The sequence below is a fragment of the Calypte anna genome, chromosome 3, assembly GCF_003957555.1.
Source record: "Calypte anna isolate BGI_N300 chromosome 3, bCalAnn1_v1.p, whole genome shotgun sequence".
Classification (NCBI taxonomy): domain Eukaryota; kingdom Metazoa; phylum Chordata; class Aves; order Apodiformes; family Trochilidae; genus Calypte; species Calypte anna.
The window spans coordinates 24997238-25285595 of record NC_044246.1 but is presented as its reverse complement, the minus strand read 5'-3'; the positions used below and the strand labels follow the sequence as shown (position 1 = coordinate 25285595).

At 36.1% G+C, this 288358-nt stretch overlaps 2 protein-coding genes across 2 annotated transcripts; one reads left to right on the top strand and one right to left on the bottom strand.

Annotated features, from left to right (window-relative positions):
- Positions 1-77014: 77014 nt before the first annotated feature.
- SPATA17 (spermatogenesis associated 17) lies at positions 77015-167114 on the bottom strand. Its single transcript, XM_030448276.1, has 10 exons — positions 167041-167114; positions 162863-162952; positions 162178-162259; positions 156523-156573; positions 151032-151135; positions 132760-132883; positions 115118-115321; positions 108401-108549; positions 99987-100122; positions 77015-77095 (listed from the first exon to the last, which is right to left on the bottom strand). Exons 1-10 carry the CDS (start codon positions 167106-167108, stop codon positions 77015-77017), a joined length of 1089 nt encoding a protein of 362 aa, XP_030304136.1. The 5' UTR covers positions 167109-167114.
- A 270-nt stretch (positions 167115-167384) lies between these two features.
- Positions 167385-287728, top strand: GPATCH2 (G-patch domain containing 2). The gene is made up of 10 exons (XM_030447676.1): positions 167385-167620; positions 174244-174957; positions 179861-179922; positions 187197-187379; positions 188449-188528; positions 250839-250900; positions 253595-253634; positions 256927-256997; positions 271782-271864; positions 287300-287728. Exons 1-10 carry the CDS (start codon positions 167565-167567, stop codon positions 287467-287469), a joined length of 1521 nt encoding a protein of 506 aa, XP_030303536.1. The 5' UTR covers positions 167385-167564; the 3' UTR covers positions 287470-287728.
- The last annotated feature ends 630 nt before the right edge of the window (positions 287729-288358 follow it).

The window sequence follows — 288358 nt, the reverse complement described above, 5'->3', positions numbered from 1 at the left end:
TTTGGTATCCTTAGACATTAAAAGAGAAAGACAAATCTTCCTAGAATACCTACAAGTAATTAAGGATCACAGCACTGGAATGTTGGTCAGTGTCTTTGACACTTTAAGACCTATTTTAACTAATTAAGAAACAAAAGATTGCCACGAGCACCCCTGTCAATGTATCTCTAGTACAATAGTACTAATAGAAAGAAAAGCATGTACAGCTATACCAGTTTCAAGAATGCAAGTTAATAACATCTCATAGCTGACCATCTGCTCGACTAATTGGAAGTAGGATTTTGTCCCACTGATTGCTCTAAAGAAAAAATAGTATTCTGATGATATTTTTTAACTACTGCATTTAAGGCACACTGTTTATTTACTATGGAAAGCCTTAAAAGGTAGTCTGGTACAAAACATAATTAAAGCTTGCATGTACCCTAATTTTCTGTATCATGTCTGTAGAGATATTATGAGAACAGTACCTTGAGACTGGATTATGTAAAAGTAGCTGTAAAAAATGTAACAGGGTATTTTATAAAGTTCTAGGATATATGTTAGCAAACTACATATTTTCACCTCCTTACTGAAAAATAAAATTTGTTAAATAGTTCTATTAAGTGAGGGAGATGATAATCTCTAACTCTTCAACAAACATAACAGGAGGGGGGAAATCGGTGGTGTGCCGTGGAGCTGGGAGGGTTTGCATCACAGCAAATGTTAAAATAGCTTTTTTTTCTATAAGTGTTTTCTAGCATACCACAGAGGAAACCAGGCTGTACCTTCCTTTTTAAAGATCATTGTGGTCACCCTGTCATTAGCTAAATAATTCAGTAAGCAGTGATAGTGAGTAGTGAATAACAATTCAAGTACTAAATGATAACCAGCCTTGAAAGATGTTTTATGAGATATATGTTATTTTAGAAAACCAGTGAAGTCATCAGGATTTTACGTGAGAGGAATGCCATATGAGAAATTTTCTTCCTATTTCAAGCCCATATTTTTAATGGTGAAGGGGTCATTTTGTTAATTCCTACACTCATTCGCTACAGCAGTTTGCAGCTTAACTGAGCCCCACTTCTCCCTGTCTCACACACAGAAGCACTCTCAAGTACATTTACAGAGAAGCAATTATTGAGAAAGTAGCCAGGGTAAATGTAGGTGGATATAATAATATAATACAAGTAATTAATCATGGGGTTTAGGATTCATTATGTCAACAAACTAGATGAAACCTCCTTGGGAGGGTGATATAAAACAATATGTAAGAATGATTTCTTTGAAGTGACAGACAGAGATAATCAATCAAAACTCTATCTGACAAAAAACCAAATCCATATAACTGGAATATTTGGGACCAGGAAGTATAGACACCATTATTGCAAAATAGGGTACCTTTCATGCAGTCCTTCTGCAAATGGTATTAATAAATGGTATATCAAAACAATGGGTATATTTTACCACATGATGTAGATGAAGTAATAATGTATTTTTTAAAAAATATTTTTTCCTAAAGATGTGAACACTTCCTTGAAGATTATAGGGAAAAGCATAGAAAATGTGAGCATTACTTAAGCCACTACATTTTTGAGTAGCAGTGGAATAGGGAAATAACATAACTACACAGCTGGGAAGTCCCATCACTGGATATGGGCAGCAAGCAGAAGCTGATTTTTTCTACTTGAAAATCACATACAGGACTCCCAAATTTCTGGCAAAAGTTAGTAATAACTTGTTTATGAAATAGCAAGTGAGTAGTGAAAATCTTTGGATGTAAATGGAGCTCTAAAGTGAGTCTCAGCCTTCAGCAGCCAAAAATAAACCAGTTCTTGGCTGAAAGGCATAAGTGCTATTGTGAAATTGATATCCCTCCTTGGCTTATTCCCAGACAATATGTTGCCTTTCTGGGGGCTGATCAATGTGATTGATGTGATGTGTGAAATCCAGGAGGGAGCTCCCCTTTAATCAAACCCACTGTCCTCCACTGATAGGCAGCTGTGGACTAACATGTTCTCCTGCCTCACTCCTTCTGGCTCCCCTTAGAAATTGGTATAGGCAAATAAAAAAAAAAAAAGGACGAGAGAGAGAAAAACAAACTGCTGCCTAGGACATGAGAGGGCAGCAATGGAGCAGTGGATTTAGTTGTTTAAAACCTAGAAAAGGCAGTGTCTCCACTGCAGAGTAAGGTTGGCTCACAAGAAAGCAGCTTTCTAGGGCACAGAGCTGTCTGTGGGGACACAGGGAAGGTTTATCCCCCAGGTGCCCTGGTGCTACACACACACCCCAGCATATGTCCCCCTACTTCCCTTCAGCATCTGTATTGATCCGAGTCCAGTGTACTGCATTGGGCTACTGTGAAAATAAAATAATTAGGGCTAAATAATACTTTAAAAGGTTCTTGGATGTTTTATGCTTTAGTCATTTAGAGATGGTGTAACCATCACTGTGAAGAACTTCAAATACTGACTGGTTTTAATTTTATGTGTCGCTGGTTTATGATCTTACAGGTCTCTCTTCTGCTCATACAACAAAAGAAATTCTCTGTTCCAACTGCTGCTGTTCTTGTACTTCCTGCAGGACATTCTTTCTAGTTAGGCACCAATTAAATTGTTAATTACTCCCTAGATGTGGAATGAATTAAACCAATCTAGCTTAAAAGATTAAAACTACAGCATGATTTTTTTGTTTGTTTGGTTGGTTTGGGTTTTTTTGTTTGTTTGTTAGTTTTGGTTTTGGTTTTTTGTGTGGGTTTTTTTTTTTTTTTTTTTGGTGATGTTTTTTCTCATAATTGTAAAGATTTCAGATGTACAAATCTCATTTGGTTAACTCTTCTACTCTCCTATAATAAATACTTGCACATCCTATCGTGATGCCAGATTGCCATGTAATTATGTCATAAGCAATCAGTTAAGTCCATGCAGGCCTCCCATGGAAAATTAATGTTGTTCTAAAGTTAACCCAAGATAAAATAACTTTCTCTCTTTCAAAAATGGAGAAAGTAAGAGAGCTTTAAAACATAAATATGTTATTGAATGCAAAGGTGAAATAGCCAGAGTATAGTTTAAAGAATAACCCACAACAGGGAGGGGAGGGCAGCATGTAAATAGAATAAATGTAGCAAAATTTTTAAATACATCCTAACTTTAGTGTGTGAACAACCTTGCAAAGTCTATGCCATTAATCATGAACTGAATGTTTTAGTGTCTTTAAAAAATGAGATTATAGAGATAAACTGGGTTTTTTTTCCTGGATTTGAGTGTGGTGTTTTGACACTGAAATAACAAAGGCTTTCTCTGGTCCAGCTATTCTGCTGTCAAGTTTTCTACTTGACTGTCAGGTTTCATCTGTTTTCTATTGCAGTTGGGAGTGGAAATCCTGGAGAAGATCCCAGGAGTGTTTAACCTAGAGCATTAATCTGCTTTTTTTCCTTATGTGAGTAGCACCACACTGGTTTTGAGGGATCCATGAACATGCAAGTAGGCATCACTGCAAGGATACCAACCTTTCTCCTTTGCCTCTAGACATTGACAATGTATTTTTATTTGCATCAGCCAAGACTTTTCCTTGTTAGAATGCAAAAAACACTCTTTGATGTACAAATGCATTATAAGTACTTAAAATCCTAATTCCTTCCCTTATTTCCATGTTGCAGAAGTAAACCCACTTACTTCAGATCCAGAAAACACTGCACAACTACACACTGAACAGAAAGAAAAAATACCCAGATAATGTTTTAGGGTAAATATAAATACAAAGAAGGTATCATTTACCAGGACACCACTTTTTAAACTAGAATGTGTAAAACAATGTAATTGGAAATGGAAAACGTTTACAGATACACACTTAGAAAGTTGCATACAGTGAATACGAAAATGTTTAACTAGTTCATATTTCTCCTGTTGCTGGAAAAACTCACACACTTCCTGTATGTAGGCACATAGTAATTTATGTTTATATATCCACACAACATCCTCATAAAAACAGTTTACAAAGGTCTTGGTTGCATCAATATTTTTTCAAATCTAAAGTAATTCCAGTGCTTTTCTGGGGTCCAGAACACAATTTTTTACCTCATTTGGAATTAAATAGCCTTTTTATTCTATATTATTTTATGTAAAATCCTTCTCCTCAATGGAAACAACAGAAGGCAATACTCCTGGAGTTTTTCTTCACTACCATGTAGTGAAAATTAGAGAACTGTCTGACTACCAGAATGCTCACTGCCAAAAGAAGATCCTCATCTTCATTATTAAAAATTCCCTTTTCATAGGGCAACCTCAATAAAACACTAAGAAGAATTAACGAGTGTGATGCTCCTTTACTCAATTTTTAGTACTGCTCCACCTTGCCACACTGGTCCTCCACTTTGGAGTCTCTCTCAAGGCACAGTCCTCATGATGATGGACTTTGACTTTCTCCAAGGAGCATAAGAAACTGAAGGTGTGAAGCTACTGCTCAGTCACACCAGAGGAACCACCTGTAGGACATCATGAGAAAAATAATCTTGCAGCCAGAAGCTCCCATGAAAGGAGTTCTAACTGCAATAACACTCATCTAAAACCTCGGGAATTCTTCTAAAACAATCAGAAAACAGAAGGGCAGATTTGTGTCTTAATTCAGGTTGAAAGGTAAGATTTAGAAATGCTCCTTTCCCTCAAAGGAAATATGCATAAATACTGCCTCCAAATAATAATGTTTTGTGCACAAGAAAACTTATTTTGACACCAGTGAACTACGCCCTTCAAAAACTCTTTAATAAACTTTAAAAAGCATGAAACAGAGTAAAATTATAAAAACATTCCATAGGTATTAAGCATTTCAAATGCTTTATCAGTTCACTAAAGCAAGCTTTCAGTGGATGTATTTTGGTTGCAATGCTCAAAGTAATGCTGGTACACATTCATTGAATTATGCCTCTAGAATGAGGATCCCACTAAGTGCATTTTCATTGGAGTCACAGAGAAAGATTGCAAACTCTGATCTCAGTTGGGCCACTGTGGTGAGCCCTGCAGATAATGTCTAATGCACAAAGGCTGAACAATGGGTAGGCTGCCAAATTCTTATTTGTCCTTCACATGAAGACCATATTGACTGTTTCAAAAACTCTTTGTATGAGCCATTATTTTCAAATTGTTTCCCAACTTATACTGCAATTGAAAATTGGACAGCTCTTCAATTGCTCCTGCATTTCAATTGATTACCAATACAGGTTTTCAGAATTAAGAATATTGCTCTATTCTTTTCCATGGCATCATGTTGACTTTGTGTTGTGGTCATTTAAATATTGCTGTACAGTTTGCACTGGACTCTGGTGTTAAGATAACAGAAGGGAGAATCAATTAGATTTATTATCTCTAAACTGTATAATAAGTGATAAGAAACCCCCCACACATAATGTAGCATTCATTTTCAAGGACTTGTATAGTTACACAGTTTTATTAGTTTCAGTACTGGAGTGACTTACAATGTCATATACAACAATGGAAAAAGACTCAAATACAACCAAAATTATCACACTGGGCTAAAATGGAGAAGACAGTAAGTTGAAGCCCTCCCTCATGATATTCACAATAAGCTTACATAAGCAACTTGCTATGGCTGACATCCAAAGTCTAGGTTATAACACAGAGACAAAAGCTGGACTGGAGTAGAAATCCACCCTTTGTCCAACCTTCCTGAGCTTTCCTGGCTTCCTTTTGTTCAGAAATCTATTCTTGTTATTTAACCCCAAGTCAGGTTTAAAGCTGTCCTTGAAGTTATTTAGTTTCCAGTAAAAGTGCTCTTACTGTGAGTAAGAGTCTTCTTTGAGCAAAAATGATCATAGCATGTGATAGAAATGCAGTTTAACGCTTTTGCATCCTTTGAGGCATTGTCTCATGCAATTATTCCAAAGTCATCTGAAGTCAAAGGCAGTCATACTCTGATATCAATAAACTTTGCTTCATAATGTGAATAGTTGTTTTTATGGCCAAATAGGTGCAGCACAGAAAATTCATTGCTTCTCCTCTGAAAAGTGGAAGCAGTATTTGTTTTCCCTCTAGTCAACACCAGGGAACTGACTTCATTTGTTCCCATTGCAGATATTTAAATTTTATGTGATAGTATTATGGAAAAGGCCAAATATGCAAAGGATAAAGAGCTTGATCCTTCCTTCAAAATCAATGGAAAGTTTCCTATTGGTTTCAATAAGAGCAAGGTTGACCCAATAATTCTCTTAAGCTTTACTTACAACTCTTCAGAGCCAAGCATTCTGTATTCAATGACTTTGAAAAAAGAAGAAGTCCGTCCCTCTGAATATATTATTCAAAATCAGCCTTGGAAATATCTCCCGGTATAAAATACACTTATATCTCTGCATGATTTTAAAAAAGAAGGCAAGGAACAAGTTTCATGGTGAGTCATTTCCAAGTCTACTAACTTCTCATAATACATTCCTCTGTTAACTTTTCCACCATGACAAAATCTCACTTATTACCCATTCAAGGTTTTTATGACATGTGCAGCTCATCCAATGGCCTATTGAGTCATATATTATTTTAAATAAATCTACCAGTTTTGCATCCTCTTTGCATGTCTCTTATACCAGAGATATCTAAAGAGCCAAATAAGTACCAAATTTGCCATGCAAAGTTAGGGTTCCCTCTGGATGTAAGAGACATATAGTTTTCTCAGTCTTGTGTTCCTCAGAGAGTGCTGCCTGTTCATGATGAATATTGTCTAAATAACATGTAAGAAGTATTTCACCACTGCAGTTATGAATAATGCAAACTGAGAAAGTATGACATCTTTCTGAAGCTGTAGCATCTCTGGATATTTTACTGGGTTTTACTTGACAAGTCATGAGTCTGAAAAGTTTAACACTTAGACTGGACACCTCTGGAAGGGTCCCAGACTGTTCCATAAAATGGTCCCAGAAATTCAAACAGTTTCTATTTTCCTCCATAGCTGATATAATGTTTGAAGAGAAGAAATGGTGTTGTGCAGCTGAAGATGCCAGTTTCTCTATGTGCTCAGGAATCAAGGTCCTGGTCAGCTTTAGCTCTTGAAAACAAACAAACAAAATAAATCAAAGTGGAAATTAAAGTGGAAATTTAAAATGCATTTCTTAAAAAATTTTCAAACCCAGTGCTTGGAAATTTTGTAAGCTGACATTTCAGGCTGCTGTTCTTACTCCTCATGATTTAAATAGCCTAAATAGTAAAGAGTGCATTTGCAATAGTTGAAAGTCAGTTGGATCAAGATAGTCCTCAAGTGAATCAGTGTGCACTGACTTACACCACAGCTGATCTGATTAGTCTCACAAGAGAGGCAGCAGCTCTAATAAAAGCCTTCCAGGAAAAAAGTACACCTGTGTATTACTATCTTTAATATCTTGTGAAAACAAGAAAGACTTGAAGGAAAGCAGCTTTAATGCACCTATCAATTTCCTTTATTTAAAATATTAATGAACTGACTAAAAGAAGGGATGGTTTATTTAAAAAAAGAAATCAGATTTAAACAACATACATGATGTTTTCTACATGATCCCAAGTGTTTATGTATTAAAAAGCAAATTAAAACTGATTAGTTGATAATGACTGCAGATGCTGACCTTTGGAAAGATTTATTAGTCCTGCAAACTGTGAACTGGGCTACCTGCTCATTCTGACCTTGATACAAGAACAGAAACAACGAATAGAAGATTTAACCCTTGCTGATTCTAAAAATACATTCCTGCTAAAAGAAACATCAATTGTGGTCAAACAGAAGAACTTCTAGGCTGTGAATATTAATTCAAGTTCATTTTTTTTAAAAATGAGGCTCTCAGTGGGAATCAAATTAATGCCCTGAGTTCTTTACTAATAAGTGTATATTTAGGCAATACAGAAGATGTGAGGGAACATTTTATTTTACAATCTATATAGTTGCACTTTTTTTCCATCCACTAGCAAAGCAATCTGTGTGTGTCAGACATAAACTTTTGGTGTTTGGTACGTGTAAAACATGTACTTTTGCCTTGATTCAATTTTATGATTGGTCTCATTCACTGTCCTTTGCATAAGTATTTGCATTGACTTCAATATGTGCATCTACAGATCCTAGGTAAGGAGAAAACTGTAACTTGAAAGCAGACATTTATCAAGGTAAAAAGTCAATAAGACTTGTAAATATCTGAGAAAATTATTTAATTGCAATTTGAGTTTAAATAATGATGATAACTGGAACTGCTTTAGCTTACTATTTATTTCTTTATTGCAACCTCTTTTCAGTAGCCCATTAATGGCTGTTTTTAAGCTCACAATTCATGTCTATTGACTTTAATACAGCCCATTACAATACTGATAGACCCTGCCTTCAGCAGGTACTTTATGTCTTCCTGAATTAAAAGCTAAACATCAATGCTTAGCCCTCTGCTTTTAAGCATAAAGCAGCCAGGTCTAGACTGTCTGGTAAGTGGATTCAGATCAGCAACAACTGGCTCCATGAGTTAATCTTAGTGGGGGGAGGAACAGGGAAAGGGATAGAGGAGAAGGGGATTGTTGATTTTTTTTGTTTAGGTTTTTGTTGGGGTTTTTTGTGGTTTTTTTTTACCACCCTTTGATCTCCACTGCAATCTGTTTTGTCTGTTGCTTCTGACAGTATCAGAGGGAACCTTGGTTGGTGAGATTGATTAGTACCTCCAACTTAGCCATTTCCTTGCAGAATGGCTGCCTTTTTTTGCCTAATGATGTTACATTTGTCCTGCAGATGATGTAGAGCATGCTGCAGAGGATGAACAGCTCTGCTCTGATCACTCCTTACTTGGCGAGTACTCATGCTTCACACCAACACTCCTCAGCACCATTAATATTATATATAGATACCCTTGTCACAGATTTACATTCGGTGATCCGAAATCAGGACAGGAAGGGTGAAATGTGTGGGAGGTGTGTGGGTGAGGAGGTGATCTGATTTATTGTGAAGAATGTTGGTGAATAAAAAGGAAGTGATCAAATTTATATTAATGTCTTGACCTATATTCTCAGTGCGGCTTTTTTCACTGTTCAACCCCAAAATGTCTTTCCTCCTGCAACAGATTTCAAAAAGTCTTTGAAAACACAGTGGTTCTCTGTCTTGGTATGCATTTACTTGCAATAAAATCTTTGAAAATTACAATTTTGTGCATCAGTGACAGCCCCTGGGGAGATTAATTAGTCGTGAAGTCGGGGACAGGTTCTCAGTCTCTAAAATGGTTTGTGCATGATCTGCATGTCCACAACTGGATGCACTTAGAAGCTCTGAGCACAGACACTGTAAAACACAGAGCAGTTGTGGACTCACCTCCATTTTAGTACACATCGGTTGATCCTATGTGTAAGACTTTCTTGAAAGTTCATTAGGGGAAGAGAAAGAGCAAATTTCCTGTGTACACCTTACGAAGGAAATGCAATACCAAGCCATTCATGTGTCATGAAGGTGTTAAGTCAAAGAACTCCAAGCTGTTAGAGCAGTTAGATTTACTCAAAATCTAACTTAGTGATTTTATTTATTTCCCATGGTATTTAATTATTCAGCACAATAACTTTTTCATCAGATTTCTTTCCTTGTTCAGGACACAGGGAAGTCTGCTTCAGGGATGAAGTAGGGTTTTGTAAAAATAAAAATAAATAAATAATAATAAAAAAAAAGATATCATTTCTGGAAAAATGCCAGCTTTGTTTTGCAGAGGAGCCAGACCACAGGAGGTGTGGGAAATAAGCAGAAGGTGTCCAGAGGTTTCTTATGCAGCATTTGCTAAGTTGCCTCCCATCACATACTATTTCTCAGTAATGCCCTTGAGGTTTACAGGTCATGGTGCTAAAGAGTGAAAGACCACAATGTTTTCAATATCCAGTCTCTCCTCTGCCTGAATACAGGTATAGATAATAAAAGCACCTTAGGAACAACATGACATTCACCAGCATTACTGTTGTTTTCCACATCTCTAAAGAAGTGGAGCTATATAAATAAACAATTGTGTAATTTACTGAAAATTTTCCTTAAAAAAAGTAGTTGTGAACTGAGAAGTGGGAAGCTGTAAATTTGTACTGAATAGAATGCTTAATTTCTGACTTTCATTTGTTTGGGGTTTTATATATCAATACAGTTCATATTTGTTTCTGGTGCAACATCGCTTCAAACTGGAAGAGTAATAGTTTCATATAGAAAGCCTGGAAATTATGTGCTTTGAAACATCTGTTGTAAATCCAGAGAATACTGAAATGGACTATTTTTTCCATCTATTTTAAAGAGGGGTTTAGTTTATCTCTAGTTTTTTGGCACTGGCAACTCTCTGAAACTGGTACAAATTGACAAAATGTTTTTGGCACTAAGAAGGAATGGTTGTCTGTACAGGAAAATGTTCTGACTGTTGCTCTGCTCTACCTGTCTTTCCCTTGACCATGGAAATGCTACAGCAGAGAGAGTATATTCATAGGAGCAACCTGAGTAGTTTTTCTTGTTCTATAGAAGGATATGTATGACTCAGGCACTGTAGTGGAACTTGTACCCATAGTATATGCAATATTGCAATGAAGCATTAAGGAAAAAAAACACTATTATGAGTACTGGGCAGTGACCCAGTAAGTCAAGCTCTCTCTCCTACTCAACTCAGGTGGATGGTCAGCAGTAAGTTAATGATCTCTTTATACTTCTGAAAAGCATATTCAAATAAGTCATTTACAGTTCATTAAATACTTCCACTTGGTACTTGAAACGCACAGCTTTATAAGAATAGTTTGTGATCTACAACATAAAAGCTGACCTGTACAAAACTTTGTTCCATTTTCTTGTTCTCACAAAAGGGACTTTTGCCACTTTGTCACTTTTCTGCAATGATTTGGCAGCAGTGTCACTGTGCTTTTCCAGTTTTGGTTAGAAGAGCCATGGTGCATAGCTAATGACCTTGAGCAGTTTGGTGCCGTCCTCTTCACTGATTTCCAGCTCAGAAAAACTATTAGCATTTGCAAAAAAATTTTTTTTGGATTTGTAAAATGTGAGAAAGAAAGAATATTATGCCTCAAACGTGATTTTTTGTGCTTTCATTTGCATCTGGATTTCTTGGCAATAAATAAATTCACGTGTAAACTAATAACACCCCCAATGCAACTAGGCATGAACTAATACACCGTAATGCCTCCCTGCAATTACAAAGTTTTCTTATAAAATGCTTTAAAATTACTTATGTTAATTTAGTTACAAGGCTAAAATGTACCAAGCAGGAAATTATGTTCTATTAATTTCAGCCCTTACCACTCTTATTAACCAATCATATCCCTCTTCTTCTTTCCATTTTGTAATTATCATTAATTACCAGTTTATAATAAGTTTATTCAGTTAATTCAGTGCTGTTCATGCCCTGAAGCATAAACCAATACTGATATCATTTGAACCTGCAACTAATTAGAAAATTGTAGTACCATTAGGTAACTTGTTCTGTAAATGATTTTACCCTTTCAGGTAACCCATGATTTTTTTTTTCTTTTTTATTTTATTTTTACATTATTTTTTAATTATAACCAGATAACATAGACATTCCTGATTATTTCCTTTGAAGTCTGACACCACAAGATTTTTTATGGCTTTGTTTTGTAACATTTTTTCTTATTAGCAGAAGAAATTAAAAAATACTAAGCTAGAAAGATCTAAAATAATGGAAAGCAGAAAGTAACACCAAATTTGTTCCTTACAAAATCATTTTGTCTGCTTCCACAGCAGAAAAATCCAAAAGACACAGACACCTCCAGGTAAAATTTGGGACTAAGGTTTCCAAGCAACTGAGTATTTTATTGAATAACCTTTTCTTGTACCATTTTAAATGGGACTCGACAATGTCATTGGTCAAGTACTGTAAAGGATGATCTTCTACTGGGCAGAAAAGATAAACTCTCTTCTGCCTATAATGTCTTCATATAATTTCTAAGAGATTCTTTCTCAAAATTCCAGAGATGGAATTTTGATTATGATTTACCAGTTCAACCTTATAAAGGGATGTTAACACAGTACTTTTCTACCCTTTTCTGCAGGAACGGTGGTTTAATTGCAGTGCATTTATGATAGAGTTGCATGTTTTTCATATAGATTAATTATGCAATACCTAACTAGAGACTTAAGAGCTGCAGTAGCAGAACTTGTGCATTTCTGAGGTGATGGAGTGAATTATGTGTTGCCTTTTATAAGGGGTATATGGGTTCTATTACTCTCAGCTTATTTGAGTCCTCAGCCATTCCCCACCAGTCCACCTAAATGTTGCCTTTCTCCTGACACTCCAAAAAGCAAACAATTATTCCTCCAGTACATTAATCAGAGACAGCAGGTTTCTCTTGCATCAACTACCCCCAGTCTGAAAGCACCATTGTAGCAAAAAAGCCTTAGCCAGGAGACAGCAGATCACTGTCACTGGATGCTAAAAAGATGTGGACAGGGGTATTCTATGCTTTTATTTCAGTCCAAATTTACAGCTGTTCGATTCTGTCAAAATTCCCCAAAATTAAAAAAATTATGGCAGATAACTAGCAGAATTAAGTGTGGATCAGCTCATACTCGTTGTCACTAATATTCTACTTTCATTATCCATTATAGCTCTCTTTGCTGCTGTGATGGATTCACTATCTACACAGCGAACAACTGTGAGAATTCTCAAATAAAACTTCCTGTGATATACACTATCTTGTTGGCTTTTCATGGAGTCGAGACATGAAAAGTTTGTGTTGTACAATATCTAATCACAGATCAGTTAAGTCACACACAGGTGAGATACTAGAGGACAGTCCTTCCCTTTGGGTGTCACATAAGGTTAGAGTCCCATCAGAAATTTTCATTGAACAAGTTAGCCTCATATATCCCTTACCCAGTCCATATGCTTCTCCTTTAAGACTTTCAGATCACCAAAAGATATATAACTAAATGATAGCATGGTCTCTTTGTGAAGATATTGCCATGTGAAGGGTGATATATTGGCCTGTTGTTCCCTTTGTGGTAAGATGTCAGGGTTAAGACTGAGCCCACAAAGACAATGTCTTTTCTGTACTTTTTGCTTTTTCAAAAGAAGGAGAGGTCAAAACACAGACCTGGCTTTTGAGTCCTGTGCCCCTAGGCTAAATACCCCTGTGAACTCTTGGAGTTATATATATATATATGTATATGTGTGTGTGTGTGTGTATGTATATACAAACATACATATATAGAGATATATTACCATAAGCTTAATGACTGCTGCAATACCACATAGGAGATTCTTGATACTATGGTCAGAAATGCAGCGGTGCCTCCAAACCAGCCATTGCTGTTTTGCAAACAGGGATAGCACAGGTAGCATAGGTGTACAGAAATTAACAGGCAAAGCATTTCTTCCTTCTCAGCTTGGTGGCATATTTCTAGCTAGCACCTGTCAAAAATTACTGACACTACCAACTCTGAAGTCACTAAGCTGGTCTTGAAGGACCTGGAAATAAGTAGCCTTCTGTGGTTTAAATCTGAGCGGATTCATTTGCCATTTCTCAGGATTCCAGCTTGTGCCAGCTCTGCTGCTGCTTAATGACACTGCTGCTGGGAAATTATCCTGTCAGAAAACCTACACATCAGAGCACAGGGAATGACAGATACCAGCTTGGACTTCATCATCTTGAGGTGGTATTCCACTGTGTTCATACCATGAATAAGATGCAATAGGCAGAAAGACATTCTAATAGCAGCTTGGCTCTGTGCAGTAACGTGGTACCAGGCATGGAGGTGGAAGAGCAAGAACCTTGATGGGACATCAACAGAGGAAGGGACTCAAGCAACCGCAAATGAAGTTGCAGTGTGAATGACCATGAGATTGGTCTTTCATATGTTAAATCAGAGTGCAAATAGTCCCAGAACATAATCTCCTGTAATCTCTGAAATCTAGTCAGATCCTCTCAATGTTTCTGTTGTCTCTGATTCCTCATTTCATAGCTCCAGATGTATGAGGATTATTACTTTCTGTTTGTCCTCAGCATTTTAAAAACAGCCACATTGATAAGGAAGGATTACTAGTAATTTTAAGTCAAATTTCTCTATTTCTACTAATATGGTTCACGTAGAGCAGCAGAAAAGTTTAAAGCGTGCAGTTATGGAATAACAAGTACTTCACAGTGACACCAGTTTTGAATGAGTTTTAGATTTTATTTGCTAAATATTTCTTATTTTTTAAAGAGCCTGCAGAATGATTAAAAATTCTGATCTCACACAAATGGTTACAAAGCAAGGTTTTGGTTTATGAAAAAGAAGAATCCGAGAATTCAGAGAATCTAGCTATGTGAGTCAGAATATTCCTCTATATGTTTGGCCTGTAAGACCTCTCTCTGAAGTATTTGAGAAGGCTTGCTGTTGTATCTAACATTTAATTTCTTTCTGTATTCACAGACAGTAAGCAAATATTAGGAACTAATATGGTGAGGCATATTAATATTATTAGGTAGCATTTTGAATAATGGAGTAATGATAGAATGCTACAGTGGAGAGGGAGTCTGGACAAAGATAATTAATTGTCTACAAATTTTATTCCAATTATTATGACTTTTATACTTAAATAATAACTATGAAATCCATGCTTTAAGAATTATTTTATAATTGTAAATTGGATGCCATTGTGGTGTGGATAGGCTGTGCCATTTCATATACAAATATTAACAGAAACAGGATTTCACTGATAAGCTTGCTTTTTTTGAAATAACAGTATAGATTAAATATCACTCAAGATTACATGTTGACCATAGGCAAAAGGCAGGCTGAAAAAATAAACAAGCATACAGAAAAATACTCTTTTATGAGGAAAAGCTTTAGACGTGAATAGGGTTTTGTAATGCTGTAATGTAATTGTAATGCTGGTGTTTGACTAAGTTCTGAGCTCTTAACTTTCTGATCTGAACAGTGTCCAAATAATAATGAGATTCTCTGTGTTACACATTTATTTTTGACAAATATAGGAGATAGGAAATGAAGCCCTAGATGTGGAAGACTGAATTGCACTGAAAATCTCTTAGGGTCACTTCACATTGCAGATCAAATTCATTATTGGCAGATCACACCTGTACCCAGGTACACCCTCCCCACTCCAGTAGTCCTGTGGATTAATGTAAATATAAATGACAAGCTCAGACCCAGTGTTTATATGCATGTGCACTTTCACTTTAATTAATGAAACTTTATTTCATGTCAATAATGTAGGTACCTTTGGATTCTCTCTTAAGCTCACCTTCAGGCAGAAACTTAGATTTCTTGGTACTCTCAGCACAGTTCTCTATAGATGGCATTCAGCTCTTTGGAAAAGGGAGCATACTGAAGAAAGAAAAACATGTAACATTGAGAGCTTTTACCTAAATAAAAATAATCACTCAGTATGGAGTGCTGGAGTCAGAAAACTGATGACAGTGGTAGTTATCTGTCATGTACCTCTATTCAGAGTTCTGCATTTCCTGTGATGGGCCATCTCTGTAGAAAAAATAGTCAGAAAATCAATAAGTAGAGTAAGAGATGAAATAAAAAGTAGACCTGTTCTAGGCAGGGTGTTTTTTCTCTTCATCACTGACATAAGTAAGCACTTTATGACTTATACATCTCTGCATGATGCTGAATATATTTTTTGCATGAAGTATGAAGACTTTTGAGTCAGGAAGAGCAAGTGGAGTGCAGAATCCCCTGCCAGGTCATTCTAAATGGAAAACTTTTTATAGATGTTTCATGCCCTTTTACATGTAAGAGCTATCAGAATGTGAGAATGATCTGCAGTGAAACTGTTTACATATTACTTAGACTTGCGGGACAGTGGAGCTGATGAATCTTTCACTGTTTCTGACACAAACACTATCCCATTTACCCATTTGAACTATTTTTTAACCATTCTTTGTGAATAAGCAATGCTTAGCTGACACCCCCCTTTACAGAGAGGGGAAATTCACTGTTACATCAGTCTCAAAAACTGCTACATAAATCCTTTAACTCTATTAGATGTCTCTTTAATCTGCCTCAGATGTCCTTAATCCAGGTGATGGAGGACAAGGCATGAAGCAGCACCTGAGCTACTTGGAGTGGCTGTTCCAGCCCTGTAACTGACTGTTCCATCATCCTGGTGAGCTCTGCTGAACTGAACTCTCATTTCTACTCTAAAAAGGTAGAACTTGAACTCACATTTCCTTATAGGCTTATCTGCAGCACTTCACCTTCAGTCCATGCCTTCCTGTGCAGCACCCATTACCTAAGAGATCTGCAATTCAAGGTATCTGTGTGGAGTAGTTTACTGGCAACACAGGATTTAAATTTCCATCTAACTCTAGAAAAGAGAACCTTTGGGAAATTAATTTATTCAACAGCATTAGTATTTGCTGAAGTTCAAATGCAAGCATATTCACGTCTGAAAAACATGCATGTATATGTGTTATTTTATAAGCAGAATGTGAGTAAAATTGATGTAATTAATGTGAATTAACTGATAAACACAATATAGATTTCTATGGGGATTTCTATCACAATTTCTCAAAGTCCTTTGCAAATAGCAGTGAGGCTGAAAAGTGTTATTATTTTAAAGAAAGTATTATTATTTTAAAGAAAATAATACTGATGAAGCAGAATGGTTAAAGATGGGTTAAGTTATTTGTTTGAAATTTAAATTTACAGTACAATCAAGACTTGATGCTACATAACTGCACCTCAGTCACCCTTTACTCTTTCTAGATAATGACATTAGTGCCTCTCAATTTCACTTGAACATTTATTCTCTTCTGGCAAACTTCTGGCAATTTGTCATTGCTCCATTGCTCTGCAACCGTTCTTGGAACCTCTTTTCTGCTCCTGAAGGCTGGCAGTGTGGTTAAGAGACTTGAGCATCTTATGGTATTCAGCAGCAGATCATGTCTCCCAGGAATATTTCTGGTTTTCCAAATAGTGAAATTAGTGGTGCTTCAAGACTGTGTATTAATGCTTAATGCCCAAAGAAACAGATTTCACTGTCCTAAAATCTTTTTTTTCTTTTTTCTCTCTTTTTCATGACCATGATGTGATGAGTCTTCATGTTGAAAATTATAATAAGAAATGTAGCTAAACTACAGATTTTGTTTCTGGGTCCAAGATTGTACAAAGTATGCCAGTTCCGGTGTGTTAGATTTCTTTCATTATCTCCATTTAGAAACCATTACTATAAAATTTGACAGACATGAAGAAATTATTTTCATATTCTGGAGAATGGTAAAACACTAAGTTTCTTAGAACAAGCATCAGAACAGTAATTTCATTTTACCTTTTGTGGATCAAAAGAAAGAGGTGAGCTCAAATCCTAAGCAATGTGTCAAAAAAATTGAAACATTGGGGAGAATTTGTAGAAGTACAGTCAAGCAAAAGTAGCTAAATATTTTGATCTTCAATATAATTCTATTAGAGGATGTTCATTTCCATGCACTATTTAGTTTACAAGTATTGATGCACTGAATGAGTTTTAAGAAACAGCAGGGGATTTATGGCCTTCTGATTTGTTATCTGGGTCATGAATATAAGAATTTCATTCTAATGTCCTGGAGCCATATCATACCATTGATTTTTTTTAAGCAGATTTGCCATTGATTTAGGTGGGGAGTTCTGCTTATAAATCAATGGCACAATATCGCCCTGAGACATTAACACATTCAGAATATTGATGGAAAAGGAAAATAAAACCTTTTTCCAAAAGCTCTTTCAAAATATTATCCTTTCCCCAGAAGGTCCAGACATTTTACTGGATATTTTTAAATCAAGCATAAATGCTGTTGAATGCAAGTTAGCAATTAGATACTTTTTTTTAAAAAATACCCCATGACTGGCGTCCAACCTTTTAATAAAACAATTGACTAATCACTCACTGTGGTACAGATTCACAATCAGCTCTTTCAGCTAAACTCATCTCCCCTGACCCCCTCTTTGCCACTTTCCCGCTGCACTTCACTTCAGAAAATGTTCAGTACAGCCCACTAAGGAACACTTTAATTCAAGAGGGTATGGCTGATCAAGAAAAATTAAGCTCCTAATAACAGCAAAATCGAAAGAAATTTGGACAAAATGACTCTCCGCATCACAGATTTTGTTTACTAGTGGGTAATTAATTCTCCACATATGTTGGGAACATCTGTCGCAGTGACCTGCCATCCTATCTGTGAAATGACTGCTGTGCAGCTCCTCTGCAGGTCATTAGCAACGCTCTGAAAGGAATCTTCCTCTCTCTGCCCCAAATGGGCCACACTCTCCGGGGTGTCCACGTCCCCTGGGTCACCCAGGTCTCTGTGCCCTGCTCCTCAACTGCTTCCAGCACCTACCTCTCCTTAATCATTTGGTGATCAGGGGGAAGACCTGGTGCCTGATAGGAAGATGTACAAGAGAGGCATTGCAAGAAAAATAAGATAGATTCTCTCTTCTTCTGCATCAACCTGGATTTTGTCACACCTTCATGGGTTAGTTTTCTTTTCTAGCTAAGAAATCGTCCTAATTCAGTGCTTTAGCAGCTAAACTACCTATTCTGTTCCTACTTGGCCAAAGGCCTTAGATGAGTGGAGAAAAAGAAGGGGAGCATTTTTCTCTTTCTGTGCAAAGCTTCCTTTCATGTCTGTACAGGCTCATCAGGACAAAGTAAGGATGTGCCAAAGGAAGTTCAAATTTCTGAGCTTCTGCTTCTATCTGTGTTAAATTACTCTGCAATATCCAAGGGATGTGTTGGTATAGGAAATCTTCCCTGGACAGTGAAGTGAGATATCAGTTAATACTGATACATGTGGAAATCCCTTTTTTACCATAAGCAAAGCAAAAAAAGCAAAATAAACACAAACACAAAAGGAAAAGCCAACTATCTCTATTTGAAAACCACATCTAGGTCATATATTGGTCAAATATTCCTTATGTGCCAAGGCATAATCACATGCTTCAGAGCTTTAGACATTATTTTCAAGGTCAGGCATAAAATATTTTTCTGGTGAGGCAAGTTCCCCTCCCTCCCCCCATACCCGTAGGGACCAGAATAAGCTGAGGAGGGTGAACACCTGCAGCTCTTCCAAGGCACCTGTGTTTACAATGAATGCCACAGAGCCAACAAATCTTCTTTCACAGGAAATGAGAAAAAACATGCAGGCATCAAGGAAAATTTATCTGAGAGAGCATTATACACAAAACAAAACATTTATTGTAATAATCATGCATATCTGTCCCTAATATTTTATTGCATACGGGAATTGCAGCTCCTGCCTGTCTCAGATTTCCTTTGATTTCTAAGTAACTTTTCTTACCCTCCCTAAAATTGTATTATAACCTGAAATCTAAGATTATTTACTTTCTTTAAGTAGTCTTCAAAATTTTTTTTCAACACTTAAATTGCCATATTTAAATTCTGGGTAAGTCTAAATCAATGTAATCTGGTGTAACTCTGTTGGTGCCTGAGAAACAATGCTGATTTACTGAGATTGTTGGGCCTTTTATTTATTAAAAAGCAACCAAAAATATATCCTTACTACTGTTTCAGATACTACCAGGGAGGAGAAATCATAGTTTAATATTATTTCTCAAATAAGAACTCACTTTTATCTTCTATGGTACAAGCTAATACATGTGTAGGCTGGAACAAACCATGAAGAAGTTATAATCTGTAAATAATGAAAGATACACATATATCTGAAATAAATGTCTTGCAATAGTACAAAATTGGTGGTATTCATTTTCTGAAGATACACAGGTTGGTTCATATGTGCACAAATCATTCTCATGAAATTGTATCCAGAGAATAGGACAGGGAATAGGGAAATAGGAACTACTCCTGATTCGGCTGAAAACTACCTGTGTGACCTTGGCAAATATCTTAGGACTCCCAGGACTGAAGGCTGCTTAATGAGATAATCTGCTATGAAAAATGGTGGGGAGGGAGGCTGAATTAAGAATATATACGTGTGCATGAGTAAAAGTGTGCATATGGCCAATAATTACTTAGACACGTCGGTGTTTAATCAGGTTTTCTGCATCATACATACAGAGTCTAAAGCTATCTATAGGAACAAGAGTAAATGGAAGAACTGCATCACCAGAGTTGCTTTCTAGTGAGAGTCAAGAGGCATTTCTGAATAAAAGTGCATTTGAGGCAGGATTTGGGCTTGCACATGAGAACAGGCTGCCTGGGCAGCTCAGCAGTGGCTTTGGTGGCAGGGGAAAAAAATGAAGTTAAATCCTTGATCCTTTAGTGGAAATGCTAAACCAATTTTCTGATTGAAGGTATGAAAACTTGTTGCTTTGTTTTTACCATGGGATTTTTTGGGGAAAAAAAATGTCCTTTACTGCATTTCTAGCAAGAATAAAAAAATATATCTGGATTCCTCTCATGACTCTGGGGCTCAAGGAGAGAAATAGGAGAAATAATGAGAATGCAGACGATCTATTAGCAGTGCAGGGCCTTTGAAAAGTGATCTCAGAAGTCACATGGCCTGCAGGAGACAGCATTCAGGTGTATTTACGTATATGTATATTCATATCCATTCAGCTATCTTACATGTTACTGGTCAGAGTTGTATCAAAGATGCCATAGTTATTGCAACATGGTAAGATTCAGAATGATGTAAAGGACCAAACCATACACAATACTCTCAGTTTATTTCCAGCTAGAACTTTTTTTGCAAATGCTTCATTGCAGAAATTTGTCATTGTGGATCCCAAAAACAGTGATGTGAGGAAGCTGCCTACCAGGATCAGCACAGAAAGGGTATTCCAGCCATGGGCAATTTTTGACGATTAAATAATAAAGTCACATCCCTATTTCCATCTCTCAGTCCAGTTCCAGAAATTCAAGAAGATAAGGGCAGAGAGGAGAGAGTGAGTGTAACCTCAGCCTTTATCCTTGAAGCTTACAGCAAATCTGCACACAAGTACTGCACTGTGTACTGTCTTTATTTCTCCTGTAGCCCCTGACAGTGTAGACTCTTCTGCATACTTTCGACTGAGATTTGACTAAGAAAGAGACAGAGCAGCTTTGGATAATAACAGTGCTCTGAAGACACAAGGATATCGAAATGGCTATGGTCATGCACAATGTCCCCAAAGGCCCTTTCAAAACTAGGCTGAAATACTGATTGATTTTGTGAAGACACCATCTTTGCCCCCCTTTCCACTTTTCCACATGTACATCTTGCCCTTCCTTTAAGCTGGAAGAAGCTGTAGAAAATTCTTCCAGGGAAGATTTTAAGGGGTTTACTTCCCTCAGAGTCTTCCCATGTAGTCTTCCCTCTCCGATCTCCCTGATCTGACCCAATATTATTCATTGTTCCTTCTGTAGGCTGTAATCTCCAGCTCTCCCAAGGGAGCAGAACCAGCAGCCAAGTATCTGCTGCTGGCTTTGCTCAAGAAGAACCAGATTTGACCTATTAACACAAAACCAAAGAAATTAGTTAGATTACACTAAGGATTTCTGTGATAAAAAACATTTAATTTTCATTTAACCAGTGCAAAGGTAACTGCATAATTCCCTTAAGGGATGTGCAGATATAGTAGCCTATATAAAAAGAAGGAAAAAACCTTAAAGAGGAGTATGCTGTCAGGGAGAGTGATACTAATGCCCAAGAGAGCTGTATATAATTAGCTGTCATCATTTACATGGTTAGTTTCTTCACCACATACAAAATATCCATAATTACAGTTCACTTGCAAAGGATTAATTTGCTGTGTTCCATATCTTAAACATTTTTATGGCATGTAAGTCACCATCAAGTTAATATCTAGGCCAAAATATATAGAAAACTTCCAAGCAACACTCTCTTGCAAACTGCAAGGAAATAGGCTGTGACAACTTGATACTACAATTGCTAATTCTTCTAAAACTTAGTGTTTAATTATTTGTAACTGCATCAATCACACTTGTTACCCATGAAATGGTAAGTTTTGGTTACAAACAACTAAAAATTGCCACTTCTGATATATATCAAAAGCTCAGAAAATTTGTCAAAATAATTCAGCTATTTAAATTTAGAAAAAAAATATCTGTCTTTGAAATTATTAAAAAGCATGCCACTGAGAAGCCATATATAAACTGAACTTTTCAAGGCTGGTATTTTTGTCAAAAATGGGAACGCATTCAGCTTTGAGAGACCTATGAACTTCTGCAAAATTTCATTTCCTTGGTAATCTGCAGTTTTTAGCAGGTAAATTGCCCAGTAAAAATTTCTCAGGAATCAGATTTGGGGAGGGAAAAAAAGCATGAGAACATTTTCGTATGCTGGAACAGAACCAAATATTTCTGGGCCTGACCATGCCTTTCCTGTTAACTAATAAGTGTGATGTCCACTACTCTATGGATTTGTCATCTTGTCCCTTTTTCATGAACTCCAACTTGTTAAAAATTTATTATTGCTACCAGGCATGCTGTTTTAAAAAAAAAAAAATGTATACATATAAAGAAATAAAGGAAGGAGCTGAATTAACTTCTTCCTGTTACTTCAGTGAGGAAGAAGAAATTAATTTTTTTTAGAAATAATAATAATCAATGTCCTTGACAGTTTTGAGAAGACATCTCCTTGGACTATGCACCTCAACAATAATGAACATGAATTTTGAACCAAAGGTCTGTAGAATAAGACTGACTCAATAGTGACTGACCAGAAATCAAAAGCTTATTGTTAGAATAGCATAAAGTGCTGATTTAGTACAAGTATTCTTGGTTGGTTTGTTTGCTTTAACAGTATTTTAAAGGGCTAATATTGTCTTATCAGAGGTCATAGTGACTGTGTATACTCCGCTACCTCACCATCAGAGAATGAATAATTATGTTTTATGGATAGTAGTGTTCTTTCTTAGTGTCTTTTTCAAATTCTTGAGCTGCAATACTATCTTTTCTTCCTCTAAACTTAGGCTATTGAAGAAGTTGAGGTCAAATGAGTGCTCAGATGTCCAGTACTGAAGGAGAAGGAAGAGTGAAACCTAAGAAAAAGGAGTAAGAAAACAGAAGTAGGAGAGTAGCTTTGCCATGCTGGGAGTAAATGTATCATGGATTTCTGAAATATATACATGTAAATATATTTGTGGACAAAATACTTTTCTGGAGCTTGATCCAAAGTACATTAAAAATGGGAGTTTAGAAAGAGCAGTCAGAGAAGGCCAGGAACAATGTAGGCAGGAAAAAAATCTCAGGTGTGCTCATGGCAGTGGATCTTCCTGGAAAAATGCTTCCCAGTTACGTCCACACAAGGGGAGAAGAAATAGTCCAAAATACACCAATGATCTCTAGAAATTATTTTTAGGCTCAGCTTACTATGGGTGAATGCCTTCAGGAAAACCATGAAGATTACCACATACAATGCACAGGAAATGGTGTAACTGGAGCTTATTTTAAAGGAATTAACAAATATTAAACACTGTGTACTCATGCAGAAGAATAAGACACCATAGTGCTTGTTTGCCCCAGAATTTGGGCTGGCCTGTGGACCACACTCATATTTCATTGTCATTTTTAAGTTAAATGTCCTTCAAGTTTCAAAAATCACTTTCAGCTTTGCACTACACAGTGAATGTTGGCACACTTGCTGTAGACATTTCTATGTGAACTACAATAGGACTGCTATTAGTTGTGGTAAGTGCTATTCATTAATATGGTTTATTTTTAAAATTCTGCTCATATCTGCATTGGCCTGATCTTCAGATGGTAGTAGCCGTGGACTTCTGACTGCAGTTGAGAAACTGAGGTTTAACTAAGCTGACTGCACCCTTAGGACATCTGAAGGCAGGAGCCTGCCTTTGAAAAGATAGGAAAATAGAGATACTAACATTGTGAGTTATTGTTCTAAATCACAGTTAAATAAGAGCTCTGTGTTCTTTCCAAGATTTATAACATGTTTAAGAGGTCTGAATACAGGTGCCTAGATTTCTACTACATTTCCCTGAATACTGAAGCTTTAGCAGAGCTCAAACTTCTGCAAGCTAATGTGAGAAGCTTAAAAAATGTGATTCGAGTGTCACTGATAATGAATTGAAATTGCTGAGAGACATGGCCATGAAGACTTGCAAGTACCACACCTTCCTCCAGACTGCGTGCAAGACTGCATTTAAAATTTTGCAAAGTCTAAGCAGATGCTATTACCATGACAAATGAGTTTTTAATCAGTCATAATTTTGCACTAAGTGCCGTATAAATGTCCTTTGTTTCACTACTTAAACTGTCAGTGGCTAACAATGGAAGTCACAGACTAGTGTCTGTCATTAAAAGCAATGGAAAAAATCAATACAATTTTTAATTAAAGGTGCCCAATGACTCAAGCTTTTAAGGAAGGAATTGTCAGTACATCTTGACTTCAAGCCTTTTCTGTCACTTCAGAAGTTAACACACAGACAAATTGAGTTTTTGCAAGGTGCTCCTGCAAGCAGGAAGAAAAGAAGGCATGAGGAGAATTCAGGGAAATATTTTCTATTTAATTGGCATTGTTAAGGAAGAGATAAAGTACATAAGTACTCATGTCTGTGGAAACCCTAAAGCATGCTTTTCATTACACTTCTAAAAATATGGAAGAATATATAAGAAGATACCTCTGTCAGTAAAATTCACAATATAGATTTTTTTTATACACACTTGTGAAGAAGCAGCTTGAAAAACCTTCCTATTGCTGTTGTTATTATTGGAGTATTCGTGTTATTGACTGCCTCAAGCAAGTTGTCTTTATTTAGTCTCTTCTTACTCCTGAGTGCTCAGGTGGTTGTTTTTTTTTTCTTGTCGTGTTTTTCTGACACCTTCTGTTTCTCTGTCATCCACAAATGTGTTTGTTGAAGAAACAGATGTATGTTTCACTCACGGTGATAAAATCTTCACTGGCTTACCTTTCATAGCAATGCCTCTATAGCAGTAGCTTAATGCCTGTTTCTCAATAGAAGAGAAATTTGACAGGAATAGATATAAGGACTGGGCCAAATAGATGATCTTGCTGAGTACATGCTGGATAGACATTCCTCCTAACTGAGCATATTAATTTTGAAAATAGGATAGATTCTTGGGAAATGGGAAAATTATATTGAAAGAAAGAGAATGTGAGGCAAAAGGACACTTGAATACAACAGATCAAGTTCACTTATTTAACTTAACTATTAAGCAATTTTACAGCATATAGGAACCTGATATGACCTATGAAGTCCTATATTGCTATTGTTTTTTTGGAGAAATTTACAATCTTCATAAGCAAAAATTATACAGAGCACAACCTGTTCACTCATGTAAACAGCACTTTTAGGTTTTTTAGATTTAGATTTCCATCCTTTTGGTTGCAAACTGAAGGATATTAGACTATAAACCACAACCTGGAGTATGAAAACATTCTGTATTTGTAGGACAAATCCCCATGAATTTGATAGTTTATTGCTTACTGGGGCAAATTGAGAGGCTACAGGACTCCTGTAGCACAAACTGTATGACTGTATTAATAAGCTGATACGTAAGCATTATGTGGTTAACAGTGCTTCCTTACATGTTGTTTTTACAAGCAATACCAATGTATACAACATGTATTCCACCTCATATTTCTGATTTAATCTCCTATGTACCTTTTTTTACCTTTTATCTTCTTTTCCCTGATGTGTAGAGTAACCTGCTTGTCACAGCACTTGCAGTTAGCATGTGGCATTTCTTTTTCCTGCTTAAATTACATAAGGAGTAATGAAGAAGAAAATGACAGTGAAAAAAACCCAAAAGATAATCAACTGTGTGTAAAAAATAGGTGTAATGCTAGCAAATATAAAAAAAAATACACAGTAGCAATGCTTTGGGATTTAATAAGGCATTCAGCACTCTTGGACACAACCAGCACAACTTACTTGTCCTGGCTGAGCTCCAGGAATTACCTACTCTGTTTTGGTCTGAGTCAGTCTTTCTCACTTCCTCCCTGATAAAGATTCAGATGCCTGGAATTTACTCTGTTTAAAGGGAAGTTAGAGATGTCATGTATAAGTTGGTGAAGATCATTCCCTTGTTCTCTGCTGACAACAGCAACAATCTGCAGTGATTGCTCCTTCAGTGCCACTCAGGAACACGTTAAAGTGTTGCATGGAAGACATAGCAATAATTCCTGTGCCAAAAGGTCCTATCCAGCCCACTTTCCATAACTTCAGTGAGGTGTGGGTCAGGGCATCACTATCAGGACTGAAGGAACTATGTCCTTCAGAAGTGAAGTAGCTCAGGGTTGCTAGTTAAGCTGCCTTTGTGGTCACTGTGCCCCCCAGAATTGGTAAAAGAAGATTGCTGCAGAAGGGTCTTGAACTAGTCCAGGCTGTTAAGTTTTTTATATATCAGTTTATACCCCTTTGTGCTCCTTTATACACTCCCTTGTGCTCCTTGCTCAGGTTATCAGTGGAGAAACAGAGCACTCAGCAAAGCTGTTGCTCCCATGCCCAAAACTGAAAGGCATCCAGAAGTAATGGTGAGTGGGACAGCAGAGCTCATCAGGCAGGACCTGTTTGGCACTGTCATCTCCCTCCTAGATCTTTGAGTGCCCACTTATATACTATTAGACAAGTTGCTTGGTATCCCTAGGTCTCTCTAAGTGCCTGGTATCCACTGGGGGTCTGTGTCCTCCAGCAGTGCACTTTTCCCATTCCTGTCTCAGGCAGTGAGCAGCAGTATTTCTGGGGAGTTTTTGCCTTTTGATCTCCTCTCTGATCTAATGCAATTGTCCACTGGCAGAAGCGCTGTGAGGTGCAGAATAAAGTAATGAAGTTAATCTGATTTCCATCCCCCAACCCCAGTATCTACATGCCCTTATTATATTAGATTCCTAATGAGATTCTCTGTTTGCACTCCAGAAACAGGGCTGAAAATGTATGTATATGTGGGGAGGAGGGGGTGTTATGGAAGGTTGCCTCCATTTGCATCCCATCTTTAATGGATAAAATCTACCTGTCCTTGAGTCACAAAGAATCTACCTCTAAGATTTCTTGAGGTAGAATCTTCTGTAACTGCCAAGGAAAAAATAGATGCATTTAATACTAATTTGTCTTTAGTATGGCAACAAATGTAAGCACAGGACCAGTACAGGGAGGAATCTTGCTGTGAAGGTCTTGTGCCATCCTGCCTGATAAAGTTGAAAGATATCCTGAAGTGTGTAGAGAGTGTGTTGGAGGGATGTGCCTGCACTGAAACTACCAGGAAGAACTCTGAATAAACTAGTTTTGTGTTGTTAAGCAGAGAACATTTACTTACCTTGTGAATGAAAAGCCTGTACACTTCTTAAGATCTCACGAAATGGGACACAGTGATGTGTTGCTTGCAAGTCATCCAACTTATACTTGGCTGTCCCTAAAAGAGCCCAACTCTCATCTTCCTCAGTTGTACAGAGCCAATGCCAAACAGTTTTTAATAAAGAATTTGAGAGCTACTGGATGCTGAAGAGCTGACCAGTAGTGTCTATCCCAGTCTAAAATTCACACACCAGAACCATGTTTCACCAGTTGGGTCATAGATAAGTACTTTCTTGCTTAAACTGGATTAGCTGCATCTATGAAAGTAAACAGTATAGCTCAGAGAATTTATAGTGATCATAGGAGGTTTTTTTCCTTTGGAGAAAAAGTTGAGGTTTTAACTGTGTAACTGAAATATACCCATTTGCAGTAATGCATAAATGAACTAGCAGGGTAGACATCACATAGCAGAGGAAAACCTCCAGCCTCTCCTTGGTTTGTTTCCAAGGCTAAATCCAGATTCATGCTTGATGATCCCAAACTTGGTCACTTCAAAACTGAGTTTGCCAGTTTGTCCCGAGGCAGAAATTTTTTTTGTTGCAATGAACTGTCATGACTGATTGGTGTTTATGGATAAAATGCCTTTAAAAGAAGTTTAACAGCCTCAGCTGGGTCCTTCATGGACAAAGGTCCATATCACAGAAGCACTATACATAATTCACCACAAGAGAGCCCCAGAACTAAGCAAGAAAGCTAAATTACCTGTCACTTCCAGAAGAAGTGTTCCCTTTGGGTCAAGGTTAAAATCATTGGTAAACCAATGTGAAGAAGATCACACCGGTCTCGGTATGGATTCCTTCCCTGTGTCATGACTGCAGAGAAATAAAGAGGGCAGAATGAATGCCTGCTACAATTTCCATGTTATTTGCAATTCTTATTCACAAACCAGCGAACCTCTCCCTGATGAAAGTTTGAGGAATAAGTGCAGCCGTGGAGGGGAGAGTACCAGCAGCATTTCTAAAGCAGCATTGATTCTTTCACTAAAGCAAAACAACGCCTCTGGCAGAGCATGTATTCTGTTCACAGGGGTGTCCTGTCAGAGGTGTGAGGCATTACCATTTTGTCTGAATACAAAAAACACCTCATTATTACCCTGGATAGGAAATGCTGCTAGTTACAGGGAGTGAGTATGACTTCAGGACTACAGTTCAGGAGAAGTAGATGCCATCTGGCTGTCATTAAGTGGCTGATTGTGGCTTTCTGTGATTGACTGGTGATTGATTGACAGGTGGTAGAGAGGAAAGGGATATAACATGTCAGCCACACACATCAGCCTTTTCTTTCAGTCCTGTAATTTTTGTGGTGTGTGTAGCTATCAGGGGGGCAATTTTTCTTTCAGTCCCACTCACACTGCAGCTTCCATGTCAAGTAGACCTGAAGTCTGCAGAGAAGAACGAGAGAGTGTGGAGAGCTTTTGGCCAAATTCTGAAGCTCTTGCAGACCTTCACAGCTGAATTCTATGACAAAGAAAATGTGCAATTTAAAGATGTTCTATCCTGTCCTTCCTTTTTCCCATGGCCACATTTCCAAAAACTATAAAGAATGAGGTTTTCTTTTGCAGCATTCAGTTTATAACAGCTTTAAACTTTGTAACAGTTTAGTAATGGCCTTTCTAAAGGTTTTTAATGAAAAAAAAAAAAAAAAAAAAAAAAAAAAAAAAAAAAAAGCAAGCTAACAGGACATATAAAACGAAACCCAAACAAAGCTTGCAAAGGTCCAAATTGCTGCCCTTCAACAAATTACCTGGGACAATGGGGTGTTTGATCTACCCTGAAAATCTGAGGCAATTTAGGCTTAAATTGTGCTGAGCACTATTTCTTTTCTTTAAATATGCAGAGAGTAAACTGCTTTCAGGAAGTACAGACACATGGCAGTGGCTTTATGCAGAGCTGAGTTCTGAATACCCAGTGTGTAGTCTTTACAAGAAGTGAATGCCATGGGAGTGGGTAGGAACTTGTTTACCTCTCCATAGCACTTGAACATCCTTTAACCACAGTGCTTGACATGGCTCATATTTATGAGATCTCTGCTAGACATAGGACTTACAGTTTAAATAATGGTCTCCTAAGGGTGGCAAGAATCCAAATGGAGCTGGTGGTTGCAGGTAGGAGCTATTCCAAGCTGGGAGAATCAAGAAGTGTCTGAAGAAGGCTCCAGGCTCAGTAAGTGTGAGTAGAGTGTGAAATCCTCTTGACACAGCTGAAGATGGTCAGTAGCATCTAGTGACTGTGCCTCAAAGCAAAGCGATTAGAAATGTATCTCCTCCATTTCAGGGAAACAAACCTGTGAAAGCTTTGGGGAGGGGGCAATCCATGCTTGTGAAGTAACTTGTCTACATCCAAGTTGGGCACTACCAGGTCTCTTTAATTATGGTTTGCACATTAAAGCAATGCCTTTCCTTAGGAAAATATTCTTGGATTTCAGCATTAGGACTGCTGCTTCCATATAAATAATTAAAATAAACTGTACAATCTCAGCAAAGATATTACACCAAAAGAGCTGATAAGGAGTTACTGATGATACTAATGGTTAATTCTTGGCGCTAAATTTCCTCATATCTACATAAAAAGCTTTTACTGAAATGGAGGTTCCTTACACAGCTGAAGTAGCTTTCAGACTAGATATAATTCTTTCAAGCACATTTCTAGGTATGTTTAGTAATTATGAGAGGCAAAAAACAAGAGAAATAACTTTTATTTGGAGTAGAAAAATAATAAATGTAATGTCACTTAGGTTGGATTTAACTTTCATATAAAACTAATTATTTGTATAAATATTTCTAACAAAATAATAATTAAAATACAGTATTTTTCAGGTGCAAAACCATATGTAATATCCTGTAAAATATAGTTTTCTATTTAATGAGCAGTTGACAATGTACACGGACCATATCTAAATCCACACAAACAAGTTTTAATAGTTACCATAGTAACTATATTACTGTATAATATACAAGAATCATCTAAATAGGTAAAAAAAAATAATTCATATTTGGAAGCCTTGCTTCCTAAACACCTATTACTTCACTGATACTACTAAGCGGGATGAAACGTTTCTCAGGAAAGAAAAAGGTAGGATCCTAACCTGATCGAGACTGAGTAAAAATGTTAACATTTTTTTTCTGCTTTTGCTATGCTTGTTTACTGATACAGAGGGTAGCTCTAGCACACAGTGAAATCCCTCCTGTCCAAAACAAAGCTTGCATTCCAGTGGATTCCAGCATAAAGTGCCTTCTCACAAGAATTAAAAATGAACTACCTGGGATCTTACAAGTTATCACATCCACCTCAGTATTTTATTCCGGGATATAACAAGACTACTTCTGCTTTAAGGAAAGATGGTCTCCAAATGGTTTATGAAGTGATAGATCATATATAAATAGGTTGTTTGCTCTCAGTACAGATGCCATCATTACTAACTACTTTCAGGCTCTTTGAGAGCTAAATAATTTCGTAATGCATCATTGAACATTTAGTTGCTTCGATAGCAGATGGTTTCAGGGGTCCATCTGCTCACAGCAATGTTTTCAACAAGCCCCCTTCACCTTCACCAAAAGGTTCAGAAACATTAGAATATTCATTCCTCACCACAGGTGCCTTTCCTGGATCCTCCCCATACACAGGCGTAGTGGTTCACACACTCAGAAAGACAGAGGTGGTTTCTAAAATATGTGACTCAATCTATTGTGTATAGATTACTTCTGTCAGCACATGAAGAGCACAGCAATATTAGGAAATAGGAAGCATCAGGTTACCTGGAACACAACTTTCATTTGTCAGGGGTAGATTTTTAAAAGGTTTGCATCTAAATATAAAGAGTTGAATAAATTTTAATAGTATTAATAATTTTAACTGTGCACGCACAATTACAGCTGCAGTTAACTGTGTACACACAGTTAAAATTATTAATGCTATTAAAATTTATTCAACACTTTATATTTAGATGCATACACAGTTAAAAGATCAGTGAACATCATAAATATCCAGGCAACAGCTGCTGAAGAGAGAAATCTGATGTAGTGGAATACAATATGTCAAATATGTATTGCCTTGTAGTGCTAACAAGTGTAATATCAAGGGAATAAGTTATAGTAATATTCTTGTAAATTACCTACTGTGTATTAACAACTATGCAAGAAATACAATGAAGAAACCCAAGCAAAATGTTAACTCGTTGTTTCACTTTTTTTTCCTTGAGGTGAATTGTTTTCAGACAAAAAAAAAATGTTACAAAGGTTGTAGATTTAATTTGGCAGAAGAAATAAGTGGTATTTATTCTATTGACTAATTATGCATTATCCTATCATCCATTTTAACTGCAGATTTCTTGAACCAGACAAAAGGACTCTCTGAGCAGGAGAATGCCTCTTCAGAGAGGCTGGTCTGTTGAGTACCACTAGGAGATATGAATTAAAGAGCCTTTGTATCTGAGTTGCAGCCTCTGTAATTTCCAGAAGAGCTACCTAAAGTTGCTTGATTTTATCCTCTCCAAGTGCGTATATTCGTGAATAGATTTTCAATTGCATAAAGTGTTTGGAAATAGAAATGAATCCAGAATTAACTCAAAATAATTTAAGCATTACTGAAATCCTTCTGCCTAAGGGGATACGAGGGATGAGGTTTATGCAAGTAATAGATCACTAATGATTCGTAAGAAAGTAGTAACACTTCTTATCTCTGTGATGTACACTAAAATAAAGCACACTTCAAATTCCACCCTTGTATCAGTTTTTCTTATGAATTGGAGTACAAATACATAATATCTATTTAGATATTCACCACCTCAAAACATACAGTCATTTATGTATATAAAGGATTTAGCACAGCACTACACTTCATCAGGAAGCCTAAACTTGTTTTGATAGCTACTCAAGAATGTCTTTACCTGTCTAAATGCAAAGAAACTGTCTTCTTAAAGCAGTTCAACATAGTTCAACATAGCTCAACATAGTTCAACATAGCCTTAAGAAAAGCAGAGTAAAGACTGAATTGCTGTTGGTTTGTCTGAGCGCTGAAGCTCAAAAGCTTCTGAAAATGTACACTGTGACTTATCTCTGACCACTGGAGGGTGGTTTCATGATTTTATTTTGGCATATGACATAGCCTTCTGGTCCTGACTACATAGCTTGGTGGAAGTGGCTATAAGCAAAGGACTTGGGCTGAAAACTTCAATTTCTTGTCATTTACTCTGACTAAATTCTGTGAAGAACAGATGTAGAGATACTTCTATCAGTACTTAAGCCACCCTTTGTCTTCTCAGCATTATATCAGAGTCCTAAAAAGATCCAACTAAATGCAAGTCAGTTTTCTCCTCTTTGTGGAGTAGAGCTCCAAAATTCATTCTCATGAGGGATTAACCCTGAATTTTGCTAGTAGGAAAATTTTGATATTTGCAGATCAGATCTCTCCTCCACTTATGTCTGTGAAGCTGGATAAGAGGTCTTTTTAAACTTTAGTCAGTGGGTCCTGGACAAAACTAGGCTGGGTTTTTATTTCCAGCCTCATCTTGATTATTTAGCATAATATATTCCAGTATTTACTGGACAGGAAACAGAAGGGCTCAGCCTGGAGGTCAAAGTGGTCAGTCAAGAAGACAGGCTTCTAAAACAATCTGGGCAAGAGGTGTAAATTGTGGTCTCCTTCCAATTACCATAATTGTGCCATAACCACTGGGTAATGTAAATTGTTGTCCCTACCTTTTCAGTTTTGTCAGTCCCCCAGGAGGTTTCTTTATTTATCTTGACTTCTTCCATCCCTTCAGAGGAAACTCTGCTGGGTGCCGAATGATCTGGCCCAACATCAGAAATCTTTATTTTGCCTATCTTGAATTAGGATACAGAACAAGGGAAAAATGAGATTTGATGGGGACTGCTTACTTTGTTGAGCCAGAAGTTAAAATGTTTTCATCCATAGTATAAGTTTCCTGACAAAAGGACCGATGTTACATGGATGCAGATACTTCAGTCACAATAGCAGTTGAATCTCAACTGCAGTTTGAGATATAAACACTTTTTTCTGCATAAATATACAGAGGAGTTTTAAAAATTATTTTTACCATGTACAATAAATCACAGCTGTAAACAGCACTTTTCATAAAAAATCTCTCATGTAAAAGCATTTTCTGAAGGGAGAGATTTTATTTGCACTATACTTGGGACTTAACCTGTCAATTAAAGAGTGGCTTTTCTTTAACTATAGCAAATGGCTGCACCTGCCAGAGTAAAAGTAATAAACCATCAACTGGAATCTATGGATAGATGATGGCTAAAACAAAAGTCCCCAGAAAAATCACTCAGGTTCAAAAATTATTAATTTTTAAATATGAAACTACTTTGTGCTTGCTAGTGAAAATACTGTGCAAATTATATGTGTATACATTCATAAAATAATCAAAGAATCATGTGTGTTCAAAAACAGAATTAATGAGAAAGTCAGTTTTAGGCTCAGAAGTAAGAGACTTCATTTACACTTTTGCTGTCATTCCCATCTATATTGTCTACTTTGTTTTGTTATAGCATCACATTAGTGCTTTAGATGGCTGTGTAAGGCTGTGATGCTGCAATCTTTCTCCAATGAGTAGCATCACTGATATTTTATGGGAGTGCTCATTTTATGAGCCTGTTCTTTTTGCAGCTGCAGAACTTCAGTCTTGATAGCAGATGATTAATTTTGGTCAGTTATCACATGCTCATCACAACAGGATTTCATGCTAAAGTGGACAAAAATCTGACAGTTATAAAATAATTAGTTCTAACCACTCTGTGCACATTAAAAGAGGGTTAGAAGATCATGATCTGATCAAATATTTGGTCTTAAAACCCTAGAATATAATGTCAAAAAATCTGTTACAGAAATACTCATAACACTTTCTTTAAACAATGGATAGTTATCATCAGAGTTCTCAGGTGTTTGGTTTGATGCTCTGAGCAAGTAAACTCAAAGCTCCCTGAGATAAGCAAAGCCTGCAGATAGGCGGTTACACCTTCTCTTATCTGTGACTGCATCTGACTTACCAACTACTCTAAATGCAAATTGCATTCTGTGTTCTGGAGGCCTCAGCATGACTTACATATATGTGGCTTGGATCTTGTTTTTTTAAAAAAAAAGAAAAAGAAGAAGAATATTTCCCATATACAGTAAAGGTTATCAAGTAGTTATAATTGTGGATATAAGAATGAAATGAGGAAAAGGAGAGAAAGAACGATGGCCAAAGTATTGATGTGATTCCAGATCCTGTTCTCCAAGCCATACTGTACTAAGTACTCCTAAGTATTAATTTATCTTCCTGTGAAGAACATTGAAGCAAGAGGAATACAGAAACCCCTGTTAAAGAATAACCCTAACTAATATTTTTCAATTTTGACACAGAACTGACATGATCTGTAGTCCTAATATGTTAATGTAACTCCCAATCACCCTCATATTAGTATGTTGTCATTTTTATACAGTTTATGACTATAGTTAGCAAACCTTAATAACCATTCAAAACATGGGACTGCTAGTGCTATTTTTCTTACTAGCTTTTATTTGCATTTCTCTTTTCAATGTAGGAATGAAACAGTTGCAAATTAAAACACAATCACTGGATAAAAATATTTTTGACGTTTATAAAGATACTGAAGCTACAGAATAGCTGACCCGTGATTTTAAAGTGTATAAATTATAGTGATTAAAATCAGAAGTCAATTTAAGCATTTCATTAGACATGCAATCTCTGTATGTTTTTGATGCACAACTAGCCAAGATTTCTTGCTTTCCTATTACCATCCATCAGAGTCATTATTCCCCAACTTAGATATTCATAAAAAGCTTTTTTAGGGAATGTTAAAATATCTCGTATTACCAAACTATATTGATAAGAGTATTGTCTCATAGGAGACCCTTTAGAGGAAGTTAAATTTAAACCAGAAGCATAATTGGGTGAGAGTGTACTGTGAAAATAATATGAAGTACCTTAAATCATCCAAACTTAGAATGTAGAGAGAGAAAGCATGCTGAAGAATAGAAGGGAAATGCAGTTATTTACATAAACTTCTATTTATGTACACAGACCCACACCTCCTTAAATCCATCCATTTCTATACTTCTTTGATTAATTAAGAACTGAATGCATACATTTTAATCACAGAAACCTTACCATGAAGCTCTCCCCTATGTTTGAAGCACAGAGTAAGGTCTACCTAATGGGTTCTCAAACTTTACACCTGCTGTACCTCACTGAGCTTAGCAAAGCCTTGACTGAAAGCTTTTCCCTTCTGTTGCCTCCATAACATTTCTGATGTTCCAATATTATTTCACAAGGAATTTGAGTAATTTTCTTTCCTGACTGTTATGCCTATCCTGCTAGCCCTGCTTACAAGTCTCACAAAGAGCATGATTCTTCCTCTCTTTCTGGCCCCTGGGCTTTTCTTTAAAAGAAAAAGCTAACAAACATGCCAAGTTGTATAAAAAAGTGAGATGTCAGTGCTCTGGTGAAATACTGACATTCCATGTCTGCAATCCCATTTTTTGAGGCAGTGTATAAGTTGGAAAATCACCAGTGGCAAGAGCAGTTGCCATTTTGAATTTCATTCTGGCTCTCACAATAACACTGTGGAAGAAACTATCAAGATTTTAATTTCTGTTTACAAATGCAGGTAGACAGTGGTCTATGTTGGGATGATGCAAAGTATGCCAAATCAGTTCCTGTGTTAAATTTGGGGCTGTAAATTTTGTATCTGTATAGTGAAGGCTGGAGGTCCACAATGTATATTTCAAAAATTAAATAAATAAAACCAGAAAAGGTAATGAAAGACTAAAGGATAATTTTAGCCTTTTATAAATTAGTATAGTTATGAATTCTAAGACTAGACACAATCAAGTAGATTTTTTTTTTATTATATAATTTCCTGACATTGCAATGTTTGAATTCATGCTCCAGTTCATCAGTGCACAGTTGCCTTTTTGCTAAGGAATAAAATTCACTAAATTATAGAATACCAAACTTCTCCATTATTTCAAGTGCAAAGAACTTTCTTTTATTTTTTGTGGTTGAACAGTTCCTGCATCTTCAGTTTGATAGGAATTTAATTTGTTCCAAACTATCATAAGATTAGGAATATTAATAACCTATTTTAAAATAATTTATCTTTATATTTTTGTACATGTGTGTAGCAAACTGATTGTGCCTATTTTTCTAGTTAAAATGCCAGTCCAATGTGGTGCATTAATCTGTTCTGGCACATTAATATCTTCAATCTCTGTTCCTGAATTTTTAAATTAAACTAAAATTAAAACACTAAAATTGAGGTGACTATGAAATGCAGTTGGAAATCTGCATCCATTTGAAAAATGGAATTTAAAATCAAGCTAAAAATATGCCGTGATGGGTCTGTAGAGAGAGAATTAGAGAGCAATGCCAATATTTCAGTAGTGGGTTGCCTGTGATTAAAAGATACCAAAACAGTCCATAATTAGTAAAAATAACAGTAAGTTTTATTATTCTTATAGGGATTTCGTGGTGGCAAAAATTTCTAATTATGTTCCTTTTTGTTTGCTTAGATACTTAAAATCTATTGTTGATGATCATAGAGTTTTATTATGAGGTGGAACCTATATCAGCATTCAAAACCAAGCACACAAACAAATCTGAGGGTTTGGTCATGTTACATAAAGTTTAGTTTCTGGATAAAACTGGTGAGATTATTTATATAGAACTAGATATAAGGACTTATTTTTTCTAGTAGTACCAGAAAGCTCCTTCCAGTAATAACCAAGATAATGTAAATCTTCTAAAATGCAATATATCAGTGTAGTATACATGGGTATTCACTATTCCTGTTGTTATGAAAGCTGATATTCTGGGAAATAGTTTCCTTCTGACATCTTTAATACTTTTGTTCTCAAAAAACTGCTCTGAAAAGGAAAATGCTCTAATGTGCAAAAAACCCCCTTACAGAACAGCGTAGTACACTGAAGAACCAGATGAAGCTTTTTGTACTGACCAGTAATTTAGTCCATGTCAAGTTAATTATTTATAAGAAGTATTATTTATGAAATTTTAAACGTGCCTTCCAGAGGTGCACACATTAATTTGATGTTTTCTCTCCATACAAAATTGCCTGAAGGCTTTTTCAGTTTACTGACAGCATTTTTAACCCAATGCAGAACATAAATCAGGAAGTTGATATTTTCTTCCAAAAATGTTCTCTTCAGTAAATCTTTGTTTCTTTCTCACTTATCTGAGGAAGTTATCTCACTTCTGAGAAGCATGAGCAGTATGCTTTAAGCTTTACAGCAACCCCATAATCTCCATATTTAATTGAAGCAGTTTTCCTTCCTTGTTTATGTGTCTGCTCATTTTCACCCTTTGGTGTCAGAAAGATTGCTAGTGTTGGGTATATGAGAGGAAGATTGATTCTATACCTCAAGAAAGGGTGCTGAACTCCAGTTTAAAAAAAGCTCCAAAGTATCTTGTTGTTTGGGGGGTAGAGGATGGAAGAAGGTGGCTATTCAACCTCTTTAAAAAGTGCCCTGTGCTCATTTTGGAAAAAGACAGGGGCTCCCTGCACCCATTTCTGCTCCAATTTAATGAAGTTGTTAAAGTACCAAGAGTGACAGGTTAATTATCCTTTATAAGAGGGGGACAAATTGAACTGTGTCTTTCCATCATTTTTTGATCTATCAAGAAGCTCCTGAGGTGCTCAGATGCCACTCTGGTGAATAGAACAACTAATCCACTCTGCTATTCTTTGCTGACCCTGGTCCCCCCATCGGGGCCTTGCAGTATATTGCAGTTGTTTTTTGTTTCGCATTCAACAGATTCCACTTTATTATGAATTCAGAAGGATTTTTTTCCTCCATATGCTGGCTGACAGCTCCCCTGAAATAACTGATGGCTAAATTTAAACTCTGATGAAAATTAACCCGAGTGTTAAATGCAAACAGGAGCTGCTTGGAAAGAAAAGAGTTATCATGGTAAATGCCAAACAGTGGAAAATGTGTGTAAATTAATGGAGTCTCACTGGTGACAAGCTGTCAGGCAGTTTGATGGCTCTTGCTAGTGCTTCAATCCCACTGAAGTTGGCCAGAGGGCAACATGGACAAGTCCTGCTTTTCAAAAAGACCGCGGGATGCTTGACAGTAACGCTAACTAGATCATCTAAAGTTCATGGTCAAATAAGATTTTTTTTTTTCTTTTTGCAAAGCTTTGCACTAAATAGAGTTCAAGCACAGCTGGGCTATGAATGAGATATCAAATCACAGTTTCCATAGAGTGGTCAAAACAGAATGCAGATTTTAGAGACTAGAGTCACAGGAATTCAGAAAAAGTTATAATTAGATAGCTGTTAATATTATTGTATTGCTGTATTCATTGAGCACAGAGCAATCCTTAAGTGTTTTCTGAATGCAAGTCCCCTTCTCTAGATTGTATTTTAAATTTGATTAAAAACTAATATTAATTTTAGTCTCTTAAAGAATCTTTCAACTGAACTATCAGCTCTCAAGTAAGTTTTGACTACATATGGTAAGATATACTTTGGCTCCTATTTTGTATTGTTCTTGGCTATTTTATTTTTCAGCATTTGTATGCTGTGCATTAAAAAATTAATTAATACTGTGCTGCTATTTACTTCTCTGGTAATAGTGTCTAATTCTGAGTAATCTTAATTTCTTTTACAGTACAGTTTAAACATTAAATAAACTTATTTAGTGGGAATTAAGTTGAAACCACTATAATGGATCTGGGATGTGCACTAAGCTCTAAGCTCTACAGACCTGAATGAGTCTGGTTTTAGCTGCATTTTTTTTTTTTAAATGGGAAAGAACAGTCTTGCTCAAAGCAGCAATTTTAATAAGTTAATACTTTTAACTTACATTCCTAGTCAAATTAGTAAAGTTTTTACCTAAATAATCTGTGGATTGGGCATAGAGTGTAAAACATAATAAAAACTCACTTTAGTTGGTAATTCACAACTGCTGATACTTACATGAGATTAAAGCAACAGTATTCCTTATGGAAATGACTGTCCATATTGTTCAGGATAATTTATCCTAAGATAATGCTTTAAGGGACCAGTCTCAAAATCTTAGCAAACTTCACAGAATGGATGAATAAACTAAATTTGAATGAATGCCTTGGACAGGAGAAAAGATGAAGTGCAGAGCTACTCTCTGTGAAAAACCTAACCTATGTGACCCCAAAACTTCATTTCCTGTGATTGTTCCTACCCACCTATTATTTTGTTTCTCCATTATTTTTCTTCATAATTTCAAATGCCTTTACCAGTCCAAACAGCATCCATTTCTTGAAGCTCTCCTTTCATTTCTGCAGAGCATTGGCATGGGAATGATGGGAATGATCTCTGCCAGGGCAAACAAAATTATGTCCAGAGTTAGTAACCCATTTCCTCTGTATAAAAGCATCCCAGTCTTAACTCCTGATCTACTGTGAAACTGGAATGCTGGATGAAAGCAGTCTTGCTTTTGTATGTCATGATACAAAAAGTTTGTATCTTACACTGGGAATTCTCAATTGCTTTAGGTGAAACTCAATTAGCTTAACTTGTAAATGAAGTTCCTTGTCTTTCAGCATATTTTTCTTTCTTTGTGCCCTATGTATGAGGAAGTTATAACTGATATCTCATTATAATCAGGTATTACAGCATGGTTTAACGATAAGCAGACAGGGCATTCCATCAGCTTCTGTGGGATTTCTCATGTGGCTAAACTTTGTTCATTCATTGCTAAATTGTGTCTGCATGGTGTGGTGCATGGCTAGAGAGAAGAAAGAAATAGTCCAAATAGTCTGAAGTCTCTGATGCCTTTGCTGGTTACTTGTACTGGTAGATGTGGACTACACAGGAGTGTTAAGTAGGTAAGTTAATAAAACACTGAGCCATTTTCTGTAGCACAACCTCCTTACACCTCAAAAGAAATAATTATAATGCAAAAAAATCTGCAGCCTGAAACGAAAATCTGAATGTCACAGATACTCAGAACCAACATATCTTACTTCCTAAATTTATCTCCTGTGTCTGCAGTACATATAATCTTTCTTAAATGAGGAAGATTTGCTTGCCTGTAAAAGTTAGAAACAATCTCAAAACCTATTTTTCTAACTATTATTTCATAGCTAAGCATTTGAAGAATTTTTTCTATATTTTCCTAAACTGCCTATGATAGGACCATATGGTACTGCTTTAGCCTTTCATCATTTGATCTCAAAACTTAAGTTACATAGAAGGAAATCAAATAATTACAAAACTGTATGGTAAGAGGGATCACTCCGTATCCCATTTCCAAGAATGTAACACTCATGCTGAGTTCAGAACTGTGAGCACTTTAGCTTGAAATCTTTTTTCTGTGGCCCATGAAAGTTAAGTAGCGGGTTTCATCAATTTCAGGAAACATGATATGAAATCAAATATTTACACTTCTTTGATTCAGGAAGTCTGTTTTCTGTTTCACAACCAGCACCCTTTATTTCCAACACTGTGGGGCAGTTTGATTCCTACTGTAAACACAGGTATGTGAAATCAGAAAGTAAACTCTTGTGCAGTGCTGGTGAAACCTGAGGACCCAGCTCATGTTTGAGAGCAAATCACAGGGTGTCAAACAAGATCTCTATGGAGTCAGCCTGAATTTCAAGAAAGCCAAATGTTAGACAGGAAGAGTTCTACAGCAGAGATAACCTTTAAGGGGACTAAAACTTGGAGTCCAGCAGCAGCAATGTGAAACTCTTGCCACTGCAGGTGTGCCTCTTCAGGGTGCTAAATTGGCAGCAGGTAAATATAAATAAGGTATACAGAGCAAGGGAAGAGAAGAAGAGGAAAATAATGAAGGATCTAACTGCTGATCTTGGTAGCATGGAGTGAAAACATGTCTGTGCTGCTGCTTTGTAAGTGCTGATGACTAAACAGAGTGTCTCTTTGACTGAAAAAAAAAAAAAAAAGCTTTTACATATCTTAGGGATCTAAAGGTTAACAGATTATATGTTTGCTTGATCCATAAAAAACTGGTTATCAAGTGTGACTTTGGCCCTATTCCTGAATAAGGGCATTTAAAGAAAAAATATTTTCCAACTCTGGAGTCTTTTTTTGGAAAAAAAAAATATCCACAACTCCTTAGGGAGCTATAATCTTCAGTGGCCAATATTATCCTACATTTTACAACACAGGGTTATGCAGAGATACAGTGACTGTTAATCTATCTCCGGAACAAGAAGCAGTGGAAATCTGTCAGCATGGTCCTGGGTGAGCATTATTTGCACAGCTGGAAGTGTAGAGAAGATCAGATTAAAAAACTTTTAGTCCCCAGCTAGTGTCTCTCACACAGGGCCTTGCTGTGCTATGCTTCAGCCTCACTGGGAGCTGGCAGAGGGATTGCTAATACAGCTCATTTCTACTTGGAGCTGACATGCCCCTGTGTCTAGCAGTAGAGTTCCTGCAGTATTTACCACTTTGTTGATGCTCCTGCACAAAACTGCTTCCAGTTTGGCAGGATTTAAATGTATCAGTAACTAAATAATGACTAGGTCCTGTCAGATGCATTCCTCTGTTCTTTGGTCAGTCTTTCTCTCTTCTTGGTGACTGCATAATAGAAATTTATAATTGATTCTTGAAAGCTTTTGCAAAGATGACCCTTATTCTGATGAACATCCTAATCCCTGAGTTGGAAAATTCCAATCCATTCCCTAGGAAGATTTGTAATGGTTTCATGGAAAGGAGGAGTCACTAGGATAGGGGGACATTAATCCACCTACAAGATTAGACAGCTTCTGACATTTCCCACACTTTTCTTCTATCAACAAGCAGATGAATGAGAAGAATTGCATATTTCTCTGAGCTCACCTTTATGTGTTAGTGTTTTGGGTTTTTTGGGGGTTGTTTTTGGGTTTGCTTTACATTGGCATAGCTCACAAGAGCAGGTTTTCCTTCAGAGTTGTTCTACTGTTTAAGAACACAAGGATTAAAAGAGTCTGTGCACAACTTTTGCATAATCTCAACATAGGAAGTAGTGAGAATATGTGGATACAAAAAAAGTAGAAGGGTAATACAGCCCAAGAAAAGAGGCATCTTTAGCCTATATGAGAGTTTACAGTGTACATACATCCAAAATCTGTTCACTGTGTTTCTGTTGTTACTGCTGTTGAACACATAGAAAATGAGAAATAGCAAGAGAATGAAATATGAGTGTGTAACAAAAGATAACAGTCCAAACTGATCAGATGTGGGAATCAGCTCTCTACTTATCAGGAGATGATTGATAATTTGCAGAGAGATTCTGGAAGTGAGCATAAGTGATGAATCTGATGCAACAGAGAAAATGATGTTGCAATAATCAGGATGTGAAGCGAGCAGATACCATCCAAGAGTTATCTTTATATAGATTGACACGAAAATCTATATCATGGAGATGTCGCACAATAAATATCTCCGAGGTTTAGACACAGGAGAATGTCTGGGCTGTGTTGAAGATAATGCCAAAGATATTCACCAGAATAACTGATCATAGAAAATGGGAGGAAGCAAGGAATTCTGGCTAGGAAGTCATATGTCAGAAGACATAGCAAAGTGGGTTTTTTTCTTCATAGTAAATTTAACCTATCATTAAACACATGTGAAAGGAAATCACAGAGGTCAAGATTTTATTTTGAACAATATTGTGGCAAAGTTCAGGCTATAATAATTTACTTTTAAAAATATTTAAAATGGTGTATCTCTAAAAATCACACTTCTGAATTTTTTACTTATATTGAGAGTTCTTTTGTAATTTATAAAGCTACATTTTTCCCTGAGGAATAGATATAGAAAGTATGTATTGTGATGGATGAAATGCTCAACTATATAGTTTTATTCTGCAAATCCCTAAGAAGATATCTACTTGACTTTTGCTGAAATATCCTTTCTTACCTTCTATGTCAATACTTCCCTTTGTGTTGTATTCTACCAGTTTGACACATCATTTGAACAGGAAAACCAGACAGGTATTTGGGGCAAAATTCACAATTACATACAAAGATCTCAATAATCAGCTGCAGATCTGCACTTTATATAGTTAATGAGAAAAACAGAGTCCAGTATGGGATTCAGAGGAAGGAGTTTGTCACCCAAAACCATTAAAAAGAAGACGTGGTAAGTCTGTCTCCTTGATCTCTGATCTTCTAGGAGAGTACCTTTATTAATTAATTGAGTTATGGGGATATGAAAAGGAAGTTGTCTATGGTCTAGCACATTTAGCATATATGATGGGACAAGCAGAATGATGGCTTCCAGTCCTTGCTTAGAAGATTGTTTTTGCATTTTATCTGTTAAAAACCTGTTGCATCTTTCAGAACAGACCGCTTCACCAAACTGACTAGACAATCGTTCTGCCTCTTGATCACCAGAAATGCATAATCTATTGTATAACATGACATTGCCCTTAACACTGTAATGTAATAAATATATATTACATAAATATGGAAATATAAAAAAAAAATAAGCTTCCAAATGTGAATGTAGGTCTCAAACAATGTTACAACTTTTGTGTTACTATATTTGAATTGATCTATAGGTAAATAAAGCAGTGGAACATCTCCCTTATGAGGAAAGGCTGAGGGAGCTGTCTTTTTAGCCTGGAAAAGAGGATACTGAGGGGCAGCCTCATTAATGTTTATAAATATGTAAAGGATAAGTACCAGGAGGATAGAGCCAGGCTCTTTTCAGTGATGTTCAATGATAGCACAACAGGTAATGGGTGCAAGCTGGAGCGTAGGAGGTTCCATGTAAACATAAGGAAAAGATTTTTCACTGTGAAGGTGACAGAGCACTGGAAGACGCTGCTCAGTGAGGTTGTGGATTCTTCTTTCTAGACATTCAAAACTTGCCTGGGCACATTCTTGTGTGACCTATTTTAGGTGATCCTGCTCTGGCAGAGGGGTTGGACTCAATGATCTTTCAATGATCTTTCAAAGGTCCTTTCCAACCCCTAACATTCTGTGATTCTGTGTAATAAGTGACAGATTTACACTCCAACATAGAAGTTGGTATTTAGAGAAAAAAACGTAAAGAAAAATACTGTGATGACTAAGAAACAAAGCTAAAGCTCTTCAAAAGGTTATCAAGGATAAAGAGAACTCCTAAGAAGTATCCTTAGGGAGGTGAGAGGAGTACACATCACTGTTGATAGAATGACACTCATGGCAAGATGGCCCAGTGTTGAGGGGCATCAAATCAGAGATGGGATTTAGAAGCAGATAGACCAGAGGGGAACAACAGTTAGCATAGAACAGGTAAAATGTTGGGGGGGAGTTGTTGGAGAACGGTTGTGGTTGGTTGTGGTGAAAGGGTTGAAATACTGCTTCAGGATACATGCAGAAGGGAGCTGTTAACATAAGGAAACACAGCTGACGTTCAACTGACTCTTCATCATGAATGCTGAAAGTTTCAGAGGAAGAAAGAAGAAGCAAAGAAGAAAGAAGAGCAAAGACGCCAAGAGACAAAATCAGGGAGAAATGCTACGGGGAAGAACTGAAGGCAGCAGCTGGTGGCAGCAGACTTAGATGGTGACTGAGAAGGAGAGGAAGTTTATCTGATTTGAAAAAAATTTGAAAAAAAAAGACATACTGAGAAGGTTAGAGGGAAATGGCAGGAACCTTTTGTATACAAGGAACACACAGCATCTGAGGGAGAAATAGCACAGGCAATGTTCCAACGAGGAGCCCATGTGGCTGTGAGCATCGGTAGCCACAAGGAAGGAGGCAGGGAAAGGTCTTGCGTAACTCTGCGTGGAAAGAGAGGAAGAAACAGAGTTTTGCAAAAGACTGAGAATAATTGCATGGCAGAGATGGATGAATAATACAAATCAGTGGGATGGAAAGATGGCTGGCATTGTACAGATGTTAGTGAGGGGTGGGAAAGAGGAAGAGAAGTGATCAAGGATAGATATGAAGTCATGGTAATTAATTTGTTAAAATGTTTCAGAGGATAGAGCTATATATGTGTAAGACACTAGTTTTCTTGTCTTTACTAGCTCCTGCTTGATGCTTGAAAACAGTAATTCACCTTAACAGCTTCAAATATTTTTTTGCTTTGTTTTGTAAAAGGATCTATTTATACCACCCAGAGAGAGAAAGATATCTGCTCTTTATTTAGAGGTAGAAAGTACCTACCTCTGAATTAATATTTAAAAATTAAATATAAAAAAAAAAAAATCTTCATTTGCTGTTTGCCTGCAAGTATGTTACAGAGAATCACAGAATTGCCACAGTTTGAAAGGACCTCCAGGATCACTGCATCCAACTGTCAATATCTCCCCTGAATAAAATATATATATTTGTATCAATATATATGTCAGTTTCTGTATCTCCCACTGAAGTGTGTGCTGAAGTGCCTCATCTACATGGTTTTAAAAAATTTCAGGGATGGTGACTCCACTACCTCCCTGGGCAGCCCATTCCAATGTCTAGCTACTCTCTCAGTAAAGAAATTTTTCCTCTGATCTAGTCAAAACTTCCACTGGTGCAATTTCATGCCATTTCCTCTGGTCTTATCATTACTCACTTGAGAGAGGAGGCCAGCACCCCCCTCCCTAAACTTCCTTTCAGATAGTTGTAGAGGGCAATAAGGTCTCCTCTCAGCCTCTTCTTCTCTAGGCTAAACATTCCCAATTCCCTCAGCCTCTCCTCACAGGACTTATTCCTCAGACCCTTTACCAGTTTGGTTGCCCTTTTCTGAACTCACTCAGCACCTCAGTGTTTCTCTTGTAGTGAGGGGCCCAGAACTGAACACTCCAGGTAAAACCCCACCAGTCCTGAGTACAGGGGCATGACTGCTTCCTTTCTCCTTCTGGCCACACTATTCCTGATACCAGAAAGCCAGGATGCTGTTGGCCTTCTTGGCTACCTGGGCACACTGCTGGCTCATATTCAGCCAGTGTCAATCAACACCCCCAGGGCCTTTTCTGCTTGGCAGCTTTCCATCCACTCCTCCCCAAGCCCAAAGCATTGCATGGGGTTCTTGTGACCAAGGTGAAGGGACCCAGCACTTGGCCATTTTACTGACCTTGGCCCACTGGTCCAGCCTGTCCATGTCCCTTTGCAAAGCCTCAAGCAGACCCACCCAACTTGGTGACATCTGCAGACTTACTAAGAAAGCCCTCAATGTGGAATGGAAGAAGATTTGAAACTTCTCCCGAAACAGCTTCACTAATAATTATTATAATAATAATAAATGCTATGTAAAACCTCCTAGCAATTAGGTTGCCACTGCTCTTATTACCCTTTTAGATGCCAGAAAACATTTCCATAGCATGTGTTCTTACGAGGTGGTCTGAACTGCTGTGAGATGCTGGGCAGAGCCTGCCAAGCGCCATTGCTCTTGCAGACCTCTTGTAAAGGTGCTTTATCAGACAATGTTTTGATAGATTTTTTTACAGGAGGAATTTTGTTTTCCTTTCCTTCTTCCATGAGTAACTGGGGATATTAATTTAAAATCACTCCCTCTCTTGTATATTGAGGAGGGATTTTTTTTTTTTTTAATTTTTTAGGGTGAAGGGGGGCGTGGATGAATCTTTACCCACTCTTTACCTACTCTTGAAAGGGAATTAAAAAAAAAAAACAAAAACAAACACATCCAAACCTGCTGGAATTTGAGTTACACAGTTATTAGAAGGAGTTAACAGTCAATCGACCCGTGTTAACAATGAACTGAGACCCTTGCTGGTTCAAAGCACTCTCAGCAGACTCTAAAGCATCCTGAATTTATGGATGTGGTGCAGTACCTGACTGGCAGCTGTCCTGCACATCCCCAGAGGATTAAGAAAACTCTGCAGAGCAGGGGAGGGGGAGAGCTGCAGAAATGTCCTGCAAGGCTGCATCAGCTCACAGGTAACTGACACTACCTCTTCCTCCGAACGGCTCCAGCCCCTCTTGCTTCTCCATCTTCCTACCTTCCCAGCCATCTGTTCCCGCTGCTCCCGCAGCCTCCCCGCTCTTCTCCCGCCAGGGCCTGTCTGCGCAGACGGCTATGAGAGCCTCTGATGAGGTAGGCCTCGGGCCCCTTCATCACTTCTCGCCACAAGGAAAGCACCAGCTGTCTGGCTTCATTTGCATTTTCTCTCCAAAATAATGAAATTAGCCATGAGTATCCTGAGGTGATGCAAGACGCAAATTTAGGCTGGATGTGTCAGCGTGCACTGGGAAGGGAGAGGGAAGGTCATGGAGGATGCTTGCAGCATTGAAATGGAGGGCAAGACATCTCCTGCCTGCCGCAAGGGCCCCACAACACAGGGAGAAGCTCAGCGTGCAGCAGACTTCCCCACCGCCCTTGTCCCCCTCCCCGACCTCCTCACCTGGGACAGACACGTCTACTCTGTGTCAGTAAAATCACAGGGATAAAGCACAAGCATGTTTAAGTTCCTTGCCAGCCCAACCCAGATGTCAGTCCTTGCTCAAAAGTGCAGCTGGGCAGTATTTTGATCTGTCGGTAGCTGCGTTATGGCAATTTTGGATGAGGCTGGCTTGACCTCCCATCACACAGCTTCCACAGCACTACCATTTTTAATTATCTCAGCGTCTGTTCAATCAGGACTTGCCACAGCTGCTGTAACACAATCCTCATCTCCGCTTTGTATTTCTGATCACCTGAATAGAGAAGAGGATATTTGCTGAAGTGCTCCTAAAACTACTGCTAGCACAGATGAATGAGAAGAGCAAGCTGAGATTCAAGCCTTGCAAGCTCTCATTGTATCAGGGGTAATCGCCAGTTCTCCTGTTTTAACTGTTATTCTTTACACATATATTGTGCATATGTTTATATAGCATACAAGTGTTTATGAAACATGCAAAGAAGTTGACTTTTCCCATTCTGCAGTTTCTTTGTCTTAATCATTCTCTAGTGACAAACATAAAGTCTATGGACAGCCTTAAGATAAATGTAGAGTTGCAACATTAGGATAACACTGTGCCAAGATGAAGACTTAAAATACTTAGAAAAAAAGCATTTAGAAAATTCAGAAAGCATTAATACTATTTGTGTGCCTATTTGTTCAAATAAGCTAATGAATTAATTTAGGAATTGAAGCAGTTTGTTTTGAGTGAATATTGTGAAATATTCTCAGAAAGTAGATTTTTTTTCTCTTTAAATTGTTATCAGTCACAGTTGACTCTATAACATACACAACAAAACTAATTGCTGGACTCTGATTTTACTATCAAATGCTTACACTAAACTCTTTGTGAAAACAAAGGGCTAGCTACACACCATGAACTAATATCAGAGGGACTAGTTTCAGCAATTAATATATTTGCAAACATGGTAGACTAAAGACATTTCAAATTCCCTACTTTTTCAATAGAAATTATTTGCTCTGCTCCAGCAAGCAAACTATGTACTAGGAATATGTGTCTCTGTGTATGTCTGCAAGGGAAAAAGATCCCAGCTGCCAGAACAGGTCTGACCACTCATGACACCTCCTGGACAGGTGGTTGGTGATGGATTCAAGAGCAATTTGTGAGACTGTGCTTCCTCCCACCCAGGTGAAAAGGCCAAGTGTTTACCTGTATTTTTTTTGTCTTTTGTTTCACATACATAGTAATAGTCTAGGTTTTGCATCCAAGAGACTGGTTCACAGGTCACAGAGTAAGACTGAGGTGCTGAGGGCCCCCAAGACAAGATGGAGACACAGTCTAATGGGTGCGGAGACTAACTCATTAGATAATAATTTAATGAATAACTGGCCATGTTCTGTTAACATATAGGTTTTGACATATAAAGACATTTTTGTTTGGATTACTGGTTTTATCTGCAGCCACATATTATGTGCAGTCATGCTGTATGCCCACATTGTCCAAAAGACAATGGGAAGGTTCATGTGGTCATATACTGGACTACCTTTAAAAAGAGTGTTCATTTCAGGAACTGATTTTTCTAGATTCTTGAGGGTGAGAGTGCTTCTTTTACTTTGTACTTACTTAATTTCTTATGTGTATCCTGTAGAGAGTGGGTGTATGCATTTAAGTCAAAAGAACATTATTACAGGCAGTGGATCAGATTAAGAATTTTCCTCATGTGCTTAGAATTTAATAGTAATTTATCATCTATCTTGAGTGTAATTTATCTTGATTTTCAGTAATTCTAAGGTTTTGGTGGTATCTCCAGCTCTAATTCTTCACTTCCATCTTCAAGAACATTGTACTGCATTACCTGTTCTCTCCTACCATTTTTTGTCCACCTATGCTTAAGGAATAAACAAATACAGAATATGCCAACATGGTCTTGCCTAGTGTTTGAAGTCTTCCCTTATTCTGAAATAAAAAGAGACATCATGAAACTGTTGCAGGATGTTTTCATGTTCACAAGAGTTTTCAGTGGTTAGAGGAAAGCTATTTTGCTATTTGAAATACAGCAGAAATCCTGCAAGTCCATGAACAAAGACAGGCGCTGGCTTCTGTGATATTCCTGTGTCTGCATGAGGAGGACAAAGCTATCTTTTCTTGAAGGTGTGAAGAGGAGTAGATTCACATGTGAGAGGTGACAGCCACTCATAAGACACATCTCTTTCTTGGGAGTTTCAAATTCTTGAGTTTGTAATATTCTATTTCAATGGCTGATACATACCTGGAGATCTAGATCTACTTCTTTGTCTCAGCTTTTAATTCATTGTACCTCCCAGGCATTTCTTGTACTGGGTTATGGTTCCCTATCATAATATATTATTTCCAGCAGTGAAACACCTTTTTCTGCATCCAGCCATGGATAAGTTTGATAAGTAACTGCAATACATGGCAAAATATGTACATGGTCCCAATGATCAACTTTACCTTCTTTGGGGGGAAACCTTAAGCTTGATGAGTAAAGAGAAGCAGAATGGTCCACAAAGTACACAGGTTCTCTGAGATGAAGCAAGATAAGAAGTACTTTGGCATATACAGTGGTTTTCAGACACACTCAAAATAGGCTTTTTTTAATTGTTCACAAGGTAGAATGATTTAAGGGAATGGTAAACAGAAAATGGGAAGTCTTTACTATGTCAATCTTTACTTGTCCAAATCTGACTAAAATTACATTCCTTGCATTCTTACTTTCTTGCAATCTGGTTCTGACTTATTCTTTCTATCACAGGTTATTTTACCAAACATATCAATGACTCAGACCTCTTCAGTGCTTACTCACCACATATAATGATGCACCTTGCCTGACAGCTCTTCATGTCAGTCAAGTGTCTGGGTCAGGTACTTATCAATTGACCCTGTGTTAAAGGTAGACCCTCATTTCAGCACTTGTCAATAGCAGCTTTTGAAGCATTTAGAGGGAAGGCTGTATTGGTAGAGTAACTTGTAAGTGAGCATGCATGGACTTTAAAGTAAGGGAAACATTTCTAAAACTCTGAAAGCATCTCGGCCTCTGGTTTTGTGGTACTTAATGAAAAGATCCTTTTTTCTTCTTTGTCTAGAGGACAGCTTTTGCTACACTAATGTCATTGGGAGGCATGCTGATAGTGAGAAATGCAGTGAGTCCTACCAATGTACACAGCTAAAGCCCTTGCTAATATCACATCCCTTTTCTAAAACAAATGAACATAAATAAAATGCTGGTCTCTTGTACTGTGCTAATGTGGAAGGAGAACCTTTTGATTACTAGATGCAGTTACCATGAGCTCCCGACCTGGAATAGTGTCTACACTTCTCCTTCTGAGGTGTTAATCACAAATCTGCCAATCCTGTCCCACTTACAAGACAAGGAAAGAAATGTGAACATGTAAAAATTCACAGAGGGGCCCAGGAAAATTTCCCTGACACACTCCTGCTGTGACACCACAGCAATTGAAGAAGGCCTGTCATTTGGTTGTCAACCTTTGACCTCAACCAGACATATTTTGAAATGATGTGAAAAGAATTGCTGTGCTGTACGTCTGGCTCCTTACAGCTTTGCATGTCTGTCCTTGATGTCAGTCAAAAGTAGTTAACTGGCACCCATGGAGTCTAAAAAAAAAAGCTCCTTTAAAATATCAGTAATGACTTCTGTTAGCAAGACTAGCTCTTGTCAAGTAATGACTTTATGACATAAGGTATTGTTTATCTAGGCATCGTTCTCTTACTTGCATTTTAATGAGCCTAATTAATAATAAGTTAGAAGTCCTCAGCTATTTCTTCACAGCTGGACCATATGCACTAATTACACTGAGTGTGCAAACTTAGACTAATCCCTTCGTCAAAAGAAATATTTTAATTTAAAAAACCTCAATGTACTTTTTTTTCACCTGATTACTTTAAAGATGTAATCTTTTCATTCTGGCAAATTTGCACAGAATCAGAGTAAACCTGGGAGTGGGAGAATTCTATAATTTATAATTTTTCTAGTGGTAGACTTCATTCTTAAAATAATTGAGGAAGATCATTCAAGAGCAGAGTGGTGTCAGGTTCATCTCTGATGTGCGTTAGGTTCCATAAAAGTAAGGGATAATAATTTTTAAGTTGAAGGATAATCACCAATCTGTATGAAAAGATCCTTGCTGTACAGAAGTGTAAAGGATATCTATACTTAGCTGCAAAAAAATTGGGGACATTTCTTTTCTCTAAATGCAGAAGAATGCATTACACCAATCAGACAACTCCCTAAAAGCAGTGAGATACTATTAGTTTCAATCTAGTGATAATGTAGTCAATATTAGGTCAAACATTACTATTTGAAAATAAGAACGGTGATTTTACCACAAATCTGTATATTTGCATTCTAAAAATATATCATTTATTTTAAAATATACATTCATAGAATCACCAAATGATTTGGTCTGGAAAGGGACCTTAAAGATCATCTAGATCCAAGCACCCTGCCCTTGTCAGGGATACCTCCTACTAGACCAGGCTGCTCAAAGCTCCATCCAACCTTGAATATTTCCAAGGAGGGGGCATCCACAGCTTCCCTGGGCAACCTGTGCTAGTGTCTCACCAGCCTCACACTAAAGAACTTCTTCCTAATGTCTAAAGCCATTACCCCTTTTCCTATCACTACATGCCCTTCTAAAAAGTCCCTTCCCAATATTCCTATAGGTCCCTCCAGGTAAGGCTGCTACAAAGTCTCCCTGAGCTCTTCTCCAGGGTGAACAACCCCAACTCTCTCAGCCAGTCTTGATAGGAGAGGTGCTCCAGACCTCTGATCATCTTTGTGGCCCTCCACTGGACCCACTCCAACAGCTCCACACCCTTCTTATGTTGAGGACTTCAGCGGACTTAGGTTTGGGGACGCTACTGACCTCCAGAAAACTTCTTAATTATGTTCTTTAAAGTTAAGTAATTTGACTAATATACTGTAATTTGATTCTTTTTCAACAGGTTAAAAGCTATACAGAACTTTTCCACTCCTTTAATAAATATAACTGTACAGCTGTCTATAGATTGCTGTCTATAGATTGTCCATAGGGCATACTGGGATCTAGTTAGATTTAATACTGATTTCATCTCTATATTAGATGGTTAAGTACCCTGATATTGGAAGAGTAGTGGAATTAGGGATTCGGTAACTAAGAAGGGGATATTACAAAAAAAATTTAGTATCAAAATCCATTTGTCATATATGGTTGTTCATCAGACATCCATACATTTTTTAACTTCATATCATTTCAAGTTCAATCAGTCTGTCTTCACAGTAGAAGGAGAAATCAAACCAGCCACATGAAACATAAACTACTCCAAGCAGGATCAGTGTTGTCCAGCTACGTTGTTTTCAAACACTAAATTCTTGGACAGTCCACTTAATAGATTTTCAGGTTAGGCACTAAGCATATTAAAATCATATCATAATAAAAAGTCTGCATGTGAAAGTAGACTTTAGGACACTACATACCAGGAGGTAGTCATATAACTCCCACTTCTTGTTTACTGACTGGAACCACCGTTATTTCCTTTTGACTTTTGTGTTTTCCTTTTTTTTGTTTGTTTTTGTTTTATTCCAGACTATTTTTTCAATTGGGTTAGCCTTATGACTGAAGAATGGTGCTGGTGGCTCTTCTACCTTTTCTGCATTATATCAGTAAGGCCCCCTCTTGAAGTGAGCAATGTAAGCTCTGTGCTTAGGTGCAATTTTGTGTGTCTCAGGAACATATCCTTAATATTAGCCTGTCCTAGTTGAACCAACAACTCCGAACCAAAGGAATTAATTGCTCCTGCACATGATCAGATGTGAAACCACCATAGAGCTGGAGAGTAATCCACTATGGTATTGTCCCTTCTTTATCTCTTCAGCTCTTGCACCTGTGCCAGACTCAAAATTGTTTCCATTCTTTCAGTCAGTCCCCCAGTATGTGCAAGCTCGACAGATTATACAGATACTCTGTGAAACTAAGCCCAAGTTTTCTGTTCTTAACAAGTTAAACTGCTATGTATGGTTAGCAGCACTAATGGTTGAAAAGTCCACATGGATTTTAATTATTGGCATAAGGTTTTCAGAGGCAGGGCTGGAAAGAACAAATTGTAAAAAGGAAGATTTTGGTTGTAAAATCATCTTTCTGTCTGCACACATTGAAAAGATATTTTCCAAAAGCTTGTCTATAAAGTAATCTTTCTATATTGAAAAACCATTTCAGTAGTAGAGTATGACATTAAGCAGTTACCTCAGCCTAGAATCATCTAAAGGATGTGGGGAGCTTTCAGCAAAGGAAAAATCGACCTGATGTCATGAGATTTGGTTAGCCAGACAGAGACCCAGTTTCCGCCTTGAAAGTCACTGATGTGGAACTGAAAGCAGTTATTTGTGCAATTCTTACCCCCACAGGCTGGTCAGAGGCCACAATTGTATAATTTAGAATCACAGAATCATAGAATATGCTGAGTTGCAAGGCACCTATCAGGATCATCAAGACCAACTCCTGTCCCTGTGTAGGGCACCCTCAGAATCACACCATGTGCCTGACAGTGTCATCTGCTTGGTGCTGTGACCACTGCCCTGGGGAGCTTGTCCTATTGCTCAACTGCCCTCTGGCTGAAAAACCTTTTCCTGATATCTAACTTAAACCTCCCCTGATTCAGCTTCCTACCATTTCCCCAAATTCTGTCTTTGGTCACAGGAGTGAAGAAATCAGCACCAGTCCCATCTCTTCCCCTTGTGAGGAAGCCCTATACTGTGATGAGGTCACCCCTCAGCCTCCTCTTCTCCAAACTGAACAATCCAAGTGACCTCAGACACTCCTCATAATTCATCCCCTCCTGACCCTTCACCATCCTTGTTGCTCTCCTTTGGATGCTCTCCAACAGGTTGATGTCTTTTCTATCCTGTGGTGCCCAGAACTGCACACAGGACTCAAGGTGAGGCAGTACTCAAGGCCAGAGGCACTGCTGGCTCTTACTCAGTTTGCCATCAACCAGGACCCCCAGGCCCACTCTCCAGTCTGTACCTGCCAACAGGGATGTCCCATCCTAGATGCAGAATTCAGCACTTGCCCTTGTTAAGCTTCATGTTACTGGTGATTGCCCAGCTCTCTAATCTGCTTAGGTCTCTCTGCAGGGCCTGTTTGCCCTCAAGGGAGTAGACCGCTCCTCCCAATTTTGTATCATCCACCAACTTGCTTAAAATTCCTTCCAGTCCTGTGTCTGGATGAAGACGTTGACGAGAACTGGGTCAAGGACAGAGCCCTGCAGGACTCCACTAGTGACCAGTCACCAGCCTGATGTTACCCCATTCACTGTCACTCCTTATGCTTGACCTGCATGCCAGTTGCTCACCGATCATAAAACAGGCGAGTGTGAAGGCCTTTTGTAGTTCAATTATTATTGGTTTTTTAATACAACTACAAAATCTGTGAAAATGTGGATTTTTTTTTTCCTTCATCAGCTAATCTTCTCGCTCTTGTTATGGTGCTTCCACTTAAGTCATGAAGAGATGAAACCAGGGACCATATGTTGAGACTTTTTCCTAATCACCCATCCTGACATTGCTTTACTGCTATGGCCTATTCTATTCTATTGTATGTAGGTAGATTCATTTTAACTTTTTCAGAGAATTTCAGCAATTTTAGCATATCTTTTGGGAGGCTGGTTGGGCCATCTAAGAAATTTTTCCTATAAGAACCTCAACCTGATGTGCTCAGCCTAAATTTTCCATTTCTTATTTTCATTCCATTAGCCCCTTCTGCACTTCACTGTACCTTTCTATAATTCTTTATTCCTTCTGGCTCATCCACCTTACAGATCATTGCTAACCATTAGCTCATCCTCCCCTATTTGTTGTTTAGCCAAGCTTTCACGATGTGTCTTCAGACCTTTCAACCTTTTTTAAAATGAAGTGCTATTAACCTTTCGAGTATTGACTCTGGAAGTACAATAGTTGTTTCATAATGAGTTACTTCATGCATAATAGTTTCTATGAAAATTTAATAACGATGCTTTATCTTCTCAGAAAAACAGTGGCAATCAAATTTAGAATATGTTTTACAAAAATATAACAAATATTTTTATAATTTAGAACAGAGGGAAATTTTCCAGCAATACAGTTAAATGAGTCTGAGGTTTCTATTCTATGTTGTTCTCTTGGAAATCCGAATGTTATTGATTACTTGTCTAATCTGTAGCAGTTCCCCAGACCTTGCCAGATGAACAGGGTTAGTGCAACAGACTGTGTCCCCTCCATTAAACACTTATGGTCAAAACCTTATAGTCTCTCACCATGCACAGAAAAACTCTGCCTGCTCTACACAGCAGCTTCTTCCATCTATGCACAGAACTCACTTCTCTGAAAGGCAACCTGCTGTTGGAATCAGCATATCCAGAAAAGACTGGATCTCTCTCCTGTCAAACACTGGCCTATTTTCACCATGTTTCTTATGGAGCCGCACAATTTTGGAGAAGCCACAGTACATCTACAGAAAGCTTTGGTGTCAGGGTAAGCTCTGGAGCCAGAGGTTGCCAGCATCACTGCACTTGATGAAATCAAGTAGTGAACAGAGAGAATACAGCAGGAAAGATCTTGAGTTGAAGCTCAGGTGACATTCATTCCTAAAGACCATCCACTTTCTCTAAAAATTCAGGGCCAGACCCAATGCTACTGGAAATCACCCTCCTTTCATTTTTGCTGCTGTTACCAGCTGTGGCAGCACCATCACTGCACACTGAGGAACTCCAGTTGTGAACCAACGCACAGATGGAAAAAGATACTAACTGTACCTGAATTACCTTCTCTGTACTTAATTTATGCTGATGTTAAAGTTTGTTCTCTCAGGACCTTCCAAATATAGACACAAAATCCTGTTTCTGTTGGAAAGCTGAGAATCTCTCCCCTCCAGAAGGTTCGTTCTCCAGTTTATAACCTTGATATATTGTCTGCTCCTAACCTTGCTACTTAATTAAGTCTGGACTCCAGAGTGGTGCAATTCTGAGGTGCTAATACTGTGTTCAGTGAAGACGAGGGCGTTGCTTTGCTTTTTTCAAGGCAAAGCAGCAGTGTAAGAATGAGTGCTTAAATATAATGCTGATTATCAGCCACAAGAATTACTTTTACAGTTATAAATCCTTTTATTCTTCTTTGCTTCCCACAAGAAAGATCCAGCTAATTTAGATACGTACACAATTATTTTAAGCAATGATTAATGGATTAATCTAACCATATGGAATTAGAGTATTAGTCTCAATATAGCATCAGATGTCAGATTATTTTTCTGGTTTAGGACTTGATTGTTCAAAGAACTGTTCCGGAAGGATCTGGGAAGTGGAGAAGTGGTAGAGAGACTATGCTGGGGGGCTGGACCTCACCTCTCAGTTTTGTCGTACGGATTTTTTTTAAGAGACATTTAAGATTTCTCTTAAGAGTTGTAGTAAGACCTTCCCACACTGTTCTAGTCTTCACCATTTATGGCCCTGTAAAATGAGATGAAATGGGTTAGTTTAAGGTTGCTGAATCCAGCTTTTACTATGGGTAAATAAACCTGGTTTATGTATAATGGCAGGATGTTTTGTGGTTTTTTTCTTTAAAGAAAAGATTTTTTCTTGATTCTGATCAAACCTTTTAAATGATAGAAGTGGTCTCAGTGGAGATGGATTAGTAAGCAGAAGGTAGATGAGGCAGTCAAAAGCTCAAACTGCGATTTGCCACATGGTCTGTGTAATTTATCATGCAAACGTCTGACACATATGTGGTATGTGTATATCCTACAAGTTTGATTGTGTTGTGCTTGTATAGTCACTGAAGATGCTTCCCAGCCTTCTCCAAGTACTGAAAAAAAGGCTGAGTTACACAGGGAACTTGTTACTCTTTAGTCTACAAAGCATGATGTTATAATGAAAACAGTCAAAACAGAAATTCTCACTGAGGAGCACCACAAAATTTTCATTAAGACAGATGCTGAAAATAAGGCTCAGCCTCAGGATAGATGTGAATGCATGAGAAAGAAAAACATAACCTTAAGAACCTCTTATAGGTTAATTTAATCAGAAAATACTCTGTGCATGTCTATACAACCTAAATGCAGTACTGCATAGAGGTATCTGTGCTAGCTAATACATAGAGGTGTATTTTTTGTGGTCTACAGATAGCTACATGGATATTAATGAGATTCATTCATTTGTGCTACAGGCAACACTTCTCCTAGATAATTTTTTGTTCTGTATTTTTTGTTTACTGCTGCATCAGAAGGATTTAATTTGCTGGAGTTTCTTTAAAAATTACATTGTGAACGCAGTGGAGGCATCATGTTGTGTACACCTCACAGTGCTCTGCACCATCAGTAATTCCTGCAACATTTTGCACTATTATGAAAACACTGAAACAGAATCAACGTTTTTATAAAAAGAGCCTATTGATTAAAAAATAACACATATACACCACCATTTTTTTTTCAGATGGAACTACATAATCTATATAGGTACTTTGGCAAATGAGGATGTTACCAGGAATGTTTGAATAATCACTATTGCTTGATTACAATTTAAATTTAAAATAAAAAATTCTGTACATGGTGTTAAGACAACAGTGTTAACATGAAGAAAAACAGAAGAAGATACAGATGTAAAGCTAGATTTTTTATAACAACGTCAAAAATTAATGATGATATCTTGCTATTTGTTAATACTGCCTATTTATTGATTTTGCATATGTAGTAAGGAGATAGTTCTACTATGAAGTTCTACTATGAAGACATTTTCATTGTCTAAAGTTTGACCAAAGTGACACCCAAGACAGATGAAGTAGCTTTAAAAAATGCATGAATTGTTACAATTTTTAAAATACTTAAGAAGTAGATAGCCAAACAGAGGATGACTCCCAAAAAGTCAGTGGAGACAGATGAAATGATTTGTTGTTCCTAGTTATGTGTAGCTGAACTATAAGCTATTTATCAACCCAGCTAAATAATTGATGAAGAATGAATGAAACACTCTGCTTTGGTCTATTTTAAGGTAAGTACCTTTCACATACTGCAAACATGGGAAATCTGGATTTTAAGACATTACAGAATTCAGATGAGCTTTCATTTGCTCAAGTGTAAGAAGCTTTAAGCAGAACTGATAGTTGCTGATGAAATGTTACTTAAGAAACCTACTAGAGTTGCCAGAGGAACCTTGTGACATACTGTAAGTTTAATTATGTTCAATTCATTAACACAATTAGAGCTGTGAACAAATTTATCGACACAGCCAGAATCACTGAGAAACAGCTACTAAGTCATAGATTATGGGGACTTGTTCTCCATTCCTACACGTTGAGTGTGATTCCCTAGCAAAATACATCAGTCGGTCATTAGGGAACATATCTGATGCCAGAGGTTTGCTCTTTTCCCTGGATTAGGATAGTAATATTTCAGCAGCAAGATCTAATCAAGCCCTTAACAAGCATTCATATGAAGCAGTTGTGAATTATTTTTTTGCTGGATTTACCCACTGATCTATTTTTTTGGTAAAAGAGAGATGTATTTCAGGTCCATAACTTGATCAGAATCAAAATTCCCTCACATTTTGTGCTGAATTCCTCTGAGAGCTCCAGCTTTGTTCTGAGCATGTGTTTAAAAGTATATATAAGTCAATGAAGTGACGGATTGGGAACCCAATGAGGAATGTATAGGAGAGGTTGAAGGGAGAAAAAAACCCCAAACCTTCCCAAAATTTCTGTCTTGTGCTTTTGTCACAGCACTTCTGTGTTTATCATCCACTCCTGAAACCTGTGGCTCACAAGAAATTTCTGCAAGGTCAGAGTAGCCTTTGTGGAAGTCTTTTGATGCCATTGTAACTTCAGCAGCTTCCCAGCAACCTGACTACAGTCGGGCAGGGTTGCTAACAAATCCCCATAGTTGTTTTCACAGGCCTACTGTGATAAGTGAACCACGCAGATGGAAGGAAATTATGTGAAGCAATTTGGGCTGTCTTCCCCAGTCTGTAGCCTGATTTCCCTGCTTTTCCATCATCTAGCAAGCTAGGAGATTTAAGGAAATCAGCTAAGGTGGAAAGCAGCACTTTACTTCCTTGACTGCATAAGGAGCTTGTGTGAAGGGGTCACTCCTAATCACAGGTGTTTGGGAAAAAGCTCAGTGCAACTCTGTATAGTATCAAATTGCTCCTAAGCACTGTCAAACAGCCCTAGATTTCTAATATATAGCATAGATGATGAAAGAATAAAGGCTCTGTGCTTATTGGTCTTTTTAAATTTTATTTTCTTTAATACCATTTTAAAAGCATAGCTCTCTTTCCCTTGAGCTTCAGGGCACAGAATAGTCCCAAAATGCACAGTAAATTTCATTTAAGTTTTCTTTTCATATCAGCCAGCTAGGAACTGCATAAAATTCATGGCTGTTAAGAAATCTACCTGCAGAGATACGTAGTGAAGCTCAGAAACAGCTTGATCTCTTTTTCCAAGTAGGATTTTGTAGCTCTGGGGACAATACAACAAATCAAAGCAAAAGGGGGGCAGAGGTTACAGTGCTTGTCATTAATTTATGACAGTCAGGATCATCACTGTTTCTTTGTCAGGTTTTATGAACAATTTGAATGCTCTTGATTCTTTCTAACAGAAGGCAGCAGCCTACAGCTTTGCATCATCTGTTTCACAGATTTGTTTCCTTGAAAACCAATTTGACCAAAAGAGTCAAAATAGGAGATCCTCATACTGAGGATATGTATGTGGCTCTCTGTTGTGCTCAGTGTAGGATATGTAAATTCTACATGTGACTTCTCTTCACAACTGAGTAATAATCTCTGACCCTAACACAGGTGAGCATTACTTTCCAGAGTCACTACCACTAGTTATTGTATTGCAGAATGAGAAAGAGCAGGATAGTCTTGGGTAAGGACTGGTGATGCCAGTAACACGACTTTCAACAAGACAAGAGGGCATGGTCTTAAGTTGTGCCAGGGGAGATTTAGGTTAGATATTAGAAAGAATTTCTTTACGGAGAGAGTGATCAAGCATTGGAATGGGCTGCCCAGGGAAGTAGTGGATTCTCTGTCCCTGGAGATATTTAAAAAGAGACTGGATGTGGCACTCAGTGCCATAGTCTAGCAACTGCAACCGTGGTAAAAGGGTTGGACTCGATGATCTCTGAGGTCCCTTCCAACCCAGCCAATTCTTTGATTCTATGATTCTATGGTCTCTGACTAGGCTGAGATGAATTTATGAATTTGCAGGTACCTGCAATGGGAGATGAAGGAAGGCATCTTGAGAATTTTTTTTCCTCCTTTCCTCCTGAATGTTTTTAAAATACTAAGACAAAATTTATATGCTCTGATATATGCATTGGAGAAGTAATAAATACTTTTTGCAGCATTTATAATACATTAATTACTGAGATGTATATAATAATAGAGCTGTTTGATCTACATTAACTGCACTATTAAAAAACACATATACTGTATACACGTTATTTCTCAAGCAATCCATAGAGCATCTGAAGGCCCTTAATAGCTATCATAAAATTAATAATAAAACATGCATATAATAAGCAACAGGAAAATTGCAGAGGAAAATGATGACTTATGTATCTTATATGAAGTAACTAACGTATGTTATGGTGTTACTTAATGATTTATTGAAAAGATGCATTTAAAGATTGAATGATTAGTTAATCAATCAGGTTTCACATCAGAAGACTAAAGTCAAATTCAATTTTGTCTGTGAATTGGGGTTTGGCAAGTTTCACTTCTTAAGGAATCTTTCAAGCAGTGAAACCATGATATTCGGTATAATTCATTGGTGTTAGCCTTTCTTGCACAGGAGGAATTCAGGAAAAGTCTGTCTGAGGCCACAAAAGCCATTGCAAAGGCAAAGCTAAATTGCAATGCAGTCTGACCAATCACACCTCAAATGTTGTCAAGCAAATAAAAAGTAGTTCACTTAATTGCTGTTATGAGCATTATTCCAGGGGTAGCAATGGACTGGTGATAACAGACGGCCCTTTTTACCATTAACTGAAACACCATGCAAGTGATTATGTGCAATTGCTCACACATCTTGCTGTGCAGTGTCATGAAGACTTCCCAAGCCAATCTCAGGCTACCTAGATCCAGGTACTCTCTTGTGTAGATTCAGGTGCCCATTCTGGAAGGCAAGGGTATGACACCAACTCTGTTTGGCTTTGTACTGTGCTGTGTTAAACACATCTGCCTGAGAAGTGCCTCTGCAGGAATTTCTTCTATGGAGATGAAATGCACTAGAGCAAACCAGTGGTGACTCCAGAAGCTAATTTAACTGGTTTCTTTATAAAACAGGAAACAAAAAATCTTACATGCATAGATAAACAAGAGCTTTCAACCTGTAACTGTGCTTTTCACTGTCCTAACACTAGCCTTTTTCTTCACCATAGTTTTTTGCATCAATCTTTTAGTGCACAATATCAGAAAGACACTGTGGATCTACAATTGCCATAGCTGTGGTAGGAAACTTCCCTTTAATGATCAAGGACACAGTTCTGCCCCTGGCACCACAAAGCCAAGCTAACCAGCCTCTTGCTTACAGCACAAGAACTCTATCTGCTTGAAGTTGGAATCAGCAGAGTGGCTGAGACCAACTCACATGCACAGAAGCTGATTGATGAAGCATGATGCATCCCTTAATTAAGCAGAAGCTACTGATAAAAATGAACTTACTGGATGATTTGTGTGATTCTTGCAAGGCAGCCATATGTGCTGCACACTGGTAGTGGGAAAGGGTGGTATGCAGCTAATGCTGGGAAACTACAAAAGAGGAAACTTGTTAAGAAGCAGTTTGGATGGTGTCATTATTTCAAGGCAGACCATGATTATTACCCTCCTCACTTATCCTTGTTTCTGTGATAAGCTGTCCTCTCTTCCCTCTGCACCCTTCAACCATTAGATCTTGCCATTACTGCTACTCCCACAAACAAATCTATTTTCACTTCTTTAGCTGTGACTGCACCAGTTGAGGGGATAAAATTCCTTGAATCTGCACATCTGTTCCCTTTTCTGTGAGCTATAAACATGTGTTTGTCTCAGCAAACTTTCACAACAGTCGGGGTCTAGATGCCTATTCCTGGGCTTGCCTACAACTCCTCACTGCAGCATTTTCCTAGGGAGGTGGGGTAGAAGCACACTTGGTCGTGGGATCAGGAGGAGGCTCCTGGAATCCATTCTCTGTGCCACTGGTCAGCTGCAGTTGCTTTATCTAAGTGGCAGTTCACCTCTTGAAGTTCCAAACAAGTTCTAGCAAGATGCTACAACCTCGTAGGGTTTAATGACCAAAGTAACAGCCTAAAGGTCAAGACATTGTGAAAATGTGGCAACATTTTCTTCATTACTGTCCATGGTCTGCAAGAATCCCTGCTGCAAGCTGGGGATATGAGCACAGAATTTAAAGGGAGAAGCGATGTGTGACGCTCGTATCCTCAAGCTCCCCACTCCATATGTCTGAGAATTAAAACATCACTTCCAGATGTACATTACTTTAACAGGCTGAAGAAAACTGACTCTTTCACCTCATTTGCTTGAGGGACATGATAATGTCTTCATGCAAAGAAATATTCTTCTTCTGCAGTTGTCTGAGGTGAAAAACAGCAAATAAATCCCTTCTTCAACATATTCAGTCAATTTTTTTAAAACCAAGATGGTAATGAGTTCTGTAGGAAAGGAGCATGAATTTAGCACAAATCAACAAAGCCAAATCTTAGATTAGCAGCTAGGATAAATAACAGGAATATTGTCCATAACACATGATACAGTGATTCAGTCCTTTTGTTCTGCTAAGCACAGTGAAGAGTGCAGCTATGATGTTCAGTTTCCAACGCCACCTTTGAGAAAGATGTAGTAAAAAAGCATAAACTTTTCTCCATTCCCTTGGCTAACAGAACAAAAAAATAGCAAGTTTAAAGTGGAGCTTTGGTGATTTAGACTTAAAACATTAGAAGAAACTTTCAAAAAACAAGGATAGTTAAACACTGGAATAGATTGCCTAGGGATGTTTTGGAATCTCTGTGATTGGAGCTTTATAAGAACAGGTTAGACAAACATCTGTCAGGAATGATTTAGGTATAGTTGATCTTGCCTTGGGGTAGGGGGATGAACTAGACGACCTCTAAAGGTTCCTTTCAGCCCTCTTTCATACGATTCTATAAAAATACACAAAATGATTGCATGTAGAATTGAATTCGGCACCTTTTAGTAAATCTCATTGTTTCTGCTTTTCTGTTGTTCACTTTGCAGTTCAGCCATGCTGAAGACTCCAGGTTTCAACAAGAATCTTAAAAGGCTGTTTGATGCCAAATAGTGGTCTGGTTTTTTTACAGTGTTACATTTAATTAGGGTTTCTAATTAATCTTCTCTGTGTATTACACTATATCCAGCCATCAGTGTTAATAAAATCTTTGCTTAGTTTAAAGACTCTCTGAAAGTTTTCATTTGGAAAGTGAGACCATCTGGCCTCTCTACCTCACTAGGATTAGATTCTGGGTAAAGTGTTCTCCATCTGTTTCTGAGATTCATGGGCATATTACACAGCAAAGTGTGCTGGGGCAAGGCTAAGGAGGGATTTCATTGCCAAGATAGTTGAAATAAAGTCAGATCTGTCAAAGAGAATCTCTTTGATATTTTCAAGGCAAAAAATAATAAACACATTTCCTTATCAAAATGTTCTCAACATCTCTTCAGAGAAGTGGGTTTTATTGTTTCCCATTATGTGATGGGCAGTCTTCCACTGAGTGTATACTTCACTCCTGACTGCATCTAGTATAAAATATTGAAAAGGTAACCCCTGTTCCTGTGAGAGATTCTTCAGCCTGCCCTGGGTATTGCTGAAGAGTTTTCAGCAAAGTTGTAATACTGGGAGCCATGTAACTGCTGCTGGCAGACAGTACAACACTGCAGAACAAGCCCATGTATTTAAACACAGTTAGTGATCTAGGATGAGGTTGGTCCCACCTGCTTGTTCATTCATTCATATCCCCGTAGCACCCCACATATGGTGTCTGGCACCTCCTTGACTTTATTAAATAGGCAAATCAAAGGCCTTGATTTACTAAACAAAGTACAGTATGTTTTACAAGTAGAAATTTTGGCAGTTCTAATGCTTCCCCAGCTGTGGTTACAAGGTGACTTTTTAAAATGACCATACATCCAGTGGGCTAGATTTCCTAGTCTTCTTCCCTTATTCAGTTTTTGGAGCAACATTTTGGGCTGAAGCCCCTGTGATCTGAGTTCTGTTCTAGCCATAGCACATGCTTTATCTCAGCCACTGCCCTCATACTATTATTTACAGAAGACTTAAAACAGTAATCAGGCAGTCACATCCCGTCACCTAACTGGCAACAGATGCTTATTTTATCATTTTAGGCTCATTATTACCTTTCTGTTCAGGTTTGTATTGGGTGATATTAGAAAGATCCCGTGAATGCCTGTCCATATGAAACAGAATCAGTCAGAGATTTATGTCCATCACTGGCTGAAGATCAGGGTGAACAGATTGTTTTCCACAGCATTTTGATCAGAAAAACTTGTGTAATTTACTTTAATGTAAACCTTCTTTCTGATTTGACCTTGAACCACTAATTATATGTTGACTTTAACAGGAATTTCACTTTTCCAGACTTTTTTTTCTTCAGTTTTGTTCACCATGGTCAATAGACCATAGGTACAGAAAAATGTCACATCCTGTTGGGTTCTCATCCTTCGTGACTGAAACCCAAGGAGAAAAAGTCATGCAAAAAAGCTTTGAACATGAAAACCACTTCAATAAAAATGACCACGAGTTTGTGGAAATTCTTCCTCTTTTTTAGTTTTCAGGTTTCGTTTGTGTGGTTTTTGGGAAAAAAAAAAGAAAAAAAAAATGACAATTTGGCTACTGGATGCAAAGAAACATTAGCTACAACTTAGTTTCCTTAGTGTAGCCATTTAGAACCTCAAGTAGATAACAGTGACTTTCATTGATACTGACAGATTTATGGGCCCATCATCAAAAAAGAGCGAAGTGGCCTTGATCAATGTTTTCAATGGATGGGGCACATACTTCCTTTCCATCAATATCAGACATGCATCACTACTTTTCCTGCCTGTTTTTTTTTCTTTTGAGAAAAGATATATATTGTTACCCAGGGAAGACTAGTTCTTTTCTTGAGGCTCCCTGCTAAAGTTTTTGTTGGCACAGAGATCTGCACAAAAATATTCTCTGCTGCACATCTCCCTCTTTTTTGACAGGTTCATTTTCAGGTCCCTAAGCAGATATTTATGTTTTGGGGGCACTAATACTGCTATAGTGTATTTTGGAAAAAAACCCCAACATAATAATTTTCTTTGTCATGAAAATACAGATTGCCTCTGTCTTGGAATCCATCACTGAGTAACAAATACAACCAGGCTTCCTTGTCTGAAGGATTATGGGAATAAATAGATTATTTTCAGCTTCTAATTCCAATTCATGACTTAGAAGTAACTTCTCACTTTCTGTAACACTATTTATGTGTACTTTTTTAAGCCATCTCTGTCAAAAATCAAAAAGTATAATGATAAACAGTCTTACACACTTTCAGAACACCACCAAAGGCTTTATGATAAGCACCTATAAAATCTATACCTCCTACCTCTGAGCTTCCAGTAGTATTCACAGCAAGAGGCAGTAAACAGGTCCTGAATAGCCCCAATAAACCAAAGCAACCCATTGGATTGTGCCCAGAGCTGGCATGCTGATCAGTGATAGCCTCTATTACTCTTCTGATGGACTTCCCTCCTCAGCTGGCATCTACTTCCCCTTTCAGCTTGGTGCCCAATCACAGTCCCACTCCCAAAGAGGAAAACAAATCTCCTGTGTCAAGTCACTTGGGAGACACACATATTGGCCAGGCTCTTCCATTGGTCTCTTCTGAATTAAGTATTGCACTGCCTGCTGTGCAAGGCTGCTGTCTGGTAAGTTTCTAATGCTTTTTGAAGTATGAGGCTATGCTACCTACACTGTTCTACGTATTTTAGAGTACAAATTGACTTCCATCTGTATTTGATAGTACAAAATCATCTGTACAGAATTAGAGAATTACTGAAGAGATATGCATATGAATCAACCCAGTAGTGAATGGTCCCCATAGTTCTATTTTGTCAGCATACTGGTGTCCTCTGAATGCCATGTCAAATTATACCTTTTTGTTTTGCTTTTCAGTTACTTTTGTGCCCCAGGTATGTTTGGATTTAGATTAGGAACCATATTCTAAAACCATTGTCATTGTCTACTCGGGAACTTGTTGGGCATGAGCAGCATCTCTGAGTTTTAGATTTTTATTGTAAAACCACTTTTTTAATCAACTCTTGAGTACTTTTAAAGTCCTTTTGCCCTTTTTATTTACTTTCTTTTGTCAGAAAAGATGACTCAATTGTTTGTAAAATTGTTCACTTATAAATTCTTCAAAGAAAGTGCCAAAACCTATCCCCCTAGTGCTTACTTCTAATTTCTAGATAGCAACAAAATACTTAATATTTGAATTGATTTTCTAATTCTATGCGAAAATCTGACTAACGGATGTATCAGCAAAATGTGTTCTTGCTGTGAAGAGCCAGTTTATCAGTGTATTTTGAGAAAACAGCATGGCCAGATTCCTTTTATCAGTGTAAAAAATGGGCAGCCTACTAGTTTTCAAGCTCAACTGAAGGTTAGTAGTGACTTGTTCAAGGTGAATCTTGTCTTAATCTATCTTTATGTACACATAATGAGGAGCAAATCTGAGTCTTTTAAAGTTCAGCTCTTTACAAGTTTTTCATATTTATAATTGAATCTGAGATTCCTCAGAAAGATTTCTCAAGAATAATTGGCACAGACATGGCTATTTTCCTCCAAAATGGACAGAAAACCAGTTGTTTGGTTTTGGTTTTTTGGTTTTTTTTTGCTTTTTTTTTTTTTTAATAATTGATACTGGCTAGGTGCTGGTCTTTGAATAAAAATATATGGACAATAAAATTATTACAGTAAACATTCACAGGATGGAAACACAAGTTTGATTATTTCTAACTCCTTAAATTGTCAGAACAACATTTTAAATCATGCTAAGTTAACCAGCTTTGTAAAAAACTACCCTTTTTTTTCCTTGCCAATTCTATATTTGCTCTTTAAATAAATATGATGAAGGAACTCATCTTTCCAGCTTGAACAGCTAGAGCAGCTTTGAAACTCTTTTGTATCTGAACACCTTTGCAAGTTTGTCTGTATCAGTCTGATGTGGGAATATTGAAAGCAAAGACCAGTGAGAGGTGAGCATGTCTTATCAAAATCTGCTGATATTTGGAGAAATCATTAATAAAGAAGAGCCAGACAAGTGGAAGAAATTTATAGGAGGTAGAAAGAGAGATATCTGAAAGAGGCATCTTTTACACACTTATCTGCTGGGGATCCCAGAGGATAATACTGTGGGAGAGATTTGTAAACTGTAATACTCTGTGAACTCAAATTGTTGTGTACCAACTATCACACATGCCTGCCCTTATTCCTAGCTTCTAAAAGCCTCCCACAAGAGGGCTATCTTTGCACAATGTGTCCTGTTGCCTTCTTAAGGACAAGTGAGGAAACAGGAAACCTGCCAGAAATCTTCCCAGTCAGTGGAGATTTGTTCCCATCCATGATAGATGTGTTGATCTACCAGGCTGCTACCAAGCAACAAATCACCTACCACAGGTGGAAATATTGAGGCACTGTGAAGTTGCCAATTGGCCACAAATTTGTAATTTTTTCCTTTGTTATCATGAGAAACAAATGGTTTAAATACTGATGCAGCAAAAGCATCTTGTCCTTTTAGCTATGATTATACTATAGGAGGAATCATGCAGCCTTCTATTTAAAAATATACTTTAAAAGGACACCTGCACCTGAAAATCTTTCAAGCATCTTAAAGATTATTACATTTGTTATAGCATAGGTGATTTCACCTCAATGCATAGTAGCCATGAAGAATTAAATAAACAGATGGATATTTTTACAAGAAATTAAATACACCATCACTGCTTTCACATTACTTCAATACATGGGTGGTTAAATGGAAATAAAAACTGGAGAGCAACAGGAGCAAATATTCCTATTTTCTAGCAAGAAACATATCTTGTTATTGTAATTGGCCAGATCTCATAGTTTGTTTATGCATTTTTAAAGTATAGAGTGCATGCAGTCATCAGAATCCTTTTGTGATTCTTGGTGCTCAGCAACAGCTGTGATATATATGACCATGAATAGAAATGAATGAGAGCTAAATCATGTGTTAATCATTTCCAGAACTAGGTCAAACATAAGCTCTCTCTTGATGCTTAGAGACACAGCTGTCTGTCACGGTCATCCTCTTCAACTGTCATTAGACTACAAGTGACAAACTAACAAGTTGCAGGAGCTGTGGCACCAAGCATCTACATGAAAAGAAGGCTCAGTCAGACTCTCTGCCTTCTCAGGGGAAACAATACATTTCCAGTTCTCTCCTTCCTACAGAAATGCAGCTCTAAGTCACTGTGCTACAGGTACAGAGCAACTCCTGTTACCACCTGCATAAAGCAGAGAGTGACTTGCTCTTCCTTACCCTGAATATTTTTTTCTCTTTCTTTTTTCTGTTTGAAGCATGGATCAAATGTTTCCACTACTTGCAATATATTTCACTGGCTAGGTTTCACAGGGAAGACTGTTTCTGTGGTTCTTCCTGTCACCACTTGCTTTGCATGTTTGCCCTGGTTGCTAAACCTGCTGTACTGTCTTCCCTTTTTAATTAATTTCCTTTTCCTTTAGATTTCTGCAGTAGCAGCACAGTCTGTCCATCCTAAATAGAGCACATGAACGCTCATGTAAAACCATAACATGTCCTATCATACCAGCAGAACCACCCCCTTGAAATGTGGTGGATAAGATTTTAGATACATGGAGACTGGTGCTTCTACACTGGAGTTGTAGCTGATCATATTGATTGTATATGACTTGTGAATCAGAGCCTGGAAATATGGATAATTTAAGTGATGATGTAAACAAAATAAGAATTAAGGATGAAATCTAAGTTTTAGAAAATAGAGCTATCATTAAGTACAATAATATACTCTGAATGAGATTAAGATATAAACTGTTCAGTCAGGCCAGTGGTTTCAAAGTATTCATGTTTATGGCACTGTCATATGTATCTTTGGAGGACTGGGAAGAAACCACAGAATCACAGAATTATCAAGAGTTGGAAGGGACCTCTAAAGTTCATCTAGTCCAACTCTCCCACTAAGCAGGATCACCTGCTTAGAGCACATTAGAGCACATTACACAGGACTGAATCCAGGTGGGATTTGAATATCTCCAGAGAAGGGGACTCCACCACCTCCCTGGGAAGCCTGTTCCAGTTCCTTGTCACCCTCATAATAAAAATGTTTTTTCTTATGTTTAAATGGAACTTCCTATGTTCCAGCTTGTGCCCATTGCCCTTTGTCCTGTCACTGGGAACTACTGAGAAGAGTCTGGCTTTATATTCCTTGCACCCACCCTTTAGATACTTGCAGACATTAACAAGGTCTCCCCTCAGCCTTCTCCAGGCTAAAGAGTCCCAGCTCTCTCAGCCTTTTCTCATATGAGAGATGGTCCAATCCTCCAAGCATCTTTGTTGTCCTTCCCTGGACTCTCTCCAGTAGTTCCCTGTCTCTCTTGAACTGGAGAACCCAGAACTGGATGCAGTATTGCAGCTGTGGCATCACCAAGGTAGAATTAGAGGGGGGGAATGACCTTCCTTGACCTTGGCCACACCCTTCATTATGTAACCCAGGATTCCATTGGCCTTCCTGGCAATAAGGGCACACTGCTGGTTCACGGATAATTTACTACCTATCAGGACCCCCAGATCCTTCTCCTTAGCACTCCTTTCCAGCAGGTCCACCCCTAACCTTTATTGGTGGTTGGGGTTCTTCCTCCACAAGTGCACTTGCTCTTACTGAACCTCATCAGGTTCTTCTCTGCCTATTCTCTCTTCTTCTTTGAATAGTTTTTGTCAAGTTTTGTTTATTTTTTATGCCATTATTAGCATAAACTGGAGGTACTCTGCCCTATTTTCCTAGAGGCAATAGCAAAGACCAAGCACATAAACGAACACAAGAGGGTGAATGATTCCTTACAGGTACACAGGAATCTGACCTATCTGGCACAGAGCTTTGGAAAACAGGAAAAAAATAAACCCAGCAAACGTCACTTGAAATAACCAGAGACCTAGAGGCCACATGTTCTTATTCAAAACTTCTGGGCATTTGTGAAATGTCATTGCTGCAAAAGCAAAAAGTTTGAGTAATTTGTTTCATATTTTTTACATCCTACACATATTTTCCCCTCTTAGCAGTGGTCCACTGACCCAGATTTTGGTCAAAATAGCAGTGGGAAAAAAAAAAAAAATCCAAGAAAAATCCTACTCAAGGGAAAGGAGTGACATTAAGGGCACATAAAAGAAAGTTTAACATCTATTTTGCTTATGTATGAACGATAATAAATTTACAGATCTACTCTTTTCTGTACTTCTTTCTACACATCTTCTACTGAGTCACTCAGACTTTTTATAAATTTAAAGAAGAGATGATAAATTGGAAGAACAGTTGTCAGCAGAAAATGATACAATGGAATCCAATGAAGCACGTGGACAAGGAATTACTACAATACAATGCTACAAACTTTGTGAGTGAGAAGGCAACTAATCGTGGCCTCACCTTCTTCTCACAATAGTAGGCAAGAATAATGTCTTTCTAATTTATAGACACTGTCCCTTTTTAAAAACGGAGCCATTGTGAGGTAAGCATGCACAGACTGCAATTGCAAGTGCTCTTATTTCTACCATGAGCAGATGCACAGAATGTAGAAGGTTGGATTTTTGATGTTGAATATCTTAACCCAAAACAACAATAAAAAACCCCTCTTAACTTCCATTAGACCGTATAAAGTACTTAAGAGTAAGAAATAGGGTTCAATTTGGGGTAATTATAATCTCGTTTATATGTGCTATTACCTGTTGTAATAGCCTACACTAGCATTTGAGGATGCAATCATTTCACACAGACAATAGCACCAATGAATGGATTGTTATTTTAACTCAGAGTTATCTATGTGGAGTTGCATTGTCACATTTTGTCACATTTTGTCAGTGACTGCTTAATGCAGCAGTGCACTAATGAACTGCATCTTCTGATCATGAATATGAATCGTAATACTATAAACTGAACTCAATGTACTGATAAGTGACTGTATCTGATTGTGCAAGCAGCCAGATGATTTTCATATTAATGAGATGAACTATTAAAAGATGAAAGAGTACAAAGCCAAGCCATCTTTGTGTTGCCTAAGCCTCTTTGCTGACTTTCGCAGGACTATCAGAAACCTTCATCAATTCATGAAAAAAAATTCACCAGAAGAAAAAGTGTTTCACAAATGCAGTTAAGACAAATAAAAGCTTCAAGGGCTAAATTTGGTTTCTGATTACATGGATGTGATTCCTTTTTGGCTGTAGTGTCTTGATAAGGGGAAATCCAGATTTTAAAATTAAGGAATAACCCGTATCCTCCATTTTCATTCTGAGTATGAGTCCATGGCTACCAGTAAAAGACAGAGCTCCTCATCCTTCTGACAAACTCCACTATGCTCAGTTTCTAAGTCTTTTAGGTTGAGTACCACAGATTATGCAAGGCATGTTGCAAACACATCCTTTGGAATAACAGCAAATTTAAAAACAATTTTTAATTGTTATGCTTTCAGGGTCTTATTCAATGTGCACCATTTGAATGTCCAGCTCCATTATTGTTTACAAGTGTCACCATTTTGCTTTGCAGTTTAAATATGGCCACATCTCAGACAAGTCCATATCAGTTGCAGATCTTCTAATGGTTCTAGACCATCATCTGATCCTATAGGAATGTGAGGGGTGGGAAAAAGGAATAAGGGAGAAAAAAAAAAAAAAAAAAAAAAGGAAAAAAAGCCATTGCTTAAAAGATTCAGCATCACATTTGGACCAGAAAATCTGTGGTCAGCACTATTATAGCAATTCTGCCTCTAGAGGGCATTACAAGCTAAATGTTTTCTCTGATAAGTGGCGAGAACACCTTGGATCATCCCAGTAGATAGTTCTTAAATTACATAAATTAAGAGATATTCTGTGCTTACAACATCAGCTATTTAAGTGCCAAATGAAATCATTGGGCAACAAAACTGAAAGATCCTTAATTCACTAACTAACAGCAGATATTTTTGGTAAGAAAGGATGTTACCAGCATTTTTTAATAACATTGCAACTTCTCATGATCTGTATGTTGTGATCAACCTTTAGCACGTTGCTGTTCCATTTTAATGTCTCTGCCTGCATCCTTTTTCTGAGAGCTGTGATCCCCAGTGGTATTTAAACACAAAGACCGTTGGTCATTAGCACAGATGCTTTGAATCCTTAGCACCTGGCATGTAGGCCAGTGTATCTGATGCAGAAATAACTAACATTATTATCTGACTCTCTCAAGACCTATGATCTATACAAATTGCTCAGATATCAGTGGACATCAAAGTATTAAGTTCCAGCCTTTTTATGCACTACACAAAGGTAACGAAGTGATGTATTGTAGACATTCTGTTAGTGAGAAGGTATGACAGGTCCTTCCCTGGAAGTACTGCTTCCTAAATGTATTAGATAAGCCTCTTCAGCCACACAGTATGAAAAAAAAACTGTGTTTTTTTTTCTTTGGACATATGGACTAAAATCATTCCAAATTACAAAAATATATTTGTGTTTCTGTGGCTGAAAAGCAAGGATTGTGCATGTATTGCTTCATGATGAAGGCCATATTTTTTTAATGCAGAAAATGGCAACCTGGTTGCTTAGGCATAGTTTGGCTATCTATGTTTTACTATTCACATTTATTGAACTAAAATTTAATGAAATACATTTAATGGTGCAATTAGAGTAATTAGGCTTTTTTTTTTTTGGCTGTTACTCTGGCATCACAGTGATTATTTTTGATTTTTGGATTTTTGCTAAATGTCATAGCCAACTATATTTCAAAGAGGCTAAATAATCTTCTAGACTCCTCAAGATCTGTGAGCCAACTTCAAGTTTTTAGAGTGTTCCTTTGCTGGTGCCTCTACCTATACCTATTCTTTGTTGTTCAGATTTTATACTGTAAGAATAGATTTTACCATCTCCTATGAATCAGAAAAATCTTCTTTAAATAACATTCCGTTCAGTATTGGAAAGTTATGCAGCAACAATTTTGTTAATAAGGAAACCTACCATTAAAAAATATTAAGAATACATTACTGAAATACATTACAAAAAATAACTTGATATTAAAAGTGATATGGTGAATTACATCAGTAAGAAAGATAAAACAAGAGTAAACTAGAATCACCTGCCCAATTGCCTAGTGTTATTATTGACAGACTGGTTATAGAAACGAAATCATAAATATTCTTACTCTTTTGTTCAGTCCATTATAGCAGTAAATCAAATTTTCAGCTTTAACTAACTTTACATAAAAATTCAAGTTTGTTACCTGCAAAAATTTTGATTTAATCAAGAGATCAAAACAGAACTTTCTTAGCCAGATATATTCACTTGCTTGACAGAGAGGATAAATAAATGGAAGTGGTGGTATATCCCAGTCACAGAAATTATGTCCACACCAGGGCTAAAATTTACCATTTATCTCCTTACCTACATACTGAAGAGTGGCTAGTACTCACATCCAAATTATTTTTTGAATCATTCATGATGTCCAATTCCCCTAAATAATAAAAGCCTACTAGTTCCTGTAAATAATAAAAGCCTAGTGGTCTCCCCTGAACTCTATTGTCTATTTTGCTTCTCTTATAATGAAGGGAGACCAACATGCTAAAGGTATCTCAAGACTAGATTCTTAAATCATTACTAGATGTTCCTTTCAATACTGGGAGTTTTTTTTAACAGCCTTAAATAAAGAAAAATGCACACCATGTTCTTTAGTCCTTGCCTGCAAAGGTTCCTGGATTTTGCAGCACAGGGAACAGGAACTAAAACAAAGAAGTCAAGATTGTTCTAAAGTTTTATAGATCAATATGCTTTTATATTTAAAAATCTCTTCAGGCTAAAGCCCTGTGAAATCTCTGCATGTTTATTTGCAGTTTAAGAGAGTAATAAAAATAATGAAAAGACTCTACATAGTGAAAGACTTGGTAAAGGTCCCACTATAATAATTATCAAATGGTTTGTAAGAATGCACTGAATAAGTGCTGAACGTCCTTAATGAGAATTGAAATGATTCTGGAATTATAGTACAGCCACATAAAATATCTTGGATGCTATGTGCCCATAAATGACATAAGTTCTATGCCAACTCCAGTTAAAGAAAAGTATTGTATTAGCTATGAAATAAAAGAGGCAAAAGAACCCCAAAACCCAAACCTGGAAGGTAATATTGTTTCTACTTTATTAATTTTGTGGATGTTTATTTATCTAATAAAATGCCCAGACCTATTTTTCTTTAAGTAGATTTCTGGGACGTAGGTGGCTTCTTGGATCAAAATTTTATATGTATTTTTTTAAGGGGAGGGAAAGTGTGCATGTATTAAGCAATTAAAATTAGAAGTGTTGGTCTGCATGGTAGGCTTTGTTTTGTCCTGGGGTCAGAGATACCGAAAGGAAGGAAGAAAGATTAATCTGATAAAGGTATTGCCATTTCTAATCGGACTGATGGGAAACTGTGGTATGAAGTTGAAGAGGCAACACAGGGTGTATTACTGTGATGAACTACCTTAAAGCTGAAGCAATCAAATAGATAGCTCTCACCTATAAAAATTACTGTGGCATCCTTATTCATCAACAGTTTTGCACAAGTGTCTCATGTTCAATCCCCTCCGTGAGCAACTAAAGCACTCTGATAGATTTGATCAGATTAGCTCTTACCGAGGAGACTTTCCAGATTTAATTTCTCATTGCCATGCAGAAGAAAACACTTTCCAGAGCTTGAAAATTGCAAACTCCAAAAAGGAAAAACACTGCAGCCCAGTACTTGTGCTTGCAACCTACTGTAATGGAACTGGAAGTGCTTTTATTCTTGACTATGATAGCAGTAAAACTTTTTCACGCAGGCTCACAGCCAAGAAACTGCAGAAGTGAAATTCTGGGACTCCAGAATAGGTCAGAATAGGTCAGAAAATATCCTAACAAAAAGACATCTGATGGAGATTTCCCACACATTTGTAGAGGACAAAAGAATACTATAAGAAAAATCAGTAATTAGAAGCCTACCATTGATTAACTGATTTGAATGTTATAAACAGATACACTTGATATAAATACAGTCAAATGAAAGGAAAAGCAAACATTTCATTCTACAGCATAAAACTGCTGTGAAAATTCACTTGCATAATTTTAAGAATTAGTGATGATTTACTCTTAATAAATGCTGAAGTCTTCCCATGATGCTGAATTCCCTGAGTGCTTTGAAGTTAATGGGCTCTGAAGAAACTCAGTATTTTGAAGAGAGGGTGATTAGGCTATGGAATGGACTGCCCGGTGAGGTGGTAGATTCTCCGTCCCTGGAGACATTTAAAAAAAGACTGGATGTGGCACTCAGTGCCATGGTCTAGCAACTGCTCCAGTGGGTCAAGGGTTGGACTAGATGATCTCTGAGGTCCCTTCCAACCCGGCTAATTCTATGATTCTATGATTCTATGATTCTATGATTCTATGAAGGACTGCATGTCAGTGAACACAGCATATACCAGTTCTGTGTGATCCAATGGCTTCTTTGCCAAGCATCATATGATGATGGTCCCACATATCAGGCTGGAACATGGAACTAGGAGTAAACACACAACTATTGACAAAGAATACTCAGTGGATATAGAGAAACTGATCTATTAATAAGGTGTATGTGCCATTAGAACTTATCTTTCTCCAATTCTGATGTTGTATTACCCACAGGAGAGCTTAAAATTTAAAATATTATCTTCCATGTACGTAGACTTTCCTATCCTTCTGAAGAGGTGGATCTGTATCCAAAAAGGATGTATACACATTGAAAATTATGAACAACAGTGATGAACAAGACACATTTACAGTTGTGAGAAAAAAAGCCACAGATGTAAATTTTAAACTTTTTTCTTTTTTTTAGTATTAACCTCACTTACAAATCTGTAATAAATATAATGTCATTCCCAGTCTGTTACTTGAGTACTGTGATCTTGCATCCTAAAGGATGCACAGCAAACAAAATATAGCACTTTCAGAATTAATTTTAATAAGATTATAGTTGGGTTTTTTGTTTGGTTTTTTGTTGTTGTTTTTTTCAAAATCACAAAAAATCAGTGCATTAATGTTGGAAGCTGTACTGGTTACAGATCAAGCAAAATCAATTAACAAATAGTACTTTATGGAATAGTCAGCCATACATTCAGTCATTTGATGAAATACATTTATTGATTACTCATCAGGTGTCTTATATCGTGTAGTTGGCAGGACAACTAGACTATATGCCCAGCTCTGGAATAAGTTTTTCCAAACTTTTCGAAGAGAACAATCACAGGTGACACAGTTTGAAAGTCCTAAAGAAATGAGAGAGAGAAAAAAAGTGTTAATTTTGGCTTTTATTATTTTTCTTTTAATGTATTTTAGAACTCTAAGTATTGTCTTCAGGTTAAATTTCCTTATATAAGTTAGAAAGTATATTATGCAAAATAATGTATCTGACACATAATTTATTATATGTACATAACTTTGAAGAAGAGCTCAAGAATAGATTGATTTAATTGCAAGAAAATATGTATTTCAAACTCTAAATAACTATAGGCACTGCAGAAATTTTCTTCTCAAAAAAATAGATCTTACAGTCTTCTGCAAATCCTGGTAATACAAAATTATATTCTCCTCCCCTGCAACCACTAAGCTAAAGACAACAAGATATCTTTGCAATATTCTAACTTTTCTATTTTATTTTATATTAAAACATGGTTGGTAGAACAGCTCCATGAAAAATTATTTTAAAAATTTAAATATATTGAATAAGCATTAGAGGCAACAAATTGATTAGAAGTTCTGGTAGAAAAAGTATAAGCAGAATGATTCCTGAATACATTTTTTCCAGGAAAAGTGCTTGGTTATTATATTCAATTTTTTAAAACAAATGACAAGAAATCTAAATTGAAGAGAAATGCAAGTGAATCTGTGCTCTAGGAGTAAAATGTTCATACAACAAACAAGAAAGTAAAAGAAGGTAGCTTATCTAAACAGTATTTTTATTCAGGTACTTACTAATAAATGCTTGTGTAAAAGATTAGCAAGTCCATGTTTTTTAAGATGAAGGTGTTAAATAATTCTTAAAATTATACTCTTTAACCCTGAAATACTGGTAATAGTATCAGAAATACAAAATATTTCTTTTTTAATTAAAATTTTTTATTTTTCTGGGGGTTGGATGCCACAGATGAATAATTAGCTTTCCAGAATCTGAAGAAAAAGTTGCTTTGCAAACTTACTATTGTTTTTAATTATCAGTGTGATATTCTATGAAAATGCATAGAAATTCAATGTATTTGTAAACTGTCTGAGGCCATGAATGAATGAAAATGAAATTTTTACCTTTTAAACACATTAAACATTTCCTATTATGTTTTCCCTCAAAACCTGAATGAGCCATTTTTTTCCCCTCCCTGAAAACTGATGTGAAGCAGAATCATCATCGCCCAGATTATTTAAATTTAGCCATTTCACATACCACAGCCTATCTGAACCTTCATAAACACATAAGAGAAACTATGAATTCTGGTAAGCTTCATGAAAACCCTGAAATGGCCCACCTGAGTTTCATCTGCACTGCGTATTGCCAGACTGAGACCACATCATTTCTTACCTGTCACACTTCAAGTTATTTGGTAGGATTCCTCCAACATCCTGCTGCATAAATCTTAATGTAGCAAGGTAGACATACACATTCAAAATTAAATGCCCCCCAAGTGGTGTGAAAGTGAGTACTGTCCCATTAATAACTGTTCACAAGATTTAATTTTTAATGTTTCTCTCTACCTTGTACTGCCCAATTTTTTACCTAACAGAAAAGCCTGTTTTCATATTATACTTCAGGAATGAGCAGATATTTTACTTTTCACTGTGTCTGTCATCACAAGTACTTTCTTACTGAAGAAAAAGTTGTTCATATTATTATTATAATAACTATTATTATAACTCCAGCATAACTGCAAATAGAATCAATAAATTCACCAAGCTAATACTGTTCATAGGAATGGAAGAGAACCACAGCTTTAGTTGCCAAGAAAGTAAACAGATAATACAATTATAATTTAGGATTAAGCAGTAATTCAGAGCAGAATACAGTATCCTTTATTTTGGAAATAGGAAGTACGTTTTTAATTTACATGCAGGACAAATAGGTACAATTTAACAAAAAACAACCAACCAACCAAAAACAAAGGTTAAAAACAAACAAAGAACAAAAACCCAACCAAACATAAAACCAACCAAACAGACAAACAAAATAGAAACAAACAAACAAACCAAACAGTGAAATTGGAATGAGATGGGGAAACCAGAAAAGGTGTACACCTCTCACATCAGAATAAAATCAGAAATAGCAAGTCTGAGCATTGAAGAAGTCTTCATTTGCTGGAGCAGACGGCTTTTGCTATTACGATGCCTGGCCAAACAAAAACAATTGGCTGCCAAAATTAGCTCCTTGGGACGATTTAGGAGCCTTTGAAATGAACAGTTTTTTGAGCTGGAACTAAGCCCAGGTCCAGCTTCAAACTCAAATCAAAATGACATAGAGGAAATTTTCTGTGCCTCACGCCCCCTCAGTGTAAGATTACTTTGTGTCGGCAGCTGTAGTGTTTATCTTGTTATTTAAAGCTATTTCACTAGATACTCACAACTGAGCATTTAAACAACTGGCACCGATTATGACAACAGCAGTTATGTTCGACCACATCTAGGAAGGATCACACAGTCTGACAGATAAATAGAAGTGCTGCTGGCTTTACAGTTAGACTAATTAAAGTAGTTCAGAATGTATACTAGATAAATGTTGCACAGCACACATATAAATTCTAAATATCTTTTTAGGAAAAGAAACCCAGCCAGTTCTGTATTTGCAAATGTAGATTTTAATCAGATTTTAACAGTGTGCGGAAGGAAGGCCTGAAAATACCATTTGGCCTTTCAAGATCTAACTCAAAGAGGTAAAGTGCCAGGATCATCTTGAGTTTATGCTGATGACTACATAGCATAGAAGTTGTGAAATTATGCAGATAATCCTTGTGCAGCTGCAAGAACAAAAGTTGAGAGTGAAGAAACCGGGGATGCTACAAAATCACTTTCACCATTAGTGCCTCAATTGTTGGTAGGTGACATGAATGACCCTACAGATCTTGGTAGGTGACATGAATGACCTTACAGATCTGAACTCTGACTGGTGAGATTGATCCTACACTTTGGCACTCTCAAGATCACAGAAGCATGGAGCTGAGCTTTATGGAACTTCTTTTCCACAATGCATTCCTAAGTCATGCCATATAATTCTCAGCATCAAAGACCTATAATTCTCAGGACTGAGACCTATTTTTAAATTCCCAAACTAAGCTAATCTAACACTTCCTTTTTAAACTTGTCAAGCTTTGACTCCTTTCATTCTTTAATTGCAAGTGACTCAAGTACAACTGACAGGACTTAACAAGACCTATGGACCTTTTCAAGTTATCTGACTACGTGAGTCACTCGACTTGTCATGTGAGCTCATCAGTTCTAAACAATGGAACCAAAAAAAGGTGTATTAAAGCCACCAAAGACTTGTCTCAATAAGCACAGAATGGACTTACTCAAATAGTTTACCATTGGAGTGTTATCATTAGATTATATCTGAGTATGCAGACATACATAGATACAGACCCCTCACAAGTAACATCTGCAAACCAATGAGACTTTGTAGACCCTACATATGAGTTTGAAGGCCTTTGAATATGCAATCCCTCATTTACTGGTTATAATTTTACACTAACTGTTTCTTTCCAAACAGCTTTGAGAGTGCTGTAAAATTTCATGTAATATAAAAATACACTTTAGAATGAGATTTGAATTACAGGTAAGTACCTTTTTTTGAAATTTAATGTATAAGGCTGATTCAGATCAAAACAACAGTAGAGAAACAGCAACAGCATCTCTATTCACAGATTTTAAGGCTAAAAAAGTACCATACTGTCAATTTATTCTCAGCTCCTGCCTAAACACTTGAGGCAATTTCCTACAGCAAATCCATCAAGGCCATAGTAATTATGAATCTTTTAAGCACATGATAAACCTGGAACAAGAAACTTACATTAAACTTATGATACCTGATTTAAAGCTTTGCATAGTCTTTCTCTGTAACAACAAAATTTCATTTTGTTGCATAAATAGACATTTGGTTTCCTAAATGGAGATTAAAGTGGCATTAGTTTCTATGAATGTAGATTTCCTTCATCTGAAGATGTTTCAAAGATAAATTGCATAACCTCTCTATTGAAAAGTAATATTTTCATAGCTGTGATTCAGAGAATCAAGTCCTCTTCTGAGCCAAGATAAAAATACTGTAGACACTGTAAAACTGCATGATGTCAACCATGAAACCATGTACTGTGCAAAAGGTGAACCAGTTCAAGAAAGGTTCAGATCTCAGAAAAACTTTTTGCAGTGCTGGAATTATATCTGTTGAGAAGAAGCAAGGAAGAAAAGCACAGCTGCTAGAGCCCTAATTCTATATTCATGCTATTGAATAGTAAAAACAAGGAGTGAAATTAACTTTTCTTCAGCTTGAAATCAACATCCACATCCACACATCAAGATTTTAGATAAGGCAATAGGAAAGAGCATCCATGCAGTAGCTTTGTCTGTAGCATAGGACATTAGGGAGCAAGTGTGAGCAATCTTGCTTTCCCCACAAGGCTGGACACAGCTCATGTGCACAGCTCATTTGAAAACCAGGCAGTACTGCCAAGTGACACTGAACAGCTACAGTCCACAACTCCTTCTGTTTAACACGAAGTGGTCATATACAAGTATTGCCTATGATCCTCATGCTTGTAATACTAAAATTAGAGTTTTAAATTGAACTGTCACAGTAAGCCTTCTGACCTAGTAATACCCATGGAGGTTTCTAACAGGGAAGTAAACCAGATATGGCATGCTGTTACACAAGTAAAACGTTGATCCAGCTAACTTTTATTCTTATCAAATTTATCAATACTGGTTAACAACACTTCCAACTAGTACAGGGCCTTCTGACATGACAAAATGAGTGTAACAACCCATTCTGTCAATACAACACAAATGTCATTTCAAGTGCTCAAAACCCACTAAGCTACCCTAAAAAAGATTGATTTATCTGCTCCAGTGTTTCTTTGGGGCAAACTTTTCTCACAACTGAAACCAATTAGTGGGCCTGGCACTTGTAGTGCAGAATGTAGGTCAGCATCAAGTAATAAAAAAGTATTGACTTTTCTCTGTCTGTAAGCAGCATGAAAGGGGTGCCATGGCCTTGTCGTATATGAAAAGAGCTCCATTAATTTCACTTATTTCAACCAGGGCTGTCAAATACTAATGCTTCTATTGCACTTTCCACACAAAGTACATTGACACCAATCCTGGCCTCAGTGAAACAAGTTTAGAATATTTCAGACAGTGAAAGGGGCACTGTAATTTTTAATTCCCCGTTGTACATTTAGTCTCTTTTAAGCAGCACTGTCCATAAGACCTATTGAGAAATATGAGCTGGGACATTAATAATGGCTACACACTTCTTCCCACGGGCAACAGAACCTATTTCTTGGGCGTAGCTTCAACAGCTAATTAGCCATAAAGTTCAGGACACAGTTGTTTGGCATAACTGTTTTTTTGGCTGGTGGGCACAGACTGCCAATTTTGCTTTCCACTATGGTGAAATATTAAAAAACAAGGAATAGGTCTTCTGTGACTTAAGGCTATAAAATTGAAAAGCTAATGTGTTAACCAATTGGGTCAACTAGCCCCTTCAAATAAGAGATAATAACAAAAGCCTGGATCATGCCTTAGGGACTGGATCTCATTGTGTCAGTGCAGAGGTATTGAGTTCCAGGGAGCAGCGTGACGAATCGGAGCTCCCTGTGCCACGGTGGACAAGTGACCACTGCTGTGATGAAGGGGACAGAGTGACACCCTGCCCTATTCAGCTTGCCAGGATAATGCCAAGGAGAACAAGGAGCTCTCATCCATCTCCTCCTCCAACTGGCTGCTACTGCTACCAATTCTAAACCTTCTCCAGATTGTAGAGCTACAGAGAGGTGGTCAAACTGACCTGGAATGTTTACTCTTTCCCTCTGCTCTCTAATTTTCCTCCCAAAGTGCCTGCTATGTTGAGGTTTTTTTGTGGGTTTGTTTGTTTTTTTGAAATTTGGGGTTGGGGTTTTTTGTGTGTGTGTGTGTGTGTGCTTTTGGTGGTGTTGTTGTTTATTTCATTCTCATTTTTGGCTTTTTTGAGTTTTGAATTTTGAGTTTATGGTTTTTCAAGATTGAAGACCGAGTGTGATGCCTGACTAATTACCCCCGACAAATGCAAATGTCATCAACAACAATAAAACTCTGATTTAAAAAGACCATGTTACTATGGTAGAAGGCAATCTTCTGTTTGCTTTGGTGACTTTGTAAGTGCAAGCCACCCTTTGAATCAACTTCTTATTAGATCTTAAAATGAAATTATATTGTATAGCAATTGTAAAAGGCAACTTTATAATCTTCTGGGTTGCGCTTACATTAGGCTAGTTTTTTCCACTTGTTAGTTTTAGTCTTTTACTGACATTATGGTAATGTGTTGCAAAAAAAAAAAAAAAAAAAAAAAGTCAGGAAATTATGTTCACAGTAGGAAATCTAACAACTCTATTTTAATATCCTGTTTTCTAAACAAAAAGAGAAAACATTAATTGCTATTTAATTTATGTAACAAACATTTCATTATTATTACATTTAAATTTTCATGGAGTTTCACAACTATCACTGACTCATACACATTTCATCTTTTGGAATTATAAATGAGGAAACCAAACTCAAACAGTGCTTGCTAGAAATTATGAAAGATTTCTAATTATGGTTCACAAATGTGAAAAAACACTGACCTGATAATCACACAGATTTAGATGTATCCTGCAGAATGTGTATGGTACAAGCAGTGCAGTGTAGTGAAATGAGGCAACCAGGTGCCACTAATTGCCAGGGAGTGAGCATGAGCTTGTGTCAAGCCCACCTGTGCCTAATTAGGGTGGGCCCCCACTGCGCATGAGCAGGACCAGGGGGCCAATAAGAGGTGAGTCCTGAAGCACAGGCTCAGCTCAGTCCTGAGCACGTCTGCAGAGAGGTCAGTCGCTCTTGGAGCACTGTATTACTTTCATTGTGCTACTGGCGCTCATTGCCCTCAGGGTGAGGCTCTGGTGGTGCAGCTGGCTAAGACACAGTACTGCAGTGCCGCGGCCCCGGGTTCGAGACTCCTCAGAGCCTCATCCTGAGGGTGAAGAGCGCCAGTAGCACAATGAAAGTAATACAGTGCTCCAAGAGCGACTGACCTCTCTGCAGACGTGCTCAGGACTGAGCTGAGCCTGTGCTTCAGGACTCACCTCTTATTGGCCCCCTGGTCCTGCTCATGCGCAGTGGGGGCCCACCCTAATTAGGCACAGGTGGGCTTGACACAAGCTCATGCTCACTCCCTGGCAATTAGTGGCACCTGGTTGCCTCATTTCACTACAGTGCAGCAGTGTGTGCTTTTCTGTGACAGCCTAACATGGAAATTAAAACTCTGTTGTTTCCTTTTCTCTAGTATTCTGGGAAGGAAGTGTTCTGCTACTGATCTGTGTTTTTAGTGAAGTTTGCTTTCTTAGTTCAGCAGCTAAGCTGTGCTAATTTGTGCTTTGGAGAAAACTCTGGAAGGCAAGAGAGGACATGTCCTAGCTCTGCAAAGAACTTATTCCTGATCCTGCGTGGTTAGAAGCAATTTGGACACTGGAACAAGTACCAGTGTTCCCTTCTGTAGCTGCACAAATTAGAATATGACATAACCAAAAACTTATGCTTTGGAGAAAGCAATAGTTTGAGCCATGGTACAAGTGAAGCATAAATATTTCTAACAAATAAAGAGATCTTGCAATAGCTGTATCCATTAAAGACTAAAAATGTACCAACCCTTACAGTTATGTTCTCACAAGCAAAGGCAAATGATCTTGGCTTTGACAGAAGCTTTGTACAAGAAAGGCAAAGGGGAAAAGGCAAAGAATTTGGTCTGGTGAATTCCTTTTTGCCATAAATATTGCCTCTCTAATATGAACCTGACATCTGAGACCAGCCTGTCCTTTTTGTCATGTTTAATATGACCAGAAATGAAGATCTGTGGTCCAAATTTGCATTTGTTACATTTACTTAGTAGCCTGCTGCCATTGTGGTTGTCCAAGGGGAAGCAAGGGTGGAATTCTCAGCTGTAACCCTTGAGTTCATTTATTCCATCTATTGATGACCTGCAAGCCAGACTCTGTCTGGTACTTTCTCCCAAACATGTACTAGCTTTGCAATGCTTTAAAAAGAAATATATTCTCCTTTATAAACAGCTTATAATTAATTTATTTATGTTTATGAAGATACGATACTTCACCTTTATGTGGTCTTTTCTCGGGTAATTTTAGACACATTCAGAGCCAGTACCAATATTAAAAGTATAGTTTGCCACACAGAAAATTATAGTGCATGCTGTACCATACTTTAGTGAATGTTATGAAACAGCATCAGCCAAGTTCTATTCTGAGTTCGTTTTTGAACCAAAATTGCCACATAATATTCCATTTTTTCAACTAATGTAGCCTTTTTCTTTACAAGTAAATTAAATTAAGGAGCCACTGTGAATTTGCCTGCAAGCTATTTCGTACTTGGATACTCTTGAACTTTACTGAATCTGAGCTAAAAACCAAACCTGCAGTTGAAATATTTCAGTAAGTATTCAGAATCCCAAGAAGTGTTTACTTGCTATTGCCATTCATATGTCTACTTCTTGCAGGGTATTTTAACAAAATATTTTAAAGAGGATAGTAGATGTTCATCTTAATTTATTTAAAATGTATAGATTACACTGTCAAGTATGAAAACACACAGATGAGTAATACCTCACTCTTGCAAAGTTATTAGATCTGACATGAAACTATGCCTAACAACATTCCTGTGTATAGAAAGATACAGAGAGTCTTAAAAGAATCTGATGAAAAAGTAAAGTGCATTTTTATCATGGTGCTTGTAGTTGTAAACCTTGTCCTGTCCATCACACACACTCTGGAAAACAATGCACCTGGGGATAAGTATCTTGACTTAATGCCATTTATAAGCTGCCCCTTTCATGGTCTAATCTGTTCAACCACAACGTTCTCTTTCCAGTTGAAAACATGCCAGTGCCAAGTGCTGAGTGCCAAGACTAACTCAGAACCACTTTTAACCTGCTGGACTAAAGCCAGAAAATGTTTAACCTGCCAAAATCAAGTTGCAACTATATCTAACTTGCCCAAATCATGTCACTAGTAGTTAAGGAGGAAAAATTCTGAGTTGAAATACTAAAGTGGAAATACTTTTTTGATTGCACTGTATTTGGCATGTACAGCAAAACCAGTACTCCAGTTTGATTTCATCTGGTTTGACATTGTTCTGTCTGATGATTTCAAACCTGATTGCTTTCTGTGATCAGATGACATGATATGAAGATCAAAGGAGAACAGTGACTGCTGAGTTTTAGTAAAGCTTTCAGCACAGTCTCACAGAGAACCCTTTTAACCAAGCTGGTAAATTACAGTCTAGATGTGCAAAGTAACAGGTGTGATTACTGTCTGGAGTATCAGGCTCAAAGGATAGTAATGAATGGTTCGTACCTTACCAGAATCTGTATTTCCTCAGGTGCTATCTTGAGACCTATGTTGTTTAATAACTTCACTGATGACTTGGAGGTGGCATTTGCTACCACCAAGTTAATGGACAACACCAAACTAATGGGTGCCATGGATACACTTGAGGGATAGCATTCAGAGTGACACAGACAGGCTGGAGGAATGGCCTGACAGAACCTCACAAAATAAAGAGTGGACAAACGCATCTGGTGCAGACTAGCACCAGAAACAAATCGGGCTGGATGCTGACAGGCTGGGTAGCGCTCTTCAGAAGAGGACTTGGGGGTTCTGGTGGGCAACTAGCTAATGACAAATCAACAATGTGCCCCAGTAGTGATGAAAGCCAAAGAGAAAACCAGCTTTCCCATTTTGTAAATATAAGCTATGTTCAGAAGAGACTGAAATGATTGAACAGGAAGAGACCTTTCTCATTCCACAGGCAGCTTCCTTTGGAGATCAGCTAACACTAGAAAACTACTCATCTCTCACCCAGTGCTCACAAATGGTCTCACAAATCAATAAAACTGGAACAATAGCTTCTAGGCTAATACCTATTCCTATTTTTTCCATCTGTTTTTATTCATATATGATACCATATCTTCTTTGTATTTTTTTTCATTTTAAATGGCACATTTTCTCTTATGTAAAATCCATCCAGTTCTTTGATATAGAACAGGAATAGCACCAGCAACTCATCATTCACTCAGGTGCTACAGACTTGGTTTCGCATTGACATGACAGTGGTTCTGCCAAGTTGCTAATGATTAAGAAACTTCAGGGAGGTAAACTGTTGCTATTTATAGGCAAACGTTATCACACATTCAAAAGTGTTTCAGAAAAAAGAAATGAATTACATATATTAGCAGAAAAATTTTTTTAAATTGTTGAACACTTCAAAAGCTAAAAATTATGCTGTCTTGGTTCTGATACGAATACATGTTATACATATTAAATGTAACAACGTGTGCAAATATATTCTATGGGAGGATATGAGCAAAAGTTTATTTCATTTTTCATCTGGATAACTTCCAAACTAAATTCAACACTCTGTTGTCCATGTTGAGGAAAGAATTTAGCCTTAGACTTTCTTTAACACCTACGTCTTTATGCAGAACTTCCAGTGTATAGCTGAGTGCTATTATAGCTTGTAAATGAACAGGAACTAGGAATTTTTACAATGTTTTATATGCTAATTTATTCATTGACAGTTTAGTAGCAATATAAGTTTTACTGTTAAGTTCCCCATACTTCTCTGAGGACTTTGGATTTGACCTGAAGTGTTGAAATTCTTTAAATAGCAACACATTTTGGTCTTCCTCCTGCCAGAGGCTTGGGCATCTGTAAAAACTACAAATCATGCCAAACTCTTTGAGAGATATATGGAGAACCACAAGCCACTAGGAAATAAGCTAAGACTGACTCATTCATTTCATTTAGGTCCTTCAGTGGGATGTGAACCATCCAACCCACAAACCATGTCTCATGAGATTGCAGTATACATCCAGCCCACAGAAATAATGATTCATATACATATATGTGTATATGCTTTATTGCTACCTTTAGCTGGATTAAAATCAATATATCAAATTTTATATTTCTGCTTCTTTTATTAGCTTTCTAGGACTTGATCAGCTGATAGAGGTGATAATGAAATGTTTTTTTATAAACTGGAGTTTGTAAGTCCTGTCCTGAGAATGTAATATTTCAAAAGATAGCCTAAGCTTTGGGGAAAAAACCAATTACAGAAACAGCATTAAAAATGCCAAGCACTGGGCAGAAGCAATTCTGGATCAGTTTAAAAAAGTGATTGATGAAACTCTAATCTGAGCTGAAGGAACAGTTTCACGACAAGCTGTGACCATTCCACACACTTCATTAGCTGCCATAATTAGCCTGGTGTTTCAATTTGTTAGAACTGGTGGGGACAATTTTACTCAGAATGCAAACATCAAAAAACAGGGTGCCTCAGATTTGAGAAGAGGCTGATGAGAAGATTTTCTAGCCTCTGTTAACTAAAAGATTAATTACAGCTGATGGAAGGCTGTACTCTGATTGTCTCTCTGTCTATGTGCATTACTTTTAGCATTAGAAGAAAGACATGGTTGACACTACACTGCTCAATCAAGCAGTTTTGCATTAGTGTACAAAGTATGTTAATATGCAGTTTTTATAATTTTTTTCTTTTTTTTTTAATTTTTTTCCCCTAAGTTTGAGACATTCATACTTAAAAAGTTATACTTTTATATATACATTAAAAGAGCAGGGTATTAAGTTGCTAAAAATACATGCTTACCGCTTGCGCTGTCATTTCCACATACAACTACAGGTGACAGATCCTAACACATTGCAAAGCTACTGGCTGGGAATGTTATTAGATCCTGTTATCATAATCAAAATGTAAAATCCTACTAAAATAGTTTCATGGAAAACAAAACTGGTCAGTGGTGAAACAAATACTGTGTGCACGACAGCTTTTATATTTTATCCACCTTTATATTTTATCCTCTTTATTTGAAGTGCTACTACCTCTGTATACTCATCAAAGCTTGTAAGGTTATTTAAATGGAAGCAAAATCTGAATTTGAAGTGCAAAGGTTATTCCTGAATAATTCTGTAACTCTCATTCTAGAATATTAATACATGGCAATACATCTAGTCATAAACAACTCATGTGGATATGCTTTTCAGTTTCGCTATATATTTTATGCTGAGATCAACAAAACCTATGAGAGAAGAAATATAGTTTCTCATTTTTGTCACAGTGGAACACCCTTTTAACCTGAGTTTATACAGGGCATGTTGAATCCAGCTCTTCATTGTCCTAAATGAATAAACACCAAACTGTATCACAAAGTGTGTATCATTTTACTATTTAAAATGGGGCAAATGTGTTGAGAGCTAATTCATTATATAAGTTTTAAAGAAAAGCAGTGGCTACATACGTCAAATCAGTAAGACCACAAGCAGCCTTTATAAGTTACGGTCTCTCATTCACTCCAATGTAAGGGCACAAAGTTATCTTTTACTGTGGCTTTTCCTATTCAGAGAATGTAGATTACTCTAAAACACATTTTAGTGCACTAAAGTCCTCCTGCTCTAAAACTAATCTGTTCACTCACTCCAGAGAGATCATAAAAACCAGCAACTTGTAGTCTGTCTCTCAGATAGGCAAAACTTCCTAGAACCCATTCAGGACAGCTCTAGGGATTATTACCACTACAAATTATACAACTTTTCAATTATAATGGTCAACATAACCACATATGTTGTTCAGGAATCTTTTTAAGGTACAACACTTGGTAGGCTAAGTTTCTGATTATGATAAGATTCTAATCTTAGACTTCAATTTGCAAACTCAGCAGTAATGTGCATTTAAACGATATTTAAAAGTATCTATTTTCATGATAAAAAAGGTGAACAATTTGTATACATTTGTTCAAAATAGCATTTATCTACATCCTGATTATAGTAATTATGGGCCAGATTCTTATCTGATGCAAGTTAGTCTATCTCCATGGATACATATCGGTTATGCTAGGCATTGAGGATCATTTCTCATACCTGCACTTTTTAATAGTTATATTGGCCAAGTAATTATCATAGAATCATAGTTATGGGTTGGAAGGGACCTCAAAAGATCATCTAGTCCAACTCCCCCCTGACAGAGCAGGGTCACCTACAGCAGGTCACACAGGAACATTCCTGTTTCCCCCAGCAATTGTTTAAAGAGGGCAAAGTTGGCCTTTCTGAAGTTCAGGGTTGTGATTCTATTAGGAATCCTGTTTCTACCACATAAGATCTTGAACTCCACCATCTTAGGGTCACTGCACCCAAGGTTGGCCTCAACCTTCACTGCTTCCACTAGGTCCTCCTTGTTGGCTAAGACAAGATCCAGCAATGCTCCACTCCTAGTTAGTTCCTCCACCAATACTATCAAGACGTTATCATCAATGCACTGGAGGAACCTCCTGGACTGTGAATGGCTGCTGAATGGGCCTTCCAGTAAATATCTGGGTAGTTAAAATCTCCTATGAGAACCAGGGCCTGTGATCACCAGGCTGCTGCCAGCTGCCTCCAGAAGGCCTCATCAACTTCCTCATTCTGATCAGGTGGCCTGGAATACACACACAGCCCTGTATCCCCCACATTAGTCTGCCCTTCAATTCTAACCCAGAAACTCTCAACTTGCTCCTCATCTACCCCTGGACATAATTAAATTACATTCAAGATGATTTCTTATGTAAAGAGCAACTCCACCACCTCGCCTTGCTGCCCTGCCTTTCCTAAAAAGGACATAACCATCCATAACCACATTCCAGTCACATGAGCTGTCCCACCATGCCTCTAAAATTGCCACTAGATCATAGCCCCTTGACCTCACGCAGATCTCTAACTCCTCCTGTTTGTTGCCCATGCTATGTTCACTTGTGTACAGGCATTTCAGGTTCCCCAGGGAAATGGAAGTCCTTCTGGTCTATATTCAGACTGCTATATTGCAACACTGGTGCAAACGCAGATACACCCCCTTTATTAGCGAGTCCCACCTCGAGCGGGACAGCAGACAGAAGGTCATCCCTAGGCTCATCCTCAGTGAGTCTGGCTTTATCCCCTTCTAGTTTAAAGCCCTCTCAATGAGGGCTGCTAGCTCCTGAGAGAAGATCCTTTTTCTGTGTTGAGATATGTGTACCCCATTTTTGCCAGCAGGCTCATTGGTGTATATATTGATCCATGACCAAGGAACCCAAAGCCCTGCTGCTGACACCAATCCCTAAGCCATGAATTAACCTGTCAGCTCTTCCTGATAGTTCTCTCATCTATCATTGTCATTAGTGGGATGCAGGAGAACACAACTTGTGTGCCTGATCCCTTAACCAGTTGTCCCGGGGCCCTGAAATCTCGTCATTCCTTTTGTAGTTCTTGATACCAATTCACCACTATCCACCTGGAAGACTAAAAGTGGGTATTAATCTGAAGGCCTCACCAGGGCTGGAAGTTTACTAGTGATGTACCTTATCCTTAGGCAGCAGACTTCACTATCAAGTGGGTCTGGTCTGCATATTGGGCCCTCTGCACCCCTCAAGAGGGAGTCACCCACAACAATGACCCTTTTTTCCTTTCTGGAATGCATCAAGATCATTGGTTTAGGGTGATTTGGCCTTGATGGGAGTTTTGGCCTATGTGGGGTGTTCTCAGCACTCTCTGCTGTTTCCTCCCGCAAGGCCCAGTACCTGTTCTGCAGCACCACTGAGGGCAGTGAAGTTCTTGAGGTAAGACACCTGCCCTGTTTGTGGTGTCGGGCTGGGATCTGTTCCCATTGCCCCTGCTCCTGTAAGTTATTTTGGGTTGACTGGGGAGCTTCCTGGGACAGCTGGGGATCCTGAGATGATAAGGACTCCTATGGTTCAATAATAAGATTTGCCTCCAGAGTCATTTTAGTGGTGAGCAGGCTCTTAAAGCACTCATCTAACTCCATCTCACTCTCACTGATATTCTTCAGTCTGCTCACCTCCTCCCTGAGCTCCATTACTCCATCCTGCAGCATTGCCACCAGTAGAGCAGATCATCAACTTGCTCACATCAGACACAGCCATGATCACTGCTGTCCCCAGTTGCTGTGGAAAGGCTGTGGCATTCCCAACAGTCTGTAACCTGGATGCCACATCCTTCTGTGGAGGCACCCTCTGAGTACTCACATCCATTTTAGCAGCTGCTGAGAGCACAGTCATCTTCCTCCGAGTAGCCACCGTTATTCCTTGAGTAAATTGCAGATTCTCAGCTCCCTGCTGCTCTCCCTGCCTGTGCAAACTGCCCCGACACATCCCTGTTCTCCTGCTCCTGTTTGCTGCACTCCTCAGGGGCATTTAAATCCCCCCACAGCTGCCTGGACATGGCCCTGCTGCACCTGACTGAGCGAGCGAGCTTCTGGGTTCCTTCCTGTGGTTCTTGGCAGCTGCATGGAGTGGCCTGAGCTCAGGAACCCCCCTGTACAGCACAATTTCACCCTGAACCCCTAGGCTTACTTTGGGTTTTCACTGCAACCACCTCTTGCGGGTCACCAAACTAACTCTCAGATGATTGTGAAGAGCTTCCTGTTACTTTCATTTCAACTCTTTTTAAGCAGCATAAATAATATTACTTGTTAATACTTACCTAGATAAATGTTTTACTTTTGTAGAGATGTTCCATAAAGAATTTTAATTTACTTCAAAATATATCCTTTTCAATTCAATATTGCAGAAAATTAAATTGGGTTGAAATACATTATGTTTGGCAGACATATAAAAGAAATCTACTTAAATCCAAGTATGCTAAACAGCCCATCCAAAACCTGCCATCAAGTAAGGCCAAGCACTTCCCAGTTTAGTGTGAGAATTTTCACTTCCAAAATACCAAAATAATATCCAAACAGAGAACACCTAAACCAATGTAAACAAACCAAATTAGGTTTCATTTCAAACTCTACTGCTTCCAGCTCAACGGATTATTTTTTTTAATTAAAAACTCAGCCACAAGTTACTCTAACATACTCTAAGCATGTTCTGAAGGAACTGTTCAGCATACTCTGTTTCTGATTATCAAGAGGTTTTAAGGTGTTTAAGCATACAGTGGGAATTATTTACAAAGTTAAAATATATATAATTCCCTCTAAAAATACTGTTAAAGTTAGATCTTACTAAAAAGCTAGATTTTTCTTTTATGCCACTAACATACAAGTTACATTATTAAATGAGGAATGTAGGCAAAACAAGACATTTATCATCCTACAGACAAATGACACAGGACTGCCTGTTAGACAGTATAATAAGTATCATCTAATTTTCTCTTTCAAATCAATTTGCTCTTTAAAGCTTGGGATCATCATCAAGGGACTGCATTTTCCCATTGAGGAATTGCAGAACTGAAAATCAGGTTTTACTAAATATTCAACTAGTTGCTGACAAACCCTTAAAAATAACCACCAGAATGGATTTGATTAGAAGAGTGGTGAAAGTATCTTTTCTTATGTGAATAACTAAATGGTTTGACTCTTGTCAGTCACTACATTTCCCTTAAAATCAGGCTCTGTAACTCATCAGTACCCTTCATCAAAAAGTTTTTTCAGCCTTTTTTTCAGCTTTCTGGATATTTGCGGATTCTTTTCTGAATTTATTTAAATGGTAGTAAGGGATGTATTTTGTATATTTTTAATTTGCTTCATAGGGCTTATCTTCCTTCTGCACCTAAGAAAATAACATGAAAGATTGCTAATTAAGTATCAAGTGTAACACCTTCCTAAGGTAGCCCAGCATTGGTGACCTTAAGGATTTTCTCAAAGGAAACTATTTTCAGCTTTTCCAATGGAAGTGCTGAAAATTATCTCCATAGCAAAATGTGTTTAGGTAGATATGACATCACAATCATTCAGTAAGGAATCTGGAAATCCTTATGTCAGCTGTCAAAAGTTGAAACTGTCATCTGCTTTCCTGGAAGACTGAATGAGTGCATCTTATAATAACAGACAGTTCATTATTCCTTCGAATAAAAGGTAATGTCTGGTGTTTCCAGAATTACTCTGGATGATTTTCACATGAAAATACTGTAGCTCGTAATTGGTTTTGTGAGAGATGAAAATAATATGCTACAGGTTACAAAAGACACACTCCTCCCAAATAGTATAGCATGTATTGCTTTAGGATGAGGTTCCTGGGTTTAAAGTATTTAGTTTGATGCAGGCCAAAGTGTAGGAAGAAAAGTGACAGAAAGCAGCCTTATTTTGGAAGTAAATAGTTGATAATTCAAACTAAAGGTCCTTTTGGAGCATCTGAATAGATACATCAAGTCAAGCCAGCAGTAATAATCATATAAGAGCCATGTCGTTGGCCAAGGATTGCTGGAGTGCAACACACTTTGGAAACAACTCTTATTATCCCTGACATGGCTCATGAGGGAACCAGTAGTGTAACAAGCAAACTCCTACAGATCAGCTAATAATTCCCCTACAACAGAATCCACTTCTGGCTGCCACATTTTGTCAGCTCTGCATTGCCTACAAAACACATTGCAGTTGGGCTGGGGAACTAAGTAGCTCGTTCAAAATACATGCTAGTTCTTTTTCTTGCATAGTATCTTCTGTCACAAAGCACACTGGTAAACACAGCCTTAAAAGTTTTAAAATACACAGTAAGGTTGACAGCACCAATACACATTAGCCAATATCACACTGTATTAGAAAATATTCTTTCAATCTTTTTTCCCTAATCAAAATGAAAACAAGCAAATTGCTTTTGAAAATTGTCAGAGTCCCAATCTAAGAGAGAAAATGTTTATACAGACATTATACCTATCTCAAATACAAGTGCCACAAGTTTATTAAAAATTGAGTTAAGGTGAAATTTAAATAAATTTCAATATAGTCAGGGATAAAAAAGCATAAATCAAACAATTCTGTCACATAATGTCAATACCCACTAGGCACATGATTGTTGGATGTTGTTGGTCCTACAAGGGCTGAAACTAATTTTCAAACAAAACAAATCACTTTCCCTCTCCCACTCTATTTTTCCATCACAGTGATACTATACAAAGACAAATTTGCTGTGGAACCTCAGGATACAGTGCTCTCAGAAGAATATGAGTTGGGCATGGCCATGTACAAGAGTCACAGTCAGTTTCTATGACACTGAGATTTTCAGGTCATATTGTGTCCTCCTAGTGGACCTCTTCTCACAGATCTGGAACTTGGGGCTCTATCTGATAATGTGATTCCACTTGGGCCATACTGTGAGCAACAATGAAAGCCACAGAGGCAGCAGGGTAGAGAAAATAGAATGAATTCCTTGGGGACACAGAGAGCTCTCTTTTTCATCACGGAAAGTCCATACTTAATCACATTCTGTGAGAGTAATTATGCAGTTGGGACATTCACAGAAAAGTGATTCTTAAAATCTTCTTTATGATACAAAGCAAATCAAAGATCATACATTTTTCCTATTTTCTGTTACCTCAGATAATAAATTTCTTACAGTTGTTGGACAAAGACCCAAACTTGCACCCAGGAAAAATTAATGAAACTCTTTACTGTGCATTATACTTATGTTATAACATCATTTGAATAAACTCTGGATTGAAGTATGTACAAACACTTGGGTTTATTTGTTATATATGTCGTGATTTAGTTAAATACTTCCACAGCTTCATATAACTTCAATTGAAGGCAACTGCTGTCTTACAAAATAGTCTGAGGCTGTTCATTGTACCTTCATCCACACTGGCAGAATTTGAGCCTGTAATTCTTTCTCTCTGGTAACAAAGATGGAAGCAATACAACAACTATTCCCAGATCTAATGGCTACACAATACAGCGAGAAAATGCCAGTAGTGTTGAGTACAGCTCAATTTCTACTGCTCCAAAACCAAAATTGTGTTGGCAGTGAATTACAAGGGCTATTTTTTTCTAGCCTAGGCATGGCTGTGACAATCAGAAATATTAGAACTTGATATTTGATTAATGCTGGCAGTACTCTGTAAGTGATTTCCACTCAACAGCATCAAATTATTTAATTATATCCCACTATTAATGGAATGAAGCAATTCAAAATAAACAGCTAGAATGACTGTTTTGCAGGAAGCTCATAATCATCAATTCATACATGTAGAAATCGTCCTAAAATTATATTAAGCTGGCCTGTTGAACTTGAAAGGCATATTTTATCCCAATCAATGCATAAAAGTAAAATTATCCATAACTAAGGCATGTTTCTCTGCTGTACAGTTCAGATGTAATGATCCCCACATACTGCTCTTGCACATCAATTATGATAATCATAATCACGGTCGTTAAGCTGAATGTTCATTATTATCAGGATGCTGGTGACAGCAGATTCAATCATCGGGTGCAATGGGCAGGCAGTCACAGTCCCACCCAAGTTTCTGCAGACAGCGTTGTGCCACATTAAATCCATGATGTGTTCCACATCCCCCTCCATTCCAAAAGCTGGAGACGGTAAAGGTCAACTTTATGTTCTGTGCAATATGCTTAGGTTCTCTAAATTAATTCTTTGCAGTACCAGGTATTTTTATGCTTTGTAGATAATAAAAATCTGTTTAGGGCCAAAATCCCTGTGCAAATAATGAAATAGTGATGTAGTCGTACTGTAATTCACCTATAATAAGGAATCAGAGGAAAGAATCCATTGGGAAAGAACATCTTAAAATGTCACTTCCTGAATTTTTCAAATAAGAAAACATTAAATGCTGTCATTAAAGTCAGTTTTGTAAAATGCATATGCAAACTAATTCCAAAAGTGATTAAAGTCTGTAAGCTATCATTTCTGCCTCAGTAAACACAAACATATGTGAGTGTTTTGACAACTGAGAGATTATAGTTAGTATATTTGATCCCTTGAATGTCCAGCTACACTGGAATGTATCATTACAGATTAAAGTCCTTGTTACTGGTAGTTCTTTTTTATATTCACTTCTCACATGAACTATATCAAAGGCAGTTCAAGGTATTTAGATAATATAATAATAAACTTGCAAGCATTTTTATATTAATTTAAAACTGGGTAAAGTAAAGAGATTCAGATTCACTAGAGGTATAATATTTCCATTTCTTTCTTTTTACTTTAAATGAAGACAGAATACAACAGGTTTTCCCCTAGCTCAGAAACTTCTTTGAAATGTTAACAGAGTGAGATAAAAACTTTTGGACTGTAACTAGATGAAAAGAAGAACTATTAACTTTTCCTTACATAGCTATGATAATTATGTTTAGAGGAAGTCTGTGCTAATACCCTTTCATTTTCCTGAAGAAATATAATAAGGCAATATTTTTCATTATTGTTCATTTTGCTTTTAGAGTAATTATAAAATTTACATACTAATCTTTTTGTGACTTGAATTAAAATGCTCACTTATAAACAGGAAAACCTTAGGGAAACAAAACTAGGACATTCTAATGAAAATACAGGGAAACTTTTTAATGTAGTTTTTAAAAAGCCAGCTGGTACAAAATAATATCAAATATCTCAGCAGCTTAGAGGGGTCACTGACCACTGAACTTCCTCCTTGGAGAAATATCCACAGTAGTTTGTCCTACCAGCAATGAATGATAAGCAAAACTTCTTTAGTATAATGCTATCAGAAGCTGAATATAAACCAGGACAGAGTTACCAGCTATTCAGGTTTAACAGAAATTGCATCCATAGAAATATCACTCAAAGGAGGGTTGCGTTTAGCAGACACAGTGTTAAGCAAAAATCTGTTTGTTTTTTGTAATATTTTGTCATATGCTTTTTAGCCTAGTGACTCATTAGAAATGGATCATTCTGTTCCCAGCACTGATATATATAAAGTTTTAATACAGTTTAGAAATATCAAGGTGACAGTGAATTTTTTCAAATTTAACAGTTATGAACGTAGGCCTTACACCTGCCTATAGGGCTTTTTCCATTAAAATATAGTAAGGAGGTGGAGTTGTGGGGTTTTCCCCCCCTGATAATAGTGACCCATTAAAGCAGAAGGTAGGTCACAAATAGTTCTTTCCTCTCTTATCTCTCTGTTTGGGTAAGCAACTCCTAATTGAAGCTTCCTATTGATTTAGAATTGGGGTTGGAAAGCTTTATGTCATGTTGGGTTAATGTATACAGTTATTCACCTCCAGAGATTCAGGCTGAAATCTATCCAAGATCACAAGTCAGTTTAATTGTTTCAGCCAAGCCACTAATATTACACAGTATTACATATGTGTGATACAATATGTAATATAAATATCTTTACATTGTTTGATATCATAATCTAAGCTTGATCAAGATCTTCTAAGGACTGGAAAAGGAAGCCTTTACAGGGCAAGATGAGTACTACCAATAAGACTTTTAGGTCACTTACGCTGTGGGAATTCAGCCAGTCATATCCTCCACTCGTTGCTTTTGATAGAACAATTCAGATATTGTATTTAAATGTTGATCTCTGTGTCTTTATTGGTCATGACATTTAACTAATATATGTTAAAATATCAAAAATTTACTCTGACCTTAAAGTTTTGAGATAGAACTCCTTAAAAAAATATTACTTCTCAAACTAAGATTCCTTGGAACTTGATATATATTTACAAAAGTTAATTTACTTTCAGGCAGATAGGTAATCGATCTTATGAAATTGTTAAGGTTGAAAGACCTCTTGAGATTACCTAATCCAACCTCTACTATGCAGCAGAGAGCAACCTGTGACTTCTGGACTGTAAACCCCACTCCCCGTCCCCCCATGACGCTCTGGGGAAAGTAGAAATACCAAGAACAAAGTACTGGCAGAAGGGAAGGGTGGGGGGAAAGTATTTATGCTCTGGTTTTTTTGTTTTTTCTTTGGCCTGTTTCGATTTGAGTAATGACAGATTAATATTTCCCCTGAGTCTGTTTTGCCTGTGAACATAATTGGTGAGTGAAAACCTCAGAGTCCTTGCCTTGACCCACAGGGTTCTGGGTGGATTTCCTCCTCGCCATCCCATAATGGGGGAGGGGAGCGAGCAGCCACATGGTCCTTTGTTATCAGCCAAGCTCAAACCATGGATGTGGATTCTTCAAAGCATGTGGCAAGCTGATGGTAAAGGAGCACAGGGAACAAGGAGTGGGTGAAAGAGAGTGGGGCTTTTGGTCTGCCTGACCTTTATTGAGTATGGGCTGGAAATGGGAGGGACTGTGTTCCATCCCTCTCAAGAGTCCGAAAGCCCTCCTTTAGTTCCTCGTACTCAAACTATGACATGTCTATTGCCCCTTGTCCTGTTACTAACCACTACTGAGTCTGAGAAAAGTCTTCCCCCCTTTTCTTAATCCCCTTTTATCAGGAGTTTACACATGGGTAAGATCTACCATAAACCTTCTCTTCTCTGGACAGATACTCCCTCATCTTCTTCTCATACAAAGGATGCTCCAGCCCCTTAACTATATTTTTGGCTCTGTGCTGCACTCTCCACTAAATCAATTATCTTTCTTGTACTGGGAAATTTAAATGTGATTATGATACCTAATACAAATATAAGTAATGCAAGCACTACAGAAACTCATGTTAAACATGTTCTGAAGAAAATTACCTCTTGTAGCACTAACCTGAAATATGAGAGTCTAATTAAACTTGATGCATTGTCAGAAGTATATCTAAAACCAACTTTTCACTAATTTTTAGAGTTTTTCCAAAGAAAGTAAGCAGTAAAATACTTTATTCTTTTTAATCAGGTTTTGCCAGATATTTCTTAAAGTTTAACTTAACATGAAATAGAAAATATGCAATTGTTCTTAAATCAGAAAAGGCAATGAAGAAATAACATAATTATATCTTGTAGGTGAAAGAAATGTTGAATTTCTTCAAATTGAACTTACCAGAAATTGAACTTCTCAGCACATCAGGTCTTTGTGATTTTATAATATGCTGCTAAGATTCTTGTTAGACTCCATGATCTCTGAGTCAGGCTCAAATTCACTTAGTTCTAATCTAATGACAATATAAAAATCTTTTACATTCTTTAATTTTTTAAGTGACTTACCTTGCTTACTACCCACTTCTTTGGCTGTACTTCTCGGAAATGTTTAGTTCCATAAGCTTCTTGACCATATTTACTTGACCTAATAATTGATGGGTCATACTTCTTATTTTTATTGTAAGAAGAAAATGGAAGAAATCTGAAATTGAATAATATTTAAAAATCAGTTATGCTCTACTCTAGATAGAACAAGTTTATGTAAATCATAGGCTACAGGAAGTAACATGGGCACCTATGCCTGCTTTTTTCCATTACCTTCTTAATCTTCCCCCTCACGATTATAAGAGGGTTACTGCAATTTCTCTTATAGCTGCTTTTATATTAAATTTGGATCAAAGAGAGAGTTTCAGCAAGATAACATGAAGACTTTCTGTATGAGGATATAACTTGCATTACTATTACTTTTGTTGTACATGCACTGCCAATCAGCATGATAAGAAGAGACACTGAGCCAGGTTCAGTTTCCTGGGATCTGCATGTTGACACCTCCAGTCTTAGCAGACAATGAATGCAGTCTGTGCCAGATGTCTGTGGCAGGCAAGCACCATGCACAAGTACACAGCTCATTTCTTGATAATTTCCATCCACTTTACAATTTTGTAGGTTCCCAACACAAAACTCCAACCTAATAATTCCACTGGGGTAGAAACATTTCAAGCATGTCAGCAGTTTAAGCATAAACCAAGGCATGTTTGAACCAGAAAGAATACTCCTTGTAGGTTAAACTAGATATGCCTCCTTTTATGTCTGTTAACCAAAGCTAAGTAAACCTGAGTCTCATTTAGCAGAATAGAAATTTATATGAATAGTACTGATGACTTTCATATATTGGTAGCACACAATGCAGACATTTTTTCTAAATTCACAAATTGTGTACTTTACTCTCAAGTTAACTATGTCCTAATTAGCAACTTTTTGAAGCCTATTTCTTTCACTTTTGGTTATACTGATGGCCTACTGTAGAGAAACAAGATAAACCAGGTGCCTCGAGTTGCCAAAGAGTGGGTGTGAGTCCACCTGTGCCTGGTTAGGGCAGGCCCCCTATTACCAGGGGGCCGATAAAGGTGGGACACACACCCACAGAGAGAAGCTCACTCTGGTGTGAGGCAATGGAGAGGCCAGCAGCTCGTTGAGCCTCAGGAGCAAGAAAGGCTCTTCCCGCTACAGTCTACTCCTTGCTTCCACAGTGCCAGTGAACAGTGAACTCCAGCTAAGTGCTTTGGGCACAGAAGAGGATGTTTTCAGATGGATGTCCCTGGCTCTAATGACATCTACTGGTTTTCTGGGTAGGTTTCACAGCAAAGTGTAAGGAGGAAGATGAAAGACATATCTAAAGAATCTGCAAGAGACCTTGCAAAGATGTCTTATCTCCATCTGTTCCAGTTTGTAAGAGTTGCAAGCAAACAGGAATATTTTAATATAAAGTACAATCTTGTAAAATTAAGCTTATCGTTGCTGGTAGCCTGAAAATGCAACATGAAATTTTTATTCTGTAAGTGCAGGAAAAAATATTTTACAGCTTAGTCACAAAATAACACTTCAGAAGTTTAAAACATCACTTTAACTGCCATAACAACAGGTGTAGTAAATTAAAAACTTTTCCAAGTTCAAGGCTTTTTAGAGTTCCTCTTGGAGTTAGTCAAACAAGCTTCTGATAACAATGGAGACTGAAATACCTTTCTTTGTCTCTCAGCTGATACAGACTCAGAAAATTATTACTTTGGACTAACTGATCCATCAGCAATTGTTCAAGTGCTTGTTTTGTTGTGTGTTTTTTTTCTTAAATTGTATTTCTTTATTTTTATGAAGTGGAAAGAAACTATTTCAGAATCTTGCCAGCCATATAAATTTACTCTATTAAGTACCATAAACAAATGCAACGTAAAGATGTAAAGTTAGTGAAAGAAAAACACTGAGTTAGCAGACTCAAATTATACAAAACTATAGTAGCATGTGTATACTCATGGGAAAAGACAGTCTCACATAAGACAGATTATGGTACTTGTAATGCTAATTTGCACATGGGATGGACATCACACACACAAAAATTAATGTGGCCCCAGTGTCCCAGAGAATACATTGAAGGTGCTGTGAGCCGGCTGCTCCACTTGCAGTTTTTATCACTTCTGAATTGCATTTTAATAGTACATTTTTCTTTTGTTCAGACATGAAAGAAAATTGGCTTTCTCAGGGGACTGGATAGCTGAGAAGACAAGGCTAGCAGTTTAGGGATTTGCCCATATATGCATAGAATTTAGTTGAACCACAGCATTCATAATCCAATGAGTACTACATCAGTAAAATTTATACACAAAATGGCAAAAAAAAAAATCTTGAGAAAAGTAAAAGATAAACTAAATTATAATAATTTTTCCTATAAAATTTCCTTCACGGAAGTTTTTATCTTACTGTGGATCAGTTAATCTTTGTCTTTTTAGCAAATGAATAATTAAAAAATAATTCCAAACAAACAAAAAAAATCCCATATGTTGTAACACTGCAAGAGAAATAACAGTATGTTCTACCTGTAGTTTACCCCAAATGTGATCATCTTCACATATTCTCTAACAACATTACCTGGAGTGTGTGTCATATGGCCTGGAATACATATCTATTGCTATGTAAAAAAATTAAGCAACCATAGGTGAGCAAATCCTTTAGCAATAACAATCTAACTACAAGAAAGGATCGTATGTTTGCAAATTCAGTGTCTATTTACAGCAAGTAAGAATCTTCATAGCTTTATGTGAATAAGTAATTAAGAGGGATATTAAAACAATTTTTGTGTTAAGTAAGGTAACCAAATTAATGGGAGTCATACAAAAGTCATTACACCCCCACAACCAATAATAACAGTAAAAAGCAATAACACTGCACAAATAGCACTGCAAAACACCTCAGTAATGGTATTGTGTTCTGTACCTCTCTATAAACACCTGACACAGCTTTTCCCTAAACTAATGACAGTATGTGCCCTGAATGTGACAGAAGAGAGTGATGGAAGGAGAAGATAATTAAATCCAGACAATAGCATGATGCCATTACCAACAGCACAAGTCTAGACTTCTATAGTTTTTTCCACAAAAGCTCACTCACTCACTGACTGGATTCTTATGTTCAAGACAGGGGGAATGACTTGGAACCAAAACTGTGAAGCCATCTCCAGTTCTGCAAATAGCGGTATTGCACACAGAGAACCTGAGGGAGGACCAGGACCAAAGCTGTCAGTGTCACTGGTAATGAAGGTCAGTTGTGCCACTGCCAGGACCACACTGTGCTGAAACTTATTAGAGCAAAAACACCTACAAGCCTCGGCTTAGTATCCAGTCCAAGACCTGACAGCTGCTAGTGGCATGTATTTAAATTTTAAAAATATACCAAAGATATTTGTTGTAAAGAAAAATAGAAATTGCTTTCTCTCTTTCTTCACTCATACTACCCTGCATATCCATCCTATTAATCTCATCTTTCTAATCCTTCTTTTCCCCACATTTTTACCCTCTCGTGATCCTTCTGCCTGCATTTCCTCACCTGCCATTTCTTCCCTCTCTTCTGATTATTTTGTTGTAATGTCTCTCACTATTGTGACTGTGGATAGAAAAGGCCTTCTAGACACTGAAGTCTTTCCAATTAAATGGACCAAGATGACAGAAGGAGCAGTAGGTACTGGGCTCTGGTGTCTAAGGCAATGGAAGAGGAGAGATCAGCAGCACAAACTGCCACACATACTGCACTTTCAGGGCACAATAAGAGATACTAAACTCAGAGAAATAGAAGGAAAATTGTTTGCAATGTTTCTCAAGCTTTCATATTTGTAATACTTGTTTGTACTGTATGTTTTTGTAATTTATTAGTAAAAATACTACCAAAATCTTAGCTCTAGATATATAATACCATTGTTATATTTTAATGCAAAGTGGTTCCATGCAGTAATAATTCAATTATTTATTGTCTTGATCTAGTTCAAATAAAACAATTTTGTCCCACTTTAAAGAAAAACAAACTATTAGCTCCAAACAAACTATGTTTCTCTACTGGTAAATTGTGAATCTTGTATCTTTTTTTTTTCTTTTAAATACAACATGAAACGAAATTATTTTTAAGCTTTCACATTTGGGTTTTACCTGAAGGAATTTCTTCATCAAATTCAATGATGTCTACCTTTTCATTTGGGGAAAACAGGAAGCAGCACAATGGTTTTTCATAGAAAACCAACTGCAGCAGTGTAGCTAATATTTAGTCCATAATGAGTGCACATTACAATCAAAGTGTTATTTACAAAGGAAAGACAATATTTTACTTTGCATATCTATTCAGATTACCTCTTGTGCAGTACTTTTGCCAAGCAAAATGTATTTTGGGTGCATTTTTACAAACATTGTCTACAGTAACATTGTAATTACATGCTTTTTCAATAAACTATCAATGACTTTCATCCTAATATTAGTAAATCTAAGAATTCTCTGCCTGTTTTTGCTTAACTCCTGTCTGCAATGATGTGAAGTGTCAAAGAAACCATAGTCTAGTTCTTGTAGGAAGTAAAAGAGATCTCTTCTGCAGCAAATTCTGGAACTTCTTAATTATACACAGACTTATTATCTGCATCCCCAGTGTTATAAAGTACCAGAACTTCATTAGAAAAATTAAGATGGAAAAATGAAGGCACTACTTTGTAAATTTCCAGTGGAAATTAGCTGGAAGAAGCAGAGGAATACTGGATCAAAAGAGGGTAATCATGCTTAACTGTGCCCTAGAGCACTCGCGTGTATAATACGATTTGCACAGTAACTACCTCTCCTATTACTGCTTGTTTGGAGTATTCTGTGTTAATGGGGTTAGCTAATTTAGTATTTTAACTTAAAAAGACTCTGCTGATTAATAAATGTTGCACACTGTGCTAGTAATTAAAATAAATGGAAGAGTTACAAATAGAAGTTGAATTGTCAAGAAAACATTATCTGAAAATATATGATAATCCCTGTTTATCATAATACAATAACACTATGGAAAATATGCAAATTGCTGAAGTTGCAAAGCATATGAAAAACTAAGTATAATTTGAAAAAAGTTTTCAGATACCTTATCTTTGTATGACATAAGACGTAGTAAGCCACTTTTACTGCAGCTAAATCAGAAATTACAAATGTAGAAATTAAGAGATTTTTAAAAAAAAGATTCATTCTTACCTAAGTGACTTGCTTTTAAAATTTATCACATTTAGTACTAGGCAGCTCATAAGATGCTCTCGAACTATAGAGCTTATGTAGATTATTAAATTCTCTTTCATGCACAGCACTGAGTAGCACAGAGCACCTAAGCTGCTTCTGAAGGAAAGCATTTCTGAAAGGAAAGAACAAGCCTACGAAGAGCTTGGTGCTGCAGTGTCCACACAGCATGTGAGGGGCAAGGTGTGCAACCACTGCACTCTGCTACAGATAAGTGTTCAGGACCCACTTGGCCAACTCCAGTACAATAAGGGCATAGCTGGAAACTGAGACAACGTGTCTGGCGTCACACCAGAAGACTACAATAAACTGGGAAACCTCAGCCTTATGCTGCCACTAGTTTATCGCTTTTCTATCACCACATTGCAGCTCATTCTGATTTGTTTGTTTAGATGTTTAATAATATACTTGGACACATGAGGCAGATTTCAGCAAAGTTAATGAAAATCATTTATGTTTTGTTCTCTGGAAAATTAGGCCAGCATGCAGCTGCCTGCAACTGAATAAAAGCTTTTCATGCTTTAGCGATCTAAATCTACTGGATCCAGCAGTTGGTGTCTCAAACCAGACAACAGTTTATTATGTGGCCATCCAGAAAGAGTCCAATTGTCATTCCTATTCAAGCAGAGGGGGAAATCACTTCATTTGTATGAGAAATAGCACAATAAGGCAGTAACACCTCAACTGAGAAAAAAGAATCTTTCTGATTAGGCTACGTTGCCCAGCTGCTCTTTCATTACAAAATAGGAAATTCCAGCAGCTGCTTTAAGTAAATGAAACATTCTCTTGCTTTCACTCAGACTACTTTCACCCTCCTCAAACTCTCGCACAGTTTTTTCAAGTATTTCTATGTTTTATCAGAAGGAAAAGTTTTCTTGGAGCTTGAAACACCTAGAGAAAACACATTACCACTTTAAAGGCTAAAATTCTGAACACTGTTGGAAATTGCACGTATGCACCAGCAATTTTTCTATGTTAAGAGGTACCATACAATACTCTCCCTGGAAATATACAGATTAAAGATTCAGTTTGTCATTTTTTGCAAACACAAGCTTTCTCAACAAATATTATACACTTCTGCTGTTCATTCTCTCCTTATTTTCTAAAACAGAAGAATAATCAGTATAGGAAGCACTACCAGAAGAAATACAGTCCCAAAGTACACAATTACATAGAAGGAGAGAGAAATTTGTCAATTCATAATAGACACTGCAGAGAAAAAGCTACTGTACAATCTGAGTAACCCTTTGCTTACTCCTCCCTGGAGACCAGCATCCCACACAGCAGCTGCATTACAAGTAAGTGTTAGTCCTGATGATGACCTGCAACTCTCTCATCACCTTTTCAAGGTTACAGATGTGACCCTTGCATGGTTGGTTGAATATGAAGCACAAATGGAATTATCATAGCCTGAAAATGTATACTACACTATGCATTTAACTTGCAGAAAGCTGAGAATCTGTGTTAGAACACTGCTCCTCTATTATAAGGATGGTGCTAAAAGCTTCCTTACCCATAAGATAAAGACCCTTGATCAGTTAATACTTGTCAAAGTTAAAGACTCCAAATTTTAAACTGTTCAAGACCAAAGATTCTCAGTTCACTTACTGAAGAGAACCAGCAAAATATTTCTGACCTTCTGAAACTGTTGACAGTGATGTCTGGGGTGAACCTCATCAAATAAAGACAGGGCAATGCAGCTGTGCCTATCTATGAAGGACATCATCCATCCTCACTTAGGATGCATCAGTCACAACTTACTCAGAGAAAAGAACACTTTAAATGAAAGGTAGAATCTTAATTATTATCTAGTGGGTTTGTGCTGGTTTTCGCTTTGTTTTAAAATTTCACTGGCAGAAGCTAGAAATAATTTGTTTATTAAAAAATCCCTAGTTTAAGCTGAGAGGTGAAAGTTAAATTGCTTCTCCCTCACCCCAATAAATGAAAGAATACTGAGAGGAACAGAAAGCTGGAGTACATTTTTACTTGTAACTCACCTCAGTTATGAAAGGAATAAGAAGCACTATATCTCTTTTTTGGCACCAAGTGCAAAAAAAAGTAACTGCCTGAAAGTGGAAAACTAGTCAAACTATGATTTATTTTTTTTCTTTCAAAATTGTTTTCAATAGAATTTCCATTTAAAGTCACTAAAGCAGAAAAATGCAAGGAAAGCAATACAAGATAAAAATATAAAAGCCAAGTCATGCAAATTCAATTGATTCTGGCATTCTTAAGTCCCAGTCCTGAAGCTGACACATGGCAACATGGAGCTGATGGAAAAGCTTGAAGCAGATGAAAAATAGTAAAGCGTTATGTCACAGTGAATCAGCAGATCACAGGCTGCTCACAAGGTAAAGTGATTCCTTTCTCTTCTGAATTCTGGTATTAAAAGTGCCAAAGCATTGCCAGAAGCAGTGAATTCAAGGAATAAGTTGAGAAATGATGATTTTTCCCTAGTTAACTAGAAAGCCAGAGCAGGTAACTTAACAGGCTTTTATTATGATTGGAAAAAAGAGTTTGAACACGGTAAGAAAAGAATTGGAAATATTTTGGCAATAGCCCTAAATTTTTTGTGACAGAAGCCTTAAATCTTTCAGGATGGATTATGTCTGTATTTGGGATTGTATGGAATAGAACTGGCCCATCTGACTCAATGCAAATGCTAAGGATTAGGAAACCAAACTGCTTCAAAAATGATCACAATTTTTGCATCATGTTCTGACATGTGCAACATATGCTCTCTTTCCTTCCAAGGGAGCTTTGGTAGTCTGCTGGGAGAGCAAGCAAGTCTCATTGGCATGCAACAGCATTTTTTCCTCCTGTAGTCTGAAAACTCCCTGAATAAGAGGACTGAAACATATTTTTTCCTTGGCACGATGCATGTGACAAAACAGAATTTGCATTTGTTTTCTTATTTCCCATTTAGCCCATCTGTTGCATCACACACTATGATTACAAGTTCTTCTGTAGATTCACAGATATGGATGGCACATGTCACACAATTACAAGATAGGGTCTCTGCCCTGAACAGTTTATAATCTAAGGACACAGAATTTAGAAGTACATATATAGAATGTTTGCTAGTAAGCTGTCAGGTTTGACATTTCATTTTGTCAGGCATGAAAGATTTCTGAAAGCAACGAAATAAAGAAAACATTCTAATAACAATATAAGAAAAAACAAAGAACTTACTCATTGTCATGTATACGATTTTTCCATTCCTCCCATTTCATTTCCTCTCTGGCCTTCTCTAGTGAATCGATTGATGTCGCCACTCGCAAGGTTGGTTCCAAAGGCTTGTGGCGCTGCTGAAATACTTCAGCAGGATCACGGAAAGGGCCCTGGAAGGTATAGGATAATGCAAGTGTTTTATTGTGGCATTACAGTTCTTTTCTTTCCTTCTTTTATTCATGACACATCACTGATAAAAGAAGACACGGAGTGCTTGGGAAGCATAGCAAGACTTTTCTTCAGAAATAATTAAAGCAGTTCATTTCGATACTTACAGAGAAGACAAAGGTTGATAAAATGCTCTGAAGCTTCAAAGAGAGAATGAGAATGTGCACTTCAGATTTATCTAACTAATAACAAATATCTATTATTATTTAACAATTCATTGTTAGTATTGATTAAGAAACTTACTTTTTCCTTGGAAAAAATGTTGGTGAAGTAAAAACTGATACACAAGTATTAAGTATCTAGATTCTGCCTATTGAGAAAGCTTAAGTCTGTCCCTTTTCATAGGATAAATAATGTTTTACCTAAAAAGAATACACTCTTTTAAATTTACCATTTTTCTTACACAATTCAAACTAATGAATTTGATAATGTAGGAGTATTGCTCATTTTTGAAAAGTCTAACTCCACATTAATTTCATTATTCACTAAAAGAATAAGAACTCATCAATTTTTCCAATTCTCTCTATAAATACACATTTTATTTTTCAAGAGGAAATGTATGATGACTGATTATATCAGCATATACCATTAAATAACACTTTCCTGCATTGTCAAAGTGATACAGCCCATGTTTTTACTTTTAGCACTAACCAATACAAACTTACCTGGCGTATAATTAGTGCCATATAATGCTCAGGAAAGTTTAGTGATAACTCTGGATTTAGAAGTGTTACTAATTAATTTTTATTTCCATCATGGCTGATCCTGCAAGGAACTAGTGAAACCTTGTGAAACTATAAACAGACAAAGAATCCTAATCACAGCCTTTATTCTTAAAGATATCCTTCTTTAAATAGGTTATCACTAACAAGTCACAGCTGGAGTTACTGCAGGCACTGAGTGAAGACTGTGGGGCTAATAAAAAGAAATGATTCACGCCTCATTTATGTTCACTTATGTTTTACATTAATAGAAACCAATAATAGGAACCAGTTACCATAAAAGTCATGGACCGTAAATAACACAAATGGCAAATAAGTATCATCTAGTACTTTTCACAGCTGGACAGGAGGACTGCTATAGTTGAAAGTAGTTAATGGATTTTTATTGGAACTTTACTTTTTAAAGGCACAGGACCATGATTTGGAGATGTTTTTAAAGGTCCTAGTAAGCGATTGAGCATAATACTTACACTTTTTACACATATTCTCTTACTTCTACCTTCTGCATTGCAAAAATTGTTCACTTAATATGATCACTATAAGTCTTTAAAACAGACTGAAAAGTATTATCACCCATGAGAGAATAATTGATACCAGAACAGGTCACTAAACCCAGTAACCAATATTCCAGTAATATATAATCTGATGATCAAGGCATAAAAATAGTATGAAATTTATAACAGAAAATGAATAGTCTGTATTGCAAGGTGTTCACATGAAGTGGATATATGGTGCAAAGAAGAAAGAAATGTACAGTTGTCAAGCAGTATCAAGATAAAGATGCTTGCTTTTAGCAAATAGTCTTTCTTAATATTGTATTGCTTCTTCAGTGTAAAATACTGACTGGTATTCCATCAGTGTAAGGGCCAAGTCAAATATCCAAGAAAGAATTTTTTTCCCATCTTTAATTTCTAAGACCATCTAACTCTTTCTCAGTCCATAGCTCAAATGAAATTAATAGAGTCCAACTACGAATTGAAGGAGGGGGGAGAAGAGTGTTGCTAAGCACAGGTCTTTCAAACAAATCTATGTTATCTCTATATGAAAATAGGGTATGTTTGTTGGAATATGAATATAATTTTGAACATTCCCTGCATATTTTTCTATTCCTCTAAATCACGTATCTGAAGAAATATACCTACAAATAGACATCTAATAAAATCCATTTTGTTATTTCCATTTTACAAGACTAACTGTAAGATCTTTGTGGTAGAATGGTGCTTAAAATGTTTACAAACTGGCAGTGCCTGAATGCATTTCAGGCATCCTGTTTCAAAATGGAAATCCTAGAGAGGTCAGGATAGGAAGGGAAGGTAGGGAGTTGACCAACAGTCTTCACCCTGAAAGTAACTCACCCACCTCTGTGTTCTGTATTTGGAATTTGTGCTGAGTAGTGTGAATTGGTTTGCCAGATTAAGAGGATGGCATTCTTACTAGTTTAAATACATAAATAAATGTATTTATTTTAATAAATAAAATCTGAAACTTAAAAAAATTATGATTTACATGAAATCATATGTTCTTTGCCTCCACTCTAAGAAAATTAATAGCACGTAAAAAAAAAAAACAACAACAACAAAACAAAAAAGCAATGTGTTTTCTATTCTTAATGTCTTTTAATGAACAGGTTTCTAATTCTAGCATTATCTCTGTTTTCATCAAGCTCTAATTCTAGTTAACTCAGTAGTAAAAATGATAGATCTAATTGATGTGCAAGCATCATTGAAAGTTTTCTTGTAAATCTTACACACATAAAGATTATCTATAAAATATTAAATACACATCATCCAGTGAGAAAGCTGACAGCTAATTTTTGTTCCTTTAAACATATATATTTGACATTCTCATATAAAATATCCAGCCCTATGGGCAACACAAATTTTAGGTACTTGAAAGAATGTTGATGTGACTCACAAGTGACTCACAGTGGGCATGATAGATGTTAGAAAAAGAAGCTTGGTGCCAGAAAGTGTTACCACAGAGAACTAGAACACAAATATATATAGTAATTAAATTCCTTGTTGTCACAGCAGACAACTTTCAGGATGTGTTCTGATGGGTTTTCGTTTCCAGCTGTTTCATCAGCTCAAACCAATGTCCTTTTCTTAGACATACAACCCTAAATTGTCAAAGTGTTGTGTAGGGATTTAGCCGTGTGACTCCCATTAACATCAATAAGAGTCGCGCAGCTAAATCCACGCACTGTGCTTTGAAAATTTACCCCACAGTGTACATCCCAGGGTGCTGAAAGGATTAAAGTATTATATAGTAAATTCCCTCTTTGAGGTGCAGAAGATAAACAGAACTCTTCTGATTTGCTCTAAAAGGCTATCTGTGCACAACTGCTGTGCATGCATCTGAACTTCAGAAATCCAAACAGAAGCTTGTAAGACACTTCGTATACAGTAAAGCTGTTTTGCAAGAGGAACTTAACAATGGGAAGCCCTCTGACTTCCTTCTTTATTTAAAAGCATGACTACTATATTATGTCAATCAGACAAAATCTTCCCCTCTACCCTGAGAGACTGTACATTCAGTCACATCCCACTGAAGGACCAACACAGCCCCTTTGGTCCAAGAAGATAAAGTTACAACATCAGCTCCAAACTCTCTTAACACTCAAACTTGGCTTTGTTGGCCCACATTTTGTCTTGGTTCTAATGTGAGCCAATGAGTTCATTCAATGAGGAAGCTCAATGCACGGAGAACAAAGGGGGGAAGGACAAAGGTGGAGGATTGCCCTGCAGTTGATCCTTATTGTTAGAAGTAATCTAGGAACTCTGCAGTTCACCTCGACTTCTCCATGATATTCTGGTAGGCCTGCATCTTCACCATGTACTCTAACCAATTGCCTCTGCCTTCATATCCCACCACCAATACAGACTCATCCTGCTAAGGACAAGTCAGTCATGATATAAAGATGAGAAAAGGCTCTTCTGTGTGGGTTAGCCAGTATGCCCATAGCTGTCCCCACTGAAGAACAATAAAGATGTAATTGATAAACCACAGGAAAATTGTGGCAGGTGGTATATCGACACATAGTTTGAACCCAGCATTAGTTCAAACTTAAGACTGAGTTCATATCACCTCTACCAAGGACTGTAATATTATAGTGAACATAACCATACTGATTAAGAATAGTAAAATACCAATAAAGCTATATTATGCATTGCTTATTGCTCATTATTATTGTCTAATTTATGTAACTAAATGATAGCTTCAGTGAAAGTTACTGAGAAGGACTCATTTATGAGCATTTTCTTTCTAAGCAAAATACAGAAGAGAAAATTTAAATACAAGACAGAGTAAAAAAAAAAATTTAAGAGGTTCTGAACACATTTTGGTCATTCTAAGCCAAATTGGTACTGAAAGTGTATGTGTGAGGCAAGTTGAAGATTCAAGAGATTGGTCAAACTGAAATGCTTCGGATGAGAGGGAAAGACAGAATACTTCTATGTCAAAGAGTACTTGTATCAGGCATTTGCTGGTAAAAGCTACATGTTATACCATCATCAAGTGAAGAACCTAAAAGCCTATCTGCTGTGTATATTGGCATATTCCCAGTAGATTTTGATAATAAGGTGTTTTGCCATCTTGTGGGATGTTCACTCTGATGCATCATCTCAGATCTCTTTTACTTTATAGAAGAGGGAAAAAACTCTCTGCAACAGATGTTGACAATAACTGAAATTAAAATGAAGACCATGACAGTTAAAAATGGGAGCTACACAACTTGGCTGTGATGAAGAAGAAAATGTAGAAATTTTTGCAATTAAAGTTGACACACAGCAAGTGGATGCAAAAGTTATTCTATACTGAGAGGATGCCTCTTGGCTTTCAGATGGAAAAAAATGCAAAAACAGAAGATCAAAGATGGATAATTTGTCCTATTACCTTTAATGTCTTCTATTTTTTATTCATTTAAAATTGAAACTAAGAATTCCAACTCCAATGAATCATAATATCGCTATCTAATTTCAGAATTTAAATTTTGCTTATATACATTTTAATAGCAACAAATGTTACACCATTATTTTAATATATAGCAACTTGTCACCTCTAAAAATAAATAAATCAGTGTAGTGAAATGAGGCAACCAGGTGCCACTAATTGCCAGGTAGTGGGCATGTGTAGAGTAACAAGGCAACCAGGTGCCTCTGATTGCCAAGGAGTGGGTGTGAGCTTGTATCAAGTCCACCTGTGCCTGGTTAGGGCAGGGCCCCTACTGAGCATGAGCAGGACCAGGGGGCCAATAAAAGGGGAGGCTCTGGGGGCACAGCTGGCTAAGCCACAGTACTGCAATGCCAAAGGCCCCGGGTTTGAGACTCCTCAGAGCCTCACCCTGGAGGCAATGAGCACTAGTGGCGCAATGAAGGTAATACAGTGCCCCAAGAGTGAGCTGCCCTGTGGCTGTGAGCCTCACCTTTTATTGGCCCCCTGGTCCTGCTCATGCTCAGTAGGGGGCCTGACCTAACCAGGCACAGGTGGACTTGATTCAAGCTCACACCCACTCCTTGGCAATCAGAGGCACCTGGTTGCCTTGTTACTCTACAGGCATGAGCTTGTGTTAAGCCCACCTGTGCCTGATTAGGGCGGGGCCCCACTGAACATGAGCAGGATTAGGGGGTCAATACAATGCCACTAGAGCTCATCACCCTTAGGGTGAGGTTCAAACTCATGGCCTCAGCATTGCTCAGGTGTGCTGTATAAGTACCGTGCGCTAACTGGCTGCGCCACTCAAGCCTCACCCTAAGGGGTGGGTTCAAGCCTCACCCTAAGGGTGATGAGCTCTGGTGGCGTTTTATTGGCCCCCTAATCCTGCTCATGTGCAGTGGGGGCCTGCCCTTATCAGGCACAGGTGGGCTTAACACAAGCTCATGCCCACTACCTGGCAATTAATGGCACCTGGTTGCCTCATTTCACTACAAATCAGTCTGCTAAAGAAAGTATCAGGGGACAGAGACCGATGGAAAATACTGGTGTGGGTGGCATCGAGAGGGCCATGCAGGGGTGTGGGAAAACAGTCTGCAGAGGCTTAAGGATTCCATGTGCACATCAATATGATTGTATGAAATCGTTTATTAGCCACTTGCACTCACTTTATATAGAGAAGCCTTGTTTACACCATCTTATCATGCAGGTGGCTTTGTATTCCAATTACACATACCATTCTCACTGAAAGATTCTTCTCACATAATTATTTTCCTCTTCTGTTGCCAATTAAGTTATCTCTTTCCCAGTAGCTCATTCTTAGAAAGCCTCTAACTAGGCCTCAATAACCATTAACCCAATGTGGCCTAAATTGAAGTAAGTCAGGATTGCTCACAACCTGTATATTTCTGAACTGTTTCCCCAACACAGAGGTTTTTGTTTTGGTTTTTTTTTTGGGGGGGGGGTGTGATTCAGAATCATCTGGGTTGGAAAGGACTTCTGAGATCATCAAGTCCAACCCTTAATCAAGGATTATACCAGGTTATACTTATAATCAAGGGTTATACCAGTTATACCAGGTCTTCTCTATGACATCGGAAATGACAATTTTTTCCTGAAGAACAAATGGGAAGTCTAAAGAATTGAATTTTCCTGTTTTTACATACTTCTTAGGTTTCTTTTAACATGAATATGTTTCAGACTTTATATCATGAATGCAAGCATTACATCTATTTTTTTAAAAACAGATCCACAAAAGGTATTTTTTAGACTCAATGATCAAACTCAGGATATTCTATGACAAACTATGAAAAACGATGCAAACAAAAGGTGCATCAGAGACACTGAAAAATGTTACCTGAGGTTTCTGTTTGCCAATAGGTGGCAGAGGTTGTAGCGTGGAGAAAGTTGGAGGCCTTCGACAAGTTGGCCAGTCATAGAGGTCATAGGTAAAGGGACTTTTCTTTTGCTGCAATCTGTGTCCCAATGGCTTTGACTCCCGTAGCAGCAGTTCCATTGGATCTGGAGATTTTCTCAATGGTGAATTGTATATGCCTGGAATCTGAGCAGAAGCTGGGGTTACTTTGACTTCAACTAATCTAAAACTCTTTGTTGCACTTATCCTATAAATCAAACCACTTAAAAAAAAACAACCTATAAAATAAACATTTCTACATAAAGTTTCTGAACAACCACTGACATGGGATAGATCTACAGTTTAAATGCATGTTTGGGCATTGCACTACAGTTACAAAAGGGTTTAAATAGGATAATGTAATGTATAATCTGTATTTCAGCCCTGCAGGTGGGGGTAACTTCATTTTATGGAAGAAAGAGCTTTCTGTATCCCAGCCCAAGGTTTTCTTTCAGTCACAGTCTTCCACCTTCCACTTCAGCAGACAAAGGAACATGCTAATTTTTCCTTTAAAATAATTAAAAGTGTACAAATTTGTATCTACTTTTAAAGGCAAACCATTGTAGATGTTTTGAAATCTCAAGTTTAATTTAAATTCACATACACAACAGGAACAAAAATAATTATCTATTATTTCCAAAGGCATACTTAAAGAGTAAATCCTTATTCAAGGGAACATAAATCATGTCCCTCTAAGGCCTATGCTATCAGCTCACAGTATGGACCAAGACAGTAGCAATTGCAGTATCTTGAAAAGTAAAACTGAATGATTAGTTAAGGGGAAATACAACAAAACTTACAGAAAACCAAATACCAGTAATTGCTTTTTTCCAACAAAATGTTCACACTAAATTCCTTTAAGTAGTCAAATGCCTTCAGTTATAATACTATTTATAATAAAATTTTCTGAATTGTGAATTAAACTGAAAAATTCATTCTCCAATGAATTTGCTATTTCATGTTTTCAGGATATATCATTAACTGTATCACGAGTGTACTATAATATAACAATTATTAATATAAAACATACATTTCAAACCCTGAAGTAGAATCTGTGTGATCTGCAATCTGTGAATATCTGGCAAGTCAAAATTATGTGACAGACTTTTCCCAAATAATTACTATAAACACAGAGATTTTATTGGTTGTATACAAACAGTTCTCAAATAAACATATGTGAGCTTACTGAAATAATTATGAAATGCTAAACATGACAATTCCCATGTTATATTGCAAAAAGCCACTAAATTTCCTATAAAACAGATGATATATGCTAAAGACACCTGGCAACAATTAATTTAAAGATACTGAGTTGCTTAAAGAGTAATTTTATTTTCAACAACAGTGAGTTGTAGAAATACTTAGACTTGTAAAATAGATTTGCTCAGTTAAAATATGTTGTCCTTTCCTTTTATCATAATTTCAGTTGCTAAACAATATTGAATAAAAACAGTAGGAAAAGGAAAGTTTTGTGATGTGGGGAAATGTAAGGAAAAAAAGTAAATGTTTAAGATCTTGCATTTCTCCAATGGAACAATACTGGGGATACATGAGAAAACTAAGTAGAGCATCAGTCTCCTCATAAAGTATTAATCTCATGGGGCTGAGAGGACTGAACACTCCCCAATTAGCTCTAATGCATTTTTCATTAACATACCCTACTGGGAAGCTCCAGTTTCTCATGTCAAAACAGTTAAATAAGGCCCATTTTTATTTAAATAAATAAGCCCAAACTTATTTTTTAATGGACAAAATATTCAGAGATTGTAGCTTTTTAAACATATTGTTGTGCTATCCAAAACTGAATGGGCTATATTCTGTAAGTGATCTGGCCCTAATGACAATTTATTTTGGCCCTTTGTTATATGTCCCCCTATTAGTGCAAATCCTATAAACTATTTCACTGTACTATCTGTCTCAATCTGTGCTAAGAAAGAATGTGCATAGAAATAAATGGTAGAAACATATTTATGCCAAACATCCACTGGTCATTCCTTCAGCTCTTCTTGATGCCAAACTATAATATCAGAGATCCATGCTTCAAATAGCAGGCAAACAGAACTGCTGGAGTAAATGCAAGCCTCATACTCCGTGATCTGTAAGCACTATGTAGGCAAAAGTTCCATATGATGGCATGGGTTTTATTACACTGTTCCACAATTATTAAATGCATTTACACTATACACTTCTTGCACAAGTTCTCTAAAACATAAAATGCCACAGTCAGGGTCTTCAGCAAAAAATTATATTCCATGTTGGAGATACACAAGCCAACTCTACGTCATGGTCACTATGGCTTTTCATGCATTAGTCCTACCATGGCCATCAGATCTGCTGTGTTCTGATCAATGAATTTCTGCCCTTCATTCTCTTAATGACAGTAAATCAGAAAAGCAATTGCCTGTGACTACCTTTTTTTCACAATTCACCAAACTACTAATAGTATTGTTACTTCATCTTATCCCCCATTCCTGTGTCATCTCTGTTCAGCTATTGTGTCCTGCTAGTGTGGTGACACTGTGGTCCAGCCATGCCATGTGCCTGCAGAGGTCCCCAGCTAGTGAGAGACATACCATTCTCTCATGGTATGTCTGCAAAGCATACATTTTATAGAAAACTACAATGTCACCATAAATGTAAACACTCTCAGAAGAAAAAGACCTCCATGTGCACCACTAAGAGACAGGATGATCTAGAGTAAACCACTATGGCATAATAATGATTTTCTGAAGTTGCTGGACATGGATTTGTTGATCAGTAGCAAATCCTATCAGGGCTGTATCTGGTCAACAGATTTTTTTAAAGGAGTATATTTTCTTTAAAAAAGAAAATTAAAAAATATAAGAGCTGAAGAGCAAATTAGGTAAGAAATGTCAACCTCCCCTCAAATTAATTATTTTAATCTATATCTCATTGGTTTATTTTTGGGTTTTGTTTCCCTAAAATGGAAAAATACAACATCTTGAATAATTGAAATATTTTTCCTGTGAAGAATTACAGGCAAGAATAACTTTAAAGCAATGTGCTGTATGGGCTCTAAGAAATGGCATTGCTTCTGTCACTCAGAGCAAGTATAAATGGCTCCAAGGCTTTCTGAAATTGCATTTTGCAATCTAAATTGAGATATTATGTATATTCTAGTTGACATTTCTTTGTTTAAATGTTTGGCAGTAGAAAAAACTGTAGCTCATAAAGAGTTGAAACACTGTGAAATGCTGCTTAGTATCTCAACGTGCACAGAATAATTTGCATTTAGCACTTTTAACAACACCAAAAATTAGCCGTAATAGATGTGGGAAATGATTGATTCAGTGTCTTTTGAAATCAGCAATTATTATATCTGAAAAAGTATCTTAACTCAGAGTCATCTTTTCTTTTTCTTTCTTTACCTACTAATCAGAGAATGTATGAAGTATGAAAATGGTTTTGGAGTTTTAGTGAGGCCCATTGGACACTTTAAAAGTTGTTTTACAGTTGAAATCTTCATATAATCGGAGTCAAAGTTGATTATAAATGCATTTTAAATAAAAAAAATAAGCAATCCTTGTTGATTACTTTGCATTTTAATTATATATGCTCAAGTATTCAAACAGAGAGATAGCAGAGCAATCAGCAGTGTTATTATCTAGACAGATTAAAATTAATATTAATTTACTCAAAGTTCCCTACATTTTATGGTAAGGTTTTAAGCTTAGACCTAAAGGTTTAAAGGGTTGGTAGGAGAGAAAACAGGCTGAGTTTGATTCTACTTTCCAGTTCAAACCAACCTCTGGAAAAATTGCTTCCATTTATTTATAAATATCTCTGCAATTTCATAGTCTTATTTTTTCTAATTTCTTGCACATGTGCTGTGTGCTGAAGGATGCCCTATTCACGGTATCCTCTGCAGGGAGCTGGCAGTCTGCAGAACTAAGAATCTAGAGGATCAGAGCCTTAAGTGTTAAATAGATTTGCATATTGTCATGACACAATGTGTTAAAAATGTACTTCATCTTTTCCCTACTTTACTATAATATTCTCTCAACTACAAAACCATCGTAGTTAATACTGATTTTTCAATGGCGGAAAAGTATCTGTCGATATATTACATCATATTTTGAGTCCACTATTTTCCCCACCTTTATTTCATAATAGAATATGTTACCCTCCAAAATATCATGATAGGTTACAAAAAGTACCTCTTGTCTGCAGGGAGAATGACACAATTTCTGTACCTGTCCTAAACTGAGAAGGGCCTCTGTCAAAGCCAGCTTTCTGGGACTTCATTTCCAGGAATAATTTTCTGGAAGTGACAAACACTATGGGGAAATCTCTGCAAACTGTTTAAAAACCTACAACTGAATTATTTGCAGTACTGTCATGCTAACTTCCACCTCAATAAAACCAAAGGAATCTCAGGAGGGGACTCTGCTAATAGCTTCTTACTGACCTCCTTGCATCAGGCCCTTCTGGTGAATGGTGGCCCAGTGGTTAATATGGCAAATGAGGTGTGAAAGCACAGATTTTTATTTTTTTAAGACTATGGTTCTGACCCACCAGGGGAAAAAAAAGAAAAAAGAAAAAAAAAGAGAGAGAAATGAGTTACACAATAGATGTATTTTTCCCCTAGTATTCTCTGCCTCAGACCTTCCATCATGGAAACCCAAGCATGACCCGGAATATTAATTGTGTCAGGTCAAGCATACTGGCAAATGTACCATTTGTTACCCAGTCATCCTTAGCACTACATTAATATTTTGAATCATTTTGCATTTCTAACACTCTTCACTTAGCTTCCTCCCCAATCATTTTCTTATCTTTATAATTAATGGTGGCATATACAGAAAGGGAAAAAAAAAATCATAAGAAAAGTATTAATTTAATGAACATTAGCAAAGAAAAGATTTGTTTGGGTTGTTTCGGGTTTTTTAGTTTTATGTATTGTTTCCATCTCCAATTATATATTTGATCTATGGTATAGACCATCCAATTTGTATTCTTTTCCTGTTTGTCATTTCTACCTGGGAGAAGAACATTTTAACTGTTTGGTTTTTTTCCCAGAATACAATAAATAAAATTATTTAACAGCTTGTCTTGGAAAGCTAAACTATAAGGAAGAGAGAAAGGAGAGGGAAAGGGTAAAGGGAAGAAAGGGAAAGGAAAGGAAAGGGAAAGGAACGGAAAGGAAAGGAAAGGAAAAAGGAAAGGAAAAGGAAAGGAAAGGAAAGGAAGGAAAGGAAGGAAAGGAAAGGAAAGGAAAGGAAAGGAAAGGAAAGGAAAGGAAAGGAAAGGAAAGGAAGGAAAGGAAAGGAAAGGAAGGAAGGAAAGGAAAGGAAAGGAAAGGAAAGGAAAGGAAAGGAAGAAAAGATGCAGGCAGAAAGAGAAAACCAAGGCCAAGTTGATTATGCTGCATAGTTTGTCAGAAAAGATTGGTGATCCCAAGAGGCATAATAAAGCCTAAACAGTTTTACACGCTGCAATTTTATTAATGACTGAGTTATTCTTTTTTCCTATTTCTTGACTGAGCCTTTAATGTTTACCTATAAAATTACAAGCCAAATATGCCCTTATAGGTACAGTATAGCTACTGCACTTCAAATGATTACAAACATGCAAAATTAAAAATCAGTGAAGTTGAGCAAGGATATAATGTAGCATGAAGTCAAAAGAAAGTGCATTATATCTTTAAAATATTTTTTACTGGAGTTTTACTGAACAATAATAAAGGTATATTATATTTTAATTACTTTTTTGTTTGAACTCCATAAGTCTGAAGTCACATATATGCTGAACATAAATATTTTATTTAGCAGTCAATTAATATTGAAAAAAAATCTTTAAGGCAAGAAGCTTTTGTAAGTGATTACCACAATAAAACCTAAATACAGTCCTATTTTCTCACTCTGGTCTTTCAATGAGGAGTTAAACAAGAAAGAAAAGACTAGAACAAAATAGGGACTTAACTAAAAATTCTTTTTTGCTCCATTGTAATTTGTAAAAAAAAAACTAGCAAGCTGAGAGGCAAAGTAAGAGATCTTTAAAAGCCATAAAAGTAAAAGCATGAAGGAGAGCTGTGAATGAAATATTTGCTAGAGATGGGATTGCTGAATCAACACTGACCAGTGCACTTCATCATAATTATCAGGACATACTACTGCCAGGGGATTTATAAAAATCCCACTCAGCAAATAATTGCCCTGCTGTTAGGAGATAGTTGGAGTGTTAACACACTGTCACAGTCCAGAGTTTAGTAAGATATTCAACATTCAATTACTCTTGCTGAGAACTAAAAGGAAACATGATCATTTCTCAGCTACTGCAGTTATACTTCCACATGAATTCCAGTTAACAGTCTTGTTAATCCCCAGATATAGTTTCTGTAGGAGGTAAAAGAAATACCTTAAAACATGTTTAGATGATGCTGCAACCGTGTCTGTAAAAAGACTATTCCATATGTAGTAAAAATAAAATTATAATATCTCTAAGAAGAAATTTATTTAGGGAAAAACATAAAAATATATAAGCCCCATTAGAATGTATTTCACTAGGAATAATCTGTGATTTTTTTAACTAAGTGAACACATTATTATATTAGCAATTAAGAAATATAGTGTAGACTTCATTCAGATATTGGAAAAATACCAAAGTGTGGTTCCAGTTTGAGATAAAATTTCCTTACCATGTCTGACAATAGGAAAAATTTCACCCAGTTTTATAAATGTAGGTTCAGTTCTCACTGACCTAATGCGACTCCTTAGGTCTGATCCTGATAATCCTTATGAAAATATACTCTCAGAAGTTTCATCAAAATAAGAACTGGAGGACACAGATTGTTACTGTACCTAAGGCATTATACCTTGGTTTGAGATACTGCTTTTATGAAGAGACTGAAAAATTCATAACTGAGTGGCATATTCTTCCAAGTGGGATTAATTACCCATTGTCTACTTAATATATATTCTGTTTAAACAGAGTAGTAGAAGCATTAATTATTGTTATTCTAGCTTCAGATGGTAAAGCTTAGTTCAGTGTTTTTCATCTGTGAAATGTTTGCTTGATATCAAAATAGTGCAATCATGTTATAAATATATATTTATAAGTAAACCAGGCTGCAATTTTATGGACAATACTACAAGGTGTTAAGGAAACATTCCAACCCAGTATCCCGGCCACCAAGTATAAAATCAACCTCTAAACCTGAACAGGCACTAAGTGCAGTTGTGGGAAACCAAACTGTAACTGAGTATCCAAACAGGAATCAAATATTTGGGAATTTAGGCAGGAAAAGAGAAACCGGCTCTTGGCGGAATGCATGGATTATTGTGGCACAGTATCCAAAACCCAGCAGCCTAGCAAGTGCAGAAGAATCCCCAAAATGTATCCACCTTGCATTGATTCTCTCTCTAACTCAGACTTATTCTGTCAAATCTAATTCTTACACTGGGTCCTGATGAGAGAAATCAGGGATAATAACCTGAATGAGTGACTTATGGCATGGGAAACAATACTCCTATGATGAAACATACAGAATAGGAAGAAAGCATTCAAATTTCTCTTATTAATTTCTCATTTGACTTAAAAAGATACCTAAAAATACATTTTAATTTGATCAATAACTTTATTTCTAAAATAGGAATGCAAAATTCCAATATTCTTGCAATTTTTTATTTAAGAAGTGCTGGGGTTAGCATGGGGTGAGTATGTACAAATTCTAGGAAACTTTGAAAACCAATCTATTTCTAAAACTACCCTACATATGAGGGAACTAAAGAGCTTAGATGGAAGAATAATCCCTGAAGGTGATGTTATTCTTCCATGTCTCATTAACTGCATGTGAACACAAAGACAGTATTTCCTTACTTCACAGGGTTACTCCGAGGCTAAAATTATGTATGCTTGTGAAAAAATTTTTGAGCCTTAAAACACTTATTTAAAAGTGTGATATTATTTACATTTTTTAAATCAAATTTCCATCTAATGGAAAATGGAAAATTTTCCATCTAATGGAATATATTAGTTTTTTAAGAAAAAAAAAACTTGAAATTTACTGATATGCTCACCAGTTTGTGAAAAATCCTAGTAATTATTTCATGCAGTACCTTTGAATTTGTAACATCAGAAATTATCTACAACAACATGTAAGAAGCCATTTGTTTTCTTAACAAACGGAGATGGAAATCACATGAAAATTCCTTTTGTTAATGAAATAATGATTAAACAGGTAATTCATTCACTCCTCCAAAAATACATTTATGCAACTAAATCTTGTAACATGTCACTTCTTTTCATTGTTTCTCATGCCTGTTGCATTGTGCTTGTACATGAATCTTCCCACACAGATATATATCCTGACAGATTTATTAAACAAGTTGCTGTTGTAAAACCTACAGGATTAGACAATGACTAAAAACCTGAAAAGTGGCTCTATGTTTAACAATGCAGTTTTCAATGAGACCAATAAAGAATGCAGTGAATGGCTAATGCATGGTCACAGTGTTGTATGCAGAAAAGAATACAGCAAGCAAACAGAGCTATGTTGGATTAGTAAAGGTAGTCAGAAATAAGCAGAAAAGAGTGGTGTAATAAGAAAAAAATGAAAATATTAAAATTTTATTGAAAGATTGAAGAAATAGAAAAGCTGGAAGGAAAGAACACATGTAAAATAAAGGTAGAGAAAACAATAGATGGGGAAGATAAGCAGTTTTCTTCACATCCATTGCAGGTCAGCCACAATTCCCAAATTAACAGTATATATTAGATACTAAAGAAAAGCACTGGCTATTGAATAAACTGCACAAGTTAATGAAAGAACTTTACCATTATACTATTCACTTGCCCAGGAGCTGAAAAACAAAAGAGTTGGTGTGTACATCACTCATCTTGAAGTCTCATTAAAGCAAGAATACCGTCAGTGCCACTTCTTAATAAACAGGAAGGTTTGTTGTTGAGAAACATGGCATTTTATCTTCATGACTTCTCCCATGCCATTCCTAACCTCCCTCTTCTTATGCACTTATCTCTTATTTAGCATATACTTCTGGTATAATAGCTTCAAAAATTACCTGAGCAAGGCCATATATTGCAATAAACTTGCATAAACACCAGTCTACTACACATCAACCAAATTTATCCCAGTAACAATTTCAGGAGTGTCAGTGGAGTTCTACTGTGTCAGTGTAGCTCTGTGTGTGAGCTATTTAGTTGATATTTGCACTGCATTGTCATTTTCTTGCAATATAGATTCTTTCTTAAATGTGTGTACCACATCATACACAAAGCCAACACTCAATATATAACACATCCTTACCAGTTTTCTGACCCTGCAGCAACCCAACCCTTTTGCTACCCCAATTGCCAGTAATACACAAAATGTGGTTGTGTTTTCCTAAGATCTCAGCATGTACGTTTTTGATAGATCACACAGCTTGTCCTTTAAACTCTGTCATTAATCCTACCCACAGGAGTTGAGCAAAGTCTAGAAAAAAATCCCCACAAATAGAGATTATGCAATTCAGAAGCTGAAAAAGACAGTTACCTTCTAGCTAGTGCATTTTTAAATTACTAGTGCTACATGCAGAGATGCTAAATGCTGTAATACACTGTAGATACAGAGATGCCACTATGTTATAATAACAGATGCTTAGTATGAGTGGCATGGCTAGTAACAAGCTGTTTAGAAGAAGCTCTGAGAAATATTGCCAAGTCTACATGGCCTTTAAAAACCGAGCTTGCATAGGATCAATCATAAAACACTACTCAGAATTTACAACCTATTGTTTGTTAAGCTCTTCCTAATGAGAGATGATTTTTCAGTGTAAACTCTCTTTTTCTTGCACACTTTCAAAAAAAATTAAAAGATTTTCTAATAAACAGCCTTTAGGAAAAATAGTTTGCAACGCTGTCACAGAACATGCTTAAAAGCATGGCATTTGTTCTATTTTTAAGTTCATTCACTCACTATCTTAAAAAAATGGAATGTGAATAGCTGCTTTCTGGGTAGTGTGGCAAAGGGAGAAATTGATTTCTCCTGGATGCAGTTTCACTTGCCAGTTGTGCTACAATGGAAAGAGCTTTTCACTGACATTAGGGAGAAATACATCTGAAATGGCGCATAGCCATTTACTTCTTATAGGAGCAGGATGTGGGTTGTAGTGACAGCAGATGGCACTTTCCTATTCCCATAGCTTCCTAATCTACACCCATATTCTTCTCTGGGCATGAAGATCACCACGCTTGCCATCTTAGTTTTGGCTTTGATTCCATGTGCCCTCTCTAGGGAGACAACCTCCTCCTCTTAAAGAAAAAGAAAGTCTGATTTAAAAAGCAAAACTGTAAAATCTATGGCAGCTGTAAACTTTGTAACTGAATGGTTGTGGCAGAGCACGCACCAGATATCTTCCAGAGGTGTACGCTGGCTTCCAGCATTTGCCTTCTTTTTACATCACCATGATACTATGTAGAGTAGCAGAATTACAGCCCTGAGTGATCCCAGGATGAGTAATACCAAAGGGCAAGAGCTAGACTCAAATCTAAGAGAACTAGAGATTTCTGACTGTATGTACAAATTAGTTAAAGGTAATTTTTGGAATTCAAACCTAGTGGGACTAACCAAGACAAAAGCATTTTTTTTCTCTTTTTCTCCAATGTCTTCCTGAAACAGCTCAGTTACTGTTCAGCATACCTTACTTTGTCCTTCTTTCTTACAGAAACACTGAGCTACACTAACTGTGATTCCTTTCCAGTTAACTGAGATTGTGTTTATAGTGCCCCGTGAGGCATAAGAGTGGAATGATTTTTCTATAATGAATATCTATGAGTAAGAATAATGATTCCAATGCAGAAGTGAATCCAGGAAGAATGCTTGCTGATCAAACATACCTGTCACAAGTACTGTAAGAAGGATTTAATGTAAATTGAGAATCCTTGGGAAATAATATTTTTAAGTGAACACAGTAGCATGAAGCTCTTTATATAGTCATGCTACTTAAACACAGCTGCAGGCTTCCCTGAAAACTAGGAAAGCTCACTCTCTCCTCTTAAATTTACATGATATTTTTTCTGGTATAAGCTTTGGAAAGTACACCGAAATATCTTGACTTCTTCACAGAGAAGTGATGAGTGGATGATATTAAAGACCCATAGGATAGGTGGGGATGTTCAGTGGTTGGGCCACCTACATTAAAAAAATTTAAACATTTTAGCTCATGTTCAGGAAGTATTAGTACTTATAATGAATGATAATTTAATCCCCTGAATTTTTTAGAGACAGGATAATAAAATTACAACAGTAAAGAGGGATGAAATAAAATGTAAAAGGTAAGAGCTAATTCATTCTTCATGCTAGCTCAGTCCTTGGCCTTTCCTGAACAGACACTGCTCATAGTAACAAATTATGTATAATTATTTTGTGATGTGGATGGTTCACTTGGGACTGAGCTCAATGACCAAATTTGCAGCTTTGTCTCTTAAAATGTGGATCTGAAGATCAAAGGCCAGAGCTTTATCCACTGAGTCCTCACCTTTATAAGAATAAAACTGCCAGGTGTCCAGAGACAGAGTGGGTGTCAAACAGTGTCATTTTAGACCAATTGTTTTTCAAGTTTTTACAGGACAGCACATTAGGTTAGAAGCATATTAATCAATTGTGTCTTCTGAATATTCATTAATCTGCTCCAGACGGATTCTGTATCTTTCTTTTCGTCCTCACTTATAACATTTACACATCCTGTAATTGCAGTAACTTCAATAGAATTAATTCCTGATTTCCAGTAATGTGAATAGGGGACACAAATTGTATTGTTTACATATTGCCATGTCTGTTGACAGGAAGAATGTAATTAAAAAATACTTTAGCATTGAATAGAATTTTAATTTAAAACATTTTTGTCAATGAAGTGACAAACACAAAACAAATGACTAATATGATTGATGAAAGTGATGTAAGCTCGGTTTCTACAGTAACTGCAGAAAATCAAAATTAAACTAGCCTGAAAATAAAAACTGAAAAATAACTTTTGGGTATATTTTTACTACCTTTAGTCACAAAAGCTCTAATCCAGAACCTGGGTAAGTTTGATAAAGTACTCCGATTACCCTAAAATGGATTTGCTTATGGAGTATGGGTGTTACACAGAGAAAGAACAGAAAAACTTGTTTCTCATTGCTGAAATTAGAACTATTCACAGTTCCTCACTTGATGCTAACATCTCCTTCCTCCTCATAGAATACTATTCTTCAGGACCAGTTATCTTTAAATGTTTTCTGTAGTGCTAAGCTATTAAAGTTATTGACTCTTATGTTTATGTCTCCTTGGAAAGGGTTATCTTGGTCAAGACTAGTTCCAACAAAAATACTTCCTTATTTTATAGCACCACCTATTCTATACCTACAAGTAATCCTTCCCAGTGCATTAGCTTGATAGGAGTAATTATGGGCAAACACCAGCCACATGTCTAAACACAGTAGAGATGTTGATACACTCCAGTGGGCACTGAAAACTGAAGGAACTATGGCAAGCCAAAAAGGTAACTGATGGCTTGTTGTTGGCAGTTACTAAAAGAAAGTCATGGATTTTGTAACTTTTACAACTTTTATTGCACATGGGCTTTGCCCTTCTTTTGCAGATCTAAATTACCTAGAAGATTATGAACATTTTCTGTTTTCAAAATGCCAGAGGATACCAGGAGAAATTGTCAACCTACTTAAGAAGGCTGGAAAGTAATAGACTGTATTGTTGCTTGGAGTGGAAGAGGCAGTCCACAAAACCTCACCAAATTGCAGAGAAAGAATAAGGCAGCTTGCAGTTGCATAGTCTCTGATGGAATACCAGAGGCAGAATATGCAGTGTAATGACAGGCTGCAAAAAAATACTGCGAGGATGAGTGAAATTCTGTCTTCCAAGGGAGTACAATGTAAGAGCTAATTAGAGTTATGCTAATTCTTATCTGAGTATTAATAGAGGCAGGAACTAGAGGAATACAGAGACAAAAAGTGGCAACAAGTAACTGTCCTTTAACTACTGATACATGTGTAGGCATGCACATACAACTGCATGTGTATGTAATTGGCACCTCGAGGTCTCAATAAAGTATTCAGAGAGATGAGATGATCACACAGAAAAGAGGACCAGCACCAGCTCATCTAAACTCAGAATGATTTATCACAAAGCGGGGAGTCCAGATTTGGAAATGAGGCTGGGACTGAGTCTACCAGCCAGAGCAATGGTAAGCTTAAGATATTCTAACATAACACATTCCCAATAATGCCAAAATATGTTTTGTAATTGTGTGACAAAGCACTCAAGCTTTTGTAGACACTATACCACAAAGAACTTTTGATTTCTGGAATAGCTGTACGCTCATTTTCTTTTACAAAAGATATGTTGTTTACCTGTTTAGAAAAAGTGGAAAGTTGGAGGCAAGAGAATTGAAAAGTCTCTTTTACCTCACCCAGTACTCTTTGCTGTATAGAAGAAAACTATAAAGTAAACTGTTGCTCTGCTGATTCTTTTCTCAGTGACAGAGAAACTGTAATAGCAAAAGGCTTTTTCAGCTGTGGCACTGCAGACTGTTTCCTTGTAAATCTTTTCCTGATCTCAATGACTTCACAAGACACACATCACTCTGCTCCTTCCACCACTTCTCCTGTTCTGACTCCTTTCAGTTCCCATTGCCTTTTGCTCCCCACTACACTGTGTACTTACAGGTCTGCCACCAGGCCAGCAACAGCATTGCCAGCAGATGCCACCAACACTCACCTCAGCATTGCTGCTTCCTCTGACAGCAGATGCTTAAGGAATACAGGTCTGCATTCTAGCTTTACATTGAATTTTTTGATTTAAGACCAGCTGCAAAATTTGCTGGAAGCTTGAGGATACCAAGGACTGGAATCTTGCAACCACTTTCCAACAAATGTTGGAAAAAACATATAATATAATATAATATAATATAATATAATATAATATAATATAATATAACATAACATATAATATAACATAAAATATAAAATATATCAGCTTCTACAAAGTGCCATCAATGTATTTAGCAATTCTGTCTTTAAGCTGGTCTGTCAGGACTTTGCAAAGGATGGACCTTCTACAAATGTCAGCCTTGCAAATATGACAAAGAAAAAAAAAAAAGAACCTATTCACCTGTGATGAATTTTCTTAATACAAAAGAGGAACTACAGGGATACAGAAGGATAATCTACATAGGTAAACATGTTTAAAATAGAAATCCACACTTAATAAGTATTTTTTAATGACAACTGAAAAAATCCAGATAATTATCACTGTAGCAGAAATAGCATACTGCGATCATGGAATAGTGAGAAAAAATTTAATTATAAGTTTCATGCTTCAATAAGACCTTGCAATACATGTATATGACAAAATGGATAAAAACAATAAAAAATACAGCTACACTGTTATTTCTACTGTTATTTCTATTGTGTTACCAATAAAAATGGCAAGTAATGCTTAAGCCTTAACAAAGGCAAAGGCTTATTAAATATATAGTGCAATTAATTTTTTTTATGATGTTCATCATGATGTCATAATCAATCACACTGTTAAGGTAAAAACAGATAGGGAAAACTTTGCTCTATATATATGAATTTTAAAATCTGAACTTACAGAGTCTTACTTAGTTTGGAAGCCTGAAATTGCTACCTCAGATTTATTTCTTGCTTTATTCTACACTGGAATTTCTTGCAACAAACATCTGGCAGGTGGAGGGGGCAACATAATTCATCACTTGGTAAGAATGGCATGGATTTTACTGCTGTGTTGGGGTTTTTTCATAGTTATGAGAATCATGTTGGAGACATTTCCTTCAAACAAAAGAAGCTTGTGTGTGTAAGAAGTTACTTGACTAGTTTTTCATACTATTGGCAAATATTCCTAGTTGATTAAAAGCTCAATTGTTTCATAACCATGGAGTTTTAAAGCTCACACTTTCTTTCTCCAAACAATATATGGCAACTAACATAACTAAAGCCAAATAAAAATTTACCTTCTTTTCTAAGGCTATTTTTACACTGACAAAGAGGGTTATATTTGTGTCACACGGATGTTTCTGATATTTTCAAGTTGGTAGGATGCATAACATTGTACTTTTACAGAAAGATAGTCAATAATTGTATTAATAATACAAATTATTAATATCAGCAAATTAACGTTACTAATGTTAGTAATTACTAACATTACTAATTATTTGCTACGATAATAACATTAATTTACTCTATTGATTGCTTAGTTCTTTCATAGATGAAAAGTTTTGTGTAAATGCAATGTATTCCCAGTGGTAGCAATGGGAAATAGTCATATTCAGGTACATTTCTATGACAAAATACACTCAGTCAATTGTTTGCCAAAAATATAGAAAGACTGTAAAGTAGTGTATAATACCATACATTTTTTGTCATCCAATGATTTTCCTAAATGTCAGCTTCATAACAATGGTATTCAATACAGACACTTACCCAGTAACAGGTTGGGAACTGCAAGTGAAGCAACTTAAAGTAGCTAAGTTAGATAAAACTAACACTAGAGGCACTGTAGGCACTGCTGAATGAGGTGAAAATGAGTAGAAAATGGAACTTGTTATGCCTTTCTTTACAAAAATTAAGAAGTAACAACTCACTTTCATTTCTGTCAATAAGTAAATGCCTTTTTCTCACTACTTTTTCCTGCATTAAACAAAAAAAAATTAAAACTATAGGATGTATTTGAAACAATTATTGCAAATACAGATTTTGCAATGCTGTCTATATAACCTGCCTGAACATCTCCAGTCTGTATCTTAGCAAGATATCAACTTCTAAAACTATGTGCAATGGTGGAATACAGACTTTGATTGCAATAAATAGTTTATTTCATATATATCTTCGCTGGTTTTCAGGTTGTCTGTAGGTGCTGCATTGATTTACACTCATTCATGTTTTAAAATACAAGCTGCTAAAGAAGATGGTTCTTGGAGCACAGTTGTGTGATAAATTAAAAATTCTGTGAGCTCTGTGTCTCAGTATTCACAAACCATCTTAGCAAGCAAAACCAAGAATATTTTGGTTCTGCAAAACACTATGAGCTAAATTCTAATTCTGTAAAATTAGAAGCCAAATTCATTGCAACATGATAGTTACTGCTGCCCTCTACCAGCAGTTCTCCAGGTGCATGGATAAAACAAGGCACTACTTGCCCATCCTGAAAAATGCCTTATGGTTTTCTGAGCCAGTATAATCAGAAGTGAACTAAGTTTACTAAAATCTTTTTAGACCACAGGTCATTTAATATCTCTAACCAGACAATTTTTGTACTTCAGGTAAATGTATTATTATTTATGCGTTTCTTTACATATTTTTTTCTGTTCAAAGCAATTATTTCCATTTTTCTACAGTTTAAAATTATATAAAAATGCTGCATGGTTTACTCTTAATATTCCAGATCTACATCTAGAGAAATCAATTACTGTGAGCTAATTTCAGTTATGAACTAGCTCCCCTGTTTAAAAGCTACCCAGAAAAGTTTTCATGCTGTTTTTTGCTAATATTTTATTATGCCCTCTTTAAAAATAAAACTACTGTAAAGTTATTTAAAAATTGAGTGTGCATAACTGATATCCAGTTAATTAAGCTATATTTCAATTTAGAGGGTAGATCACAAATGATTCCCAAACAGAGAAGGTTTAGATATTCTGTCACTGAGTGTCATGGCATATTTCCTTCATTCTTTAGGATTAACAGTTCTTACAGACAATTATAATTAACAACCTATGAAAAGCAAACACTCAGTTCATACTAGCATACCCTGCTTTCAAATTAATTCCTTGTTCATACAAAGAACAACCAGCCACCAAACATTTATGGACATAAAATCTTTTTTCATTTATAAAAATTCACAGAAGAGGACTAAAAAATGGAAAACACACAAGTGTTACCAATCAGATCAATTTTGTATAAGATATATCCACTGCCATATTTACCTGTCTGTAGAGCAGCTTACATAAGAAAGCTTGAAAAAAATATAGCACTTTTATCAATACAAAACAAATTAATCAGTAAATATTTAAAATTTATGAGGCATTTGTATGTGAAAACAATGACGCTAGATAAGCTGATTCAGGCAGTTCTGGAAAAAGCTTTAGCTGAAAACCTGCATTTACAATCTATCCTAAAAACAAGCAGAGCACAGCATCAATCCAAGCATTAGCTCAATTAAAAAAAAAAAAGCAAAAAAAAAAAAAAATGAAATCCCTTCTCAGCTTAATAACTTGTTAGTTCTTGACAAGTGCAACAACACAACAATAAGCCAGTCAAAATGAGTTTTTAAAGCGAGGTTATGCCCTTCGTGTTGTGTTATCACAGTGGCAGATCAAACTGCTGACTTGGACTCTTTCTGCCAGCAGTGCTGATGCTGCCTCTATGAAGCTGCTGTCATGGAATAGTCATGGTACCTGCTCTTGCCTATAGAAAAGCACTAAATTGAACTCGAAGCAGTGTCTTTGTGATATCTTTTCAACAAGTCATGTCCCATTCAGCCTGCTAGTTTATCTCTGTCAGGCTAGGGGCCCAAGTGGTTTGCATGAGCTGTCAGGGACAGGTACACCAACCTGCTCAGTGCTAAGGAGGTAATGCATCTTTCGGGCTTGGTACTTCTTTTCCTTTTCTTTCCTTTCTAGGTCTTTCCTTTTCTCTTCATTTTCCATCATTTCTGCGTACTCTTGGAGTTGATTTCTGTAATAAAAAAAGGTCTGCTAATTAAATTGCAACAATAAAACATATGTTAATGTTTTATTTTACTCCAAACCTTTTACAGCTTCACAGTGTTCTGGTACTATGTATTAGCAGTATACTGACATCACTGGAACACAGAATTACTGTTCATTCAGTTCCACAGCAGAAGGATTCTATATGGATATAACTATGGAAAAATATGAATCAAATGGTAAAAATTATTAGCAGCATATTAGTTCATATTTCTTATTTCTTTGAAGAATTTGTTGACCTATGTATTTTATAGATTAATAAAAATAGCACACATAGATGTCCTATTTTTTGTCTTTAAGAGACCTTTTAGTTTGCATTTTCTAATTATAAGTTGTTATGATTCAGTAATTTTCCTTTGAATTGTTTTAAAAAAAAAGTTGGTCATTGATGTTTCAGCTACTACCTTGCAATACCTCCTTCTGATCTGCAAACAGGGGAGACCTCATGGAATAAGAGATGATAGTAGACAAGGGGTAAGAGTTGAAATTCATTCCTAGATGCTTAAGACTTTTGTAACATTGACATTGTAGGCAGACAGGAGAACTAGATGTAAACCTTTCACACGTGCAATGTCCTTAATTGCAGTTCCCTTAGTTTTAGTCTTCTAGCCCAGGTCAATTTTGTTCTGGTCCAGGTACAGGCCACCAAAAGAACCATTAATGTAACTGCCTCATGAGCCACTGCATGAAAGAGGTTTGCAAACACAGAGTCTCATCTAAATGGGTGGGCCTGTGTCTGCAATAGGTTCTAGAAAATTCTTTCGTTGTAAAAGACAGGAGGAACTGTACCTGTTACCAGCTCCTGAATAACAGAGAAGACTCGTTATTTTATCTTAATGTTTAGGGGAAAAATTTTAAAGAAAATGAGAGTAGATTTTTTCCTCAATCCCTTTTTTCATAGAGCCAAGCTTGCTATAAATTATGCAAGAATTGGAGTAAATTTATATTCGATAAGAAATAAAATTCCATGCTATTGAGCACTGTGCATGTGTACAGAATTTTTTTAACCCAGTTAAAAAAGGTTAGTTTGATTAACATTTGTTATTTTTGTTATTAAGAAATGGCTACTTCAAATTAACCTGTGTGCCAATGACACCAAGCATATTCAGTCAAGCATTTAAATTGTTCAAAAGTTAATTGAGTAAATTCTAGTTTATTTTAAAGCATGCAAGTATACAACAGAATGAAAAGCAAAGAAAAATACAGTAATAATGTATCCAGATAATTCAAATATGCTAGCAAAGCAGATTATTTAGAGTGGTCCACATTAATAGTCTCAGTTGTCTCAATGAGTAGCAATTAAGACACTCTAGGACAAGGGTCATATCCTGTCAAATCCAAATATGCACATGAATAAGTATGCTGCAACGATTGATCCCATGGGAAAGTCATATTGCTCCTGAAAGTGTTTTTAAGATTGTGACTCAGTCTTATTCTTTATATTCTAATTATTCTAATTTTTAAATTAGTTTATCAACATATGTGAGAGCAATAATTGCTTTATGAATATGAATCCCATGAAATTGAATTCTTCCATCCAAGATGGTATGTAGAATTTTTATTTGTTTCAAGTTATCTTTCCAGTTTTTATCAACAAAAATAAGTAAAAAAGTAATTAAACATGCTTTATTTTAAATGTAAACAAAAAAATTGAATGAAAAGGAAATAAAGATCAGAAAAGACGTATAGGTCTGCTTCAGTCTCTGGAAATACTTTTTGTTGCAGTTTACTGTTAAGGGCTGCTAATACAATATTTCATACAAGGTTACTTATGAAGCACTCTGACGTTTAAAAATCACCATGCTATGTTTTTGCAGCAGTGTAATTTTTTTCCAACATAAGATTAAATTGCAAAATAAATGAATTACTTAGAGTGGCATGGCCCCCATTTTGCCACCCTTCTCTTGAAAATTGCTTATTAATATGAAAAAAGAAGTTGGAAAATAGCCTGTTTTACTTTATGCATAGCGTTTTGGGGCCTCTGAGCCTGCAGAGCTGGACTAGCTGCACATTTTAGATTGTGTTGGCAAGCAGGGACGATGACCTTTTCGACCTGCATCTCAAGGCTATTATTAATCGCTAAGTAACCTGGTAAAGCCAAACAAATTTGTTTCCATTGAAAGGATCTCTATCTGTGTCTAGGAATTTGTGCTGTACCAAACAAACCTCATTAAGTGTGTCCATTTTTGACAAAGAACTAGGAGTTGGAGAGATTGGCGACCTTTCTTTGTCCTTAAGGTACAGATTTCAGAGTCACTGCATGTAGGTACATAAGCATTTTTTACTTGGAAACTTCATTCTGTATCTATCAATCATATAGAAATTAATAAATAGAAAATGCATATAATATCAACTTCGGTTTTTATTTTATGTCAGTTTACTCAGTTGGAATGTATGATCCATGTTTTACATATTTAATATTATTGCTTGTCTGCTCTTCAGCTTTGGTGCTTCTATCTATAACTGATGAAATGTCTATCAACATATTAATACAGTTTATTCATGTTCTTAGTACTTCTTTCACAAAGTGGATATGGAAATTTTGTTATTCAGAACACAACTGGTGATGAAAACCCTCAAATAACGATAAAAAATATAACCTTGTATTACAGATTTAATTATACTGTGATGCAAAATGTTTCCCATTGTCATTAGTCTGAATTTACCACATTACCTTAGTGAATTACGAATAATTATTATTTACTGAAATTAATTGAAGTCTAAAATACTTGTTGAAGTTCAATGGAATTAATGATCTTTTTAGACAGAACTGTCATCCAAATCATTATGATCCTTCCTGATTATTACATATTCATTAATGCTGTTCCAAAACCCATTTTTAAATTTTAATTTTTTAAGCAGTTACAAATAGTTTTCATGTACTTTTACAGCCTGTACATTTTGCCAGTTGTGCTAAAGTATTTCTTATTCATTATATTGCTCTGTATAGTTGTACAGAACATGCACACAATTCCGTTGTAGGGATATAAGCTCCCAAGATGATTCTCCTCTGAGAGGCAGTTCAAAATAAGTATGTAGTAGTCCAAACATTCCTTGATTAGAAAGCATAGATGTTTTAACATAAATGTAGGTTTAATCTAAAGCTAAACTTTCATCTTTTTTATCATACTCTCAAGAATGTGAATAGGAGAAACAAAAGCAGAGAATCTAAAAGTAGCTGGATGTGAATATACTATTTCACACATTAACAGATTAATACTAACTGGTTATGCACTGTACAGGGAGTTTCACTGTTGCCATACAGAAAAATGTGTATAACCATAAGTGATTCTAAAGACATAAACTTAGACTTCCAGATAGAGTTAGGCTTATACATGTAAATGTGTTTATTGAGAAATTTCATGCTTGTAAACCACATGTATGCCCGCCCAGAGAAAGTGAATCTAAATTCCATTAAACACAATCAAAAAATTGTTGAAATTAAATGATCTTACACTGACTGCCAGCTTCATTCTGATTATATATATCTTAGGCACATTAAGCAAGAGTAAGCAATATTTGGGGGGGGACTATATGATATTATGAATATTAGCTATGTTGCATGATAGTCTGTGGATTCCGGACCAAACTTGCTTCAGGATGGACCATTCACCTTCTCAGTGAGAAGTGGGAGAACTGCGTATGGATAAATTGTTTGGATTGTGTTTTTAAGGCTTCACTTTTTTTTTTTCTTAAAGAAAAGGAATTCTCTAAAAGCAAAAACATGTCTTAGGGTAATTAATAATCTTGTTCCATATTTATAAATGCATGCTTTATAGTTGGAATACTGAGACACCTGAAAAAGAAGTTCATTTTTTTAGTACATAATTTTTTCAGTATCTTAGAGCTTATCTCAATATATTAACAGCACCTGCAGCATTTTCCTATGAACTTGGATTCAATATAAGCTTAGTCCAGTCAGAGTTTGTCCCACACAGATTTGTATGGGATTTCTAGATAGAAGAAATATATGTAAGTTTTGACAAATGCAGTGTCTTATAATGATCTGAAAATCAATAAACAAAACAGAAGAATATTACTGTTTATTAGTGCAAGTTTAGAATGCATTCTTTTGTTAAAAAATATACTGGGAAACACAAAGTATATTAAGGAATGTTTCATGTAATTGAAAATAGGCATAGGATTATCAACATATGTGCTCAAAGGCCACAATTAAAATGATCTTGTGCAATAAATCTGTGAGGTAGCTCTCAATTAGTTAATGATAAAGTTATTTCCTTTATATAGTTTTAAAAAAAAATTTCATATGACAAGGTAACTTATTGTTATTCTGATACTTTATTATGCAGTAGGCAGCAGTGTTAGTTCCAGCTATGAGATGCAAATTCAGTTGACAGTGCTCCTGCTGTCTGTATAAAGGTTAAAAATACACATATAATATAGTTCTTGGCACTTTTGGAAAGGTCCTCAAGTGATGATTTCAGCAATATACAGATTTTCATAATTCTGCATAGAACTGCATCATTTTACAAATTCACACTGACCTACATTTATTGAACTTCATCAAACTATTGCATTCTGTTTGCCTTTTCACTGGTATTCTGGAGTCCTTTGACCAGGTAACCATAAAATTAAAACATAAACTAAAGTAAAGGGTACCTGAGAAAATCAATAATTAGTAGCGTTGCCTAGACTACCCAGAAGTGTGAATTTACTGTGATTTCAAACAGTTCAGACCTCAAATCATAAAATTCCTGCAATAGGCAGTAGGCAGCCTTAGAATAAAGGAGATAGCCTAAATCCACTTTACCTTCCTGACAATATATCATCTTCCCTGCTCAAATAGAGAATATAGAAGTGAAAATGAAATTAGTGGGACAATACTTCTGGTACACCACTGCATGCCACTCGATTTCACATTACATTGGTGTAGATGAGAATGGCATATGACCTGCCATTGTAACATCATTTGACTTAACCTATTATATTTGGGAGAGAAATTAAATATACCTACTATATATATATATAATTGATCTATAAGTATATGTAAAAACAGTTTAGAGAGCTCTGTACTTCAAAGCCAAAGTTTTAACAGAACAAACATACGATATATTTATATTAGCTGTCTCATCTGGCAGCTTGATCATCCTCAACCTTTTTCTCATATTTTTAACTAAGCTGGTCAGATTTACTGAGCAGAATACTGCTGCCCCTGTTACCCCCTTGCTGCCTTCTAATGTGTTTCCTTCCTGTGTTGTATATTGACAGAATTCCTTGACCAAAATTGTTTGATCTCCTATTGCAATGAAATGGATGCTCAAAGATCCAGTCAGATATTAGTGGCATGAGGTATCTTACTGCCTGAGAGACCTACCACAAATTGGTGACCAAAATTCTTACTAATTTTAAATGAGAATGTTGACATCAATCTATTTGACACCTTAATCATTACACTCTCTTTAAAATCTGGAGGAATGGTACTTCTCTGACATTGCAGTGCAGTGACCAGGAAACTAATATGACTTCTTAGGATGAAAAATTTTTTTTAAAATGCCTAGTGTGTAGGCATGCAAAACACCCTATAGTTTTTAGTATTAATTTTAAAGAAAAAATTTATAACATTTATTATTTAAAATCCCATTATCATTTGTGCATAGTAGAACATACTCTGCCAATCTTTCCTTAATTGCAGACTCTACATTGCCAATGGAATTAAGTGACACACCAGTTCAACTGTCAAGGTCTACAGCATGATCAATATACTATGTAGGAAATGTGATGAGCACAGTGGTGAAGGGCATATAGTGAATTAATACCTTGTGCAGATCAGAAGATCAGGACACAGCATGTACCAGACAATAGGAAAGAACTGACTGATGTATCCTTATCCTTCCAATTTCCACTGCTGTACAGTTACTCTGGAGTGTAACAGGTTTTCAAAATACTGATTTCAGAGTCAGTCTATAACTATAAAAGAGTGTTTTCCCTAATCCATGATATAGAATCTTCTAATTAAGGTTTCAAAACAAGTCAGACAGAATTTTTCATCATAGCTATTTAAAACATAGTTTTTGGTAATAAAGGATCATTTAAAACTGTCCCATTTTATGGAAACATGCAAACTCATTGGTCCAAATGTTTTTCTCTTGTGTGAATAAATCCTCAAGCTGAATTTATGTCATATTTATCAACATCACAAAGTGGTCTGTATTTAAACAATGATGTTCTGTTAGCTTAACTATTTGACTTAACTAAACTGTAAAAGGCACCTATTATGGATGTGGCATAAGAATAACTAGAACACAACAGCTGTTGGCTGAGGAAGTGGATCCAAGTACACTGGCTTCTCTTTATTTACACTCAGATCTATTCTATTAGACCTAACCACAATGTGAAAAAGGTTTTCACTCCATGTTTGTTATTAACTTCTTTATGGAAAACTAGCTGGACTGATTAGCTTAGACAGTGATATTAGTATGCAGGGGTGACAAAGCTGATCTGGTTCTGAATGGACAAGAGAGCCCTAAACTAAATTATCCTGATAGAAGTTTAGCTGCAGTGGTTATTTCTAGCACAGTGCCAGTGCTAGACTGCTAAAAGAGCAGTCACGTTCCTAATTTTTCCAGCCACATATAAAAGAGGATGCCTAACCACAGCCAAATACCATTGAAAGTTTTCTAGTGAATGTCATGTGAAAGTACCTGTTATCTTTTGGCACTGCAATTCCCAGAAGACCTACTGCACATGCTACCTCCTGCACAGTAATAACTAAAGGAAAGCACACAACTATGTTTTCCTACTGTTAAGATGTTCCCAGTACTAGAATGAACCCATTTAAGCTGTTATCTCCCTGCTGCAGTGCAGGACAATGTAGACATATCTGTATTCCTTTTACTTTAATATATGGTACTTGGCAACATTTACAATATTCAATGTTATGTGATGTAGAAAGTCACCATGACTTTATAACTTCTAAAGGTTATCAGCTAAGCTGATTTTCCTTCTCAGTGTATGATAAAACAAGTCAACTGAGATCTTCTGCCTGACTCAAATTTTTCACTTACTTTCATATAAAAGTATACTTCATACTTGCATGTGTTCTAAAATAAAATGATACACTTCCTTTTTCTTTTTTTTTTCCCACATTAAATAGGCTTTACAATAGCAAGGTAGGAAGAGCTTTTATATATTGACCCACTCTTTATACCAGAGCAGTAATGCCAAATCTCTCAACTTCAGAGTGATTTTCACAGCACCTGGTAGTTCTCTCAATTTCCCTATTCATAGAACAGTGTTACCATATGAGCATCTATAATGTCATTATTAATGAAGCATGAAACATCATGAAAGATAGAGAAAATAAGTGCATTTTTCTATAGTAAATTTAATTATTTGTGGAGAGATCTGACCCGTTTTTAAATATTGCAGCGCTACTTGCAAGTATACAATTTTCCAGAAGTGGCTAATTGCCAAAGTGAAATTATTAACTAAATCCCAACTTTCAGAAGAGTTAGGAAACCCTGTTTCTCATTGTATTGAGAACTCCAAAGTAATGACCAACCAAAAAAATTAGCCATTTTTAAGAAAGAAATGCAAGAAATTACACTCAGAATTAAAGCCTATTCTCTGAAACTTGTGTTCTACCATATATGCCAGATCACATTTAATTATAGATTTAGGTATCCCATTATTCATGCGTCAAGAGTTCATTGAATATTTTGATTCTATTGTCTATACCTAAGGTCGAAAATCTCTTCTGTGAGTACTAGATTCCATGCTAGATGGTAGTGAGACCTCCTACCACCACATAGGCTGGCTACAGCATCATTTGGATTTCATGAAGCTGAAAGATATAAATAGTTTGTTAGAGGAGGATGTGAACATTTTGCAGTCAGATAGTTATTCTAGTTAGTTCTAGTCTAGTCAGATAGTCAGATAAGAAAAGAATAGCCTACTCAAAGAAAAGAAGTAAAAATGTTGCTTTATTTATGTTGGTTTCATTTGAAGGCAGTAGGAACCATGAAGTTCAAGGTAAAACACTACAGTTTATCATCACTAGCAAGGACAAACAACTTAATGGAGTCCTGTAATTATCCCTAGAAGGTGAAGAGTCTGAAGAATTTGAAAGAGGGATTATAAGTACAAGGTTCTCACAGCTTAAAGAAAAATCATGCCCACAGTATGAGGAATTATGGCCTTTATAGGGAGTTTTCTGAGTAGGAAATGAAGGAGCTCTTTTATGATAATGTGATAAAAAAGTATATAAATCAATGCATAGTCCGACAATACATCAGAAGAAAAAAATTATTTTTAAAATTGCTTATGTACCATGGCTGTGTTGAGTTCCTATGGTGAAAATATTTTAAAGGATGTTTGAAAATATGTCCAAAATGGTCACAAAAACTATTTCAAGCAGAGAGACAACATCTTGCAGTGACTTCCGTTGTTTATTTTTAGCACAAAGAATTCTAGCAGGTGGATCGATTAATATATGGATTCTAGATATAAAAGGAGCTTTCAGTTCAGAGAAGGATATAAGAAGAAGCAATGGTTCCAAGATTAAATCAAACTATTTCAATGCAGAAATATGGGACATACTTTGAATACTGAAGGTAATTATGTCCTGGAGTAGAATAAAAAGGGTATTTTCTATCTTTTTTATGATCTTAAATCAAGACTAGATTGTTCAGCCAAATGTTAATGGGCTTTTTATAACTATTGTTATAAATTTGTTACCAACAAATATGATACTGGTGGCAAATCTGAAGTCAGACTAGATCATGATCTCTGAGGTCCCTTCCAACCCAGCCAATTCTATGATTCTATGATTGTATGATCTGTTTCAGAATAACATTCCTTTGAGCATCACTAGAATAAACAAATAATCTACTATTTTTTTGCTATTCCTCATTCCTGTTCTAGATTGTAAAAATAACAGGCATTTAGTTTTTGTTTTCTTCTTTGAGTGAGTACTTAAGAAAACTAATTCTTCTTAGATAGCAGAAGAGTCTATTTATAAAGATCTATAAAATAATCAATAAAATAATTACAGACTGTTAAATCCTTTTTTTAAAAAAATGCCTTTTTTGCATTTCAGACAATTTTCTATTAAAACAAATTTACAAAATTATTATGAAAGACTGTATACTGCTTTGCATCTCATGCAATTCTATGATACTTCACGGGATATTATAGCATATACCAATACAAAGGGAAGGACTGTAATTTTTCAACATTAAAAAAATCTTAAATGTCAATGAAAGACCAGTAAGCCTTCACATCCTCAGTCAAAAATCAAATCAAGAACCTGCAAAACTGCAGTGCATAGATAACAAACTTCTAATAATGAAAAAGAACTGTGGTGTGGCACTTTTTAAACATATTCACCACTACAGTCTCTGTTTCTCCCACATAAATGGGAAATGAGAAAGGCAGTCTGGCCTCAGAAGCCTTTCATTGCATAGGACAGTGCCAAAGAACACTTTACTTAATATTCGTGCTATCTCTGAGCATTTTGTTAAATTGTGATATACATTACTTATTTAATAAAGAGTTATGAGGTATGACAATAACTTATGGCAATTTACACATAGTATCTTATATTATGAAAAAAAAACCTCTTGTGCATTAATTAAAAAAAGACAATTATATCTTTTAATTTTCTTTTTTTCTTTAGAGATCATAAAAATAAGCTGCATTGCATCCTTTCCAGAGAAGCTGTATGTGAAAACCAAGTAACCATTGCTGCATCTCACATATGAGCAGGCATAGCACAGAGCAAGCTCAGTTACATAATAATCTGTATACAAAATGTTTTTACAAATAAAAGAAATATCTAATTTTCCATGTAACACATAAATTCATGCTTTTTAAATATATTTCATTATGAAGCTGCAAATTATAGAGTAAAAAAGAGCCGTCACCTTGTTTTAGTGACAAAAGAATTGCATTAAGTGAATTGAATAAATGGCACATAAAATTTGTCATATTTCTAATGGCCCAAACAGCTGAAATGACTGTTTCTTCCAAAGCCACATGAAAAGTGTTTATATACCTTTTCATGAGGCTTTAGTCTTCAAGTGGTAGAGCTCTTCCGTGATAACCTATTATAGCCTGTATATAGATGGCCTGTCATGTCTCTACAATTAGATAAAACCAGAACCGCTATAATTTAATCAGTTACAACTTGAAAATTATATTTTGAAAATCAAGTTTATTAATATGTAATCTTTAGGTAATCATATTTATCCTCCTAATTTACACAATATTTATGATACTCTACATGTCCTTGAAATAGGGAACAGGGACACTACACTATGAAAAAGTGGCCTAGCTGCTGGAGTTCATAAATTTTGTTCAGCTTTGGATGAGTTCAAAGAATTGCCATGTAAGAAAAGCCTTACAGAGGGAATTTATCTGATTATGGCAGTAATAATTACCCAGCTGTTTATTGCAGATAGAGAAATAATTCATGTAGGCAATAGGCCGTGGTGGCAATGACACTCCGCATTTAGTAAATATGCAAACTGTTCACTTCTAATTAACCAAGCTAGAGGATGCCCTTATTAAATGTATAAACTAAAAGTGCCTTCCTGACAAGTGATGAATTGTTACATTGCACAAACTCTTGCCACAGAATTACTGGAGTGAACTTGGGGCTTAACTTCATTAAGAGATCTTGTGGGATAGTTAAATGAGGATGGACAGCATAACAAGACCTACCTGACAGTCAATGATATGTTAGAGCTTAATGAAACTGTACCTCTTCCCCTTTTCTACTTATTTTACAGTGAAGATCCTACTTCAGACAAAATAGAAGACTGTCACATCTGTCTCTATAAGGCAATACAAAATTGTAAGATTAGCCACTCTGTCTACAGAAAATGTTTTGTGAGATGTCAGTAATTCTAACAGAGCTATTTAAAAATCATAAAATCTATCCAGACACTACACTGCCTTCAAAGATCACAGGTATAAAATTCTTGCTAATCTAAAACACTGTGTTGTCACAGCTGGTTCATTCTTCCTTCACCAAAAGTAAGCAGCTACACCAGAGACTATTTGGTCCAATGAGTGAATGCAATTTCATAGAATCACAGAATGGCTTAGATTGCAAGGGACCTTAGAGATCATCTACTCCGACTTCTCTGCCATGGGCAGAGATGCCTTTCAACTAGGCAAGGCTGCTCAAAGCCTTACCCAACCTGGCCCTGAACACCTCTAGAGAGGGGGCATCCACAACTTCTCTGGGCAGTTTATTCCAGAGTCTCACCACCCTCGTACTGAAGAACTTCCTAAGATCCAGTCTAGATTTCTTTGTACACACTCAGACTAAAAATGTTCAGCTTTTTTCAAGGAAAACAAAGCTTAATTTTGAATCTGCTATTCCTGATGGTGTGCTTAAGTGCTGTACAAAAATACAAGAGAAAATATAGCTTTTCTATTTTTAAAGACTACACTCCAGTCTTTATGTTATTTATGATATTCATTTTTTCCTTGGAAAAACTTTTTCTATGTTACACAGCACCAAAATCCATTTAAAAAACATGAAAAGACTGGTTTCAGCACTTGGTCAAGAGATACAAGAAAAGCATAAAGCACACGAGGTATTTCTAGCTGAATCTGCATTGGAAATTCAGTTTATTGTGTAATCATGGTTTCTATCTTAACCTCACTGTTTTCATGAAGTGCTTTACTACGGAGTTAAAACATGGTATTGCCCACTGTATAGCTTTAACCAGTTAATATCAATTTCATAACCAAACTAGGGGGTAAATCTATCTAAAATGTCTTGATTTGATAAATGCATAATTTAAAGCCTATAAGCATATCTGCTGTATAAAAGCATATATGTAAACGAAACAGTTAATAAGTATAAATGTAGGCAAAAAGAAGACCTAAAAATGGACTGACTTGTCAAAGAAATTTTTTTATGCTAGGAATCTCTGAAGGAAGCTGGATTTCTGGATAACAAGTTTAAGAAAGAACAACCACCACAAAACACATAATTGTAGAGCATATTTTAACCTGGTGTGAATCTCTTTAAAATGTATTATTTAAAAGCTTTTCTCTGGTCTAACTCCCACTCAAGTTAATATTAGTATTTTAACACTGTTCAATGGAAACTATTTTTATACTCATCCTAACAATATCGGGTTTGCAGGTTTATGGAAGTACTCTGGGATTCACAGTGGATTGCAGTTCTCAGTTTCCTAAAGGATCAAACAGTTATATTTAAAATCCTTTGAAAAAGGCATACAAGTCTCAAATTATGTGCCATACCACACAAAATTAATATTTAAATAATAACTTAAAAAGCATACTTGGCACTTGTCTCTATTTCTACTGCTCTCAAATAAAGCTGTCAGGATAAGTTTAAATTCAGGAAATTCTAATTACAGGTAAATAAGTTAAAAAGGATAATGTATTTCCTCTAGATATCTTTGAAGACAAGGAAAAGAAGATATGTTGAAGATAAATTAGTTAATTAAACATCAAGTGAAAGATAACATTAAAAAAATGAGGTTTTTATTGTTGCAAGAATTCCAAGGAGCTGTCTAAGAGGCTTTGGCACTAATTGAAAATAGACTGCAGAATCAATTGCTTCTGCAGTCAATGAGGAGGAACATTTTAATTGAATTATAAGACAATGTATACATTCTTCAAAACACTTTGACACTTGTGAAAACGGCCAGGACTTGGACTTATCTTTACCAGAAAGGAACAGACAGAAGTAGGCTGAGCCCTTGAGTATTTCAAGCCCACCTCATGGAAAAAAGCAATACCTCAAAAGTTTTAAGAAGAAAAGTGTCATGGTAAAAGTAAATAGACCTCAGTAATACTCTAGTAATGAAGAATAAGCTATTATTTTTCAGTACTACATACTCAAGACGTATTTACATAAAAGCTAAACATTGGATTAGATAATCAACAACATGTAACAGTACTGTATTTCACTGCTTATTATGACTGAAAAATTTGACTGCATAAAGGATTTGTGAGTAGACATAGTCAAAAATATGGGCAATAGACACAGCCATGCAGGGGGACTGGGAGCAGCTGATCTATCAGGTCCCTTGCAACCCAAACCAACCTACAATTCTATGATGTTGTTAAGGAGGTTATCTTTATAGTTTTGCTTTATCAAGTTCTTGAATACCAAAAAGTTTTAATGATGACCTTCATACTAGATCAGGTGATGGAACAGTCAAACTTGGATGAAAGTAATACTCTTCAGGGCCACTCTCAAGTCTTTTTCACTACTACAGACAAACAATAATGGATAGGAGAATTTGGCATTTATCCTCTAAGTGTGAGAAATTCATGATTTATAATCATAACACTGCTTACATATGCTAGGGTACCTGCTAAAACTAGACTCTGGTCCTACTTTGCTATCTTTAAGTCAGTGTTTATTCAGTAGCCAAGGAAGCTAAACTACTTGCCTTGGTTACACAAGAGCCCAAATGCCAGTAGTTTGCCACTGCTTTGATAGTTTTCTGATAATGCTATCTTACTGGGTTCTGTGCCTGGGGAAAAATTTAAATGGTGCCATTCATCAGTAAATGGAGCACTACATCCCAAAATCTTATCTCTAGTTGCACACCTGACATACAGCAAAGTTGTTTTACTGTAGTTTAAAGGCCAGTGTGTAGATAACCTTACTCAAAGAACTGCAAGTTAATCACACAGTTGGGCAACTGACATCATCCATAAATTCTTCTGTTATAATGGCACCAGCATGCTAATTCATGTGAAGTGATGTCTATTTGCTTATCATGGGTTGGAAACTGTTTCACATAAAACAAAATTCTAATGCATCATATGGAGTTATAACCTATGTTAATTGTTTTTGGCATATTTCACCTTTTAAGAATTTTGTCAACTCCTAGAGATGTTAAGTTAACTTTAAGAATGTTTCAAAATACAGTATTTTTACCTTAAAATTAAATGCTCTAACTTCACTCAAATATAATGGATTAATTTTAATGCATGCATTTATAAAAGCAACTACCCAACTAATCCATACCCAGACATGGATACAGTATGTGTTGGCATTTATTTAAAGACAAATTGATGCTATAGATCAACACTTAGTCTAAAATCTAAGTAGCAAAATTTTTGTAAAATAAACATTTAAGAAGATGTGTCCTACTTGGATGGTTTAGAACTTCCTAAATCTTATAGCAAAAACACAATTCAGAACTTATAAACCCATTTCACCTTTACACTGAAGCGAAATTGCACAATTGTCATAAAAAATCTGAGAATTTCCTTATGTAGACCTTATGGATTTAATTTCATTCTTTTGCCATCTATCAAGGGATTCTTCAAATCTCTTCTCAGCTTAAATACCAGGGAAAGGAGGTTGGAGCCAGGTGGGGGTTGGTCTCTTTTCCCAGGCAACTCTCAGCAAGACAAGAGGACACGGTCTTAAGTTGTACCAAGGGAGGTTTAGGTTGGATATTAGAAAGAATTTCTTTACCGAGAGGGTGATCAGGCATTGGAATGGGCTGCCCAGGGAAGTAGTGGATTCTCCGTGTCTGGAGATATTTAAAAAGAGACTGGATGTGGCACTCAGTGCCATGGTCTGGTAACTGCAACGGTAGTGGGTCAAGGGTTGGACTTGATCATCTCTGAGGTCCCTTCCAACCCAGTCGATTCTATGATTCTATGATTTTACTGGGGACACCAGCAGCTGCCACACTCACTTCCTCTGCAGCAGTGGGAAGTAAGAGTTAATGCTGAAGGAAGAACCCAACCCACTCTTCAACCAGTCTGGGAGCTAAAGCCAGCAGTTACCTTCAGTTCTACATAAAAACTTTGCCCTAAGTTAGGGCAAGCAGGCTGTTAAGTGAGTGCAAACTCACACATAATATTACTATTATTATTTAATTATATTTGAGGTCAATTTCTGTTAAATCAATTTCTGTTAAACTTAATTACACCCCTCTATGGCTTTAAACTGCAACAGCTTCTATTAAGTTTACTTTCTCCTGGGGTTTTCACAGTAAAGACAAACAGGTTTGGCTACTAAATGAGGGCAACGATTAAATAAGGATGGCTTGTACTAAAGCTGAATTTGGCTACTGGTTGAGAAAACCCCACAGAGTAAAGGAAGTGTTGTATTTTACAAAAAAAAGAGGGTGAAGGAGGAGAGACAAGGAAACAAACTTTGGTCAGTATCTCTTACAAGATACTCTCATAAGAAATTAATAGAATGCCCAAAGATTCATGGGAACTTTCTCTGAAGTTTCTTTTAGAAACAAGTTAGTGGCAATTTAATAATTTCATTAAGGCTGCTCCTTAATGAAAGAGAAAATCAAGCACAACCCTGGTACTAGAGACTAAGTGGTAAAAGTGAATCTCAGGTAGACTTGCAATCTAATTTCAGGCTGTTATTGATAAATAAGAAGTCTGTCAGCATTATTCTAGAAGGCTAAGAACCACATACTGTAGTTCAGTTTAGAATTACTCCATAATTCTAGAAATAAATACATTTTAAGCAATATTTTGAAATCAGAAACTTTCAGTGTCTATTTTGTTGTTGGTTTGGTTTTTTGGGCAGGAGTAGGGAATGGAGAGTTATTACTGCTCTGTAGTTCTAAAAATCACTCTTTTACTGTGGTTCTGTTTCTACTTCTGAAGAAACTTGCTTCTTTTCTGGCACTGACACTGCACCAATGCATGTAGCATGACTAATACAGCTATAAGACAAATAAGGGAAAAAATGCATTACTTTATGTAGCATGTTGTGTTGTTTTGTGGTGTTCTAGAGATGTGAAAAGCTCAAAGCCAGTTTAATCTGAGTGCAGAAGTGTATTAGTGGGTCTCCCTGCCAACATGTAGATTTCCATAATGCTGATGCTGGAAAAAACCCAGCAATTTCATAAATGCACTTGTTCAATTTCAGGCAGGTCCTGGGGTTTTTTACAATGAACAACTGCAATAATTTTATATACATTAAAATATTTATAAACAATGAGGTTCTACTCTTTCACATTCGATGTGATGGTAAATGAAAATATGCAGAAACTCTCTCCTCCACCTTGTTCAGTATTCCTCCTAAGAAACACAGTTGCCCACCTTGGGGCCAAAGCAGTTGGCAGCAGCTTAGCTCACTGACAGGAAAAATCTGTTTGGCTGAGGGCCTACATCTGATCTTCACTAAACATCTGTTAGATTTCATAAGAATGTCAAAGATAATATACATATTAGTTTTCAAATGTACCCCAGTAAAGAGATTACTGTAGTGATTCTTGAGAACTGATTCATTTTTGAAATGGAAACAATTTGATCCATTTGAACAAATTCACCCAAATAATTTTTTTTTTCATATGAAAGATGGATTTTCTAGCTTGAAATACCTCTTTTGGTGAACTCTAAAAGACAGAACTCAAACAAGCAGAATTATCAGTATATCAGCTGCCAGGTAAGACCTCACACATACCAACTGCAACACATTTCAATGTACCTGAAGCCATGCTGCTCACCTGTTAAAGAGAAACAGCACAAAAATATTGATTAAAATACCTACCCAGTGCACAGGGTTTATGATTTTGAATGACACAGAGCCAACACTAGGGAATTTGATGAACATATCAAAGTACCACAAGAAAAAAATATTTTGTATTCCTTCAAGGTTATATGTATACAGCAGAGATCTATTGTGGGTGTGGGGAAATAAAATACAAAGCTACCATCAATCTGTGTTCAGTCCAGTAGAAATACCACTTACTGTCTTGTTTTGTTCACACACATCAAAGGTTACTCTAACTGACATGTTAGGAGCCTTGTTCCAGGTTTAGGCATCCAATGGATAGAGTGATAGAACTATCATGAAGAGGCTGTGCCTCTGCAGTTCACCCAGTCATGTGCATTTTAGAAAAGTTATGGTTTCATTTACTTCCCAGGATTTGGTCTTGTCTTCCCTGAATTTTACCTTTTCAAGAAGGGAACATATTTCAAGGATTTAAGAACAAGGTACAGTTGAAGAGATGACAGATATTGTAAGTCTGGTTTTGCCGAGTTATGATCTAACCTTCTGCACAGAATACATTTAAATGAATATTAATGAGAAATTAGAGGTAGGTAGTTATCAGTGTGTTTCATTACATATAATAATGTAATGTGTAAGTTATAATGCTATGACAATGAGGATGCAGCATCAGCTACAACTGCAGAAAAATAATATTATAAAGTTGCATGTAAAATTTGCATATGCTGTTTTCTGTAAAGCTTTTGTGGCTGAAACACCTTTGCCATGTGATCTAGATAAGACTTCCCAAAATACTTTTTCATTGGACCCCCTTATATTTCTATGCTTCAGAAAGCATATCTCAGGCTTTCTAAACAGAAAAAGCTGGATGGATTTTGTCTAACTCTTTCACTTACAATGAAAAAGTAATTACCATGATCATGCAGTGTTTTGTCTGTGTGTTTCTACTGTTATCTGAAGAAAAAGTCATGGTTCAGGACATCAAATGTGCTAGAAAGAAATAATTGCCTCAGTTTTAGAAAGCTTTGAACTTAAGTAAAGGGAAAGACAAGGGGCAGATAGGAGAAATAAAGTAGGAACATATAGGAGGAACAGTCCCAGCAAGAAATCTAATAGATGAATTAATCTTTTCTGTAACTATGAAAAGAGTGTGCTTCACCATGTCCACACCAGTATCATTCACAATTAACATTCATAGCAGAGCTCAAGCATATAATTTAGATCACCAAATCTGCACTTTTATTCATTGTCAATCACCAATTTTCAAAACAAATTATGAAAACTTTTTAAGCTTCTGTATACTGGAAAAAATAACATAGTACAACAAACTGTATTTAGGGCCTAATAACCTATAAATTCTGAGCGTAGGTGGAGAGCCATATTTGGTTTTATTTAACTGGTGTAAACCCATAGTATGTCTAATTAATTCAAAGAAATTATTCTGAATTCAAAATACCCTAAATGATGTTAGAATGTGGCACTGTATGCACAGTCTCAGGATAAAGAAAACAATGGTAGATAGGTAGATAGATAGATAGATATTTGATACTGGAGGGGATCCTAGACTCAAAGAAATAGATTAATTAATGCCATAAACTTTTTACAAATAAAAGAAGAGGAAACGAATGCTTTACTACATGGGAGTTTTTATCTTTACCTGACAATCTCATTATTCAAAGAAACAGCTTCCAGATATTTCTTCAGTGCATAATAATTATGGACATATTTCCGAACATAATAGCCTCGCCACCATTTCTGAATCTAGAGGAGATAAATATTTGCTTAGTATATTTCAAATCAAACATTTTTATGTATTTCAAATACCTGTTGGATTTCCCAAACAATGCAGTTTCCTTAAAAGTGATATCAAGTAGCAAGTCATAAAAAACGATATCAAGCACCAATGAAAAAAATGAGGGTAGATTGTAATTTATTGTAGTTAAATAGTGATATATAAATTTACTATTTAATGCAACATTAAAAAATAGTATCAGTTTTAACCACTGTTTGTAGTGGGGTGTGGCCATGAAAATGTGTCTGCTATTGCCAGTAGTATTGCTGTATGTAAAAATGGACAACAGAAGTTGTGTATGTTCTCAGCTACAACATGCACTCCTTATTTAGAGGAGTTATTTAGTTACCACCTCATCAAGATGTTCTGCTACACTCTCATTTTTGTGCTCTGAATATAATGTAAACTGAATAGAAGCCTTCCCAGTAACAAAATGAATCGGGCTTTCTGGAAACATCACTTACAAATTGCAGTTCTTTCATCTCCAATGCACGATGATGCATGTCAATATCAGTTGCACACTGATTGTAATCTTCTCAGTAAATACTAATTCTTGTGCATAAAAGATAGTTTAAACTAGAAAAAGAAACTCCCTTAACTGTAGCTAGTTCTCAAGTTGCATTAAGAATAGCAATTAGGTAGCAATCTAAGAATTTAACAAAGCACCTTAAATTTTCTCTGATACTTAAAAATTACAAATTCCAATGATGTTTCTGAAATGATTACTGGCTTTCTTTTTTTCTGAGATGGGAAAGTAATTATTAATTAGCTAAAAAACAACAGTAATGTAATTTGGTTTGTGGTATTTATCCCTATGTCAACATATATGGGTAGAAGACATAAACTGGTGTTTTCAGTAATGCTAAGAGCTGCTTTCATTCCTTTTCTTTCCCATAAGAGGTCAGCATATTCTACATAAATACATCTGAAACGATCCTTTCCTCTGTTCTCAGTGTCTAGTTCCTCCTTCCTTACATTCTTCCATCCTTGAACTTATCTTCCTGCAAAATATTCTTCACTTTCTTCCTTGCACTGTCTCCTTTTTTTCTCCTTCACTCCTGCTCCAGCTGCCACATGACTTTTACACCTTTCAAATCTTAAGAGACATAACAACTGAAAGGCAGAATCTCCATTAAAAAACCAAGAAGATCAAGGTCTTATGATCCAGAAGCAAGTCCAATGTGAGCAGCTATTCACCTTCACTACCTGCATTTAAGAGTAGAATAATGTAATTTCCAAGAGTATGTGGGCTTCTAGCTACTAGACTTCTCAAGAACTTAAACTATTTGTATCTACAGGGAGTGTTTTTCTTTTTCTTCCTTTACACCAACACTTCTCTTTCCAGAACCAAGGTATGATTTGATAAGTGGAGTGCAATTCATGTGCTGGTGTTTTCTCTTTCTTACCCTACTTCATATTCCAAAGAAGCATGTAAAAAAGGGAAGAGTGTCATGCTTTTTTGCATTTGATTCAGGAAGATGGCAAGGAAAAAAAGCTGCTCATTTCTCCCACTATCAATTAACGTCTGCAATAAGTAACTTCAGAGTCTGTATCATCAAGTCTTGGCAGTGCTCTTCAGTAACAGGCAAAATGCTTTCAGCTCATTCCAGGTTCATTGCAGTCCAGTTCTGTACCACTGTGATAACTGACAAAAGTCACTGCAATTTTTCCATCTCCTACCATTTCCTGAGTTGAAAATAGTTGCACACAGGAGCTACCTATAAGCAGATTAACTAAGACAGGGTTGCATATTTTCCTACTTCGTCCTTGGTACCATTTTGCAACCACAAAAGGTGAAGCACTACTTTTAAAAGTAGAAACTAACATACAGGGTCGATTGATGGAATCTATTGCCAAGTAATGGCACCTTGTGGTACAGCTGCCATTATAACTTTATGTGAGATTTAAGAAGAGAATAAGTACCACAGCAAAGCTTTCAGTAAGACTTTTGAATGATGTGTCACCAAGAAACTAAAAAAGTGCACTACAGATATTAGAAATAATAGGATATTAACTTTTAGTGTCAATGCACTCTCTACTTCCCCTTTGTACATCACCATGCATTTTCCTCTCTTCTCAAATAAGACTCAAATTTAATTTTTAAAGTTGATATGTTCTTTTACCTATGTGTTGTTGTTTATTAAGGTGTTTTTTTTTAATAAAAATGGTTTGGACTTCTAGACACAATATGAATAAATAATAGTTATGTGAGCAGCTGAACATGGGAACAAGCAAGAAAGATTAAGTGCTACACATGTTTCTTTGCTCTAGGTGATAGTAAATGTTTATACTCTTTGCAACTCCACTTTCTCATACACAAGCTTATTGGGTTAAAAAGGGATAAAGGAAGAGCAAAGAATGAGTGTGCCTTCAGAGATCTGGGATTAAGCAAAATCCTTTGCATGTGAATAAGGATCCTAGCTTTGTTTTTCTATATAGCTTAAAAATTTCTCAACAAGACCAACTTGGCTCCTACATAGCTGTGAGCTCATTAATGCAGGATTATGGTCCCTTTGAAACTTTCTTTCAGTCTTTGCCTCACAGCTATAAATGCAGAACTGGATATTTCTGGGTTAAAGGATCAAAACTCAAACTGAAAGACAAAAGACTAAAATTGGGTAAAGCTATAATTATCTCCAATGGTCTCAGTGTACCAATTAAATGCCACAACCCACCTTCATTTACAAAACTTTCTGTTCAGAATGACCTCACTGATTTCAACTGAACGAAACATGAGCAAAAAAAGCTGCATTATGTCTCAAATAACTTATTATTAGGTTTATGTATGTCACTGATCACAAAACTGAAGTTTGGAAAGGAACATTTTACACAAAGCTTCTGATGATGTTTGTATTTTCAATGTGAAAGTTCTAAATGCTTGCTTTCATAAAAATAAGTACGTATTTCTTTTTAATTCCAAGGTGAGTGTTTAAAAATTATTGAAAATAAAGAGACAAGTGTGTTTGCCCTTCAAAGTAATTAGCAAGTTTCAACAGTGATTGGTACAAAACAATTATTGTCATTGATCAGCACTGAACAGATAATTTTAAACAAAGTCATTGTGTGCTCAGCAGATTACAGCTTGTTAACGGGCAAGTTCTAAATGACCTCTTAAGCTAGTCAAATCAATGATGCATATTCCTCATTAAGTAACATCAAAATGTAAGTGGTCTTATAAATAATGTTTATTTTAAGCACTAAAACAAATGGCAAAACCTTGATATATCAAAAGCCATCTGCTCATGGGAATATATTTTTTTCCATAGGATTACTTTTGCTGCTGAAAATTTATAGCAACCTTAAAGCTTTTAAGGGACAGAATAATATTTTGACCTAGTACTCAAACTGAAATTGATTTAGAAAGGTGAAACTGATAGTTCTGGTTTCAACTGAATGCAATCCAGGGAGATGGAGATGTAGACTGACTTCAAAACTATGAGCATGTGTACATACAAGAGCAGTGATACTTCAGTTGCCAAAATCAGAAGTGCATTGCTAATCAGAAACTATGAACAGAATAAATATTTTCTAACACTATCAGGCCAAACTAAGTGGTTAAATAGAAAAACATACCCAGTTATTGTTTTATTTTCAGAACTCTGCAGGATATTCATCATTAATCAAGCTCACAATGTAAACTTGAGACACTGCAGGATAAAGTCTGGCCACATTTCTTCTCTGCAGAAACTAAAGAGGCCTTATTGCCTATTTTCCTGAATCTTGGTTAGTTCTCAAAAAAAAACAGATGACAGAAAAAAACCAAACCAAACCAAAACCAAACCAACAAAAACAAGAAAACCCAAACAAAACCAACAAAAAACCAACCCAAACCGAAATAATAATAAATAAAAAACAACAAAATAACCCCAAACAAACCAAAACCAAACATTCAGTGTTTCAGAACTGCAGCATTCTAAATGTGCTCTGCAGATATGTCTGCACAGGATTTTGACAGAGGACAATCAGATTCTGACTTTTGCAACTAAATAAAGATCTCTTCTATTGTTTTCTACTGATTTAAATTTCCATTAAAGAAAAGGACATAACTGAAATGGCACTTGGAAGATTCATATCACCTAATGATTCAACATTATATTTCCATTACAAATGTATGGGAACATATTCAATGTCTTTTAAAAATGAAAGACCAAACGCAAAACTCCATTTGACTAGAATACATAATTACCTCTGAAATATGGTCTTCAAATGCCTTCTAAAAGTACACAGACAACTTCTAAGAGCTGGCTTGCATCCTTTATTTTCTCACTGATTTCAACTGCATGAGTATAGAGCATTAATCCACTGTGGAATACTACCAAACTAGCTAACTAAGGTATGAACTAAAACAGCACAAAAGTACATTTCTGAGGAAAAACTTTTAGTTCTCTATCATAGACCAAGTGTAACATTCTATTTTGTGCCTTATAGATAACCAGGACTAAGTAAAAAACCTAATAGAAACACATCTCTTGAGTTTGAGTTATTCTAGAACCATAAAGGTCACAAAATTTAAATCCATTCTGAGAATCTTCCTACTTTACAGAGTTTCCTTGGGTTACTCTCCATTCCCACCACATTGTTACATTTGGTAGAATTAACAAGGTAAATGCCTTGCCTAAAAAGATATAGACTTCTTAATTAAAGCAGCTTCGTTCCACAAAATAAAATAATTAAGGAAGATAAAAAGAGTTCCTCCCAAGAATTATCTCATATCCTTCCTTGTTTTGTTTCATATATTTGTTTAAGTGCAGTTAGTTTAAATGCAGGGAAAAAATGCTAATTTCCAGTTAAATATATTTTCCCCTTAACAAACTTCATTTGCTGTATATTTAAGTTCAAGGACTGTTTCTAATCTTAATCCTCTAAAAAAATTCACTCATAATATCATCAATGAGATCGGTGCAGTTACACCTCTGTGTTCAGGCAATGGAATTGCTCTCTCTGACTATTTTGAGATTCAAGACACCAAAAGTCATGTACTAACAAAAGGAAAAAAGCACAGGCACATCAACAAACATATAAGCCCTGTAGCTTGTCAGAATTGTAAATATATGTCTACATTTGTAAGAATACTTCCAGATAGAATGTTTGGGGTTTTTATCAGCATGATATATGGTAAGGTACAATGAACATTTAAATGGAGTAAGACACATGCAGATTCCTTAAATTCAACTACAGTTTTCAAATGTAGCCCAGACTACTGAGTGTAACTTTAATTTTTAACTATGTACTATTTCCCACTGTTGCCATCAGCATATCAATCAAGTGTATATTATTCTGGTTTTCTCATTTTATTAAAAGCAAATTCGGAGCACAATTGACTTTTCATTTGTTTAACAAGTGAAGAAATATTTACCCTGACAGCCATTTCATTGTAGAAATTCATCTTCATAATAAAATATGCTGTCTGTGAATCAAGGAAAAAAAAAGATGGCATATATTTCAGTTACACAAAGACAGTGCTCCTATTTTTACATATAAAAGATAAGAATCTTTATACATAATACATAATAAGAGTTCTAGGCTTAGAGAGAATAAAATCAAACTTTGTATTGAAGAGATAGGCTTCCTAATACATAATGCAGGCTTAACCAGAAAAATCTATGGTAGTCAAACTAGGAGCTAATGGAGATATATGATCATAAAATGCTCTCTGCTGAGTTTGATAATCAATGGTGCTCTACTGAGAGTAGAATAACAAAGCAGAAATATTCACAAGTGCCAGTGACACGTAGTATTGTATGATTTATTCACTGGGGTTCTTTTAGCCAAAACTCACAGAAACATAAAAGGAATTCATATTTCAAGACGTCTGGTTTAATGAAAAATTCAAAGAAATGCTGTCTTCAGTCGAAATCGTTCAAGGATACGGATGCAGTGATGGAGCAAAATTGTGCCTTCCAACCATCTGTACTAAATGTTATGTACTTAGCTGCCTCTCGAGTAATCCTTGGGAATTTTGTTTCATTTAATATTCATTTTAACATCATAAAATCATAAATACAATGATACCATGTTACAGTGAATCCCCTGATATAGAAAACATTTCCCGAAGCCCTGGTTTCCTTCCAATAAAGTAGAATTCCTCTCATAGTGAACGAATCCCCTATTATACTAAGCAATCACTTGGCAGCATAGGTTATTTTAATGGATACATCACTTTAAACTAAGCTTTCACATCTGTTCCGCCCTCTAATTACAAATGCAAAATGAACATAATTCACAATTGTATCATAAAAAGTAAAATATAAGTACTTTGAATGCAAAAGTATGTCCTTTATTTAGCACAACATGCAGCTTTTATGTGTTTCTCATGTTTTAGACACAAATCAAAGGCAAAAGTGCTTTCCCCTGATATACTGATTTTCTCCCCCATGGCAAACAGGAATTCACTATAAAAGGGTTTCGCTGTAATTAGTGTTATTTGAATTGCCTAGTCTGATCCAAAGCAAATTGTCTGTGGAGAGCAGCAGGACTGGATTATTTATCAACAGTCTGAGCAATTAAGAAACAGTTGGCTGCAATATGTTATTTACAAATGAACACAATGACGCTACTTCATTTTAAATTCTCTTTCTTCATTACATTAAGCAAGGCATAATTCCTGCAGTTTAATTAAGGTGCATTTCAAATACTCACTTTAATATCAAACCAGTCTACTAATAATGGAAACAGTAGAAAACATATTTCTCTATATGGAGAAGAATGCGGGACTGCTAAATTTCAGAGAAGTTTCATGTGTATGGGTAGATGTACACATAAATATGTGTGTGTTTACTTAGATATATTTGAGGTAATCTCTGCCCCAAAGGTCTGCATTTGGATAAATAGTGGTATCTATCTCCCCTTTTGTCTCCATAAATGTTTTCTGACTGATAATAACTGTAGATGGCTAACATTGGAATAACAGTTTCCAGCTCTAAGTATATTCCTGAAGCGTTGGATTAAATTGATTGGTTTTGCTTTGCAGAACTTCTGGAGTGGTAGTAAGTAGTAGTGAAGTACTCTTTTCTTTCTTTGGAACAGATAAAGTACCTTTCCAAATATATAAAGTACCTTTTTAAATGAAATTCTTAACCTTATAATGATCATCAGTTTTCTGTCCAGTGATTAAACTAAGCAATCTCAGACCATTTTGTGGATTCTTCTCACATTTGAAGGCTGTGAGCACTTAGGTCTGAATCCATCATTTCACTGAAGAACCTAAACTGGTGACCTAACATCATCATGCTCTTTATATCTGCAGTACCGAAAGTCTGTGGGACCACTTTCCCTCTGAGCATGGCAAAGTATTGAAGAGCTCTGCAATTACATCTCTGTATTCTATTTACAGATATAGTCAATGGCAACTAGAGTCCTCACTTGAATACCTCAACTTAGGTGTAAGAAATCCAGGCCTTACCCTACCACTACTTAACAAGAACACTCAAAATAAAAAGGAAATTACATAGGCCAACCAAATGAAGAATTGCCCATCTGTCTAACAGCTGTATACTTGCATTGAAAGCCAAAGCTTGTGCAATCCTGTAGGTTCTTTTGCTAATGGATTTGGCCACTGTTTTCTGATTCTGCTTAAAATAAACATCCTGGTTTTACTACTACTAGTGATGGAGAATGAGTTCATCCCTATTCACAAAATCATAATGCTTCTATTTTGCTGTGTTTTCCCAGTAAACAAGAGATTCTTTCTTGAACTAGAGCCTCATTGTCCAGAAGTCTCCTTTCTTATGCTTAAGGAATACCCCTGCATTTCAGCTTGTGCCCATTGCACTGGCTCTCATTCTTTCATTGGATGCCAGTTCCAAGGTGACACTGCAAGGCTGACACTCTGGAAAGAATTATCTATCTTGCCATCTCACCCAAAAGCATCACCTCCACTTCTGAACCATGAAGTCCCTGTATCTGTCTCAGATGTTAATACACAGGTCTCCCTACTAATTTACTTCAGGTCAATGATCCCAAAATATATTTTAAGCATTTTGTATATGAACTGTTGAGCTACTTTTCTCCTTTTCTATTTAAAAACATGTTTGAAGGTCACCTACAAATATGATCTGATACTGACTGATACTTTCTTTTTTTTCAGTTAATGCAAAGTGAAAAGTTCAAATGAGATCCAGAAATTTGACTGAGTGGGTTGAGAAAAGAAACCAGCACATGGTCTAAGTTGGGAACAGGGACTTTTTTTATATTTTTATATAACGGAAATAGGCATTTGCCTAAATTCTGTTGGATTTGGATTATTTAAAACTGGCTACTGAGTTTAATCTAAGCTATTTCAGGTGGTGTCCAAGCTATGTCTCTTTTCAATTGCATCTCCTTGCAAAAGGGATGACCATCATGCATGCTGATTTCCAAAGAAAAGACTAAGAAATTCTGTTAAATGAAACAGTGACATACAGTTTGATTCATGTTCTGGTGTTTGCCTGGTTTTAAAAGTCATACTTTCAGAATCCAGTTCACCAGTGCAATTAAGCTATTAGGGAAACTATAGGAGTGCAGATCTTCATTTCAGCTTGAACTTAATAGTAGGAAGCACAACTTTATACCAAACCACCTACATCTATTATATAGAAAGGTGTGCAAAATTCGTTATATAAACACCATTGTATTTATTTTTTTTTTACCTTAATGTATTTTAAGAGTCAAAGGAAGAGGAACTGGGAGTGTAATAAAAGAAATACTAGTAGTGATGCACATATGGACAGCCATCCTGACAAGGCCTCAACCTTTGTTATTTTCCACGTCAGTACCACTCACATTTCACAATTTTGAATATAATCATTAAAATGATTTATCATCAAGTAATCATGGGCATTTTGTGCATATGCTTAGCCTTGTTTTCTGACAGCAGATACCAAACCAATAATTATCCTTGGATAAATTCTAAACTGACCAATATTTTTAGTATTTAAGGAGCTACCATGTCAAAAGTATCATCAAATTTCATAATGAGGAGTCATTACAACAGTTATTAGCATGTGTTAGAAGCAACATTAAATGACTCTTTAATTTAAAAGTCATGTTAAGTTGCAAAGATTTTTGTTCTTTTTTAAAACATTCCAAATTCCGCTACAGATCAATAATATAACAATAAAGTTAGGGAATGAAGTTGAACATCATATTTAAGTCCATGCCAAAACATAGGATACTGAACATAGCAGTCTAAAGGGAGATAAATGTGCCTTTCTATCTGCTACTTTCAGGTTGCCTTTCAATAAGGCTGTCCTATTTAGTCCTCTCCAATCAAAGAGACAAGCACAAAATAAAGCATTTGAGCAAAAAAGATGGGTTTCTATCCTGATTGGTGTCTAATTCTTAAGCTTGCTGATGAGATTCTGTTTTGCTAGAGCCCTGACTGGTATAATATAAGTAGTAGTACCCAGGAACTGGATGAACTCATAATCTGATTTAGAATGTGTGTATTAAGGTTGGGCTTCAATAATTTTTTTGTTCTACAGATTTCAGACTTGGCAAAGGCTTTTCAGTTACACCACTTCGAACATACGAAATAGACTTTATTGGCTAGAGACTTTTTATATCATTATTTTTCTTTTCAGAAACATATTTCAAGAATGGAAAGCTGAGGAGGTTTTACCATGCTAGTTATGGCAGCTTGGCTATTAAATGAAATCTGTGCTAATTTTAAAGACTATCTTAAAATGTAACAGACATGGTTCTTACTCTCATCTTGAAAAACCGACACATAAACTGCCTTATTTCTGAAGTGAAATTCACCACTCTGTAATGTTTTAACTCTGCAAAAATATAAAACTTAATTGGATGTCATGACTACCTAAAACATTGCCTGAATGACATCTAAGTTATCCATGATAAGGATCTGTCTAATCTTCTCTTAAAAACCTGCAATAGGGGGATTCCACAACATCTTTTAGCAGTGTGTTCCACATCACATTCATTTCTTCCTTACATTTTTCCATAGCTGCCTGGATCCTTTCTTTTCATTAAAAAATTTTACATACCTTAACATTACCATCTCTCTTCTGCAGAATCTTTTCTAGATTAAATAAACCTTCCCTAAACTCAGTAAAAATGTTCATTCAAGTCCCACTTTTGTGCAAGCACAGCCCAGTCCAACCATGCAGCTATTTTCTCAGTATTCACAATATGGTGTGTTAGAAGGTAGACTGAAAACTACAACCTGAAAAGATGAATCATGTTTTATTAGTTAAGCCAAGTGAACTGGAAGAGATAAAAATTTCTAATCTTTCTAATCTGATAGATTTGGGGTAAAATAGACAAGATTCCAGGCATACAACTCCTGCTACTTGAAAACATAGTTTAGTATGAGGTATGGACTTTAGCCTGTAATATATTAGTTATGGATAAATTTTTTTACTTTTTCTTGACTTGTCTGTTGTGACTAAAACATAGCAATTTAACTTGAACAAAATTAATCAAGAATAAATGACTAACAAGTTAAAAACTATCGCAAAGTATTAACATAAGCTGGTAAATTAGTGAAGTAAAGTACACATTAAAACTTAATAGTTTTGTGTTAAAGGGAAATTAGTATCCTCTTAATCTCCAAAACCTGTTAAGAGAGGTTTTAGCTTGTGTGCCACCATACACTTTTGCTATCTTTTAGTCTGTCAGGGGAATTAGATTGACTGTGATGTGCTGCGTGCCTTAAGGCAAAACTTGAAATACTTCAAGACACATTGGTTTATTTCATTTTCAGAATTAAAAGCTCTGCCAGGAAAAACCACATCTTGAAAAGCTCCAATCCTGCAATTAGCATCATGAGGGCAGGCTTCTGCATGAGATCTCAGTGCTGGCTTCAGGACTAATACTGTAGAGCTGCAAACATGTAAACATGGACTTAACTTTACCATTATGAGTAAGCTTACTGAAATGAATGGTGCTTCTTATGATACTAAAGTACATGTCTGTGTGTAAAGGATAAAGTTCAACATTTTTAATTTCAAGACAAGTGAATGAATTGCTTCATATGTATTCCATAGATAAAATTTTAATACCAGTTTTCTACCTCCACCATATTTCTGAAGTATCTTCTGCCTTGATAACCTCTCCACCACTTCTGTATAGTAATCGCCATTTTGTTCAGGTATCTAAAATGAAATATATATTAAAAAAGATTATTTTGAGACTGTGCATTATGTAAGATTCTTTTTCATAATAAGTAGATGGCCACTGCAAACATATTTAATACATATACATACATGCATGCATATATTCATATGCACACTCATACACACTTAGAAACCAAATATACATATATTTATATACAAAAACTTTACATTTTGAAAAAAAAGTATATTAAAAAAGTATATTGAAAACATATATATACTATTCCAGTTACCATGCAAAAGTTCAATGAAATACCCTTACAAATGTAATTTCCATTGCATTTTCTATCATTACTTATAAACAAAGCATTGAATTTGAATGGTTTTAACCAATGTATCTAACTAGCTGAGAATTTTTCCATGCCATTTTAATTGTATACGATTCTGAAAAACAAAAATTATTACTTCCTACAGTGGCACAGCATATATTTAATTCAATCTAAAAGCAGGTTAAAAGCAGAATAACAGTTGTTGAGGGGTTTTCTTCCAAATGCTCCCACTTTATTAAAATCAAGTATTACCGTCAGAAATTTGGGGGAAAAAATCAAGATAGAAATACAGATTAAAAGGGCCTTAATAAACTACCTTAGGTAGGCTCGGACTCTGTATCCTCGAAAGCAGCTCTGGATTTTGACAGCGGCTTTGTACTCGATTGTTCTTTCTTCATCTATAGATCTGAAAATATAAAAAGTAGTAATACTTGTAAGCATAGTAATTAATTACCAAAGCAGAAAAATTATTCTAAATATTTCTTACTGTTGCTGCTTGTGAACTCTTTCACAATTTTTTTCACTGCTTAATTCTACAATATTAAATAGTAGCTAAAAATACTATCCACATTAATTGCATATTATGAAGATAACAAACATAAAGAGCACTGCAAGTTGTAGATGACGTAAGGTTTGGAAGAGTGTACTTCTTACTCCTATAGTAAGAATATAGACTTATAGTTCTATTACTCCTATAATGAATATCAATGTCACTCCTTTTGTGCAGAGGAAATATACAGATAATGCTTTAATGATAATTAGGCTTGAATTATAACAAAAATCTGTAGCTATGTATAAAATATCATATCCTCATGAATATTAAATAAATTAGATGTGGTTAGTATGACTACAGATAAATATCAATTGAGTTCATAATGACCAATACAAAATACTGTGTTTATTACCCGAGCAGTGATTGCATCAGTAATGCCTCATCTGGAGATTTTTTAATGAATGTGAGCTGATCTTAGAGGTGCATGTCAAGGATTTACAACTTTTGGATGGTATCTTAGGAATGACTTTAAAGAACAGAAACATGAAAAAGGAGATTGAAGGAAAATGAGATACAAACGTACGTTAAAACTATTATGACTTAGAACAACAAAAGCATAGGAAAGAAACTAGATGTGGAAATTTCCAGTCTTTAGAAGGTCTGGAATGTCAGGATATGAAATCTTAGTATGGCTTAAAAAGAAGCTAGCTGTGAATTGGAAATAAAGAGTATTAGTAATTTGGATAGATTCCAAAGGGATGACCATGGGAATCTTTTACAAGGAATTATAGTACTCAGTGTAACAGCTTATTGAGTCTTGACAGGACTTTTTCACAATGGGAATTCAGAGACACAGATTTTAGAGATGATGTAGAAATGAAACAGGCAGCACACTGGCATGTGCTGCAGCAGGCAAGGAGGGAATAAAAGGAAACAAAAGAATTAGAAAATATGCTAGACTGCAGCACTGATTAATATAGATGCTAGAAGAACTAATGAAAAAGGGATACAGAGAAAAAATAAACTAATTGTTTCTAAGTTACATGGGAAGAAAGGTTATCTAGAAAAAGATACTAGTCAGGCAGCTGAAGATACAATATAAATGTAGGTGGCAAATTTATGACTTCAAGGTGATGTCAAAGCTTCGTGTCAAATGACATTGTACAAGCAAAACACATGTGCAAAAGTGGAAAAGAAGCACAAGGACCTCATTAGAAAGTCAGAAAACAATTCCAAGAGATAGTCCTTTCTTGCCATCTTTCAGTCACTGTCTGTTACGGGAATACTGTTAGTAACAAAGATAAAAGTCACGCTATGAAGCTAAAAAGGTTTTAAAAAATATGTGAAACACACAGTATATGAATCTGGAAGAGAGTCTTCAGAGAGTTCAGGAAGAAAAAATTACCATGAGGAATTTCAGTGCTCAGGAGTAAAAACCAGTTACGAGCTCACTGCTAGCTTTTATTTACTTATTTGTTTTTTTTCTAAATACCATAACTGTCAAGTCTTTGAACTTAAAATGATATTTTAATATACATGGATTTTTTGCTATCTCATTGTTATTAGGAACATATTTACCAACTAGTTTAATTTGTTATATCTGCTACAAAGAACAACTAGGTTACTATTAATTTTCTTAACTTGTTAGGTCTCCTAACAAAGTGTAACGTCAACAATAATCGCCTTGATAAACACCAGCAGGATCAATCTTGATCTGATAAATGAGGATTGTCCTCATTATGTTTCTTAAAAAATTAAACACATATTTACTACCAGAGATAAAAAAGCTACATTCATTTTATATCATCTGGTGCAGTATGTGTTCTCAAATCAAATTAAGTGGGCACAAATTTTCATTGTCATCTGAAAACCTCACACCTGTCCAGTACCTGGCAACTGTAGAAAAAAGACTTTTTTTACCTAGGACCACAAAAAAAGTCAATATCAAAGCTGGTTTTTAAGCTAGAGAGCTTCCTTGTCACCTCTCTTGTGCAGTCTACTCCACTTCATAAGAAGCAGAAGTAAATTATTTCAATTAAAAGGGTGATTTGGCCCTACACAGGCAGCCACAATTACAACCTGAAAAAAAAGGGGATATGGAACTGGCCATGCCAGAGATGACAGCTCCAAAACCAGCCGTACTTACTTGGCAATATTAAGTCTGCTTCTGGAAAAGCAGAAACCTCCTGTATTACTCTCTGCTAGATTTTCGATTTGGCATTCTGTTTTGCCTGGACAAGTCTGTTTAGAAGTCCTTGTAAATTTTATTAGAGCAAACCAAAAAGTCTTTTTCTTTTTACAGTATGGCTCCACAAATACTTTGAACTGACCCTGCCAGAAAAAGTGATTTGACGTATAAATTGCTCAAACTGGTATCTCTAATTCTGATCAGATTGCGTAATTGAAATACAGTTTGATTTAAGCTTTTAGAGTCATAGATACTTCTCAAAGACTGACAAAATGACAGAGTCTCGTGCTCACAGCATCACAGATTTGGCAGTTTTAACAGATCTGTTATTAACGTAATAGATAAAGCATAGTTCTGAAAGGGAAATAAAAGCTGTTGTCTGACTTCAAAATACAAATGCTTCAAAAATACTTCATAGACCACTAAAAATTTGACAGGCATCAGTACCTCAAAGTTTTTTATTAAGTTTAAAAGTCAAATAAGTAATCCCTAAGTAAGATGTTCTTATTTGTTTCAGGATTTTAGGACTCAGATGACATCTGTGTTGAAGCAGTCCAAGATTTGCACCTTATGAGAACAAAGATCGGATTACTGATCAGCCTGAGAGTTGTTGAGCTGAACTGTTTGGGGCCTCTCATTCAAATTCACATCTGAAAATCTGAATTTCAAGAAGCTGATGGATTATAGTCTATTCTTAAAAGGGAGACAATTCAATTTTTGAAAGCTCTGCGAAAAAACAAATCCCCAAACATCAAGCATGCTGCCCTCCAATGGATTTTCACGTCTGGCTCAGCCTGCTCTTTCTAACCTGAAATACACGTGAAATACACGCACAGCCTCCTGTAACTGATGCTCATTTAGTGAACTGCTGCGTGTACAGCCACAAGAATATGAGCCAAAGTTCAGGGAAAGGACACCAAAACACAACACTTTACATGCAGGCAAAACTTGAACTTTTAGCGATGTTTTGGAGCTTTGTTATTCATACAAATGACGTTGTAATTAGATTCTAAAACAGAGGATGTATTAATTAGTAAAGAAAAAACACCCTACAACTGTGCTAAATATGTTCGGGTTTGTAGTTTGTTTCTTCTGTTTGTTTTTTTCTGTTCGAGTATTAGGATTACAACAAATCTATGCCGTATTAAAATAGGTCTTAAGCCATTTCATTTCCTAAAAATCTAATCTGGTAAAAGCTGTCAGAAAACTTAACAGCACAAACTGTCCTCTTCGGCCAAGAGAAGGGTGTCAGGTGATGGATGTGATCGATCAGCCTGCCTTGGGACATTTGGGATCTTTAGTAGAATAAACTTCCTTAATGTAGTAGAATGAGATAAAACGTGTTTCACGTACTAGAAACTCATGCCGCAGAACCTAATTTAAAAACGAAGCCGTTTTAAACAGCCTGCAGAATGAACACCAACCCGTCCGAGGCCGATTCCTGAGGAGGGAGGGAGGGAGGGAGCTGAGCTCGGGAGGCTCAGCGCCTGTCGGAGTTTCCGGAGGCTCCTTTTTCCTCACAGCTATCAGGGGAACAGCGCGACACTAATTATCCTCTGTGCATAAATGGACCCCTTAAGGAAACTGTGCTGCAGCCAGCAGGTCTCCTCAAATCACTCTGGAAATATTTGGGGGGAGGGAGGAAAGGTGTGTGTGGGTGGGGGTGCTCTCGAAGGTGTTTTAAAGCTACACCGTTTTCATCAGGAGTGTCTCCACTTCGTTGCCGGGGGAAACCGGAGGCTGATCGCCCCCGCCAGCCCCGACCCAGCATGAGGAGGTGCGTCCCGCCCCACCACCGGCACGACCCTGTTACCTGTTTCTACAGTAATACTCCTCCCACAGCTCCGTCAGCCTCTCCTGAAGCCGGGCCAGGGCGGCCATGCTCCCTCCCTCCTTCCCTCCCTACCAACGCCGCTACCATGGCAACGGGACCGTACCACTATGCCCTGACGCGGGGGTGGCACTTCCCACCGCGGCCCTAGCAGCAGGGAAAGGCTGAGCACTGGCGGTAGCGGAAGCCCCGAGTAGCTGGATTTGTACGGAAGCGAAGCCAAGGCGGGGAACGCTGGAGGTGACGAGGCGCCCCTGGGCAGGAATCCGGAGAGGGAGGGGAAGAGGAGAGATGGTCGCGCCCGGCTTCCTCTCGGTGCCGCAGCTGCTTCCGGGCTCTCATCATGGGGGCCTGAGGAGCAGCGCTGGCCGCCCGCGTCCTCCCCTCCTGGCCTTCGCCCGCTATCCTCCGGCGCTGCTGCCGGCCCCGACCCGTCTTCCCTCGGCCCAGTCTCTGCGAAGTGGCGCCAGCCTCCCCGGGGAGCGGCCGGGGGAGGCGCCGGGTTCATGTTCCGGGTCGCTGAGCCTACCTCGACCCGAGCTCAGGCGGCGAGAAAGAGCTGGTAAGCCCAGGCCCGGGGGAAGCGGTGGGGGTCTGGGGCGGGACATGTCCGTGGCTCCTCTCGCTTCACGGCGGTGCCGGTAATTGGGGGAGGGCATGGGAGACTTCATACGCGGCTGGGAAACTTGGGGACAAGTGCTCTCCCCGCCTCGGCTGGCCCTCCCCGCTGCTCGCCGGGCTGTCAGGACTCTGCCGACCTGCCACCCCCCCTCTGCTGCCGGTTCCGTAGGGGGAAGAGGTGTCGGTGCTTTCATCTCCGCCCAGGCCCTCCGCGGGAAGGGGGTTGGAGGCCCGGCGGCTGCTACCGACCCATCCCAACGGCTCTAAGCGGGCGGTGGGCCTGGAGGAAGAAACTTCTGCTCGTTCGTTGCTAAAAAAGGACAGCAGGGAAACGATAAATCAAAAGTTTGGACACAAATTTAGTCAGGTTTTTGTTCGTTTAGGATTTTTTCTTTCCTTCGTAGAATCTCTGAGGCCTAAACCCTTCCCCAGGATGTGCTGCAGATGCGAGCAGTTTCTGTGGTTGCTGCTCTGAAGCTATTTTGTTGCAAACCAGCAGTCAACCCAGTGTAGCTGCAGTCAAAGAGGAGAGAAAATATGGGTAGTTCCCCTGCAATAGATTTAACAGATTAATGTTTCATGTAAGACCATAAACTAGCATAGGGGCCCCACTTACCAGATTGTTTTTACGTAGATCTATGAAGAGGGAAAACTGAACAACAGACTAGAAAAAGGGAAAACTGAGTTTTGTTAATAGACCATACTGGTGTAAAGACTAGTAGTGACTTGATGAATGAGAGACATCCCAAACAACCAATTGGGGAGCCTTTCATTCCTTCATGAAATGTTAGGTTTCTTGTGTTAAGTATCAACCACTGTGTATGGCTTCTAGTTAATTTCACTTGTGTTAATGGAAGCGGAGCACAGCTGATGGGGTTTGGTTTGGGTTTTTTTCCTTGAATATTGATAATTTGAGGCCTTGGGGTGTTTTTTAGAGGCTATGTTATGTATACGGACATCTGCCAGTAATGTTCCAAGATGTGAAATAGATTTTCTTTTGTGTTTTTTGTTTGTTTGTTTGTTTCCTTTCTGGGGAAGGGGAAGAAGAGGAAGAGAGGCTTAGCACTTGGTTTTTCTTATATAGGGAAGGCCATTCCTTCTCCACTTCTTCTTCTGCTGTTACCACCACTCTTTCTATTCTGTAGGTATTTGACTTGACCTGTCATTTGTCCTTAAATTTTAATATTCTCTGTCCACATAAAGTAATTTAGTTCTGGGAGGTTTAACAAAAGCGTTCAGCAACACAAGATGTGGGAATTTGGCATATTCTTTTTTAATTGTCATCAGATAATAATGATTTTGCTGTGTAAATGTACTGACCAGAGAGAATTATTGAAATCTTGTCTTTAGGAATGTTAGTTTGTTAGTTCTGTAGAGGGATATGTTAAAAAATCTGAGTACTCTGAACCACTCTATTTTCTTATCCTTATACATCCACTATTTCAGAAGCTGTTGATGAATGGAAGCCCATTTGAATGAGATGCAGGAAATATTGTTTTTCAGTGTCTAATACTTGATGTAGAAAATTAAGAACTTGTGGCTTCTGAAAATATTTAGATCCAAAAGAAGTAGATTCAGAACTGCTACAGAGTAAGAGTGTTTATGTCAGGTGATTAAAGCTCTGAAGCAGAATGTTTTTGATTTCTATTGTTAAGGCATGTGACAATTTAGGAATAGTTTGCAATTTGGGTACTTCCTGGGCACTCTGATTCCTCTGATAATGGCTTTGATGCTATAGTGTATTACCATCATTTGACAGTTCATATGATTCACCACCATGACAATCAATTAATGAAGTCATACTTCTGAAAAGGACAAGCATATCAGTAAATGGCAGCAGTGGAATTGCAAGAATTGCTACCTCTCATGATAAATTGCTCCAAATCTTATTTCTGGCTGACCAATTCATTTGTGTTAGAGCCTTATTAAATGCAGTTCATGTCAGCATCTTTTTGAGTGTATGCCATTGCTCTGTACTGAATACTTTTTCACTGTTAAATATGAGTAGACTTTACAGTACTTATTGTTGTGCCTACTTAGATAAGCAGCAATTATAGAAAAGTCAGATATACTTGCAGGTTTGTCTGGCCCTAATTTTTAGGGGAATCGACAGTATTATCATTTAATAAAATTCCATCATTTCTCAAATACTAATGGTTTTTAATTGTATAGAAGAAGAATAAATAAATTCTAAAACTTCTCTAAATAAATTTTTCAAGCGCAGAGTAGGTGCCAAGATTTGAACTATAGTATGTGATTGGAGGAATAAAGGGTTGGAATATTGTATACAGTGAAGTTTATAGGGGTTCTATATTTGATATAAAAAAGAATTTCTAGAAATTTCCAACAAGCAGAGTAATTATGTCTTTAATGGTAGAACAGTGACTTTCATAAGTTTCAATAAGTTTTATTTTTCTTAAACTCCTCTGATACTTTTACTATTTTATGAAACTGATTTATGTAAACACATAACTGACTAGAGAAAAGGAGTACTTTGATGAAGATGAGGGGTAGCCTGGGATTTTGGGTTTGTTTTTTCCTTTTAAGATGTACTCCCATGTAGTTTCCTGACTTGTTTCAAGAGTCCTCAGTTCTTGTAGTTGTTCACACTACTGTGTAATGAACCTCAAAATAATTATATGTTCTGACATTTAATTTCTTTTACGTTTCTGTTCTGACACAGTCACATTTTAAAATTTTATAATATAAAAATTACATTTCTATGAAGTTTTTTTAGTCTGCATGTCATCTACTCTGAACGTGTTTCTAGTGCGTTGGCTCTTAGTCTTTACAGGAAGCACTGGACAGGATTCTCAGAAGTGGAAGAGCACAGGAATTCTTCGTAGATCAATAGCTGTTATTCCCCCCAGCAATGGCTGGTACAAAGCAGAATGTATTTTATCATTAGGTAGGTTTATGTACCTGCTTGTCCAGCAGACAGTGCTAGATTTAAGGACAAATAGGTGTGGTTGTGGAACTGAATGCTTTGTGTCCTCCTCTTGGTGATGGTTATTTGATTGGCCAGTTTGAATAATCTAGGTACAACTTCTGTTTCTGATGTATACCTTAAGCTTCTATGGAATCAATTATTTCCTCATCTACAGTAGTATTTGTACTTTAAAATTGTACTTTAAAATTGTGTTTCTCCATTTTTTCTTTCACATTTGTGTATCCCAAGAACCATGGTAGGTTTTTTTTTAATCTGTAAATTATTCAGGCAAGGTGGTAAGATTTACCACCTGAAGCTTCCTCTCAAATACTTGCACCTGTTCAATCCAAATTTCAGTCACATTGATCAGTAAAAGAGTCTCAAAACAAATGTTTCTAAGGCTTTGTGAAGATAACTGGAGGTGGAGAAATGGGATTCAAGTTAGTAGCTGTCTGAAGATAGAGATATACTGTGAGTAGAGTTGTGTTACCAGGCATCAGAGAATCTGTATGGGAAAATAGTATGGAAAGTCATGTTTTATAATCCTGATGTTCAAGAAACTACTTGATTTTTTTTGTTGTGCTTTTAGCTTGTGATTGTGGTGTATTGTGAAGGCAGCAAAAATTATGTTTCTTATCAGAATTGATGAGACATAGATGCATCATAACTTGAGCTGCAAGGATCACCATATACATTTAATAGAAACAGGTATAGAATTTGAAAGTAAATGTAAATGCAGCTGTCAGCTTTGTAAAAAAAGTTGCCTCATGAGTTGCACAACTAAACTAGCTTTCCCATCAGTGAAAGTGAGAAGAGAACAAAAATTATACTTAATTTTCACTGAAAAAAATGACCACCATTGCCATTAAGGGTTTCAGTACAAATACTGATGTTGAACACAAGCTGTGTGAACTGTTTTGGAGCAGGTTAAAGCAGTTATGCTGTTTCCTGCAATGGTACTTTCGTGGTCTGTTCTGGCATGGGTTAGAGAGGAAATGGGTCAGCCATTATTGAACTACATTAAAATTGCTTCAGATAAATGTAAAGGTCAGTGTAGGCAGAGTAGATTTTCTTATAGTTAAGTAGAATCTTCTCCTAGTGAAGACATTACAGTTTATTGCTAGCTGTCGGCAGTTGCTGTAACAGCATTTTTATAGCCCTGTGTGACTCCTGCTACACTGTGGCTCAACTTAATATTTTATGTACCTCAATATGTTGTTCCACATTCCTTATTACACCCTTTGAAATGTCTCTTTTTACTGAATGCAGTTGATACTTAACCAGTAATGTCTTTAATACTTCTTGTAGTTATTTTTCAAACTATTTGAAATGCAAATATTTTTGTTACAGTAGCATCTGCAGTGATGATTTAAATTACTAGATGTTTTGAAATGCAATCTTGACAGGTGGTTGTAAACAATAGAGGAAGTTGCAAAACTGAGTTTGTCTGATAAATAATACTATAACAGAAATACACTCCTGAATTTCAGAGGCAGGTTTCAGATTAAATGTTCTATCTGATTGGTGCTGCTATTTTCTTTTTCCTTCAGGTATAGGAAGAGAAATGAGAATGCAAATAAATTAATCAAAATAGATTTTTTTTTTTTTGGTTTTCAGGAGGAGTTTTAATATGGACCACTGGCACATTGAAAGTGCAATGTGAATAAAAAGCTCAAGTTGTATGTGTATTTTATAATCAATCTATTACAAAGGAGCTTCCACTGTTCCAGATTGATAAAGTAATTCTCATCATCATCCTAAGGAAACCTATTGGATTAATTATAGTATTAATCTATCCAAAAGGTAACACAGGATGCATGAGTCAATGCGTGTAATTTTTAGAGTATACAAAGTCACTGTCCTGTACAGATCTTAGTTCAGGAGTTACAATGAGGAGACCTGATACTCAGTAGAAAATATTTATTTCAGGAGTGCATGAGATTCAAAGTTGCAGTCTGATGGAAAGTAACTGCCTTACCACTCATAGCATTTTGAGATTCATATCCCTATACTTCAAAACCACTTAAGTGTGTTCACTTCTCTGGTGTTTCATCTTTTGATCTGGCACCATCCACACTGATAGAATTTTGGGGGCCACTCAAAGTTTAGATCAGATATGTAAATCTAAACTGGATGTATTATTTTTAATCACAGAATAGTTTAGGTCAAAAGGGACATTTAAAGATCATCTAGTCAGCCCCCTTTTCAGTGAGCAGGGCCATCTTCAACTAGATCAGGTTGCTCAGAGCCGCTTCCAACCTAAGCTTGAGCATTTCCAGGGTTGGGATCTTGAAGTATTTCACAGAACTAAGTCAACTTTACCACCAACTTTACTTATGCCATTATCTGGAGTAAATTGGTATGTTCACTCTAGGACCTACATTGATTTTAGTGATGGATTTCCATATGGATTAGGGATACTAAATTGAATGAATTAATCATGAAGTATGGTGCAAACCATTAGTGTCCCTGTCTTCCATTTATTTCCCTTTTACTGGGGCAGTAGCAGAATGGGCTGCAAGAGTGGGTATTTAACAACAAGGCTTTAAGAGCTAGTGTCCTTGCTGTGCAGTTATAGCTACTGAAAAATGTAGCTTAATATATTTATTTAAGCATTGTGCATAGAAACTCTCTACAAATATACCTGGTCTTGCCTCTACTGGTGGTTGAAATTCTTCTTGCACAAGCCAGAAAAAGTAAGCACAACCCTAGCAAACCACGTACACACTCCCAAAAAGCCCTCCGTGGTAGTTGAAATTTTTAAAGCTTCAGGTAAGATTTAGTTTTAAGTAATATTGATGCCATATATCTCTAAAAGTAGTTCCTTTTAATTAGGTTAATTATATCTGAATTTTCATAAAATCATTGCTTCATTCGGAATGTTTTTTTTTACAGTGTTTTTTCTCTTACTTTTGAGAAGTATTTTTGTGTGATTCTGAAGTCTGTGATTCTTGTGAATCACATGAATTACGAAGTTTAGCATTCTTCCAGAGCTCTCTTTTAGCAAGTATCAACCATTGGGAAGATACAATTTTTACCTATTTAAAGAAGAAGAAAAAAAAATCATATTATCATTATTATCATATTATCATATAATCATTATTATCATATAGAATTACCGTTTTAACTTCATTTTGGCATTTAGACAGCATTGAGAGAGAATTATTTCGAGAAATATTTTGTCATGACAACTCAAACAGAACTCCCCAATACACTGTCAAGGAGGAATATTATGTATTCCATTTCCCATTCATAAATTTAACATGTCTACCTGGAGCTAGAGTGAATGTTCTTTGCAAAACCCCTGAAAATGCTGAAAATACGATGAGGGGAATTAAAACCAAACAGTAACACCGAAGTCAAAAACAAATGGGGAAGAAAAACTAACCTTAGTGTTCTTTCCAAGACAGAAATTTGTGAAGATGCCTTTCAAAAGGAATGTGTTACAAAATTCATAGGACTGTTTGACAAGACTATATCTGTTAAAGAACAACAGTCTTTAGAGATTTGGAAATTAAGGATGGAAATTAATGTTGTCTTGTCTAAAGTAACTAAAATTAATTCAGCAGGTTATGAGTAACACTTCAGAATAATTTATTTTCTTGTGTTTTTTTTCTTTTTCTTGAAATATTCAGGCATTTCAGTAGGACTATGGAGGAGCTGGTTCACGATCTAGTCTCGGCACTGGAAGAAAGTTCAGAGCAAGCCAGGGGAGGTTTTGCTGATACTGGAGATCATTCTCGAAGTGTGTCTTGCCTTCTGAAGAGACAGGCAAGAAAAAGGCGGGGACGCAAAAGACGTTCATTTACCACCCATCATCCTTGGGAAACTGGTCACTGCTTAAGTGAAGGTTCTGATTCCAGTTTAGAAGAATCAAACAAAGACTACAGGGAGAATCATGCTAATAAGAAAGACCACAGTGATTCTGATGACCAGTTGTTGGTTGCGAAACGTAGGCCCTCCTCAAACTTAAATAACATGAGAGGCAAAAGGCCTCTGTGGCATGAACCAGATTTGGCTGTTGACAGCTTGGGAAACAGAACTCTGCGCAGGAGAAGAAAGGTAAAACGGATGGCAATAGATCTGCCATCTGAAGTCTCTAATGCACTGACAATAACTCAACAGCAGGATAACAGCAGAGATCAAGAAATGGACAATGACAATAAATCATACCAACACCAAGAGTTTTCCAAGAGCAAGGTGAAAAAAAGAAAAGTAGCTGCTGCTCGACAAGGACCAGAAATCTTGGATGAAGGTGTAGTTATAGAAAATGAAGAAGTGAACCAAGCAAATAAGGACAAAATGGAGTATGAGGAGCAAAAAGGCTCAGATGAGAACATGAGTGACAGGTTGTTCCTTGTCTTTCTTTTTACAGAAACTTTGAATAATGTTTGTTTGCTTTTGTTGCTGTTGCTTGTATTTGAGATCTTTGGATTTTTCTTTAATTACAGAGCTAACATGTTAGCATCTGTAGCATCTGTTTTAACAAGTTATTTTAAATATATTTTAAGTCTACTTTTTTTGAAAGGTTTTGCCCAGGTTAAGGCATTCAGGATGTAATAGTCATGTAGCAAAGGAATAACCAAGAAAGCAGTCTATTGAAAATAATACATTCTAATTGTTCCAAGACTGACAGAATACAGAAATGTTTAATAAGTTGGTTTTTCTGTCTCAGAAAAATTTTGTCTAAGACAAAAATTAAGTTTTTTCCACTTTCTAAACATTGGTGCTTTGATTGTTATCTCTATCAGGAAAGTTGTCACTGTTTAGATTCACTGTTTAGACAGTATATTCTTATATGTCATGGGCATAAAAAGTCTGCAGGTTGCCAAGGACATACATCATTTACGTAATGCAAAAACCAATTTACAGTTCAGGAACACATGAGTTTACCATTAGAAAAATGAGTGAATGATGACACTTTGGCAGTACATCTCATCCATCCATTTCAGACAGGAGTTGTACTCCAATGGTAATTTTTTCCAAACTATTATTTTGACAACACAGAAAGGTGTTAGTAATTTTTCCAGGACACACAAGGGATGTTACCTGCACTGCTTGGTAAGCTTGATTATGTTTATCCTGTGTGATTAGTTCAGAATGCAGAACTGTTGACAAGAAAGACTTCTATTAAAACACATTTTTGTTACTTGCTTGACAGCACTAATGTCCGTGGGGTTTCTTTGTAGGCATTTTATCTATAAACTATTAAACGTTTTCCTTACTGGAGAGGTAGAATTGAGATTCAGATAGTACCCAGGCTTTTTGACAAAAGCAAACAGATTGGTCACTGTAATAACAGCAGTATTAGTGTCCAACTCCAGTTATTGTTGGAGAAGTTCTAAGGTTTTTTTAAATTACGTATTGGTTTTGGTCATGAACTGCAGACAGTAATCAGCTGAAAGAGCTCAATGAATTCTGAGTCTTCAAGATTGTTCCTAATGTCTTAATTATTGGAACAGAAGCAGTCCTTCAGGGCAGTCAGTGTAGCTTCAGATATCTTGCTTTGACCTGCAAGGCAGCCATGTGTAGTGTCAGGAAGCTTTTAGGAACAGCTTTTAGCTGTTTCCCCAAGTTCAGTACCTACAGACAGAAGGATGAAAATTTCCTTGGAACTAGAAAGAGCTGCATAGTTTATCATATGTCCATACTCTTGCAACTTTTTTGTTTATAAAAGATTTTGTTATGATGCAGTGGTAACAGTTCTCCAGCTCAAAAAATACGTAATTATTTTTTGGATGGAGAGAATAGTGATCAGTATGAAAATCTTTTTGTGGACTACCAAAACTGTGCTACTTCCAGGTCAGTCTGAACCTCTGCTTTTTCACAAAAGAGAAGTTACTAATCTAAAAATTAATTTTCCTCTTCAAAATGCTTAATGTTGTCCTACACCAAATGCTGTCATTTTAAAATTCATTCTTCAGATTATTGGCCCAATAAATGCCCTTGAAAACCTTCCTCATCCTCTTAGTATTTTCTGGACATGCACATGGTTGTGTGATGGTATGCCAGTTTCCCAAATTCCTTGCAATGGTCTTTTCCACAAAGTTTGGAAACCACCGAATTACAAAATTTAAATTCCAAAATGTGATTAGAAGTGTACCAACTCTGAGCCTCTCAGTTGTATGCTTCATGTGAATATTTGGTCGGTGAATAATTTTAACTTGTTTTAAACTAGCTGTGTTGTTTGAGACCATTTAACTGGAAGAATCAGAAAGAACTGGTAAGCTGTTTCCAAGTGTGTTTTAAAAGTAAAAGCTGAGATTTTAAAAGGGAATGTGAGTTCTGTAAAGTTGCACAAGATATGGAGAGCTGACAAAGTGTCTCGAATAAGACTCCTGTTTCAGCAGCACTTCTGGGAAAAGCAAAACCAAGAGGTATACATTTGTGTACATACAGTTGAATAGGTAGGAAAAAAAGGATTAATTTTTTAAAAGTTCGTTTTTTAAAAACAAAATAAAGCAATTTTTTTATGGGAGTTAAATATCCTAGATCTAAAACTGGTAAGGAGAAGTTTTCAATGTATTCATGATATTACTTTAAAATAACATATAGTTGACACACACATTAAACTTGCCAAGTGACACTTCTTTTTCAGTCTGTTACCTGTGTGTATATTCAAACACCAAACTAAACAATAATACTTGGAAGTGCAGGGTTCAGGAATAGTACTAGGAGTCCTCAAATTCTTCAAATATTAGCATCTAAATGATTCCAAAGACAAATTCCTGTGAGGTTTGTTTTGAGCACTGGAAATGAGATTGTCGTTATCAGAGCCTGTCCTTTTCTTGTTTTTTCTTATGCTTAACTCCATGTCCTGTTTCAGCCGAATTTGACAATGCATAGGCTTCTTGATGTTACTTGATTCCTGCAAGCTTTGGCAATTGTCATAATTTTGAGTGAAACTCAAATGCTCACCCACCATCCTACCAGTTTGTGCAAGTAGAGTGGCTGGTGGCTTTTTGGGTGTTTTCTTTTTCCTGGAAGTCATGCTGGCAGAGGAATTCTCATTACAAAGCAAAAGGATTAGCAGATATACAGTGCAAAATTATATTGAAAGTGGAAATAAATTCTTTCCTAACAGCTTTCATGGTTTTGGATATTTATGTATTAATTCCAGAGGTTTTAAATTTATTCAGTGAAATGACTGCCATGTAGTAATTATTTTACCTATAATTCCTGCCCTGTTTGATTGTGGTCTGAGAATGAACACAGTGGCTACCACTGATATGCCAGTGTTATGATTTGATTTTTAACAACCAACCAAAACAAAAAAAAAACCCAGAATATTTTTATGTGTAACTTGGAAAATTTGAAGTGGTTATGTTTTCATGAAGTGGCTACTTTCGGGAAGAATTGCTGCACAATAAAATGTCCTATATTAAAAAGGAAAAAGGATGGGGCTGAAATTTTGATGTGGAGAGTGGCTGAAATACTGAGGTTGAAGGGATTTCTTTAACTTTCATTTTTAAAAAGTACAACTAATAATGGCTACAATAAATGGATAGCAAGCATCTATGAAAATGGAATGTTCTTTGTTTGAGAGATGTATGGTCTAAGAGTGTGCACATTGAACTCTAAGGTAGGTCCTTTGTGTTGTAATTAAAGTGAGGATGGAATGCTTGCTAAGAGAAGGTACTAAGGTTTGCAACATTATGAAGCTTTGGTCTCCTCCATGAAAGGTGATTCCTTTGTCATTACATGCCTGTCATCTTTCTTCTGCTTAGGGCAACTATGCAAGTGCTTAAGCCTGTTCTGATTATGTTATGGATGAAAAATTTTAATTATTGCTTATACAGTAGGAATATGGGTAAGCAGAAGATGCAACAAAGATTAGGGGAGCTTAATCTTCAAATACAGAGCTGCATATGTATGTATTTATATACATATAAATACTCATATACCGTTTGAAAAAACCCTTTGCTTTGTGGTTGCTGATGCCATATTCTGTTTCAAATGCTGTTGGGATGTCTCCCAAAGGAAGACAAAACCCAAATATATTCTTAAAATTAAACACAGGTTAGACTAATTCATATCACAAGCTTTAAAATTTGAAGCTCATTTTTGTGAGAGTTTAAAAGCAAATAATTTTCTGTTACCAGTCATTTAGGAACAAAAATAAAAATAATATTTGAAATTACCTAAAAATAATTGAGACCAGTTGAATCCATGTATAGAGCTTCATGTATGCAATATGAATAAATGTAGAAAGGTAAACAGAGCTCAGTTTCCTGTAAACAGCTTGTATGCAACTTTGAGTATTTACAACTTGTACCTAGTGATTTCTGTACTGAAGTTTCATTTCTTCAAGTTATTCTACATCCCACTGTAAGCAAAATGTGTTTAAATTTTGGTGAGAATATTACTTCCTTAGCAGAGCTACTCTTTTCATGACAAATAGATAAATGGTTTACCAAAATTCTTTCATGTGAAACTCACCAAATGGTGAAATGTGTTATTAAAAGACAAGTCTGTGTTACTATAAAGGGACACCAGGCATGTTGTTTGTAACAATGTGTGTACAGTAAAGAACAAAATACTTTTATCTATTGATGTCCTAGAATGTGTCTGTAAAGCAGGTATATGTTTCTCTCTAAATTCAGTTTTAATGCCATGATAGAAGTAATGGAAAAGTAAACTACTTTTTTTCTTGATGCTATGATCATTGCTCATACCTGCTATCTTCAGAGTGACCTTTAGTTTGATTTAATTGGCTTCCTTGGCACAAGATTTTTTCTTTCTCACCAAGTTGTATGCTGTGAAACCTTAAGCAGTTTCTTTTCCTGAATATTTGCAAATTATGTTTAGAAAGGTAATTTGATTTTCAGTGTCTTATATTAAAAGATGAAGGAAGGCTTAGGTTGCTTTTGATTGAGACTTTTCTGATTTTAGCAGTGATGTTCCAGGATCAAGCTGAATTGCAGAGCATAAGAAGGGAGCAGTGAGCATTTGATGGAAGCTGATAGTAAAATGCATCAATTGTGTCAGCACCTTGTTGCAGTCACATCTGGCTTACTGTCAGGGTACCATTAGATTCCCATGGTTTTATGTGCCAAAAATAATACAGTTTGTAGTTAATGGAACTACAATATCTGCAGTTTGATTTAAAAAAAAAAAAAAAAGTCATGCTATTTTCTTTCTGATCTTTGTTGGGCTTAAGTTCAATTTGAGCACAGCTTTTGTCTCCTTAAGATTTTATGACTGAAAGATCAATTGTTCTTTTGATCTGTTTCTTTCTTTCTCTTATTACAGTGAATCCAGCAGTCTGAGCAGCAGTGATGCTGGTTTGTTTACCAATGATGAGGGAAGACAAGGTATTGGAACAATCTTTCCTTTCTCCACCCCTCAAACCACATCAGTAAAAATTCTGTAAGAGTTGCAAGCTATTTCATAGGCTAATTGCTGTATTTCAGTTGCTATGACTTTTAACGAGTTAAAGGATAACTTTCTTTCTGGATTATTAGAAATGTTAAGAGAGTATCCTGAGACCATGAGTTGGTCAAAAAGCTGTCTTGAGAAGCAGCCTCTCTATTATAATCAACCTTGCAACTTGAGCATCTCCAGAAGGTTATCTATACTAAGTTCTAATTTTCAGTTTCCCCAGTTTTTGGACAGGACTCTGATCATAGTACTACTTCTCTAACTATTTTTGAGGTGCCTTTTTAATTTGTTCCAAATTGATCCAACAAGATTTTATATTTTTTTCATTCAGCAGTCTCAGATTGAGATTAGAAGATGTATGCTGTTTAAAGTGTCTCCTCTGAAAATTTATTTAGTGAAGATTCAAAATTTTCCTTTACTATGCATAATGTTCTAATTTGTCTTTATGTGATAAAACTACTGAGGATGGAAGCATAAGATTTTTTTTCTGCTTTAGTGTTTATTGCCATCTGTATGTGCAACGCATTTATGTGTATTATGCTAGCATCTGAGTGCTCAGATCATGGATTAAGAACTTGCTGTCTTTGACAGTATATGAAAATGAGGCAAGAATAGTTTCTCAGGTGATAAGAATTGCTTTTCTGTTTACAATTCTAAGGTAATGGAGATTATTTTTTGTGCAGTTTGCTGTGGACTATTTGAGTGTGTGCAAAAAAAGTTCTGGCCCTTTCTGCAGTAGTGATCTAGGTTAAAGTAATGTTTTTTGGGTGTGTTTATTTCTTTCTCTACTGTATAATTCAGTCTTCTGGATTTTTTTCTTCTATTTTAACATAATACCAGGGAGATGATTTAACTTCCTTGAGCAATGGTAACTTTCACTACATTAATTGTACCTCCCAGTCTGATTATCTGTATTTAGTTGTGTTAACATATAGCTTTTTTTAAGAATTTAGTCTCTCTCTTAATGTTTAGATCTTCAGTTCAGAAGTATTTCAATGAGACGTCAAAAAGGTTACCTTTTACTTCCCTTATGAATTTCTCTTTTGACTTGGAATTTTAGAAATTTTTGTCCTCTATATATGCTACATGAGCTTCCAGTTTTCTTAGTTATATTGTTGAAGGACACTTCCTGTATATTTGTATCAATATTTTTGTCCTTAAGTCTTGAACTAAATTATATAAATCTGAATAATATGGCATAAGTTGTCACAGTTTCTGTTTTTCCTATAAATTTTGTGGGAGGAGAAAAAGGGAGGCATCAGTGAAAGACAGTGTTCTTTTGCAGGTGTGATGTTACCTCTTTTACTGTTGATTCTTTGCTGTAGAGCTGTAATTCTTACTTTTCCTTCTTTTTTTGAACACTTATTGAGTTCAATTGTAATTTACAAGCAGAAAACATTAGATCTGAAGTAGTATTGTCCAATATAAATAAAAAGAACAGTAATAATTAAACTTGAGAAGAATATTGTCAGGACAAACTCATAGCTGTATTGTAGCTTTGGTTTTATGAAGACTTTTCCATTAAAGTATTATCAGAGGTACTACTGTAAAATCAAAATTATTTATTTTATAAGAATTCTTATTTGCCCCTCAAAGAATATTCTAGTAGTTTTTATCTTTGTACTCCCCATATAAAGATGAGGTTATTTTTTCACTCATTATCTTACATCTGAGCTAGGACACACACAAAATTGAAAAGAATGAAGGACGGAGAAAATAAATTTGGTAAGACCAAAGAAAAAGTGTGAGAGAAGCTTGGGTAGAGGATAGGGTGAAAAGGTATTAAAGGAAGGGCAGGCTCATTTTGTTCTCCATTTTTAAAAGCTAAGCTCTAGATTCATGTCTTAGAAGTGTCCCTACTCCAGGATATATGTTCAGAACCATCTGTATCTTGACCTCATTTGTAGTTCACATTTTCTGCACTTCTGACTTTGGGTTTCCACTTAGTCACGTGGAGAATTAGAGAATTATTAATGCTACCTGGTGAAATACTTTGTTTAAATGATGTATGTCTTCCATCATTCAGAAGTTTGGGTAGCAGAGGACAAGAGGATCCAGTTCTCCATGGCAACATTTATTCATTTTGTGTTTCCGAGATAGAGACTGATTTCGTTTGTTGCAGACAAATACTCTTTTTAAAACATAGTTAATTCCCAAAGCACTTTAATACTGCAGAACAGACATTCTAGAAAGAAAGTGATCCAAAGCAGCAACTCCTTCAAAAAGCTGACCAGTCAGGTAAATAGTTGGGCATTTAGTTCTGGCACTTTGGAGTGCAGTCAGTGAGTGAGGTAGCTGCTGAACTATTAACAAAACTCATGTGAATTCCTGTGGCTTACATTTTTTCTTCTAGTGGTTTTTAAATTGGTCAACTTTGGGGTAAGATTTAGTATAGTTAACAAAACCCTCATATCCTATGCAAATACTGAGCCATTGAGTATAGAGCTGGAAGAGCCTGCAACAAATGAATTACAAGAACTGAACCATGGCTGAAATTTCTGTATCAGGAATCTGTCACTTTCCTTTTTATTCCATTCCTTCCTTTGTTCCAAATGGCATTTTTATAAATGGCTGTTTTGCAATTATTGAAAACTTAAATGTTAAGCAGTGTTATACCCAGTGTAGAAAATTTTGGCTAGATTTCAAAACAAAAGGTATAATCTTACATTGCAAGTTGTAATAGAAGTCTACTAAAGGCTGGCCAATACTGTAACTTATAGTTTTAAGTCACTTTACTGGTGTGCTTTACAAAAGAACTTCATAGGTTAGAAAGCACTTTATAAGTAAAGCTTTCATATAATGTTAAAAAAACTTAACTTCGTTCAAACAGTAATTGATGTTACTGCTGTATGGGGAAAAAACCCTCAAATTGCAAGTATATTCTTTTATGAATTTTATAGTGTGGGTATGTCATATAAAATATGATATTTGGCATTCCTAGTCTATCTACACCCTCTAGTACACTTGGGGAAATTCAACATTTGTCTTAAGATGTCTTAAGTCATGACATGCAGCACTTGAAATGTCTAAGATCTAAGCAAGTAGGAAGGAAAATTATATTAATATAGTGTTAAACAGTTAAAATTGGAGAAGGTCAAGGAATGTCAGAGTTCCACTGTGGATGTGGCTAAGCCTTTAAAGATAGCTGTTCATTATTTTATGATTAAACATATATTCATTACCATGTCCTTTATGAAGATGACCCACTACTGATTCAGTACTGACCCACTACTGTATGGGACTTCCATCCTGTCAAGTTTGTATAGCATCTCAGTAGGTGCAGGTGTCAGGGTGTCATTCTCTCTCTATAAAAGAAATGAAATTTGCCACACTAAGTGTAATCACACCAGTTTTTAACTGTTTGGGCTGATTAGTTTATAGACTTTGCAGGAGAAAGAGAAATAACATGAAGTTGTATGTGACTTGAGTAGCTGAAATCCTAAATACCGTATGTGGAGCATGGTGGTAGAGATTAACTTAAAGCTGAGATTGTGTGATTTCTTTGGTCTTGTTTATTAGTGCACTCCTGTACAATCCTGTTCAGGAGCAGGATATGATGTTGTATTGGAGGGGAGGAGTAGGAGGAGGCCTTCGTGTGAAATTTTCAAGCTTGAATCAGAAGAAGTAGGTGCCTAAATTGAATCATGTCTGAGTGGTCTTCCTTTTGCCCAAGTTACTTCTGTAGAAGGCAAAGAGCAATGAGCAGGGTGACTTATTGAAGCCTAATTTTAATTTTTTAAAAAACTTTTTATGTCTTCTGTCTCCAAATGATTAATGCAGCTGTTAGCTGTGGGATTTTTTTCTCTAGAAAGAGGCATACTGGTGCTGGAAGTACTGGCATACTGGGGTATTTTACAGTCCATGCGCTATTGCTGTCTGTGTGCAAGCAGATGGATAATGGAGCAGCACAGCATCAAGTGGTATTTATAGGATGCTGAATTCTTTTCATGGCAGCCTCTCATAATAGAATCGTAGAATAATTTGGGTTGGAAGAAACCTCTAAAGGTCATCTAGTCCCACCCTCCTGCTGTAAGAAGGGATATCCTCAACTAGATGAGGTTGCTCAAAGCCTCGTCGAACCTCTCCTTCAATATTTCCTTGGCAGCCTCTTCCATTTTTCCACTACCCTTATGGTAAAGAACTTTTTCCTAACATCCACTCCAATAGTAGATTGTGATTGTTACAGATAAGCATACATGCACTGTGTATGATTGCTGTGGAGGGTAATCTGGCATTTCGAAATACAAGAAAACTAGGATAAGGGTGAAAACTCTATTTGTGTGCAGTGAAAAGTCTGTTGTGCCCTGCACTGTTTTAGCTAAAATAAGATTCAGGTGAAGTTATTCTGAAGATGAATCTGGTGGTGATGCAAGTAAAGTCTGTGGGCCTAGACAAACCATAAGTGAAAATTATGGTAATTGTGGGGGTTGGGTGTAGCTCAAAAATAAATTGAACATGGAATTGAAGTGCCTGGACATTTAGAATGCAAGGTGAAAATTCTGATTCTTAAATTGATTTTTGTTTTTTTCTCCTGATCAGTGCACTTACAATTGAATGTAAATTGCTTTGGAGTAATTCCTTGAAACATTAACATTACCTGTGAACATATTTGTTGTATTTTAATTATGTGGCTTGGAGGTGATTGTCTGCAGATATGGAGGTGGTTTTACCTTTCCTGTATCTTTGAAGAGTATGGAGTTTGCTGTAGTTTCGTGCTGTTTGCAGCAGCCCTTAGAGGGAAGGAAAGTGTAATAAATCTTTTGAAGTAGTTTGAAGTAAAAATGTTGCTTTGAGTTTTTAATTTTCTCAAGTTCAGGCTTACTACGGATACTGTGTTGCCTTTTGAGAGCTGCAGATTAAATAGGATAAAACTGAAGTATTTGATTACCATGCTCTTGAGCATGGAGGCCTATTTGTTGTCTGCTTATATGTATGGAGGTCAGGAATTGATTAAATGAGGAGGTCTTCCCTGGCTCCTTTTGAGAATGGCATCCCTTCAAGGTAGAGAAACTGGCAAACAAAATGCCTGTGGGTCCTCACACCTTGAAAAACAGTAGTGTATTATGTTTATGCTTGCCCTACGGAGATAATATGATTTAAAATAGTCATTCAGATTTGCTTTTATAGTGCACAGAAAAGCTAGAGCCCAGGTAAACCTGGAGCCTGCTGTCCTGTGGGAATAGCCTATGAGGTTCAGATCTGAAGTCCTTTTTTCTGCCTTTGGCAGTAAACAGCATAAGTGCTCAGGGAATTGTAAAACATGTAAGATGTCTTTGTTGGCAGTTGCTTGACATACTAGGATTCTTATTCCATGAAAAATAATAATAATTTTGTATTTTTTCCTCTCAGAACCTTTTGGGGGGGATAGCAAAGGCACCAGTTTCTTTCTTTAGCCACTATTTGCTTTATCCAGTCTACCAGTTCTTTCTTTCAAGACTGCATTGCATACTTTTCCAGGCTTCTGTCCTTGAGATGATTGTAAATCCCAGTTCCAGAATTCTTTTCTCACTTTCACAGATGAATTATGTATAGCAAGAGTTCTTTTGAGTTTTTGATAGTATTTCTTATTAGTCAAGGTGTCTAGGTCTCTGAAGACAAAATATTCAGAAAAAGTTATCAACATGAAAGTTTGAAAAATCTAAACAAAGGAGTTCAAACTTCAGTCTCTCCACAGGTCAATACAATGTAAAGGTGTGATTCTCTCTCTGTCCCCACCAGTACTGATGTTCAGTACTTCTACACATCCTGGCTATATCTGGCTGTAATGAAACCAGTATAGAATCAATGCCTTGGAAGGTGAATGCCTTTCTGAAGTATCATAGCTATAAATGAGTATTAGAATAAACATGTAAAGTAATCTCAAATGCACCAGGAACACAAAGAAACTTCAATTTTTTGGACCCATGTATGTCCCATTTTCCCCTTTCTCCATCTCAGGTTCTTGCTTTCTAGCCTTTGCTAATTTTACTTTTAGTAGTGATAATTAAAGATATGACATTTCACCTGCAAGTGACCAGGGAGGCTTTAATTATTCTACATTTCCCTCAAATACTTGTCATGAGGAATGTTTTCAATCATTTTCACTTGTACTTGGTCTTGAAGTATTGTCTTCATTACAAGAGTTGGAGAAAGTATATTGAATTTTACTTTTCCTCAAATCTTGGCTTGGGTTTTCCTTATTTGTATTTTCTCACTGTGGGGTTCATTGGCAGTGAAATTTTACATGAATGTTTTTTGTTCTTGAAAATGTGGTCTAATAAATCTTGCATTTGTGTCTTGCTTAGTCCTGCCTCATTAAAAATTGAAATGCCAAATAAATAATTCATATGCAGAAATAGTGAGGCATGGTTTCGATACTTTGAAGTAGAATTAAAGTAAACACCATATGCTTTAAAATCTATCTTTTGGGTTTATAAAGGAAACCTGCCATGTCCTGTGAAGATATTTTCTGATCTTCTGTAAAATACCGGGTTTAAATACAAAAACTAGATTTAAAATTAAACATAACCACTTCCTTTTAGCTGTCAGTGTGTTCATGAGCTAAGTTTAAGATTAGATTTTCAAGTCTAACTTTTTACTCCAAATCTAGATATTTAAACACTACATCTATAGATATTTTCAGTAAAAATTATCAGCTTTTTGGTATAATGCAGTATAATTCTTAGTCTCGTGACACTGTCAGTTTTAATTTAAAATCAACTTTTTCAAAACTTATTTCTAAATGAACTTAATCAGATTAACTTCATTTAGTCACATCTGTTCGTGATTGTTTTCCCCTTTTACTAGCCATACAAATCATGAAATTAAGCTAATTATATACCATTATCAGCTGCAAAGAAGTAGTTTCACAGTTTTATACCTTTTAATTCCCTGCAGGAGATTAAGGCTTGTTTTTTGTTAATATGTAAAGTGCAGTAACTTAAATGGATTTCTCGGCAGTTATAGCTAAAGGATTAACTAGTTTTTGGTTTTTTTTTTCACTGTTGTAAATTGGTTTTAAAACATTACATTTTATGTGGTTTCATTGATGGCAACTCTGTTGTCATGCTGTTGGGAAACATTATCCAAATAGAATTGCTATATACTTGTAATTGTTACATAGCTATAAAGCAAAAGAAATAATTGTTCTGTCAAAGTGTTTATTGTTGCTAACAACTGATTCTTCTCTGCCCTCTCTCATTTTTGATGGGATACTGCCCTCAAACAGGTGATGATGAGCAGAGTGATTGGTTTCATGAAAATGAATCTGGTGGAGCATGTGGAATTACTGGGGTCATTCCATGGTGGGAACAAGAAGGTGCTACAGAACTGGAGAGAGAATTGCCTGATCCAGTCTTTGAAAGTATCTTAACTGGTACTTTTCCTCTTATGTCCCGTTCAGGCAGGAGAGGTAAGTGGCAATCAAGCAAATGCAAACTTTTGGATCACCTGGATACAGTAGAAAGATATCTGTGGATTATACAAAATCAGTAAGTGTTGACAGGATCTTGGAGTTAGCAGTTGATTTCCATGAATTAATTTTAATGTTTTTAAGACATCATTAGAGAAAGTAAATTATTGGAAAAGGCAAAGTGTAAAACTTGGCTCATTTTGATAGCCTTCTTTTAGGTGTCTCCATGTGTTGCATTGAGAATTATTAAGCACTATTTAAAGTAAATCTTCCCTTTTGTTCCTTGCTTTGCTTTGCAGTTTGTTTGGGTGACATAGTAGAGAAGAGGGCAGGGTTCCTTTAGTGTAAAAATTGAGATTGTACCTTAAAAATATTTTTTCCTTTTTTTTGTTGTTTTTCCTTTCCTTGACAAATAGGATCCAGTGAATCTAATCATAAGTTGTACCAGTGTTATATTGCATTTACAGCTAGGGACCTGCTCTTGTTCAAAGACTGAAGTCAGATATCATCTTGCTGCCAAAGGACTTTGTTGTACCTTCCCTCTGCCACAAGAAGCTCACCTCACTGTTATATGCAGATGTCTTATGTGAGCAGTGATCAAAACACTTAAACTACTTTACAGACTGGATATGTTGAGTTCTTTTGTGACGCTTATTTTCCAGATGCTTGGAATTGTTTTTGAGGGCTCCGTCCCTGCATATTCACCAGATTTAACATTTTTCTAGTACTAATTGAGTTGTAAGTGGTGCAAAAATCACCTTTGCACTGTAGTAAAATATGGTAACCTTATGCACCCTACCTTGCATCGAACCAGGATGGTATTAAGAATATATACAGAAATGTTCATTTTCTTGAGAACATAGCTTTTTCTCTCAGTTTTCCCATGCTGTGCTCTTGGCTTCTACCACACTGTTTGTCAGTATTAAGATATATTTGTTTAACTTTGTCAGAATAAAAATTTTTTTTATTTTGTCAGGTTAATAGATGGGTATGTAGTGGTGGATTTTATTGGTTATATGGTGTAGGAAATATTCTTTAAATCAATTTGGACTACTTTTTTTTTTTGTAGGTTTCCAGAGTAGATTTAGTCATCTTCATGGAATGCCTGCAAGAAACATAAAAAAGGCTTCAGGAAACCAAAATGCATTGGTAGGTGCTTTTATTATTGTAATCTAACATGAACTGTTCTTAGAGGTGGGTATTTTTGAAAAACTTTCTTCCTCTAATGCTTGTTTCTTAATGTAGTAGCTGGGTAATGGAACTGTAAGTCTGCAGTGCCACTGCTGCCTGATACTGTGTGGTTGTTTTTTTTTTAATAGCTAAAGTCTTCACATTGCAGTTCTATTATAATGGAATATTTGTGTGTACTTGAATAGTAGAAGCAGTCTGATACAGTTTCTCAGCTCTTATTTTGAACTGAGTGAAGGACAAGCATGAGGGGGGTATTGTGTAAGGTTTTCAACATATATCTTAATCTCTTAGGAATGCAACAGGGAAGGCCAAAGCCCTCTTAGAATTAAATCTAGCAAAGGAAGTAAGAGAACAAGGGCTTCTTCAGTTGCATCAGTGGTAAAAGAAAGAATAGGGAAAATGCAATCCCACTGCTGAATGAGGTGGGAGACCTTGTAACAGAGGATGCAGAGAAAGCAGGGTTACTGAATGTCTTCTTTGCTTCAGTCTGTACTGCTAAGACCAGCCCTTGGGAATCCCAGAGCCTGGAAGTAAGAGAAGGTTTGGAGGAAGGAAGACTCCACTGATTAATGAGGATTGGGTTAGAGATCATTTGGGTAAACTGAACGTACACAAATCCATGGGTCTTGACGAGCAGCACCCATGGGTGTTGAGAGAGGTGGCTGATGTTGTTGTTCTACCACTCTCCATCATTTCTCAAAAGATCATGGAAAACAGGAGAGGTGCCTCAGGGCTGAAGGGAAGCCAGTGCCATTCCAGTCCTCAAAAAAGGCAAGAAGGAAGATCCAGGAAACTACAGGCCAGTCAACCTCACCTTCATCCCTGGAAAGGGGATAGAGCAGCTTATTCTTGAGGTCATCTCTAAGCACATGGAAGAAAAGGTTATCAGGAGTTTTGATTCACCAGCAAGGTCAAGACAGACTGGAGAGCTGGGCAAAGGGGAACCTAATGAGGTTCAACAAAAATAAGTATAGAGAAGAAGAAGGGGCTGGTTTTTTCAGAGGTGCGCTATGATAGAATGAGGGACAATGGACACAAACTGGAACATAGGCAGTTCCACCTCAATATAAGGAAAAGCTTTTTCACTAGAGGGTGACAGAGCACTAGAACAGCCTGTCCAGAAAGGTTGTAGAGTCTCCTCTAGAGACTTTCAAGATCTGTCTTGAAGTGTTTCTGTGTGACCTGCCCTGGTGATCCTGCTTTGGCGGAGGGGTTGGACTCGATGATCTCCAGAAGTCCCTTCCAATCCCTGCCATTCTGTGATCTGTGATGCTATATGTAAACATGTTTATTTCCTCTTGAAGTGAAAATCAAACCAAACTGGCTTTAAGTTTTTCTGATATTGAAAGAATTCTATGATGCATTGTGGTACAGTTCTGATTTATTTTAATTATTTCCTCAAAAGGCTGCTTTGAAAAATCTTTCCATATTTGCTCTTTGGTTGATTTCTGTGTGATCAGCAGACAGAGAAAGATTTAAAGCAAGTTAGCAATACACCTGTCATAGACATCCTGTCCTTTGGACTGAGTCTGTTCTAAGGTAGTAACTACAAATGAGAGGATTTAGGGGATTTTGGGGTGTTTTTTAGTGCCTTCAGTTTTAGGAGCAATTTGTTTGTAAATGAAGGAAAAAATCAAACTGTCCTTGCATTTTTTGTACAGGCTAATCATTGAGTCTTCTCACAGCTCTTTTTTAAGTACAAGATTATAATTAAATTTTAACAATTTGCTCTTTGGAGGAAGGCATGAGAAGAGAGACTTGACGTTGTAAATTAAAATTTTTAAAATGTATTGATTATCAAAATAGTGTTTGGAAGAGGAGAACGTGGGAGATTCTTTATCAGTGTGTAATAAAAATATCCTTCCATAATAAATACTGCAACATTTATATTCTTTATTATTTGAGAACATTAAACGTTTTTAGATTTCAATGTCCTTAACAAAATAAGGTACTTCTGAGAAATGTAAGAGCTGCTGTATTTGTGAGAATAGAAAGGAACTGTTGAAAATTGAACTCATTTTGAAGAGGGAAGGTTTTAATAATTGAAGTCCCCGTCCAATAATTGCCATTTGGAGCTGTATAAGATGCTTTAAAACCTAGGCCTATATCTGATGTTAGTGGTCATGTGTTAGATGAATTCTATCTAGTTCTTGGTTTCCTATCTACCTATTTTTATTTTTGGTTCAATGCTTGGTTGACTGTATCTAGGATTTGTAGCCCATTTTCTGGGCTTATTGCAATTTCACTCGGGTATTTTATAGGAGCTATTATAACTGATAGGTTAGCTTCATGGTATTGATGATACATGGCTTAACTACCTTAAAACCTGCTTTTTCCTCCAAATTGTAAAAAAGGTGATTAAATTTCAATTGATAAAGGTATACTATGACTGTGTGTGTGTGTGTGTGTATATATATATATATAAAAATAAACATTCTAATGTTTATTTTCTCTTATACTTTCTGGATTATCCTTAGGAGCCCGTTTTATCTTCACATCATGATACCTCATGTATAAAGATGGTGTCATAATTCCCTATATGCCAAAAATGCAAGCCAGTCTACTAAAGACTGATAATTCAGTTATTGTGAGTTATTAAATCTATCATTTACATAGTTTTGTGAAACAAGGCTGACATGTGAATGTACCCTCTAAGCCACTGTGTTTAGGTAGGAGTGCATATAGAGTGCATATATATAGAATGCATGTGCAGCTGGCTCTCCAGATGCAGTTTTCTGGCAGCCTTAATGACTCTGTTTGTGGACACATCTGCTGCAGCTCTCCTTATGCATGTAGCTGTATAAGCCCAGAGCTCATGTACTTTCTTCTGTCAGTCATTGCTGCCTAAAGAAAAGCTTTTTTAGATGCTTCAGTGACAAAAAAACCCAAAAACTCATTTAATTCCTGTGACATTTGATAGCATGGAACAAGAAGTAATTATTTCTATTAAATAATAATGAAGAAGAGCAAGAATGCTTTTTGAAAGATAAATGTCATGAGGAAAGAACAGTGTAGAGTCAACTCATTGAATAAAATTGGTGGTGTGGCTTAATTGTTTCTTCACAGAAAGGAATCTGATGTCTGTATCACTGCTTTTACACAGGCTTTAAAGGGAGACTAAGTGAAAAAATGAAGTTCCCTGTTGAGGTACACTACTTAGAAGAGACACATTATATCCTATATCCAGTGTATAGATGTGTAGTTTGTATCTGGGGAATGTGAGCATATAGTCTAACCCTTTGCATACAATCAGTGTCTAAACTTTCTTGGAAAGTTTAGTTGAAGGTTCTCAACTGTATCAACTAGTGAAGCCTTGCCAAGATTTCTGGTTTAGAGAAGGCAGAATGAATAGCTACTGTAATACTTAGTACAGCATCATCCTCTGTCAAAAAGTGTTCAATGCACAGCTGTTTGAGCGATTTCTTGTATGAGAAACATCGAGCAATGAGTGTGATTATTACGTTTTATATACCAAGCAAAATATGAGCTTGTGATTTTCATACCATGGTTTCTAGAAGCAGTGGTTGCTGAGAATCAGAGAGAGAGAATGCTGTTCTTTATGTGGACTGGTTGGTGAACTGTAATTTGAAGTAGCCACTGCTGGCAGTCAGTTCTGTCCAGATGCTCTTCCTGCATTTCACTGAGAAGTTGCTTAATTTGAACAAGCTTTTGGGTCTTTCTGTCCTCCAGTGTACTGCTTTTGAGTCAAAGCACTTTCTTAATGATCATACAGCATTAGACAAGTAAGAGAAAAGTAAAACCACAACAGGCACAGTCTGTTAGCAGGCAGCACATTGTTGTCATACATAAGATGTCAATTGAAAACGCTGAAGAAAATAAATAAAAAAAATCATTACTGGCTTATATTCTTTAGATTTGTCATTTTATATGATAGGCATGAATCTTGGGGCATACGTAACTGAATGATTTGTCAGGCATTTATTTGGCATAAAATTTTAATTCTGGCTTTTCATGCCTTCGGTTGATTTGTGTTGTGGCAGCATTATCTGTAGCAGAACTTTATTTGAAAAGAAGTACAAAACCACTTGACTTTTCTAATATACTATGCTTTTGATCTTGCATGTGTTAAGTTACTAGCAAGAACTTAGCAGAAACATGATGCATGTACTTTCATACCATACCACTCTTTAATGTACTCTTATAATAAGGTATATTGCATGAAGTCTTACTGTGCTTGGTTGAATTCTGCAGTTATATATGATCTGATCAACTATTCCCAACCTTGATATTTTATGTCAGACAAAAGCTTTACAATTGAGGAGTACGATTCTCTGAATGAAACACTGATTTTGCTAACATGCAAGAAACATCACCAATAAAAAGGATGCTTTCTTTCCACTCTTTTAGCTCTGTTTTTCCACCCATCACGTGTATGTCATGAAGTTTGATTTAATAATATTAAAGACAGCCTCTTGCACTCTTAGAATTGATTTTTTTGTCTTTTTGCACAGCTGTATTACTACATACAGCTCTACATAGTAGCAATTACTGAAAACATGTAAAAAATAAAAGCTATGTATACAAGACCTGTTATCTGAAGGTGTTTGGGCATTTCTGTCAAATCCTGTGACTTTTTCAAAAGTTCAAAGATGCAAGAGCATTTCTCAAAAAATTGTTGTCAGGTAACTACTACTCTGTTGATGTGAGGATAAAAGATGTATTGATCACTCATGCTTTTTTTAACAACTCTCAAAATATCAAGTCAAAATGTTTCTGCTTCTAAGTTTTTCCTAACTAAGAAGCAGCCAGGTGATTTCAGGAATTTTTTGTCTTGTCAAAATATTTTAGAAGCTCAGTGAAATAAAACCGTTTTACAGACCTAAGGAATGTTTCCTTTAAAGAGTAGCTTGGGCACTGTTTTTACTGTATTGGTCAGAAGCCATGAATGCTCTTCAACTTATGAAAAAACTCTGCTTCTCAAAGTTTCTTTGGTGTTGTGGAAAATTCTTTTAAATAGATAGATAAAACAACACAGTTTAAGCAAGGTGCATGAAATAACTCATCTGTGGTGCTTTAAATATTTGCTTCAGTTAATTACTTTTTTCATTTGGAGTAATAGTATCTAGATCAAACTCTGGAAATGTGAGTCCTATTAGATGATATCTGATAACAAAGCTCTTGTTCAGTTCCAGACTTTCACACATTCAGGTTCAGGAATATTAGGCTTCTTTCTGAGGCTGGTGTTTTTAAATTTTATTCTGCTAAAGCTGCAAATGAGCATTCCTTTATGTTGGTAGGAGGGTAGGGGGCTTTTGTTTTTTGTAATGGGGGTTGTATTAAGATTTTGTGTAATCAGAATTATTTTCAACTATTTACTTGCTGCATTTTCCTTTTATTTTTTGAAATTTTTCCTTTTTTGCAGTTGTCCTATATTTATTTCTGCTTATCCAAAATGTACTTAGTAAGCTATGCTCTTTTAATCCTTACTTCGGTTAACTCTACCTTATTTTTACAATGTAGAGTAGGGGAAAAATTCCTTGAGGAATAAGTGGTTTCCTGCAGTAGTGCTTCCTGCAGATATGTTTTTTTCAGACAGAAAAATTGAGTTTGTTGGAAGAGCAGGTACTTCTGTGATGGCAGTTTGGGCCCCACCTTGGATTCTTCCAGTGTTCAGTCACTCATGGCAAAAAAGCTACAATTTTCCTGAGGAATGAATTGAATGGCACTCTGCTAGACTGTAGAACTTAGTTCTCAGGAAAAAAAATAAAGCTGTTGTGACATTTCAGAACTGCATTATAATCAATGTAGGTTTCATAAGTGGGATGCAAATATTTTGGGATGATCTTATCTGAGATGTTCTTAAAATATCATGCATCTAACATTTTGGGGGGAACTGCTTTGTACTTTGCATACTAAGAAGTTGTTATTTTTTTTGTAGAAAACCTTCAGTTATACTGTTTCAGGCTTCATACAGTTTGTTCCACCTGCCATAGGATGAGCCTGATGGTAGAGTAAATGCTTTTTAGTGACCTCAGTAATAGCTTGCAATATTTAATCATCAGAAGAAACATAACTGTTCCTGTACCATATTTCATAGTAGGTCAGGATTTCTCAGAGTTGTTCCCATCACTGATTGTACCAATGGAGGTACCCATACTTAAGGCATATTTAAATATTGTGATTATTCAAGAGCACTAGAGTTTGTTGGTCAGTTTTGCTAGAACATCTGTAATTGTTACAAAGTATTCTGAATTCTGCCTATATTTTATCATATCTAAATGGTTTAATAAAGTCTGCCTTGCAACCTGTATTTGGTTTAACTGACAGTGATTTTTGTGTTTCTTGAGTCTGTCACTTGTCTAATGAAAATCTGTGATCATCAAACCAGAAAACAGGCAAAAATAAGACCACCACTTTTTTATTAACACTTAAGCTGCAGTTAATTAGCCAAAAAGGACTCTCAGGTAACTCAAATACCAAATGTTAAGATTTAAAAAAATCTCAGGTTCATCAGTTTTGTGGTTAATTCTGTTACCTAAACGTAAAGCCCCTCTGCCATAATTAATAGCTAGAGAAAGCCTCAGTTTGTTATAGCTGTAAAGGCATTAACTGATGAAGGCACGTAGGTGTTTGTTTTATTCTTCTATGTTATATTGCTTATTTTGAATTGCATTCTAGTTTCATTCTTACAAAGTTTATGCCTGTCAAGAAAAAAAATAGTTTAAATGCATCAGGCAATTAATAGCTTGTAGAGGTAATAGTTGTATTTTATCAAGAAAATGAAGATACTGCTTGTGCAACACAGCTTGCAGTGTTTTTTCTTGGTATATTTCACCTACTATCATGATAAAAGCATACCTTTAAATAGCAAATATTCACTTATATCTAACTAAAGTGAATGTGGTGACTTAGTCTCTTTCTTGGACTCTTGCTTCAAATATAGTGTCAAAACCAACATACTACTTCAGCAAAATAGTTACCCTCCAGCATCAGTCTCAGAAATGCCAAATGTGCTGCTTATTTTTTAAATGCATCTTGTGTTTTATTCATGGTGACAAGTGCTGTGAACTGTTAGTGTGAGCAGTATTACTTGTAATTCGTCTTAACAAAACTGCTCGAATGATAGTCATCTACAATTTCACTTAAGTTTGCTGTTAAACCAGAGTAAATACCATAATGATATCTCTTTTATTCTTCAGTTAGTGTCTTTCTTGAAAACACATTTAATATAGTTCTACAACACTCTACAGATTTTTAAAACCTCTGACCTCAAAATGTGAGGCAGCACAATTATTCCTCTTGTCTTCTGCTGCTCATCACAAAGAAAATTCCCCATTCTGGTGTCTGACTGCACGAAATGGTTTTTTTCCAGACATCTGGGATTTGTTTGGATTGACTTTCTAAGTACATATTGGTCATTTGTCTATGTTATAGTGGAATTCTAATGGGAAGAATTTGATTTTAAATGTAATAGGTTTTACTGTCTTTTCTGCAAAATTTCACTCAGTTGTCTCTCCTCGAAATTTCTTAATACCACAATAGCACCATGTTTAAGAATTAGTGTTAAAACTCTATCTTGTATCCAGTAAAGTTAGGAACTGTATTTCCATGTATTAAGCTTGATGGTGAACTTAGACAGAAAATACACAGAAAATCATAGGTGCAGCAAGCAAAGAGGACATGCATATAGACCATGGCTTAGCTGATCAGCAACATCTCATTTGTGCTCAAGTAACATTATAAATATTAAGTAAATTATGACAGTAATTTCAGATAACAGTTTTTAGCATTTTTTTAATGGAAGTGAGTACAAAATCAGATACAACTCCTGCACGTTTGAAAGGATTCTTGCTAATTCAAAGTGTAATAATTCATTCACATGGGTAGGCTTTCCATCTACTCACTCCCCTGCAAAAGTTCTCATTTTTGAGTAGGCGATATAAGGGAATAAGAGCTACTGATAGAAAAACTTGAGAATAGTCCATCTTTTTTTAAAGTTGCATTTCATATGAAGGCCATCTACAGCTACAACTATAGCCCTTTAGATATCTAATAGAAGTACTCTATCTTTAGGCATCTCTGTTAAGCTTAATAGTTACGACCTTCCAGACTTGTTCTGACATACGTGATGCTCAAATGCTCTCAATTGTCTTGTTTGCTTGCTCTGTTCTAGCTTTATTTAATGCATATTTTTAAAATTGTCTGAGAAATGGTCAGTATCGTTTAGCAGCTTATCTTTCAAATCGTTATTATAAGATAAGGAATTAAAATGTTTTTATCTTCTTTGTTTTATATAAAAAAAATACAAATTGCGACTTAAAATGTTGGAGGTTTTTTTCTGTATACAGTCTGAGTTCATCTGGTTTATGTCCAGATAAGAGGCAGCTGTAGTGAATTAAACTGGATCCTTAGTGTGTCCTCTCCAGTAATTCCTCATGGAGTTGCATTATATCAAGTAACTTCAAAATGCAGTACAGAAAATAAAGTAGCAAACATGTGATGCAGTTTTTTTTGAAATGGAATTGTCCAAGAAATTTATTCTGCTGCTTTTGTCAAGTGAGACATAACATAGGAATGAAGAGTGAATCCTCTGCCATTCTGTTTAATCACTGTGACTTAAGTTAGTCAGATATGAAGACAACATTCTAATAGCCTCTTAAAAAAAACCATGAAGTAGAGTGAACGAACTACAGCTGTACCTTAACTTATCTGTGACTTAGCTGGAAAATGGCACGTTTGGTACTGTTTTCTTTCTTGAAGTAAGAAAAATCAGATGAGCACGCTGTGGCTGTAGTTTTGAGGAGGGAAGCAAGTGTGCAGCATTTCTCAGGAAGTTTCTGATGGTTATCATGTGGCATTTACAGCAAGGAAGTACATAACCAAATGCAGTAGAGACCTGTTACAGAATGGTACAGGCTTTGTTTAATGTACCTCTGAAAGATATCCAAATTGCATGAGTTGCAGGAGCGAATACTTCTCAGGCACATTTATACAGTGTCAGAGACTGCAGTGCTAACTAAATAAATGATAAAAAGCAATCCTAGAATGGAAAAGTTATTTTCTGAAGCTTGTCAGTAAATTAGTACTGCTGTGAGTTGTGAGGTGAGTCACAGGAAAATTTGAAGCTCCTCTGCTTAGTGATCTCTTGATGTGGAAAAACCTACATACAATGTTGGTATGATCTTTTCAAAAGCATACAGATCTGTCTGGGTTTTGTGCACTTAAGCCATTTCTCCAGTTACTGAGTTACAAAAAAAAGAGGACAAGAAGTAGTTTGTTCACATTAGCATTTCCAACTGGAGTGGTTCAAGAACTTGCTTGTCCTTACATTTAACTACTGTGCCTTCAGTTGTGATACAGCAACTGCTGCTTTAGTTTCTTTTCCAAGTGAAGCATAAACCATGGGAACTGACGAAGTGAACCCTTTCAGTCCAGCAGTTCTGGTAACTGTTTAAAATCTGTTCTGCTTTCCTCCTCGCAGTTTGGTTGAGCAGACTCTTGCTTGATCCTGATGGTTTGATTTTTTTTGTAGTTTTTTTTTGCTTTTCTCACTAGTAACTTCAGGTAGCCCCTTATTTGACTGGTAATTTTAAAACCTGTATTCATAAGTATGAGAACAACTTTCTTACTCTGTTGTTTCTCAGCCTTGACTTGGCACTCCTACAGATAATGGTTTTAAAAGTTGGGAAATAAACTTATTCTCAGTTCAGAGAACTGAAAATTGTCATTTTCTTAGTGCTGGTTGGTGGGCAAACTGTAGAAACTGTCTATGTTATTGTGGTTATTTTTAAGTACATGGGAAATTCATTTTAAAGAATAATAGAATAAAGAATAATTTTAAAATATTCCCCATTTCCACTTCTCTCCGACCCCTTCTTATTGGATTTCTTAGTTTTAAAATATTAATTTTACAATGACATAAACAGATAGATGCAGTAGGGTTACTGTAGATTACATTTTTTTTCTCTGTAGAATAAAGTCAAAGTGGAAAAAGGAATCTTTTTTTCCCTGTTTTATGTCATGCTGCTATACTTAGAAAAGAAAAACGTGTATATGGCATTTAAGATTTTTGGTGCCATTCTTTTTTCTCTGATTTGTTCTTGGTTTTTGTTTTTTACTTTTTTGGTTTTTAGGGCTTTTTAGTTTAGATTTTTAAGGGTTTTTTTAGGTTTTTTAGGTTTGTTAGTTAGGTTTGTTAGTTAGGTTTGTTAGTTAGGTTTGTTAGTTAGGTTTGTTAGTTAGGTTTGTTAGTTAGGTTTGTTAGTTAGGTTTGTTAGTTAGGTTTGTTAGTTAGGTTTGTTAGTTAGGTTTGTGAGTTTTTTTAGGTTTTGTGGGGTTTCTTTTTTGTTTTGGTTTTTGTTTTTTAGCTTCTTGTGTTTAGTTTTTTTGTTTTAGGTTTTTTTTTTGTTTTTTAGTTTTTAGGTTTTTTAGGTTTTTTGTTTTTACTTTTTTTTTTACTTTTTTGGTTTTAGGTTTTTGGGGTTTTTTGTTGTTGTTTTTGTTGTTTTTAATCTGATACCTAATTATTAGTGTAGGTCTAAGGCAATTTAAGACAGTTAGCAGTACCCAGAATAACTTAAAGAACATTGCCTGTTAGAAGTTACAATGAGGCAGCTTTCCCATGCAGTAAACTTAAGTGAAAGATAGGAAATGACTGCATGAAAATGAGGGAGGGTTTTGCATAAATAACTGCTAGCATTTCAGTGGTAATCAGGGCATAAATATTTGAAAATCTATTAACCCCTTTTCAGCAGAACAGAAAACTTACCTATATTTTTGGCAGATTATTGAGAATAAAAAATGTAATGGTCACATCATATATAACATATATAATATTTTAAAACTCTTTATTTACATTTTATTTGCACACAGACATATTTATAAAATTAATTTTGCAATATCAGTGTTGTATTTTCTTTAGTTGATGCCAGTTTTCTTAAGGGTTTAACGTTATTTTTTGTTTCAGGAAAACAACTTCATTTACATAGGGTGATTTACTAAATCTTATACTTGATATTACTAGAATGTGGAAAATGTTTTTAAAATATTTGGGGGTTGATGGATTAGTACTCTTCAAAGGGAAACAAAACACTAAATATTTCTAATCCTGCATTATTTACCGCATGGATGGTTAAATGCTACTTTAAGCCCCATAAAATTAAAAGGGAGAAATCTGCCAACTGTAGCAGGAATTGGATTTAGGAAGAGTGGTACAGAGCCAAAATATTGCTACAGAATTAAATGTCAAAAATCTTCTTTAATAGTAGATATATAGTTCACAGTGCCTGGTTATGATTAATACATTTAATCTAAATCACTGAAAGTTGCTCTCTCCTTTTCCATAAAATACAATAGGACACAAATCAGTTTTACTGTAGGTGGATAACAATTGGAAAATAATGCATCTTCCCGCCCAATAAATTGTCAGTTATACCTTTTAACTAAAATCAATTCATCTTTCCAAAATTTATTACAATTTCTAATAATAAATCTTTTCAAATGTTTATTCATTTGCTTTTTGATACATTTGTGCCACTTTTGCTATGGTCTAATGTTTTTTCTTTTGATTCATTGTAAATTAGAAAATCTATTTTGAGTCAATTTTCTAGTTAAGAAGTTAAAATCTATAACCTAGCCATTGTTTCATAGTCTCCTTTGCACATTTTAATACCCTTGAACTTAGATACAATCCAGTAAATTCCCATCAGAAGGTGATTAAAAGACTTTTCACTGCAACTTCTTGACTGAGGGACAGATTCATAAAACAAGTGCTTACCAGATTCTTAGCTGGTTTTCTCCTGCACATCTCTCTGATTCAGATAAAAACAATTACAGCAGATGAACAGTTTTTTGCCAAAGTTTCTTTAGTACAATCAGAATTGCCCTTTTGTTTTAGTATCCAGCTGTGACCACACAGGGTATAACAGAACCCTCCTTTTGTTGTCCCTTTGTAAGCAGCAAGACACAATGGTAGCACTGGAGATCACTAAAGCATAATGTTTCCCATTATTTGTACTGTCTGTAATTATCCAGAACTAAACCTTTTCAGGTATATTAATCTTCCATTTCACATTCCTAAAAGTAACACATTTTTAAGAAGAACATGTTTTAAAATAAATGTTTCATTATTTTCTCTAATGATTGATCTGCTAATCTGCATTATGAAATTGTCACTGTTCAACAGTTTCCTGCTCTGTGCATTATGTGTCAGATAATCTTTATTTAAAATATATACACCAATAAGCATATTTTCTGATTCAGTTGAAGAATGTGATCTCTTAGTCAGTGTTCTGGCAAGAGTTATGTATGAGAAATTTGATGTAATATGTAGCCATATCAAATTTCTTAATTCACAGGTCTGTTTTATTTATATTATAACTGTCAGCCTTGGCAGAATGGAGGGAGAGACTTAGAAAATGTTTCAGACATAACTGTGAAGATAGTTACACTCATAATTTGAACCTGATCTACAGTATGACTTATGGGTAAATGTTTGTAGCTGGAAATATCTTGGATTTTTATTTCAGACTTTAAAAAATCGTGTGTGTGTAGAATGGAATTCATTAATTTTACTAATGACACAGTGAAGAAAACAGATGTTTTTCATAGGCTAAGATCAGGCTTTAATTACAGGTCTTACCTGCTCATCTAAAAATAGTGTCATTATGTTCCTGTCTCTCTCTCAAAGTTAATTTCTTATTTTCTATCTGGAAGTATGATTCTGTTACACAAAGTAAATTGTGTACATATACAAATCTAATACTCACAGTATTTATTAGATGGCACATATGTTGTAATACACATATTTAGAAAATTCCACAGTAGTATGCAGGGTAAAGATTGCCTCTTTAAAATGTCAAAACCAGTGCTATCCATTACTGCTCTAATTCCAAATACCTTATTGTTACAAAAAATAGTCAAAAATACTTGAAACAAAGCTGGGTTTCCAACAATTAAGTAAATCTGTCTGGAGTCCTCGTGGGACTCTGATTTGGAGGTATGTGCTCTGCAGGACAGCAGCGTGCATGAGAAAGGCAGAGTAAGCTATCAGAGAATCAGAGGAAATGCCTAACAGAGGCATTGTGCATGTTCTGTTCCTTTTTTGTCTTTTAGCAAATTGTTGTAAATATATTGGCCTGTTTTAATGGCTTAAAATATTTATTTGTCACTGAGGCAGTGGAGATCACCTACCTAGGACTGTTACATGGTGAGATTAGGAAAAAAATTACCTTTGAAAGGAGCATTTGCAGCCAACACCCTGGGGGATGTGTAATCCATAGAAAGAGTAATTCTGTTTTTGCTACAGCCTCTTATGCTTGGGAGAAGTGCTCAAAAGAAAGAAACTTAAGTGTAGTTGCTATAATGAGTAATGGAGTAAACTGAGGCAAGGCAGTATCAACTCAAAAGTAAAAATTGTCATATTAGAGCAACTTGATCTTTTTAACTTTGTGTAAAATATTTTTACTTCAAAACATAATATTCTCATTTCTTCATTATACTATTATTTCTCAGACTTAACTTTTTTTCATGATTTTTTTGTTTATTTCAGAGAGTGAAATTTGTGTTCAGAAAGTGAATGGAAGAGAATTCTCATCTTTTCAGTGCAAATGTGTTTTCTTCAAAATCAGAAGACTGTCCTATAGTGAGCATGATTTTAAAAAAATAATAAAATTGACAGGTTTATATAGTAAATATGTGTACATACAATGAAAAAAAAAAAACCAAAAACCCCCCAAAACCCAAAAAGTATAGAGTCAGTATAACCCCAAGGTAGAAAATCCAGCATTGTCCAGATGTTCTATTATAGTCTTTCTTTTAACTGTTACGGGGTAGGGAAAGGTGCTTTCCAAAAAGCAATCTACTTGGATATTTTTTCAAGGTTTTAGTCAGGGGAATTATTTGGCTTTTTCTTCTGTGGAGAGAGATTCATACATTCCTTGCTCATTTCAGGGCATTTACTCCTGCAGGTGGAATGCTCTGAGCTGTTGAGCTGTCTTAGAGTGCAGCAAACCCAAAATCCCTTATGTACACAACTTCAATATGATGACTTGCTTTTAATTGTGGTGATGTATTTAGAGGTTGGGAGGCCCTGGAGAAGCAGGTCCTTAATCATTTTGTGTTCTTTTAATGCCGTGTTTAATAGATTTGAAACTACCGTGTTGTATTACGTTGCATCCATTATATCTGTAGTCTGCCAGTTTACCATGTAATGTTGATGACAGTGGAAAATATTTTAAGTTCAAAGAGATCTTTCACTGAGCTGCTAGCAAAGTTATCCAAGATTAGTGCAGACGATTGAATAGTGGGGCTTGTTACTCATTCTTTGAGAGAAAATACTAACCTTTAAGGTAATGTTTTTGTGGGATTTTAATGTTCAAAAATTCTGGATTTCTTTTGGATGTGTTTCTTCTAGAGTTCTTCCATTAAATTAGACAAAGAAACCTAATCTGAAAATAACTGAAAAAGGAACATTGCAGTGTGAAGGATGTGTTTGAATCAGTAGGTCCTGGTACTCATTGTGGGTATGTATTTTGATAGGATACTAGATGTTACAATGATGCTTTTCAGTATTCAGTTATGCCTTTGTTGCCATGAGGGTCAACTGTAGAAGTATTATTTTTGAAAGGAGGTTAATGCTTGCCTTCTGTGTATAGAAGTGCTTAGAGAACAGTTTAACATTTAGAAGCTTTGCCTTGAAAGGTAAAGAACATCCTTGAGGTATTGTCCACTCTGCTGGCTCTGGCTTTTAAAGTGTGTTACCAAGCTTGTTTCTTGCACTTCCAGAAGAAAATAAATAGGCTTTCTTGATTGCCATAACCTTAAGGGAAACAGAAAATTGTCTGGAGGTTCAGGTACATCTGGTGTCCCCTTTATTTTACTGTCTTGCTAGAGAAACTGGAAGTGGCCCGCCGTGCTGTCAGCACACATAGCCCAGAGGTCTCAAATGGCCTTGACTTGCACAAAATAGATTGTTCCAGTAGGGTGACAGAGCTGGTGGGCTGTTGAAAGAGCTAATCAAAGCTGACACAATCCCAAGTATAATACTGGTTATTAGAAACTCTGCTGGCATCAGACTAATTAAATGTAAACACCTAAAGCATTCATTTATTTCTTTATCAAAATTATCAAACTGGTGAAGTGCCCACAGCTGGGGAGTGGTGGGACTTTTTGACCTCACTTAACCTTTCTAGTATAACTAAGAGGATTTGTCTTGGCAGCCCCCTCTCCAAAGGGAGATGGTTGAAACCATTAATGATCTATCCTTTGGCAAAATGCCTGGCACAAATTCTCTGAGCAGACTTTTTGAAGCTTTGTCTGCTTTTCTTACTGCACATCTTCTGACTCTGTGTGCTCAGAGGAGTTAGTCATTCTTGTCCAGGTTTGTGCATCATTCTTGAGGTTTATGTGGCTGTGTGCTTTGTCTAGACTGGTCCTTCTGATCTGCTCACCCATTGTTTAGTATCATCTGAATGTTGTGTAGGCTGACAAAAATGTATTACTTCGTGTTGCTTGAGCAGCAGCACCAATACACTTAAAGAGCTTGTCTCTGAAGAACAATTTGAGGAAGGCTGGTAAATCCTAGGCACTTTAAGCCTTCTCTCACAAAACTGGTAATCCAGAACAGGAATCCTACTTAATTCTCTCAGTACCAGTTACACCTTGCAAACTCTCCTGAGAGTTTGGTAGGGTCTCACCTGCTGCCATGTGACAACCGTTCAATCAGTGATCCTGGTATTGAAAAATAGAAGCAATCAAACAATTAGACAATCCCATTTTGCTTTCCTTCCAGGCACCTCTCCTCCCCAATGTGTAGTCTCTAGTCCCCTTACTGCAGTCCCTTTACTTACATTACACTCAGTTGCTTCCATGGTTTGATGGGAGGTGCAGGAGATGGCAGTCTGTGTCTTGTGGTTCCTTTTCTTTTGTTGCTGTGTTTTTACCAGATTTCTCTGGCATGGGTTGCCCCACCAGCTGCAGCACCTTTGGGATTGTACATCCTCTTCATCCTTGTCTCCAGCCCTTGCTGGGGTGTCTTGTTTGCTTTAACAGTTTTCCTGTTGTACTATCTGCCCTGCCTGTTTGTCTTGTTTCTCACTTCTGCCTTTTTGTGCATCTCTCTTACCCCAGTTATCAGCTGTTGAGTCTCCTCTGTTTAGCATTCATCCCCCTCTGGCATCTCCTTTCTGTAGGTTCCTGTCTATGTCTCCTTCTGGCTTTTACCTTACATTCCTAAGTATTCATTTGCATAGGCACCAGGGATTCCTGGTTGTATTCTGGTGTGCAGAGGGTCTGTTTTGTCCATCACAAAGTCAACTGGTATCAGCTGTGACTGGCACAGAGCAGTCCCTGATCTCCCACACAGGTCACCCCTGCAGCACCCTTGCCAACTGTGCCCAATACAGGACAGATAGCCTTGGGTTGGATTTCTATAAGTAGATGTTTATAACAGTGCAAAGAGAAAATGGAGAAGGGGGAAAGTTTTTTATAAAACTGGTTTGTTTGTTTGTTGTTTATTTGTCTGTTGCTAAGGTTACTTGAACCAATAAAGTGCAACAGAGAAGTTAAAATTAGAACAGAAAATTGAGTATATAACTAATACCAAACCTCTTGTGTGGCGGGGTAGCACCTATATGTAATGTATATAGCTTGCTAATATCAATCATATTTTAAGAAAGCAAGGCAAGTTAGTTCTATGTACTAGTTTGCTTTCTAGCAAGGAAAAAGTAAATTAATTTTCAAGTACAGTGGTTAGCTTTTTAAAAAGCTATTTCTCTTCAGTGTAGAAAATTCTATTGTTTTAGTAAATATGCTCACTGTACCTCATTTGATTGTATGTTACACAGTTTTTCAGCAGAGACTGTAATGATATAATCTTATACTTTACAAAGACTCTAATCCAGATTCATAGAAACTAAATTTTATCCATTTCATCCAGGCCAAGCCTAGGATTGTCTATAAGTTAGGCATCTCTGAGCAATCAAAGCTAATAAAATTTAAGGAACAGAGGCTTGGGTCAAGTCTACACTCAGTAAATCTGGATTTACATGTCTGTGGGTTTTCATCTCTCTAATAACTAATAATATCCTCCTGTTTGGTAGGAATGCAAGAAAATACAAAGCAAGTTGTAAAGAGTATGTATAGTGTATGGATTACGAACATGGAATCATGTAACATTTTTATTAATTTTGACTTTATTTTTGTTAGTTTCTAATATTTCACTGTGGTGCCAACTTCTCAATACTGTTTAAATGGATAGCAATAAAGCCTACTAAATTTCTGGATGTAATATATCTGCTTTTAAGCTATTGATTTGTGGTAGTTTGTGAATTTGCTGAAAAGGATTGAGGTAGCATCTCAAAAAAAAAAGTGTGATACTGGAATACTGTCAGAAGAACCTTGAAATTGAATTACAGCTTTAATATTCAACCTGAGGCATGTATTGTTATTTGTAGTATATGTAAAATGACTTTTATAGATTAAATTTAAAATCGGTGACGCAGAATAGGGTTTATAGTGCATGGACTTTAGAAGAACAAGGGAAAATCTTTGATGTAGAGTGTGTAGCAGAGAGATGCATATTTATTAAACAAAGGAATTTTTAAATTAGGGTATGGAAAAGAAAAGGTTGTTCTTGGTCATGTGTCATACAGATGATAGTCTGTGTTGCCAAAACAAAATACAAAGTGTGTCTTTGTGCTTCAGTGTTTTATTAAATATTATTTAGATTTACTAAAACCAATTAAAATAATGAAACATTTATCTGGCAAAACAGTGAAGCACAGCCTTACCAAATCTTAGTGCTTGAGGCTTTCATTTCTAGGAGTCTGATTTTTTTTGTGTGTGTTGTGCTATCTTCTGTGTTTCTGGCAAAGTTCTGTGGTTTTTTCCCATCTCTGGCACATTATCTGAATTGTCAGATCAGCTAATTAGGCCTCTCTATATCTGGTTTAGATGTATGAATTCCAGAAGCCACAGAAAACCCATGCAGTGTTTACTTATATGTTGCCTTTAAAGAGTGGTTACAGCGAAGACTGAAAAGCAACAACAAGGTTTGCTTGGCAGTGGATTAACATGCAACACAATGCTGGAGCTGCTTGGGAGCATTACAATTCTGGGCTTCGTGAGAGCAGTTCAGGACAGTCAACCCAGCAGAAGGAATTTACATGATTCCAAGGCATGGAGTATTTTAACCAGAAATCCTCTTCCATTCAAAGTAAAATATTCTTAAGACTTTGTCAAAAATCCTTGGCAGCTTACCAGGAAAGGTCTGATATTTTTATTTTTTTTTTTTTTTTTTTTTTTTTTTTTTTTTTATTTTTTTTTTTTTTTTTTTTTTCCCCAGTGCAGAAAGTACAGCAAAAACTTTGCTATGGGATGGGTGTGTAGGCTGAGAGACAAAGCTGGTTTTGAACCCAGAAAATCAAGAAGGGAGTGCAGTTGCTTTCAACATTTTGATATTTCATAAGTTTTTCACTCCTAGTGTCATCAATATGATAAGTGTTCTTTCTTAATTATTTAATCTTCTCTTTAATCCAACCTAAAATCTCAATTGAGAAATATATTCTTGAAGAACAGCAGTGATACATGGAATGCAGTTCTCTCTCATGTTGAAGGATACCAGGTCAGCTTGCTCAGCAGCTACAGCAATGTGAAGTAATATTACTTGGTAAGAATGTACTTGTCCCTGCCCATGGCCCAGGGGTTGGAACTAAGTGATCTTTAAGGATCCTTCCAACCCAACCCATTCTATGATTCTATAATAGTATATTTTGTAGTCTGCACATTCCAGTAGAGTTTAGAGGTGATTCTTAAAACAACTCTTTGTTATCCACAGCTGTTTTCCAGGAGCTTTTTATGAGTTTGTGTATTTAGATTTTAGATTTAGATAGGGGTTACCTATTAGAACTGAATATATTACTGTTAAGTATTTACAGGAAATGGAGAGTAAGAAAGAGAAGAATATTTTCTCATTCTTTGTAAGATCCCAATTGCTGAAATCCAGTTTGAATGATTTAGTACTGGTTCTTGCTTCTAATGATATTTTACTGTATTTACAAGTAAAATAATAATCATTCTTTTGCTGTTCATCACAAATATAGCAAAGGATTGTGGTGAATGAACAGTTGGCCTTATGAGTTCTTTATCATCAAAATTGTCCGATTTCAAATTACTACAAAGTTGATGAATTCATTTCCATAAACAGCAGAAATTTGTATTATATGCTGGACTATAGCAAACAGAGAGAAGAGCAATAGCACTGCCAAGAAAAAATTTTAGACTATACAAAAGTGGTATGTGATGAAGGTGACATCATTGATTCTAAAATAAATAATTATAAGTTTATAAATTTAAGACTAATTATTTCATTGCTGAAATAATCTCTAATATTTGTTCTTTTTAAAGAGTAGTTCATCTTCTTTTATCACAATTACGCTTCAGTGGGAGACACAAAATGAGAAGCACAAATAGCTATTATGGAATATATTAATTAACATCCCTTTAACTTCAGATGCTTTTAAGACTGTCCCAGCTTCAGCTTCTCTTCTCTTTCTCCTCAAATAATTACTCTTTCAATACATAGTCAATAGATTCCCTTTTATGAGTGATTTCCTACCAAGCTTTTTTTTTTTTAATTTGCTAAGGGGATATTTTGCTGATTTAAGAAGGGACTCAAATTTTACCATAATATTTTTAACAAATAAAAAAAGTTGCTGTTTTTTTCTATATATAGCATTCTTTAGTCCATGTTAAATGTAAAATTAAGACAATGGATTTTAGATTTGTACATTTTTAGTGAAAGTTTATTAGCCTTAGTACATCTAAGAGAATGTGAAATTAGGAAAGGTAGCAAGGAAGTTTTGAAGTAGCATGGGGAGAATGTATGGGGGCAGTATTATACTGTAAGAAAGAAACCAGGAGTCTACTTATACTTGAGACACGTAGAGCTGATATTTTTCTTTTTCTTTTCTCCTGACATTCATTTTACTGAAAACTGAGTCTGAACTTTGACAGTAGAAAGTAGGTGAAGCAGATTGCAAAACAGACATACTGAGAGTTTTCATAGTTTTTCCATACTGTCCTTTCCTTGCTTTCATTAGGCAAATTCAAGCCAACGGTAATAGACTTATTTGAATGTATTCTTATTTTTAGGTAGTATATATTTCAACAAGTTTATTTTTGTTATGCATTACTTGCATCTGAGCTTTGCATACTGTCTTATCTTGTCAAAAGTACCCAACAGGCAAACCCTTCTGATGATTTGTATGTACTAAATGCATAGATTTACTGCTGCAGTTTGAACATTTTTAAATTAAAATATATCGCTTGTTCCAAATGTATTGATTTACACATCTTTCTGTCAATATTAAGTAGAGCAACTTTTCCAATAAGTTCAAAAAAAATCTAGCAAGGCAGGTTACATTTAGTGGGTTAGTTTAAGTTTCTATTTCTGCATGTTACTTGTTTGTGTGTTCTTGGTCTTTTGCCCTTCATTCTTAATCACTGCTAGAGGTATTTGTTATGTCTCTAACTGAAAAAAGATGCAGCCCCTTGTACTGTGAATTCATTGAATGTGACTCTTAAATTATCTTTGAGTTTTCAACTCCAAACAAGTGCTTAAATATGAAAATTCTGCCTAAGGTTAGGGGTCCTTTTAATACTTAAAAAATCTTAAAATGGACTTCAGAGCTCTTAAGCTTAATGGTAGTGTAATAGTAATTAGTTCTCAAAAATTACTGCTTTTACTATAGGTGCTCTTGAGTGAAGTGTTCTTTTTTATTATTTTTTTTGAGATAGCAATATAATTCTCTTTTGTCCTCTTCTTCTCATGAGCCAGCAGCTGGTGCAATAGTCATTACTGTTCGAGTATGTGTACAAGAGTTACCAATGCAAATAATCTTACAGATTCTTCCTTTTCTGTTCTCTTGCACCTGAGTATTAAACTACATTTGTCCTAAGCAAATGTGCAAGTGTGGAGCAGTCCATGGACTACAGGGGCACCATCTAACTTACTCTGTTAAAACTCCTTTGTCTTAATCTGCTCAGCCTATTCTGCTCATTGCTGTTCTGAAGAGCAACTGAGATGTAAAGCTGGCCATAATATTTACCAGTGGAACATCACTCTAGTACAGATCAAGAAAATACTGTGGATTTGAGTCTTGTCTTGTCTGCAAATGTTGACTTAGATTACATTTAAGTTCACACATGTGGTGTCTTTTGTGTGTTGTTTTTTGGTTTTAAATACTGTAATTCTAGTTGCTTAAACTCTAGAAAATCACTAAGAGATTATCTTCAAAAGTGATGGATACAGGTAGGGGTTTTTCCTGCTGAAGAAGAAATGGACAGTCATTTTCTTTTTGCATTTAAAAGGTCAAAATTCTGTCTAGCTAGTGTTAATCTCTTGATATTAAAAATGCATGCTACTCTAAGTTTTAAAAGCAGATACCTATTTTAATACTCTATTAACTTTTATTCTGAATATTTAGAGAAAGTTGCAAGAACAGATTATATTAGCAACAACTTTATTTTAATAGAAATGGTATATTAAAGAAGGAAGAAAAGTAAAATCATAAAAACATTTTCATGGGCTGTGCTTGTCAGCACAGTTGTCAAGAAGCTTCTGGAAATTGAGTATGAGGTTTCTGTGTTGGGGGATAAGTGGATAGAGTTGTCGTCAGAGACTCCTATGCATGGCATGAGGTCTGTGGTATTTGCTCTGTACCAGAGCTGCTTCATATCTGTAGAGACAATATAACTTAGAAAAATGTTCAACAGCTTTCTTTGTCTTTCCAAATCACATCCATTTGAACGTCTAGGTATCTTAAGATTTTTTTTTATTATTATGATGGCTTTAAATGCATTATATAGTGTCTTTTTTAAAGGTTGGTACCTCTATTTTTTCTAGTATAATAAATCTGGTTTATTGGGGAGAAGGGGTGTGCTATCCATTGTCATTCTCTAGTGGAAAGCCAATTTTTTTCTTGGTTTCTGTAACTGAGTTTTCTGTGGAAGTGAGGTTTCTTTCTTCCTGTCTCATGCCAGTATCTTCAGAAATTCCTAGTTAATTTGACAATTCACTTATGTTTGACAGTCATATGTGTATAAATGATTATTAAATACCTTATTTTCTTGAAAAGAAGTAGCCAGGCTGAGGGGAAAAACCTATGTTTATTAACTCTTGAAAGTCTTGGAACATAAACTCAGTTATTAGCATGGGAGAAGCCCATATGGGAGTAAACATATAAATGCTTCAGCATTTAATCAGTGTTTGTGCTTTTGTTAGACCTCAGAGTCAGTCAAATGTCAGGTGGGAAGCCATAAGAAGCCAGGTGGAGTTGCTTGTTTTGTTTCCAGTTTTCTTTATCCAGAGTGCATGATGAACAGGTAGGAATAGATTAGAAACTTCAGAAGCACTGATTTTATTAATTTGCTGTCCAGTCCACTATATTTAGTTCAATTAGTATCTTCTGTTATACTTAGTTATTTAGACAATGTTATTTATATTTCAATTCATTATACTTTTTACCAGTAGGAGCCATACTGATTTTTTTTTTTTTTTAAATGTGACCTGATCTATGGCTGTGGTGACCTCTAAGTCTTAGTTTAACTTTTGTCTGAATATTCTACAGATGTTGCATTTTTTTGTTTTAATAGTGTCTAAGGTGAAATTTCCCTTAGGCACTGATAAAAGGTAATGCCAAAGAAATTCTAGGTGAATTTTCAGGAGGGGCATGTCCCTTGAATTCCAAGAATGGTCAAGGAGGAAACAGACATGTGGCTTTGGTAGGCTGGAATAAGAATTGAGTCTCATTTAGGTTTAGTCAAGTGAAGCACAGAACAGATTATATACTCATTTTTTGAATTCAGACTTTATATGAAGCACATTTTCATCTATCAGCACGAATAAGGATTAAAAAAAAAAGAAATTATTAATGTGCATGTATCTTCATATTATCTTTTTGAAATTCCTAGAAATTCGGTAGATTCATTCCTCCTAATTTCTTATTTTGTATTATGTCAGTTGCCATCCTTGATATCTTTAGGACCAGATAAGCAAACTGACTAATAGAATGCCACCAAGTTGCTTGAATATGATGTTTCTTCCTTTGATTTGAGACAAAGTTCTAGGTTCAGTACAGCTGATCTTGGGGGGAAAAAAACACGTCATATCTTCACAATTCTGCAGGAATTTAATAGTTTTGCTAGAAGCAAGCATTTTTCATTATTTAATTGTATTCAGAAGAGAATGTCTGATTCAAAAGAGAATTTGAAACAATTTGTCTAGCAGATTTGCTGTATTTGTCAGTAGTATTAGAATCCTCTGCAAGAAATACAAATAATTGAAATTTACATTACTTCATAACAATTTCACTATTAATTTACACCAATTGACTTAATGTCCCTTACTTTATACTACAGAAGCCGAATCCCTGTGAATCTAGACACCAATGACGGAAACTTTGCTAAGATTTTGAATGTTTTTGTTCCATGTAGAAAAGCACCCTTAACATGTTTAGTTTGTGTTTAAAAAGAAATTAATGAAGATTGTTGCTGATGATAAAGCCAAATTGCAGCCATATTATTCAAAATAAATGATCATTTGGCATTCCAGGTCTGCCCTTTTTCACATTACCTGGATTATTTAGATTTTAAAATAGGCTGTTAACTCTTAAAAGTCCACTGACTTCATGAAGACTGATACATTTAACATAATTTTTTTAATCGTTTCATCTATTCCATTGAAACAGCTTTCAAGAACTAAGAAAAATACCTCTAACACAGTTTAATTGCATTACTTCATGAGGTTCAGATAATTGGGGTTGAAATGAGTTGTCAAGTTAATGTCACATCATACTCTTGCCTTAGTGGACTCCAATACTGTGTTCAGTTTTTGGCCTGGTTTTGTGATTGCCTATAGGGCTAATGTATATAACTGCTACTTAAGGACACCATCAGATTGTAATACTGCATTCTGTATATTCCTTTATTAGTGTATTCCCATCTGAGTTTTTTTCAGCCTTTCTGTAGAAAAAAGCAGACCAGCAATGCTAGCTGTATACTCTGGCATCTGCTTAATCCTTATCCCCCTCGCATTGTCAATACTCATCTAATTCCACTTTAACAACAGTAATTGGCTGATGGAGTAGCAGATATAGATTTGTTTTCCTGATGACTCCTTGACTTTTTTCCTCTGGTAATACTAATAGAATTCCAAATCCTTACTGGTGTGATCATGTCATGAGTAGGTCAACAGTCATGTCAAGGTCCTATTGGAAACTTCATAGCCAACATCTTAATTTAGACTTAGCTATCTTTTTCTCTTGTACGTGCAATTGTAAGCAATTCTTTCAAGTATCACACTCATTCCATTATAACACAATTTGATATAAAGGGAGGCAGTTCTGCATGTGAATTGTTTGCTGAATCATAGCTGGTAACTCAAAAAATTCAGTCAGCCTCTTTCCAGCAGGTGTGATGCATTATCTGAATTATGGTGGGAGCTTGAAGGAAACCAAATATTGCTTGTTTGCTGAGATTTTCAAAGTTATTTCAGTCTTTCAGTTAATGAGAATTGAAATTGATATTTTGAGTTTCTAATGTTTAAGGAAAACATGAAAATTTGAAAGGTGAGGCCCCTGGTGTGGCTGCATTGATCCAGTATTTTCCTGCCCCACAAGTAACAGGCTTGCCTCCTTGTTTTTTGCTTCCTTTAACTCTGTTCTAGCTCTTAATTCATCTCCCACCTGCTCCAGGCCATGTGGTTCCACATCTTGCCACAGCTCTGACCCATTTCTGAGCTGCCTCAATTCACCAAAAGGAGGGAAAAAACCCCTAACTTTTCTTTGGAGGTTGACTTTTCTTTTAGCAAACTGGAAGTTTCCTGGAGAAGGTCTGGAACATCAATTCTGACAGGAATGAGAAGCTGATAAGAGGTTGCAAATAAGCAGTGATAAGTCATTTAGTAGAGACTGTTTCCTGGTGGGATTTTTAGCTTTAGTTTTTGGATTATGTAAGTTAAAATTGAGAAGTAAGACTCTATGGAGTTGTTTGGAAACCTGTCTAGGTTTGATGAGCTAATGATTGTCCTTCTCACCCCCCTACAACTTACTTTGTCTCTGTTACCTAAAGCTTCATATTTATTTTTGGCACTAGTGTGTATGCAGTCTGGAAATGGGAAGTATCCTTTGTTGCCTTTCATAGACTTGAAATAACATTGTAGAAGTTTTTGATAGTGACCTGAGTGAGTAAAAAGTAGATTGCACATGCTCGAACTGTTGGAAAAGCCTGTAACAACTGATGAAGTACCTTTTGTCTCTTAAAGCGTGTCAGATTTAATTGAGTGGTTAAGAACCAGTTTTGGCAGAGACTTAATCTCAGTCTTTTGGCTAACTGAACAGTACTCAATATTGAAAGGGTGCATGGCACTCCCTTGATGGAGATTTATGCATTTGACCAAGTACTTAAATTTTACAGGGAAACATTTAAATTCAAGTGCTTTGGTAGTCCTACGTTAGAAGCAATGCCTGCCCTGGGAATAACCACTGTTAAATCAACAAGAAATGTTAACCAGCCAGAGTCAACAACCTGGCTGACCACCTTATAAAAGCTCCCTCTTCTTATCCTCTGTCCAAAACCTTCACTTTGTGAAGTTGTTGGCTGATTATGTTGTAGTCAGCCATTAACACTTCTTTTTTGTCTAGCTTTTCCTTATTTTTTTGTGTGTATTCATACACAGAGCATTTGCTTTTTTAGCAGGGAAGTTACCTTCTGTATCAGGTTTCTTGGTGCCAAGCTCTACAGGTCTTTGACTTCGACTTTATGGTAGTGGTAGATTCCAAAATTATGCTTTCTAATAATCTGGCTAAATATCTGGAATGTGCATGCAGAAACTGTTTTGCTGTGATTAAAAATGCATACCGTTCATTGAAATCTTGATTATATTGATTTGTGGCTTCCAGAGAAAGAAGCCCAGGAAGTATAAAAATAGTAATCCACACTTACTAACAATTTTTTTAAAGTTTTCTTCTGTTCTGTTGCTGAAGCAAGAAGCAGTAGTTTAGCTTGTTATTCTATAGTTTTAGAAATATGGGCTGTCTAAATACCTAAACTTACAAGAATGGCAATACTGTGTTATGCTAAATTCTTATGTTGAAATGTTTTCATTTATAGTTTTATATGTGTAATAACAATTAATATTTGCTGTATAAAGAGGAACTTCAAAAAATGTTTATCTACACAATACAAGATATAATCATATTCGCTGGCCCAGCAAGGTAATTCTTTTAACCAGAGTAAGATGAACTTTAATGGACCATGGCTGCCTTAGGAAACGTGCTGCTGCCTTACTGTGTAGCTGGGCACAAGCACTGTGTAATAATAGAGTGTTGTTATCTGTACCATTTTATGTGTACAGTGAGTATATTATCTACTGGTTTCAAGGGAGTGGTTGAACTCAATTCCCCTGTTTAAGGAAGAATTTGAAATATTGTAGTCAAAATATATAATTTTTTTTAATTTGTGTGCATTCTTCATCTGACTGTTTTCTGCATTCATAATATAGGATGATGTACCTGTTAATCAGACTGGGATATGAATATGGCAACTAATAGTAAGCAAAAGTACCTTGAAGTTACTTTTGTTTCTAACCTGAAACTCAAAATATTTTTTTCCAAAGAACAAAAAACTGGATGTGACTGTGATACAGTTTTAATTAAAAAATGCTTTACTTGCCTCTTTCATCGTCAGCGTATCAGTCTCATTTCAGTCTCATGTTTTTTCTCCCAATAGCCATTTTGTCTGGAAGATAGAAATAAATTGTGGTGGTTATCTAACTAGATGAGAAATCAGATTTGAGGTCTTTTCTTAGCTCACTTTACCATGAGGGCAGCTGGGCAAGGAAGAGCTTGCTTAGAAGGATTTGCAATCTCCATTTTTGGCAGTTTTCAAGACCTGACTGAATAACATCTTGACTAACCCAGCTTAACCTCAGATCTGAAGAGAGGGCATTCGACTAGAGACTTCTTGATGTCTCTTTCTACCTGAATTGCTAATTGATTCTAGTCAATGATGCTATTCTATGATCCTATTATATTGGGAAGTATCAAATCATAACTCGCTAGTTGTTTCCTTTTTAACATATATTCACCTCCCTTGTTAATTTATCCAACCAGTTGTCAGATATACAGGATAAAGTAACTGGGGGTCCAAGAAAATGACCAAAACCATTTTTAATACATATGCTTATTTCCTTATTATAAGCAAGTCAAGAAATAAACAACCATTTTTAAAGTTTAGCCTTTTTTAGTATAAAATGGACATTTTTCTGTCAGTATGTTCTATGAAATATTTTTAGGAGGAATAAGGTCATTCAGAAAGCTATTATGAGATATTGTTTGAAATTATAAAATCTATGAGAAGGGTTTTTGACTGTGACATGTTAATGATGTAAAAAAACTTTCAGTGTGATGAGTTACCTGAGCTTATTTACTAATGTCATTCTTTAGGGAAATGTTTCCCTAGTTTTCTTCCCTAGATATTCCTGTGGTAGAGCTTGTTGACTTTTGGATTCTATTTCCATCTTTCTTGTTTAAAGTACAATAGGTTAAGTCAGCAGCATGGCCTTTGTTTCAGTAAAAAACACAAAACAATTTTCTGTCATAATCTTCTCCTACCAGCACCCTGAAGGTTTACAGTTTATTTATTATCTTAAGGAAAAGTTAAATGGAAGAGCTGACTTCCTTAACAGATTACAGTCTCTAAAGGAGGAGAGGGTGAGGTGATGCTCTTTCTCCATTGATGTTGTTCCTTTCCACCTAGTGGAATACTGCAGTATTTCACTAAAATTACTCAACTTGAATTTGTCCACTTGCTTTTACCCTCCTATTCCTCAACATTTCAGTGCATTGCATCAACTCACTGAATCCAATAAATGTCATAGCTGGTAGAAGATGCCAAGTGGTGTAAGAGGGACACAGGAAAGGATGGATTAAAACCAGTTTCTGCACTCTACTTGCAGTATGCTGTTAACTGAAGCAGTTGTGTGAAATAAATAAGTTCCAGTGCAAGGCTAGATGTAGCCTTGTCTAGGAAAGATAAATATTGAAAGAAATAAAAGCAAAACATTGGCATATTTAACTTCTATTGTTTTAATTGAAGGAGTTCATCAGACACTTCTAAAGTGTTTACAACTTTGCATTTTTTTGTTCTTTGTACTAGACTTGAGTGTCACATAGTTGTACTAGTTCTTTCTTCTCACAAAGTAATAGGTACTTCTGAAGTACAAAAGCCACTGTTCCACAAGGAGATAAAAATATACATGCGCAGGAGATAGAAGGAAGTGATATAGCAGGGTATTTGACTGTTGGCTGGTAAATAAGAATAAGCTGATTTTTATTTAATTAACTTGTCAGTATAAATCAGATGGATTTCCCATGGGCAGCGTGGCAGATGAGGGTCTTCCAAAGGGAATTAACTGGAGCAAGGGTGAAAGCTGTGTAGATGAGTTCATGAAGAATGTTTTATGCGCCAGAGACAGGAAGAAGGCAAAGAACTGCTAATGCTAGGAACACAGAAAAAGAACATAATCACAGAATCTGGTCTCCAGGACAAGGGAGAAGTAGGTGGCAGAAATAACATGGGAAAAATGTGTGTGCAGCACAAGAAATGATGGAAGGCTTGAATTAGATTTTGTGATACTGGTGGTGGAATTCAAATAATCCAGTACTATTTGCATCTGAAACCTCAACTTTTGCCTAAAATGAGAATAGCAAGCAAGAAGGAAGACTGTGACATCAGTACCATTGCTGTTCACAGTTTTGTAGGGTTGTTTAAAGGTTTTGGAAATAGGAACAAGGGGTTAGTTTTATTCTTTAAGAACTGTATTGGTATTAAACAGACCCTGTGATGTCTTAGTGAGTTTTCACAAAATGAGTGGAGATCTGTGGTAGATAAAAGATAACAAAAGAAAAAATAGACATATTCAAGAATGATAAATACAGATGATGTGTGCTGCAGAACCTCAGCTACCTCTGAGCTTTTCAGATTTCAGAGCTAAGCATTCTCCAGAGTGCAAACCTAGTTTGGTTGGTCTAAACCCAGCAGTTGCTAAAGAACCCCCTCCATTTGGTTCTTTTGCAACAGAAATTAGCTGAAACAATGTTTAGAGAGAATTCTGAATGTGTCATTGAAATTCTCATTTCACTCAGGTGGAGTCCCGGACCAGTCTCCAAAACACCCAGGAGTTCCTCCAAGGATTTCTGTGTAGGAGGAAGTTCAAAGGGAATGGGTGTTTATAGTTCTCTGTCGTAGTGAAGTCCAGGTTCTTCTGTGACATCCACAGCCATTACTTATTAATAGTGTTGGAGACTGTGACTAACAGCAGTGAGGGGGCTGGTTCTAGGAAAAATATTTTATAGGGTCTAATCCTTAATTTGGTTTGGAGCCTCAATTCAAGCACTGTGCAGGCAGTGGGACTTTTTAGAAGAGTCCTCCAGAGCACTAATGTTGTATCTTTCAGCAATTTCCGGTCACTTCCCCTGCTACCATTCTGCCCCTATCAGGCTTATCTCTTCTGATGGAGTTTCCCATGCTGTGTACAAGTATGTTCAGTAGGATACAAAACAGAACCTGTTCATATGTAAAACAATACTATTTGTTTTACATATTAAGGTACCCACATGACTAAACCAATTTAATTTTGAATGTACTTTTTTCAGTTATTGTATTAAAATGAAACGTAAGTTTCCTTGAAGTTGAGCCTTTTATCAAGAGAGTTTCAGGAGCCCACTTTCTTTATTTGCTTGCTTGAGCCTGAATTCTCTATTTCCTTCAGAAATTTCTTTTTCTCTGTTCATACTGTCACAACATTATTCTGTTTTCAAGCCTGATTTTTTTTTATGGTAGTTTAATTAACAGACATAGTATGTTGAGACAAAAAGAGACATCTACTGGTTTTGACACTGAGAATTAATTATGAAATAAAAGACAGATTTGTGCTCAGGCTAGAATTAGCCTAGCAGTTCAAAATATAAGCAGTCACCTTGAAATCATGTAACAAAAAGTGACACCCTTTCTTTTACTACAGGCTAAATATGTCTTGTGAACTTCAGTTAGATAAATCATCTTTACATCAGTTCCATCTGTTATTATATTTAATTAATTTGGAAAATAGTTGTTACTTTGAGCAAAAGTTCATGTTTGTTAAATGCTGAAAAAAACTGGTTATACTTTTTGAAGCAGTTTAGATTGCTATCAAAGAGAAGGTTAATTCTTATTAGAAAAAGGTGACATTCAGCACATCATTGGTAGCCAATTTTAAATGAAGTAAAGTTTCAAAAGAGTATCTAATACCGTTTTTCGAGCCTTTTAATTAGTTCTTGTGTGGAAAGTGCACAAAGTGCTGGCATCGTATTTTGCTCTTGTTCCTTGCAAGTGAACACAATTTGAATGCATCTTTCCTTATTTTACGACAACAAAGACTCCTCCAAATATCTTGCGTGGGTTAATACAGGAAAAACATTGTGTTATTGTGTTAATCTTGAGAGCACAAAGAACCTCTGGAGGGTAAGGGGAGGGCATCTGTTGGATAAGCTTTCAATATGATGAGAATGATAACAGTCCCACAAGTAGTGCCAAAACCAACTAATCTTTTACAGTATGTTATTAAAATCAATGCATATCTTCTTTTTAAAATTTGTTATTGATGCAGAGAGGAATATCCCTGTATTTCCTAAGTAGACAGAGGGAACTTTTGAGAAACCTGGCTCTTCTAAGCTGCCACAGTTTGTGCTATCTTCAGTCATCATTTTAAGTTCTTAGGCTTGCATGTTCTGGGTGGGTTATTTTTGTGATGGATTGTCACTGTGATGGACGATCCTCTCCTTCCTCCTCTATGTATTTGTCAGTACAATAGTAGTTATAGTAATTTTAAGGCTTCTATAGTAAGAATACTTGGGACGATCAAGAAGTTATAAATCATCTTGGAGTTTGGCACAACTAATGAAAAAGCTTCTATTTCAATGAAGGAGTCATTATGAGGAAGAAAATGAAGATGCTGAGAAATCAGCTTTGGAAATCAGTAAATAGTTTCTTCATTTCCTGCTGAATAACATTGAACAGACAGAATTTATGCATTTTCTGCTTCCAGTATAATTGAAATGCCAGTGCAGATTGAACCTTGCTTTAGAAGATGGGGATTTTTAAAAACTTAAAAAAGATTTAAATTACTCATGTTTTCAGAAAAGGTTTTAGTAATTACATACATTATAAAGATGACTCAGAATTAAATATTTACAAAACAGTTTAGGAGTATATAAATGCTTTCCTAGGCCACAAAGTATTTTCAGATGTTTATGCTACCCTCTGCTTAGTTGGCAATGAATACACCAGCAGGTTACTGTTTGTTGTTCTTTAAACTTACAAAAACTACATGTAGAGTTAGCTGATTGCTGCCAGGAATGGTATACTTAGATTTTGTACATGAAAGTTTAGTAGGGGCACTAAGGAACTCCTCAGAGCTTTATTTAGACATTAACTGTTCTTGTGAGCTGGAAAGCATGAATGTAAGACTAGAAGTTTTAAGTTAGCATACATCCAAGTTAGGGAAAAGATAGATGTGGCCCACAGTCCCATGCTTAGTATCATTTAAGAAGTTACTTGCATCAAAAAAAAAATTCTTTATGTGCACATTTTCTGAATAAGAGACAGAAGGTACAATGTGGGTTTAAGTCTGGGTCTCAGTTTTATGCCCAAATTTCATGTATTTAACAATGCTTCCATTAAGCAATGTGTATCATTTTAGTTACCAGTATTGGTGAAGTTTTATTTGAACTTATGACAGTTATATGTGTATTCATATATATTTCATAAAACAAAGGAAATTTGGACTTTTGGTGTCAACTATAGGAAGTAAACAAATGTGGAATGGAATGAGTTATTTACTCATTAAATCTAAAAGTGCCGACTGTATTATTATTTGAAAACTAAAAAAAAAAAGAATGATTTGGTTAAAACTTAAGCTGAGGGAGAAAATTTTATCAAATTTGTGCAGCTTTCTGAAAGTTACTGGAACTCAAGTAGTTGGTGATGTAATGTATGAAGTCAGAGTATTTCTCTGTGCTGGAGAAAACTAATGGAAACATTCACTTCGGGTAAGACAAATGGTATAAAATGAGAAAACACACCATGAATTGCAAATGGAGCTGAGTTAATTTGTTGCTACAGTAGTGTTGCCCTACTGTTAAATGAAGGCTGTGTAATTATCTTGCTGGCAGAGATAATGTCAAAACCTCATTTCTCCTTACATGCCTCATTTTTACATGAGGGCTAATTGAGCTGCAAGGTGACAACTGATTATATATGGCTATCATCAGGTCCTCTTGCTCAATTTGCATATAATGTTATCTTTTTTAAGTGATGATTTTTATCACATGTCAAATTAAGGCATTAAAAAAAACTTCTTAGAGCTATTGTAGTAATTGGTAGCATTGCATTTCTGTCAGCACTTTATTTATATTTTCAGCATCAATTAATTCTTCCTTTAAAATTCTTGACATCCAGTGACTTGCCATCCCCTTATTTAAAGCAGAAAGACATCTACTAGTCAGTTTTTCATGCATCTTGATCATTATGAATGATCAATGAATGATTATGAAGTTTCTAATCCCAAATATGTGAAGTTTTCTTTAACTTTTCTGTTGGTTTCCTTGTTTATTGTTAATAAATACCTGGTTTAACAAATACCTAGATAGAAAGCTTTCCCATATGTCCAAAGAAGTTCAAGGGTTCTTTGTCAAATAAACCTCTTTACCTGTTTGCTTCATGACTATCAAGAGGCCACTCCACTTTGTCAGTGCAGAACTAAACAGCATTTGGCCTGGGTTTTTTTTTCTGGTTAGTGTCTGCTTTACACATATATGCCGTGCTATCTCTTTCCACGATCTCTTAATTTTTTTTACTCCAGATATATTCACAAAAATGAAAATATGTTTCATTTGCATTCCATTAATGTAAAGTAGCAGTGTCCAAAAGTGCTATAGAAGCAACATGTGAGATAAGCCTTGGGAAAAAAGAATTTTCAAAATCTGCCACTAATCCTGGAGCAAAACAAAGCCAACAAAACCCCCAACCCACAAACAAACAAAAGCTTCCATTTTTCACAACTCTTCTTGAATTTCTAATATTACTTGGGAATTTTGTCTGTAATGCTGTAGTGTGTATGTGACAAAGAATCTAGTCTGAAATCATGTTAATATATTGACTACAGTTTCCTCTTGCAGATACAACTTAAGTGCCACCTGGAAAGTTTGATACCCTTGTAATTTCTGTCTTGGGTTTCAGAGTACTCAGGCTCTAACCAATGAGTTCATTGTAGTCCAAATGTTGTTTTTGTAACTAATTTTAAATAGGAAAATATTTAAATTGTACAATGAAAAAAAATGAACAGCTTGTGCTGCGTTTAATACTTATTCAGGATTCAAAGCAAATACTTTCATTCTCAGATCTTTTATTAAATTTAAATATGTATATTTATATTTTAAGTGGATTTGCTTCTTCATTGGACATTGTGAAGGTCAACCCTGACTTGGCTTTTAAACAACTGAAATAATGATGGTAGATTGTCTATATGAAGAGATTCCTGTTTTACTTTATAATAGGCAATAACAGAATAAAGCTTTGCTTTGAGATGAAAAACCTCAAAGGTACTTCACTGATATGCTTTTCCAGACTATTTCTTGTCTATCTTGTAATGTAGGAGAGAACCTCCTCTTTATTGGAAACCTCATCACTGATACCTTAAAATCATTTTACTTTATTTTACTTTATTAGTAAGTTCTGCATTTGGAAATTAAACGATGATGCTTAAAAAAAGAAATTACTTCAAGGCAATTCTCTGTCCCTTGCTTGTTTGATACCGGGGGGGAAAAAATGAAAAAAAAAAAAAGCTTCTCTGCTTCTTTTGGTTGAAAGGTTGAAAGGAGTTACTTGAAAGTGAAATGTGCAAATCCATCAGTGATATTTTAATAATGCTGGGTCATGTTGGGTTCTGAATAATTTAATCATTTGGTATATATTTGCACTTCTGTATGAGACTTTGTTGGAAAATACCTTTTTAATGACTGACTTGAATCTTGAACTATTTTTTTAATAACCTCAGTGTTCCTTTGTTAGTTCTATAAATCTGAGTGTACAGTAAGTTGGTACTGGTTAACTTCTTCATAAATATAACACATATCTCTCTCATGCAATGTAACTAACATAGGAACTGAAAGGATACTGCTCATCTAATAATTCCAGAAAACTTTTTTCTTGGGTCTTAGCAGCATATGCAACGATTAACCAGATCAGCCTTACATTTTATTTCTTGCACCTTTAAATACCTTCTAGATAGAAACATTTCTGTTCTGTTTACATACTATAAGGTCCTAGCTAACCCTTCCTCCTGATGACCTTCAGCCCAACTGAAGACTGAACAGAATTTTATTTTTTTTCCTTCACCAAGCCACTTGACTCAAACCTTGCGTTGTTCCCTTCTGCTTTAAATAGCTTCCTGAAACTTTTGGGTTCCATAGATTGAGTTTTTAAGGGGTTTATAATATTGTAGACATTACAGTTTCTCTAAAGTTCTTATTAATATATCCTTGATAGCCAATAGAAGATAAATGCATACTTCACAAGGTTTTCACTTTAGATAATGCTAGTTCAAATAATGGAAAAAGAAGTGAATGTTAAGAGTATTATAATAAAACCAGAAAATATTTCAGTAAGTAGTGAGAATAGAGGAGCTGATGAGAAACCAGTGTTGTTTTCTCAAGACAGAATTTATCTACTTGAAGATTTACCAATACTGAAGGAAGCATCATCAGTGAATAACCAATTTCCACTTTTAAAACATTTGTGCAGTGAGAAACCTACAGTGAAAGCACGATTCTCTGCATGGAATTATTTTCTTAAGCTACATACTTGTTTAACACTAGTACATTACTCATCCTGTTGTTCTGTAGCTTTTTGCCTATCTGAAAAGTACCTCTGTATTGCACTGAAGATAACATTAATTCTTTATAGAGACATAAAATAAATATTGGCTTACAAATACAGAAGTTATGACACCAGCTCACTGAATTCTGAAGCAGGTGTAAAGTTTGAGTGCATCGTTATAGAATTAGAATTTCTGGGACACTGAGAAGCATTTGTGGACTGGAACTGCAGACAAAATCTGGCATTCCAAAATGTCTGAGATAATGGTTCCAAACATGCCAGGACTAACACTGGTGGTGTTTGCTGCAGGTGCATGTGGGAAATTGCAGAGCTCTGTGGCTGTTGGGCTGCCCTAGCTGGTGACCTCATAATTTTCAGGAGCAGGTGGAGGTGGCAATTATAGCTGTGGCCGCTATCTTGAACCTTCTGTAGTAGGTGATGAATTGTAAATGGCTGGACCCGGTGCACAACAATAAACTCAAATAAATCTTCAATGTGTAATAATGACAAGACTGAAAGACTGGCAGTTATAACAAGGCTGCTGTTGTCACCCACTTTAGTGTAGCCTTGATATCCATCATTATAAGCTGGAGCCAGCTCAAGAGTCGGACAAGAAGGTCTGAAGAAGGATGAGTTGTTTGCGCTGAAGCGTCCAGTAGGTCCCATCTGGCAGAGAGTAAATGGAATTTTTTTGCCTGTTCACTAGGCCAGAGCTGTCCATCATTTTGGGCAGATATCTGATCACTTCATGCTGTGGGACAATATGGCTTTGTGCTGTTTGGTACAGCAATGGCAATTAAAATAACTAATTTTTCCATTTATTTCAAGCTTCTGTTTTACCTTAGCCAAAATGATCCTAAGAAGTGATCTTTATATTAAAAGAGCTTTTTGTTTTTTTGAGTCAGGAAGTCAAGTCAGACCAGTCAATGCCAAGTTACTGAAAAGTTTAAGGGAATAATGCAAAAATATTTAGAAATCCATGCACAAGGAGTTTTTTCTCTGTTTTCCCAGTATCTTGCTTTAGACTACCTGAAAATATCAAAATAGAACATAGAAATTGTTGAAAATACAAAACCATCATCCGTGATACTATAGAAGTAGCAGAGTTACTTAGCCCTTGGCAAGTTTCTTGTAATTACTATAAATCCTAATTGTCTTAATGCATCTTAACTTGATACTTTTCGCTGCTAAGTCCAGCTCTGCTGACTTTACATCACATGTGTAGCTTTCAAGTGTGTTTATCAGACAAGCATAAAGGATTATTCCAAAAAATGTTTTACACCAGCAATAAAACATGAAAACTGAATACTGCTTAGTGTGACATCTAATATTCATTTGATCTTCAGACTTTTCAATGAGATCATAGGATTAATCAACATAACACGTTAATCAGTGAATCCTAGATTGATTCCTCCCCTTAGAGGTGTAGCACTTCTTCAACAGAAGACAATTGAGTTTATTGAATATTAATTTATGAAGTCAATATAATTGCACTTTGTAAATTTGTTTTGTACTTGTGTTTTAAGATACTTAGTTTCGAGAAAAAAAAATCCCATCAGATGTCATCATTTTAAAATGAAGGTGATTTTGTTAGAGGTTACAATTTTATAGTATCTAGATTGCAAGCTGCTTAACAGCAGTTTCTTGTATTTTGCATTCAGAATAGGTTCTTACAAAGCTTAATCCTGGCTTTAAAAGATGAAGAGTTGTGAAGTGTTGCATTATAGATATGTAGAATCAGATAGTCTTTTCATTTTAAGAGTACTAAATGCAATGGGAGAATATTATTCTAGCTTGTATGCTCTTTTATTTATATTTCAGTAGTTTTATATTTTACACATCTCAACTGTGCAGTAATATTTATTTTACAAACATTTTGTATGTTTGTAAATGTCTATGATGATTAGAAGTCTCTGAGATTTTCTTCCCTCCATAATGCAGGTTCAATAGCTGATGTTCAGGCCAACTGACATACCATCATTCTTTTTTTTCTTTATTTCATAATAAATCTCTAAGCCTGAAGGCATCAGACCCATGCAGATTTCTCTGCATTTTAGTGTTTTGATGGAATAACAGCTTCCAAATTTGAAGTAGCAGCATATTGTATTCCATCTCTATAGACTTAACTCAAAACAGCAGTAGCCACATGAAAATATATGTCAAGAACACAGTTTTCTCATACTGGAATTTAGGCAATTTGTTTTCAGTCAGAGAGCTGTTTCTAACCTATTTTTGAGCCCCTCTGTGGCCTGACCATACGTTCCAACATAATTTATGTTGGCACTGTAACATATGGACTTTTCATCATTGTCCAGCTGAAATCCTCTGTTGGACATGGATGCTACCCTTGCACACAATCTCCCAAGGCAGGTATTTTAGAGTACTATAATTTTAGAGTACTATTTAGTTTTGTGTAAGCTGAATTGAATTCATCAGTGTGTCTAGTATGGTGTCAGGGTTGTTCTGTTGTGGTGTGGTAGTGGGTTTTTTTAATTTTTAACATAGTTAAGATATTTCTTGTGTGTATTCTATCTGCAAATTGTCAATTAAATTTGAAATTTTTTAGCAAATATACTTAAGCATGGCTGAGCATGAGTATCATGAGACCCTAAAACTTCAGATTCTCAGTGAACTATGCAGAACAGAAGTCGAAAGTAAAAGTGATGCTGGACTCAGGGATCTTCAAAATTTTAAATACCTAGAACAGGAGAAGCAGGAAGCAAAAAGATTATTTCACAAGTAGTGATATCTTGTGGATGAAACAAAACTTTGTGATGTGTATGATTTATTTCTATAGCCTTCTGATAGGATTAGGTTGGTTTTGTGATGTGAGAGCATGAACTGAAGGAGGGAAGACAGCAAGGGAGTAGTGTGGGAAAAACAAAAGATAGTAAATAGAATGGGAAGAATTTAGAGACAAGTCACCGAATGTAACTAAGTGGAAATAAATCAGAAAAAAAAAAATCAAGTGCTTTTGGTTTTCTTCCCTGCAAGAACTCATACATCAAATGGTATGCAGGTGATACTAAGAATATTGTGGCAGGAATTGGGAACTGTGAAACGATAATACTTAAATAGTATTTATTAATGTTGTGTAATCATCTTTTTAAAATTTTCATAAAAGTATTTCTCTGTGCTTCTCAAAGTCTATGTCCAACCAAGTTGAAGCACTGAGTGATATTAAAATAAGTTACATATGAAGAAGAATACTTCATTCTCTAACTTCTTCTTAATGTCTTAATTTTCTATGCCTACGAAATCTTAATTGCACTATTTAGAAGATGAAGTATGTTTATTTTATCAGCATTATATCTCCAAAAGGTGGCTTTGTTTTTTTGTTGACGGACTCATTTACCATTAAGAGAACAGCAAGATTCAGAAATTTAAACACCTACAAATTGCACTGAAGTAAACATTTTGCTGGTTTCTGGTTGCTAGAGAATAATATACATCATAATTTTTAAAAAGATTTTTTTTTTCCATTCCCTGGTGTCATACTCAGTGCATGTGTAGGTCACTGGATATTTCAGCCTCAGACCAAAGCAAACATACCTCAAAATGCACAGAATCACCTAGTATAAAATCTGTGACTGAAACCTGGTTTTCCTTGCACAGCTTAGGCATCTGAGGCAGGATTGTTGGCAAGTTGCTTTCCTGACACAAAATTTAGATTTTAGAGCCTTCTCATGAGAAGAATACCTAAAGCTGTATATGTGTCCTGGGAAACAGTACTGATGATGCTGGTAGAAGCATAATCTGGTCTTGGAATAGCTCCATACCATTCATAGTACTGAATTTACAGGGAAGGTGCAAATTTAAGGTTCATTGCCCACCTCTGCTAGCAAAACTTACTAATCCACATCTTGCTTCTGTCCCAGTAGTCTCTGTAACAACCAGCTCATAGTGCTGTGTGTGGGCACCATTCTCTCTTGCTGTTAATGTTGTGTCCCTGAGCAAAATGGAAATCAGTACTTGTGGACAAGAAGTAAAGCATGCAAGAATGTAGACCTTTGGTTGAACGCCTAGATTTCTTTTCTCCTGGAATTACTTCTGTGATTTCTCCAGTGACTTCTATAGTGTGTCAGTGTACACATAGCACTGCTTATACATACTTTATCCTTCATTTAAATAAAAAATAAAAATTCATAAATATTGCAGCTTTGCACACTAATTCAAGAGCTAGAAAGCAACAATATAGCTGAAGAAGAGCTGGATGAGGGTCATGGAAGTGTAGCATTTTGTGACAGGAAGAAATTCACAAGTTCTTTTCCTACTAAAGTCTAAGCATACTTTGTACCGAATTTGACCAAGAAAAGTAGTCTGGTTTAGTACTTTAAAAGGAGCTTTCAGCTTTTGTATAGCTAGTAGTCTCATAGCCAAACCGAAGAAGGTGAAGGGCTCTGGCAAGCCTTTCTAAAACCAGTCATTCAGAAAACAACAAAAAAACCCACAAACAGAAAAAGCACTACTAATACTTTGTAATTAAGTTGGCATCAGAAGACTACAGTACTGTTTTTTAATTGAGTCGGTGAATGCACTTGGTTTCTGATGAAGTTTTCTTGTTATTATGGTAGAATCAAGGTACTGCAGGGATGGATTCTGAAAAACTGTGTGCTGAGTGCCCGTGATCTCACAGTCAGCCCCATACTGATTATTTAAGTAATGTTTTTATCACCTGGTATATTGTAATGATGTTTTTCTCTCTTTTACAACTGCAGTTCCCTGTTGTTGTTTTTAAGCAGCAGATCGTTTAGTTTGCAAAGAATTAGTACAAGAAAACCATTTGAATTCATAATTTTGTTCATAGTAACCAACTGTGTAACAAAAATTATAATGGAAGTTCTCAGTAGTGTTCTCAGTGTACAAGATATTTTAAATCAGTACCTTAAATACTCTCAAACTTCTGCTTGAAACAGTTCTTTCAATTTTTTTCAGCTGTTCTCCACTTGATCTTCATACCATAAAGAAATTGCCCAGGGCTTTGATAACCATCATGCTAATCTAAGGATTTTAAAATAGATGTAATCTGCTTTGTTTGATTGTTTTATTCCAATAGTTCTTATGCATAAAAAAACAAACCAAAGAATCGATGGAAGCAGTTTTGGTAGTACCTCATTTGGCTGATTTTGTACAGATGTATTGCAGCTCAGTTTAGTTTTTCTTGAATATTGTAGGGCAATAGCACCTTTTACAATGTGAGAATCCAAGCACCAGGAATTGTCTTGAAAATCTAGACTAGTTGCATTATAAAGCTCAGACTCTAGGCTCAGATATCATTACTGATATTTTTAATTACATGGCTGTCATTTCTGCTATTTCCATCTGCAGTTCTTTTCTGGAGGAAAAACATTCCATCATTTAAATCTGTGATATGAACTGGTTATGTGGTTGTAATCCACAAGATGAATTGTGAAATCTCTGGGATCTCTTAAAATAGTATTTCATCATGTCTAAAAGTTTTAGAGAGCCTATGTAATTACACATGATAATTGTGTAATTGCACATCTTAATTATTATATTTGTTACTTAGCAAGTCACATGTATTTGCACTAATTATACTACCAAAATGTTTAATTACTAAATTATAGTTGCATATTGGGTGGGGGCTTTAATCTGCCAGCTGATAGCAAATTTATAGCTACCATTCTGCAAACATAGATTTCTTTAAAAGAAATATATTTAACATTAAAATGTTGGTATACTGTTGTGGTTGATTTGGTTTGAATACAAACAACAAAATGATTTTGAGAATTATTCATTATGATACAGCTAAAGACAGGATAGTGTATAACAGCAGATGGAATAGTAGAAATAATTTAGTATGCAGTATTAGGGTTTAATTTTTATAGCAAAGCACAAACAAAACCAGTTTTTATAACAAGACATTATCCATAACTAATTTTTTCCACACCTCACACATTCCTTCACCTCTCACTTCTAATATTTCAGTATCTCATGTGGGCTATCATTACTGTATTGTTTTTATTTTATATATAAATATATGACACTCCCTTCTTGAATCACTGTGGAGAGTGCTCCCAGCCCTTGTCATATCAGTCAGTAGTTTGTGTCAGCTTTGACTTAGCTTTCTTTCCAAGTCATGTTATTTGGCTGTCTTGCTAAGAAACAGCCTTTCTTTTGCTGTCTTTCTACACAGTTTTAATATTTTGCTCAGGTTCCCGTCTTTCTATATTTTCAGTTTCTTGTCTAGCCTTGACAAAATAATTCTTTCAAAATAAACCCTAGCCCTCTTTATATCCATTTAGAATGCAGTAAGATTGTTTTCTTCAGAATGCAGTAAGATTGTTTCCTTGGGTGAATATCTTTTCCTTCCTCTGTCTTCCCTTTTCCAATCGTTTTCCAAACTTAACATGCTTTTTTTTTTTTTTCTTTTAATGTCCTTCCAGGTTTGTTTTTATAGCAAATAATCCAGTACAGAAAGGTATCTGTGTTAGAAATGTGATGTAAGAGTCACACCTTGCTTTTCAGGTATTCATATGTGGAATTTTTTTTCTTTTCTTGTGCCATGTGGACTTGTGTAGAAGGTACCAAGATTACTGTTTTGTGTTCCTGCCTTTGTTTTCTTGAAGTAGTCCTTATAGGAATGCATTCAAACTGTTACCTTAACAGCAAAAGCAGTTCCCCCAGTGTGGTTATTTGGTCTTCAGTCACACTTACTAGCTTGTACTGTCACTTCTGTTTCAAAATCACAAACCGAGTCCTTGGGTGTTTTTCTGTAAAGCTAAAGATGTCTTCATCCTAGAGGCCTCCCTATGCAATTTGCTTCAGTGGGCTGTGATCTCATTCTAGGAAAACTATTTCTCTTTTATTTAACTCTACATTCTTGCAGGCTTGAGTTTATTAATGTGATAATCAGAGATGACAATTTATGTGCTTCTTTTATAATAACTTGCTGTCTTTGAAGCTCTGTATGTCCTGCTTTCCCTCTTTCTTCTTCACACTGAGCCAGCAGTGTGATGTGTCAGAAACCAGTCCTATCACCAGTGTTCAGTGGTCCTCCTCATGACATTATTGGTTTCATAGCAAGCAGCTTCCTCTGCTTTTTTTATAAGAAACGGCAGTGAAAGACTCAAGAAAGCCCTCACTGGAGCAGTTTTACACATGTCAGTCCCTCCCCTTGCACAGAGTTTTGAGAATAGTGAGATGGAAGTTAAATGAAATAATTCAGAATCACCAATAACCAGCAGCCTCTTTCAAAAGAACAGCTTCAGAGCTGTGAAAAATAAGTTGTCAATATTTGCCACAATAGCAGCATTGACACTTCCTGCGTTGCTGGCTGCTCTGACTTACTGTTTGGATTGTTTGGGTTTTTTCCAATTTTGCATTAGCTTTTTGATGTTTGGTATCTTTATCAAGACTCCTGTGGAATACTACAAGGAATGTGTCTATTGGAAGAAGATTCCCTGTATATAATTATGGCTGAAGATGATCAGCTGTGATTTTAATCCATTTTATATATACTTGTGGGTGTATTGATTTTCGACTAATGATAACTTTTAATAGACCTGTCATGCAGTATCAAGTCAGATTCTTTAGAGAATCTTTAGGCTTAGATATACTTCACAACCCCTATATTATGCAGCAAGTGTATTCACCTTAAAGCAGTTGTGTTATTTCATTTGATGAGACTTAAGACAGTCTTCCAAGCATGCCAAGAGGATCACCATCACATACTCCATTACAGAAAAAAGGGTGTCTTGCACCAAAAACGAGCAGTAAGCCTTTCTTCTCATGACCACTGTGCAAGTATCAGTTATGCATCTGTGTGATGGTGTTTTTACTTAGTTTGTATAATGAACAGGTAAGTGAATTTGGAGGGAGTGAAGAGTTTTGTTTTTCCCAAAGAGATGTGTATGTTCTGTGAGAAGAGGAGAATTTTGAATAGGGAAAGTAAATAAATAAATAAAATTTGTTCTTTCTGAACTTCATTGACAGATGCAGACAAATGATCTGCCCAGATAGCAGGATTCTCAGTTGCTCTTTCCATGGATGAATTCTTGGGCCTTCCTGTCTAGTCTTAGTTTTCCTTAATAAGTATTATTTCTGCAGTTCCTAAACTGTAGTCTATATTTGCTTTCCTACATACTTGTATGTTTACAGAAAGTGTTCTCTGACACGTTAAATTTCTGTTCTTTAATGTCTCATTTATTTTTTGAAATTGGAACAAGGAACATGTTTTTACAGCTCTTAGTGGTTGCATAGTTATCTGATTATTATCAAGAAAGCTGTAAAGTTGATTATTTAAAAAAAAAAATATCAGTATTTAACCTTTTGATCTTAAAGATTACCTCATATGACTGCTGACATTCTAGTCTGCTTCTAAGAGGATATGCTTCAGTTTTCAATTGGAATGTCTTTTGTCTAATAATCATGTTTTTGTTCATAAGAGATGTGAGATACTATAATTCTAAATACGTGTCTTCGTATATTTAGGACATCAGGGCATATGTGCACAGTTTCTGCACAGAGATTTTTATGTCTTCTTTAGGGTTAGCTGAAGTAACAGACTAGTATGAGGGACAATTAAATTCTCAATATGTAAGTTGTTTGTTAAATTCATCAGTTTTTATCAAGACTATATTTTGGAGAGGATACAAATAGAATATTAGAAAAAACATTGGGAGCTTCTTCAGAAACACTGTGCTTTAATTTAAAATTTATAATCTATACATACTGTATAAACTATATAAAGAATCAAGCAATCATGTCTTTCAGTGTTATCTATTGCCATCATTCCCCATGCATTGAGGCTCTCAGTATAGCTATTACTATAAAACGTTCCCTAAGTACATAAAGGCTCTAATCGTTAAGATTTTTATTACCAGCCACACATACAGAGCTGCAAATTGCCTTGTTTCAGATTTATTATGTATTACTCTAGAAATTCTATAAAGATCAAAAGAACTGATTACAATGTTGACCTTTGCATTAACTCATCTGAATTTAAATTCAAGTGTTTGATTTGGGAAAATAAGTCCATTTATCATAGGTCTGCTACTGAGGGGATTGTGCAGCCCTGATTGGGAGTGCTGAGACCAAATTTATTTATTGAACGTGGGCTTGAAAATTGTTTGTAGGACAAGAGGAACAAAAGTTTGACCTGCCATTGTGTTGCACCCAGGGAACAATGTGGCAGCTGCCCTTTTTGAATATCCATCAGTCTCTTCTTGTTTAAGAGCCAAAAGATATTTATACTTTAAACATATGTGACTGCTTTGAAAATGGAAGCCAATGACCATTTTCTCACTGTGAGATAATTAACTGTTAAATACAAATGTTACTGTCTAGCAATATGGAGAAGACATGTGGTATTGTGAATCTTAACGTTTCCTTTTTCAAGTCTATTTGAAGTTTACTGGCCTGGTAACATAAATATTTATCAGTGCACATTTTAGAACTGGCTCCTCAGCTAGTACAGGGATGGCAGCTTTATCAATTAACTAATTGTAGCTCATTTAATATGAATATTTATACCAGCTTAAAAGCTAGTCCGTTCAGAAAAGTAAATAAAGGTAAAACAAATTTGAACAAATAAAACTGGAAGTAGTGTATCCATACAGTGTCATCTTAGTAGCATTCAGTTTCTTCTGAAGTGCTGAGGCTGGAGATTTTTGTCTCCATTGTTGTGAGAACTGGCAGTTTTGTGGGCCTGCATTGTCAATGTTCAAGACACATAATTCACTACTCAAAGATATTTCCACTCTGGTTTGGAATCAACATGCTATATTTTTGTGTAAACATAAGGTAAATCCATTCAGATAAAATGCAAGTTCTTATTTGTTCATCACGTAGTGATAGGAGGTCTACTGTAGAACACCAGAATACATAAAGCTCTATGTAATATATTGGTCATTTACATACATGTGTTCTTACTTGTAGTCTGGTAAATGTGGAAAAGCTACACTGGTGATACACACAGTACATTTCTAAATGCTTTATTTGATTTTAGTAGCCTCTTAAGGAAGTCATCTATTATATTGAATAATTTAATCTGAAAATGCTTTGGTTGAAACTTAGGCATTTTCAGAATGTGTTGCTATCACAACTGTATCCCCAAAGGATTCAATTAAAATAAAAGTAGATTTGAAATACCATTTCTGGAATGAAAAGCAGCTTGTCTTGACACATAGGTACAAATGTTACACTAGGCAGACAGAAAGATGGGCAAGCTTCAGAACATAAAGTTAATATTTTCTCCACCCTTAAAGAGGTACATACAGTTATGTTTAAGACAACTAAAAAAGTTTGATTTGGGAGCTTACTGTTCAATTGAGCCCTTTTCATTTATGACTCTGAGTCATATGAGTGAGTCATATGGCTGAGAAATTAAATACTCTTAGTGGTAAAGCTTAGGGTTTTTTTTTAAGTTGTCTGTAATACACCAAGTAAAAATGACATCGCCAGTTAGGATTCCTAGGGCTTTCTTCTTTCAAACATCTTAAAGATTATGCTATTTTTCTGCTACTGTGTGGCATCTTTAAAGCTTCGTGTTTTGAACTGTAGCTTTGCACTTCTATGAGCTGAATGCAATTGATTATTCAATAATAGATGAGGACTGTTCTAATGCATGCCAAGGATGGTAGGTACATCCTGCCCCGATGAACCTCAAGTTTTATGGCTTCTGAAGTCAGCAAACTTTCAAAACCCTTGTCTCATCTCCAGCATTTATTCCCTTCTTAGACTTCTATTGAGAACCGAAGGACTCCATTGAAATTGATAGCTGAAGCTTTGAGGGAATTAGTGGGGGTTCTGTATGGTTTTGCTAGGTCTTTTTAGTCTACCACATATCTTATCTGCAGCTTTGCCTGCAGGTTTATGTCTTTGCTATGTGAAACAAGCCGAGAAGGAAGTAGTGGATTCTCCGTCCCTGGAGATATTTAAAAGGAGACTGGATGTGGCACTCAGTGCCATGGTCTAGCAACCGCAACGGTGGTAAAAGGGTTGGACTCGATGATCTCTGAGTTCTCTTCCAACCCAGCCAATTCTATGATTCTATGATTCTATGATAAGGAAAGAGCTCCATAGTATTAGGGGTAAGATTTTCAGCTCAGAAGTTGTTAGTCATATCCAAGTACTCCTGATGAACTGTGAAAACTTAAATTTTTAGGAGCTGCTTTTCCAGAATTGTGTTAAACTAGGGTGTGATGGGGAGCTAACACCAAACCCAAGTCTGCAGGTTTTTTTCGGAGATCCCCTACTTGTATTTTACTTAGTTTCATCCTTAGTAATTTTGAAACCCTGCTATAGATCTCTCAGAGCATTGTACCTGGTTTAAAAATAAGTATATTTTAATAGAAACCCAAAGGCTTGTGTGAGGATGCCAAAAAAAACCCAAAAAACAAACAAAAAAAACCCACAAGCCAATTACTTCTTTGTAGATCAGAATCCTAAAGCATATAAAGAAGAAAATGTTCTTCATACAGGAAAGATGTAGTGTCTATTCTTTTGGCATTAAGGCATTCATTGGTTGCTTATTCCACACATCAGGTGTAAGGAGAACTGACACTGAAATGTTCAGAGTTTTAAAATATCTCCTGTACTTAAACTGCAGTAATTTTGAAGTAGAATACATGTTGAGAAATAGTGTAAATACAGATATATCTGCAGAATCGAAACAGAATCTCTTGGTCCTCCCATCCCTTTTTCTCCTCCCCAGGTCTTGTAAATTTTAAAATATGAAGCCCTGTGGTGTGATGAATAAAACATACTCCAGTTGCCTTGGGATGGTCTGGAAGCATGTCAGATCTCTGTTTTCAGGTATCAAGGATTTTTCCCCTGCTCTTCTCTGTTCCTGTTTTTACTCTTTGACTTCTAAAACTAAACCTTGGAAATAGTGTTCTTGAAATATTTTTATTTGGCAGAAATTGCACAAATATTTAAGTGTAGCAAAATACAATGTTACTTTATTCTTAATTCAATCCAGAGCAGTGCATAGTGTTGTTTGTTTCTGTTACCTTTCACCAAAAATGTTTTTGCACATGGCACACTAAATTCTTATCTAAAGATCAATGAAGTCCATTCAAAGATTGTGGCAAAGTTCCACAACAGAAAAGAGGAGTGAAACATTTATCAGGGTGAAATGGTGCCATAAAGGTTTATCATACTAAGTTATTTCCTATAACTTCAAAAGCTTTAAGCTAAGGTACAAATGGAAAATACACTTCTGTTCATTTAGCCACAAAATCTATCTTAAGTAGGTTGATGTTAAAACTTACAGAGCTGATAGACTTTTACTTTGAATAAGTGAGAAGTATGGTTCTTTCACCAACTCTTATCATAGAATCATAGAATTGGCTGGGGTGGAAGGGACCTCAGAGATCAATCAATTTCAGTGATAGAAGATCTATCATAGGAAGTAAATAGAACTTGGTTTAGAGCAGAAGCTTCCAAAGCTGATCTTGCAGGTCTGAAAGTAAAAGCAGGAAATAAAAAATAATTCTTGTCGTGGGCTGAAGTACAAGATATTTCTGAAAAGGTTTCATGGGTACAGTAATTAACCCACTGCTGGTGCCACCCTGGCACCAGAGAGTTAGCTATACTATTAGCAGTGGAAGGAGTTGAGCTTTTAAACATATTTTTAAAATATATAAATAAATACAAAATTACAGAGCATTTCTTTATGTGTCAAGTTTCTTGAATAAAAAACTATCAAGATTCAGGACACTTCATATTGTGTGAATCTGGTTTAGTTAAGGATAAGCTAAGAAAAACTGTAGTAGGGAGAGTGTGCCTGCATCACTCAATTTCAGAGTTGAAAGGACCTTCTTTGTAAAGATTGTTGTATGTGTTGTTTTTCCAAGCAGGTATCTTCAACCATGCAAATAGTAACATTTTCTCACATACACCTTGAAGAGAAGGCTTTCACTCCCTCAGTAGGTGCCATGTTTTGATTCAGTATTGGACAAATGACCTCTGAATTGTTCTTTTTGCTTATGAACTGCTTCAGTAACTTTACAGAATTTTCTGTAAGATTTCTTTGCTCAGTTAATTATTTTCCTCGGCATTCAGTTATATGCAGGAAGAACTTGAAAATGTTCCCAAATATATCATGGTCTTTATGGCACCTTGTCAGTGAACATCTGTCTCTTGCCAACAACATTCCTCATAAATTATGTACCTCTATATTTTTATGCTTTTAGAAATAATAGGAAAAAGCCTCAAAATGTATTTTGTTTTGTGCTAGTTAAATATCTGTGGGTCATAATGCCAGTTTCAAATGGATATGTCTTTTTCTTCTTGGCCATCTGAAAAACTTAACACTGTTGAGGGTTATGTTATATGCAACAACACCATGCTAATAACTAATAACTAATAACTAATTCCCTTAATGCCGCAATCAAATGCAATTTCTTAAGAGATTCAGCCAAAGTTAGTAGTGTGCCTGTTTATATTTATTTTTTTTTCCATGACTTGATCTGTTTATTTGCTGTAATCCTTCTTAAACTCACAGTTTCCAGTTAACTTTGTGGAATGCAATATTTACCCTTTTGGGGTCCAGTTAATAACTAAATAGTTGACCTTGGCCAGCAATTTTTTGGTTTGGTTTGGTGGTTTTTTTTTTTTTTAGAAATCTGAGCATTTACTAACATTTGGGAGCCTACCCTTCTTTCTGGTGTTAAACCTGCCTACAAACCAAACCAGGCCTATTAACATGCTGAGTGCCCTCAGTTCAGCCCCTGATACTGTGTAAAGTTGTCAGGTATTTGGTATGAAATGGAATAGCCAACAACATAATATTGCTTCCGTAGATAAAGAGAATCATAGAATTTTCAGGGCTGGAAGGGACCTTTATGATCATCTAATTCCAACCCCCCTCTGCCATGGGCAGGGACACCTCCCACTAGATCAGGTTGCTCAGAGCCCTATCCAGGTAGTGACCCTGAAGCTTGCATTTAGTAAGCAAGCATCACAGATATTCATTAGCAGCAAGTGAAATTTTATAAACTGTTCCCAGGATTGTGCCACAACCAACTGGAATAGCAGGTGATGTGTTCAAGGCTTTGTGTTGGTGGTATTTACTCAGCCCTCTTGAGGGTGGGAGAGAAGTCATATTAACCTGATATCTTTGAGACTTGAACAAGGCAGAGATTCAGATAATTTCTCAAGCACCACTTTTTAAAGGGAGAATCACTACTTTCCTTCAATGGATTCTTATTTTTTATCTTATAGATTTCTGTGGAACTGTTCTTTTCCAAATACTCCAGTTTTTTATGGTAATCTTTACACGCAGTACCTCCTGCTTTCTTTCTGGCTCATTTTCCTCTTCCTCCATTCCAAAACTAATACCAAATATGTATTCCAGCATTCCAAAGAAGAATGCAAAAATACTTCCCTTGGCTGAAAGTTAAGTTTATGTCTTGGTGACCGTCATATTGTACCACAAATAGTCTCTGAAAACTTCTGGGTACGTAGAAATTTTAGTGCTGAGACCGTCACTCATAAGTAGCTCATGGAGTATATTTCTATGTCAATACTCTCCTCCTTCCTCTTCTTGAATATTGTCTTGGTGAGTCATGTCATGCTCTTATACAAGTTGTAAGCTTTTAGGATTATTTGTCTTTATCAGGGCCTAAGTTAACTCTAGGTGTTTCCAGAATAACATACACATATCAGTTCAGAATATTGATATTTAATTCAAGATCTTCTCTGTGACAAAGACCTCTCTGGCTTCTGAATTTTTCCCTCTCTACCAACAGGTAAAATAGTTTTCTCACTTCCCAAGAGAAACTTAGAATTCCCTTGGCATTGTGTGGAGAGTTGTTGATAGTCACAGGTGGCAGTTCTATGTTGTATGATCTCTGCCCCAAGGTAGATGGGAAGTTAGTTATCTTTAGGACCTGGCAGAAAGTGCTTTACAGATTCATGTCTGAAAAGTAATGTTGCGTTCTGTGCTCTGCAACACATTAAACACTTAGGGAGAAAAATGTTCTTTATTTATTTCTTTATTTCTTTGTTCTTTCTGTATAGTCAGTACCCAAAAAAAAGTTAGTTCTCTTGTCCTTTTTTCTACAGATGCTTCATAAGTAGAGGATATGCTTTTGGTAGCCAAAAGTTGCCCATATGTGGTTTTATGAGGAATTTCAGAAGCCCAAGGCAGCTAATGTGTTGCATAGGGACCAAAATTTAATCTCTTGGGTCTGACCAGAAAAGTAGAACTGTCTTTCCCCCATATTAATAATAGGAATGGAAGAGCCTTTATAAAAGACAGTGCCCTGATTTCTGTCATGCAGTAAAGGCAGCCACTGAGTCAGACACCTTTCCCTCTCTTCAGTATCACACACACTTGTTTTAGCCAGTGCTTAAACTCTCTTTCCTGTACATAGTTTTAAGTTTAAAAAGAGCAAAAGTTTTTCACCTGCCAAACACAACTTTCTGACATATAAACTGTCTTGTCTGTTGCAAAAGTAAGTTTAACTTGATACCAGAAATCCAGAAGTATCCACTCTTTTAACAAAATAACGTAAAATTACCAAGTAAATGTAAGTTGTGTGCCATCAAAAACAGGACAAAACATTGCAAAGATATTTCATCTTGCTGGAGAAGTAGGTAGCAGATACAAGCAGCATTCTGCTCCTAGAGCAGTCTTCTCTTCCTTAATGAATTAGTGTTTTGGTATAGATTTTAATGCATTACAAGTTTAAATTCCTGTAAAGAACTATAGTCTCTCTCAAGAGCACTCTGTGATGTTTTCCATTATATAGGCCTTGATATCATACAAAGAGAACCTTGGAGTGCTCTTACTGATAAGGAGAGGTTTGAAAGTAAGATAATACAGTTTTGTCTTCAAATAAAAGTAGTGGTGAGTTTGCACGATCCATTCATAAGCTTTCCATAGGATACACCTTTGATATCTGCATTATTTTAGAAATTTTGAGATGCAATGCCACCATATCAGCTTGTTGATATCCCAGTGTGGACCTGATATTAAGCTTAGAAGTCTTTTTTAAAATGTTTAAGTGGAATTGCCACTTTTGATTATTTTCTTTTCCTCTATTAGAATCTACTTGTTTCCATTGCTTCTGTAATAGGAGTCATAAATTATTTACACTTGCTATTTGAAGACAAGATGGTGGAAAAGCTTGAGAATCTCTAGCTAAGAAAAACTATTTATTGTAATATAATTTCAAACTTATTTTATTTCTACATCATTTAGCTCGGGGAGAAAAATAAAAAGGTATCTTAAGCCTGAATCTAACTTGACCTTAAAAGTGCCCAGTGAAAAGCTGATTTCTGAGCTTCCTGATCACTTCTCCTGGCATTTACAATTGGAATCAATGGTTACAGTTATATATTAGAAGTGCAAATGACAGAGAAAGTGGAAACACAGAAGGATTTGTAAAATCTACCAGTCATGTAAGTTTGCAGGGTAAAAACCTTTATGTACAGGCAACTACAAAATAATTAAACAAGTAATCCACATATAATACTGACAGCAGTGAAACTGGCCAAGTTGCCCATAAAACCTTTTTCCTGCTGCTTCACCACTGGTGAACCCTTCTGGTAGGAACTTCACTTCAAAAAAAAAAAAAGAAGAAAATTTTTTTTGCCAGCACTAATTATTTAACTGTAAGCTGACCTAATCTGCATAATGTCGTACTTCTGTTTTAGATGTTCAAATGCATCATTTTCGTAAGGTTTGTTATTGAGAAAATTGTATAAATTTTCAAAGGCATTTTATTCCAACTCTTACCAGAGGATAATATTTGAAGCCTAAATTTCTTATACTTGAATTATTTTCTTCAAGTGGGGAACTGTTAGGTACGCTGCTATCAGCATTTTCTTGAGCCCAGTATTCCTGTCGGCTCATTCTCCTGAAAAAAAAAAAAACCAAAACAGTTTTTTGTTGTCCAGGCTTTAATATGTCTCACCGAGTGACCCTTTTAAAAATAAAAGATAATGAGGTTTTCATGCAAATGAAACTTGACTGGTTCAAGACTGTTGCACCCTGCAGAACTGTATGTACTAGATAGGGAGCCACTTTGTGGGTTAGAGGGAGATTTATTTAAACAGATCAGTTTTTCCCACCTCTGTTGGGGGTTGCTAATCCTGACTGCTTTCCCAGTCTCTGGTAGTGTGGTAGTATGGAAAAGATGGAAAAAGAATGGAACCTCACCATATTTCTGTCTGCTACAAGCCTTTTTTCAGTGTGATAAGAGCTTGGGCTTCAGTATAGTGCAGGCAATGGGACATTCTGTTCAATTGCAGTGTCTGGCCATTTGTTTTTCATTTGACTATAATTTATTAAACTAAAATCCCTTTTTCTTTTGAAAATAAAAAGGCATTATGTCCAGTCTGCTTTTTAGTCATAGTATTTTTCTTCTGTTTTCTAGTAATAGTCAAAATTTTAAAGTTTCTAAATATCTTATGGCTCTACAGATTAATGGAACTGATTTCAGCATGCTAAAATGAGTTTCAATGTATAAGTAAAATGAAGAGAGTTTAAAATAAATTATTTGGCTTGAAGCTCCATTTATATGGTGTGTGTTTCAAGCTAATAATCAAGGCTTACTGTGGGTCAGCATGTCATATCCCAGTGGTGTCTGGTGAGATGGAGGGTTATCGTATATGTCAGCCAGATAACCCTGTGAACAATTTTGAGCAGTGGAGATAATGGGACTGAATTCTGAAATGAGGCAGAACTCTGAAATCAGGCAGGATCCAGAACAGGAGCTGGAAATATCAGAGGGTACAGTGTTGTGTATGAGAACTGTATGGCTAATTATGAAGACAATCAGCTTTTGACACTGGGAGTCACTTATGGTTGATAATAATCCTTCTTGATAGAGTGCAATTAAAATGTGGGAAAGTGGCAAATCAGGTAGATATTTCTATAGAAAAGAAAGGTGAGGTAAAAAAATTACTTCCTTATTACTGGTACTATCTTTTTTATCTAATATTGTTGTTTATATTGTTTAAATATAGATATTGTGCAATAATAAGTATATTTGGCTATGTTTTGGACAACTTTTACTCTTTTCTGTTCAAGTTGTACTGTTTACAATCAATGTTTTAAAAGGAAAATTAATTATGGTTTATTCTCCCCTTTTTTCCCCTAATAAAAATACAGTATTTTATGTAGTTTAAGAAAATTGTAGATCATCTTTGTGGCAATAGATGCACTTTCATACTTAGGTTTTAATATTTTATTATTATATATGGTACTGTTTTTAATGTTACAAATAGTGAAAAGTGCAACTTTACACATTTATTAAAAGAATAGTTACGTAGTCTGTTATCATAGCTTCTCAGATGACAAAACAGGCGTTCAAATTGTGCATCCAGACCATATGGTTCATATAATAATTGAAGTATAAAACTTACATTAAAAAATATAAACTACTTGAAGTTTGTTTCAACCTTTAAAGGTAGTATAAAAAATGTTGCTGAATTGCATTATCAGCTTTTGAAAAATGGGCTTTTTACATTAAATGTTTTGACAAATCCTAGGAACAGTAGTGTAAAAGGTATTTTTTTCCCCACTGTCTATTGTATCACTCATCTTATGCTTGCCTTGTATTTTGAGCCATAACATGAAGTGAGTTGTTTAGTACTAAGGAGCATATTCTTTCTACTAGCATTTCTTCACACACTTGATAACCACAGTTGAAACTCACAAAAAAGCTCAGTGACTTCTGTAGCCTTTGGTCAGCCAGTAGAGGCCACTCATAGCTTGCTACTGAAGCTGGGCAGTGATTTGAAAATGGGAGTTTTGTTGTGTGCATGTTGTTTTAGTCCACTCTGAGTAGGCTTATACTGCCATGAACTGTACCTGCAAAGAGTTCTGAGTATTTCTGCTTATCTATGTAGATGTATTTCATTTTGACATTTTTTCTGTTTCCTAAATAAGTCCTGTGACAGTAGGAATAAAAATCACCTTCAATAGTATACTTCAGGCAGTCTCAAAGTAAATACTTTGATGACATTCCTTGTGGTTGACACAGTCTTTTGTGTCATTATGCTACATTACTTTGATGAAGCAAGGAAAAACTATTACAGAATAATACTTTGGGTGGGGAAAGAGGTGTCTTATTTGTATGTTTTTCTTGTTTTTCCCAAATGAGGAACTGAGCTGCAGAAAGCAACTTACCAAAGGTCAAAAAACCAAGCCTGCAGCAGAGCGAGAAATTGAACCCACATCTCTCAGGTCAAGGCTAGTATCCCAATCACTGCTCTGCTCCTTCTTCCCATCTGTATAACTGTGAGGGTGTGTAAAAACACTATTTCATCATTTTAGATTATTCTTAAGTAATAAGGATACAGTACCCCTCAAGTCAAAATCCTTTTGACCTAGTGAAGCTAAAAATTCACACTAGAATGAGTTTTATGTCTCAACAGACAGCCAAAATATCATTTTTTTCATATGCAACATATTACTGCAGCATTTAATTAGTACTAAGGAATTTTTTCCATTTAAGTTTTTTTTTTTAAAAAAATATTAGCTATTTACAGAGTAATGAACTAGGAAAATTGATTGTTTTTTACCCTATCTAGTACCATTCAGACCACTGCCCTGAAGATTTTCCCTTTCCTAATATAAAAAATTGAAACCAGAATGCTGTTATGTGTTTATGCAGTCCTGAAGATCTTTAATTTTCCTTTTAATGAGGAGTTGCTTTAATTTTCTTGTAGTGTTTACAAACAAAATATCTTACACCTAGGACAGTCATTTCAAATTGAGCAGCAGAGAAAAACTGTAACAGCAAAGATTTACAAAGAAAAACACTGTTTTGCTTTTATAAATGACATATAAATTTTCCATCTTTCTCTGAATATGTTCAATAGTGGACTTTTCTGCTTTTAACCTCTGATTTCATAGTTTTTCCATTTGTTAATCATTCAACTGAAAACTGTGTATGAAGAGACAGAGGTATTTTGATCACTTGTGTGAAAAGTAGTGTAGAGAAAAGTCTTACATCATGTGAGATCACTAGAGAGACTGGGGAGCTGGGACATATTTTTAGCTCCCAAGAAACTTACTAATTCTCATTTTATCTGGAATGTGAAGCTTTTTTTTTTTTTTTTTTTTGGGGGGGTGGGGAAGAAGCTGTGGTTTGTTTTTTTGTTTTTGTTTGTTTTTGTTTTTTACTTAGCAAGAGAAAACAGTAAAACATGTACAGAGAAATATGTGGCATTACTGTAGCATTAATGTCCATGTCTTTTGACCTGTTTTTCTTGAGGTTTTTCTCCTTCCTTGTCACTTGCATACATTTTGCAAGCAGAATGGCAACCATCCATTGATTTTTACATTACTTGGTTAGTAAGAAGCCAGTTTTAAAGCATTATACTAGACCAGAAAGAGACAGGCATAGAACTCTTCTGGCAGTGAACCACATCTTCATGAAGACTTAGAGTTTCATTGATCTTCTCTTAAAGGTAATCTGCACATTAAAGAAATGCTTCTGGGAAATGGTCAGGTTGGGGCCTTCAGCAAAAATCTGCTTGTAGAGGGGGAAAAAATATGAAGTGGTAATGTTAAGCTATGGTTATGGCCATGATTTGATAATGTATACTGTGAAAGCTGACTTTATTTTCTTAATTTTCTATATTTCTCCAAACCAAAGAGTATGATTTTTTTTTAAAAGTTGTAGTTTAAATCCAGAGTTTTATTTATTGTAAGTGCTTTCCAATGCTTCTAGTGAAGAAATGGTATAAAATGAGTTATACGAGGAAAATGAAATTTTACTGGGTTTGCATTGTAGGGATGTGGCACACTGATGGCTAAGTTAAATATTCAAGTAAAATATTTCCATAATTACTTGTGTGGATTCTTTAAATAGAATCATATAATCATTTAGAGAGGGAAAGACCTGTTAAGATCATCAAATACAATTGTAAACGGAACACTGCCAAGTCCACCAAATCATTGCAAGGAAATAACATCCTGTAAAACACAAGCTTCGTAGTAGCTTTTCACAGTACATGCTGTGTTGTGTTTGGAAAAGAATCCAATTTAAAATACAAAAATATCATTATCAGTACTTAAACATTACTTAAATTTTAAGAAATTCTTTTTTTTCATTAATGGAAAGCATATCTGAGATACAGTTATGAATAGGACATTGTATTTTTTCACAAGTTTTTCCTAAACTAAGCATAAATTATAAAGGGAGCGTGTACTTGCTCACTTGATTGTGTCATAGGATGGAAAAAAATAAGGGAGAAGAGGTGTGACTGAGTATGAGTTTTAAAGTAGTTTATATTCTTTTGAGTATTAAGAAAATATGTTGCATGGAACACATTCATATTTGTGAGTGTTGTATTATAGTTATCTTTTAAAATAATTATTGATTTCCCATGGGCTACTCAGTTACTAGATTTTAAAATATACTTCAAATGAGAAATAAACAATTGTTAAGTAACTCTGTAACGTGTTCGTTGTTTTAGTTTATTGTATCTTTTAATGGCAGATGGTAGTAACATTCTTTAAACTACAGTACATGTAAATTAAAATATTTTTATTATTAAAAGTGCATTAATTGACTGACTAAAATTTATTCTTCTTCTTTAAATAGTTCTAAAAACACTGTTCTCAGACACATCTTCATAATTCACCCTACTGATATAAACAGTAGTGCTCAAGCAACCTGTGACTGTAGTGTAGATTTTTTCACTCCCGTTCTCTGTGTTATGACCAGCCCATCAAAAGAGGGTATGGTCCTGTTCAGTGTTTTTGTGGGCTCACCATGAGTACTATGTGTACTTCCGTCCTCCAGAAGAAGGAAGTGAAGGTCCTTGAATGCATCCAGAGGGCCATCAAGCTGGTGTCAGGGCTGGAAGGGGATGTCCTGTGAGGAGCAGCTGGGACTTTGGGCTTTTCTAGTCTGGAGGACAGGAGGCTGAGGGCTGACCTCATTGCTCTCTGCAGCTTCCTTAGGATGGGAAATGGAGATAGAGGTGCTGAGCTCTTCTCTTGGTGATCCAGTGGTATGACACAGGGAATGGTTCAAAGTTGTGCCGGGGAGGTTAGGCTGGAGGATGTCTTTAGCTGAGAGAGTGGTCAAAGACTGGAACAGGCTTCCTAGAGAGGTGGTCAAGGCCTCAAACCTGTCAATGTTCTTTAAATATGTCAGGTAGTTGGAATAGATGATCATTGTAGGTCCCTTTGAACTGAAATATTCTGTATTGTTAGCATTTTAAAATAAAAGTTTCTGTACTCAGCATTATTTCAGCAAAGTGAAATCCTCTGTCTTTCTTGCCTTTCTGTTTAATCCCACCATCTTTCTGTGTATCACTTCTGAAGTTTGTCATATATTTTCATCTCAGGCAGCAGTGTACAATGTATTTTGAGGCAAAACCCCTTAGTCTGAATACTTTCTCATTTTACTGTCCCCATCAGTATAGGTTGTAATTTCTTAGGCAAAACAATAATTTCAAAACAGAAGCACTTTGTCTCAGAGTACTGAGGTTTCAGGGGAGCTGTAAACAGTATGCAGCCATCACCTTCTCATCTTATTCAAGCAATGTGAAAAGGACTTGTAGCCAGAAGAAATTCTGAGTTCCAAAGGTGACCCTAAGCTTTATTCATACTAAATCAGTTATATCAACTGTAGATTGCAGTATCTCTTGTGCAGTGTTGCTGGAGAGACTGCACAAAAGGAAGATGACAAGAAAGCAGGCTCAAAGATTTCCCTGGTTTCCCTTTATGTTCCTACTTATTTTGCTATTTAATGCAACTGAGCCACAGAACAAATTGCAACACTGTCAGTCTCTGTGAAGACCTGTGATATTTCTTTTGTTCTTTTTGAAGGCTGATGTTTTCCTCATCCTCTATGACATAATTTCTAGTCATTTGTTACAAGTTTTTCTAAAAGCTGTGATTCTTAGAAGAAAGAGCTGGCTCTACTTCATTTTGTATATTACTTACAGTTACCTAAGGTCCAGTATGAGTGTGATTGTGTTCAGTTATGGAGTAATGCAAGTTGTAGAAACACAGACTGTTCACTATACTGCTAAACAGCTTAAAAGAGTTTACTGGGTGTTTCCTGCGTATTTTAATGTCTCATAGGAAGGAATTTTTGAAGCCAGAATTCTGTACATGTTGTATCGGAACCTTAGAACATGACTTGGCATTTTTTTCCAAAAGTTTATCCATCAAAAGATTTGGAAAAATTAGTGTGTTTATGTTAGGAAAAGATGTACTGCAATTTTCCTGTGAAGCATTTGGCAAAAGTATCCACAGCACATGCTGGACTTTAACAAAATGTGGTTTTCAGATAGCGTGTAACTTGCCCGTGACTCAGATGGGTGTTACCAAAAACTCCATTATATTGTGTACTGACACTTAATTTAGCATACAAGTGTTAAAAACTAACATTTCTGTATATAAGGAGGATGCTTAATAGTGTGTAAGAATTGACTGTTACACTGTTATGTGATGAATGAACTTTGTTTAAAGTTTACAAGACCTGATCCCTCAGTCTTCTAAACACTCCCATCACAGCAGTTCTTATTCCTGATATGTGTGCACTCAGACATGTACATTAACATACATTCAATTGAAAAAAAAAAAGTTATGCAAACCATCTGTGCTGTTTGTTCTGAGTTTCACAATGAAAACTTAATACTTACTTTACCCCCTTATTTCTTCTGCCTTAAATTTCATCACCATAGCACGTGAATAAAGGATCTGCAGAGGTGAGAGGGTATTTGTTTTTATTTCAGTGTCTTCAGATCTGCTGCCAGTTTATTGAGCAATTGACACTCTTCTGTGGAGATTCAGTACATCTTTGGAGTAGATTTTTCTAATTGCAAATTAGTAGATGAAGATGAGAATAGGTTTTGTTGTGGCTTTTTAGACCCTAGATAAGTCTGCAAGTAGGAACTAATTTGCATTAATGTTTTGTGAGTTAAAATAATTAGCATTCAGTTTTATGCAAAGATCTATATATATGCATTATGACTTCAGTTTTATAAATGTTCTCTGTATGCTTGGTAAGTGAAGCTATCTGGGGTGTGCAAGAGAAACCTGAGTAGTGTGCTTTGTGGTCAGTTGTAACTGTATTCCAAGCAAGTTCATATTCACATATAAATTAGTGAAAAAAACTTACTTCTGTGGTTTACATACTATATTAAACCTGGCAATTTATCAAGCAATTTTTCTTGAAATTTCTATGTTTATTCAATTTCAGATTATATATTTTGAGTAAGCTGGAAACTTAAACTTGTTTCCATAACTATGGCTGCAGGTAAACAACCAATCTTAGTCCAGAAAATAGCTTTTGCTTCTGTCAACATGTTGTTTATTTTCTCCCTGAGATAAAAAGTTCAGTTTTCTGATATTTGTACCAAGATAAAGTCTGCAAACAAGATTAATATAGTGTGGAAAAGGTTGTCAGCAGCCCTGGCAAAGGAAATAAGGTGCCTGTACACAGAACATACTGTAAACTGAATAAAAGTGTCAGGTCCACCATGAGATAATGTGATCATGAACCTCTAACAAAGCATGACATAGGCACAGTCGGCTTTTCTTATAGCCACAGTGTAGAAAATGGATTACTGTATTCCAGGGATACCCACTGGAATAGCATGAAAACCTCATTTTGAGATTAATGCAGGATGTAACTCTCAAGAGCTGTGCTACATATTTACCTAGAGTGTTATAGTTTAGTTATAATCTTAAAATTTGGAAATTACATATTAAAATACTTCCTTACACTTCTAGGTCTGTCTTTGTGAAATGACATTCTCACTCATTAGGTGAACTTTGACATTACAAAAGTAAAATTTGGTCATTTATATTATTCTCATGCAGCTATAAAAGGCCTCAATAAGTCTAGTAAAATGGTAAATTTCAAATGTTGGTAAAGCAGTAGGTACTGTTCACCTACGTAGCTGCCATGAAATAGAATCACAGAATTATTTGGGATGGAATGGACCTCTAAAGGTCATATAATACAAGCCCTCTGTACTAAGCAGGGACACCCTCAGCTAGATCAGATTGCTCAGGGCCTCGTCAAGCCTCGCCTTGACCATCTCCAGGGAGGAAGCCTCAACTACCTCCATAGGCAGCCTGTTCCATTTTTCCACTACTCTTCTCCCTTGTCCTATTACTATAGGCCCTTGCAAACAGTCCCTCTCCAGCCTTCCTGTAGGCCCCTTCAGGTACTGGAAGGTCACTATTAGGTCTCCCTGGAGCCTTCTTCTCTCCAGGCTGAGCAGACCCAGCACCCTCAGCCTGTCTTCATAAGTGAGGTATTTCAACCCCCTGATCATTTTCATAGCCCTCCTCTGGAATCCACTCCCATCAAATCCATGTCCTTCCTCCAGAACTGGATTCAATACTCCAGGTGAGGTCTTACCAGAGCAAAGTGGCAGAATCACCTCTCTCAGTCTGCCGGGCACTCTTTTTTTAATGCATCCCAGGATGTGTTTGGCCTTCTGGGCTGCAAGCATGCCCTGGTGGCTAATGTCCAGCTTTTCATCCACCTGCCAGGGCTGCTTGCTAAAACCTCATCTCCAAGCATGTACTGATAGTGTGGATTGTTCCGACCCAGGTGCAGGACCCTGCACTTGGTTATGTTGAACCTCATGAGGCCCACAAACCTCTAGTTTGTCCAGACCCTTCTGGATGACATCCCGTCCCTCTGGATTACTGACAGCACCGCTCAGCTTGGTATCATCTGCAAACTTTTGCATTCAATCCTGCTGTCTGTATCATTGATAAAAATATTAAACAGTACAGGTCCTAGTGCAGAACCCTGAGGGACACCACTTGTCACTGGTCTCCATCTGGACTGCAAGCCGTCGACCACTACCCACTGGATACAATCATCCAGCCAGTTCCTTATCCACTGAACAGTCCACCCATCAAATCCATCTCTCTCCAACTTGGTGAGTAGGATATTTTGGGGGACTGTGTCAAAGGCCTTGCAGAAGTCCAGATAGATGACATCCACTGCTTTTCCCTTGTTTGTTGATGTAGCCACTCCATTGCAGAAAGCCAAGGGTTGGCCAGGCAGGATTTGCCCCTGGTAAAGCCATGCTGGCTGTCTTGGACCACCTCCCTGTCCTCCCTGGGCCTTAGCATGTCTTTTAGGAGGATCTGTTCCATGGTCATCCCAGGCACACTGATGAGGCTGACAGGTCAGTAGTTTCCAGGGTCCTTTTTTCTACCCTTTTTTAAAATGGGTGTGATGTTTCCTTTCGTCCTGTCACTGGGGACTTCACCTGACTGCCATGACTTTTCATACATGTCACAGAGAGTGGCTTGGCAACTGCATCCACCTATTCCCTCAGGACTCTGGGATGCATTTCATTAGGTCCCATGGACTTTTATATCTTCAGGTTCCTCAGATGATCATGAACTTTGTCTTCATCCTCTACTAGGGATTTGTGCGTCTGTTTGTATCTCCTACCAGGAATTTGTATCACTTTCTCTGGTATGTTATTACCAATTCTTTTCAATTGCCATTAGTCAGGAAAATTACAACACTTATGGATTTAATAAATAAGCTCCAAGTGACATTATTCTTCAAGTCAAAGAAACAGATTTTGGTCAAATACTTGAACTGTGTGGAGCTTTCAAATTATTCAGGGAGTGCTGGTTTTAAGTTTTCCAGACTTGGAGCTGCATTCTTTCTGACAGGAATAATTTTCATTCTGCTCCATTCTTTCATGAGTTTTATCAAGAGATCTGTTGTTTTTCTGCTTTCAGCCATCTACATTTGTAGACAAACTAAGCAAATTCCAAATACAAAAATAAAACTGAATACATTCTTGAGCAATACCAGATTATCATCATCTTCAAAACTCTGCATTTGCTATCACACATTCTTAAGGTCATTCTGAATGTAAGCATATCATATATTTTTTAGTTTCAGTATATCAAAAGCACTAGACAAGGACTACGGTACAGTGGAATAAAAGTTATTTTATCTTTCCTTCCCATCTCACATCAACTTGAATTTCAAAAGCTTTGTATTGGGATACAGCGTTTGGGAGCCTTTTAAAATAAATTTATTGCTGTATTATCCATAAATAAGGGTGGTGTGTTGAATATGATTTTCAAAACATCTAACTTTAGTTTCTTGGTGATGAAGTGCTTCATGGGCTTTTCAAGCTGACATCTATAAATGCCTGATATCTGATATACAATCAGGATTATACATAAAGGATTTTGATAAAAATTGTATAGCACTTTCTGCACTGATTTTGCTTAAAAATTGAAAATATTGCTAGATGAATTTACTACATCTAACATACTGTCTCTATTTGTATTTTCTATTTGTGATAGGTTTTCTTAGTAATCAGGCACTGTATGTGCATGCTGACCAATTATTTAAAGACTTTTTTTCCCCTTCTTTTTTCTGTTAGATAACTCCTGGAACAGGCAGTAGCAGGAAAACAGTTCACTTGTCCCAGGATTCTCTTCATGAGTGAGTATCAGTGATAGTATTTATAAATTTTTACTGTTTTCTGCATTACATTGGTACCTCTGTCCCAAAGCAACATATTGCAACAGTACAAAACGTGATGAGAGCCTCAGGTCGGTTATGTAATCTTTATTTAGTAATAATATAACATAACTTTTTGTAATTTTTGCTTCTGTGTTTCTTAATGAAACTTGAAGTGCTTTGTAAATGTGTTTTTATTAGCTTGCTCAGTACAGACTTTCCTAAAATGCAACAGGTTTTCAGGCTAGATACTAAACACATGTTCTTTAAAAAGACCTACTTTACTTGTCTCCAAAAGGAAATTCAGAAATGCCAAACTTATATGTATGAATAACAACAAGCATCGCATCTTAAACATGTTGTATCGTGTGAGAAGGTTGTCCTAAAATCCACAAAAAGACATTGAATCATTTGTTTAGATGCATGTAAATAGGGAATGTCACTCAATTTGTTTAGTTACTCTGGTGTGTTATTACTCTAAACTCTTCTGTTCAGCTGAAAACATTTTACAGCATTATTTCTTGGTTATCTCTTTTGAATAGTTACAATAGGAAGATTAATTTTCCTTTGTTTTCCAAATCAGAAATCTAAAACAGAGACTCACATATTTGAGGATTCATTTATATGTGCTAACTGGTTCTAAATACAGCATCTGCAGTTTAAAAAAAAAACTTACCAAAGCACATATACTACAAATATTAGACCCTCAGTACCAGATGTGTTATGTTAATAATCCAATTCTGTTGCACCCCATAATTTGCTAATGTGTGTGTTAACTAAAAGGATTTTATAAGTTATTTAAACCCTAAAGTAATTCAACTGGTATTTTATGGGATTTGCTTCGGTTTGTTTTATTAAAACAAGAATGCAAATAATGCTATAATTAAGTGAATGGACAAAATCATAAAAACAATCGTGATGTGAATATCACTTTCTCATTAAGAGGTCTTATTCTTTATGAAGAGTTTTTAATATCTGAATATGAGACTCATTCTAATTACTTTGATATATTTTTTCAATAGAAATGTGCTTACCTAATAATGTAGTTTGTAATCCACTGATTTGCCACAGAACAGCAGTTTATGTAGAGGAAGATAGACCAGTTAGCTGCTCCTTCTTTAGCATTTGCTCAGAGACAAGACATTCATCTAGGTGGAATTCAGATCTATGTCATTATGTTTCTTATCTTTGTCAGCTTCTGGGTGCCAGTGACCTTATTTGATGGGACACTTGCAAATGTGCTGTTTTTCCTTCTCATCTACTCTCAACATCAAAGTTATACTTGCATCAAATCTCCTTGTTTTAATCAGACTTTGAACTCTTCGGTGCAGTTGATGAGCATTTTATGTCCAAAATATATAAATGTCTCATAATTTTTATCCCAAGGTATACTTTTAACTTTACTGCTGTCATTCTTTTTTGATTTCCAGTGTCTTTTCCTGAATCACCTTAAAACAGAAAAAGCAGTTAACAGTATGCAGGTTTTGGTGACAGCTGGTCTTGTATACAAGAATGAGAGGGTTGACTGCTCATCAACAAATTCAAAAAAAGTGAGTGGCAAAAAGCCACCAAACTTTCAAACTTGTGACTTTAAAAACAATAAAGGAATAATTTAGAGCAGATAGTTCTATTTAATCTCCTTCTCAGTATGTTAAAGTAAAATGATTTGTGTCATTGTATAGCTGCTGTGGGTGAAAATTGAGAGTAAACTACTGAATTTATCTACTTAAGAAAAAGCTTGACTGGGTTAAACTTATAGTCTTTGATTACACTTCTAGAGGAACCTACAAGAATAATAGCAGATAATGCGATGGTCTTTTTGTGCAATATTGTAATGGGTGAAATTATTTTATCCTTTTCCCCAGGCCTACTGCTTGCTTAAATGCACATTATGTAGTTACTATATGTAATTTCAACATATGTAATTTTCAAATCTCCCTGGTTTTACTTTTTCTTTCCTTCTCCACTTTGTTTTGCAAATGTCAACGTTTGCCCCAGGTTTGTGTAATGCTTACTACAGATTGATTCAGGTGTTAATCCATTCCTGTGTTATAACAGTGTGTATCTGAACCAGTATTAATATGCTTTTACTGCTAGTGAGGGAAAAGTCACTGTGTGAGTTCTTGTCTCTGCCTTAGTGCAAATTTTCATCTCTGTGAAATAAGACCACTAGTAGTCAAAATTGTACAGTTGCATGGAGGTATGAAGACACTGAATTTAAAGACTTTGAATTTTACTGTAGATTCACTCTAAGCCCTCAATTTGTAAAATAAAACGTTAACAACTACCAGATAGCCCACAGTACTTTGAAACCTTCTCAGCTATAATCATTAATAAATAACACTTCAGTACCAAATATGGTATTACTTTTCTTTATGGCACATAGATTATAATATATTAAAATACTATAATTTATAATTTATTCTAGCTTATTTGAAAAAATATAATTACCCATAAAACCAGTAGCTACTTAGAAGCAAAATCTGTGGTACATTCTTTCAAAACTGTTACAGACTGGGAGAGTTCAATAAAAATATCCCATTAAAATAAAGCATAGCCAAAGGCTGTATTTTCCTGGCAGACAATAAAATACCCAAAAGCACGCACAGACTGGTCATATGACAGCATGTGCTTTGTTAGTTATATTGTTAAACTTGTCTTCTTTTTCTCCCACAGCCACTGGTTTAGCCCTGGGGCTAGGAAGGAACACAGCCAGGTAAGAACTGCTTTGATCAAGAATAGTTTACTTGAGATGTATAAACGAATTTAACTACCTCTTTTCCAGAGTGGGCTAATATTTTAAGCAATTCTAAACAAAGCAGGTATCATTTCATATTTTCTTGTAAGGAAGCATATTAACAGCAGTGCATCTCAAAAAGTCCCTTAATTAAAAATCTTTAATTACTTAATTTCAGTTAAGTATCTGTGAGCTTTAACAGGTTAAATTAAAACTCTGCTTTGTTTTTTGTTGTTTTTTTTTTAATGATTTCAGTAATCACAGTCTCTCTAAATGCTGTGTTTTTCAAAATGCTGCTTAGCAAAACATTTGACCTAGGACATCAAGACATACTGAACACTGACAAGAGTGGGCAGGCTTCTAAAGAAATACCTTCAATTCCATTTTTCTGCATTTCATTGGTTAAAAAGACCACTGCAATTAAAAAATAAAAATAAAAATAAAAATAAAAATAAAAATAAAAATAAAAATAAAAATGGAACTGTTAAATCTACATCATGGTGCAGACATTAGTGAAAATATCTCACTAGTTTTCCCCAGGAGGTCCAAGCCTAGAGATGTGGTTGAGGAAATATGAAGACATGTTAATATTTGGTTAGCAACATGGCATTTATGTCTGTAGCTTGTCTTCAGAAGCGAGGAGGGGAACCTTTGTTTTGTGGATGGTAGTAAAGTCTAAACAGAACAACTTTTCTAAGAACTGTAAAATGTGAAAGTAAGTGTTTTTATTTCATAAATATACTGATTTCTTCAGTAAAGGTAGCTGAATATGTTGTCAGTGCATTGAAATTGATGCCTTAAGTTCCACTGTATATTTTTTTAAGTCTGTAAAAATTGATACAGCAAGTTTGATTTCATTATATTTTTGTGCAAGTTTGCTAATACACTTACAAATTTAAATAGATTTAAAAGTTCCAAAGGAAATGAGACCTGTTGAATCTTTGGAGGGTTCATCTTAGGATAATCCATCATGAATACTTGTAGCTCCAATAAGTCATTGTTTAAATCTGTGTATACTCTCTTCTGTCTCCTCTCCCTTTTTAACTCCAGGGCAAGCTGAGTCTGTTAAAGTTATGTTAACTGCCCGAAACTGTCAGAGTGGGTAAAATATAGTACAATTTTAGCTGTAAATTGTGAACTTCTAACATGTTACAGTAAGATGTCTGACTCTTAACCTATCTAAATAGACTTCTAAATATGATTCACATTTAACTCTCATTATTTCGAAACATATTTTGTAGTGGAAGAAACATATTAAAAAGAACATTTGAAATATAAGCATGCTTCATCCTAATTAATCATGATAAAAGTTCTTTTGAGCTTATCTTTATCTTATTCCTGAAATGGTAATACTATAAGTAGTCAAATTTGCTGGGTTAGAATGAGTCTGAGTGATTTTATTTTTTCTCATTTTTATTTTAATATATTTATGTTTCACATAACGGAGTAGTTAGCTGGAAATGTCCTGTTTACTTCTTTAAAAGCTTCTAAGTTTAGAATGTTTCCATGACGAGAAATACATTAACCTACATCATACGTACTGGCAATATCCCTTCATCAGAGATTCTCAGAGTGTGAGAAACATGTACTCAGCTGGTATATAATGACAAATTAATTTTTATTAGATAATAGTAGGTTTGAATGAATTTTTAATTTTATATGTTTATTTCATATTTCCAAAGAGCTTATTTGAAGTTGTATTTGTAGCTTTGTAGCTTCCGTATTACTAAAGAATTGTGAAGTAAAGTTAAAATCATCAAATAATATAGGTCCTTGTTGCAGATAATGAGCTGCTTGTTTTTTTTTTTTACACAAGTAAAAAAAAATAAAATAATGGTGCAATTAGGAAAATGTTGACAGCCTGTAAAATTCTCACTGAATTTGTGAAGATCCGTAGTGTGTAAACTACTTGTTGCAGGAGTTCACTACTCATTCTTTTAACTAATTTGTGGCAGGTGATCTGTATTTGTACATGCTATACCTACAACTGACTTATCAGATAGAGAATATTGGTAACTCTTCTCCTTAACTGGATCATGAAATAGATACACACTGTAGGAATGCCATGCTGATAAAAACTGTGGCTACATTTAAATATGAATTGTTAGTGCTCTGATTTGTTTGTGTTAAGAAAATGGAAAAAATGTTTTGCAAAAATATATCAGAATAAAAGGTGCCTTACCTTTATGGATCCTTCAGTTTGCCATTTAAAAACAGACTCCAGTATTTTACTGTTTTAACTAGATACAAGATACTAGATATTTCAAATACATAGTTGAAATGATGAGGAGCATTCCTTATATAAGAAGCAAGCTACAAAGAGTACAGGAAAAATCAGTCAAGTGTAATTCTATAGACAGATGCAATTTTTGGTGTCTGTGCTCATGTACATTGAGGTGTGGTTGGTCAAGTCATAAAGTTTCTCATTTCCTAATTTCCAGTGGATTTTCAAATGTGTTTGATGTGAAAAAACATTAACTTGTTTCCAGTCTTTCGTTCTTTACTTTCTTCCATCTATGGTTAGAAAAAACATATATTTTTTACACTGCCCAGTTTTAATTTCTCTAGTGTACCTTTTTGACTGTCATTTTTTACTGCTGCTGCCACTTTACTCATTATGACAAATATCATAGTGCTGGAAATAAGCTTCTCAGCATTGAACATACTGTGAATGAAAAGTCTTCCTTTATTTGTCTAAAATAAACAGAGTAAATCAGAACTTGTTCCAGAAGCTGAGTCACCATCTCAGTTAAATGAGTCCCTCATTATTCCTACTTCCCCACTATTATGGGAAGCTTTAATACCATTTTTTTTTGTTGATTCTGCAGCTTTCAAATTACAATAGCTCCTGGGGCTTAGAAGAGTTTATAACTGTTTCATAACCACTTAGGTACAAGTTCCAACCTGAGTAGTTTTTCATAATTTAAGTGTTCTCCAACACTTCATTGTACAGTTTTGAAATTTTAAATAGGGAAAATTTTGAAATTTTACACATAATTGTGAAATTTTGTATTATATGGGTTTTTTTAGTATACTCTGAAAGTACTTTAATTTTTATATTTTCAGTTATTTAGGTATTTAAAATTGGTGAATACATCTTGAAATTCTAGCTGTTACTGTAAAATTCTATGTACATCTCTCTTAGAGTCTTGGGTGAAAATTACCAAAAGACTACATGAGACAGGAAAGAATGGCATTGTCAGGAAAATATTTCTAAAAAGCAAATATAAAGGCATTGCTTGTGAAACTATTCTGAACATTTTTTTAATAGCTTCAACTCTTGCGAGACAACCGATCGGAGAGAGGACACAAGAAGAACAGCTCTGTAAAAACAGCCAGCAGGTGAGTTAATCTGCAGCTGTCATTTGTTGGTGTCTTAGCTCTCAAATTTTTATAGAAGAAATGACACCATTCTTTTGGGGTATTTTCAGAGATCTTCTGAATTTCTTTTGTATACCTTAATCTTTGCCTAAACTATTTGGTTTAGACTTCAGTAGTGACTATATCCAACTACATTAGCTGAACTTCGTGTCTTAATCATCAGAATTAAATGGATGCTATAGTAAGGTTCATACTTCTGGCATGTAAGAGCTGAAAATGTATAAAATTGCCATTATGTAAACAGGCGTTTGAAGTCAGATAACTCAAATCCTGGAATGCATAAATTGTTCTTATATTTTCACAATTAAAATTTCATTGTGAAGGTGTATTAGAAACAAATTTATTTCTATACTCCAGTTTCTTTTCTCCCCCTCAACAGACAAAAAAAATTCAATTGTGAGCTGATGAATACTGGTCTAGGAGTATGTTCCTGGAAGGTTTTTTTACATATACATTACCTGCTGGATGTGTTCTGCCAAATAATTATTTTAATTCTGGTAACTTTTTAAATTAGAAACTACAGAAATGTTTCCTTTGCTATGCACAACACTTCACACAATTTTTATATTGTTTGTAAAGATGAATAAATGCTGTCAAATTACTATGAAAAAAGTTATAATAGATTTATATCATGTAATTCTGTGGTTTTGACTGAGACAGTTGTCTTTGAGGTACTTATCTTTTCATATGTATGTGGTCATCCTGAAATAAGTGTATTATATTCTTGCATGCTAGCTTTGAACACCTTGAAAGGGAAACTAATACTTCTTAAAAAAATATGCACATTAAAGATGAATGTGTTTCACTGCATACAAGTTCTGATTGCACACTCTTGAAACATTGGTTATGCAAGTGTTGGTCATTCATCTCCAGAAGTTGTTTTTATCTTTGTCTATTAAACGTTTTATATTAAGCCAAAAGAATTTTGAGTATTCTGGATATGTTTTCTTGCGAGTACACTTACTTGCTTAATCATATTTTTACTCAGAGTTTTAGAATGAGTTCACTCATTTTATCTGTGTGTGCATTTTTACCACCAGGCTTACATGAAACTGAGAGTGTAAAGTGGATGTAGAGAAAGCAGTAAGAAACAGATCATGCTTAAAGTAATTTTAGGATTTTTTTTTTTTTATCCTATAGCAATGTAAAAAGGTGGCTGAGGGATTCAGAATCGTAACTTAGGTGATTGTTGCTCTGACCAGTGAAGGTCTTGTGAAGTCATTGCTACCTAGACAAGCAGTTAGAGATTTTTAGAATAGTGTTAAATGCCTGAAGTGATCTTCAACCTCTCTTCATGTCCAATCATCAGGACATTAGTAGACTGATATCCTAGTAAACATCTAGCAAGGTTCTATAGATGCATTGGGTGGCAAATCAAAGACTGACATTTTCTGTAAATTTTCTGTACTATTAAAGACTTACCTAAATCATAGTTATGATATACATAAAGCCACAGTGTGTTAATCATACTGTAACACCCTTAAACATAAGTGATTTTGTTATGACTTAATTTTAAATTATCATTCTGACCAAAAGGGTTAATCTCAGTTTCACCAGAAAATATGGAGAAGTAAAATGTTTCTGCTTGAGAAGGTAGCTATAGAAATTACTTCTTTTGAAGCAAATTACTTCTTTTGAAGCAAATAAACAGTTAATAAAATGTTGAATGTGACCTTAGTTGGAAATGCGCATCTTCATTACTGTGTATAAAGACTTAAAATGGAAATCTGTCATTTAGATTTTTGCATATACCCAAATATTTAAAAACCACTAGACTGCAATGATACCAAAGTCACAAGGTTAAGATACAGTATTAAGCAATGTTCTAGTAGATCTTTTACTATTTCAGAGTGCTACAAACAGATGCCTCTTCTATTGAATGCAAAACCTGAAAGTCTGAAGCTTTCTAAAGTTGCTCTGAATCAGTTCTTGCATGTTTTGAACTATTCCAATTGATGGATGAAGGTAATTCAGATGAGTAACCCCCTTTGCAAAGAGGCATACAAAAAGTAGTGGCTATGATCTTATATTGCCTTACTGTTTGTTGCTAAATGTGGTGATAGCAACAGTGGCAAGTACTGGATATTCTTTAAAACTATTGTTTTTATCCAGAACACAGTTTAATCCGCTTTTATAGTGAGACTGAATTTATCAGGGTCTTTCTTCATGTAGTTTTCACACAACTCTGTCTTTGTTGTTTGCTGTTCTAGAAGACTTTGGTTTTTGTGTATATATAAGATGTATACACAGAAATATTTTTCTATGCTTGCTTTGACTTTTCTTACCCCTTTTGGATGACTGAACACTGTTCTTGTCTCAGCATGTAGACACTATATAAATACCCATTTTACATTAGATCAGTGACTGGTGGAATAATTTACTCTTGCTAATAAATCAGAAAGGTGTGGAGCTCTAAGCACAGCAGTAGTCTGCAGCTGTCTATTCAAGGTAGAAATAATACTGATACTTTCTGAGTGAGCTTTACTGTATTGGCTGGCTCATATTGTAGGTTTCTTCTGTCAAAATAGTAATGGGCCAATTCTACATTAACATGAACTTTCACTAGTGGCAAAATAATTGGGTTGTTAAGAACTGTTGATACAGCTGTTCGTGAACCAAATGCTAAATAGGGAAACAGTCCTACACCAGGAAACTTCAAACCTGGAGAGATTATATTGTGCTAATACAATCTGAACTGCAGCTGATCTTCTGTATCTGACACCTTTGAATATATACATATATATATATATATATATTTTATACTACCTTTACAGATAAACTTCAGTTTACAAACATGTAGTTTTAAAGATTTAAATTCTATATACACTAATAAGTAATACTGGCTCAGAAGCTGCATTTATTTCTCTTGTATAGCTTCAGAACGTTCTGTTTACAATATCTCTCTCCATGAGGATACAAACAGTACAGTCCCCTCCCCAGTCCAGCTACATTGCTTAAAGGTGATGATTCTTCCAGCTACATATTTTCATCCTCCACTCTGTTGCTAGTAAAGAAGTTTTTTACCTACATTTTTAAAGGTGCTTCAGGCAAAACTAGCTTGGTTAGCTCACATCACCTATTTTTTATTAAATTGGCTGGTTTTGTACAAACCATATTAGGGAGTGCTCACATGATTCCTTCCTCCGGCAGAGCTGTGGAGATGATAATCTCAAGCAGATGTATGATAACAAATAGCTTGGGATAGTAATGTCTTCATCTGGTGCAGTTGTTAGGAGACCAAATGTCTGTCTGTAGCCCGAGGCTGTGGGCAAACAATTGAAATGATTGAGTTATGGGGAGTTAACAAGTTGCAGCTTGGCAGCTTAAGTGCCGGAGCTGATCATGTGCTCGTTGGTTGCCTACCCCCATCATGAGGTAAAACACATTTTCTTAAATCACCTTTGTAAAATTTTGTAAAAATTACTTCTGCTTGAAGAAGATTCCCCAGGGCTGAGAGATTCATTTGGTCAGCAGTGAAGACGGTGTTAAATGGTATTTTGCCCAGCTGTGATAACATGATTTTAAACGTGTTATTATGTTAAATATATGGGGGACCTCCATCACAGAACTCTCTGCCTGTCTCTTAGTATTTAACATATCTAGCTTCACAATACCCTTATGACTTTAGAAAGTACCTTTGTCCTCATTTGACAGAATAATCAGAATCCTTAAGTAACTTACTATGCTGCCATAGAGTCAATGCAGCTTCTGTAATTATTTCCTTTACAATACATAATGGTCTTTTGTCATGTTTCTTTTACAGTGTGTTCCTATTAAGTATCATTATTCATTTTATCTACACACTTACTTTTTCTTACTGTACTGTAAGTTATGAGACATGAATGAATTGAGAAACTGAAAATGAAATAGTACCCAAGTTTTCACTGCTTACCAATCTATTACTGTTTTTTAATCATATCTTGATAATACCATGTTGGCTTTCCACACTCAAATGCTCCCCCAGTAAGCTTTAAATAAATAAATAAATAAATAAATAAAATAAAAAAAAAAAAAAAGCTATTTGTAATTCTTAAGAAGCTCAATCCTGGCTTGAAACTAGGCTAAATCATAGTCATAAAAGTGATTTCAAGGTGGAATAGAATTTTACAAGTTAGGTTTCAACGAGCTAACTGATGCTGTGTTAACAATCTAGACAATGCAGCAGCACCTTTGTATAAACTGGTTAGCCACTTCTTGTGTCTGCAAAGTAGATCACAGCTTTAGGTATAGGTGGTACCTTGATATTTCTTTAAAAATAAGTAGGAGGCACCTACTCAGGCATTACTGCAATGTGACAGGAGGACTGTGTGCTAGCTGTGCAATGATTACCCATTGCAGCTGTTTTCAGCTGGCAAGAAGTCTTTGAAGTCTCCTGCCATGGGCAACAGCAGAGACTAAAATAAGGTTCTTTGCACACATGGAGGAGACATGCAGGAAGCAGACTTTGAAAGTAGTACCAGGAGGGTTATGTAAAAGAAGTATGTCAGATGCTACTAAATGGTGATAAACTTAAATAAAACCCCAGAACAATAAATAATAAATAAATAAATAAAACCCCAGTCATAACTTCCCCATGTTTTCTGCAGTGCACTTTCCCTCCTTTTTCTCATTGTTGTTAATCTGGTTTAAATATGCACTTTGTATTGGTACAAGATGATGGCTCTCAGTTCTTTTCACTTCTTATAACTCACAGTATTCTCTATGAAATAGTATTTAAAGTTAGCTCCTAGGAGAAAAATTACACCAAACCCGATGAGAGCTTTTCAAAAGTGTATTATTGCTTTGGTTAGCAATACAACTTTCTGTCCCCTGTTTGTACAGCACTTGTTCATTTTTCATGCGATGATATGGATCATGGTACTTTTTTATACATATGTAAAAATAGCATTACAGCTGCTCTTTATTTGATCTTCTGAAGAGACAAAGATGTGCAAGGATTCTGCCTGCTCCCTCTTTCCCACCGCGTCATCTGTTGTTTGGGAAAGAGTCCTAATTTGCAGTAGATACAAAACTATTTGTAGAGTTGCGGGTTTGCCAAAAATAAATGAAACCATTAATTACTACATTTTTTGAGCAGCTGTTAATGGATTGGGATAAGAAAACTGTACATTAAACTACTAGTTAATTACAAGAACTGTAATTGTTAAATGTGGCTTTTGCGGGATGAGATTACAGTACCAGAGGAGGTAAATTCAGCCAGTTTTTGAAAATTACACATTAAATTGGACACATACTTACACTGCAGCAAAGCTAAGTAATAGCTTCCTATTTTACTAGGCGATTCGCTTCTGCCATCACATCAACACGACCCCACAAAAATACTTTAAAAGGAAATAATATTTAAACACACCTTTTAATTCAAGTGTAAAATTATTAAAGGTAGTAAGTTAATACCTTGCAACCCCAGAGCTAATAATGCAGGAAATTCAGACATAACATTAAAATCCAAATGTGTTTACATCATTAGAAATTAACAACTAAGCAGTTTTATCTCCTCTTTGGAGTGCCATGAAGCAGTAACTGTACTGTTATGATTGGTGCTTAATAATATTTGCAGTTCCAGATTAAATTATGTGAATGTTTGAGGACACATTGCTTTCCTCCCTCGCTGTCACCCTCAGGGACAGCATTATTCCATCAGCTGGGGATTTTTCTTCTCTGGAAGGAATGAAAGATGGTGCCATTTTGGAAGAGAGCAATTCCTGATTGAGTTTTCTATGCTATGACCTATTTTTAAGGTAAAAGAAGTTCTTTTCAAAATGTAGCTAGTATGTGGTTCTTTAATTTTATAGACATCTTACTGCCACAGTATTGTTTCATGGACAGATTCAAAGTATCCATTGATTAAATGAACTTTAGTCACTAAGTATCTTTGAAGAATCATATTTTAACTCAAGTTCCGTAATTAGAATGTTTGTAAAAGTAGCTGATATTTTGGATACTATGCTTAGTTTTGAAATTACATTTTTCTGTATCATCTGAACAGTTTCATTACATCTTTAATTAAAAACTATTTAAGTACAAAACCACAAACCAGATTTTGTTATTATTGAACTAAAATCTAATTTAATTTATATTATTGCACGCAAATAAGCTGCTAAATACCTCTGTAAATTTGCCATATAAAATTGAATTCCACGTACACATGAGTATGTATGTCAACCATCAGGAAGTCAATTAGTCCTGATTTTTTTAAATAATATATAAGAAAAAAATCAGATAACCCCTAAAATTCAAGTACTTCTGAATCCTCCTAATGTACTGTCTGGACTGGTTGGATTGGTAGCCAGTTTCTCCCTTTCAAGTACCTGAATTTTAGCACATGATGATTGTTTCTAACACTCAACTGCATTAGACTCCCTTTTTTCACTCAGATAACGTGCCCCAGAGGTCAAGCTTTGCTTGTCTCAGTTTACCTGTTAAAATGCTAATGGCATAAGGGTAAAGTTAATTTTGGGCTTCGGAGGTGTGAAGACCCTTCTTGCTTCTTAAGGTTTGAGCAAGAGCTATACACAGGAATTTTCACTGCAGTTCCACAGGCTTTTAACCTGTTGTTTAGAAACATTGAAATCAAAAGGGATTGGTTTGCAGTCTTCTTCCAACCACTCATTTCTCCCAGCATCTTCCCGCCATAAAGAGATTTGGATCTGGTTCAGCACAGAGCAGAAACATGCAAGCTGTGTATCCTGAGCATAAGGATGAATATCCATGCATGAAGGAAGGGTGGGTTTGCCTCTTTCTGTCCTTACTTAAACAAAACTGCAGTTTTTACATCGAGTTCCTACTAATCTTGGAGGGATCCCTGAATCTCCTAAATAATGCAACGTCCATTGGTTCATATTCACCAAAATACTGGCACACTGACATCTATTCAGAATGTAGTTTTGTATAAGCAGAGAAAGAATTTTAAAGGAAATTTGAGTAGTTTGTTTCAAATTACATAAATTTAAATTTATTTTCTTTGTTGGTATTTTGAAATGGTGATCATTTATTGTAACAGTACATTTCAGACTATCTGGAAACTAGCTGTCAGTTCACTGTCCTTGGCAAAAGGAAGCAAAGAGCACTCTTCAGCCTGCTGATTTTTAAATTTCAGAATCAGTTGTGCCATTCTACTGTTACTTTATATACATGTTTTTAAAAATGTTGATATTGCTAATTAATAATATAAAGAGGACATAAGTGAACATCAGAAACTATAAAGAAACAAAAAAAAAAGTCAGTGTTTCTTTTAACCTTCTCTTACTTGCTTTTCTTTGTTATTAGGAGGTAAAAATTTGCATTCACTCCTACACACACAGGCTCCTTGTACTCAATGGAGTTGGCTGACAGTACTGATGGCAATGGGTGCAGTGTTAGGTGGCATATTTTGCTTAATGTTCATTTTCATCTTTAGTGATTGGGGTTTTTTTTCTCATCCCAACTTGCATAAAATGATATGTTTTTCATCAGATTATTGACTGAATTATAATTGTGCTATTTTGACCAGACAATAGGATTTTTTTAAGAGTTGCAGGTATTAAAAATTAAAAATAGGGAAATTAAGGTGAAGAAGTTATGTTGGGGTCTAGCTGGAGAGCTGTTTTTTTTATTGGAACCCATAGTGAGGCAGTAGGGTATGGACTGATGGAAATGCTTGCAGTATGAAAAAAATTACTGGATCACTGGTCTAGATCTAGGTCTGAATGGCTGATTAAAATTAACTTCATTGTGCTGGCTGTTTACCCACAGTAACTGAACCAAATTGAATCCAGTTGGTGATGCTTGCTCACCTTCACATCTCAGAAGGAAGAAGCTGGCATATAGGTTGAGTGTTTAGTGCTTCCAACCTGATAAAATATTATATATAACCTGATTAGATATTTTTTGATTTTTTTTTATTTTTTTGATTTTTCTAGTTTTACGAGTAAAGGATTGTTAATATAATGCGATTGTTTCCAATAATTTAACCTAACTCTGAATGAATATAATCCAGAACTTTAAGATGATTTTTTTTAAAGACTTTTCAACAACACATATTTGTCCTGCACTGAGTTAGTGAACGTCATACCTAGTAAAGAAATAGGTATCCAGAAATATCTGGAAGAAATAGTCTAGCTGAGTAAGCTATCAAGTCCCTCTGTTGAAGTGTCTGTTCAGGCCCATAGTTACTGCTCAAATCAAGAAGATGTTTTACAAAACACTTCAGAGTTGAATCAGGGCCTGTATCTCATGGATATCAACAATTTTGTCACAAGATTTTTTGCTTTAGAACTTACAAAACACTATTGTCCTGTAACAGGATGGTATTCAGTTCCTGCAACCTGCTTTCTAGCTCCAGTTCATCATTACATGAATATAAACATTATTCTTTTTTAAAAGGTGTTGTTTGACACAAAACAGTAATGGAACTTGCTGTCAAAAATATCTAGAAATATTCTGAATTAATATAAAATTTATATTCTGAGTATGAATATTCATTTCATATCTTGAAAATGTGAAATCATGTCATTTGTGGAAGAAAACTGCAGAGTTTAGCTATTTAATTTTTAACAGAAGTGGATTTTTTTTGTTTTATTCCCTCAATGTTTCTTGGTGTCTTGTTCATACAGCAAGATATTGGTTTGGATTTGTCTTTGTGTAATTCATATACTTTTGATCAATTCCAACTCATGCCCAATTATATTACACTAAATTAACATAATTCAACAGATGTTGATATTTAAATGTTTTCTGGCATTCACATCTTGGACAGCTGTCTTAGAGCTTGGGGAAAAGGCAAACATTTAGAGTTAAATGCTGAACATATGCTTAAATTACTAATTAGAAACAAGAAAAAACAATGCATTATCCTTTCTGAGGGCAGTGGGTTGCCCTCAGAATTCTAATACTCAAAAAAAATTTTTAGAGACTCAATTCACAAATAAAGTACATAAGTGATTTCAGATTGGCTGTCAAAACATTTGCAATGTTGTTTTTATTTTCCACTGTGTTTGCCAAAATTATGCCAGTGTAGAGTTGAGTGTGTAAATTCAGGAAATTAAGGAAAAAATTGGTTTACATCTATGTCTGAATAGCATTTAGAAGTGCTGAAAAAGGTAACAGAAAGGAACATAATAGGATATAGTATTAAATTATGAGTTAATCTGATGGGGCCAAGGGAAGATTGTGTTCTTCTCATAATAGGATTGCAGCAGAACTTTCAATAATACAGAAATGTCACCCTTATGTTTAAAGTTATGTTGTGATCATATTGGCACAGTATGAAAGGAATGTGATAGAGTTGCATGGTTTTATCAAATCTGTTTAAGACTGTGGTTAATGAAATATTTTTCACACTCATGGAGGCAGATGAAGTGATCTGTTATATAGATCATGTCATTCTTTAAACAAGTTGGAATAAAAGCTCCACTATAAGGGATGTAGGGGAATCAAGTGGGGAATTAATTTCATCTGAATGGTGTCAGCAAAGTGACACCAAGAAGACATACATATTTGTTTTCGTAAGGATGTAAAAATAATACATATCCTGCATATGCATTGTATTTCATGATTATATTGCCAGTTGTGTCAAATAGAAGTGTAGGATTTTGTGTTCATCTTGTCTAATTAGCTAATTAGACATTTAGAAATACATTTATAATAAGCTTTTAAAGTCATTTACATCTGAGCTGATCGTAAAGTGTGCCATAGACTCTCTTAAATGTTTCATGGATGCTCTTGAAGCATTTTGTCTGCAACTTGTAGAAATTTAGGAAGATACATCAAGTTCATCCAAGCTCTTATATAAGCAGCACAAATGGTCAGATTTCTCTTGGCCACCAGAGGCAACAGTGTGTGCATTTTAAGCCATGTGGGAGACCAGATAATCTGTACCACAGGTCCATTCCATGTAAGGATAGGAGAACCATTTCTGTGATATTTTTGTGTAAAACGTTCTTGAATAATGGGAGGTTTCCTCAGATTACTATTTGATTTTTTAACATTGAGCTGTTCTGTACATTCCAATTTTTTTCATCCTCTATTTGCTTACTTCCTTTTTACTCAGCTGTGAGCTCTGGTTTGTTTGTTTGTTTTAAACTGCTGCTGTGAGCATTGCTTCACACACTCCCTATTCCGTTTTGGTTTATAAGAAATTGCCGAGTCATTTCAAGCCTAAATTGAGTCATGGTCCTGATGCTCATGCTCACTGCATTCTCTCTTCAGTCATGTCCATTTTTGTATCTATTTTGGATCTATAAATTTTAAATTAGATTTCCTTAGATAATTCCCATGAGTCTCTTTTAAAATGCAAACCAATCAACTCTTATTTTCTTGTAATCTCTTGTGGAAGAAGTTCCCTTACTAACTTCTAGTGAACCTCTTCATTAATGATAAACTTACAGAGTTCTACAGCCATCTGCAGGAATGCATTGATACTGTGGCTGAAAAGTATGGCACTATTTACTGTGGATTTGTTCCTCAGGTGAGATAGATGTTCATGGGAATATAATGGGTAGGCAAATTTTGATCATTACTATTCATCTAATTGTCATATAGAAAATGGATTTCTTGGAAACATTATTGCATCATAATAGTGTCAGCACAGGATTTTTCTGACTACAGATAGTTTATAGATAGTATTAAACAAAAAATACTCTCCCACATCTGCCTTTGTTTGGAAATAAATATACTAAGGGACAAAATGAAGTTTTTTGCCTACAGTGGTCTTGCGACCATTGAGCACAATTAGAGTGCACCAACAAAAGCAAGTGGTCTGATACCAAAGAAAGGATTAGAGTTTGCAAGGAAAGTCACAGCTGCTAACAGCAGATAGACAAATTAATCAACAGACATGTTGTTACAATGAGACATTAAAATACACATGAAAACATTTTGTATTCAATACAGTAGTACCCAGAGTTCCCCCAGTTGAGATGACAGTCTCACTTCTTTAAGCCATTGTACCGATGAGTATGAAGCTAACTCCTACAGAACACTTCATTGCATCTTTCTGAAGAGACTGTGGAACAATTATATAATTTGAATAGAGTTTTTTAATTCTGGGATGAGGGATTCTTTTGAGTTTAGCTGAGAGGGCTAGAATTCATGTTCAAGAGTATCTGCTGTTCTACACCCATTTTACCATATTACCCTTTGTGGTGACTGGACTTGGTGAACTTAGAACTCCAATAGCATCAAAGTGTTTACCTCTAGTGAAAGAGTTAAAAACTACTTTAAGTGCTTAGGTGAAGTGCAATTAGATCAGTGCAGATGGAGGTTGCCCCACAGAACAGACCTTTATTTGGGGTATGTAACCAAATGGTCTACTGACTGCAGAGGTCAGGGTAGATAAAAATCTGATGCAGACTATTACAGAAGCCTTGGAGAGGTGAACATGTGTAACTGCAGAACAAACACCAAAAATATTTGCTTATTGAGCTATGAAAATTACAGAAAAACACTGTATTGTGTATGCATAGACAGTAATGCTTAGGGAACTTAAAGATATAATTCTAGGAAAGTTGCCATAGTAAAGGTAAATGCCTTGCAAAAATAAATGGTAGGGAGACTGCAGCTGTTTAAGAAGTTGACAATATTTATGTCAGAGTGAATGTTTGTCACAAGAACATGTAGATAATTGTGAAATCTTTACATGTAATTGCTTCTACAGAATTATTTGCTGCATCAAAACTACTTTTGTTGTGTTTACTATTTCAATAGCGTTTTACTCCTGCTGTCTTCCGAGTCAGTCTTCATCTCTGAGGCACTTATTAGCCACACAGAAAAGAGAGTCAAAACAACTGTGCACAAGATTAAAAAATGAATAAAAATTGACAGTGGCTTTTCCAGTGTTTTTGTTTAATGCGTTGAGGCATGAGATGACAACAACAAAATTCTTGGCATGCTAGTGTAAGTTCACACCAGCCTGGCTTTTTCAGCCCTCTTATTTCCCTCTGCCACAACTTTGCCACTGCTATGACACTTGCAGGCCTGCTCCACCGTGGTGCAGCTGATGCCCTGTCCATGCTCATATTTTTCTTCCTGACAGTGAGTGTTCTTGCCAAACGCCAGGGACCATAGTCACATCTGTTTGTCTCCCAAGCTTATCTGAGGCTGCTTGGGAACACTTTTTATCCAGAGGGCAGCTTTAACTAGGCCTAATACTCTGAAAAGCCTTTATTTGTAAATGCATACAATGAGGCGACAAGTTCCTGTTGTCTTTCCTTAAAAATCATTCCATTTGACACTGCTTGCTCCAGTCCCTGTCACCAGCAGGTCAAAAGCCAAGTTTTCAGGCAAGGTGGTCTTAACAAGTTTTATTTTTTTGCCTAGCTTCCTACCAGAGCACTATTTATAAATGATAGCTGGAAGCAAGCTAGGGGTAAGTAGAGAGAAGTCAGGCAAATAGCTTTCTTCCCTTCTGTAATCCGTGCTCTTCTGATTTAATGCTAAGAAACATAATGCTGAACTTAGCCTGATAGAGGGTCAGAGTTCTCCCTACTTTATAATACCCCCATTACAAGCATCTCAAAATATACTGTACAGCTTCAGAATACTACTTCATTTTGTCTAATCTCCCGGTTCCACAGCAGTGATAGGTCTTGTCTGTTCCTCTTAAAAAAAATTTAAAAGCTTTTTTTTTTTTTTTTTTTTTTGCTGTGATCTACATTGACAATTCTTATCAAGTGTTAAGACCTGGCTAAAGCAAATGCCACTTCAGAATCACAAGAAAGCTTAATGTTTGGTGTTGGTCAACATAAAAGCGGGTTTGACAAAGCTCAGTTGGTGCTCTAGTATATTGCTATTTTTTTGTGGCATACAGAGTTTTCAACAACAACAAAGAAATATCCACTTTCACCTTGGCTGGTGATTGGGTTGTTGTGCTCAGCAAAGGCGAATGATTCATTTATGCTGAAGGAACAAGGCTCCCTTTCAGACGTTCATTGATTTTAAATTAAAAAGTAACTGCTGTGTTCTACATGAAGGGTGACAACAATAACAAAGTAGTTCTTACTTAGTGTTATTCCTTGCAACTCCATTCGCTTTGCCTGGAGAAAAAGTGGGGAGACCCCCAGTACCATAATCTTACAGATCAATAATCCAGATATCTCAATGTAGTGTAACAGATAATCAATTCTGGGTAAAATAACTCAAAAGCTGCTAGCTGTTACTGCTGTGGCTCAGGTCTTCAGGTTCAATTGCCTGACTTTATTAATTTTTATCTTTCATCCTATATATGTTTCTGGTGACTTTATTCCTTTTTCTTTCAGAAGAGGAAGTGGGGATTTGCACACTATTTAACAGAATTTCTGCACAGCTTATGCTATGTGTTTAATATCAATGTCATATACGTCTCTTAAATATTTTTCAATAATTGTTTCCTCCTGTTATATTTAAATATTAATGTTCCTTATTGTATAGTCATTTATGAAAGTGTTACTTCTTGGTATCTTTCTAAATTTAGAAATAAAATTTATCACCATGTTAGTATACTAGTTCAACTGTGTTCAGTTTCTGGATAATAAAATAGGATACAATTTGAAATTAGAAGAACTGGAAGGAAATAATCTGTTTTATAACAAAGAAAATTAAATAATTGTTTAAATAGGGTTCATTAGGTGAGTCTAGAATGCACTTCTGTGTGACACTTTATTTTTTTTTTTAGTATTTTATTATTTAAATAAAGGCACTGTAGTAGTTAATTTACTTTATCTTTTTAAGTAAAGTATGTAGAGGATTGTACATTGTAGTCTTTTTCACCACAGAGCTGTCAAACATATTATTCAGTAGATCTAAGGTCTTCAACATTATGTGACCATTTGTTATTCATTTAGGAGTAGTTCAGCTTTAAAAAGTTTATAAATACAGTAAAGATTTAGTCACGCATCCACACTTAAACCAGATCCTACAAGTGACAGTGTTACTGTGCTATAGGAGACCATCCAATGCAATTCTCAGCTTGTTTTATCAAGATTCAGTACACTTCTATGGTAAGAATCACAGTTCTCACCAACATTTATGGAAGCATTTTAAAATTTTGGCATTTAGAAATTACAGCAATTTCGCCCCTTCTATTTCAGTTCTGTTCACAAAAATGTCAGCTACATATATTCCGCTTCACAGCTACTGTACATTACTTTAAGAAAAATAATAAATATGATTTTTGTTCAAGATTATATTCCAAAATTCAGTATTTGGAAATTCCAGCTTTACCCTTTTCCATGCTCTCTGACTTCTAACAGATAACTTAAATGCAATAAGTTAATTAGAAGAGTACAAATTGGTGTACTACAATTTTATTTCATGTACCTTTGAAGAGTTTACTGTTCCATGGTTTTCATTCATTCTTCATCTTACCTTTAAAAAAAAAATTGATGATACTTTTCATGTAATAAATTTTGTTCTGACAGTCAGGCGTTACTAGCCAATTGATAACCTACCAACAATATTGTGGTCTCTTTAGATAATTAATCTTAGCTATTTTCCTGTCAGGAGCAACAGTGTTTTTGTTTTATGTTGAGCTAGAAAGATTGCCAGTTTTGAAAATTAAAAAGCATTCACTTTATATTATTCATTCCAGTAACAATTTATGATGCTGCATTTAGATACTGAGCGCTTGTCAACAAACATAATTATGCTTCGATATAAACAAGATTGGTGACTTGACTGTGCAGCTTCATCTTGGTTGAGAATGTTTTGATATAGTTTCAGATTATACAAGCTGTGTATTTATGTGACGGTTTTCTTCCTTGGTTAATAGATTTCTCCTCTAATTACTTGCAGGCAAACCAGTGTACATTTAGGATCATTGTGCATGGGAGACATCAAACGGAGAAGGAAAGCTGCTCCCCTGCCAGGGCCCACAGGTAACCAATTTCCTTGGGACAGAAGACAAAACACAAGATGTTAAATCTCTAAATTCAAAGCAGTGGGTCAGTGACCTGGGGAAATGCTTGATAAATTCACTAACTTTCTGTGTAACTCCAGATACGTGCTATCCTTATTTATTAATAGACATTAAAAAATAAATAAGCTCTCTTCATTCTCCCTCAAACATTTTGAATATCTAGTCCTTTTACACTTCTTTAAAGAGCACAGCACCTCTTTAAAGAGAATAGATCTTTTTTCATATACTGAGCATGATAGACAGTGAAGATTACTGCTTCTATCTGTTCAAGCATTATAAGGTAGAAGACATGAGGTATCTTTTTTCTTTGAGGAATTCATATGAGTACTATAAATATCCTGCAAAATAAAGATAGAATGTGAATTCTTGAGCAAACAGTTGAAAATGTAGACATAAGACTATGAAACACAGCTTTAAAATTAGTGCTGTACATTAAATAGGAAGCACTTGTGAACACATTTCTGAAAGATTTAGTCAGATGCAAGGTCACAACCATTGGATGCATTTTGCTTTTATATATTGCTAATGTGGAAATCTGGATTGCATGCCTTAGTCATATGACCAATTATTATAGCAACGTATGCAACACATACAATTCTTCAAAGATATTCTAAATAGCTGACCTTAGAGAAGCCTAATATTTGTATTCCAACTGAATTTCCCCTCCTGAAACTTCTGTGTTTCAAACCTCAGTGGCAGAAACAGACCAAGAATAATAATAAAAATGTTATTAAAGCACCTTAGTTGCAGCAGAACAGAAAGGAGAATGTATGGGTCAGCTTCTAAACTTAGAACATCTGTGAAGAGAGAAAGAAAAATACTTAATGGAAAGAGAATAATATAATTATTACTACAAGTTGATTTTTACTTCACAACTTCCAAGTACTAGAGGATGTCACTTTGTACTAAGAGAGTGTGAAGTATCATGAAATATATTTCATTATTAATTTTACTTTGGTATTTCACCATTCAGTATTTTATTTTACAATCTCGTTCCTTGGTGTAACTTTGCAAACCCAATATTTTGACACAAAGGCAAATATATTATGTGATCACTCAATGTTTTCATCTATATATTAACAATTTTAGAGATTGTTTTCCCCCAAAATTTGCCTTTATTTGGAGAACAACGGAAAATAGTGGTGGATAAAGGTATTATATGAGAAACCTTTTGACTGATGTGTGGGGTTTTTCTGTTCAAGTTCAGGGTGATGCTTTCCATCTTATTCTAGGCAAGAAGAGTGAGAATTTTTTCTGTGGTCTTATAATTATTTTTTTTCAGCATTTCACCACTGTGAATTTTATTAAATAGAATATGTGTAGATAATGTGTAACATGTTATGAATTATTACTGTTTTCTCAAAGGCTTACCCTCCCACACATAGGGTTTATCCATCACAGACCTTGTTTGTTTCTCTTTGTCATTATTTCATTTTATGAATGAAAGAGGATTTCTTTAGAATGGAAATACATTTACAAATTTGGATTAAAATGAAAAATCACTATTGGATTATTCTCTATTTGGTGGTTTTAGTTAGCTAAGATAAAGGAAGAGATGAACTAGATTTTATATAGAAGAATTTGTAAATTTTTTTTCTTGAAAGAAAGGACAACAGTTATGTATTTACATGAACAAAAGTTGGAAATTAAGGGGAATATTCTGCTAATGATTGTCCATATTCAGCATCCTAATGAAACCTGAAAGGCTGTCTGCAAAAGAATAATTAACTGCAAACATTTTCTTGACCTATATATATGCTACAAATTAGCAAAGTTTCACATAATATGAACCAATCCATTGAAAAATCTACTTTTTTGGAATAAATTATGTTGCTAAATTAATTCTCATGGCATTCTGCACAGGGTTGAAAATGGTCTTTTGTATATTTAGGTTCAGTAGTATTGAATAGAATGACTGGTGATCTAAATGAAGTATCAAAACGTGTTCTCTGGTTTTGGGTCTTACCAAGGGTATCACCTGCTACTTTCAGACATCTTACAAAGCCACAGACTTCTGTAGCAAGCAGTGTTATTGGTTAAACATTTATTAATTGTGACAAGAACACCCAATTTATTTCAGTACTCCAGCTTATTTACTGCTCTTTCACCTTTGTATTTTGTGTTGAAAAAGTAAAATGAATATTGATAGAGCTAGATATTGATTTCTAAATTTATAGCCTGTTCTCAGCCTGGAGTCAAAGTCACATACCAATAGGTTTGTGTATATTAGTAACAAAGGATGTAGATTTACTTGTACAGCAATGAGAAACTATTGAAGCAAGAAAGTTTGAGCAGCACAGAGCATTTTATAGTTTCAAAAATGTCATTTTAAAGGTGAAGAAAAGCTGTGTTGAAAAGCAATGAAGAAAATGGGAGATACTATAGATATGGATTGTCAGGAGGTGACAGTACTGAGACGGGAGTGTCACATTCTGCCTTTTTTTACAAAGATACATTTTCTATTTTGTGGATGCTTGTACAGCCATCTGAGTGTTGTTGAAACTAGGTAGCTAATTAGTTCATTAAGTGAAAAAGATGCTAATAGAAATTGTTTACTTCCTAGTGTTTCCTTTAAGAGTAAGGTGTTGTACATTATAAATACCTATTTTTTGCACAGCTTCTTCCATAACATCACTGTTATTTCAGTGTTTCTAATCAGGCTTGGAATCAGGTCATTCTCGATTACTTTATGCTGTCTCTAACTACCTGTGAGTGGTTCATATAACACTCTAACATATTTCATTGAAGCAATACAGTGCCTTCAAGTTTGTATAAAATCCTCTTAGTCAAACTAATACACTATCATGGAAATGGCCCTACCAAAACTGGCTCTGATATTAATGCAAATTGTAAGAAAACAAAAAAAAAAAAAAAAAAAAAAAAAGAAAGAAAAAGAACTTATGTTCAAGAGAAAGGGCATTGTCTGCAAAGTATTTTTACTATTTGAAGTGCATTCATTAGAATGTTTACAGTCGTTCAAGTCTTAGATCACCTATTTTTAGTCTCATCTGAAGCCAGTAGATCTAAAATTTTAGATGCCATGCTCAAACACTGAATATACATTTACCCCAGTTCCTTTCCTATTGACTTTGTGTTCTGCTGTCCGAGCTTTTTTTTCTCAGTCAGCTTCTGTTAGACCCCCACAGCACTTGTGTGTCTGGTAAATAGCCATTTATTCTATTTGAAAATGATCTTTTCACTCTTGACGCTTACAAAGCATGGCTTACAGTTTAGAGCAGTGGTGAAAACCTGCAAAACCTAATTTTAAAAGAGAAGGCTATTTTGTAGTTGAAATACAGAGAATGTGCACATGAAAGATACAGATTATTGTGCATGTTATGGGCACTTTAATACTTATATTTTGCAAAAGCAAATTTCAGCTGTCATTTTCTTTATCTATGTGGCATGTTGCAGGCTACACATCAGTCTGGTGCTGATGAAATGACCAAGTTAAAAGTCTCATTTTAAAGAATGTGTTTTAATGAAAAATATGACAGATTCTTAATTACAGCAGAAACACTGAGCACTGCTATAATGCCATCACGACTCCCTTTAACAAGGTAATCAAAAGGGTACATGTTTTCATTCCTTTTTAAAAATTGCCAGCGGAACAGCTAAGCAAACTATTTTGCTGATGCTTAATATGTCAGTGATTAAAAATCAGACCCGAATATCTGCAGTACCGAAATGATTTGAAAAAGATTGCGATTACACTGTGATAACAGAGGTGGCCGAGGCTAAGTTGGTGGTTGGTGGTGAAGGTCAGCTTAGTGAAATAGTTGCAGAGAAAAGGTAGACTTTTTTGTACTTGGATGAACTAGCAGTAAATTTCCAAAATTTTAGACAAACTATTATGTGCCTACTCTCTTTTTAGCTTGATTTGCTGCTTTTCCATCTACTAGATGTACAACTCCATAGAGAGAAATCCCTTTTCACAGGGGAATGTGAACACATTGGCGTGTGTTGTGAACACTTTACCCTATTGTGTTGCACCATTTCTTATCCTTAGTCTACCAAGGTCCTTTCTGACATGCACAGCACATCTGCTTTATCATCTGGACTATGGATACTTTTCCTTGTTTCAGTCGTTTCTAGAGCAGATTACATTTTAGGGACTCTTTGTCTGTTTATTTCTCCTATCAGATTGTCTCACTAATTCAGTTCAAAAATTAAGATTCAAAAAGTGCCAGCCGGTTCTGGAAACTGTTCTCCCTTCAGAACAAAAGCTTTGCAGTGTTCATTGGTTCATGTTGAGCTTTGCAGTCACTGGTTCAAGCGAAGCCCCTTATGTATAAGCACTGGAGTAATGAGGAGAGTTCAGTAATAAACTTCAGAAGAAAAGATCCACAATGAATCAAGGACAAAGCTTATACTGAGAATTTGCTGATGGATTTCTATGATCTAGAGAGAAGACAACATTCTTCAGACTGAGCATTCAGCCAATATAAAGTCAAGAAAATTTCAGGTTGATAAAAGAAGACTGTACCCATCATTTCTTCTTCTGAAATGGGGAATTCCCCAAATTATTCTAGGTGTCTTTCCTAAGGTTCCTCATGATTATGGAAAGCATTCAGGTAGCATCTACTGGGAGTGGGACTTGATGATCCTTTCCAATTTGAGATGTTCTAGGTTTCAGTGGATTTTTTGGACTTCGCTTTCAAGAACCATGAAACACATTAGCAGAGAATATCACCAGTGGGAGCATCCTTAATATATAAGAAATTTCTTCTCAAAAAAAAGGTTAAATCAGGCTTTTTTTCCAGGTTCTAAAAGTATGTCTCATTAGACAGTTGCATGCTTGAGAATAGTTTTCTATGAAACTGAGAGGTGTTGGTAAGGGAAACTCATCCTCCAGGTCACTTATGTGTTCTCCAGCAGGTACCATAATGAAGTGGTTCCCCACAGGGAGGAGCATCACACCCCACAAGGTGGGTGAGGCACTGTCACATCTCACATAGTGAGCACGGCTCCCCAGATGTGGGGGACAAACCAAATATCACCTCCCACAGAGTGGATACGGTGTGGGTGTTATGTCCCACAGAGTGGACACGGGTAGGGTTCCCCAGAGTGGGGGTTGACCCAGAGAGATTTGGACTGGACCCCCTTGCTTTCTAAACTCCTTCAGAGAGGAGCCTGGGTGTGGCTAGGCCCCATCCTCCTCCTTCTCTAATTAATGTCTTTTAACAACCCATTCAGTGAGATTAAATTTGGGAATTCTCTGTGTGGTACTCAGGAGTAAGATTATTACCCAGGAGGTTTGAATAAAAACACAACTTTACTTAAAAGTAAGATTATAAAGCGTGTGAGATTACAACTAGCAGAATTAGAAATGATGGTGCTTTCAAAGCAATGGATTACAATTTAGCAAAACTTAAGGAAATTGTCAAAGCAACAGGCTACAACTAATAAAAATGTAACAAAGCAATGGGTAGTAAAATTTAACAAAGTTAGAAACTATGTTACCCTGGTGTGCTGTGATAAGGTTGGAAGCAGAGAGAGTTTTCAATACTCAAGGATCCAAGGAGGGTTGTCAGTAAAACCTCTGTGTTGGACTTCCGGAGAGCAGATTTTGGACTATTCAAGAGACTAGTTCAGAGTATACCCTGGGAAACAGCCCTTGAAAACAGAGGGGTCCAGGAGGGATGGACATACTTCAAAGAGCATATTCTGAAAGCACAGGAACAGGCTGTCCCAGAGTCCCGGAAGGTGAGCCGGTGGGGAAGGCAACCAGTCTGGCTGAACTGGGAGACTCTGAAAGAAATTAGGATTAAGAAGAGGGCCTATCAATTATGGAAAAAAGGGCTAACTTCTCAAGAGGAATTTAGGAATATAGTCAGGTCATGTAGAAAGAAAATCAGAGAGACAAAAGCACAACATGAACTGAATCTTGCTACCTCTGTGAAGGACAATAAGAAATCCTTCTACAGATACATCAATAGCAAAAGAAGAGGCAAGGAAAATATTCATTCTGTACTGGACATGGGTGGGAATATAGTTATCAAAGATGAGGAAAAGGCTGAGGTATTTAACACCTTCTTTACCTCAGTTTTCAACAGAAAGACAGGTTATCCTGTTGAGAGCAGGCTTCTGGAGCCTATAGAAGGTGATAAAAATCTAAACAGCCCCCCTGTAATATTGAAGGACACGGTCAGTGACCTCTTGAGCTGCTTGGACCCCCACAAGTCTATGGGACCGGATGGGATCCACCCAAGAGTGATGAGGGAGCTGGCAGAAGAGCTCGCCAAGCCTCTCTCTATCATCTACCAACAGTCCTGGCTCACGGGGGACATCCCAGATGATTGGAAGTTGGCGAATGTCACACCAATCCACAAAAAGGGCCAGAAGGAGGACCCGGGAAACTACAGGCCCGTCAGCCTGACCTCAGTGCCTGGCAGGGTCATGGAACAGATCATCCTCAGTGCAATCACACAGCACCTGCAGGATGGGCAAGGGATCAGACCCAGCCAGCACGGGTTTAGGGAGGGCAGGTCCTGTCTGACCAACCTGATCTCCTTTTATGATCAGGTGACCCGTCTGGTGGATGAGGGGAAGGCGGTGGATGTGGTCTACCTGGATTTCAGCAAAGCCTTTGACACCGTCTCCTGAAAAAGCTGTCAGCCCACAGCTTGGACAGGAGCACCCTGTGCTGGGTTAGGAACTGGCTGGAGGGCCGGGCCCAGAGAGTGGTGGTGAACGGGGCTGCATCCAGTTGGCGGCCGGTCCCTAGTGGTGTCCCCCAGGGATCAGTGTTGGGCCCAGTTCTGTTTAATATCTTTATCGACGACTTAGACGAAGGGATTGAGTCCATCATCAGCAAATTCGCAGATGACACCAAGCTGGGAGGAAGTGTGGACCAACTCGAAGGCAGGAGGGCTCTGCAGAGGGACTTGGACAGACTAGAGAGCTGGGCCGATTCCAACGGGATGAGGTTCAACAAGGCCAAGTGCCGGGTCCTGCACTTTGGCCACAACAACCCCATGCAGCGCTACAGGCTGGGGACAGAGTGGCTGGAGAGCAGCCAGGCGGAAAGGGACCTGGGAGTCTGCATCGACAAGAAACTGAACATGAGCCAGCAGTGTGCCCAGGCGGCTAAGAAGGCCAATGGCATCCTGGCCTGTATCAGAAACAGCGTCACCAGCAGGTCCAGGGAGGTGATTCTGCCCCTGTACTCAGCGCTGGTTAGGCCACACCTCGAGTACTGTGTCCAGTTCTGGGCCCCTCAGTTTAAGAAGGATGTAGAGGTCCTGGAACAGGTCCAAAGGAGGGCAACTAGGCTGGTGAAGGGACTCGAGCACAGGCCCTATGAGGAGAGGCTGAGAGAGCTGGGGCTGTTCAGCCTGAAGAAGAGGAGGCTCAGGGGAGACCTCATTGCTGTCTACAACTACCTGAAAGGAGGGTGTAGCGAGGTGGGAACTGGACTCTTTTCACAGACGACCTTCAACAAGACAAGAGGACACAGTCTTAAGTTGTGCCAGGGGAGGTTTAGGTTAGATATTAGAAAGAATTTCTTCACGGAGAGGGTGATTAGGCTATGGAATGGACTGCCCGGTGAGGTGGTGAATTCTCCGTCCCTGGAGACATTTAAAAAAAGACTGGATGTGGCACTCAGTGCCATGGTCTAGCAACTGCTCCAGTGGGTCAAGGGTTGGACTAGATGATCTCTGAGGTCCCTTCCAACCCGGCTAATTCTATGATTCTATGATTCTACCCTTGATCCAGCAATGATCTTGGTAGGGAGTTGTGGTCCTTGGATGGTGGGAGCGCATCCAGCATTTCGAGTGTACCTCTTTTATGCTGCCTGACCCCACCTTTTTGCAGAGGCCTTTGACATATCTTGCACAGCCAGGTGTTCACTTGGACCCCTCCAGATGGGATGACACATCAATAACCCTTATTTCTGTGCATGTGCCCTCTCCAGTGGCTTTACCCGGGGCACACACAAGATGTCACTCTGCCTCTGCAGGGCACAGCTTCCCTGCCCCTGTCTCTTATGGAATAAGGACAGTGCCCTGCCTGCCAGGGTGGCCATCAGACAGAGCTCCCCTTGCAAGTGCAGTGTTCAGCTTATCGGGATGGCCACTAAAGGAGAGGCTGCTCTTGCAAGAATAGGTCCCCATTTATCAGGGTGGTTACCCAAATGGGGGTCTCTCCTTGAGAGAAGAGAGTCCAGATGGCTATTGAATGAGTCCATGATTCTTTTTGGGATTCTGCAGAGGAGTCACCTGCATTTTAACTGTAGTTTGTTAGAACTGTCACTTTTTCAGATGCATAGAGGTACATCATGTAGTCTTCCGAGAACTCAGCCAATAAAAATTCCCTTATATTTCTGCGAGTCTTCTCTAGGTTGGTAATACCGAAGGACTTCTCTTACTGGAGAAGCTTTGGGAGTTAAAATATGCAAGGGGAAATATATTCACTTTTTTCCCAGTCCATCTAACTTCTTAACCCATCTCGCCACAACACTCCCTCAGGTGATGGTGATGAGTTTTTCTTTCTCCCGTGGAAACAGAGAGCGCTGATGCATATAGGCCCTGCTATATAGACTGTCCAAAGAAATCACTTCTCATAAAGGTATTTTTGCATGTAATTTACTTTTTTAATAAGGAGTGAAAATATCAATTCATTGATCAGGTTTCCAGTGCAGGCAAGGTTGGATTTGTACTTTCTGTCTTCCTATAAAATTTTTGCCATCAGAGGAAAAGTCTCTGAACCTGTTATACTCTGGATTTCAAAAACAGAACTTTTGCTTTTGATTTCCACTGCATAGAGAGGAAATTTTCAATTATTTTTTCTTTACCATTAGTGAAATTTACCATTCAACCTATGCATTGAGACTGCAAGTACTAATGTAATTACTAGGATTTATGTTCTAATATTAATGTTCTTCATTACATAGCACTGAGCATTGTTTGTGTAATTAAATAGGCAAATGGTTATTTAACCCATAGTAAACAGTATGTAGATGTATTTGCCAAGTTTAATGACTTAATATTCATTTTTAAATTAAAGTAATTTGATCAACTATAATACTGCAGTCACAAAAAACACAGAATAAGCAAAAGAAGTGGAACTTCAGTGTCCTGGCAATCCATCCCAACTTGGGTTAGGGGAAGATAGAGCATAGTCCTTACATTATCCTCATAATCCTCAATGTTTTTGCTGAAATTAACAACACAGTCCATTTTTGAGAGTGTTGTGATTTAAATCCTTTCACCATGCGTTTCAGTGTAAGGTTACAGATCTTTCTGTAAAAGTCAGGGAATGCTTATCAAAAGGGAACAATTCTGTCAAGTTTTGAGGGGTTTGAGTAGAACTCTGGAATGTTCCTCAGTAAGGACACTTCTTCCAAAGCGTCGTCCTGTGACTGTCTTTGTCAGCATTGACAAGGCATGAACTGACCCCCTTTGGACCCAAATGAATGGACAGCTTTAGGTGTTCATGTGATTCCCATTACAGAGGGATAAATGGGAATCTAATAGTTCCAGCTCTTTATAACTAATTTCAGCGGCAGTGAATACTGAATGGAAGAGAAGTTACACTCTACACACAGTGTAGACTACTAAAGCATGGGAGAATAGCACTTGCAAATCCAGTTCCTAGTGATCTGTGCTAATGGATGACCAGGTGAACCTACAGGTTGTTGTCTCAGTTTTCTTCAGGGCGTGGATTATGTTTAAGATAGGGACTGTGCTGCAAGAAAGAATGCTTTTACCCATGCCACAGCTGAGTAACAATTCCTTGGATACCCCTTGCACTGGGGCAGTAGGAATTCAAATATGGCAGTGCAGACATTAAAAAATTGTGTTACAGATGCAGGGTAAATATAGAGGTCTCCAGCATCTCCAGTTATGGCTCTGTCCTCTGCTATTTTTATCTCTCTGCTAGATAGAATAAAATATAATTCAAGCAGACTCGTCTGAACTATCTTCTAAGGTTATTCTTTAGACACAGTCCTAGCCTGGTGTGAGGGCTATATAGAAGCCTGATATAAAAATGCAATTTCAAATATTTAGCTAAATAATATGGCATTTTCATAATTAGTTTTTGTTTTGGTTTCATTTTTTTACACTATAGCCATAGTATACTGAATTTTGAAAGCCACTGCAGGTACTGATTTTAAAAATCACAGCCCTGCTGTCGGCTACGCTCATGATGCAGACTGCACAATTATCCAAAACAGTTTTAAGAATATAAACATCCAGGCAGTCTGATTCCCATTTTGCTGGTTAGAGAGAGCTGGCATAAAAAGATGCATTACAGCAATGTGTTATTCTGATTACATTCCAAAATTATCTTATGCACCAGGATCAGTCCCTGCTGTTTTGAGCTCATCTGTCTGCTGAGGAGTCAGAGAAGAAAAATAACAGGGAGAATATTAAAAGCTTTCAGAAAAAGAGGGGGAATGTGCACTAGCTTTTAAAGTGAAGCAGCATGTATCGTTTTTCCTTCCATTGGCTGTTTATCCAATATCAATACAACACTTTAGGAGCCAAATTACTAAACAAGCTGCCAATTAGGCTTGCAGTCAGCTGGATAGATTAGTGGCTAAGAGAGGCAGATACAAGATTTTCATCTCTTGAGCCAATTACGCAAGTGAATTACCATCCTCAATGCTCCTTGGAAGATTTGAGGTAGGAAGACTGATTCTGCTGTGATAGACATAAGTGAGATCCTGGGTAGGGGGTAAGGGTTAGCAGGCCATGTATTGCAAAAATTACCCAAGCAAAAAGAGATCCTTCTAGGAAAGGATTTAAAGGATTTAAGGCTGCTGGGAGTGATAGAAGAGGAAATAATGGTTGTGATATGCTCTGCGAAGGCACTGCTGTTCTGCTCCCAAGTCTTAATCATATAAAAGAAAGATGAAAGGCCAAGACTATATTTATGTACAGTGTCATTTTCTCAGAACTGCTTAAAAATCCTTTTTCTTAACATCAAAAATAGTTTGGTGGCCAGAGATGAAATTACTTCAATATACCCTCATTTGTTTCTTAAAACTGAGGGAAGGAAAAAAAAAAACCACCACAGATCCAAAGAAAAAATAACCAACCAAACAAAAACACTACACCACCATTTTTTTAAATAAGGGTTATTTAAGTGACTGAATCTAGATGTATTCTGATTTTATTCACCTCAGTATAAACTAAACATGTTTGATGTTAGTCTTTTCCAGCATTTGGACCTTATAAATAAATATAGTCACAGTAGTGCTTTATAGAGACACAGTTCCTTTATTATTCTATAGTAAATGGTAACTAAATTGGTGAGCTTTTAATTTGTTCAGAAACATTAAGCAAATAAAATGCACCTGTCAGATTAAAATCATGCATTGGCTTATGTGCTTCCTGCTGAAGATGTTGTACACTGGTGTAACATGGTTTCTTAAATATGAAGCAAATTTAAAATCTGAACTTTTGCAAGCTGTTGTATCCAAAAATGATTAAACAGATGTGGAGCCTGCAGCAGCATTAGACCTCTGATCTGATTTTAGCTTACAGATGGAATTAAATTAATTCATGGCTATCACTGTAAAATCAAGGGTATGGCACTGAATGCTAGTGCACTGTTTAACCAGGACATACCTGTCTCAACAGCTGTTAAGAAAAAATTGCATACCTTTGTTTTTCCTTGAAACCTGCCTTTGATGCCATCATAAATATCATACCAGAATTAAACAAATGTGTTGAGATTTTTGTTTTCCTCCTTCCCAGTTTTGCCTCTTTTCTATTCACAGTTCTTGTATTCTGTATATGTGTAAGGTCATAGGCATAATATGTGTAGACCTATTTGTACACACAAAGATTTAAAAATTGGACTTGTTTTTTATTAATTTCAGGTAGCAGTAGAGAAGGAAGTTAAGTGAGGGTATTTTACAGTGCTGTTTTTTCAAGGAAGTTACTGTCCCTCAGTGTTTCATCCTCACTTGTGTAATGCCAGCCACTTCTACATACACACTACTCACCTGGTAGATCAGGAACCCTGCTGTTACATTTTCAGTCTGCAGAAATAAAAGGCTCTGCATAAGAGATTCCTGTGAATTATTAGTACAGAGACTTTCTCATGACACCTAGAACCCCACAAAACCTCATACAGGAATAAATTAAGCAAAATCTACCCCTGTTTGTTTTGGGGTTTTTTGCTTTTTTTGTTTTGGTTTTTTTTTCCTTTTTTTTTTTTTTTTTAATCTGATTTTGCATGTTATTTTCTATGGGATGGCACATTGGGTTGATTTTGCTCTTGCTCCTGGGTGGGTCAGGACTGAACACATCCCAGAGGTAGCACAGCCATTTTCAAGGCCAATGTGCTTGGACCATTCTCTCTAACTGGCCCTACTGGCTAGTCCAAGAAGTGCCATAGGCATGAATTTAAAACTGAACTTGAAGATTAATATTGCAAGGACAATTACTGCTTTTAATTAGGAAATAAAAGCCCACAGCACAGGAATGGGGGTCAGGGGAATAGCACACATTGTGGCATGGTTTTTAAGAGCTTTCTCCCATCATGCAGTCAATCAGCAATGCAGATTTTTTTTTTTTCCTCAATTGCTGATTGGTCATGGAATGGAAGAAGAGAGCAACAACATAATCCATATTCTTCCTTTCAAGTAAATGGTTTTGCATTACAGATAAATTGGATAAAAATTGCAGGAATATTAAAGAGATATAGATAGTATTTATATAAAAACTGACTATCCTTCAAAAGAATGTCCTGCAAAGAGTAAATGTTTTTCCCAATTAAAATAAAAGCTATCCATATTCACCTCATTTGCAAGGAGTAATTAGTCAATTAGTAATGTAGTCAAGTTGGGTGGGCTTTTTGTCTTGCCTTATGCTTGCTGCAATACAAAGCCTCCAAACACATTATCCTCTAGACAGTCTATGTTGTTCTGTTTTGTTTTGTTCTGGTTTGGTTTGGTTTGGTTTTTAAATCTGCTGACATAAGAATAAAACAGAAATCTTCAGGAGAGATTTCAATCTTCTAACAGGAGATTAAAAAGTCAGTATAGTGGAGGTAAAAATAGTTATTAGTATGTATTCTAGAAGTGTATATATTCTAAAACTTCTTACATGTCTTCAAAACCAAAAATTATTAATTGTACCATCAGTCACAGAAAAATAACCACTGAACTACAAAAAAATATAAAAAATAGAAACACCAGGTTTTTAAATAACACATCAGTTTATAGTGTATTCTTTCATATCTTTTTTGTGAGGTTACTCTGACTCTTGACAATTGAAATTCATGTAGAAAGGCTGTGTTAGGCCGTGTGTTACAGGACAAAGTCTGTGGGTTTTCTCCCAGAAGAAGACTAAAAAAAAGCTGGTTATGCTGTCTCAGGCTATGCCTTGCATACTTCTCCAACAGCATTAGTGTCTTTGCCTAAGCATCTCTGTGAATGTTTTAATATTTCAAAATCTTAGATGTCAAAATATACTCTTACCCTTGCTCCTTCCTACTTGGTGGATCTCTTGGATCTTTCTTTTTTTTTTTAGGTTTCCCCCTTAATTGTTTCAGATATTCATTGGAACGATGCTTCATTTCTTACCATCCCTTGCTGTTAAAAGTGGACCAAAACACTGTTGGAATTTTACTTGTGAGGTTAACCAGGAAGGTTGCAAAGCCTGTGTTGTGTATGCCAGACAGTGTCAGGGACTTGTCTGTATGAAAATTGGTTCTGCCTGTGGGGGCCTGAAAAGAAAGGAAGTCTTGGACATTGAATTTTGTGCTGGTCAGTTCAAGAGGAAGCCTCTCGGGGACTGGAGACTGCTCACTTGAAAGCCTTTGTTTTAAGCCTAGCATTAAGCATAGCTTCAAACCAGTATTAAAGGATTCCTTCTCTCAGTGCATTTCCCTTTTTCTTTGACTCAGGAACTGAGATGTGGGGAAGCTGTCTACCTTTTATGTAGCCAGCATTTTACTGAGCATGAGCAGATCTACGATGGATAATGCTGGAGTGTTGTGAATTCTTCATCACAATCACCATGAGATTTTTAATGTGAACTTTTCATTTTGAGTTTCTGTCTGTGTATGCAGTTTCCACTGTGGGGTTTTGTCTTTTTTGTTTGTGCTAACTGAGGCTTTTCAGAAGTTCAACTTTTCTTGAGTTCTTGTCTACCGAGTTAGTGTGATGATGAGCCAGCTGCTCTTCAGTGGTAAATTCTTGATTAAAGACATTACAGTCTCCAAAAACACAAAATCGTAGTCTTCTCCTACAGTATTTTTCAAAGTATTAAGCCAGAATAAATACATAGAGATCTAAACAGATAATGCCTAAAGCTGGGCACGTGGTGGGATTCTTTTTGTGCTGTTGTCAGAGGCAAGGGAGATGTTCAGCAAAGATGAAAACAGAATCTAGCTTCCTATGTGCAGATCTTCGTGTTACCTCAAAAACTTCAGCACTTTTTAACAGTTTGTATGAGGTAACTTGGTAAGTTTTACTCTAGATTCTTGCAATAAATATCATTTGTATCCCTAGCTGTACATGGGAAGACTTATCCTTGCATCATCTCCAAACTCTAGCTTGAGGATTTTGGTTCAGGGGTAAAACCAGTTTTGTTACTTGGTTTTCTTTTTTCTTTTGTTTGCTTGCTGGCTTTCTTTATGTAGTCATGAAAAAAAAAGAAAAAAAGCTTCTATTAAAACAAGAAGTGTAATGCTAACACTTGCTAACCTGATTGATGATCTTTTCTGCAGTATGTGTGCAGATATTCTGAGAGTTCTCTGTGGTACAGAGAGAAAAGTGCCAACAATGCTTAATAGCATTGAAAGTACCAGAAGTAAACTTGGATGTATCAAACCTCTAACATTCAGTAAAAGAGAAACCAAGTGAAAAAAGAGCTGATTTTTAGAATTGTGGTTGCTTATCTGCACTGTTTCAGTAGCAGTTGTGATTGCTTAATGAGAAGTTATTGTGTTTTGTTGAAAAAGATCTTGGGTATTGGTAAATATCACTAAGAATGGAATGATGGTTGTGATACTACGATGTGCCTCAGGTTAGTAAGTGTATAAAGACACAAGAAATGTAATCATGGACAAAAATCAATGGACAAAAGAAATGTAATCTTGCCAAGGTATTGGTAGACTTGTACAGGTGTGATGTGTGTTCTTTGAGACTGCTGCAAAATCTGTTGTATTGGAATATAAAAGATCTGTGACAATATTTGTCGTTTTTAAAAACTGAGTCTTTAAAAACACTCAAAAGAAAGCAAAGTGTTAAGAAGGTGTTATTTAGAATCATATGCAGTCAGGAGGTCAACATGTGCAAAGATAGTCTGTTCTAGCAACCTATTAGATGAATTAGGGGAATAAGAAGGTTTAAAGCTTTAAGGGAGATTATCCTGCTCTTCTCCACATGGCAGGCAGTGCTGATTAATGCTGTGTGTTTCTTTAATCTCAGGGTTTGTAGGTGAAAACACGCAACCAATCCCAGAAAGCAACATTGGAAACAGAATGCTTCAGAGTATGGGCTGGACCCCGGGCACAGGCCTTGGACCAGAAGGCAAAGGGATAGCAGAGCCAATACGAGCCCTCCAGAGACCAAAAGGACTTGGACTTGGATTTAGCTGACAGAAATGCACTCTGGCTGCGTGGTAAAAGTAAAGTTCAAAATTAATTTTTAAAAAAGACCCAAAAAAAAAGAAAAAAGAAAAATTGCAAACTGTTGTTATTTCTTGTGGTCGGAAAACCCAGTTACTCTTCTCTCAAAGATCTCTGAAGTCCGTGTGCTTCACATTAGCCACACCAGCTGCAAGGTACAGCCACAGTGACAGAACTGGCGTTTCAATCTAACTTCATAATGGTGCTAAAATGTACAAAAACTTCTACTTTTTTATTTTCTGTGTTCTTAAAGTTTGTATTAAACATAAAATTCAGTATATTCACTTTTTTTCATAGAAGCTTCCGACATAGCAGGTTCTAATATATAAGCAGATTTTTTTTTTTTTTTTTTTTTTTTTGGTAAGTATAAGTTCATCTCAAACGTCTTGATAAGATTTGTCAAGAAAAATTGAGTTTCTACAGTTACTGTTTCATCCCTTTTCACACAAATTTCCAAACCTGGTATTTCTGGTCTTTAACATTATTTGGTGTTAAGCTGATGTTTTGCCCACAAGATTTACACATTCCCCAATGGAAGGTGATATGGTGTGCAATTTTGTATCAGACCATGAAAAACTTCTTTGTTGTTTTAGGGGTGTCATTCCAACACCATTATCTGGCAATATATCACATTCCACATTCAAATTCAAAAGCAAAGCTTTTATACTTGTTTTTACGTTTACAAGATTATCTTTTCTCAGCAAATACTTTTAAAATTTTAAGTTTTTTTGGCTTCGGATTTCCCTTTTTATTAATAATCCTCAGTGTTTCCGTATTTAAGAACAGCTTGAGCTTTGAACCAGGAAATTGTATTAAATTTTAAAGGTGACTTTAAAGTGTTAATATTCTGGGTTTTGGC

What these genes read in the sequence shown, in the direction of transcription:
- SPATA17 (XM_030448276.1), bottom strand. Translation starts at nt 167,108, where the DNA reads ATGGCCGCCCTGGCCCGGCTTCAGGAGAGGCTGACGGAGCTGTGGGAG. An exon ending in GAGTATTACTGTAGAAACAG is followed by an intron (nt 162,953 to 167,040) that starts GTAACAGGGTCG and finishes TTATATTTTCAG; the next exon opens with ATCTATAGATGAAGAAAGAA. An exon ending in TTGGCAAACAGAAACCTCAG is followed by an intron (nt 108,550 to 115,117) that starts GTAACATTTTTC and finishes TATACCTTCCAG; the next exon opens with GGCCCTTTCCGTGATCCTGC.
- GPATCH2 (XM_030447676.1), top strand. Translation starts at nt 167,565, where the DNA reads ATGTTCCGGGTCGCTGAGCCTACCTCGACCCGAGCTCAGGCGGCGAGA. An exon ending in CAGGAAACCAAAATGCATTG is followed by an intron (nt 188,529 to 250,838) that starts GTAGGTGCTTTT and finishes TTTTTCTGTTAG; the next exon opens with ATAACTCCTGGAACAGGCAG. An exon ending in TCTGTAAAAACAGCCAGCAG is followed by an intron (nt 256,998 to 271,781) that starts GTGAGTTAATCT and finishes AATTACTTGCAG; the next exon opens with GCAAACCAGTGTACATTTAG.